General features: G+C 39.4%; 11 protein-coding genes and 2 long non-coding RNA genes across 28 annotated transcripts; 11 read left to right on the forward strand and 2 right to left on the reverse strand.

The window, feature by feature from the left end:
• The first annotated feature begins 636 nt into the window (after positions 1-636).
• LOC120471320 (uncharacterized) lies at positions 637-7,036 on the forward strand. Of its 2 annotated transcripts, XM_039661126.2 has the most exons (3): positions 637-992; positions 3,864-5,026; positions 6,751-7,036. In XM_039661126.2, the coding sequence occupies exons 1-2, from the start codon at positions 725-727 to the stop codon at positions 5,000-5,002; spliced, it is 1,407 nt and encodes a 468-aa protein (XP_039517060.2). In that variant the 5' UTR covers positions 637-724; the 3' UTR covers positions 5,003-5,026; positions 6,751-7,036. The 2 variants fall into 2 exon arrangements, with proteins under 2 accessions (XP_039517060.2, XP_088987763.1); XM_089131637.1 differs by having other exon boundaries at positions 3,864-7,036.
• Positions 7,037-7,176: 140 nt separating this feature from the next.
• LOC148981524 (uncharacterized) lies at positions 7,177-13,618 on the forward strand. Its single transcript, XM_089131639.1, has 2 exons — positions 7,177-7,925; positions 11,319-13,618. Exons 1-2 carry the CDS (start codon positions 7,658-7,660, stop codon positions 12,281-12,283), a joined length of 1,233 nt encoding a protein of 410 aa, XP_088987765.1. The 5' UTR covers positions 7,177-7,657; the 3' UTR covers positions 12,284-13,618.
• Positions 13,619-13,832: 214 nt separating this feature from the next.
• Positions 13,833-19,360, forward strand: LOC120471326 (uncharacterized). Its single transcript, XM_089131640.1, has 2 exons — positions 13,833-14,505; positions 15,055-19,360. Exons 1-2 carry the CDS (start codon positions 14,238-14,240, stop codon positions 15,933-15,935), a joined length of 1,149 nt encoding a protein of 382 aa, XP_088987766.1. The 5' UTR covers positions 13,833-14,237; the 3' UTR covers positions 15,936-19,360.
• Positions 19,361-19,733: 373 nt separating this feature from the next.
• LOC120471330 (ankyrin repeat domain-containing protein 34B) lies at positions 19,734-23,799 on the reverse strand. The gene is made up of 2 exons (XM_039661135.2): positions 23,575-23,799; positions 19,734-20,929 (listed from the first exon to the last, which is right to left on the reverse strand). Exon 2 carries the CDS (start codon positions 20,926-20,928, stop codon positions 19,867-19,869), a length of 1,062 nt encoding a protein of 353 aa, XP_039517069.2. The 5' UTR covers position 20,929; positions 23,575-23,799; the 3' UTR covers positions 19,734-19,866.
• Positions 23,800-25,214: 1,415 nt separating this feature from the next.
• LOC120471318 (inositol-3-phosphate synthase 1-A) lies at positions 25,215-35,900 on the forward strand. Its single transcript, XM_039661122.2, has 11 exons — positions 25,215-25,364; positions 25,497-25,617; positions 28,424-28,585; positions 29,715-29,844; positions 30,177-30,370; positions 30,573-30,722; positions 30,871-31,086; positions 32,514-32,678; positions 33,193-33,306; positions 33,535-33,752; positions 34,693-35,900. The coding sequence occupies exons 2-11, from the start codon at positions 25,510-25,512 to the stop codon at positions 34,886-34,888; spliced, it is 1,653 nt and encodes a 550-aa protein (XP_039517056.1). The 5' UTR covers positions 25,215-25,364; positions 25,497-25,509; the 3' UTR covers positions 34,889-35,900.
• A 1,263-nt stretch (positions 35,901-37,163) lies between these two features.
• Positions 37,164-42,078, forward strand: LOC120471324 (GTPase IMAP family member 1). 2 transcript variants are annotated; one of them, XM_039661129.2, is made up of 2 exons: positions 37,164-37,288; positions 40,531-42,078. In XM_039661129.2, exons 1-2 carry the CDS (start codon positions 37,276-37,278, stop codon positions 41,787-41,789), a joined length of 1,272 nt encoding a protein of 423 aa, XP_039517063.2. In that variant the 5' UTR covers positions 37,164-37,275; the 3' UTR covers positions 41,790-42,078. The 2 variants fall into 2 exon arrangements, with proteins under 2 accessions (XP_039517063.2, XP_088987764.1); XM_089131638.1 differs by lacking the exon at positions 37,164-37,288 and adding an exon at positions 38,042-38,140.
• A 1,359-nt stretch (positions 42,079-43,437) lies between these two features.
• ncstn (nicastrin) lies at positions 43,438-54,914 on the forward strand. 2 transcript variants are annotated; one of them, XM_089131642.1, is made up of 17 exons: positions 43,438-43,593; positions 44,426-44,527; positions 44,609-44,732; positions 44,913-45,031; positions 45,353-45,498; positions 45,999-46,149; positions 46,342-46,454; positions 47,545-47,697; positions 47,836-47,940; positions 48,049-48,126; positions 48,488-48,657; positions 48,992-49,094; positions 49,302-49,400; positions 50,786-50,900; positions 51,212-51,366; positions 53,516-53,722; positions 54,033-54,914. In XM_089131642.1, exons 1-17 carry the CDS (start codon positions 43,533-43,535, stop codon positions 54,153-54,155), a joined length of 2,124 nt encoding a protein of 707 aa, XP_088987768.1. In that variant the 5' UTR covers positions 43,438-43,532; the 3' UTR covers positions 54,156-54,914. The 2 variants fall into 2 exon arrangements, with proteins under 2 accessions (XP_088987768.1, XP_088987769.1); XM_089131643.1 differs by having other exon boundaries at positions 50,786-50,888.
• Positions 54,915-55,319: 405 nt separating this feature from the next.
• fcer1gl (Fc receptor, IgE, high affinity I, gamma polypeptide like) lies at positions 55,320-62,962 on the forward strand. The gene is made up of 6 exons (XM_039661148.2): positions 55,320-55,411; positions 55,504-55,621; positions 56,197-56,294; positions 57,277-57,303; positions 58,827-58,850; positions 62,669-62,962. The coding sequence occupies exons 2-6, from the start codon at positions 55,567-55,569 to the stop codon at positions 62,735-62,737; spliced, it is 273 nt and encodes a 90-aa protein (XP_039517082.2). The 5' UTR covers positions 55,320-55,411; positions 55,504-55,566; the 3' UTR covers positions 62,738-62,962.
• A 533-nt stretch (positions 62,963-63,495) lies between these two features.
• nectin4b (nectin cell adhesion molecule 4b) lies at positions 63,496-92,009 on the forward strand. The gene is made up of 11 exons (XM_089131644.1): positions 63,496-63,924; positions 70,367-70,555; positions 72,949-73,116; positions 73,909-74,187; positions 74,505-74,619; positions 77,044-77,207; positions 78,917-79,091; positions 79,165-79,240; positions 80,091-80,150; positions 87,974-88,141; positions 89,304-92,009. Exons 1-11 carry the CDS (start codon positions 63,873-63,875, stop codon positions 89,574-89,576), a joined length of 1,719 nt encoding a protein of 572 aa, XP_088987770.1. The 5' UTR covers positions 63,496-63,872; the 3' UTR covers positions 89,577-92,009.
• Positions 92,010-94,928: 2,919 nt separating this feature from the next.
• Positions 94,929-100,335, forward strand: cirbpa (cold inducible RNA binding protein a). Of its 9 annotated transcripts, none has more exons than XR_005620785.2 (7): positions 94,929-95,044; positions 95,633-95,738; positions 95,858-95,964; positions 96,772-96,925; positions 97,002-97,154; positions 99,215-99,270; positions 99,677-100,335. XR_005620785.2 is itself a non-coding variant. In XM_039661139.2 (7 exons), exons 2-7 carry the CDS (start codon positions 95,639-95,641, stop codon positions 99,688-99,690), a joined length of 579 nt encoding a protein of 192 aa, XP_039517073.1. In that variant the 5' UTR covers positions 94,929-95,044; positions 95,633-95,638; the 3' UTR covers positions 99,691-100,335. The 9 variants fall into 9 exon arrangements, 6 of the variants coding, with proteins under 6 accessions (XP_039517073.1, XP_039517075.1, XP_039517076.1 ...); XR_005620786.2 differs by having other exon boundaries at positions 96,772-96,916; XR_005620788.2 differs by having other exon boundaries at positions 96,772-96,880.
• Positions 100,336-102,299: 1,964 nt separating this feature from the next.
• Positions 102,300-103,589, forward strand: LOC148981525 (uncharacterized). The gene is made up of 3 exons (XR_016168609.1): positions 102,300-102,821; positions 102,996-103,061; positions 103,137-103,589. It is a non-coding gene; the product is annotated as an uncharacterized LOC148981525 (long non-coding RNA).
• A 1,949-nt stretch (positions 103,590-105,538) lies between these two features.
• On the reverse strand, positions 105,539-203,074 carry LOC120471337 (yjeF N-terminal domain-containing 3). Of its 4 annotated transcripts, none has more exons than XM_089131648.1 (6): positions 202,584-203,074; positions 194,151-194,259; positions 109,843-109,953; positions 107,216-107,329; positions 106,584-106,734; positions 105,539-106,029 (listed from the first exon to the last, which is right to left on the reverse strand). In XM_089131648.1, exons 1-6 carry the CDS (start codon positions 202,628-202,630, stop codon positions 105,833-105,835), a joined length of 729 nt encoding a protein of 242 aa, XP_088987774.1. In that variant the 5' UTR covers positions 202,631-203,074; the 3' UTR covers positions 105,539-105,832. The 4 variants fall into 4 exon arrangements, with proteins under 4 accessions (XP_088987774.1, XP_088987776.1, XP_088987777.1 ...); XM_089131650.1 differs by lacking the exon at positions 202,584-203,074 and adding an exon at positions 194,585-194,698; XM_089131651.1 differs by lacking the exon at positions 202,584-203,074 and adding an exon at positions 194,339-194,578.
• On the forward strand, positions 166,349-168,435 carry LOC120490627 (uncharacterized). Of its 2 annotated transcripts, XR_016168608.1 has the most exons (4): positions 166,349-166,418; positions 166,512-166,585; positions 166,665-166,733; positions 167,618-168,435. It is a non-coding gene; the product is annotated as an uncharacterized LOC120490627 (long non-coding RNA). The 2 variants fall into 2 exon arrangements; XR_016168607.1 differs by having other exon boundaries at positions 166,351-166,585.
• Positions 203,075-203,767: the final 693 nt, after the last annotated feature.

Consider the following 203,767-nt stretch of genomic DNA (forward strand, 5'->3'; position numbering starts at 1 on the left):
GACCACCGGACTTGAGATCCACGAACCAGACTCAAACATGCTACGTAACGCGAGTATGAACCTCATTGGTTTTCACAAGTCAAGTGAACATGCTTGAGCTTCCCTTTATCATATCTGATATGTTTGTATGTTGTTTATATGTGAATAAAAGGCTAAATTCTGTCTGAATGATATAAAGCAACCGAGCCTCTTGAGAAAATTTGGATTAAAACGTTCAATTAGTTTTATCTCTTGATTTTTTTAAAGCATTAAAGTTGTAGTTACATGGACTGTAAAGGGACTGACAGAAATCTCTCAGATTTCATTTAAAATATCGGTACTTTCCTTCCGGACCCCACGATGGTTTAGGCTACCCCTAAATACGCCCTAAACCTACCCGTCACTGGGGTTAAGACCAATCAGGGATGACTAATTGTGTATGAAGATGATCGAAAGTCTTACGGGTCTGGAACGACATTTGGGTGAGTAATTAATGACAGAATTTAAATTTTTGGGTGAACAAATCATTTAATGTTGAGACGCTCACATGTCAGTATATCCAATAACTAATGAATACATAATAAATCCAAGAATAAATCTTTAACTAGAAAATCTTTACGCAGATTTTTCGCAGAAATAAATCTCTATTTTGCATCCGCCGCTCGCGTGTCTTTTACTTTGGTGAGCGTTTCCTACCGGAAACACGTCACGCCCCGAATGAGCAGCAGGACCCCGAGAAGCAGCAATGGTGGATTGTGTTTTTCTCCATGGTAATGTAACTGCAGAGAGCTTTGATAGCGAGATGAGCTCCGCGGGGATGTTCCAGACGCAGATCTCCGCGATCATGAAGGCGGCCGCGGTGGAGATCAGTCAGTTGCTGGAGGAAGAGGCTGCAGCTCTTCATCAGGAGATCCGGAGGAGGAACCAGGAGATCCAGGGACTGAAGACTGAACTACTGAGAGTCACTGCAGAGAGATGCTCTGTCGGCGTACAGGTGGAGCTCATGGACACGAGTGAGTCTGAGCTGCTGACTTATATCAAAAAACATCATACTGTGTGTGTTCGTTCGTGTGTGTGTGTGTGTGTGTGTGTGAGAGAGAGAGAGAGAGAGAGAGAGAGAGTATGTGTTTGGTGGGGTCTATATATATATATATATATATATATAGTATCACATTTAAAAAAAACTGGTGATGTTTATTATTTATGAATTATATATTTATATTATTTATGTTTTTTCGTTATCCTGTTTAGGCCATTGCACACCAAGTCCGAAATTTGCATCCGAAATTTTCGCACGTTAAAAAAAGAAATCGACCTCACGTTATGTCAAACACGCTTTTTTTTTTTAATTGAAATAATTATACATTACAGTAAATAAAAAAATACAACAAATAATAATACAATAAAAAACAAACAAAGAAACCGGTATGAGATCATGAAGTAAATAACATAAAAGCTTCACATAAAGACCTCGTACGTTTTGCTTTACTATTTTTTAACCCAAGAAGTAACTCACAATAATTTTTCATTTCTATCTCAAATTAAAAAAAAATTTGGTTTCCCTTTAGCCCATTTTTGCTTGTGTATATGATATTTCCCCATAATCAAACAGAGGTTAACAACAAAGGCCACATTTGGAGATAAACTTTGTCTATTAAAATAAAAAAAAGACATCTTTTTCAGAAAAGAAAAATTTCATTCCTAACCATTTACAAAGAAAACATTCCATATCCACCCAAAACATTTTGCTATAAATGCAATTAAAAAATAAGTGGACAACATTTTCTTTCTCCATCCCACAGAAATCACTTAACATCTACATCAGTGCGAAACCTTAGAAAAAGAGTTTTTACTGGGTACACCAGATGAAGTATTTTAAAATGCACTTCTCTTACCTTATTTGTTATGCAATATTTTTTTGGCAGCAATCATGCATATTTCCAGTCAATGCAATCAACCTTAGAATACCAGTATGTTTTAGAAGATATCGGGCTGTATTCAGTTAGTAACTTCCTAATAAAGTAATTGTTCCATCTTCTTTCAGTAATAGTAACTCCATTAATTACAACATCAGGTCTGAGATTCAAAATCTCGTTATTCACATTTCCCTTAAACAGACACTTTAAACCAGATGGTAAAGCATCAAACACTATACAATATTCTTTTGGTATTATTGGAATATTGTATCTTTGAAGAAACTCTGCATAGGTATACAGGTGCCCATTTTCATTGAATAACTGTTTGACAAAAATGATGCCATTATCAACCCATTTTTGAAAAAAAAAAAAGTTTTATGCTTAAAGGTTATATACCTGTTATTCCAAATAATACATTTGTTTGGAGAAAAATTAAGTTTATAGATAAGCAGCCATGAGAGAAGCACCTGCCTGTGAAAATTACTTAATCTAACGGGAATCTTACTGATTTCGAAGTTGCATTTCAACAGAAAAGCAAGCCCACCCATCTTTTCAAAAATTAGATTAGGGATTAAATACCAAATTTTATTTTTATATTGAAAGTAATGCTTGATCCATCTATTTTTTAAAATTGAATTTGAGGTGCTGAAGTCAAGCACATTCAAACCTCCATCACCAAATGAATTAGTTAAAGTATCTTTTTTTAAGTAGTGGGATCTATTTCTCCAGATGAAATTGAAAAGATTTGTATGATGTTATTCGGGACTTCTAGTGAAATAGCAGGATAGAGTAGACGAGATAAACATTCAGTTTTTGATAAAAGAATTATATTATTTAATGACAAATCTCTCATTAACCATAAATTAAATCTATTTTTAACTGTTATGTCAAACACGCTTGCACACCGCCTCCGAAACTTTCGTGCGTCATAAAAAAATTCGGATCGGGTTCGATTTTTTTTTTTTTTTTGCGTTTTTCACATCCACGGCCAGCATTTTGAGAGGTTTTTTTGACAATTCATTGCTGACTGGAGCTCGTTCTGCACATCATTGCACATATGCGGAGTGCTTTCAGTTTCCGTTTTCAATTCGATCAAGTGTAAATGTTTTCTTCTCTCGATTGGATTGTGAAAGGAATAATCTCCCCTTTCAATCAGATTGAAATTTCGGATCGATTAAAATGTGTGATTGAGCAGCCAATTCGATAACTAATGTATTATTTGGGTACAATATAACAGCCTATCCTACTGCGCGCACGTGTGTGTGTGTGTCTCCATACCTTCGACATGCTGCCAGTCTCTGATCAGAATCGATTGGTTCACGGAAATTGGTGGTCTTGTTTCTTAAATGCGGATCCAGCATCAAACTTTTCCACTGACATTCTGAAGTCAATTTTTTAATCGCAACTCCTTGATAAGGAGGTGCTTCCTCTCGGCGCAATTTCACGATTGGATGGACGCAAACGCAATATTTTCTATTTCTCTTTTCAATAAGAGAGAGGGCAACAAAATCATCCTCACTGCTTGACGAATTCATTTTGTATTTAATTTGGTTTAATAAATACGCATCGGACTCGGTGTGCAAGGTTTCTGTGCGTAACGAATTTATAGGCTGACGAACACGGAAAAAACGCATACCAAAATTTCGTACGCAGTGTGCAACCACACTCGTTCCCCTGCTGCAGACTTCACATTCCCACGCCCCCCTCGCCACAACTTCCTTCTGATATATCCGTTCTCTGTTTGCGAACAATAAACTTCACTAGTTTTCAAAAAAATATTTCAGTTCTAATAATTATCAAACTATTTTTCCATCTAGTAAATTGGTTTATTAGCCTAATTATTGTAGCTGCTTAATGTATTAGCATGAAATTCAACTAAAACTGACATTCATACAGATTTTAGACTAGGAACAATTTGTTTGTAGAATTTGAATTAAAACGTCATATTGACACGTGACTTCTCGACAGGTGTAACCGCTCATTCGCGGGAAGCTCAGACTGATCATCGCAGCCAGGAAAAGGTCGTTGTGAAGAATCTCTCAGAGGAGAAACCTCACTTTACACATGCGGCGGATGTGAATGCACAACTTTTGAAACAAGAAGAGTCTGTACCGCCGCTGAAGGAACCGGAGGAAGAGGAGCTCAGCGGACTGGAGTTTGAGATGAAGATCGAACAGGTGGAAGAACTTGTGGATCAGACACTGGGTCAAGTTCAGGAAAAGCAGAAGTGTAAAGGACAAAACCACTGCCATGACGGAAACTCTCGTTTATGGTGTTCCGGGAAAGTGTTTGACCATCCGGAAAATCTTGTGGAGTCGGAACAACATTCCCAGAGTTTTACAGATCCATATGGGATGGAGGATCCCACGACCACGTCAACTCAGTCCGGTTTATTGGCTGTTCTGCAGAACGAGAGCTTTGGCGTTGCAGACATTGAGTATGACTTGAATCTTCAGGATTCCCATAGAAGCTCGCCCAGCACAAGCGAGTCTGAATCGACGCCGTTCAACACACTCCCATCCTCACATTCAAGCTCGTGTTTGCCCAAAACACTCCCAAGGAGTCTGAATGCCGGCAAGCACACAGAACCCAAACCCTTCCGATGTGACGAGTGCGGGAAAGGCTTCCCCCAGAGGGGGCGGCTCGTACAACACAAACTAGTGCACTCGAAAGAAAAACCCTTCAGGTGTGAGGAGTGCGGGATACGCTTCACACAGAAGAATCGGCTTTTAACACACAAAAAACAAGTGCACACAAACGAAAGACCCTTCAGATGTGACGAGTGCGGGAAAGGCTTCCCACAGAGGGCTCGGCTGTTGACACACAAAAAACGAGTGCACACAAACGAAAGACCCTTCCGATGCGAGGAGTGCGGGAAAGGGTTCGTACTCAGGGGGCGGCTGTTAACACACAAACTAGTGCACTCGAAAGAAAAACCCTTCAGATGTGAGGAGTGCGGGAGAAGCTTCACAGAAAGGAAGCGGCTGTTAACACACGGACTAGTGCACACGGGCGAGAAACCCTTCCGCTGTCAGGTGTGCGGCAATACCTTCTCCAGACAGGACAGCTGTCTCAGACACATGCGCTTGCACAGAAGACAGAGATGATGAATGGGGACACAACCACACAAAGTGAGATTTCTTAGAACTGTAACTTTGTTGATATTAGCTTCTGTTGCATAACGACGAGGCCGAGGGCCGTAAGAGAATGGTACCGAAACACGGTGCCAATAGGGAACAGGTTCCAACGTAAACGGTAGTAACCAGACCGAATAAGAATGGAAATTTCGGTGCCTGATTTCGGTGCCTGAGTCTCCCTTTTCCACCAAGGCAGAGCTGGTGCTGGTTCGGAGCCTAGTTTCAAATTGGTTCTTTGTTTTTCGACCACCAAAGCACCAGCTCCGAACCAGTAAAAGTGGTTCTTAAAGGAGAACTCTGGTGCAAAATGAACCTTTGGTCTAATATAGCATCGGTACCTAGTCAACCGTTCTCTGAGATTTGTTTTCATGATAATCGAATGTAAAGAGTTTTATCTCTAAAAACTGTACTGGGGGCATTTACTAAGTAAAAAGAAATCGCTAGCAAACAGTAGGCGCAAAGGAGCGCTTCCTGGATTTCAAAGTTTGGTTAAAATAGAGGTACTCTTTGGATGGGAAACTGAATATGACGAAAAAGCAAGAGGACTCCAAGGCACTCTCAAGTAGAAAAGTTAAAAAGCCTTTATTACTATGGCTTGGTCAAATCAACCATCTAAAAAACTCCAACGCGTTTCGGCTACATGCCTTCTTCTGGGAGTTAGAAATCGCTAGTTTATTCCACTAACAAGGCTCAAAATAGCCCCACAACAACGCAGTAACATTATGAGGGTCCCTGCATGCAAAACGAAGCATTGAGAACTGTGTAAGTGTACAGACCGATACTTTATAAAGACAGGTCACGTCGTGTATACAGACATCTTAGAAAATGGTCTGGATAAGTTGATCCCCGAACCGGTTACCGTGACCAACAAGACAAATAGAAACTTGTGACAGCCATTTTTTTAAACAGCAGCTAATCGTGCCAATAGCAGCTCGATTGTAATCTCCATTAACGCAAGTTTTGGCAGGCTGGATTCGCTGTGTGATTCGGAAAGCCATGAGCATAAATAGTAACGCAACAACCGCCATTGTTGATGGAAGGCTTGTTCGCAATGCATCGGAGCGGCGTGGAATGATCGGAGCGGCGGGAGTGTTTGGAGAGTTTACGACTCCTGCTTTTGAATCGAATCTTTTTCGAATGTTTTTTTCGAATCGCTCTCGTAGTTCGAGATACACAGTGCCGAACCATCTCGAACAAGCCTGGTGTGTTTGTATACAGTGACGTAAGATCTGGCTCTGTGATGGCTCTCTAGCCTGTGGAAAGGCAAACCGGTTCGTTAACAGCTCGTCAGTCGAACCAACTCCGAACCAGCACTAGCTCTGAACCAGCACCTGGTTCTTGTTGGTGGAAAAGGAGTATCTGTGTCATGAGGCGCACACACGCAAAGCCGTACGCGCACTATACGGTTTGGGAACGAAATTCCAAACGAAATACCAAACTCGCGCCAGGCTAAGTGCTGCATAACTAGTATGACCAGATAACTTGCATGACTGGTTCAAACAGACAAAACATGGCAACCAGTAGCCATGTCGATATTATGTAAATGTGAATTTTTAATATTTTTATTGATTTATTTATTATTACCATATGTTACTTGTATTGATATTGTTTAAAGATTTGAGTTAATATTGTGTCCAGTTTGGAAATAAAGGGGTATTATAAAGGGGTAAATAAAGGGGTATTATTTTTTGATAAAGTGTGTGCGGTTTCGTTTTCAGTACCATTTCAAGAGCTAAAAAGTACCGAGTAGGTACTGCTATCGGATAAAACCCAACCGATACCCAACCCTACTGATGAGCGTCACCTGCGCGACGCGTCGGTCTCATCTCTCAGGGAGGAGCAGAAGCATAAAAGGAGGAGTGACGACAGTGAAGGAAGAGAGAGGACAGGCCTGCATTTATGTTTCTGTTTCATCATGTGGGGTAGGCAGTTGTCCGTGAGGAGCTGCCATCTCCATCTTTTTTGTATTTGTTTATTTTATTATTAAAGTGTGTGTTAAACGTTCGCCAGTTCCCGCCTCCTCCTTCCCATTAAAACAAACTGTGTTACAGGCCTGTTTTACACATCTTACACATTTATTATGCAACATCTCTCTTACCATGAAAATACTACTTCATGATGAACAAGTTTGTAACAATCCCGATTCCCCAGGGTTATTATAGTTAACTAAACCATAAAACAACTTTTGTTCCTTGAAATGAAAGAAGCTTTAACTTAAATAAAATATTTTTTAATAAAAAAAGTATTTCGGCTAGTGAACAAACCCCGCTCGACAGTATCATGTCCAATAAATAATGAATAAATAAGAAATGTTTAAACTACGGTACAACAGTATTTCAAATTGTATTTAAATAAATGTTTAAATAAAATAAAACTTAATATGGAGAAAATCGTATACAGAAATGGCTTCATAGTCTTTTCTTTAGATTTTTAACTACATATTTTTTCCGCCTGTTTTGTTCAATAAAAGTATTAATGGGGTGAAAAGACTGTATGTGACTGTAGTATCTTCATTGCGCCTTTTCGCAGAAATAAATCTCTATTTTGCATCCGCCGCTCGCGTGTCTTTTACTTTGGTGAGCGTTTCCTACCGGAAACACGTCACGCCCCGAATGAGAAGCAGCAATGGTGGATTGTGTTTTTCTCCATGGTAATGTAACTGCAGAGAGCTTTGATAGCGAGATGAGCTCCGCGGGGATGTTCCAGACGCAGATCTCCGCGATCATGAAGGCGGCCGCGGTGGAGATCAGTCAGTTGCTGGAGGAAGAGGCTGCAGCTCTTCATCAGGAGATCCGGAGGAGGAACCAGGAGATCCAGGGACTGAAGACTGAACTACTGAGAGTCACTGCAGAGAGATGCTCTGTCGGCGTACAGGTGGAGCTCATGGACACGAGTGAGTCTGAGCTGCTGACTTATATCAAAAAACATCATACTGTGTGTGTGTGTGTGTGTGTGTGTGTGTGTGTGTGTGTTTGTGTGTGTGTGTGTGTGTGTGAGAGAGAGAGAGAGAGAGAGAGAGAAAAGCAAGCGTGTGTGTTAGAGAGGGGGGGGGGGTCTTTAAATATAATAAAAACAATTCAATGCTGATATATATATATATATATATATACACACACATCATATTTCTATAATATTAGTTTTTACATAAATATAAAATCACCATTATATCATATATGGTGAATAGAATCGCCACAACAGCAATCATCTTCAAATACAGTAGTCAACATTTGAAGTGGATCAAAAAGGTTTATGAAAATCGTCCGGGGTATTGTTCAAAATTCAAGTATAACTTTGATAAAAGGTTTTTATCCACTTCAAATGTTGACTACTGTATATTACCATATTTATGTTTATGGTGTTTATGGTTTACCATATATATATATATATATATATATATATATATATATATATATATAGTGACCTTTTTTGTTAAAAAAAACTAATATTATAGAAATATAATAATAATACAATTTAATGAAATGTTTTTAATATAGAAAATATATTTTAAATATAATGAAATATTATTAAAAAATAATTAGTATAACATTTGCAATATGAATATATTTTAAAATGATTAAAATTGAATTATTTTTTGAAAACTGGTAATATATTATTTATGCTAAAATATTTTTCAATAAAATATTGTTCTTAAAATGTTTAAAATTTTCTCTAATTATTTATTACACATTTTATACTTATGTATTGTTGGAGCTGCTGTTACTTTCACTGTTCGTATTATTGATCGTATTTTGACTTCAATTTAATAGTACAGTAAATATTTAGAGCTCCTCCAGCAAAGCTCAACCAGTCAAGAGCAGTGAGTGATTTTCGCTGTCTTTCATCGTTACATTAACATTGAAGAAAAAGACAGCAGCAGCGATATTAGGCTGCTGTCACTTTAAGAGCTTCACGTATCCAAGGAGAGCAAGTCGCCTACATCCGACTATGCCTTCCTCCTGTGAACCACCTTGAACTTAAACGGCTGTAAAGCTAAAAACCAACTGGTGATCCACATGTTGGAGCCAATAGAGGGGCGAATGATTCGAATAGACATTCCCATCCCAGGAGGAAATAATGGAGGGTGAGGACGGCCAAACGCTCTTTTCCAATGATGCTGTATCTGGTCTCACTGTTTAAGAGTACTTTCGACTCAGATTCAGCTCCTCCGACCTCCTGCGACAGGACTGCACCCCAGCCCCATATCTGACGCGTCTGTCTGCAACAGAAAATGGAGATCAAAGTTAGGAGAGCGTAAGAGCGGGCCGCCAGTGTGCCGGCCTTTACTTTGGTTATGGCTTGTTGGCACAGATCTGTCCTCTGGACCGGTTCTGGTGCTTCCTTATTTAGTGAGATCAGTCAGCGGGCTGGTGAGCCGAATAATTAGGAATAAATATCTACTATAATATCTACCAGCCCCAGTAACTGTCTCACCTCCTTTTTGGTCTTGGGACTTCAGCAATTTTATCAGTTATCATCTTATCAATTTGGGGACGCACCTGCCCATGTCCCAAGTGAAAGCCCATATACTGTGCTCCACACCTCGCCCAAATGCCCACTTTCGCTGTGAGTCCAGCTATCTGAGGACAGGGCGCTGATGTTCCAGATGCCAATCATGACTTTATATGATAATGTTGTCAAGGAAGGCAGTGGCATCCGATTTTTGTCCATGAGATGGTGAAAGGTGGCGGGAGCCCCAAACAACCTAACGGAAGAGTAATAAATTAGTGTAATCCGAATGGTGTTGTGAAGGCTATATTTCTTTGGGTAATGGCGATAAGGGGATCTGCCAGTACCCTTTTGTCAAATCCAGTGCCTAACCTAACTGATCAATCAGCTCATCAACTTGGGCCGCCCCTCCCATGGGCGGCAGTGGCTCAGTGGTTCATGTTGGTCGTCTATGAACCAAAAGGTTGGTGGTTCAATCCCCGGTTCCACCTGACCAAGTGTCGTGGTGTCCATGAGCAAGACACCTAAACCCAGCTGCTCCTGACGAGCTGGATGGCGTCTTGTATGGCTGACACCGCCGTCGGTGTGTGAATGAAATTTGACACCGCATTCCCCCTTCTATTGTACCAAAGCTATCGGGCTCGCCCAGTCGCTATGCGATTCTTATATTACTCTAAGCTCTAGCGTGGTCTTTATTTCGTCCTTTACCACTTTTTTCTTGTGTTCAGGTAAAGGATAGGGATGGCTGTGTGCCACTTTCCCCGGGCATTGTTTTGACATGGTGCTGTATGAGGTCTGTGTGACTGGGCAGGGGTAAAAACATCGGCAAAATCTGCTTGCAACTTTGCTAAATCAGAGATCTGCAGCGGCGAGAATTGATCTCCCCGGATCTCCCCAGAGTGGGTTTGACAGCTGCTGCTGGTCCGAGGTTTTCCTCTGTTGGAACGGCTGTTGTTAACTCAACCAATCTCACCTCATTCCAGTCTTTTAAAAGATTGAGATGATGCATTTGATATGAATCACCTGTCTGTTGGTCTTACCTCATGATCGAGATCCCCAACACAGAAGTTCCTTGCCTTAGGACTTAGATCTAGATGCTGTAGCGTTCCTTTGTTGTACAGCCGACTTTGTCTGTCTTGTGCTGTCCTGTCCTGAGAGTGTGGAGTTTTGCTCAGAGCTCCATGACATACTGAATTTCACTACGGCTGTTTGAAGGCCTCTCTTCCCAAGCCTCTTTAAAGCCAAGCCCACCAAGCCATCGGGTAGTGTAGGGCTGTTTTTAAGCATTGGCCGACTTGTGTTCTGAACCGTTGACTCTAGTCAGGTGTTGTTGTCCTAAAGGTCTGCTGCTGTCCCCCAGCTACACTGAGCGGAAGCGCTGACAATGCTATTCAGGGGAGCGACCGACCCGTTGATGGATGACTCGCTTTAGATCGTCATAGGCCAGGAGGTTCGCTACAGGTACCTGATGCTCTGCCTCCTGTGCCTCTCCGGACAGCAATGGGACCAGGCGTACCGGCCCTCCTTATCCCGCTCGTCTTCACACTCGTTCCCCTGCTGCAGGACTTCACATTCCCACGCCCCCCTCGCCACAACGTCCTTCTGATATATCCGTTCTGTTCTCTGTTTGCGAAAAATAAACATCACCAGTTTTTAAAAATATTTTGAGTTATAATGAAGCTATTTTTGCTCCAAGTAATATGTTTCATTAGCCTAATGATTGTTGCAGCTTGGTGTATTAATGGGAAATTAAACTAATACTTAAAACTAGACTTGGAACTGTTTGTTTTGTTTTAGAATTTGAATTATAACGTCTTATTGACACGTGACTTCTCGACAGGTGTAACCGCTCATTCGCGGGAAGCTCAGACTGATCATCGCAGCCAGGAAAAGGTCGTTGTGAAGAATCTCTCAGAGGAGAAACCTCACTTTACACATGCGGCGGATGTGAATGCACAACTTTTGAAACAAGAAGAGTCTGTACCGCCGCTGAAGGAACCGGAGGAAGAGGAGCTCAGCGGACTGGAGTTTGAGATGAAGATCGAACAGGTGGAAGAACTTGTGGATCAGACACTGGGTCAAGTTCAGGAAAAGCAGAAGTGTAAAGGACAAAACCACTGCCATGACGGAAACTCTCGTTTATGGTGTTCCGGGAAAGTGTTTGACCATCCGGAAAATCTTGTGGAGTCGGAACAACATTCCCAGAGTTTTACAGATCCATATGGGATGGAGGATCCGACGACCACGTCAACTCAGTCCGGTTTATTGGCTGTTCTGCAGAACGAGAGCTTTGGTTTTGTAGACATTGAGTATGACTTGAATCTTCAGGATTCCCACAGAAGCTCGCCCAGCACAAGCGAGTCTGAATCGACACCGTTCAACACACTCCCATCCTCACATTCAAGCTCGTGTTTGCCCAAAACGCTCCCACAGAGTCTGAATGCCGGCAAGCACACAGAACCCAAACCCTTCCGATGTGACGAGTGCGGGAAAGGCTTCCCACAGAGGGGGCGGCTCGTAAAACACAAACTAGTGCACTCGAAAGAAAAACCCTTCCGATGTGACGAGTGCGGGAAACACTTCCCACAGAGGACTCGGCTGTTAACACACAAACTAGTGCACTCGAAAGTAAAACCCTTCAGATGTGAGGAGTGCGGGAAAGGCTTCACACAGAAGAAGCGGCTGTTAACACACGGACTAGTGCACACGGGCGAGAAACCCTTCCGCTGTCAGGTGTGCGGTAAAACCTTCTCCAGACAGGACAGCTGTCTCAGACACGTGCGCTTGCACAGCAGACAGAGATGATGAATGGGGACACAACCACTCAAAGTGAGATTTCTTAGAACTGTAACTTTGTTGATATTAGCTTCTGTTGCATAACGTCATTAACGCCTTATGGCGATCAGGACGAGTGCTGTGAGAGAATGGTGCGAGGCCAGTGGCTTGATTGCTGATGAGTAGGGTTGGGTATCGAAACGCGGTGCCAATAGGGAACCGGTTCCAATGTAAACGGTAGTAACCAGACCGAATAAGAACAAAAGTCTTTGTGTCATGAGGCACACACACGCAAAGTTTCTCGCTCTCTCCTCTCCCTCTCTGCCATGTGCGCACTATACTCGGGAGATTTTAACTAATTCGGGAGATTTTAACTAATTCGTGAAATTTTAACTAATTCGGAGATTTTAACTAATTTGCGGGCGTCAGGGAGCCGTTATCAATATGGTCTCCCGGGACGTCTGCTGATAGCAAGGGGATTATTGAAAATGCCGAAGACAAAACGCTCCAAGGTTTGTCTGCATTTCACGTGTAAAATTACGCATCAGAACGTCCTCTAGGTGTGCCGATTGTCTGAAGCCCATATAGATTCACGCCAATCCATTGGGTGATGGCGCGGGCGCCGCCTTGACGCTCTACGTCGTCATATTATATTAGCATGCGCATCATCTGCTCCTCAGATTTCTCTGCCGAAAAAGGAAGCTTGTCGGCAGCGCGAGGAGTTTTGGCAGCGAACACAGCATCTCGTTCCCTATAGAGAACATGGGTTACACCAGTAACCAGAGACGTTCTCTTTCACAGGTTTACTCAAAGCTGTGTAGCTAAGTGGAAACGAAATACCAATCTCGCGCCAGGCTAAGTGCTGCATAACTAGTACGACCAGATAACTTGCATGACTGGTTCAAACAGACAAAACATGGCAACCAGTAGCCATGTCGTATTATATAAATGTGAATTTTCAATTTTTTTTATTGGTTTATTTATTATTACCATATGTTACTTGTATTTATATTGTTTAAAGATTTAAGTTAATATTGTGTCCAGTTTGGGCCTGTAAATAAAGGGGTATTATTTTTTGATAAAGTGTGTGCGGTTTCGTTTTCAGTACCATTTCAAGAGCTAAAAAGTACAGAGTAGGTACTGCTATCGGATAAAACCCAACCCTACTGATGAGCGACGCGACGGCCTCGTATCTCTCAGGGAGGAGCAGAAGCATAAAAGGAGGAGCGACGACAGTGAAGGAAGAGAGAGGACAGGCCTGCATTTCTGTTTCATCATGTGGGGTAGGCAGTTGTCTGTGAGGAGCTGCTATCTCCATCTTTTTTGTATTTGTTTATTTTATTATTAAAGTGTGTGTTAAACGTTCGCCGGTTCCCGCCTCCTCCTTCCTATTAAAACAAACTGTGTTACAGGCCTGTTTTACACATCTTACACATTTATTATGCAACGTTTCTCTCCTGCCATGAAAATACTATTTCATGATGAACAAGTTTGTAACAATCCCAATTCCCCAGGGTTATTATAGTTAACTAAACCATAAAACAACTTTTGTTACTTTAAATGAAAGAAGCTTTAATTTAAATTTTAAAAAAAATTAATAAAAAAAGGATTTTGGCTACCTCGCACGACAGTATCATGTCCAATAACTAATGAATAAATAAGAAATAAGAAATGTTTAAACTACAGTACAACAGTATGTCAAATTGTATTTAAATAAATGACGTTTCAATAAAATAAACTTAATATAGAGAAAATCATACAGAAATGGCTTCATGTAAGTCTTAGATTTTGAATTACATATTTTTTCCGCCTGTTTTCTTCAATAAAAGTATTAATGGGGTGAAAAGACTGTATGTGACTGTAGTATCTTCATTGCGCCTTTTCGCAGAAATAAATCTCTATTTTGCATCCGCCGCTCGCGTGTCTTTTACTTTGGTGAGCGTTTCCTACCGGAAACACGTCACGCCCCGAATGAGAAGCAGCAATGGTGGATTGTGTTTTTCTCCATGGTAATGTAACTGCAGAGAGCTTTGATAGCGAGATGAGCTCCGCGGGGATGTTCCAGACGCAGATCTCCGCGATCATGAAGGCGGCCGCGGTGGAGATCAGTCAGTTGCTGGAGGAAGAGGCTGCAGCTCTTCATCAGGAGATCCGGAGGAGGAACCAGGAGATCCAGGGACTGAAGACTGAACTACTGAGAGTCACTGCAGAGAGATGCTCTGTCGGCGTACAGGTGGAGCTCATGGACACGAGTGAGTCTGAGCTGCTGACTTATATCATATGAAAAACTATCATACTGGTTGTGTGTGAGTGAGTGAGAGGGAGAGAGAGAGAGAGAGAAAGAGGGAAGGGGGCTCTTTATATATAAATATAGCGTAATAAACAAATCTTCAAATACAGTAACGTTACTCAACATTTGAAGTGGATCAAAAAGGTTCATGAAAATCGTCCTATGACAAGAATGGGTGTTGTTCAAAATTCATGTATAACTTTGATGAAAGGTTTTTATCCACTTGAAATGTTGACTTCTGTATATTACCATATAATTATATTGACTTAAAATGAAATATAATGTAACGAATTATAATGAAATGGTAGTAAAAAAAATAGTATAACATTTGTAATATGAATATATTAAAAAAATATTAAAATTGAATTATTTTTTGAAAACTGGTAAGTTATTATGTTAAAATATTTTTCAATAAAATATTGTTCTAAAAATGTTTAAAATTTTCTCTAACTATTTGTTCAGTTGTAGAATTTGAATTATAACATCATATTGACACATGACTTCTCGACAGGTGTAACCGCTCATTCGCGGGAAGCTCAGACTGATCATCGCAGCCAGGAAAAGGTCGTTGTGAAGAATCTCTCAGAGGAGAAACCTCACTTTACACATGCGGCGGATGTGAATGGACAACTTTTGAAACAAGAAGAGTCTGTACCGCCGCTGAAGGAACCGGAGGAAGAGGAGCTCAGCGGACTGGAGTTTGAGATGAAGATCGAACAGGTGGAAGAACTTGTGGATCAGACACTGGGTCAAGTTCAGGAAAAGCAGAAGTGTAAAGGACAAAACCACTGCCATGACGGAAACTCTCGTTTATGGTGTTCCAGGAAAGTGTTTGACCATCCGGAAAATCTTGTGGAGTCGGAACAACATTCCCAGAGTTTTACAGATCCATATGGGATGGAGGATCCCACGACCACGTCAACTCAGTCCGGTTTATTGGCTGTTCTGCAGAACGAGAGCTTTGGCGTTGCAGACATTGAGTATGACTTGAATCTTCATGATTCCCACAGACACTCGCCCACAACGAGCTCTTCTGACTCGACGCCGTTCAACACACTCCCATCCTCACATTCAAGCTCGTGTTTGCCCAAAACACTCCCAAGGAGTCTGAATGCCGGCAAGCATATAGGACCCAAACCCTTCCGATGTGACGAGTGCGGGAAAGGCTTTACACAAAGGACTCGGCTGTTAACACACAGACTAGTTCACACAGGTGAGAAACCCTTCAGATGTGAGGAGTGCGGGAAAGGCTTCACACAGAGGACCCGTCTTTTAACACACAGACTAGTGCACACGGGCGAGAAACCCTTCAGATGTCATTTTTGCGGTAAGACTTTCTCCAGACAGGACAACTGTCTCAGACACGTGCGTTTGCACAGCGGACAGAGATGATGAACTTGGACACGATCGCACACTCACACAAGGTTTTACATATCGTGTCTCAAAGTGAGATTTCTTAGAATTGTAACTGTGTCGATATTATCTTTAGTTGCATTTCTGCATTAAGGCCTGTTACACACATCTTACACTGTTATTATGCAACTACTCCCTTGCCATGAAATACGTAATGTTTAATGATGATCAAGTTTGTAACAATACCCCGGGTTATTATACAGTAGTTAAACTTGACCATAAAACAACTTTCGGTACTCAGTCCCTCAGCAAAAATGAAATGATACTGAAACCACACCAGTAGGTGGCGGCAAAGTTTTAGTTTAACGAGTGAAGCCTTGTGTATACTCGACGCGTCCGCAAGAGCGAGAAGGGCGCGTGGAAAAAATGACATCATAGCTGTGGGCGGTCGTGCGCGTTGGGCGCGCAAAACCCCATATCGCCTGACGGTGTGCACGGCACTTTTTATAACATTGCGCATGCCGCTGCATCCGAAGAGAGGTGCGCGCAGTCGTGCGGACACGTCCAGTATACACAAGGCTTGAGTCACTGAATTATTCACTCATCCGATTCATTCAGGCACAAAGCAGAAGTGAGTCGACAAATCATTTCGTTCAAAAACGCAGACTCATTCGGTGACGAACTACTGTGCTGTTCTGAGACGTGCAATGGCTCTAAAGTTTAGAACTACTTTCATTGGAAAAATAGAGGACAAAAGATCATATTGACAATATTGTGTCTAAAATCTAACTCACTAAATAGCCTAATAACTTATCGTTTATTGAATTTTTGTTGGCCGATAAAATCATTATCGCATTTGCAAACGTGCTGATATACGGGAAAAAGGGACGGTGCAAAAAACGGGACTTTTTTGCACCATATCTTTTTGGAATTATTTTTTTATTAATTTTGATAGCATTTTTGCTCCAAGTTACATTATTTAATGGACCTCGGATAACATGAACTAACAATGAACACTTGTGTTTTTATTAACTAATGTGAACAAAGGTTTATAAATACTGTAACAGATGCATTGCTCATTGTTAATGTTAATTAAAGCATTAAGTAAACTTAACTAATGTGGCCTTATTGTAAAGTGTTACCAAATTAAAAAAAAAAAAATATATATATATATATATAATAAAAAACTTAAACAAGCAGAAAATATAAAAATACAAACTAAATCAAAATACGATAATCATAGTATAATAAAATTTGGAAACTTTCCCGGCTCAAGTTTTTTATTTTGTTAATATTAGTTCTGGTGAAAGCCAAAATATTACATTTCATGGCTGAGTAATCCACTGTTCTGTAGAGATATGGGATCCTCATTGCATGTCCAAATTGTTGAATATAAGCCATTTCAATGGTTGACCACTAAAAGAGTTGATTTGCATACAGCCATTACTCATTACATTTAAAAGGCAATGTCTAAAGAATAAAATCATGTTGAAACTAGAAATGTATTTTGTTTTGTCCTATAAAAACAATTGAATAGAACATTCCTGTCCAGTGCCAAAAATCCACTGAAATGGTCATGTTGTGGCACATTAGTTGTATTACTTGCTTTCAGAAGTTTGTACATAAAAATCTATATTTTAATTAGTCAGAGATATTTGTAAGAAGGGATATTATTGATTTTAACAGCTTCTGAAGCTAGCAATGTTTGAAACGAATGTCACCTTTTAGGAAAGGGTTTGCTTTCCCAACACATATTCCTGGTATTGGCATCAATAAACCATTGAAAATGGGTAAATTCAACAATTTGGACTTGAAGCTGAATTGAGATCGACATATCTGTGGGATTGAACCGTATTGGGCCTTAAACTTTAAGATACCAAAAGGGAAGTTTATTAAGAACCAGAATGTAAAAATCAAACTGAGATATCTTTAATACTTCTTGAGTTAAAGGCATGCAAACTTTGGAAAAAGAGCTTTTATGGCACTTGGACAGGAATTTTCAATGCAATTGTTTTTATAGGGGGAAACAATGCATTTCTAGTTTCAACATTATTTGTTCTTCTGATATTCCACTTAAAAAGAAAAAAAGCAACAGCTGTATGAAAAGTGACCCAAATCTGTTTTTTGACCTTGGAAATGGCCATGCACAATTGAACAATTTACTCTTGGAGCCACATTGAGATCCCCATATCTCTGAAACTGGACCATATCGGGCCTTAAAACTGAAGATGTCAAAAGAAAAGTTTGTTAGGAACCAGAATATAAAATGATATTAAGATATGTTTAAGACTTCTTGAGTTACAGGCATGCAAACTTTGGGGGGGAAGTCATGAAAAGTGCTTTTGCCCCATGTTTGAACTGTCACGGTTGGTATATAATGCAACAAAGATTACAAAAGTCAACAAATTTCACTAATAAATCTATCAATCTCTGTGTAAAACTAAATTAATGATGCTGTCATCTTTCTTAAGTAATTTTTAGCCCCCTGTAATTTGGCTCCGAACCTCAAAATTGTAATTAGTAAATATTCCTCCATGAGATTTAATATTTTGCTTTTCTACGCCCGTTCACGTTTGTCTTTTCCCAGAAAAGAAGTGATCAAAATCCGGGGACCCCTGGTTGAGTTAACCACTGCTAATGCAAAAATTATATTTTTTTAGGAAATATTTAATGTTTTAAATTTGTAATTAAAAATAATAATAATAATAATAAATTTTATTTGCAATGTACCTTTCTTATCCTCAAAGCGCTATAAAAAAAACAAGCGAAATATTACATAAAATATTGGACGCATGTGTGAAACAGGCCTGATGCGTAAAGCTGATGTTTGGATCTTTAATGTTTTATCATATTCACTTTAATCTGAATTTCACATTTGAAATTGTCGATCAAACACGTTGACGTAATCGTCAGGGATCTTGCTCTGTGTTTCCGGTCAGAGATTTGACCCTGGATTAACCCTCAGTAATCATGACTGTATATTTGTAAACCTTGGCTTATTTGTATATTTGTAAACCTTGGCTTATTTGTATATTTACATTTTGACATTTGTTGTAAGCATGTTTTAATAACTGATCATCCATCTGTGGAAATGTTGCCTCGTGAGTCTCTCGTTACACCAGTAACACACTTTAGTGGTGTCATTTTACAAAGTACATGAATATTTAAGTATTTTCTATTTAAATAAAACTAAGGTAAGTGCTGTTGAGATTATGATTATGAGGATTGAGCCTCGCTGCGTTGTGCAGTCGTGAAGCTCCAGGTTTTCTAAAGCTGTTGACCCAGGGTTCGGGATCCATTGAGCCACGCTGGTTGTTTGAATACATTTTCCTGCTCAAAGAATATGAACAATGTTTTAACATTTCTCTAATGTCAACCTGTAATGATGCACCTGTGCTGTTTATTTCTGCATCACATTCAGGGTTTTTCTTATTAAACCCTTTTTTTCAGATTGAACAATCTTATTAACAGCTTCATTTGTGTGTGTGTGTGTGTGTGAGTTTGAATAATATCTAAAATATTATTTTGACCTCAGATTATGACATGGTCATTTCAAAGGAAACTAAGTTACTGTTATATTTTAGATTGTGGGAGTTTAGTTGTTGATTTTGATTTATGTTTATTTATTTATTTATTAGTAATAGTTGTTGATGTTGTTGTTTTGTAAATAACCAACCAGCAAAAAGTCAGGTTATTGTAAGTATTTGTTTATCTATTTACCTTTATTAATGTATTTAGTGGTAAAAAAATTATAAAGAACAAATCAGCAATGAAGTGGCAATATTTATTTACATAGAAATTTCTATTTATTTACGACGAATCTATATATTTAATGGATTTTTTTTATAAAATCCAGCAAAAAGTTAGTTTATTTAATTATGTATTTGCATTTACTAATGTAAAAAGTCCGGTGATATTTTTCTGCTTGATTTATCTTCCTAATGTCCGAGTTTTATTACAGAAGGAGTTTTCACAGCGTCTCGTGGAGCTGGAGCGAGAGACGGCGTGCCGGAGCGAGAGAGTCCCGGAGCGGCTCGGAGCGATCGGGAAGAGGAGGCAGGAGCCCGCTCATCTGCTCCCTGGACCTCCTGTTCCCCGAGCGGAGCCCGTCCGGAGGAGCCAGAAACAGCGAGCCGGTTCTGTGTACGGACGGGAACCCGAACGGCGTCCGGTGGAGGTGTGTGTCCGAGCCGGAGAGCGTGAGTTTGAGTGACGGCGGCGGGAGGAGGTCCGGTAACGTGTTTCTGCGCTCCGATGGGTTCCTGAGCTTCACGTCTCTTTCCTCCACTGGGAAACCTCTGCGAAGTGAGTCTTTATCCTGGTCCTCCAGGCTCTTCTCGTAGGCGTCGCTGAGAGCCGCCAGGTTCTGGATGGCGAGCCACGGTTCGGACCGCAGCCGGCTTCTGCTCCGCGCCGGAGAACCGTCGGCTCGGAAACTAAAGACGTTTTCGCCGTCGGAGTTCGGAGAGTTGGTGTTGAGCTCGATGTCCGAGGGAGACATGCAGGAGACGGGCGAGGTGTCGGGCGACGGCGCGACGTTCAGATAGCGGCTAGCGTTAGCGCCGCAACTCAGATCCGTGGCTATGATGATGATCTCGCGTCCTCGCGATCTGCAGGCGTCCAGGAGCACCTTTAGCGTGTCCGGATCTTGCGCGTTAATGGCGTAGACGAGTGCCGACGCTCCGGAGTAATCCTCCATAGTGGCGTCGGCTCCGGCTACGATGAGAGCGGATGCTAGCTCGGCTCCGGCTCGCTCCATGCAGGCGTACATCAGCGCCGTGCGGCCTGTCTTGTCCTGGATGTTGGGGTCGGCCCGGTTATTCAGGAGGAACTGGATCAGCCTCAGCATGGGTTCTGACGGGTGTGCGCGGAGAGATCGGCAGGCGGCGAGTAGCGGCGTCTCTCCTCTCGCGTTCCTCTCGTTCACCTGAGCGCCTCCTTCCACCAGCACACGCACCAAACGCAGCTTCCCCAGCTGAGCCGCGGTGATGAGCGGACGCCCGTCCGTCAGGAGACACGCCGGCTCCGCCATCCTGCGGACACACACGCACACAGACACAAGTGTTCACTAAAAAAAGTAAACATTGCCAAGTCAAAACTGAGATAAAAAGTGATTCTCAGTTTTTGTTCAGAATTTTCACTGTCAGCTCGCTATTAAAGGACAACTCCGGCGCAAAATGAACCTTCCCAGATAGCAAACTGACATTGAATCAACGTGGAAATACGACATCGAAACAACGTTGATCTGACATTGTTTTGCTCATCGAATTAACGTTGAACCAACGTCAGACGCGTCATTCTTTCAAAACTAGCGGAAAATCAACTTGAAATCAACGCGTTGCTTCAACGTTATGAAAGCAAACCAATTTTCGATTTCATTTAGCTTTGAAGAATGCCGCGTCTGACGTTGGTTCAACGTTAATTCGATGAGCAAAATCAACGTTGTTTCAATGTCATGAGAGACGTCGTTTCCACGTTGATTCAATGTCAGTTCGCTATCTGGGTAGTCTAATTACACATTGTTACCTAGTCAACCGTTATCAGAGATTTGTTTTCATGATTGCCGAATGTAAATAGTTTTATCTCTAAAAACAGTTTAGCCTAGTACAATGCTAGTATATGGGGCATAGAGTAATGACAAATAAAAATCGCTTGTTATTACCACTAACAAGGCTCAAAATAGCCCCACAGTAACACGACAGCATAATAAGGGTCCCTACATTCAAACCGAAGCATTGAGAACTTTGTCAGTGTCCATAAAGTTTAATAAGCAGATATTTTATACACACAGTCAACTTCGCGAATTCAGGAAGAAGCCATCTTGGAAAAATAGTCTCTACCAGTCGATCTACGAACGCCGATCCAAGTGCGCTGGTGAGATGTGAATAAAGGCCAATTTATACTTCTGCGTAGGGTGCGCGCAGTAGGTACGGCGTAGCATACGCACAGACGCGTCCCATTGCGCGTACCCTTCGCCGTCGCCTGACGCGCACCTCCTCAAAAATGTAACTACACGTCGCGACGACGCGGACCGCAAGATCGGTGATTGGTCGGCTTGGTATCATCGCATTTCCTCCTACGCATTTCCGCAGTACCTTCTCATGCATTTCCACCACTGTCTATGATTTCCACACGTACCATATCCTCCGACGTCTTCTCTCATTTCTGCCTTTCAGTTTTAGTAATTTCACTAAAGTGAACTGTTTTTCCACCTCAATAAGCTCCAACTCCAACATGATCAGCTCTCTTTCAATCGCTATTGCTTGTAGTAACCTAGCCGCGAGGAATCTAAACACATTAAAACTCTCCGCCGCCAACTAGCGTTTCGGAGCAGTACTGCAGAGCAACCAAGACCTGAACGCAGAAGTATAAATGCTCATAACTGCGTCGCCTACGTGCGTAGCCAACGCCGCACATTACGGCGTACCCTCGACGCAGAAGTATAAATTGGCCTTAAGGTGATAATGTGAGCGCGAACAGTAGGCTACGTGTACATATTGAAGAGAAGAAAACGGTTTGTGTTTCTTCTGGAAACAACTGACCATATGAGATTCTGCACAGTTCAGCGCACTTGGATCGGCGCTCGTAGATCGACTGGTAGAGACTTTTTTTCAAAGATGGCTTCTTCCTGTATTCGCGAAGTTGACTGTGTGTATAAAATATCTTCTTTTTAAACTTTATGGACACTAACAACGTTCTCAATGCTTCGGTTTGAATGTAGGGACCTTTGTTATGCTGTCGTCTTGGTGTGGGGCTATTTTGAGCCTTGTTAGTGGTAATAACAAGCGATTTTTATTTGTCATTACTCTATGCCCCATATACTAGCATTATACTAGGCTAAACTGTTTTTAGAGATAAAACTATTTACATTCGGCAATCATGAAAACAAATCTCAGAAAACGGTTGACTAGATAGCAATGTGTAATTAGACCAAAGGTTCGGAGTTGTCCTTTAACAGCGTAGATTGTTTCAAAGCTGCTTTACAACGAAACAGAGATGGGTTTGGTTTTATAGCGGTTCTTGGATAATGTTATTTTCCAGCTAAAGATTGATTCTCTTCCGCTGAAATGATCAGTTATTAAGTTAGGGGCCGCTAACACGACACCATTCTCCCTAAACTGACTTTAAACTTTATTTCTCGTAAATCCTCTTTAATACGTCACTCATGAACCCCGTGTGATGATGATCTGTGAGGATGTCGAAGGTCAGCACAGTCAGATCCTCTTCATCTCGACAGGAGTCCTCTGTTCCCGGACTGAACTGAGCTTGAAAGCCCAAACTCTTTATACTTTATGATAATAATCTCACGATCCAAACGTCAATTCAATCGGACATTCAGAATATCCACGTGCGATAAATGCATCGGCAGCATTTATGACATACAATGATCAGTTTAGAGTCTGAATATAGTCAGGTCTGCACAAATCTGCTTTATATTATAATTTTCACAGCATCGAATTCAATGTTTATTAAATGTGCCAAATTTATTATAATGTCTATTATATGTAACGTCAGACTTACACTGTACATGAGAAGATAATTAAATAGTCGATCACAGTTGTTTGTGTGCCAGTTTATCATCGTCTTGATTTCATAAATCATGAATTGATTACAATGTAATTTATCATTTTTAAAGTAAGTTAGGTCTAATAACACGTGAAATAGTAAACGAATTTACCTGTGTTTTCAGTCTGAAACGAGCAGGAGCTTCTGAGATGAAGCGGGGAACAGTGTGTGTGTGAGTGTGTGAGTGAGTGAGAGAGAGAGATGTGTGTGTGTGTGCTTGCGCGAGCATGACTTGATGAACACACATCAAGCACATCTCCAGTCTTCAGTGGATAACTGCTGGCCCTCTAGCGGTGAAACAGCAGAACTGCAGGATGAGAGAGAGAGAGAGAGAGAGAGAGAGAGAGAGAGAGAGAGAGAGAGAGAGAGAGAGAGAGAGGAGACACGTTCAGATGGAGACTCTTGGGCTGAATGTGTTAAAGTAGCTTTACTATTAACTAGGGATGTAACTATTCACTCAACTCACGATGCGAAACGATTCACGATACTGATTTCACGATACGATTTTCTCGCGATTTTTCAAACAAATGAGATTTAAGACAAATTATAAATGAAAAATTGTGTCTTTTATTATTCCTCAGACAAAATTCAGCACAATTCTTTTTCATTTTGAAATATATTTGTCAAATAATAAAAGTATATTGAAAAAAAAAAAAATACGCTAACCCTAAACCTACCCATCTCCGCCCCTGATCCCTAACCCCACCCCTAATCTACCCATCTCCGCCCCTGATCCCTAACCCCACCCCTAATCTACCCATCTCCATTCCTTAGATCTGGATCCAACTCCGCCCCCTGGATCTCAGGTACTGCAATGAGGTGCTGGGTGCCATTCGCTCCTCATAGTGACCACACAATAGCGCCGCCTATTGATCAAAAGTGATATGCAATTTAATCATTTTACAAGAGAATGTATTTGTGATTTTTCAGCCATTTTGACTAAAATAATAATGTCTTTAAAAGCTCCGTGATGTGCTTCCATTAAACATCATGCTTTTTATGCTTGGCCCCGATTCAGCTGTACTTTCATTATTTCCCTCTAGTAATTAAATCTGTTTACGAGCTGTTTAATTCTTAAAATAATAAGCACTTATCGAACATTTTCTTCATTGTAAGGTTATAACTGTAAGTTTGCTTTACTATCTGTCACTATAGATAAAATAATCACATTTCAGTGTCATCAGAAACCCCAGCACTCTCCTGCATAGAGTTATTGTTATTCTGATTATACGAGCTAAAGCAGTTCAAGGGGAAGTTGAGGATGTTTATCTGCTCAACGCCATCAGTAGTTTTCCACTGCAGTTTCTAGAGCATTCTTACACATGATCGTCCTTCACCAACTTGGTACATTTCCACTGTCTCGCAAGTGCTTGTGAATTAGACTCTTGCTGAGTCACAACACTTTTTATCTGTTTCCAATTGGTTTGTACAGGTTTAACCCTTCACATGATCCTGTCTGATCACAGAATATCATTAAGTCAATGCATTCTGCTCTTTTGATGTAAAAATGCAGCTGAGAAATTATTATTTTCTCTCAATATTAATATTTATGCGTGTAGTTTATTTTATTTGTGCATATAAATTATCAATACAGCATTACATTCCGCATTACATGTGCATATTACAGTAAGCAGATTGTCCTTCTGCTTTTGTCTGACAGACTCCAGGATCATAAATCATCACATTTCGGTCCACGAGTGGAAGAATCGAGAAGGTGTCTGTAACTCCTCCTCCGCGCGGTGAATGAGACTGTGGCGCGCGACCAATAATAACCAAGTGCGACACACTTACACACTCATCAGGTGACGAACCTTCGCACATTCGACACACACCCTGAGCTTTAAAAGGACTTAAGTCTACGCTGAAACATACTTTTTTTATTCTGCTCTGGAAATTTTAAAGGTATGTCTAATGCTGAAATTATTCAATATATGGATATGCAATATGCTTTATTTGACTATTCTGTACATTTTTGTATTTGAATGAATAAAACTGAATGAATGATGTGTAAGAGATGTTCTGTTATTGTTGCAGGTTCATCATCATCATGCAAGTTCGTATCAACAGCGCTGATGTGAAATACACGGAGAAATACATCGAGTCTCGTTACTGTTATCACACTGCGTGTGTGTGTCGAGATGGAGACGCGCTCACTGTAAGTGCTTCAACATCTTTAATAAACTGATGGATTTATGTCTGGATTGTTGTGAGTGTTGAGTGATAAAATTGCATTGCATTTTGTTCCTTATTGGAGTCGCTGACATGCCACTATTTAAACATTTTTAAACACCCATCTCTCACAGGGAACAGCGTTCTCTTAAAGTTCTCTTAAAGGGGCAGCTCACTCAAAAACCTGTCATCATTCACTCGCCCTCAAGCTGGTCCAGACCTGCTGTACAACTGTATTTCTCTTCTGTTGAGCACAAAAGATATTTAGAAGAATGTGGGTAGCTAAACAATTGTTAGTCCCCATTCACTTTAGTATTTTTAGTGTTTACCAGCAAATGTTTAGTTCGTAAAAAGATGGAATGAACACGTTATAGCATGCACGATTTATTAAAACGAGTGAACAAATTATTATATTGTTCGTACGTTTTCGTAAAACAAGTGAACGAATTATTATATTGTGCGCACGATTTAGTAAAACAAGTGAAGGAATTATTATATTGTGCGCACAATTTAGTAAAACGAGTGAACGATTTATTATATTGTATGCATGATTTATTAAAACGAGTGAACAAATTATTATATTGTATGCACGATTTAGTAAAACAAGTGAAGGAATTATTATATTGTGCGCATGATTTAGTAAAACGAGTGAACGCACTATTATATTGTGCGCACGATTTAGTAAAACGAGTGAACGAATTATTATATTGTGCGCACGTTTTAGTAAAACGAGTGAACGAATTATTATATTGTGCGCACGATTTAGTAAAACGAGTGAACGAATTATTATATTGTTCGTACGTTTTCGTAAAACGAGTGAACGAATTATTATATTGTGTGCAAAATTTTGGAAAACCAGAGAACGAATTATTATATTGTTCGTACGTTTTCGTAAAACGAGTGAACGAATTATTATATTGTGCGCACGATTTAGTACAACAAATGAACAAATCATTATATTGTGTGCACAATTTAGTAAAACCAGTGAACGAAATTATTATATTGTGCGCACGATTTAGTAAAATTAGTGAACGAATTATTATATTGTTCGCACGTTTTCGTAAAATGAGTGAACAAATAATTATATTGTGTGCACGTTTTTGTAAAATGACTGAACGAATTATTATATTGTGCGCTCATTTTCGTAAAATCAGTCAACGAATAATATTGTGTGTAAAAATTAGTAAAACGAGTGAACGAATTATTATATTGTGCGCACGATTTAGTAAAACAAGTGAACGAATTATTATATTGTGTGCAAAATTTTGTAAAACCAGTGAACGAATTATTATATTGTTCGTACGTTTTCGTAAAACAAATGTGAACGAATTATTATATTGTGCGCACGATTTAGTAAAACAAGTGAACAAATTATTATATTGTGTGCACGATTTAGTAAAACCAGTGAACGAATTATTATATTGTTTGTACGTTTTCGTAAAACGAGTGAACGAATTATTATATTGTGCGCACGTTTTTGTAAAATCAGTGAACGAATTATTATATTGTGCGCTCATTTTCGTAAAATCAGTGAACAAATAATATTTTGTGTAAAATTTAGTAAAACCAGTGAACGAATTATTATATTGTGCGCACGATTTAGAAAAACGAGTGAATTAATGATTATATTGTGCGCACGTTTTTGTAAAATGAGTGAACGAATAATTATATTGTGTGTACAAATTCATGTACATTCCTGCACCTGTCATAGACATCCAAATGACGTCCAAAAAAATTACCCAGTTCAAAGGTCAAATGTTGAATGTCAATATGGTCATGGTCATGGTTGGACGTCCAAACAGTGGACCTACAGTGGTTTGGACGTCGAATAGATGTCCAGAATTGGTTACGGACCGACGGACCCGATATAGACATGATCTCCAATAACCACTTAAAGAAACCAGTAAGCTCAATGAAGACCAGTTCAGGTTCTCCACACTTCTAGAGGCCACAGAGGATCCGGCCTCGAACTAACTTCAGATTTACAAACACTAGATGGATGATCAGTTGATGTTGAGTCTACAAGTTTAACAAGAGTGCGATCATGATATTCTCTTTATGCAAATGAGACATTATCTGCTGTTCTATAGACGAGTCATAACACCCGAAGGACTCTTCTCGTCTGCTCTCTGTTACGGGTCACATGCCTCTAAACATAATAAACTCAGGCAATATCTTCTGAATCCAAGGCTGAGTTCTTGTCGGGACTTCGACACATGATTCACTGTCATAGTTTAACATAGTGTTAATTGTGCTATAAATCTGAAAAAGAATTACGGTGTTAGAACATATTGGTAACACTTTACAATGAGGTTCATTAGATAATATATTATCTTACATGAACTAGCAATACATTTGTTACTATATTAGTTAATCTTTGTTAATATTAGTTATTGAAAATACAGCTGTTTGTTGTTTATTAATTTTAGTTCACAGTGCATGTTAACAAATATACAACCTTTGTGATGTATTGGTAAATGTTGAATTAATATAGATTAATAAAGGCTGTAGTTAATGTTAACTAATGTAACTTTCACTCTACTAAAGCATGAAAATACTATAATATGTCTGCATATATTGAGGAAACATGCTGAGTTCACACACTCGCCTCCCTGAAAAACACTACGACCTGTGAGCGTCGAGTCCGTGGAGGCGGGGAAGCAACGATCTGGGATATTCAGATTTGGGCTGCAGTACCGATGTCCACCACTAGTGTCATTCTTACAGACTGCACCTTTAGCTGATGAATGGTATGTTTGTTATCTGTGACTGTAAATGTGTGTGTTGTTCAGGTGACGCCGTCCAGCACCGAGTTCACGTTCCGCACGGAGAGGACGGTTCCCCGGCTGGGAGTGATGCTGGTGGGCTGGGGTGGGAATAACGGGACCACGGTCACGGCCGCCGTCCTGGCCAACAGACTGGGCCTGACCTGGAGCACCAAGACCGGTGTGAAGGTACAGTTATATTCACATTCATTTCTATAGCGCTTTTCACAACACACATCATTTCAAAGCAGCTTTACATGAAAATGCACGAGTCCACATTATATTATACAGTGGTCTGGGTTATGCATTTCAGAAACGTACATATACAACATCACTGTTAGCGAAAAATGTGTTTATTTAAACAATGTAAGATGCAGACAAACTGAGTTTAATAAGCTGAGCCACTGTTTTGGGAGTTGAAAGATCCAGTAGCGACCCAATAGTGTCCTTAAATCTAAAATACCATGAATACATGTCAATAATATAGTGCTGGGCATCCAAAATAAAAGTTTGTGTTTACATAATATGTGTTTGTACTGTGTATAATTATGTTGTATATATAAATACACACACATGCATGTATTTATTTAAAAAAAAAAGTGTTTTTTATATATAAAATATTTATGTTCATACATAATATAAATTATATATAGACCATTTCACAAGATGTAAACAACACTGGTCCAGAAGCACTTCCTGTTTCAGTTTGTAAATGTTTTCTTTATTTCACATGTAAAGAAAACATCTTAAAGATGTTTGTTTAACTTTTTGATTCAGTTTTAAATGTTCTGTTGGTTGTATTTTATCCCAGCTTTTATGTAGTGTTAAAAAACTGAAACAGGAAGTGCTTCTGGACCAGTGTTGTTTACATCTTGTGAAATGGTCTATAAGTATATATACAATAAATACATGCAAATATTTCTTAGTTCTTATATATTTAAGAAAAAAATGTATTTATATATAATATAAATTATATAAAATATATATACATGCAAATATTTCTTAAATATATACATGCATGTGTGTGTGTATTTACATATATATACAAAATAATGATATACAGTACACACACATATTATGTAAACAAAAAACTTTTATTTTGGATGCGATTAATCGCGATTAATCAAAATGTTATATAATGCATGCAAATATTTTTGCACATAAAACAGCACAACAGAAATAACCCCAACCCGACAACATGGAGCGAACGCAATATTAGCGAACGCAAGTATTAGTGTGGAAGAGAGACGTGGGTAACAAGGTCCCATTAGTTGACGATAGTTTGTTGGAGTATTTAGTAATCTTGTCCGTCTTTCAGAAAGCGAATTACTACGGCTCCCTGCTGGAATCTTCCACGGTGTGTTTGGGATCGGGACCCGACGGAGAGGTCTACGTCCCCTTCCGAGATCTGCTGCCGATGGTGCATCCCAATGACATCGTGTTCGACGGTAAAGAACAAACATTCGATGAAGTTCGTTTCCTATTTTAATGATGTAAGCTCATAATTTAAAGCAAGTTCACTTGGGGCGCACACTTTTGCTAATTTAACGGCGGGACACATGGTCGGCGCATGATCTAAAAGTAATTAAAAAAAAAAAAAATTAATTACTAAAAAATAAAACAATACTGTGCTATTGACTATTGAACATAGACCAGCAGCTCATGGACACAGATTAAAAAATGAAAAGTGCGTCGGGCTGAAAATAGCAAAACACACTTGCGTCGCGCCTGTGTGTGTATGATCATCTCACACTCCTGTTGTTGCTCATCACTGATGCAGGCTGGGATATCTCGTCTCTGGATCTGGGCGGGGCCATGGAGCGCGCGCAGGTTCTGGATTGGAGCCTGCAGGAGAAGCTCCGCCCACTCATGAACCAGCTCAAGCCCAGACCCTCCATATACATCCCAGAATTCATAGCTGCGAACCAGGAGCACAGGGCGGACCACCTCATCAGAGGAACCAAAGCAGAACAGGTGCACTGCTCACTCGTCACTGGGACGGCGCTCATTACATATTCTGGTAACATATTATAATTAGGCTTCAGGTCAATATTTGATGTCTGAGAGGTTCGGGAATCCCTGCATTAATCGAGGGGGCTTATTATAACGTGTTATTAATATTTTTACTCTACATAAAACACACACGTTTTCTAATGTTGAAGATGTGTGTGTTCAGGTGGCTCAGATCCGCAGGGACATCTGTGACTTCCGGCAGAAGAGTGGCGTCGAGAAAGTCATCGTTCTCTGGACCGCAAACACGGAGAGATTCTGTGACGTCGTTCCTGGCGTCAACGACACCGCGGAGAATCTGCTGAACACCATCGAGGTGTGTGTGTGTGTGTGTGTGTTATCTCAGAATAAACCCCCTGATCCTGACCACCCCGTCGGGTTTATTCTGATGTACATTATCACGTACTGAACATAAAAACACAAGTATTACTGCGTCTGGATGCTTTTGTCGTGTGTCGTCACAGACCGGGGGGGAAGTGTCTCCCTCCACCATGTTTGCGGTGGCCAGTATTCTGGAAGGTTGTGCGTATATTAACGGCTCGCCGCAGAACACGTTCGTCCCCGGAGCCGTGGATCTGGCCGTGCAGAGAGGAGTCTTCATCAGCGGAGACGACTTCAAATCCGGCCAGACCAAACTCAAGTCGGTTCTGGTGGACTTCCTCGTCAGTGCTGGAATCAAGGTAAGACTCGTTCTAACCAACATTAACCGTGGTTGAATGACCAATTTGCGACAGTCCGGTTTCGGGAAACAGTCATGACTAGTTGATCTATAATCACAAACCAGCCAGGCAAAGAGTCAAAATCCATATGAAGGCAGTCCCAAAACAGGACTGGACCTCAGAAGTGCACTCTGACACTCAATGACAAACACTGAACCTGACAGGGTATAAATAGACAGATACAAACAATGTGAGTGGGAACATCTGTGTGCTACGATCAGTGATGAGTTCAGACAAAGGATTCTGGGAAATGCAGTTCATGATGTGGTGGCGGTATGGGGAAGAGACCTCTAGTGGACACCAACGGTACCCCAATCCTATAGTATCCAGCTGCAGACCCGCAGCACACCAGTTTCAGAACCCCAGCGCCAGAACCGGAAGTGAGGGGCGGAGTTAGATTCTAACCAACACCAGCGCCAGGAACGTAAGTGAGGGGCGGAGCTTAGATTTGAAACCTAATAACGCCACCTTGGAGGGTATTTTACACATGAAACAGCTTTTATTGAACAAGAACGGTCCTACTCTCTACGTATGTTATGATGCTATACATTACAGTACAATAAGCATTTTAAAACATTGATTTTGTGTAAAATAATTGTATACAGTTTCAGTTATTCGTTTCATTGTATTACGAGTTACTTCCTGATCATGATGGTGAAAAAATAATACTTGAAACTTATCGACATTTTAATGTATAACAGTTTAATAATTTTAGCTAATCAGTTTATACATACGTGTAGATTTAGGAAGATAAGACCTGTTTTTTGGTTTTTATGAAGGAGTTAACTTTGTATAATAAAGCTTTGAAAGATATAAAACAAGACAATCATTGGAGGTTTTCGAAATTATACACAATCTGATAACTCATTAGACCTCTGTGATATTTCTATTTATTTATTTATTTATTGTGTTTACAAAAATCTTAAATTGATTTGATATTGAAGATGTATTTAAGATGATTTTGATTGTTTAATTTAAAAAAAAAAAGCATGGGTATTTTTTTATAAAATATACTTTATTTCACAAGAACATGTGCAGCATGCATTTTTCGTGTAAAATAATGTCAAAATCTAAAAAAAAAAAAAAAAAGAGAGAGAAAATTCGGCATTATTTTGTTAAAAATCTATACAAAATGACCAATTCAACCCAAACTAGGCCTGTTTTAACACAACAATTTTTTTAAAATTTAACTTACAATGTATCAAATGAGGAACTCAAGGCCCGGTTTGTCCTTACATGCTTGCTAAAATAATTATAATGCAATAATAATAATTCCGCCCCTCCCTCACTTCCGGTTCTGAAACTGGTGGTGCTGCGGGTCTGCAGCTGGATATATCTCCCCCAATCAGACACTGTGACGCTAACACTATAAGTGTATATGTGTTCAGCCAACTTGTATAGTGAGTTATAATCACCTGGGGAACAACGACGGGCTGAACCTGTCGGCGCCGCAGCAGTTTCGCTCCAAGGAGATCTCCAAGAGCAACGTGGTGGACGACATCGTGCGGTCCAACCCCATCCTGTTCCGGCCCGGGGAGAAGCCCGACCACTGCGTGAGTGTGTGTGTGTGTGTGTGTGTGTGTGTGTGTGTGTGTGCTTACGTCTCATCTGAGTAAATATTCACTACTGCTCAAGAGTTTGGGGTCAGTAAGATTTTTTATTAACACTTTTATTCATCAAGGACGCATTAAATTGATCAAAAGTAATAATAATCATGTTTATTGAGCATCAGATCCTCATATTAGAGTGATTTGTGAAGGGTCATGTGACACTGAAGACTGGAGTAATGATGATAAATTCAGCTTTGATCACAGGAATAAATTACACTTTACTGTATATTCACATAGAGAACAGATGATTTACATTGGAATATTATTTCACATTTTGATGCAATAAACACAGCCTTGGTGAGCAGAAGAGACTCTTATGTTTGAACATTATGTTCATATTCACGTAGTTCATGTACTATATAATCTAGCATTTTGAAACTGGTATTCCGGTCTACAAGGAAAGATGCAATGCAAATATAATGTGCAAATAAAACAAATCTAATGTGTGTGTGAACAGGTGGTTATTAAATATGTACCCTATGTGGGCGACAGCAAGCGTGCGATGGATGAGTACACCTCCGAGATCATGATGGGAGGAACCAACACCATCGCCATGCACAACACCTGCGAGGTCAGAAACACGTCTAATAACGCAAATCAGCAAACATTACTGAGAACTCATGGCTGGTGATTATGAATGCATGCAACTCTGAATCAACATGCACATTAATGAGCTCATCGTTTCTTGTTTAATTCATACTTTTTTCCGCTAATTGTGATTTTGTATATGTGCATTTCTGAAATGCATTGAAAGTGCTGTTCTAATAAATATGGATTGCTGTTACCGTGGCGATTATAGGACTCTCTGCTGGCCAGTCCTATTATCCTGGATCTGGTGATCCTGACGGAGCTGTGCCAGAGGATCACGTTCTGCACTCGAGAGGATCCGGAGTTCCAGAGTTTCCACAGCGTCCTGTCGCTGCTCAGCTTCCTGTGTAAAGCCCCGCTCGTGCCACAGGGGGCGCCGGTAGTCAACGCCTTCTTCCGTCAGCGCGCGTGCATCGAGAACGTCATGAGGTGAGGCCTTTAACCTTCTGGAACACGTCAAAATGACCCGAAAACCTACAATTATACTTTTATTATTATTATACAATTATATACAATATATAAGTTGTTTTTTGGGGGTTTTTTTGGCCAGAAAGTTTTTTTTTTAATTCTTTAATGAAATAAAAAAATATTTAAAAAAAATATATATATATATATATACACTGTAAAAAATATTTTCAAGATTTGTTATCACAACATATTTTCTTTTGTCAAATCAACTTTATAATAATTTATTTAGTTGAGATAACTTATTTTTTTGAGTTTCTGATGGTTAAATTAATTTACTTCATTTATTAACTCACTTTTTCTAGTTCAATCAACTTAAAATTTTAAGGCAACCAGGTTACTTACTTTTTTAAGTTAAACCAACAATTTTTTTACAGTGTAGTAATCACAACATATTTTCTTTTGTCAAATCAACTTTATAATAATCTATTTAGTTGAGATAACTTATTATTTTGAGTTTCTGATGGTTAAATTAATCTCCTTCATTGTATTAACTCACTTTTTCCAGTTCAATGAACTTAAAATTTTAAGGCAACCAGGTTACTTACTTTTTTAAGTTAAACCATCAATATTTTTTTACAGTGTATTAAAAATATATATTTTATAAAAAAGATATATATTTTAAAAATATATATTTTATAAAAAATATATATTTTATAATATATATATATATATATATATATATACAGTATATATTATATATATTTTTTTATTATTAAAAAAAAATATTTAAAAAATCCCTCTGATGAACACTCTAATTTTTTTTAATAGTTGAGGGTCAAAATGACCCGAGTGAAGGATGAGTGTGAAATCATTTGCATGTATTGAGTGTGTGTGTGTGTGTGTGTGTGTGTGTGTGTGTGTGTGTGTGTGTGTGTGTGTGTGTGTGTGTGTGTGTGTGCAGGGCTTGCCTCGGCCTCCCGCCTCAGAACCACATGCAGCTGGAGCACAAGATGGAGAAGAGCTTCAGGCGTTCTCTTGAACACCCCGTCCAGCGACCCGTCCTCGTCAACGGCAAGATCGACCACAGCAGCGCGTACCAGTCCGCCAAATACATCGAGACCAAACGCCACGAGAAGATGCAGCACTCCGTCTCGTAGAAACACACACCAGACGCTAGCGTTCACCACTCCTTTAACTTGTGCATTACAGTCCTTTACGAATGCGCATCCCTAACTGATTTATGGATATGCATTTGACTATGAAAATATGAATGGCTTCTGTTTGTTTCGTGAGATCTGTACTTCTGAATCCATGCTTTCTCACCCGTGGAGTGTTTTCCAGCTTTTGTACATTAATGCACTGAGGAAAAACCACTAGTTTCTGTTGCTTAAACTAAATGAAGACAAAACATCATTCCTGAACGTGAATCGAAGTAGAAAATGATGATGAAAGTCATTCGCTTTTATACTAATATAAAAATATAGCACAAAACTAGGAGTGATATTATTCTAATGAATAAAATCACTGACTAAAAATTATTTTCCCAAAAAAGTTATTTATGTAATCAAATGGATTTATGTAAAAAAAAAAGTGCTTTAAAGAAAAATAGTTATTCATTTATTAAATAGATTAAAATAAATGCAATTACACACATTTTATTAAATAAATTTAAAAATTAACCGTATATTAGGCTACTGTCTAAAAATAGAAATAAGTTTAGATTCATAATAGTTTTTCAGAAATCGGGTGTTTGTAAAAGATGCCTTTTAAATTGTAGAACGGTGACCGATTGGCTACTAATATTCCGATTTGATAGATTTAACAACTATTTTTGTTTAACGGTGACTATTTTATGTCTTCGTCTTACTAACATTTAGATATTTAAACGAATAAAGCGGTAAAAACAAAAATACCAAGCTATGTTTGTGTAAAACACTAGTGTAAGCGATGAGACCTAAATTCTTCTTGGTCCATAAATGACTAAATCAAAAGACATGTTCTCATCGCTTGTATTGTGCCATTCTGTGTGAAAGTGTTTTCACCCTCTTGTTCTGCTGTATACGTGAAATTAGTCTGTTTTCAGACATGAAAAAAAAAATAGTTTTGCAAAATGTTCTATTGCATACTGTGTAACACTGTAAACAATAAACACTGGTGTATAGAATCGAATGCGCACGTGGTACGATATGTAAATATTCGTCATAGGCTAATAACCTGTGACGTCATTTCATTTCTGTAACAGTGTGGCCCTCTAGTGGATGCGGACGGGGAAAAAAAACAGGTGATTAAAGAAACAAACCCTGATTGGGATATATTGCATGAAACACGTTTAACATACACAAAAACATTTTTTCCACTTCATACAGTCAATACCTAAACATCCTTTTGTGAACAACTGAGATCTAATGCGTCATGCGTGAAACATGCAAGTTCAAGCTCAGTTCAAGAAACACGCCACACACACCGAACCAGAAAACATCCAACGAGGGGCTGCTTCCCCCTAATATAGTCCCAAGTCAATATCTGCCTAGGAAATCGCTGAGTGTTAATCTGCGTCGCTATTTGTACTCGTTGTGAATACGCAGGCCACAAGAAGTAATTACGTGGGTTTGTTTATTTTTTTTAACCACTTTTACTCAGGACATGCTAGCTGGCAACAAGGGAATCCATTCATTGTGCTAAGCTAAGCTAGCGCCGACCCTGTCAAACTAAAACAATGCATGCACTGAGACAAAAATGAATTTGCACACATATCTAAATGTAGGAAAGAATGTGAATAAGCCATATTTCAAAAAACGGTGGAGTTTTCCTTTAAGTGTTTGGAACGATATAGAGCGCTTATTGTTTTTTTTTTATTTTATTTTTTATATTTGACAGTGAACTAAATCCCGATTGCAGTAAATAGCCTAATTGGAATAAATTATTGATATTACCCAAGTAACAAAAATATATTTTGCTATTAAAGTTAGGCCTATTTCTGAACGTTTAAAACATCCAGTAAACGTTGAAGAAACATTCCACTGTCTCATTCTTAAAACATTATGACTTTTGAAGGTTCTCTCGATGTTTATTTTGAATGTTCTCAAACTTTCAAAAACCAGAAGTCACATTTGAAAAATGTTAGACGAACATCCAATTAAAATATTTCAGGAATAAAGTAGCCTATGTAAATAACGTTTTTGTGCTAATATTTTGAGAACGTTATTAAAGACCAGATAACATATAATGGATGTTCTATGCAGTTAGCCTATTGACTGGTTTTGTAGTTCTGCACTTTGCACAGGTCCTGGATCTATATGGTCTGTGTTGTGTCCTCTGCGATGGGAAGCTCATATCGAGGAGAATTAGGCTGTAGCTGACTTTTCACGTTACTATAAACATGTGTTAACTTATTTGTGCAGTTACAAGGTTTAGTTCACGAGTTATTAATCCGGGAAGTTTGAATCTGTGAATCTATTGAATTGCACTTCAGGTCAGTTCCGCTTCTGTAAGTCCTGCCCATCAATAACCAGTCCAACAACGCAAGGACAGTCAACCAGAAAACATGTCCAACGAAGGTAATAATTCATTTCATTTATTTATTTATATAGCACATTTAATGCAACAGCTGTTCGCTCAGTGCTTCAGTGGAGCCCGAATGGTCGTGGTGGTGGAAAAAAATTAGGAAGGGAGAATAAAAAATAAAAAAAAACCCGCAAAACCTGTTGTGAGCTCGGACACACACTTCCTGTGTAATGCCCGCTGGCAGTGCTTCAGATCCGCACGATAATGAAGCGTTTCAGTGTTTGAACTTGGACTCAAATATAAAGAAAGGCGATCGGCTCTCTGCAGAATAACCTGCCATTCACAGTTCCCTTAGCACAGTCTAGTTGCTTATGATAAAAATTATATTCATGATGTTGTACCGTACCGGCAAAAGTGCGTATTCGCGCTGGTCTCGCTCGCGATTGTTCATCAGATCAATCCACTGGTCTCTGTGATAACCAACACAGAGATTCCAGCAGCTGCAGCTTGTTTAAGGTCGGGTGAAAAGCAGCAAAAATGTAGGAACGAAGGCTATAAACCCTATAAACTTTATTACTTTCACTTTTGCCACATTGACGCAAGACCCTTGACGCATCATAAATGTGTCGTATTTTTGATAATCCACGCAGATTTTAGTTGACGATTCTGTTTAAAGTTATTAATAACACAAATTGAAGATATGAAAAAGAGCAGGATGCAGTGGCGGAGCCAGAGGGGGGTCCGGGGTGGCACTGCACCCTGACATGCGATTGGCCACCCCGGGTGCCACCCCAAAATTGTATTGGCAGTTGCTGATTTAAAAAAAAAAAACGTTCGTCAGCACGGCACGCGCGCATTTTTCAAACAGACGAGCAGCAGAGGACGAGAGATGGTTGCAAGTCAGGGTACGTCTTTATCTTCACAGAAGAAACATCATATTTGAAGTACATTTTAGCATCAGGGTTGTTTACTCCGAATACATTAATATACGCATACAGTAGGCTACCATGCCGTGTAGTTACTGTTTTTTGATCATCATTCTGGGTGCGTTTCCCGAAAGCATCGTTGGCCAAATATGGTCGCAAGTCGGTCGTTAACGGCATAGTTCAATGACAATGATATTTTTGTTAGCAAACTAAAAGTGTTGGTAGAATTTGTATAATTGTTCTTTTTACCTGGGTGCAAAAAGGCAGCTGGAAAATGAATTAAACGTGTAGTGCTAGAATACTTTCTAAGCCATTACATTGAGTATTATAAATTCAGACGTTTGTGATAAAAAGAAAAAATAAGATTAACTTATCTTTTAAAATCGGACACGGAGCAGTTTTTTATATAAAAAAAATAAAACAAGATTATCTTTTAAAATCGTCCATTTTTCCTGTGCGTGAGACTGGAAAACCCGTAGTGGATGGAGGCGGAGTGATAACAGAACGCTTAGAGTGCAGAGAGGAACGGGCTTTGGCTCCAGTCCTGGCTTTGCGAGGAGCTCAACATCTGTCTCGTATGCACGTTCGCTCTAGATTAGAGGATATTTTAACTAATTTGCGGTAAAACTAGTCGATCACGAGTTGCTCAACGGGTGGAACTATAGATAAACTAATCTTTTCAGGTATTTTAGTGACCGGCTTGACACTTTAGCATGAGAAATCGGGGGTGTAGCGTGAGAATGGTCTCACACTCAATGCGTGAGAGTTGGCAGCCCTGCACACACTGCCCTAGAAAGGCAAAGCGCAGTAACTAAAATTACATGATATTTGGTCAAAAATGAGTTAAGACTTGTAATGGGCTGTATGACATGTCTGTCTTGTGAAAAAATATCTGGGTTAAATTATGTCCTGTTTCGGAGATGCATTACCACATAATCTACCCATAACATGTTTGACTGGCTGGTAGGCTATAAAAAACTTTAAAGGCATTTTTCTCCGTTTCTTCATCAGAACCGCAGAATTGTGTTGTTTTAATTGATGGGCACTAAAATTGTTTAAATTTTCAAGTAGATGTCTGCTTGATGACTGCTGTATCTAATTAAAAAAATGTTTGTAAATGTCTTTTTTTTTTTTGTAAATAAACATAGCAGTTCAAAACAGACACATGCTACTGTATCTTATCTCCTTGGTGCTTCAGCTTTGTTTTCTACTAATATTTTGGATGATCAACATTTATTACAAACAGAGTGACCCAATTACTTCCACTGTGTGTGTGTGTGTGTGTGTGTACCCCCAAAAATACCCCATGTATAAAACTCTAGTTCCGCCACTGGCAGGATGTGCTTTATATAGAAAATAAATATTAAAAGCGCGAAAAGTCGCGAAAGAGAACGGAATACTGACGGGACGCTGCGCGCGCGCTCCGAGCGGTTGCGCACCTAAACGGCCAAATAAATACAGAAATATATCAAAATGCCAAGTCGAGAATTCACGTAAACACAGTGGATATAATGTGTTCTCTCTCACTCACTCAGGTATAGGATTAGGTAGAAGATTAATGTGTGTGTGTCTGTCTGTCAGTGTTGAGTGTAACTAATTAAGTGACTGTAATTTAATTAGCCTAATATTAGTTAATTAGCCTGTAATTTAATTAGAATACTTTTCCCTTGAAAATGTAAAGTAAGGGATTACTCTTAATTTATCTGTAATTTAATTAGTTGTAATTGAGGTAAATACTGTGTATAGATCAATCCGATCTCACAGCGATTCATATTCATTTTATGAGGCGTCTAAATCGTACGACCGCACTCGTACAAATTCGTATGAATTATTGTAAAATATGTATGAAAAAAGTGTGAAATGTCATGAGATCAGACATAAAACAATAGTGGGTTTATCATCAAAATGTATTGTCTGATGCTAAAAAGTGTGTTTTTATATTGTAACCTTCTCCACCGTGGTCAGTTTAAGGATAATTCATGCAATTTTATAGTATTTATTTGAAAGAATTAAAACAGATTCATGTCTATTCTTGTATTATTCAGCTGGTTGAGACTGATATGGGATTTTGAAAGTAATTAGTAATTAAAAGTAATTAAATACTTTTTAGAGAGAGTAAAAAGTACAATAATCTAATTACACTGTTGAAGAGGTAATTAGTAACTAGTAATTAATGACTTTTTTAGAGTAACTCACCCAACACTGCTGTCTGTCTGTGTATGTGTGTGATGGGTAGGTTTAGGGTTTGTGTGTGTGTGTGTGTGTGTGTGAGAGAGAGATATACGTTTAGTTATAGGGTTAGTGTGTGTGTGTGTAAGACACACATAATAATCACAGTAAATAAGGATTTCTCTGTTTCTCATGCGCAGACGGTGTTCCTGATGTCCAGCTGAGGAAAAGATCCAACTGTGACTCGAATGAGAGAAAACACCTAAACGAGAAAGCGGCTGAAGCGGAGTGTGAAGCCCGTCCGGCGCGGAGCGAACTGCGTCTGGTTCTGCTGGGAGAAACTGGTTCAGGGAAAAGCGCGACGGGAAACTCGATCCTGGGAGGCGAGCGCTTTGATGACGGAGTGAGCATGAGCTCGGTTACAGAAGAGTGCAAGAGAGAGAGAGCGACGGTGGAGGAGCGAGAGCTGGTTCTCGTCGACACGCCGGATTTCTCCGACACGGATCAAACGCTTCGGGAACTGGAGCGCGGCCTGGCTTTGTGTTCTCCGGGTCCGCACGCGGTTCTGCTGGTGCTGCCGATCGGCCGGTTCACAGAGGAGCACCAGCGATCCCTAGACATGATCCTGGAGATGTTTCATGAGGACATCACTCATCACACCATCCTCATCTTCTCTCACGCCGATAAACTCAGAGGAGAACCCATTGAAAAGTTTATTTCGAGACAAAATCAGAAAGTTCAGGAGCTCGTGGAGAGATTCGGGAGGCGTTTCGTGGCCTTCGACAACACAAACCCGACCAACCGGGAACAGGTGAGTCGACTCCTGCAGAGCATTAATGAGATACTCGCTCTTAACGACAACCGTCACTTCACCAATCCCATCTCAGAGGATCTCAAGACATTATTAGAAGAGAGAAGACAAGCGGATCTGGCGGAAAGAAAGCGGAGAATCATAAACGACGTCAGAAAACTGGCGAATGTTCGCAGGGCTGCGTTCAGCGCGTCCGTGAGGGAAGAGAGGCGGGATTCGGAGAGAGCGAGGGCGCGCATACGACGCGGGATTGATCAGATAGAGGAGGAGATCCTGAGAGAAGAGGAGCGACCGATCCCGGCCAGACTGAAGCGCCTCAGGGCGTCTCTGAAGAGAGAGAAGGAGAGACTGGGAAGACTGGAGGAACGAGAGAAGGAGAGAACTGAGAGACAGGAGAGAGAAAAGAAAGATCTGCAAATCTGGACGGAAGAGGAAGAGCAGCGGAGACTGAGTGAAGAAGGGCAGAGCCGGGAACGTCCTGAAGATGACATGAAGAAGATGCTTAGGATTCTGTGTGTGTGTTTACTGGGCTTCGTGGTTGTGGTTGGATTACTCTATTTTATTGATTATTGTCTTCAACAGCGAACACCAGAAGAGAAGATTAGGCCTACGAACTCTTGGCGTGAGAATGTAATGAACTTATTCTAAGTGGAGAAACATCCGAAGCAGACCAGGAGAAGTTGAGGCATCTTCCACGCAGAAGTTCTTTATTGCGTCGCTATTCATCTCAAAAATCGTCTGACTAAAATACAGAATACTATTACATTAGGCTATTATTATTATGATTATATTATTATTATTACATGATTAACTAAATATATTTTTCCAAGTACATTTCTGAAATGCACTTTCTGTAAAGCTGCTTTGAAACAATAGGCTATATGTATTGTGAAAAGCGCTATAGCCTATAATAAATCTATCAATCAATCAATCTATCTATCTATCCATCTATCAATCTGTCTATCTATCTATCTATCTATCTATCTATCTATCTATCAATCTATCTATCTATCTATCTATCTATCTATCAATCTATCTATCAATCTATCTATCTATCTATCAATCTATCTATCTATCAATCTATCTATCTATCTATCAATCTATCTATCTATCTATCTATCTATCAATCTATCTATCTATCTATCTTATGTCTGACTGACTGGAAATCTTTTTTTCTTTTTTTAGTTATTGCTTGTGTTATTGCAAAAATAAAATTAGAACTTAATAAAATATTCTTTGACTTTATAAAAATGATAAAAAAACATTTTTATTTGTGTGCAGAGGGTTACAATAGCTGTAGATTTCCACATTTTCCAGAATCATATGAGAGACAAGAAATATATAGCCTATATATATATATATATATATTAGTATGCTTTCAAACGATTTTATGCGATCAAATGATTTTTTGGTTAAGTAAATACTAGTGAAAAAACCCAATGTAATTTACTTGAAAAAGTTAGTTCAGACAAGAATTTAAAAAACTACGTAAATTCCATATCAGTACTTATTTCAAGTGAGTATAAATGAAAGTGTAATATCAAGTCAATAAAATTAAGTAAAAATTACTCAACTTTTCAGATACTGGGGTTCCCATCATGCACTGGACCTTGAATAATTAATGAGGTTCATTTTTCACTGGTTTCCAGCTGTATTTACACTGTTTTATCATTGATTTTTGTTTTCAGGATTAGTAAATTGCCATTCTGTGAATTTTTTGCTTAAAACGACACATTCAAACACAAAAACGATCCATCAAATGTTACCACCATTGTGTATTGTCTACCAAGTATTGAGGTGTTTGCATTCACATAAGGCTTAAAGTCTGACATGATGTATAGGCTATATAAATTACTTAGATGATCTAAGTAAAGAACACACTATAAATGACTAATAAAATTCAAGATAATTGTTTTAGTGAAGTGTAATTCAAAGGCAAAGGAAATCGGTATTAATCAACCTTTTACAAGCCGAGTTACAATTACTTATTTTTTGTAAAGTTTACTTAATTCCACATTCCAACCAAGTAGATTTAACTTAAAGATTTCTAATTAAAGCTACTGATAAATATGTTTAGGTTTTTACTTGGCAAATCTTTGTAAATTTACTAGCATTTTCTGAGTGAGATCGTTTAGCAAGGTTTTTTCAAGTAAATCCTACTCCAAATTTTTTACAGCACAATATGTTCAATGTCATCAGAACACACAGAATAAGAAGAAAAAGAGACAACAAAGTTCTCGCGCTCTTATATGCTGTAGTGACGCACTTCCGCCAGCGGGTGTCGCTGTGGATCCGCGTCATCACTGAGTCACACGCGCCGAACGAGCGAGGCGGAACCGGAAGAAAACAAGCGCTGGTCCAGTTTCACACTCGAGTCTGTAAACGAGGAAGATGGAAGATTTAATATCAATAAACTGCGTTAAACTTCTGATTACCGCTTTGTTTTACACGTGTGAGTATAAAAACGAGTGTTTAATGTTTGAGTGTGTGTTTGTGCGGTCACGAGATGATGGTTATTGTTCACTCGTTCAGGCCTGAAATCAAAATAAATCCCTTTATAAATGTAGCTATGTGTTATTAATATATTCACATTTATTTTACATCATAATAACAGCGAGAGGATGTTAATCTACCGCAGAATTAGCGACTGAACGAGTGTAATCGCTTACACAACACTAACAAAGAAGTTCCACAAGTATTACCATGGTCAATTAGCCTGGATCTAATACATGTACATGCTAACATGCTAACAACATTACAACTTTATATTCTCTAAAGTATCATGAGGATACCGGAATACATGCTCGTGTTCATCCAGGATCCGTGGAAATATGAAAGTACATTGATGATATTATAAGTTAATCACTGATCAAGATTTGACCTCATAAAATGATCATCATTTCATAACCTGTTTATTATCGTGTGTGTGTGTGTGTGTGTTTGGAAATACTGGGGTGTGTTTTCTTCTCATATCGATCTAAGCCAGTGATAAACAGTCATTTTAAATTTAATTATTGTCATGAATTGTTCTGTATGTTTCAGGAGCTCGTGAATGCTGGATTTCAGTTCCTAAAATATAAATGTTGCTAAAATACAAACGATTATATGATTATATTATATATCAGTGATTGTTGATCAGGATGATCTGAATATCTATAGATGATCCACTGGGAGCAGTGTGTGTAGCGCACATTAGTGTATGAGTAGCAGTGTTTGTGTGTGTGTTGTGTCATGTGTGTCTCCTGATTGTCGTGTGTGTGTGTGTGTGTGTGTGTGTGTTGTAGGTGTGATCTGCAGTTCAGTGGAAAAGAAGATCTATGTTGAACTCAACGACACGGTTCCGTGTGTGCGACTCCTGAACGCCACACATCAGATCGGCTGCCAGTGTGAGTGACACACCAACACACACTCACTCACACACACTCACTCACTCACACACACACTCACTGTAATGTCGTCTCTCTCAGCGTCGATGTCAGGAGACACAGGAGTTCTGCATGTTCTGGAGAGCGAAGAAGATCTGGACTGGATCCTCAACACTGGACCTCATCCTCCTTACATGATCGTCATGGAGACGGCCTTCTTCAACAGGTGTGTGTGTGTGTGTGTGTGTGTGATGGGGAGGGTTAGTGTAAGGGGAAAGAATATAAAAACCATTATGTCTCTGAAGAGTCCCTAAAAACATAGTGTGTGTGTAATCTCGTGTGTGTGTGTGTGTGTGTGTGTGTGTAATCTCGTGTGTGTGTGTGATCTTGTGTGTTTGTCCTGCAGGTCGGTCATGTTGAGAATGAAAAACTCGTCCAGAGTGTCTGGAGTCGCTGTGATCGTCTCCAAAACAGGCCTTGCTGAGAACTTCTCCCCTCACACACACTGCCCTAACCAGAACACAGGTGTGTGTGTGTGTGTGTGTGTGTGTGTGTGTGTGTGTGTGTGTGTGTGTGTGAGAGAGAGTATCCGTATCTGCGTGTGAGTGTAAGTGTGTGTTTGTATTAGTGTGTGTGTGTTATTGACATTACAAGACGGAAGGGAAATGTTGCATGTAAAAGTCATGTGACGTCAGATTAAAGTAAACATGCATTTAATTACTTGATTATTACATCAGTGTTTATTCTAAACTTGTGTGATGATGTGGAGACAGAAGCGGGAGAAATGGTGACCAGCTCCTAAAATACGTGAATCTCCTGTGTGTGTGTGTGTGTGTGTGTGCTCAGGTGTGTATTCTGCAGATTACGGGCCTGAACTCGCCAACTGTAACGGGACTGTCTGGAATCCTCTCGGGAACGGACTCTCCTATGAAGACTTCTCTTTCCCTGTGTTCGCTCTGAAAGATGAGAATCAGACTCAGGTCATCCGGAAGGTGTGTGTGTGTGTGTGTGTGTGTGATGTTTGATCATGTAAAGCTCCAGTTCTCCTCTATATCAGAGTCAGTGTTCCTGAACTCCTGAAACGCCTCCATTGTATCTCGAGTTTCTCCCGGAACAAACACGTCTCAATATTCCTCATTATAATAATTAATGCGCATAATAAAGGGGCGGGGCCTGGTTGAGTTAGTTAGTAGTGTGTTAAACTGGCGGTTATGGAAAGGGGCGGGGCATTTCCCAAACACACTCGAAGCGCTCGACCAATCACAACACACCGCTCCTGCCGACCAATCAGAGCGCAGTGTGCTTTCAGGAGGAGGGGCTTCATAGAGACAGGAAGTGAACAGAGCGTTACTGACAGACTGGGAAGAGAGGAGCCGCAACAATGGAGAATATGAGGAGAATAATCAACATTCAAGCAGGAAAACATGAAAACAAGAGCAGAATATGCTTCTTTAACATGTGTGTGTGTGTGTGTGTGTGTGTGTGTGTGTAGTGTTACGAGGATCATAACCTGCGTGTGAACGGGAGCGCTCCTCAGTATCCGCTGTGTGCGATGCAGCTGTTCTCACACATGCACGCCGTGACCGACACCGTGACGTGCATGAGGCGCACGGACCTGCAGACCCGCTTCAGCATCAATCCAGGTACACACACACACACACACACACACACACACACACACACACACACTCACACACACACTCACACACACACACACACTGCCTTTCAATTAAGATTGTTTGTGTGGCTCCGCTGGCAGATATTAGTCCTTGTTTGAAACACAAGCGTGCTGTTGTTGAGTCCGCTGTGATTATGGTCTGTCTGCCTCCTGTCAGAGGTTCTGTGTGACCCCTTGAGTGATTTCAACGTGTGGTGGTCGACTCGACCCCTGAACAACAGCGCCAAGGGTCACAAGGCCGACGAGAGCATCGTCATCGCAGCCACACGGGTGAGGAACACACACACACACACACACACACACACACTGACGCATCATCATCAGCAGAATCTGGGCATCAGGACACTTGTGGCCATTTTCCATAATTTGGTGTTTCCGTCAGGAGACGACAGTCATCGACGCAGCGAGGTCAACTCAAGAACAGGCACACGTTTCGCTCACACGACCTTTATCAATGCCATAACCTCCATTTATGAAGTCACATGATCAACCAAGCCAAGACTAATGGTGCGTTCTATTATTCATCCGTCTCGGAGATCCGAATCGGACGACAGACGTTGCCTAGCAACACGCCCCCTTTCCTCGGATTTCTCCTCTCGGACGTCGGACAACCGTGAGGACACCGAGAGAGAATTCCGTTTCGGAATTCAAGATGGCTGCGCCCTGTGACTTGTAAGAATGAATTGTTTTCATTGTTTTTGAACCGCTTTGGTATTTTAAATGACGGTTATAATCACTCGTATTACTGCGTCCCCTGTAGGCATGGGAATCGGTTGTTGTGAGTGCAATTACTGACGTTGCTAGCGTTGCTAACAGAAGATTAACATGAAAAACATTAATAAAGTGAACATTTTCAAGTTCAAATGGCTGCGTTTTAATAAGGTGTAGTCATAATATTTTTTCGTTTTAATGTAAGTGCCTGGTACTCGGCCAGCGCTACCATTATAACAGCTTTCCGGGTGGCGTCCATTTTTTTTCTCCGACTCGGACGCGTTAAACAAATAGAACGCTTGAAGTGTGGACGTGACGTCAAATCCGAGGTCCGAGTCGGTTCGTTGGCTATAATAGAACGCACCATAATACATGATCCAAACACGGTCTTGCCTTGGTTGATCATGTGATCTATGCAATCATGTGACTTCATAATGTGAGCGAAACGTTTGCCTGTTCTTGAGTTGACGACTCTCGTCTACTGGAGTGAGTGTGTGTGAGTGAGTGTGAGTGAGTGTGTGTGAGTGAGTGTGAGTGTGTGTGTGAGTGTGTGTGTGTGTGTGTGTGTGTGTGTGTGAGTGTGTTGGTCTGCACGGCTCGTTTGGACTGTTTTAAAGGCTGAAGTGTAAATGAAGGTTGTGTGTGTCAGCTCGACGGCAGGTCGTTCTTCTGGGAGGAGGCTCCAGCGGCCGAAGGAACCGTGTCTGGGATCGTCACCCTATTGGCTGCCGCTCATGCGCTTCAGCCTGTCACTCAAACGGCTCCGCCCCCTCGCAATATATTCTTCACCTTCTTCCAAGGGGTCAGTGTTTCGCCATGCTCTTCACTCAGTATTAGATCGGCCTGACGGAAGTGAGAGCGGTTTTATTCATAATTAATTCATACAAGTGTGTGTACGAACCCCCCTCTCTCTCTCTCTCTCTCTCTCTCTCTCTCTCAGGAAGCCTTCGACTACATCGGCAGCTCGAGGATGGTGTACGACATGCAGAGGGGGGAGTTCGTGATCGACTTCGACAACGTTCACTCCATGCTGGAGATCGGGCAGGTACACACACACACACACACACACACACACACCTGGATGTTCATGCATGTAATGAATGTTGTGTGTATGTCGAGTTTAAACACACACACCGTTCTTGTTTGTTTACAGGTTGGTCTGCGCCGTGGGCGGGAACTTTGGATGCACTCTGACCCCGTATCATTAAGAAACAGCAGTGTGAAGGACGAGGTGAGTGTCTCTCTCTCTCTCTCTCTCTCTCTCTCTCTCTCTATTATTTAAAATCTATAATGAGAATTTGTCAATGATCAAATAAAGTTGTTGTGAAAGTTCCCAAAGCATTTCCAGTCACACATGTACACACACACACACACACATACATAAAATAACAAGTCTCTCTCTCTCTCTCTCTCTATTGAAATACATACATATATAGATATATATATATTTTTTTCCTTTCTTTCTCTTTTTATTTTTATCTTGTATTTTTTGAGTTGAAAGGTTTTCTTTTAAAGAAGAATTGAGTATTTTAAGTCTTTCATGTAAAATAAAATGTAATTTAAAAGTCAAAAAAAGTCTCTCTCTCTCTCAGGTGTCAGAGATGATGAAGAGCATGCAGTCTATCGCCACTGATCTGGGCCTCTCATTGGTCGAGCCTCCTGTCACTCAGCCGCTCCCGCCCTCATCCCTGCAGCGCTTCCTGCGAGTCCGGCCAATCCCAGGCCTCGTTCTGGCGGATCATCAGTCCTCGTTCGTCAACAGGTCTCTGTTCTTTAACGACTGATCGTCACTAATTTCACTAATCACTCATTTCGATTCCCATTAGGTAATAACCCTTAGATATCGTCACACTCAGTGTTATTGCGGAGTGTGTGTGTGTGTGTGAGGAACTCTGACACACACAGCGTTAGAACACAACAGCCGCCCAACTCATACACACTTCATCATACACACTCTTATTAAACAACAACACATAAAACATCAGCAATCGCAACACACACACACACACACCTGAACACAGATGCGGCCGACGTGAACAGGGTTTCAGGATTTACAGCTGATGATTGGTTGACCTGCTGTTTGTCACCTGACGCAGATACTACGAGAGTGTGTATGACGACGCAGAGAACCTGAACATCTCGTACCCGCCCAACCTGAGTCCAGACGAGCAGCTGGTGTTCCAGACGGAGGAAGCCAAGGTGAGCGAGTGTGTGTGTGTGTGAAAGAGAGAGAGTGAGAGAGAGTGTGGTGAGCCTGAGTGCAGACGAGCAGCTATTAATAGCAATTAGCAAATATAATAGCAAAAGAAATGTTATTTTCTAACCTGTAAGAGCAAAGGCTCGTTCTCCTCTGTGTTAATGAGTGTGTCGGAGTGTGTGTTCACTGCATGTGTGTTTCCCTGACAGTCTCTGGCTGAAGTCGCCACTCTCGTCGCTCGCTCGCTGTACAAGCAGGCGGGAGGAAACGAGACAAACCTGAACAACATCACCGCTGACCCCAAGATCGTGAGTCACGTGACCTCACACACACACACAATAAATATCGATTTCTCTACTAATCGATTCTCATTTTTACGAACCGATATCGATTCTTAAATCTCAAGGATCGATTAGTCATCCTGTTTCATTTGAATGAATGGGACATTGTATCGCGGCTGCGCGCATCCAAAAAAATCACAATAATCTTTGTCCTTTGTTACTATTGATATGAAACAAAGTCTCAAATTTCAAATTACGTCCATTTTCTTTAGAAATTCAAAACCATAAATAGTGTTTTGTCGCTGTGGCGTGAGATTGCTCTGGAGAAGCAGCAGCGCTGATCTCTCTTCCGGCTTAATAATACCAGTCACAGCGCCAAATAAACATGAATGAGCATGTGAAAGTGTGTTAAAGATAGAGTACAACTTATCCAAATCCAGATCATGTCACATTGATTCGCTCAATCAGCGTTTCAACCGTGGAAAGACGTCAGTTAAACAGCTTGAAATCAATGTATCGTCATATTTACCTTAGAAAACCCACATAAACTCGTTAGTCAGCTAGAAAAAATAACTCTAGAGAGGAGCATTTTGCTAAATATATACACCATATTACATATGCATTATAATCTTAATGTTCTTTAATATTTAATGCAAATTTGAATAAATCTGGAAAGTTTTTTATGACAGCCATCATTTAAATGTTTATATTTCATATAATCTTCTTATTATAAAAATAAATAAAAGTGTAATTTAAGTGTTTTTGTACCTACAAAACAGTTCATTATTACCTTCATATTAGGCTAATGAAGTCTATAGGCTACAACTAGACTCCCATAGTTTACAGTATTAGTTCAGAGATTTGATTCCCTTGAGAAAAATGGCCATTTATTGGAACTGATATCCAAAATAATCAATATTGAATCGAATCAGAATCGAATCGAATTGCAAGCTTGTGAATCGAAATCGAATCAAATTGTAAAATTTGTCTCAATACCCAGCCCTAATACACTCACTAACTCACTCACACACACATACATACACATTCTCTCACTCAATCTCTCTCTCTCACACACACACTCTCTCTCTCTCACATGATCACATGTGACTCGCCCTGTTCAGCTCTAGTGTTCAAGTGTTCTCAAGTATGATCATGATTGTGTCACTGAGAATGTTGTCGAGGCATTATTGCATAAATAAATGAACACAAGAACAATAAATATAGAATATAACATTAACAAAAGTCAATAGCATTAAAATATGCCAAGTAATTAATCAAACGTGTACATCCGAGTTTCTCACAGTTGGGTTAGTCTTTGAAACTCTAAGTTTATGTTTAAAGCAAGAGCTGATATGTGAGTGAAGCGGACTGCGGTGTTGGCGACGCTGATGTGATGTGGGTCTCTCTCTCAGGTCGCTCAGCTGCTGTACGGGTTTTTAATCCAGAAGAACAACAGCTGGTTTCGGGCGCTGCTTCCTCCAGAGGTCACGAAGAAAGGAGCCAACAGCATCTTAAGTGTGTGTCCTGGTGTATACTCTTTCTCACACACACACACACGAGTCCTCAGTCGTGTGTCAGAGCAGCGTTCAGTGAGAGTGGATTATTAAGATGTTTATTTGCTGATTATTACATTACTGGCTTAATTTTTCAATTGCTAGATTAACTACATCACAACTTATATATACACACACATGTCCCCAAATGTGTGTTTTATGGGGACGGATCAATACAGTACACAGAACATGAGCGAGCGTGCCGGAGTGACGTGTGTGTGTTGCAGCGGTTCTGCTGTCGATGTTCAGCTGGTGTGTATCTGACCACTCCTCTGTTGTGTCCAGGCTCCGGTCCTCCTCAGTTCTACATCGGTGTGGGTCCGCGCAACACCGGCCCCGTGCACAGCGTGACCCGCTTCGTCCAGTACATCATGGCCAACCTGACCGGCAGCGTCACCAACCTCACCGAGAGCCAGTGCCTGAACCCAGAGAGCAAGGACGTAAGCAGCGGCGCTCACCCTGCCGGATGATGTTCAATAATGCTAAAAACTAAAATATGTTTGATTACGGTCATCTGAATGATATAATTGTTCAATTCTATATAATGTTAAAAACTTAAAAATGGTCTATTGTCATCTAAATATTTATTTAATTATGTTCAGTTATGTTAAAAACTTCAAAATGTTCCATTATTGACATCTGAATAACTATATAATTGGTCAATCATATATATATATATATATATATAGTGTTAAAAACTTGTTCAATTATTGTCATCTAAATAATTATATAATTGTTAAATCATATATAGAGAGAGAGAGTTAAAAACTTACAAATGTTCTATTATTGTCATTTAAATAATTATAATTATGTTCCTTTATTTATTTATTTATTTATTTATATATATATATATATATATATATATATACATATATATATAGTGTTAAAAACTTGTTCAATTATTATCATCTAAATAATTATTTAATTGTCCAATCATGTATGTGTGTGTATATATACAGTATATATATAGTGTTAAAAACTTGTTCAATTATTGTCATCTAAATAATTATATAATTGTTCAATCATATATATATAGAGAGAGTTAAAAACTTACAAATGTTCAATTATTGTCATTTAAATAATTATAATTATGTTCCTTTATTTATATATATATACTGTATATATATATATAGTGTTAAAAACTTGTTCAATTATTATCATCTAAATAATTATATAATTTTTCAATTATATATATATATATATATATAATATATAGTGTTAAAAATTATAATTATGTTCCATTATATATAATGTTAAAAACTTGTTCAATTATTGTCATCTAAATAATTATATAATTGTTCAATCATATATAGAGAGAGTTAAAAACTTACAAATGTTCAATTATTGTCATTTAAATAATTATAATTATGTTCCTTTATTTATATATATATATATATATATATATATATACTGTATATATATATATATAGTGTTAAAAACTTGTTCAATTATTATCATCTAAATAATTATATAATTTTTCAATTATATATATATAATATATAGTGTTAAAAATTATAATTATGTTCCATTATATATAATGTTAAAAACTTGTTCAATTATTGTCATCTAAATAATTATATAATTGTTCAATCATATATAGAGAGAGTTAAAAACTTACAAATGTTCAATTATTGTCATTTAAATAATTATAATTATGTTCCATTATTTATATATATATATATATATATAGTGTTAAAAACTTGTTCAGTTATTATCATCTAAATAATTATATAATTTTTCAATCATATATATATATAGTGTTAAAAATTATAATTATGTTCCATTATATATAATGTTAAAAACTTGAAAATGTTCAATTATTCATTATTAACATATGAATAATTATATAATTGTTCAATCATATATATATATATATATATATATAGTGTTAAAAACTTGTTCAATTATTATCATCTAAATAATTATATAATTGTTCATCATATATATATATATATATATATATATATAGTGTTCAAAACTTACAAATGTTCAATTATTGTCATCTAAATAATTATAATTATGTTCCATTATATATAATGTTAAAAACTTGAAAATGTTCAATTATTCATTATTAACATTTGAATAATTATATAATCGTTCAATCATATATATATATAGTGTTAAAAACTTGTTCAATTATTGTCATCTAAATAATTATAATTATGTTCCATTATATATAATGCTAAAAACTTGAAAATGTTCAATTATTTTGATCTTAATTATAATTGTTCAATTATATAGTGTTAAAAACTTACAAATGTTTAATTATTGTCATCTAAATAAATATTTATATAATTGTGTTCAACTATATGTAAAAAAACTTGAAAATGTTCCATTATTAACATCTGATTAGTTATATATTTGTTTAATCATATATTATATATAGTGTTAAAAACTTGTTAAATAAGTGTCGTCTAAATAATTATATAATTGTTCAATCATATAAGTAGTGTTTAAAACCTACAAATGTTCAATTATTGTCATCTAAATATTTATATAATTTATGTACCATAATGTTTAATTTTCTGAAAACTTGTCGTCTATGTTCCCAGAATGCCCAGCGCTCATGTTCCCCGTTTGTGTTCTCAGTTTTCCTCGTATTTCTGGGTGTCGGGGCCGTTGGTGAACGGCAGCGGAGAGCCGTTCTGCGTGAATGCGTCGGTGCGTCTGGCTAAAGCCGTGTCTCCGGCCTTCGACCTCATGGAGTACGGCTCCCGGGATTACTCCACATGGACCGAGTCTCGCTGGAAGAGCATCCGAGCGCGAGTCTTCCTCGTGGCCAGCCGAGAACTCGAGGTAATCCTCGTCGGTCACTGGCTACGAGTAAATGCATGTTCACATTTAATGACTAAACTAAAATTACCATCACACACACACCTCCTCACTTTATTTCTCTCAACAAGAGAGCTGTCAATCAATAAAGTAAAAAATAACTAGCGTTGAAAACGTAAGATATTTTGTTGTAAATTGAAAAACTGTTACTTGGTTCTTAAAAGTTACTTTACTAGTTATTTGTAATGAGTTACACAGAAGACTGAATTTATCAAATCTATAATCTAGATTTATGATTTGCTTTGATTTCATTTTCTGTGTGTGTTTCTGGCAGATGTTAACACTAGGAGTGGGCGTGGCTGTGCTGCTGCTCTCTCTATTGGTGACATACTTCATCAGCTCGAAGGCGGAGCTTCTGTTCAGCTCCGCCCGTGAAACGCCCACAACCACCTACTGAACAGAGTATCATACATTCGAAGGCGGGGCTTCTTTTTAGCCCCACCCATGAAACACCCACAACCACCTAGTGAACAGAATATCATCGACTTGAAGGCGGAGCTTCTCTTTAGCCCTGCCCATTAAACGCCCACAACCACCTATTGAACAGAATATCATCCACTCGAAGGCGGGCTTCTGTTCAGCTCCGCCCATAACACGCCCACAACCACCTCCTGTTTCCTTTAGCACAGAAACACACTTCAGTTCAAGAGTAATTTATTTTTAGCCTGACAGGGTTGTGCCGCACTGGTTTTAACTGGGCTGAACTGGTCTGCTCTCCTGGAAAGTTGTTCATATTGTTTTGCTTTTTTTTATTCCTGATGATTTTTTCTGATTATGACATGGACGGGCACAAAAAGCTGATTTTAAAGTTGAGAATAGTGTGTGTGTGTGTGTGTTGACATGAATGCAGTGCGTTTGTGCAATAGCTTACGGAGTTAAGTTCAAACTTAATTTTGATGTGAATCTTTTTGTTTGGGAATGTAAAGCCGTCCGCCCGCGCAGGACTTGACGACTGTAATTAATCCCCAAACACAGACTGTCCAGTGAACCGCTCGTGATGTTTCCACTGAGCTTCAGAAAACCAAATTAACACTGACACGCAGCGTTTGTTTGTTGACTTTAATTGAATGAAAGCTGATTGATTAATGATGTCATTATTTTTCTCTAAGAAACTGATGCCTTGAGAACCTGAATAAACATGACTTTCTTTTCCACAGTTTCGTCTGGCTTTGATTTTGAATAAAACATTAATCATAGAAACAAACCTCACATCACAGACAGCATATATGGCACATTATCAGTCAATGCTCGAGAGGGATTATAAGGAATCGAAAGATTTGCTTTGCGACGGAAGTTCAAGTGAATCAATGAAAATTAACTTTATTTATACTATGTGTGAATTGGTGGGAGTTGAGACACATTTTTCACTATTACTTTTATTTTTCTGTCTCCACTGTCAGATATTTGTTCTTGTTTACCTTTAGTCATTTTGCTTGTTCTTAATGTATTTGAAATGTTTGGATGTTTATGCCGTAACACGAGACAGAAACACTGACGAGGACGAGTTGGAGAGAAATATATGATATATTAAACATGATTCCGGCAGAAAGAGCTGTTTTCCAGTCTCTCTTGTCTGAGAAACAGGAAGAGTCGAGCTCGGGTCTTTATGCATGAGCGGAAAAAGAAGAGAGAAAAGGATGCAGTTGTGAAATTGTGTGTGTAAGAGTGTATTTTGAGTGTCTCTGAACGGACAGTTTGTTTCTGCCCACAGTTTCCTGTTAAATGACTCTTGTTCTCTGCCACAGTCCCTCTTCCTCTTCACTCTTCTCTTCTGTTCTGTTCGGCTCGTCTCTCGGAGGAAGAAGAAGATGATTCGGCCGCTGGACTTGTGTCTGATTCTCCTGCTCAGCGCTGGACGAGTCGGTAAGATCATCGGGACCGAGAACACGGCACTCTCCTCTGGACAAAACTAAATATTGTTTTATATCTTTTTGTTCCCCAAATACTGAATTATGTTGCAATAACCTGCATTTAATGAAAAAAAAAATTAGGTTTATTTTTATATGACTTGATTTGCGTAATTTGACTGAATTAATTTACAACTGGATTCCCTTTATCGGGTAAAAATATACGTCGCTTTAAAGTCGCGTCTTCATCTATACAGCGATTTAACAATAGAGTTTCACAACAGCTTTAACAGGAGATTACAGTCACAGATCTACAATAAAGTTATTGTCCAGATAAAGTTAGTTTTGATTGATTCACTTCCGTTGTAAAGTTATTAAAACGGCCGCTTTAAACTTCTAAATATATTATAATAGCTACAATTTTGCTTTAAACATCAATAATTGTTTAAAATATATTGGTTTAAAGTTGTAAACATTTAAAGTTGCTACAAATAATATGCTTTAAACATTTAACATTAATCATTTATAATGTGTGTGTTTGTTTATATGTTTATGTGATTATTAATTATTTCCTGTGTTTGTGTGTAAAAGCCGCCCAATCGGGAAATGGAGGAGACGTGTGTTATATTCTGGACGGGATTCTGATCGTTTACGGCGTCGTTTTGACAGTGCTTTACTGCAGATTAAAGGTGAAACACACACACCACATTCATGTTTTACACCCATCTTAGATTAAATTACATTTATGGAGACAGTGTTATACTTACACACACTGAGAAATATGATGTTCTTCCCTTTTACTGTCGGTTCTTCCTTAAAATAAACAATAAAAAAAACATTTCTGTCTCGTTTTTCAGCACAAATATCGAAATATTCTTAAATCAAGAGACATTTACTGGAGAAGATATTGAGTCTTGTTTACTGAAAAATGTGTACAAATAAAGTGAGTTTGTGTTTAAAAACGAACAAATATCTGCCAATGGAGTCAGAAAATAATATTGTTTTCACTTTCAATGAAGTTTATTTTCATGACTCCATGGCAGATATTTGTTCTTTTTATAAACACGAACTCACTGTATTTCAACACATTTTCTTTTGTTTGTTTTGGCAGTGTAGTAATATTACTCTAACTAGGCTACAGTTTTTGTATCTGTACTAAAATAATTATTTAGGCTATTTATTCATTATTAACTAATACATTAATTAAATGTACAGAAATGAAAACAAAACTGAACATTAGAACACTAGGCTAATTGTTCAATATTTAGCATGAAAGCTAAACATAATCTGCAAACCCGATTCGCTCATGCCTATATTAATCATAAATGTGCCGCTATAGTTTATGCTCAAAAACCATACACAAACCATATATTAGCCTATGTAAAATGTATGTTTTTAATGAGCATCTATCCGTAAAATCCTCATAAAAATACAATAGCAGCTTTTAGACGGTCTGACACGCCGATATTCAAACAAACTTCCCCACAAACTATTCATATTTAAGTTAGTGCATGTGAGAACCGTCTGAATCAACATCTCGTTGGTCTGCTCATTTCTTTTACTTTTTTACTCTAGTTAGAATCTCATCTTTAGTGAATATCTGAATGTGAGTTTGATGTGGAACTGACGTTTGAGGAACATGATGATGATGTTGATTGTTGTCGTTCACAGATGAATTCGTCTCACAGTTTCTCTGAGGTGAGTGTGTGTGTGTGTGTGTGTGTGGTCGCTCTCTTTCTGCTGAATCTACACACAACTCTGTTCTTCCTCTTACAACACACACACACACACACACACACACACACACACACACACACACACACACACACACACACACTTTTGTCACGATCGCAAGGACACTGAGGTCACTTTTCTCAACTCTTCACGCGGTTCATTTCACATTAACTTCACAAAACAAACACCATATCACTGATACAACACCAGCTACAAACACACAACAGCAGTATTAGACGACCCTTTCTTCTGTCCGGTCTCTTTTTTGTGGTTTTTGTCATGATTAATTTTATCTGTGAAACCCAAACCTGTTCATATACGCGAACACTCGGTCGGCCAGATGACAGTAGCTACGGAAGCCCATTTCAGACACATTCAGGAAAACATGCTTTTGTAAATCATAATTACTGTATGACATAAAAAGTCAATATATTCATATTTATGAAATGAAAAGCCAAAAAGATGACATTAAGAAGTGAGTCATTCATGGAAAGATTTCACCTTTTTAGCTCATTTCGACTCATAATCTCGTAATGACATAAAAAGTCAACACTTTGACATACATCATCATATTAATGAGATGGAAACTCAAAATTATGAATAAAAGTTTAAATTATGACAAAAGTCAATTATTACATCAATAGTTTAGATTATGACATAAAAAGTCAACATTCTGATTTAAAAAGTTGAAATTACGACTCGTAAACTCATGACTCATGATCATTTCATATTTTTAATTCATGACTTTTATCTCATGACAATTTTTTTTTTTTTTACAAAAGTCAGAATTTACGACATTCAATAAGATGAGATGTTAAAATGATCACATAAAAAAAATGAAAATGACTGAATTTTGAAAGCCAAAATTTAATTTTTTTTTAACTAATTTTGCCTGTTTAATCTCATAATTATGAAAAAATGGTAAAAATTCAAATCGGACATGTCAGAATTACGATTTAATGTAAATTTTGACTTGTCGTAATTAAATTTTTGACATTTGATGTCATAATTGGGTTTGCGGCACCAACCGGGATTACGGTGGTGCGTCAGATGCGTTACGCAACAGCCGAAAGTGTCGTATCGACGCAGTGTCTCGTTCCCTCGAAAGGGAGCCATGATGTCATCGTCCAGCTCAGTTCAGCTCATATAATGATGTCAATGCAGGCAGATCAATAAAATTGTTGAATATTAAGTTTCTCCAATTGTGAGTTGTTTATTTCTCATAATTGTGAGAATTTTTTATTTACAATTGTGAGGGTTTTTTATAATTGTGAGATTTTTGTCTCATAATTGTGAGTTTTTGTGTCATGAAAGCATGATGTGTCTGTGATGGGGTGTTAATGGCCTTCCGTATGTAAGCGCAGAATCTCTCTTTCATATTCATCCTCTCATCTTCTGAGAAAAGCAAAGAGGAACAGAAAGAGGGTAACGCCACAGCTTTGAGCAAGACTGTTCTCACAATCTCACTGTCCTTTTGTGCTTTTCAGAAACAAGATGGAGACATTTATCAGGTACAGTGATGACTGTCAGAGAGTCTGATGAGTGAATGACTGTGGTCTGATTATGATATTGATCGTTAGAGAGTCTGAAGAGTGAATGACTGTGGTCTGAGTATGATATATGACCGTCAGCGAGTCTGAGTGAATGACTGTGGTCTGATTATGATATATGACCGTCAGAGAGTCTGATGAGTGAATGAATGTGGTCAGATTATGATATATGACCGTCAGCGAGTCTGAGTGAATGACTGTGGTCTGATTATGATATTGATCATTAGAGAGTCTGATGAGTGAATGACTGTGGTCTGATTATGATTTATGACCGTCAGAGAGTCTGAGTGAATGACTGTGGTCTGATTATGATTTATGACCGTTAGAGACTCTGATGACGAGTGAATGACTGTGGTCTGATTATGATATTGATCGTTAGAGAGTCTGATGAGTGAATGAATGTGGTCAGATTATGATATATGACCGTCAGCGAGTCTGAGTGAATGACTGTGGTCTGATTATGATATTGATCATTAGAGAGTCTGATGAGTGAATGACTGTGGTCTGATTATGATATATGACCGTCAGCGAGTCTGATAAGTGAATGACTGTGGTCTGATTATGATATATGACCGTCAGCGAGTCTGAGTGAATGACTGTGGTCTGATTATGATATATGACCATCAGCGAGTCTGATGAGTTAATGACTGTGGTCTGATTATGATTTATGACCGTCAGAGAGTCTGAGTGAATGACTGTGGTCTGATTATGATATTGATCGTTAGAGAGTCTGATGAGTGAATGACTGGTCTGATTATGATTTATGACCGTCAGCGAGTCTGATGAGTGAATGACTGTGGTCTGATTATGATATATGACCGTCAGAGAGTCTGATGAGTGAATGACTGTGGTCTGATTATGATTTATGACCATCAGCGAGTCTGATGACGAGTGAATGACTGTGGTCTGATTATGATTTATGACCGTCGGAGAGTCTGAGTGAATGACTGGTCTGATTATGATTTATGACCGTTAGAGACTCTGATGACGAGTGAATGACTGTGGTCTGATTATGATATTGATCGTTAGAGAGTCTGATGAGTGAATGACTGGTCTGATTATGATTTATGACCGTCAGCGAGTCTGATGAGTGAATGACTGTGGTCTGATTATGATATATGACCGTCAGAGAGTCTGATGAGTGAATGACTGTGGTCTGATTATGATTTATGACCATCAGCGAGTCTGATGACGAGTGAATGACTGTGGTCTGATTATGATATATGACCGTCAGCGAGTCTGATGAGTGAATGACTGTGGTCTGATTATGATATATGACCGTCAGAGAGTCTGATGAGTGAATGACTGTGGTCTGATTATGATTTATGACCGTCAGCGAGTCTGATGAGTGAATGACTGTGGTCTGATTATGATTTATGACTGTCAGAGAGTCTGATGAGTGAATGACTGTGGTCTGATTATGATATATGACCGTCAGAGAGTCTGATGAGTGAATGACTGTGGTCTGATTATGATTTATGACTGTCAGCGAGTCTGATGAGTGAAAGACTGTGGTCTGATTATGATATATGACCGTTAGAGACTCTGATGAGTGAATGACTGAGGCCTGATTATGATATATGACCGTCAGAGAGTCTGATGAGTGAATGACTGTGGTCTGATTATGATATATGACCGATAGAGAGTCTGATGAGTGAATGACTGTGGTCTGATTATGATATATGACCGATAGAGAGTCTGATGAGTGAATGACTGTGGTCTGATTATGATATATGACCGTCAGAGATTCTGATGAGTGAATGACTGTGGTCTGATTATGATATATGACCGTTAGAGACTCTGATGATTTAATGACTGTGGTCTGATTATGATTTATGACCGTCAGAGAGTCTGAGTGAATGACTGTGGTCTGATTATGATATATGACCGTTAGAGACTCTGATGATTTAATGACTGTGGTCTGATTATGATTTATGACCGTCAGAGAGTCTGATGAGTGAATGACTGTGGTCTGATTATGATTTATGACCGTCAGAGAGTCTGATGAGTGAATGACTGTGGTCTGATTATGATATATGACCGTCAGAGAGTCTGATGAGTGAATGACTGTGGTCTGATTATGATATATGACCGTCAGCGAGTCTGATGAGTGAATGACTGTGGTCTGATTATGATATATGACCGTCAGAGAGTCTGATGAGTGAATGTTTGTGGTCTGATTATGATATATGACCATCAGAGAGTCTGATGAGTGAATGACTGTGGTCTGATTATGATATATGACCGTCAGAGATTCTGATGAGTGAATGACTGTGGTCTGATTATGATATATGACCGTTAGAGACTCTGATGATTTAATGACTGTGGTCTGATTATGATTTATGACCGTCAGAGAGTCTGAGTGAATGACTGTGGTCTGATTATGATATATGACCGTTAGAGACTCTGATAATTTAATGACTGTGGTCTGATTATGATATATGACCGTCAGAGAGTCTGATGATTTAATGACTGTGGTCTGATTATGATTTATGACCGTCAGAGATTCTGATGAGTGAATGACTGTGGTCTGATTATGATATATGACCGTTAGAGACTCTGATGATTTAATGACTGTGGTCTGATTATGATTTATGACCGTCAGAGGGTCTGATGAGTGAATGACTGTGGTCTGATTATGATTTATGACCGTCAGAGATTCTGATGAGTGAATGACTGTGGTCTGATTATGATATATGACCGTTAGAGACTCTGATGATTTAATGACTGTGGTCTGATTATGATATATGACCGTCAGAGAGTCTGATGAGTGAATGACTGTGGTCTGATTATGATTTATGACCGTCAGAGATTCTGATGAGTGAATGGCTGTGGTCTGATTATGATTTATGATCGTCAGCGAGTCTGATGATTGAATGACTGTGGTCTGATTATGATATATGACCGTCAGCAAGTCTGATGAGTGAATGGCTGTGGTCTGATTATGATTTATGACCGTCAGAGAGTCTGATGAGTGAATGGCTGTGGTCTGATTATGATTTATGACCATCAGAGAGTCTGATGAGTGAATGACTGTGGTCTGATTATGATATATGACCGTCAGCGAGTCTGATGAGTGAATGACTGTGGTCTGATTATGATATATGACCGTCAGAGAGTCTGATGAGTGAATGACTGTGGTCTGATTATGATATATGACCGTCAGCGAGTCTGATGAGTGAATGACTGTGGTCTGATTATGATATATGACCGTCAGAGAGTCTGATGAGTGAATGACTGTGGTCTGATTATGATATATGACCGTCAGAGAGTCTGATGAGTGAATGACTGTGGTCTGATTATGATATATGACCGTCAGCGAGTCTGATGAGTGAATGACTGTGGTCTGATTATGATATATGACCGTCAGCGAGTCTGATGAGTGAATGACTGTGGTCTGATTATGATATATGACCGTCAGAGAGTCTGATGAGTGAATGACTGTGGTCTGATTATGATATATGACCGTCAGCGAGTCTGATGAGTGAATGACTGTGGTCTGATTATGATATATGACCGTCAGCAAGTCTGATGAGTGAATGGCTGTGGTCTGATTATGATTTATGACCATCAGAGAGTCTGATGAGTGAATGACTGTGGTCTGATTATGATATATGACCGTCAGCGAGTCTGATGAGTGAATGACTGTGGTCTGATTATGATATATGACCGTCAGAGAGTCTGATGAGTGAATGACTGTGGTCTGATTATGATTTATGACCATCAGAGAGTCTGATGAGTGAATGACTGTGGTCTGATCAGTGTGTGTTGTTCCTCAGGATTTGGGCCGTCATGATCTGGACACCTACGACACTCTTCATGGAATGAAGAAGAAGCCTCTGCCATGAGAACATCTGCATGCTTTCTACATAATTGAGCTTTGTTAATATCCAGTTCTTCTCTGTTGTCATTATTTGATGTTGTTAATTTGTACAATGTGTGTGTAAGGCACTTAATGCCAATTAACATAGTAAAGTTATATTTAATATTTTTTTTATGTCCAATCATTTTTTGTTAATGTATGAGTAAAAATATTCTTGTTTCTAATTTAAATAAAATACTTTCGTATCCTTCCTGTTTGTTAATGCTTGATCTTTTCTCATTTCTATTTTAAATATACAGCTGACCAGCAGGTGTCGCAATAAAACAGTTGGGAAATGTTTATTGGGAAATAAACTAAATTATTAACTCGCTCCAGGTCAAAGCTAACAAATATTTAAATCAGCTTTGATACACCACGTGACCAATCAAATTAGAAGAACACAAACAACTCCTGCATAAATATACATTTGTGTAAGTTAAATGTATTTAGATGTTAATGATCAAATAAATAAATAAATACATTACAAATTACTTGCACAATAATAATAACAATGCTATTGAATATTTTACTATAAAGTAAAAAAAAAAATGTATATCTCTCTAGTCTAGATTGGGTTTAAATAATTTGCCTGATTGTGGGTGTTCATAAAATGTCAAGAATTTTCTCCTGAACTGGTTTGTCCTGTTCATTTCTACTTTACAAAACAACAAAACCAAACAAAAGCCACGAATTCCTCAAACTTCACTTCCGCTCGAACAGATTCAGAGAGAACAGTTTTCTGCCATTCGCTTCAAATCCCCAACAGAGAGTTTGGATTTCAAGAGGAAAAACATAACTTTATAGTTTAGTGCACAATCCAAAGGTCAGTACGAGCGAGAGGGGGTGTGCGCGCACGTGCGCGTTCCCGGCGGTGGGTGGAGCCCGCGTGAACACGCAGGTGTGTGGGAACGCTCACCTGAACACACTTCAAACAGAGTTTAATCATGAGTTTATCAGCCTCTGGATCTTCCTGTAGAAACTCGGCTTGCATTTTCTTTTTATTCCTTTAAATGCTTAAAAATGGCGGACCATGAGAACACCGTTCAACACGGATGAACGGAAAAGCGCGCGAGAACATGAGGAGGAATAACAGAAATACACTGACAGAATAAAGCAGAAACATGATGACGAATCTCCTCATCTTCATCGGTGCGATGCTCTTCACCTTGATGGGTAAGACAAACACTCACGAACTTCGGAAGACTCGAGTGTGTGTGTGTGTGTGTGTGTGTTTGTGTGTGTGTGTTTCGGTTAAATATTTGTCAATTGCGGTAACACTACTTTGTTAACATTAGTACATTAATACGTTTTTGTTAATTAATATTAATGTATTCCCGAAATTAAAAGTCGTATCTGTTAACCTTAGTTAAAGCATTGATTGACATGACCGTTGTGTTTTTATTAACGGTTATAAAGTTTTATGAATACTGCAACCAACCAACTAAAACCAGTCACACACATATAGTTGTGTTTGAGTGGCTGTTTTTCAGAGTCCATAAGTTGTGTGTGTGTGTGTGTGTGTGTGTGTGTGTGTATGGTTGATTCAATTGGTACAGTGACATTCTTCAATCATCAACCAGCCTCAAAAACCATTACTCACTGATTTATGACTGTCGTGGAGGAAATATGTGCAGAAATGTGTGTGTGTGTGTGTGTGTGTGAGAGAGAGAGAGAGAGAGAGAGAGAGTCTGAGTGAGATAGCGTGTGTGAGAGAGAGAGAGTGTGAATGAGATTGTGTGTGTGTGTGTGAGAGAGAGAGAGAGAGAGTGTGAGAGAGAGTGTGAGTGTGAGAGAGAGAGATGGGTAGGTTTCAGGGTCAGGTGTGTGTGCGTGCGTGTGTGTGTGTGTGTGTGTGTGTGTGTGTGTGTGTGTGTGTGTGTGTGTGTGTGTGTGTGAAGGTAAAGGTATGTATTGTTATTTTAAACGTGTGGCGTGTCAGTGTGTTTGTGTTCAGTGAGTGTGTGTGTGATGAAGACAAACAATAACCGGAACTGCAACATGACATTCTCTCTCTATCTCTCTCTCTCTCTCTCTCTCTCTCTCTAGCTCTCTCTCTCTCTCTCTCTCTCTCTCTCTCTCTCTAGCTCTCTCTCTCTCTCTCTCTCTCTCTCTCTCTCTCTCTCTCTCTCTCTCTCTCTCAATTCAATTCAATTCAATTCATATTGCCAAAGCGTCAAAACAACATAGAAAATGATTTGGAACATTTAGTACACAAAATATTAAAACTGATATCATAAAACAATAATAAAAAAATGAACAGATTAATAAATAAAATAAAATGGATTTAGAAATCATCTATATATATATATATATATACATAAAAAAGAAAAAATATTGAACATTATATACATGTGTGTAGGTCTTAGGCTGTGAGTGAGTCTCTCTCTCTCTCTCTCTCTCGCTGTCTCACTTTCTCCTGCTTTCCGTCTCATTCTCTCGCTTTGAAATGTAAGTGTGTGCTGGATTTGCTTCAAGATGATTTGACGTTAAACATGAAGTGGAGATCCATCAACACACTCGTCCAGTCGAGCTGCAGTGTGTAGAGTGATGGACACGGCTCAGACGGAGCGTAAGGTCTCGAGTGCGTCTCAATCTCTGCTCAGTTTTCTCCGGCGCTCCTCTTTCATTATTTACCGCAGGACCACTAGCGGCTCTTCCAGTGTTTTGATTCCCTTCATGAGACTTCACACACACATCTGATCATAAACATCAACACGATCCGCTAAACCTGTCACACTCCATCTCAAGAGTTTACACTCTTTATCCAGTCAAGTCTGTTATTATAACTCTATTATAACTCTATTATAACTCTAGTATAACTCTAGTATAACTCTATTATAACTCTACAAACGCCCTCCTTCAGCTCCAGTCCTTCTGTGTCAGTCTGAGCCGCTCTTATCAGGCAAACGGGAGAATAACTTTGATATCGTCACTAATATTTCAATTGATTATCCATCATCATTTTATAGAAACATCATGAATATTAAATATGATCATCAGGCTTTTGAGGAAGTCAATCATCTTTGTGTTGCATTGCGTTATACATGTTAAAACTACAGAGATTTGATCACAAAACTAAGCCTTTAAATATCATATTATTGGCAGATAATTTGCATACACACACATATAGATATATATGCATTTATGTAAGTGTATGCATTATAATGTTATAAAGATCTCATTGATTTATATTACTAACTCGCATAAAAATATTAATATCTGCCAATAATATTTCTTAGTAAGATGATATTTAAATGCTTAGTTTTATGATCTATAGACTCAAACTGAGCAAAATGTTAAAGCGTTTTATGTAAATATCTGCAAGCATCCTAATCTCATTTAAATATCAACATCAGTCTCTAATAATAAAATCTGTTTGTCCTCCATATTCTCACTACATCAGAACTTTATACGCCTGATCAATCAAATATGATATTATGAAACGTTAAATGCATGCGAATTCCCACCATAACACTGATAAACATGTCGTCAGAAACCGGCCGTATGGGACGTGCTTTATGGTTTGATGGAGCGTTGATGGTTTGGGCTGATTTCTGACCATCATTGTTGGGTGTGGGAACGTCCTTGTGTTTCTGTGGCGTGTGTGTGTGTGTGTGTGTGTGTGTGTGTCGGGCCGAGAGCGGTGGATCATGATAGTGCGGTTTATTATTAACTCTCACACACACTGACCTCGACTCCACACTGACCCCAGACAGAGACGTTCACAGATCTCACACCGACTCTTTGTTTCTCAGTGTGTGTGTGTGTGTGTGTGTGTGTGTGTGTGTGTTCTCAGATCTCACTCCGACTCTGTATTTCTCAGTGTGTGTGTGTGTGTGTGTGTGTTCTCAGATCTCACACCGACTCTGTATTTCTCAGTGTGTGTGTGTGTGTGTGTGTGTGTGTGTGTTCACAGATCTCACTCCGACTCTGTATTTCTCAGTGTGTGTGTGTGTGTGTGTGTGTGTTCACAGATCTCACTCCGACTCTGTATTTCTCAGTGTGTGTGTGTGTGTGTGTGTGTGTGTGTGTTCTCAGATCTCACTCCGACTCTGTATTTCTCAGTGTGTGTGTGTGTGTGTGTGTGTTCTCAGATCTCACACCGACTCTGTATTTCTCAGTGTGTGTGTGTGTGTGTGTGTGTGTGTGTGTGTTCTCAGATCTCACACCGACTCTGTATTTCTCAGTGTGTGTGTGTGTGTGTGTGTGTGTGTGTGTGTGTGTTCTCAGATCTCACACCGACTCTTTATTTCTCAGTGTGTGTGTGTGTGTTTACAGATCTCACTCCGACTCTGTATTCCTCAGTGTGTGTGTGTGTGTGTGTGTGTGTGTTCACAGATCTCACTCCGACTCTGTATTTCTCAGTGTGTGTGTGTGTGTGTGTGTGTGTTCACAGATCTCACACCGACTCTTTATTTCTCAGTGTGTGTGTGTGTTCACAGATCTCACTCTGACTCTGTATTTCTCAGTGTGTGTGTGTGTGTGTGTGTGTGTGTGTGTGTGTGTGTTCACAGATCTCACTCTGACTCTGTATTTCTCAGTGTGTGTGTGTGTGTGTGTGTGTGTGTGTGTGTTCACAGATCTCACTCCGACTCTGTATTTCTCAGTGTGTGTGTGTGTGTGTGTGTGTGTGTGTTCACAGATCTCACACCGACTCTTTATTTCTCAGTGTGTGTGTGTGTGTGTGTGTGTGTTCACAGATCTCACTCCGACTCTGTATTTCTCAGTGTGTGTGTGTGTGTGTGTGTTCACAGATCTCACTCTGACTCTTTATTCCTCAGTGTGTGTGTGTGTGTGTGTGTGTGTGTGTTCACAGATCTCACTCCGACTCTGTATTTCTCAGTGTGTGTGTGTGTGTGTGTGTGTGTGTGTGTGTGTGTGTTCACAGATCTCACACCGACTCTTTATTTCTCAGTGTGTGTGTGTGTGTGTGTGTGTTCACAGATCTCACTCTGACTCTGTATTTCTCAGTGTGTGTGTGTGTGTGTGTGTGTGTGTGTGTGTGTGTTCACAGATCTCACTCCGACTCTGTATTTCTCAGTGTGTGTGTGTGTGTGTGTGTGTGTGTTCACAGATCTCACACCGACTCTTTATTTCTCAGTGTGTGTGTGTGTGTGTGTGTGTTCACAGATCTCACACCGACTCTTTATTTCTCAGTGTGTGTGTGTGTGTGTGTGTGTTCACAGATCTCACTCTGACTCTTTATTTCTCAGTGTGTGTGTGTGTGTGTGTGTGTGTGTGTGTGTTCACAGATCTCACACCGACTCTTTATTCCTCAGTGTGTGTGTGTGTGTGTGTGTGTTCACAGATCTCACTCTGACTCTTTATTCCTCAGTGTGTGTGTGTGTGTGTGTGTGTTCACAGATCTCACTCTGACTCTTTATTTCTCAGTGTGTGTGTGTGTGTGTGTGTGTTCACAGATCTCACTCTGACTCTTTATTCCTCAGTGTGTGTGTGTGTGTGTGTGTGTGTGTTCACAGATCTCACTCTGACTCTGTATTTCTCAGTGTGTGTGTGTGTGTGTGTGTGTGTGTGTGTTCACAGATCTCACTCTGACTCTGTATTTCTCAGTGTGTGTGTGTGTGTGTGTGTGTGTGTGTGTTCACAGATCTCACTCCGACTCTGTATTTCTCAGTGTGTGTGTGTGTGTGTGTGTGTGTGTTCACAGATCTCACTCCGACTCTGTATTTCTCAGTGTGTGTGTGTGTGTGTGTGTGTGTGTTCACAGATCTCACTCCGACTCTGTATTTCTCAGTGTGTGTGTGTGTGTGTGTGTGTGTTCACAGATCTCACTCCGACTCTGTATTTCTCAGTGTGTGTGTGTGTGTGTGTGTGTGTGTTCACAGATCTCACTCTGACTCTTTATTCCTCAGTGTGTGTGTGTGTGTGTGTGTGTTCACAGATCTCACTCTGACTCTTTATTCCTCAGTGTGTGTGTGTGTGTGTGTGTTCACAGATCTCACTCTGACTCTGTATTTCTCAGTGTGTGTGTGTGTGTGTGTGTGTGTGTGTTCACAGATCTCACTCCGACTCTGTATTTCTCAGTGTGTGTGTGTGTGTGTGTGTGTGTGTGTGTGTGTTCACAGATCTCACACCGACTCTTTATTTCTCAGTGTGTGTGTGTGTGTTCACAGATCTCACTCCGACTCTGTATTTCTCAGTGTGTGTGTGTGTGTGTGTTCACAGATCTCACTCTGACTCTGTATTTCTCAGTGTGTGTGTGTGTGTGTGTGTGTGTGTTCACAGATCTCACACCGACTCTGTATTTCTCAGTATGTGTGTGTGTGTGTGTGTGTGTGTGTTCACAGATCTCACTCCGACTCTGTATTTCTCAGTGTGTGTGTGTGTGTGTGTGTGTGTGTGTTCTCAGATCTCACTCCGACTCTGTATTTCTCAGTGTGTGTGTGTGTGTGTGTGTGTGTGTGTTCACAGATCTCACACCGACTCTGTATTTCTCAGTATGTGTGTGTGTGTGTGTGTGTGTGTTCACAGATCTCACTCTGACTCTGTATTTCTCAGTGTGTGTGTGTGTGTGTGTGTGTGTGTGTTCACAGATCTCACACCGACTCTGTATTTCTCAGTGTGTGTGTGTGTGTGTGTTCACAGATCTCACTCTGACTCTGTATTTCTCAGTGTGTGTGTGTGTGTGTGTGTGTGTGTGTGTGTGTGTTCACAGATCTCACACCGACTCTGTATTTCTCAGTATGTGTGTGTGTGTGTGTGTGTGTGTGTGTTCACAGATCTCACTCCGACTCTGTATTTCTCAGTGTGTGTGTGTGTGTGTGTGTGTGTTCTCAGATCTCACTCCGACTCTGTATTTCTCAGTGTGTGTGTGTGTGTGTGTGTGTGTGTGTGTGTTCACAGATCTCACTCTGACTCTGTATTTCTCAGTGTGTGTGTGTGTGTGTGTGTGTGTGTGTGTGTGTTCACAGATCTCACACCGACTCTGTATTTCTCAGTATGTGTGTGTGTGTGTGTGTGTTCACAGATCTCACTCCGACTCTGTATTTCTCAGTGTGTGTGTGTGTGTGTGTGTGTTCACAGATCTCACTCCGACTCTGTATTTCTCAGTGTGTGTGTGTGTGTGTGTGTGTTCTCAGATCTCACTCTGACTCTTTATTCCTCAGTGTGTGTGTGTGTGTGTGTGTGTGTGTGTGTGTGTTCTCAGATCTCACACCGACTCTTTATTTCTCAGTGTGTGTGTGTGTGTGTGTGTGTGTTCTCAGATCTCACACCGACTCTGTATTTCTCAGTATGTGTGTGTGTGTGTGTGTGTGTTCTCAGATCTCACTCCGACTCTGTATTTCTCAGTGTGTGTGTGTGTGTGTGTGTGTTCACAGATCTCACTCCGACTCTGTATTTCTCAGTGTGTGTGTGTGTGTGTGTGTGTTCTCAGATCTCACTCTGACTCTTTATTCCTCAGTGTGTGTGTGTGTGTGTGTGTGTGTGTGTGTGTGTGTGTGTGTTCTCAGATCTCACACCGACTCTTTATTTCTCAGTGTGTGTGTGTGTGTGTGTGTGTGTTCTCAGATCTCACTCTGACTCTTTATTTCTCAGTGTGTGTGTGTGTGTGTGTGTGTGTTCTCAGATCTCACTCTGACTCTTTATTTCTCAGTGTGTGTTGACGGTGAGTTCCTCGATCCGCCGGCGTCCCTACGCTCGTTCTCCGACACACAGACTCGGCTTCCCTGTCGGTTCGCGGTGGATGGAGACGAGAAGGTGGTGCAGGTGACCTGGTCCAGACAGAAACCAGGAGGAGAACGAGAACAGATCATCACAGGACACTTCACTGACGGACCCAAAGGTAAACAGTCGAGTCAATCCCATAAAACACTCAAATACACCATAAATCCAAACACCCAGATAATCTACAGAGAGTGAGAGTGTGTGTGTGAGAGAGTGTGATGGTGTGTGTGAGAGTGTGTTTTTAGTTTTTAGAAGAAAATTGCTTCACCGTCACCAGAAGTACAGCAGATCAATAATATAGTTGAATATTAAACGTCCTCAACTAAGCAAGCCGAAAGCCAGGGCAACTTCACTGCGTTCTCTCAGTCGAGTGTGTGTGTTCTGGTGATCCGTCATTAAATCTCCTCCCATTCAAAGAATCTAAACACACACAAGGCTGGTTTGCCCCGCAGCCGTTCTGCGGTCAGCGGCCGATGGAAACACTCGTGTGTGTGTGTGTGTGTGTGTGTGTGTGTGACGCGTGTCTGTCACCTAGAACGTTTGTCATGACGGGTATTTTCAATGGTGTATTGTGTACCAACTCGCTAACTCGCATCTGCCGTGTGTGTGTGTGTGTGTGTGTGGACTGCTTTAAACAATAGCTCACACTATTCTGCATCACTGACTCGCCCTCATGTCATCTCGGACTCGTTCTTTGGAGACTCGAAGCTGCTCGTTTAGTGAACGATCACAGACTGCAGTCGGTGTCACTAATGAACTCTATTCCGGGTCATGTGATCTTCTGTGTGAAGAGCAGACCCACATTAACATCATATTCGAGAGAAGCAGGTGCTGTTTTAGTGTTTTCTCTGGTGTTCTTCGGTCATTTCTGACCAAAAATTTTTCTGTTTTGAATTTTTAAAAATCACAGTTTCATCAGAATGTTACGAAACTTGGTGACTTTTATGGCATTGGGTATGTGAACACACAAAAAAATGAGGTCATGATTCGAGCAGGCTGAATGGTCGTAAAAAAAATAGTCACACTTGTGGTCTTCGGTCAAAAATGACGACCCATAGGAAATGAATGGGAAATTGACAAAAACACAAAAACTTTGAGAATTTTTGTGTGTAAAATCTACAAATCGGCCACGATGCAGAAAAAAGTGCTCAGCATTGAAGGGGTGACACTCTAAAACATCAAGAGTGCAAAACAGACATGCACACACACACACACACACTTTTATACACAAAAACACCAATGAATTGTGATTAAAGAAATCTGTTTTGAATATTTAAAAATCACAGCTTCTTCAGAAAATTACGAAACTTGGTGACTTTAATGGCATTGGGTATGTGAACACACAAAAAAATTGAGGTCATGATTTGAGCAATTTAAATAGTCGTAAAAAAATGAGTCACACTTTTGCTCTTCTGTCAAAAATGACGACCCATAGGAAATGAATGAGAAATTGACAAAAAAAAAATTCTCTGAATTTTTGTTTGTACAATCTACAAATCGGCCACAATTCTAAAAAAAAAAAGTACACCGCAGGAAAGGGGTGACACTCTACAACATCTAGAGTGCAAAACACACACCCAGCACCAACACACACACACACACACACACACAAATACACTTTTATACACATACACACCAATACATTTTGATTACAAAAAGTATGTTTTGAATTTTTAAAAATCACAGCTTCATCAGAATGTTACGAAACTTGGTGACCTTTATGGCATTATGCATGTGAACACACAAAATAATTGAGGTCATGATCTGAGCATGCTAAGTGGTCTTAAAAAATAGTCACACTTGTGGTCTTTGGTCAAAAATGACCCCCATAGGAAATGAATGGGAAATTGTAAAAAAAAAAAAAGTGAATTTTTGTTTTTTGTCAATTTTTTTAATAAGAAATAGTTTTTGAGATTGTTTCAACTATATATTCAAATCCACCACCAACAACAAAATAATGTGTTCATAGTGGTTACACCATGATTCTACGCTTTTTCTCTATACTGGAACCAGATGGTGCTAATTTTCTTCAAAATTTTTTTTTTTCTGAAGGCCTAGACTCTATATTAAACTAAAATACTGCATTCATATTTTTTTGAAAAAAATAATATATACTGTATATAGAAAAAAATAAAAATAAAATATAAATATTGCATAAATATTAATAAATTCAATTAAATTGTCTCAAAATACTAAATTAAAAAGAATAAATATTATAGAACAAAAATAAATTGCATTGGTTTTACTGGGATGGAGAAAGTTTCATTTTTAGGTGTCCGGTCACTTTTGACCGGGAAAATAACAAGTGTGACTCCGAAACGAAGAGCACCAGAGGGTTAAATAATGAACCTTATTGTAAAGGGTTACTGTATTTTTTAACTTGTATGCATGTGAACCTGTTGAGACTCCAAAACTGAATATTGATCTTTAAGGGCAGAGTATAGTGATCGTTTTATTCTGTATTTAACTGAATTGAACATGGTCTTGAAATGCTGCTCTTGTGTCTCCCAGCGTCTCCTGATTTCCTGAAGCGCGTCCGGTTCGAGAGCTCTGACCCGACGCTCGACTCGACGCTGCTGATCCTGAACACGAAGAAGGCGGATCAGGCCACGTACACCTGCCACATCTCCACCTTTCCCTCGGGAAACTTCGAGACGCACGTCAGCCTGACCGTCTGGAGTAAGAGCCCCTCCTAACCGTAACCGTAACCGTAACTCTTCTGTTGACGAGAGGAACGGTCCGTTAATCGGATGATCTGCTGTGCAACACAAAACCAACATCTCCTGAACTAACCAGTTTAAAAATAGCCTTAGTTCAGGCTGTAAAAACGTGTTTTACGAATCAATCTCCAGCTCAAACACTGTCGTGTGAATGTTCAGTACAGCGGTGTCGAGTGAGTTAATCACTAATGATCTTTACAACGGAAGTGAATCAATCAAAACTAACTTTATCTGGACAGTAACTTTATTCCAGATCTGCTGTAAACACTCTCTGTGACTGTAATCTCCTGTTATCACTGTATGAAACTCTTCATTAGATGAAGGAGATCTGATCAACATGCGTTAATGCCACATTTTTCTATATGTCATAATCAGTCTTTAACAAACAAGTGTTCATGACTTCAATGAGCTCATTGTTTCTTTAATTATAACATCGTTTTAACATTAACTGTGATTTTGAATATGTGCATAACTCAGTTTTTTATTTCAGTATTCTTTGATGAATCGAAAGTTCAAAAGATCAGCAATCTTCTAAAATAAGAAGCTTTTGTGACATTAAAGTTTTTTGGGGGAAATAAACAATAGTTTTATTAATCAAGGATGAATTACATTTATCCAAAGCTACAGTGAAGACATTTATAGATTGTAATAAATGAACGTTCGATTCATCAAAGAATCATAAAACAAACAGTGATGATGATGCATGTTTTTGAGCATGGATCTTCATCTTCATCTTCATCTCGTCCTCCAGTTCTGCCCATCTCGTCTCTGGATCCGGTGATCCTGCAGGAGGGACAGTCGTTTCGTTCGGCCGCCTCGTGTCGTTCGGTCGCTCACCCGCCGCCGCTGCTGTCCTGGGACACGGATGTTTCCGGGCGGGTGCAGAACCGGAGCGGGGAGGACGGGGTCGTGACCTCGCAGTTTTCCCTGCATCCGCTGCGCAGCATGAACGGCCAGAGGCTCGACTGTCTGGTGTGGCACCCGGCGCTCGACGGCCCGCGCAGACTCAGCAACACACTCGTCGTGCACTGTAAGTGTGTGTGTGTGTGTGTGTGTGTGATAGACTGGGATTAGATTTCTGAAGGGTCATGTGACTCTGAAGACTGGAGTAATGATGATAAATTCAGCTTTGATCACAGGAATAAATTACACTTTACTGGATATTCACATAGAAAACAGATGATTTACATTATAATAATATTTCACATTTTTTACTGTATTTTTGATCATATAAACGCAGCTTTGGTGACTAGAAGAGACTTTCAGAAACATTGAATCTTAATCTTTCCAAACTGTTGAGCGGCAGTGTAAAAGTAAATGTTCTGTGTGTGTGTGTGTGTGTGTCAGTTCCTCCAGACGCAGAGATCGTTGGTTCTGGCCTGTGGAGGCGGGGTCAGGTGGGGTCAGAGCTCAGGTGTGTGGTGAAGGGGAACCCGCGGCCGCAGAACATCAGCTGGAGCAGGTGAGCGCGTCACACAGCCTCATGCTAACTTGACAACTTTATTATTTATTAACTTGAGTATTTAGTGTTTATTTCTTTCTAATTTACTATTGTTAGTATTAGTATTGTCACCGTACCACAGGTGGGACACTTGCCATTATATTTTTAAAACAATAATATCTTAGAAAAGACCTTAAGTAATATTGACAAACTATTTATCATTTGAAAGCTTACAATCTCTAGTTTCCATATTCGGTGACTGATTTTCAAAATAATTTACTCAGGAGCCGTAATTTATCAATTTGCAACAAGAATATTTTCATACTCATAAAGCGTGTTCAGACCTTTATTTTGAAATAGCAATGAACATGAAAAATCATGAAAAAAGTTAGAAACCTCAGTTTGATTTCATGCCAAGAGTTCAAAAGATAGCATCCATTCAATTATTTTAGAAAAAAAGGTCTGAAAATGTTTTAAATATTACGAAAAGAAAATAGATTCACCATTTGTGTTATGGCAATAAGCTATAACGCGCATGCGTGTGCTTTGAGTTTGTATGTGATTCCTAGAGGTTGAATTCATATCAAAATATGCCAAACTACCCATACTACTTCTGAATAGGATTTCTACTTCATAAATTGTGTGAAATTTGTGAAAATAACGGTTCAGATCACTCAAAACACATATGGAAATGGAGGCGCCCTTATATGGGCAGTAATGGAGTCTGGTTGTGCCCTAGTGGAAGCGTTCGGTACTGCGCCCAAACTAAATCTCACTGAAAGCTCATTTTTTGAGATATCAACCTAAAATTTGAAACACAACTTGTTCAGATTTTTGGCTTTGATCTTTCTGCCGTTTTAGAGTAGACCAGTTTTTGAAAATATACATTTTATATAAAATATGAATAATAAATTTTTTTACATTGTACATTTCTATAAACTCAGACTTCTATAACTTTTTTTCTGTTTCACTTTCCTAATTCGAGAAAAATCTGCCAAATGTCTTCTTTAAAACGAGACCAATCTTAAGTCTATATTCCAAAGCATTCTTGAATTACAACCATTTAACTTTGAAATGAGCATTTCCATGTCTATTCAAAAAGGGGGGGTGACAGTTAAAGGGTTAAGTATTTTTTCAATTTTAGGTTTAGTAATATTTTTAGTATTTTGTAGAAGTGTGTGTGTGCAGTGTATCGGCCACAGAAGTGTGTGATCGGTGTGTGTGTGTGTGCAGAATCAGGACGAGGCATCAAACACTGTTAATTGCAGTTGATGCGCTGCGTCTTTAATCCTGTGTTTCTGTGCCGGTTAAAACAATCATTACAGGACAGGAGGGTTATTTAGGGCTCAGCGTGCGTCTCGATACACACACACACACACACCCCACCCTCGTTCAGCATCTCTCTCTCTCTCTCTCTCTCTCTCTCGGGTGGAAACGCGACACTGAAAGAAAAGAAAAGACTTTTCTTTTATCCTGAAAGGTTGATGTGAATATGCAGTTCACAGCCCTTTGTGATTGTGTGTTAAAGAGAAAGAAAGCAAGAGAATATATTGAGAAACACAATGAGAGTGTGTGTGTGTGTGTGTGTGTGTGAGGGGGTTATAATAATAACCAGTCCTGAAGTTACAGGCCGACACACACACACACACACAGCAGAAGCTCGTCCTCCGATCGGCTGTGTGTCACTTCCAGGCCTGAGTAATGTATAATTAAAGAAATACACTAAAATAAGCACGATGTGTTTGCAGTTTGTCAGGGTGTTTTCACTCAGGTACTGTTAGAGAGTGAACTGGCGACAGACTGTGGGAGTCACATGATACTCGCATGATAATTACAGCGAGGGTCCGAAACACGAGATCTTTTTAATGTGGTGTTTGGCGTGGTTACAGCCGCCGGATCGCCAGTGTGTGTGTGTGTGTGTGTGTGTGTGAGAGAGGGTAGCATGTACAGAGTGAACAACAGCGGTCCTAGTACTGAGCCTTGTGGTACGCCATACTGAACTTGTGTGTGTGTGTGTCGTAATCTTGTCTGAGGATATTTAAAGACATTGACAGCAGATTCAACACAGATACTGACGGAGGAAGTGAAAATCAGCTCTCACACACACATTTAGAACGAGGCGTATTAATCCGGAAAATACAATTATTCACAAAAATATGAAGCTGTTTTCAACATGAATAATAATCATAAATGTTTCTTGATCTGAGTGATTTCTGAAGGGTCATGTGACACTGAAGACTGGAGTAACGATGCTGAAAACACACAGGAATAAATTACACTTTATTATATATTCACATAGAGAACAGATGATTGATTGATCATTTGATGATTTACATTGTTGGATTCAGTAAAAAGTGTATTATGTGTTTGTACTTGTTTTGTATTGCTTTAAAACACGATACAGATGATGAACTGACACTGGCTGTGTGTGTGTGTGTGTTTCAGGCAGGACGGGCGTCTGCCGGAGAGTGTGTCGGTTCAGGGAGAGAGGCTGGTGTTCGCTCGGCCGCTGAACGTGTCGGATGAGGGTCTGTACGTGTGCCACACTGGGAACATCATGGGAACCACCAAAGCCCAGTTTAAACTGGAGATCGGACGCGAGATCGAGCGTAGGTGTACGCCTAATAAACACTCATACAGAACTAATGACTCGCACTTCATCATCATCATCATCATCATCACTGACTGACCAACCGCATGGGTTTCCCTGAACGAGCACACACACACACACACACTCGCTCCGGTCCAGCCCAGCTCAGAAACAATGAAGGTTATATATGAAGAGTTCAGATACAAAAGCCTCTAAATGCCATTTGAAATTTTCTTCTTTAATGATGATTTTTATCAAACTTGTATATTTAAGTTCAGTGATTTCACTTAAATGGCAATGATAATTACCTATTAATTGTTATTTAAGTGAAATTCCTAAACTTAAATATACAAGTTTGATAAAAATCATCATTCAAGAAGAAAATTTCAAATGGCATTTAGATGCTTTTGCATCTGAACTCTTCATATACATATCTATACATGGACATTACAAATAATAACTAAAACGTCACAATTATGATACACACATATCCACATATTTATATACAAAATGACCGTCTCAATAATCACAATAATGCAATGTAATAATCCTTATTATCATAAACATTCAAAAATGTCCCAGTATTTATAATAATCACATAATACATAAAATATCTTAATATCCTCAGTACTTTTGCTGCTTCTCTAGTAAATGAGGAGACCGAAACCCGCAGGAGGAACATGAGTTTATGCCGTGTATTTTCAGCTTCTGGTGAAGTGTGTATAAATAGATGGACCAACATTAGCAGAAAATGTGTTTAAAATAACAAGAAGGATGTTTGATTCTGGAAACATTTCTGTTTTTAATGTTGTGGCCCGTCTGGGTTTTTCTTTGTTATTCCGACACAACCCGAGCGTCTTTGACTTCCTCATAATGATGTTCTCCAGTGTAAATCTAGATCTTAATCATAGACAACAGTGACTCAGAAACAACTGAAACTCCGCCTTCGTGTAACACACACACACACACACACACAGAGAAAGAGAGAGCGTCCACTGCGCTCTCCACAGGACAACTCTCACGATTCTGCTGCCCCCGTGTGGTGGAAAATACATTAAAGAATTAAATGAAATTATATTAAATAATAAAATAATGAAATAAAATTATCATTTAAATTAAGATTTAAAAAATTAAAATGTATTCTTTATTAAAATTTAAATTAAGTAAATTAAGACACTACAAAAGAATAGGGTAAATATTTTAACTAATTGATATCACTAGCTTATTTACAGTACATTAAGACAATTGTTTTGTATTACAGGTTTTCTGACAAAAAAAAATGCAATTAAAGCATGGTCTAATTAAATGCACTCATTTCCATACAGAAATCTGAATATTGGATAGTTAGACTCAAAAAGTCGTGTTTTTTTCCTTTGGAAATGGATTTTGGAAATAAGTCAGAAAATATTGTCAACAAACCAAATAAATACATTTCCGCCATGTTTTCAGGAATAAAATGTTGTAGAAATCATAAGAGTGATATATGAACACACATCGATCGAATATAGAATAAATCGTTTTTTTTTCTTCCGTTAGTCTGAAAGAAGACAAGTTATGGAAGCAAATCCAAAATCTGCATGAAAACACACTGAGTTTCTCCCGGGAACGAACACTTCTGTATACGTCCGTTGGGTGCGATTCGCAACCTCACCACTAGATGCTGCTGAAACGTACACACTGCACCTTTAAGTGACCTCGACCGCTGTTGTTGTTGTTGTTTATTCTCAGGGCGTGCGGGTGAGTGGTCAGACCTGATGAAGAGCCCATCGGAGTCGCTCCTCATCATCATGGGCGCGTCAGTCGTCGGGGCGCTAGTCCTCCTCGTCGTCATCACCATCGTCTTCGTCAACTGTCACCTCCGACGCAAGAACAAGAAGCTGAAGCGGGCGCTCAGCGCGAGAACGTGAGTCTGCGACCTTTGACCCTGTGTTTCTCTGAAGATGAGGATGAAGATGATGAAGGTGTTTGTGTCTCAGGGTGGAGATGATCAGTCTGTCGAGGCAGGTGTCGATGAGGAGACTCGACTCCATCACCTCTGACCCCAGGACTGCGGTACTCCTCGCTCACACACACACACACAGCAGTTATTTGCTATTTAGGTTTCATTTATTTTAAGATCAGTTTTTGTTTTTATTTATTCAATATTTCAGCTATTATAATAAAACACAAATGTTCAGATTTTATATTTGTGCGTCACTGACTCCTGAAATTCACCACAGACTCTATTATATACAGCATAAGAACGTGGGGGGGGGGGGGGTTGCATTGTGACATTATTTACTTATTACTGTAATGCAAATACAACTTTACTTTAGTCCTTTATATAAAATATGCATTATAAAAGTATTTTTATATGTTAATTATGCACCTTATATACATTATAATACCAAGCTATTCATTCTTACGCCTTTAGAAAGTATAATGCAGTAAAACACACAACAAACAACTAAGAAATCTGCAAATATTATATATAAATATACATCTTACAATGATTTATGAAAAGATCAAATGCATTATAACATCATGATGAATACCTTTATAGCACATTAAACAAAGAGTTTACGTACCAAAATGTTAGTGTAAAGTATTAGTTAACATTTATTTTCTGTTTCTATTTTCATGAGAGTCTATCACGATCTAGAAATCACGATTTCACAGCGTGTTTTTGGTTTTAAGGAGGAAATACTCAGCAATGCTGTCCACTTATCAACTTACACACAGTGTGTGTGTGTGTTAAAGCGTATTAAACACACCACATACACACATAAACAACATTAAACGCTGGATACACACCACAGGGGCACTTTAATATTGTTAGTTTATAATATAATCTTGAATGGTTTAATGCTCAGACTGGATGTTTTTAATGCGTTTGAAAGTAAAGTGAGTTCCTCTGGTTTAGGCTGAAGAGAATTCACTGATAATGAACAGAGGGATGAAGAGCAGCGCTTTATCAGTGTCGGTGAGTTCAGTTCTTACACTCACTCTTACACTCACTCACTCACTGACTCACTCACTCACTGACTCACTCACTCACTCACTCACTGACTCACACACTCACTCACTGACTCACTCACTCACTGACTCACTCACTGACTCACTCACTCACTGACTCACTCACTGACTCACTCACTCACTCACTCACTGACTCACTCACTCACTCAGTCACTGACTCACTCACTCACTGACTCACTCACTCACTCACTGACTCACTCACTCACTCACTCACTGACTCACTCACTCACTGACTCACTCACTGACTCACTCACTGACTCACTCACTGACTCACTCACTCACTGACTCACTCACTGACTCACTCACTGACTCACTCACTCACTGACTCACTCACTCACTCACTCACTCACTCACTCACTGACTCACTCACTGACTCACTCACTGACTCACTCACTCACTGACTCACTCACTGACTCACTCACTGACTCACTCACTCACTCACTCGCTCACTCACTCACTCACTCACTCACTCACTCACTCGCTAGCTCACTCACACACACACTCACTGACTCACTCACTCACTCGCTCACTCACTCACTGACTCACTCACTCGCACACTCACACTCGCTCACTCACACACTCACTCACTCACACACTCACTCACACACTCACTCGCTCACTCACTCGCACACTCACACACACACTCACTCACAGACTCACTCACTGACTCACTCACTCGCTCACACACTCACTCACTCACTCACTCACTCACTGACTCACTCACTCACTCACTCACTCACTGACTCACTCACTCACTCACTCACTCACTCACTGACTCACTCACTCACTGACTCACTCACTCACTGACTCACTCAAATTCAAATTCAAATGAGCTGTATTGGCATGACTGTAAAATAGCACAATATTGCCAAAGCAATAGTAATATATAAACATATATGTAGATAAATAAAAGTGAAAAAAAAAAAAAAAATACAACAACAATAAAAAAAAAAACATTTCCATGTTATGCATAAATATACCACAATAGATTAAAAAAAAAAAAAGATATATACAATAAGTACAGAGAGCAGTTTAATGGAAAAGAGGGTTCATCCCTTCTCCCTCATATGATGGCAGGAGGACACGTACTGCGCTGCCAGGTGAACACACTCTTCTTTTTCTCCCAAAATATAAGACAGTTTGTTTATGGGGCTCACTTGTTGGAACTGAGGTACAATCTGTGCTATTTGTGTGAAATAAGCGTCTCTGATGTTTTTATACTTGCTGCACTCGGTGAGGAAGTGCAGCTCGTCCTCTACGGCCCCATCAGGGCAGTGCGGACACACTCGGAGCTCTCTCTCTCTCCAGCTCTGCTTATGTCGGCCCGTCTCCACACACAGACTGTGGTCACTAATGCGATACTTAGTTAGGAGCTTTCTCTGACCATAGTTACCGATATCAGTCAGGTATGGAGCCAATTTATAATCTGACTTTATTTTGTTGAAATATTTTAGTTTATTTAGTTGTGTGACCTTTATCTGCCAATCGTGTATGTATTCTTCTTTGGTTATTTTCCCTATTTCTTTTACTTTTGAGTGTCTGAATTGAATTGATGAGTTGAGTTGGTGTTTTTCCACTAAATGTATCATGGGGTCGCCCTCAGTGAGTCCTGCCCTGTATCTGAGAGCGCAGTGATGGTAACTCTCTGTCTGCGCGTCTGAGAGATGGAACCAGAACTTTACGGCTCTCTTCTGGATCTCCGATAGGAGAGGGAATCTGCCCAGTTCTGCCCGGCACCCCAGACTGGGAGCGTTTCTGTGAGTTCCCAGGATGTTTTTGCAGAACTCGAGGTGGAAAATTTCAGCCGGGGTTTTGTCCCAGGTTTCGTAATTTAGTTTAAATTTGGGCCCCCAGATTTCACAGCCATAAAGAAGGATGGGTTTGATGATGCTGTCGAAGATTTTCAGCCACAGTTTGATGGGTGGGTTATATTTGAACAGGGGTTTTCTTATACTGTAATAAGCCCTACGTGCTTTATCAGTCAGATCTTTTATTGCAGTGTCAAATTTTCCAGAAGCTGAGATTGTCAGACCCAAATAATTATAACAGGTGACATGATTAAGAATTGTTCCCCCAAGTGTAAATTTGTATTTTTTGTCCGTAAGGCGAGGTTTTTTCTGGAAGATCATGATTTTGGACTTGTCCATGTTGATGGGTAAGGCCCAGTCGCTGCTGTACTGGTCCAGAAGCGAGAGGCTTTGGTGCAGACCCTCTTCATGAGGAGACAGCAGCAGGAGATCATCAGCGTAAAGGAGGCTTTTGATTTCTCTGCCCTCGAGGGTCATACCAGGACAAGAGGACTTCTCCAGAGCTGATGCCAGTTCATTAATATAGATATTAAAGAGAGTCGGGCTGAGGCTGCAGCCTTGACGGACTCCTTTAGTTTGACTGAAATAATCAGTACGTTTGTCGTTAATTTTTACCCCGCATTTGTTCCCGTTGTATATATCCTTTATGATGTCATATGTCCTTCCTCCTATTCCACTTTGGATTAGCTTTAGGAAAAGTCCATTATGCCATACCGAATCAAAGGCTTTTTTAAAATCAATGAAGCAGCCGAATATTTTCCCTTGTTTTGTTTGTTGGACGTGTTTTTGTACGAGTGTGTGGAGTGTGTAAATGTGATTTGATGTTCTCTGTTTAGGCATAAATCCAATTTGACAGCTGTTTAGGGTCTTGTGTTCTTGGAGGAACTGGACGAGCCTGTCGTTAATGATGGAGCAGAAGAGTTTGCCCAGGTTGCTGCTCACTGTGATGCCCCTGTAATTATTTGGGTCGTACTTCTCACCCTGTTTAAAGATTGGTGTAATCAAATTTGCTTTCCATATCTCAGGAAAGTGTCCTGCCTTTAATAAAAGATTGAATAATTTGAGAATTGCATCTGTCAATTTGGGGCTACTGTGTTTCAGCATCTCATTTGATATTAAATCCAAGCCGCAGGATTTTTTTATTTTTTAGGGATTTCATCTTGTCTGTCAGTTCGTTCAGTAATATGGGCTGGTCTAACGAGGTTAGCTGGTCTTTTACAGTGTGTTCCAGGTTATAGAGTTGGGAGGTCAGGTGTTTTTGGGTGAGGGTTGGCTCGTTTTGGGAATAGAGTTTTCCGAAATGTTCGGTCCAGATATTTGGGTCATAGATGGGAATGTGTTTAGGTTCTTTTGGTTTATCTAATTTATTCCATAATTCCCAAAAAGAGTTCTGATCTACTGCCTCCTCGATCTTATTAAGCTTTGCTTTCATGTGATCCGCTTTTTTCTGTATTAGCATCGACTTGTATGTTTTGAGGGTTTGCTGATATTTGTCTCGAGTTTGTTGGTTTGCAGGGTCTCTGTGTTTTATATTTGATAATGCTCTTAATTCTTTTCTTAATTTTTCGCATTCTTTATCGAACCAACCATCTTTAGCAATTTCTTTCTTACATCGATATTTTTTTCTTTTTCTCAGGGCTTTTCTGGCTACAGTAGAAAATATATCATTTAATTGATGGGTTGCCAAATTGATAGTTTTTTTGTCTCCGCTAAATGAAGTAGATAGAAATGAGTCTATCATGTTGTGGACCCGAGTGCTGTGGAGCTGGGCTTCATACTGGGCCGGACTGTCTTTACCCCATATAAATGTGGAGGGGAGGGGGTGCAGTTTAGCCTTCGGGTCTGAAGGCCAGAGACTCACAGATCTGTTCAGACTGAGGACTGTGTGACTGTGGTCTGATAATGGTAGCTGTGGCATTACTGTGAAATAGTTGAGTTTACTGTGGTCTACATCAGTGATGGCGTAATCTACTGCGCTGCTGCCGAGAGATGAGCAGTAGGTGAACCGACCCAGAGAGTCTCCCTTGGTTCTGCCGTTAACTATATACAGGCCCAGACTCTTGCAGAGCTGGAGGACTTGTTTTCCGTGCCTGTTTATCGTGTTGTCATAATTCTGACGGGCCTTCGTGAAGTGTTTCCGCTGATATATATGTGAATTGTTAATGTATTTGTCTCCATCTGAGGTAATGTAATCCGCTTCCTTCCCCGTTCTAGCGTTCAGATCCCCCATTAACAGAACCGATCCTAGAGATTGAAAGTAAACGATCTCTGACTGAAGGGTTGGGAAGATGTCTTCATTATAATAAGGAGACTCGTATGGGGGGATGTATGTGGCACACAGGTACATGTCCTCATCTAAACACAGAAGCTCTTTCTGAAGTTTTAACCAAATATGCGTTTTCCCTTTTTTGACAGGCTGAATATAATGCCACAAATGATCTTTAAACCAAACTATGATTCCTCCTGAATCTCTTCCGTTTTTAATGTTAGGCTGTTTGATTGAAGGGATTCGTAGCTCTCTGTAGTTTGGAGGAGTACAGATTTTGGAGTCTAAACGACACCATGTCTCAAGTAAAATAATTATATCTGAACTATATACAATATTAACAAAATCAGGGTTAGTAGTTTTCTCCCCAAAAGCAGAAGAGAACATCCCCTGAATGTTATAGCATGTTATTTTAAACGATGACATTGACATTTAACAATGGATTTACCAGAAAAATGTATGAAATTCATGACCCAATAATGTTTTAAAATATAGAGTTATAAGTTAGAAAGGTAATATAGAGGGTATATAAAAATTATGGTGAGTCGATCAATTTTACACATTGAATTAAAAAAAAAGAAAAAAAGAAAAGAAAAGTGATTAAGAAATAATGGTCATTCTTGACAGACACACTATAAGTATTTAAGCTAACATATTGTCACAAATAATCTCCAGCATGTGTTTGATCTGGATCAGGTCAGTGTCAGCTCTACCTGTTCCTGCCACTACAGCGGCGTAGCTGTCCATCGGTCGGACTCTCTCACGCTCAGGGGGTGTTCTCTGAGGCCGTTTCAGGGCTGACTCCTTGATGGTTTTAGCGAACAGTCTCATGCCCTCGCGATGGATGTGGAGACGGTCATATAGATGCTCGTGGGTGATGCGCTGATGGTTGGCTATGTGAGCGTTCGGCATTGAAGCACAGATGTTGGCTATCTCCGCGTTGATTGTGTTGATGATCCTTTGAGGGACGTCTCTGCGGGGCAGAAGGGTTGAGATGATGAGCTTGGCTCCGGGGTAGATCCTGCTGGCTGTTTTCACCACGTTGGACAGGGCTTTAGTGACGTCCACCCTCGCACTGAGGTCGTTCGTTCCGGTGTGGAGGATGATGTGTGACGGTGCACCCAGCACTCCCTCTCGCAGCAGTCTCAGAGCAGAGTGTGAGGTGGGACACCAGAACTTCTTCACCGATCTGCCAGGGAACAGACGTCTGTGGTCAAGATGGTGGCCGTTGGAGTCACAGAGGATGACGATGTTGTCTTTACTCGCCCGATCTCTGCCGCTGCTCGTGGAGGGTGTAGTTGGTGGACGGTATGGTGGGATGCTGCTGCTGACTTTCCTCTGAGGGGCTTGATGAGATCGTGGGGTTGCAGGAGTGGAGGAGCTCTGTGATGGTGTCCTGACACACTGCTGATGTGTAGCTGTGGTTGGGATGCGTTCAGGAGTAAAGGAGCTGTTTGTTGTGTTGGCTGACACTGCTGATGTTGGGATGTGTTCTGGAGTGGGGGCACTGTGTGTTTGAGTGCTGACACACTGCTGATGTTGTTCTGTGTGCAGCTGGTTTCTGGTTTCTTCCAGCAGTCTCTCCAGTGTGTGTCCGTGTTGCTCTCTTCTATCCAGCTCTTCTCTCACCCTCCTCAGCTCCTGTCGCAGCTCCTGGTTGGCCTCCTCCAGATGTTTAACGGCCGAGGAGAGATGTTGTAGTTGTTGATGGCTGGTCATATTCAGGAGCTGGTGGATGTTGTTGGTAGTTTCCTCTTTAAACAAGTAGTAGTCCTGCTCCAGCTCTGCGATGTTGTCTCTCAAGGCCTTTATCTTGGGAGATGCAGGAGTGCTGATGTGTCTGTCTGTCAGAGGAGATCTTGAGCCTGGGTCAGTGTTTGAGTCCGTTGTGTTGCAGAGTCCCTTCTCTGTGTTTATCTTCACTTCAGGATCTTTCTTAATCTTCTGAACCTCCACTTTAAAGTTTCTGAAGTTCCTCTGGAATTCATTGAGGGTGGTTTCTGGTCCCTGGACCATGACGGTTCCGTTATGATAGAGGTTCACGATCAGCTTTGTGTCGTTGTCTCCTTCCAGAGTGAGCTGTCTGCCTTTGCTGATGCCTCCTTTCCTTCTGCATGTCATGGCAGAGCTGAGGATGGTGTGCCAGGCTGATGGCTGTTCAGTGAAGAACAGCAGGTTACACCGGACTCTGTTGTCTTCTGGTCCACTGTAGTCAGACAGCAGTAACTCTGGGTTCTCTCTCAGGATCGTCTCTTTCATCTTTTTCTTATCTTTAGTAGATTTAACTTCTGCTGGGTATATTATCTCCAGCTCCTCTTCATTTTTGAAAAATGCCTCTGCTTTAGCTAGGCCCATGTTGTTCTCAACTGAAATAACTGCCACGGAATGTTAGCTTGGCTAGCAGTTAGCTTGATATGTTGAGTTTCTATGCAGATTTTAGGTGATGACAAAAAAAATTAAATCTTTTTCAGAGGTCTTACCTTCAAAATCTTCTGCCTCTTTTGTTTCCAATCATTTAACTACAGGTTGAGTCATAAAAAAACTTACATTTTCTGGCAAAAATGTTGTTGATGTCAGGAGCTCATATTTTTGCTGCCAACTGTCACCGGAACATCTCTCTCTGTCACTCACTCACTCACTCACTCACTGACTCACTCACTCGCTCACACACTCACTCACTCACTCACTCACTCACTCGCTAGCTCACTCACACACACACTCACTCACTCGCTCACTCGCTCACTCACACACTCACTCACTCACTCACTCACTCACTCACTGACTCACTCACTCGCTCACACACTCACTCACTCACTCGCTAGCTCACTCACACACTCACTCACTCACTCGCTCACTCACTCACTGACTCACTCGCTCACTCGCTCACTCACACACTCACTCACTCACTCACTCACTCACACACACACTCACTGACTCACTCACTCACTCGCTCACTCACTCACTGACTCACTCGCTCACTCGCTCACTCACACACTCACTCACTCACTCACTCACTCACTCACACACTCACTCACTGACTCACTCGCTCACTCACTCACTGACTCACTCGCTCACTCACTCACTCACTCACTCCCTTACTCACTCACTGACTCACTCACTCACTCGCTCACTCACTCACTGACTCACTCGCTCACTCGCTCACTCACACACTCACTCACTCACTCACTCACTCACTCACTCACTCACACACTCACTCACTGACTCACTCGCTCACTCACTCACTGACTCACACACTCACTCACTCACTCACTCGCTCACTCACTCACTGACTCACTCGCTCACTCGCTCACTCACACACTCACTCACTCACTCACTCACTCACACACTCACTCACTGACTCACTCGCTCACTCACACACTCACTCACTCACTCACTCACTCACTCACACACTCACTCACTGACTCACTCGCTGACTCACTCACACACTCACTCACTGACTCACTCGCTCACTCACTCACTGACTCACTCGCTCACTCGCTCACTCACTCGCTCACTCACTCGCTCACTCACTCACACACTCACACACACACTCACTCACACACTCACTCACTGACTCACTCACTCGCTCACACACTCACTCACTCACTCACTCACTCGCTCGCTCACACACTCACTCACTCACTCTCTCACACACTCACTCACTCACACACACTGACTCAGACTCTCTCTCTCTAGAATCACTCCATTCTGAGTGACGCCCGAGGTCGACTCGCAGACGGAGAGTTCGACAGCCTTGGTCGCCCCGCGATTTACCCGCCGCACCGGCAGAGGCGGAGAGAGGCGGAGGAGGACGAGCGAAGGCGGAGAGTCGAGTCTTACGTCAAGGCCAGCAATCTGTCTCTGGTGAGTGAGTGAGTGAGTGAGTGAGTGAGTGAGTGAGTCAGTGAGCGAGTGTGTGAGTGAGTCAGTGAGTGAGTGTGTGAGTGAGTGAGTGAGTGAGTGAGTGAGTGTGTGAGTGAGCGAGTGAGTCAGTGAGTGAGTGTGTGAGTGAGTGAGTGAGTGAGTGAGTGTGTGAGTGAGCGAGTGAGCGAGTGAGTCAGTGAGTGAGTGAGTGAGTGAGTGAGTCAGTGAGTGAGTGAGTGAGTGAGTGAGTGAGTGAGTCAGTGAGCGAGTGTGTGAGTGAGCGAGTGAGTGAGTGAGTGAGTGAGTCAGTGAGTGAGTGAGTGAGTGAGTGAGTCAGTGAGTGAGTGAGTGAGTGAGTGAGTGAGTGAGTGAGTCAGTGAGTGAGTGAGTGAGTGAGTGAGTCAGTGAGTGAGTGAGTGAGTGAGTGAGTCAGTGAGTCAGTGAGTGAGTGAGTGAGTGAGTGAGTCAGTGAGTGAGTGAGTGAGTGAGTGAGTGAGTGAGTCAGTGAGCGAGTGTGTGAGTGAGCGAGTGAGTGAGTGAGTGAGTCAGTGAGCGAGTGTGTGAGTGAGCGAGTGAGTGAGTGAGCTAGTGTGGGAGTGTGCGAGTGAGTGAGCGAGTGAGTGAGTGAGTGTGCGAGTGAGTGAGCGTGTGAGTGAGTGAGTGAGTGTGTGAGTGAGTGAGTGTGTGAGTGAGCGAGTGAGTGTGTGAGTGAGCGAGTGAGTGAGTGAGTCAGTGAGCGAGTGAGTGAGCGAGTGAGTGAGTGAGTGAGTCAGTGAGTGTGTGTGTGAGTGAGCTAGCGAGTGAGTGTGTGAGCGAGTGAGCGAGCGAGTGAGTGAGTGAGTGAGCTAGTGTGGGAGTGTGCGAGTGAGTGAGCGAGTGAGTGAGTGAGTGTGCGAGTGAGTGAGCGTGTGAGTGAGTGTGTGAGTGAGTGAGTGTGTGAGTGAGCGAGTGAGTGTGTGAGTGAGCGAGTGAGTGAGTGAGTCAGTGAGCGAGTGAGTGAGCGAGTGAGTGAGTGAGTGAGTGAGTCAGTGAGTGTGTGTGTGAGTGAGCTAGCGAGTGAGTGTGTGAGCGAGTGAGCGAGCGAGTGAGTGAGTGAGTGAGTGAGCTGTTAACACGTATCTGTCAGATGATTGACAGCTCGTCACCTCTGCTCCGCCCTCAGGATTCAGGACTCCACCGGGATCAGAGTTCTCCTCCTCGCTCCGTCAGCTCCGGCCCGACGGCGGAGGCGTTTGGAGACGCGTGGAGGCGCGGATCTCGCAGGGAGATTCACCGAGAGAAAGACCTGAGAGAGAGAATCCCTGAGGGAGAGGAGGGAGACTCGCAGGAGTTATCCGAGGCGCTCTCCAACTACTTCCAGTGCAGCAACAGCGGCCTGACGCCCAAGCAGAACCCCAACGCCATCATCATACACACACGCAGATCGGTCCTCTGATGGGGGACTCCACACACACACACACACGCAGATCGGTCCTCTGATAGGGGAACCAAACACACACACACACACACACACGCAGATCGGTCCTCTGATAGGGGAACCAAACACACACACACACACACACGCAGATCGGTCCTCTGATAGGGGAACCAAACACACACACACACACACACGCAGATCGGTCCTCTGATAGGGGACTCCACACACACACACACACACACACGCAGATCGGTCCTCTGATAGGGGAACCAAACACACACACACACACACGCAGATCGGTCCTCTGATAGGGGACTCCACACACACACACACACACACACGCAGATCGGTCCTCTGATAGGGGACTCCACACACACACACACGCAGACAGATCATCTGATGGGGGACTCCACTCACACACACACACACATACACACACGCAGATCGGTCCTCTGATAGGGGAACCAAACACACACACACACGCAGAACCATCGTCGAGACGGTCGCAAACCGAAACATTCATAATCCATAAAGTCTTGCATATGATCACCGGGGATAAATAGTTTACACAAACGAGTCTGTTCCTCCTCAGTGTTTCTGTCTCGTTTTCCAGCATAAACTTCTTAAAATCCTAAATCAAGAGACATTTACTGGAGAACAAGAACAACTGGAGATATCAAGGCTGCAAAATGTATGAGAATGAAGTGAGTTTGTGTTTGAAATGAGAACAAATATCTGCCAGTGGAGAGAAATCATCTTCATTCAAAGGGAAAACGGATATTTGTTCTAGTTTTAAGCACAAAATAAACACTTTTTTAAGATTATTATTAATTTTTCACCAGCATGAAAGCTCATAATGGCTTTTTTTTGTTGGAGAAATTGAGAGATTTAGATTTAAAGTTTTTGTTTTACACTATATAGTCTCGTATTTCTTCTTCACGATATTGCATGTTCACTCAAAAAAATAATATGTTGGCTTTAATTAATTTTTATTTGTCAACAGGTTCCACAACTGGATTACGTTAAACAAACATAATTTGTTCATGTAACTTCAACATAATGGAATTAAGTCATTTTAAATTACATAATTTAAGTAGTCTCAACGTGAATTTTTAAAGGCTTCCTGACATGATTCAAAGGCATTTTATTATATTCATTCATCTATTAATATTTCATTTGATTCAGTGACATTTAATAAAATTGATAGACTTTAGCTAGCTATTTGTTAGCATTAACACATATTAACATATTAGCATGAATGCTAAGATTTACACGCTCCTTCATCCAAAGCAATAGAAAATAATGAAATCAGTCGACAGCCAAACAAAATGCTCCACTCTTCTCCACAAAAACTCACTGTAATTTAAATGGTTTAATAATTCCAATGTAATTTAACATTAAACACTATTACACACTATCAAGTCTTCCCCTTTTCTAAATTTCTCAAAAAACACAACATAAAATAACCCTTAATTTTAACATTTATTCTCTCTTAATTCAACCGTATGCAAAGCATGCTGGGAACTAAAAGCACTTCCCAGTTTCAGTTAATGCAACACAAATCAATCATGTAATCCAACACAAACGGATTAAGTAAATTTAAGTTGTTCGTAGATTTAAGCAGATTGAACACAATAAAATTAAGTTCGGGCAAAATGCCACCATACACTGAAAAAAATAATATGCTTTATCTAATCAATAAAATTGTGGCAACATATTACAAGCAATATTATTAATTAAATTATACAAATTAGAATTAATTAGAATGTTAATTTAATTAACTATCACTCAATTCTAATTTGTTCAATTTAATATATAATATTGCTTGTAATCTGTTGCCACAATTTTATTGATTAGATAAAGCATATTCATTTTTACAGTGTACTGCCACCCTCTGGATGTACACATGTTTTTACTTAACATAAATGTTTGTGTTTAGACAACACATTAGGATTTTATACTGTTAAGTTGAGACACAATTACATAGACCTTAATTGAAAAAAACATTTTGCATACATTCAATAATGGGTCAACTGGTCACTAATAAAACTTTCTAAAGTTTTTGATTGAACACTAAAAATGCTTGGTTAGTTCACATTAAAACTAGTTTTATACCAGTTTTTGGTAACGCTTCACAGTGAGTCTCCATCAGTCAACACTGGATAATGCAGAGCAACACATTCGTTACAGTATTTATTCATCTTTAACATTAAAATAAATATATTGTTACACTGAAATAAATAGTTGCAGAAACATTTTTTCTACTAAATAGCAGAAAGAAACCGACAACAATTAGGAAGTTAGTGGACAACTCTGGACTTTAATGTGTAATCGATGTGATTTTTATTGTTGTTCGTGTTCAGACTGAGAAAGTTGAACATCTGTTTATGAAGTTTATACATTTTGTACATTATTTCTGATGAGTCGCTCAAATAAAGCTATGTGAAGGCCTTTAGTGTGTGTGTGTGTGTGTGTGTGTGTGTGGGGAGTCTGGGGTAGGGAATGAGACAGTAACACTGAGGTGTGTGTGTGTGAGAGAGAGAGAGAGAGAGAGAGAGTGAGCAAGACAGCAACACTGATGTGTTTGAGTGTGTGTGAGTAACACTGGTGTGTGTGTGAGAAAGAGAGAGTGTGTGACAGAATCACACAATTCTGATGTTTCCTTGACTTTATAGGCTAAGTGTTTATTCCAACAAAGAAAGATTTTAGTCTGTACACACACACACACACACACAGTAACACACTAATATTCAGCAAATAACTAATATTTATAATGTGGGACAGAAATAGCTGGCAGTGAATTCCTAATTATTATCTTGTAATGAACATTTCATAGGTCATGATATTCTGTTGTGTGTGCGAGTGTTTCAGCGCAGAATATCAATATTAATAGGCTATGTCGTTTTTTAATTATATAAACTATAAAGTCAATACTGAAAAAGTAATGAAACATGGCTACCAAAAATGTAACAAGTTAAAATGTATAATGTGCATAAGCCGTGTTCATTATTATAGCTCATAATATTAGCTGCACAATGAGAATGTTTTCGATTTAATGAAGTGTTCAACATTTAAGTTGCAGTAATGTGTGAAATCATAAACTCAAATCCTAATGCTGTAAACTAGTTGAGCATGGGCAGAGCCGGTGTAACTGGTAACTAATTACGTTATAAAAACATGTTTTGCGAACGTTCAAACATGTTAAAAACGTGTTTTCTTGGTTGTGTGTGACGTTCCATGTCATTCTTCAAACATTATGGGAATATTACTTTTGAATGTTCTCTATTCTGTAACGAACGATGAAAAAAGAACATGTTTCAGGGGAAAACGCTCCACGAACGATAACGTTTTGTAAACATTTTAAAAGACCAAATAACGAACATTCACTGCAAGAACGTTGAGAATCTTGCCACACCGTTCTTAACGTTCAGAGTTATCGGGTCTTAGAAAAACAACATCGTTGAATGTTTTTTTTTTTTCCTGAAACGTTTTATTTGGAAGTTTGTCTACAACACGGTTCTTCTTAATTTAGTGGTCAAAATCATGTCTGATATCTCCCCATATTGATATCGTCTTGACAAGTTTAATCCATAGACAGTAAAAGAGGGTTTAATCCTTTAATAATATAATGAGAGAAGCCGCGGACAAAACCACTTCCGGCTTGCGCGCCAGCGACCGTAAACACTGGAAGAAACGCGCAGCAGAAGGGAAGCTTCGGTAATCATAATCATGACATAAAAAAGGTCGAAATCATGACATAAAAAGTTATAATTATGATTTAGAAATTTGAAATTATGAATTACAGTAATAATGGTGACAAACATATTGTCATAATTATGGCTTAATTCATAAAAAGTATTTTCATCTCATAATGAAGATGATTCTACGTACATTATTAAGGACCAAATGTTTTTTAGATGTGAACAAAAAAATCATTCCAGATCAAATATTCAAACCAGATAAATCAAATGTTTAACTGTTCAAGAGGAGACATGAACAGGTGGGTTAGCTTGTGTGTGTGTGTGTGTGAGAGAGAGAGAGAGAGAGAGAGAGAGAGAGAGAGAGAGATAGAGAGAGAGAGAGAGAGAGAGAGAGAGAGAGAGAGAGAGAGAGAGAATGTGTGTCTGTGTGTTAGAGAGAGAGAGTGTGTGTAAGTGTGTGTGTATGAGTGTGTGTGTGTTGGGCCTGTATGAGGTGTTTCTCACACTTCAGCATTTGCATGCCATATATGTATAATTAACGCTGCAGTGATTAACTCTCTCTCTCTCACACACACACACACACACACACTCTCTCTCTGAGATCATGCTGGGAAACTCTTCGTCTTTATGAATGAAGGAAAGGATCGTTCTCACATGTAAAACAGCAGCTCATGTTTGCAGACAGTAATCCACACACACACACACACACACACACACACATTCATCATGTCTCAGTAACCAAAGGCCTCAGTATTCTCCTGTTATCTCTGTAAAAGCGGCTGTGAAACACTGTATATTAATAAATGTGACTTGACTTATTACTGCACAGAGACAGGGGCTATGCTCGTATTATTACAAATAGTTTATTTATTTATTTGTAAAAGTATATTTCAGCAACACATGTTGACCGTCTGTGGATAGCGGGGCATGTTGTCACTATTACAAACAGTGAAACAAAATGCAACAACAAAAATGTAATAAACTATTTATTCCTGTAATTTCAGCATCATGACCCCTCACAAATCACTCTAATATGAGGATCTAATTATCAAATAACATTTATGATTATCATCAGTGTTGAAAACTGTTGTGATACATAATACAAAAGTTTTTAAAAAGATTAAGTTAATTAATACATTTATTCAGCAAGACTGCATTAAAGTGACAACAGAGATATCTCTAATGCTTTAAAAAATAAATGCTGTTCCTTTCAACTTTTTTGTGTTTACAAAATCAGATGGCAGGGAAATCTTTATTTTTTTTTTAAGTTTAATAAATACTTTAAAATAACAAACAGGCATTAACATGATTTCATAGTTAAACACATGAACAATAAGACCGATCAGCATATCAACCTAATAACGTTTTTTAAAAAAATAAATAAAAAAAACACACAAAAAGCAAATTATAACATAACATTTGTATTACATTAAATTATTTTAGTACATTTATGGTTAATCCATATATATTGCCAGTCATTTAAAGAGTTTTAAGACAATTACTTCTACTTTTTAATCGGTTTAAGGATTAAAATAATTTGTTTTTAACAACCTCAAAACACGGAGAAACTTGAACGTGTAAGTTACGTTTGTGTAATGTTCGTTTAAACTTTCGGTTCATTCGGTTCATACCGGTTTGTACGCAAATGAGCTGTGTTTAGGCTCCGCCCCCGAGCTCAGGCTTATATAAGAGGCGCGCGGCTCGTTCCTGCGTCTCTGGAGTTCTGAAGGCGATAGAGACGCACACACGCCATTTCATCCGCCCGCTACTACTGCGACATCACAGGTACCTCACTTTAATCTACACTCTTTTACTTTATTCGGTGTGTTCTTCACAGGATTTAAATACACCTTATTTAACGGTTGAATTGACAAAGATTTGTGCGTGTTTGGCCTTCTCGACTCGCGCGCTGCTTAAAATGGCGGCGCGTGATGGAGATCTTCATCATCCTCATCTGAGATCAGCCGTTTTTATCAACTTGTAATATCTTAATCGATAGTTTTACCATCAAGGATCGAGTATTTTATGAAGTATAATGCGCATTTGGGGGTTTAGTCTGCGCTTGTTCTATTTTATTCGAGCATTCGTGTTTGTATGGAATCCATTGTTTGACCTAGTTTGATGAAGCAGCGTGCTCGCGCTGACCCATATCTACTGTTTTATTAAATGAAATGCACGATGAATATTGAAAAAACAGATTGATTATCTATTTTAAATGGGTAATACGTGCTTCCCGCCATTTTATTTATTCATTATTTCTTTTTTTATCGCCAGTCTACTATGAGTCATACATATGCCGATTTATTTTGGTACTTTATATGAGGACGTCCAAACTGTATTTTATTTTTTTGTGCAATATTTGTGTGTTTTTAGCTCAGAATGTCTGACGAAGGAAAGCTGTTTATCGGCGGGTTGAGTTTCGACACAACCGAACAGTCGCTAGAAGACGCCTTCTCCAAATATGGCGTCATCACCAACGGTAAGACCCGCCCCCTCGCCAATCTCAGCGCCTCTCTGCGCCCGCGCTGTTTTTGATTGGCTCGTATGCTTTCTGTGATTTACATAAAAGGCTCATTATTATTACATTTGCCTCTTCAGTTCATGTGGCCCGAAACAGGGAAACCAACAAATCCCGAGGATTCGGCTTTGTGACTTTTGAGAATCCAGATGATGCGAAGGATGCGCTGGAAGGAATGAATGGAAAGGTTAGTCACTGAAACTCTTCTAGGTTTGACATTAACTGGAGGTCAACAGTTGATTCAAAGTAAAAAGTATACGTTTCTCATTAGATTGTATCAATTGGAAAAACTCAATTTTTGTCTATAGGGAAATGATCCATAGGTTTTGAGGTTATTAATCAAAGGCTTCAATTTTATTTGTGTGAAAATTCAACTTATTTTTAAAATCATCTTTAACAGTTGATGTAATGAGAAATCTGCTCATTCTGTGCAGTAAAATTAACTGATTAATTTTAGAAATTATGGAAATTGATTAATTTTAGGAATTATGGTAAGATGGTGAATCCACTTTTCTGTTTATCTAAATATTTCTGTACTTTTATTTTTTGGTCTTTGGACGCAATGATTAAACACTTTTTGATGTGAAATCACAACATTTAGACTATTTAACAAACAATAATTTAAAAAAGTGTGTCTACAATAATGAAACTTTTTTTTTTTTCGATAGACAGTGTCAGTTCAAAATGTTTGATTAAACTTTTTATTTTTATACATTAGACCGTAACAAAACACAATAAAATATTTATCAGACCGCAAACAATTAATAAAATTATGCTGTTAGACTGCAATTAAAATGCACAATCAAACTTGAGTACCCATAATGCAGTGTAGAATTTCCTTATTTCAACTTTAAAAAAAAATCATGGAAGTCATGGTGAAACTACATTACCCATGATGCTGTGCAGAAACACCAGAGTTGAGATGATGGGTGAAATGCCTTCTCCACTGTTTCCGAGTATTTGTGTGCTAACGCCCTCTCTGTGTCCTGAGCAGTCGGTGGATGGGCGTACGATCCGCGTGGACGAGGCCGGGAAGGGCGGCGGTGGAGGAGGTGGCCGGTCCGGTGGAGGATCCTACAGAGGAGGAGGAGGGGGAAGAGGAGGTGGGGGTTTCTTCAGGGGAGGCCGAGGAAGAGGAGGTTCGAGAGGTGCTGATCTCTCACAGTGTACGAGTGCTGTGGCATGTTCTCAAAGCTGCGTGTGTTAATGTCTTGCTCTCTGAAGGCGGAGGTGGATACGGTGGAGACCGCGGTTACGGCAGCAGCGACCGTAGTTACGGCGGAGACCGAAGCTACAGCGGCGGCTACAAGAGTGGAGGAGGAGGAGGATACTCCTCTGGGGGCGGTGGTGGAGGAGGCTACAACAGGGACAGGTGAGGTGTGTGTTTCACCATTACTCTCCTGCTGATCTCACTCATGATGATGCTGAACACTTATGCCCTCTTTTTGACAGATTGCAACAATGGAGTTTTGGTGTTAGACCATTTTTAGATTGTAGACTGCCACAATTAAACGTTTTTTGACCTTCAACGGCTTTTGACGTCAGACCGCCATAATTCAATTGGTTTGACGTCAGACTGCCGTAATTCAACGGTTTTGATTTTAGACCGCCACAATTAAACTTTTTTGATGTCAGACCGCCACAATTTTAGCATTTATGACGTCAGACTGCCACAAAGGTTTTTTGATGTTAGACCGCCACAATTCAACAGTTGACAGACTTCCACAATTACTTGTTTTGTGACGTTCAATGCCACAATTCAACTGCTTTTGACGTCAGACCGACATAATTCAACGGATTTGACAGATCGCCACAAACGTTTTTTTGACGTCAGACCGCCACAATTAAACGGATTTGACAGACCGCCACAAACGTTTTTTGACGTCAGACCGCCACAATTAAACGGATTTGACAGACCGCCACAAACGTTTTTTGACGTCAGACCGCCACAATTAAACTGATTTGACGGACCGCCACAAACGTTTTTTGACGTTAGACCGCCACAATTAAACGGATTTGACAGACCGCCACAAACGTTTTTTGACGTCAGACCGCCACAATTAAACGGATTTGACAGACCGCCACAAACGTTTTTTGACGTCAGACCGCCACAATTAAACGGATTTGACAGACCGCCACAAACGTTTTTTGACGTCAGACCGCCACAATTAAACAGTTTTTTTACGTCAGACCGCCACAATTCAACAGTTTTTGACGTCAGACCGCCACAATTAAACGGATTTGACAGATCGCCACAAACGTTTTTTGACGTCAGACCGCCACAATTAAACGGATTTGACAGACCGCCACAAACGTTTTTTGACGTCAGACCGCCACAATTAAACTGATTTGACAGACCGCCACAAACGTTTTTTGACGTCAGACCGCCACAATTAAACTGATTTGACAGACCGCCACAAACGTTTTTTGACGTCAGACCGCCACAATTAAACGGATTTGACAGACCGCCACAAACGTTTTTTGACGTCAGACCGCCACAATTAAACAGTTTTTTTACGTCAGACCGCCACAATTCAACAGTTTTTGATGTTAGACGCCACAATTTAGTGTTCTCAACGTTAGACTGCAGCAATTAAGCTGTTTTGACGTTAGACCGCCACAATTAAACTTTTTTTTTTACATCATACTGCCACAATTAAAAATAAAAATTTTACGTCGGATTGCCACAGTTCAACAGATTTGACGTTAGACCGCCACAAACATTTTTTGACGTTAGACCGCCACGATTAAACTGTCTTGACGTTCGACTGCCACAATTAAACTTTTTTGTTTTTTTGATGCGTGACCACCACAATTTAGCATTTATGACGTCAGACCGCCACGATTCAACAGTTTTTGATGTTAGATGCCACAATTTAGCGTTCTCAACGTTAGACTGCAGCAATTAAGCTGTTTTGACGTTAGACCGCCACAATTAAACTTTTTTTTTTTTTTACATCTTACTGCCACAATTAAAAAAAAATTTTACGTCGGATTGCCACAGTTCAACGGATTTGACGTCAGACCGCCACGATTAAACGGTTTTGACGTTCGACTGCCACAATTAAACTTTTTTGTTTTTTTTTGACGCGTGACCGCCACAATTTAGCATTTATGACGTCAGACTGCCACGATTCAACAGTTTTTGATGTTAGATGCCACAATTTAGCGTTTTCGACGTTAGACTGCAGCAATTAAGTGGTTTTAATGTCAGACCGCAACAATTAAACGTTTTTGACGTCAGACTGCTGCAATTCAACGGTTTTTGATTTTCGACGTCACAATTAAGTTGTTTTGATGTCAGACCACCACAATTCCATAAGTTAGGGCTGCAAGAGTTTATGCTTTGTCAGCAGTTGGACTGATTATTATTATTATTCGATTTGACGTGAACCCAGTGTTTTGCGATTCTGACGCGTGTGTGTCTCTGTGTGCAGGAGTTCCAGTTACGGCGATCGAGGCGGCTCTTACAGAGATAGCTATGATAGCTATGGTACGTATTAGCTTCTTCGCCTCTACCATCCCCACATGAGCATGTCGCCGCAGACTGGCAAAACAGGCTTTTCTTGAGTTTCCTCAACGGGGCGGATAGTCAAGACTTTTTTACCACGTTACCCTTTTTTTTTTTTTTCTCTTTCTTTTTTTACATGGGTTTATAAAACACAAATGCTTTAATTCTCAATTTGGATCTCGAGCTTCATGACTTCAAGTACTCAAAAAGAACCCAAAAAGAACGATCCGATCATCTCCATTGGAGGAACGGTCGCGCTGTCATTCTCCAGGCCGCTCGAAACGACCCTGTTTTCCTGTCTTTGCTCTGGTTGGTTAGCTAGAGGGATTTTGTGTCTTAAACCTGTTGAGATTCTTCAGTGTCTTGATGTGTGATACTTCCTCCTCAGCTGTACACGAGTAAAACCCAAGACCCGACACGACACTGGCCGAGCGTTTCTAAAGACTCATGGATCTATTCTTGGATTTGTTTTGTAGCTGTTCTCCCTGTTTCTGTTCTGTTGTACTTTAAGAAAAGGCCGTTTCTGTTCATCAAGCCGTGAACGAATGCATGTTCACATTTCACGAAGAGCGCCGACTGGTTCCTCCACATTTAAACGTTATATTTGACCAATGTCCTTCACGGGGAGTCGAGTGTGTTTGCTCAACGAAGCCTCTGTTTAGTCCAATCCTGTTCCAGTAGATCTAGTCTCTCGTTAAGAGAACGGCTCATTTTGTTACTTTGATAAGCCAGGCATTGATTTGTCCAGTTTCCATAAAGTGATTCCTTTCCGCCTGGTGGCCGTCGCTGCTGTTCTCGAGTCAGTCTCTGCTCGACGCCTGCATTTTAATCATGGACTCTTGACTAATATATATATCGAATATTTACTTGAAAAGAGAACCAGAAATTGTTAACAGTACACTCCAGAACTGGGAAGAAAAACTTGTGCTCTTTTGTTTTTTCTTTGTATCAGAATTTGACTCACTATTTTGTTTTTATTCCTTTTTTTTTTTGTTGCTCTTCAATTGTGGCTTCATGGAGCCTATTAAACGAAACGATTTGTTCAAACGCTCTGAATTCTGTTGTTGCCTTTCAAACACTCCAGTCCAGCTGGACGAACACGAGGATCATAATCATACACTGACTTCCGTTCATGCAATAATATTAAATGCAACTGCACATGTAGTTCACATTAAATTAGTGAATTTAATGTTTTGGCGCACATGCCCATTTTACTGTATATTTATCGTGTTTTAAATTGGTAAATGTAGCCAATTAATTTTTTTGCTTAATGCATGTGCGCTAAATAGAGTAATAATTTAAACTTGGCTACTATTAGTGTATACCATTTTTGTCATTTATTCGATCTTAAATTGCAGTTCGACATTTTAAATTAGCTTTTTTTTCTAATTACTTTCATGCATTAAAATATTAGTAACTGGTTTAAATGCAGATTATTGATGGATACTTTTATATCTAGCTAGCTCAGCAAAAATGAAGAGTGTTAAATGTTCTAGCTTTTTAAAATAGAAAATTTGGCACTAAATTTAATTTGTGTTCTGCATTAAATTTAAAGTGGAGCTGAGTTCTAATTACTTTCAGTCGTGCATTTAAAATCTGCATTAAATGTAGCTTATTTAAATAAATTAAAGTGAGTGAGCGAGCTAAAAATATTCAGAGGAATGACGAGTCATTCTGAAATTGTTGCTTTTTAAAATGATTGAATTTAATAGTTTGGTGCACATGCCCATTTGCTGTATTTGTCGTGCTTTAAATTAGTAAATGTAGCCAATTAATTTTTTTGCTTAAAGAATATGTGTGCTAAATAGACTAATTTAAAATTGAATACTTGGCTACTATTAGTGTTAAATAACATTTTTGTCATGCATTCGATTTTTAAATCGCAATTGGATTATTTTTAAAATTAGCATTTTTTTTCTAATTACTTTCATGCATTAAAATATTAGTAACTGGTTTAAATGCAGATAATTGAAATCATTTTATATCTAGCTAGCTCAGCAAAAATAAAGTGTTAAGTGTTCTAGCTTTTTAAAATAGAAAATTTGGCACTAAATTTAATTTGTGTTCCGCATTAAATTTAAAGTGGAGCTGAGTTCTAATTACTTTCAGTCGTGCATTTAAAATCTGCATTAAATGTAGCTTATTTTAATAAATTAAAGTGAGTGAGCTAGATATATTCAGAGTAACGACAAGTCATTCTGAAATTGTAGCTTTTTAAAATGATTGAATTTAATAATTCGGCGCACATGCCCATTTGCTGTATTTGTCGTGCTTTAAATTAGTAAATGTAGCCCTTATTTTGCTTAAACAATGTGTGCTGAATGGAGTAATAATTATTAAATTGTGGCTTTTTAAAATTCAATTCTTGGCTAAATATAAAATACTATTGTCATGCATTCGATTTTAAATTGCAGTTGAGTTTATATTTTACTGAATTTAATAATTTAGCACATGTTTGTTATAATTACTGTCATGCATTAAAATATTAGTAACTGATTTAAATGCAGAGAATTAATTATTTTATATTTACCAAAAGAATAAGAGTAATAAGTGTGGCTTTTCAAATTTGAAAATTTAGCACTAACATTAATTTATTAACGTTCTGCGTTAAATTTGAAGTGGAGCTGAATTCTATTTACTATATCAGTCGTGCATTCAAAATCTGCAGTAAATGAATTAAAAATATTCTTTTCTAAAATAATATTCAGAGTAATTCTGAAATTGTAGCTTTTTAAAATGATGGAATATAATAGTTTAGTGCAAGTGCTCGTCCAGATTATATCTGTTAGTCATGCATTAAAAATATGTAAATGAAGAGTTCAGATGCAAAAGCCTCTAAATGCCATTTGAAATTTTCTTCTAGAATGATCATTTTTATCAAGCTTGTATATTTAAGTTCAGTAATTTCACTTAAATAACAATTAACAGGTAATCCTCATTGCCATTTAAGTGAAATCACTAAACTTAAATATACAAGTTTGATAAAAATGATCATTTTAGAAGAAAATGTCAAATGGCACTCAGAGGTTTTCGCATCTGAACTCTTCATATGTTTCCTATTTGAATGCAAATCATTTTTGTAATTGAATATAATTTGGCACTTATGTTCATTACTGAATGTAGAAACTCATGAACACACCAGTTACATTCAGTGGAACGATTAGATGTCCTTTTCTTTATGCAATCAGAGTTAATTAACGAACAGGATCATCAGAAGTGTGGAGAACTGAGCTGGAGATATCATGTGCTTCCTGATGATGAGCTACAGCGAGAACGTCACACCGGCTGCACATTAACAACACACATGTAAACGTCACACCATCTGCTCATGCTAGTTTAGCGTAGCGCTCCGCTACAGTGGGTGATGACGGTCGGCCCTCACGATGCCTGTCTTCTCCAGGTGAACTCTGATATGACCTGAGTTTAGTGTGTTTCCCCAATCCAAGCGTTCTGCTCCTGTAAAGACTCGAACCCGGATCCCGCCCGACGCGAGTCCGGAACGCTGCTCTGCTAGTCACTCAGTAGTGTGTGAGGTAACCTTCCTTTGCTCTCCGCTTGAGTGTGTGTGTGTGTGTGTGTTCTCTGAGCGTCATGTGCATGTAGAGCTGGACCCCTGATCTCACACACAGCTCATATGTGTACATTAGCACTGTGTTTGCTGCGAGACTCGAGCTCGTTCTTCATGTTCTTCCTCTGCTTTTATTCAGGATAGTCTCTGCTGGAGTCTGAGTTGGGCGACGCCGGCGACCCCTGACCCGAGAGCAGCGCCTGAGGTCGGCATCACATCATCAACATCTCATCATGTGGAGCTAACGGTACAATCTGATCTGTGCTTCTTCTGGTTTCAGGTGATGAAGATGAAGATCTGAGGAAGAGTAAATGTGCACTTCTGTGGGGCTTACACACTCGTTTATTGCCCGTACACACATTAAGGCCCTAAAGATGAGCAGACAATCTTGACGTCGTGCCGTTAAATGATGCGTACAGTGCAAACAATTCAGATCTTCTTCAGGATTCTTGACTTTAAATCAGTTTATTTAAAATGTCTTCTCTTATAGAATTGAACAAGAACAAATAGGTCGGAAAATTTCCCTTTAAATTAAGAAGATTTATCTGAGCCCATTGTTTGATCTTGTTTTAATCATAAACTTGCTTCATTTTGATACGTTTAGCAGAAAACAAGACTTTTACTGGAGATACAGAATATTTAGAAACTGAAGACATTTGAAGAGTTCAGAGCAAAAGCCTCTAAGTGCCATTTGAAATTTTCTTCTAGAATGGTCATTTTTATCAAGCTTGTTTATTTAAGTTCATTGTGAAAATTAATGAACTTAAATATACAAGTTTGATAAAAATGATCATTCTAGAAGAAAATTTCAAATGGCACTTAGAGGCTTTTGCATCTGAACTCTTCATTTGCACTTGAAAACATACAGGAATATTGTGAAAAAATAATATTTGTCTGCCGTGCGATCAGAAGATAGAGTAGAAGTTATTCCCATATTCTATTGCGATTCAAGCCTCTGCTTTGTAGAGGGAATGAACAAATCTATTGGGAGTTTCTCAGACAGAAGATATTGGCATAAATGTGTTCCCTTCAATTTATTCCCTACACTTTCTTTACGTTAAAAAAAACTTTAGCTGATAATTTACTCGCCCCCGTGTCATCCAAGATCCACGTCTTTCTTTCTTCAGTCGAAAAGAAATGAAGGTTTTTGATGAAAACATATAATGGAGACAGTTTCAGTACAAACTTGTTCAAAGGGCTTTAAACGACACCAGACGATGAATAAGGGTCTTATCAAGCGAAACGGTCGCTCGTTTAATAAATAAATAACTAATTTTAAGTTTTATAAACTCAAATGTTATAAAACTTAAACTTTGCTCTGTTGTATGATATGCGTTCGTGACTCTCCGTTTCGAACTCGTTTATCAAAATGAACGGTAACACTTTATATTAACTGCACGCTATTAAACATTAGTTAAGCATGAGTAAACAGTTAAAAAATCATTTATAAAACATTAATAAATATAATATGCAGTTTATAAATATAGCTATACATGCTTTTTTCTTGATTTATAAGCAGATCTATAATGCGTTTAATGATTGTATTTTCATACTTTGTTAATGATCAATTAATAATTTCTAAATGAAGTATAACATTATTTGCAAACCAGTTGTTTAAGAGTTGTCAGACATTCATAAGACCACTTAGAAAGTGTAAGTAAATGTAGTAAATACAGGTAGTTATAAAGCATTTATTAGTGGTCAGTTAACTATTTTTGTGAGCTAATCTAAAGTGAGGACTATTCATGCTTTGTAAAGCATTTATAAAGGTGATTTAAAGACTCGTCAATCTTCTAAACAGTAAAATGTAACAAACACAACGCAGTGATACAGAACATAGAAATATTTAACAGCCTTTAAAAATGCTTTACAAAGCATGAATAGTCCTCACTTTAGATTAGGTCACAAAATAGTGAACTGACCACTACTAAATGCTTTATAACTACCCAAATTAATCCTTAATTACAGCATTAATACATGTCAATAAAGCATTTATTAACACATTAAGTTACCATCACTATATGTCTGAATAATAAGCTGTATGAATGTACATTTAAATAGTTTATTAATCATTTACTTACTCGCTCTAAGTAATCGTATGAACCACGGACAACTCTTAAATAACTGGTTTATAAAAAATGCAATTCTTCATTTAGAAATGATAAATTGATCATTAATAAAGGATGAAAATACAATTATTAAATAAATTATAGATATGCTTTTAAATCAAGAAGAAAGCATTTATAGATGTATTTAAGAACTGCTTATTAATGTCTATTAATGCTTTATGAATGATGAATTAATGGTTTACTCATGCTTAACTAATGATTATTAGCGTGTAGTTATTATAAAGTGTTACCAAATGGACAAATCTTTTCCCGAGTCAACTCATTCATTTTGTTCGTTGAATGAACCAAATGACACGATAAAAGATCCATCCATTTTGATGAAAGAGTTCGAACGGGAGAGTCACGAACGCGCATCACAGAACAGAGCAAAGTTTAAGTTTTATAATATTTGAGTTTATAAAACTTAAACTTTGTTATTTATTTATTAAATGAGCGATCGTTTCGCTTGATAAGACCCTTATTCATCGTCTGGAGTCGTTTAAAGCCCTTTGAACAGTTTGCACTGAAAGTGTCTACTTATATGGAGAAAATCCTGGAATGTTTTCATCAAAAACCTTAATTTCTTTTCGACTGAAGAAAGAAAGACGTGGACATCTTGGATGACACGGGGGCGAGTAAATTATCAGCAAAAGTGTTTATAAAAGTGACCTACTCCTTTAAGAGAGTAAATGTTTAATGTCAGAAATGTGGGCGGTTTGAGATGGTCATGATAGTTTGGATACAGAAGCGTTTTATTTATTTTAAATGTAACACTGGAAGAACATGGAGCGAACATTTATACTTTAATAAAGTGGAAGAGTCACATGACTGTGTTTGTGTCGCTCGTCCCACACACACACACACGTGCTCACAGCTCCACCACCGGGTCGGTGCCCGTGAAGCAGGGCAGGTTCAGCTCGTACTTCCTCTGGATGTCGTACGGCAGGAAGCGTCCCGCCAGGAAGTGAGATCCGGGGAAACTGCGAGCGCATCGCTTGGGGATCATCAGGGAAACCAGGAGCGCAGGACTGATGCCATCAGGAGGAGCATCATCCGCATCCCAGCCTACACACACACACACACACACACACGTGTTCATAGAGGGAATGAGAACTCTACGGTACTGGACTCATTTTAAAGAACCATTCATGCCAAAAAAAGGTCTTATACCAGGAGAAATGTTCTTAACATTTTTTCTATTTTCTTTTTTTTAATAATTTTCTAGTGCATAAAAATAAAATGCATGATGGGAACCCCTCAAAGGTTCTAGACGTAACATTGTAATAAAATGTCAACTTATTTTATCAGCAGAAATTTAATGCATAAAAACACTTAATACATGATGGGAACCTCTTAAGTGCTATACATGAATTGCTCTGCTGATAAAGTATGTTAACGAGTTGTTTAATTCGCAAATTTGTATTAAAAATAAACCTAAATGTATTTATTTGACCAGGAAGGTCCGTTGAGAGAGTCCTAAACCCCTAAAATGTTACATCTCCTGCCGATAAAGTATGTTTACAAGCCGTTTCTTTCAGAAAATTGCATGATAATTAAAATGCATGATGGCCCCGTAAGGGGTTCTCCATCTGCTCATGCGCGGTCCGTAAGCTCGGCACCTGACGGGATGTCCAGGCTGGCGATCGGGACACGGAGTCCTCGTAGAGTCTGCAGAACGGCGGTCACGGGCTCGCCCAGCGACGCCAGGTCCGTTTCGGGACCCAGAACCGCGTCCACCACCAGATTATACGCCTCGTTCAGGAGCTGCTGCTTCACCAACACAACCAGAACACATCATCACTGAGAGACCCTATCACTTATGAGGTAACAGACTTCACACTAGTTTACTGACTTCAAGCTTTTATGACCAGAAAGAAACAAAACTTGAGTTCCACTGTTAACAGGCACTAATTAAGATGAATAAATGCTGTAGAACTAACAAGAACAAAGACTGAGCAAAACATGTCTTAACCTTTGTTAACGTTTAAAAACATCACTGCACTTTGGTCGGTTACCAGCCGCTAGTAAATGTGCTCTAGAAATAAACAGAACTTGAACATCTCATAAAAATACAATTGTTCATTGTGCATGTTCACTAATGCAGTAAGTAATTAATGCAACTATGTTGCATTCTGGGAAGGCAAACTTAACGCTACAACAAACTACTTTTCTTCAGATATCATTAGGAGGGGTCGGCCTGGAGCCCTTTTATTTGACCCTGTTTGCAGTGGTTTAGTGTGGTCTATCTGACCTCGTTGGGCAGGTAGGAGAGGAAGGGCAGGTCCATCCGCTCACACTGCACCGTCAGGTCCTGATGGAGGCGGTCCGAGGAGCGTTTGGGACAGAACACAGTGGGAATGTAATCCTGTCACACACACACAGATCCGTCACTCAGGGCTCCTCTTTAAAGGGATACTCCACCGGGTTTTCATATTAAACTATGTTATTCCCTTAATTAAGACGAGCTGATGCATACCTCTCTCGTCTCGTGCGTGCACTCTATCGCTCTGTATTGCCGCAAAACTATGTTAGCACTTAGCTTAGCCCAGTGCATTAAATATGGGCCCAAAAGAGAAGCGACAAAACACTTCCTCGTTTTCCCTATTTAAACACAGTTACTCGATTAGTGTAACTCGACCTAGGCTGGTGACACAAAAATAAAACGTTGTGTTTTTCTAAGCGTTTAAAAGTGATGACTATATTGTATGGCGGAATACCATAAAAAGTGCTTTAGAGCACATCAAATTGGCGCAATAATACCTTCACTCGTGAAAAGTCCTCTTACCGGCTCCCGCTTTGTCGCATGTCACGTTGGCTGCATTCATAGACATACACTAGACTTCACCTGGGGGTTCTAAGCATGCGTCAAAACCGCCGCCATCTTGGAACAGGGGTCTTGTCATAGGAAGTAGCTAGGTAACGCTGCTATCTCTGCCTTTACTTCGAATTCATAGATACAGTCGGTTGGTCTGGGAACGCCCCCGGGAACGCCCCGTCACGTGGTGTGAATTTAGCCCGTGGGGGAAAACATTGCCTTGGCGCTCATTGAAATACATGGGACAATCATGCCGAAGAGTTGCGGTGTCGTTTTCTGTACCACCAATAAACAAACAAATTATAAATTGAAGTTCTACAGCCTTTCTTACATACATACAGAACCGGATAGGAGGACAAAACGGCAAAATTAATCATATCTTATTAGATTACTGTGTGAGTAGAGATCCCTGTGTGATATAGTAGTAGATGTTTAACTCGTATTAGGCAGTGGGCCAGATTTGTCTGACGTTACATCCCTTAAGGGATGTCTCAGTCACATTAGCGTTATCAGCTGAAGGTTATCAGACTGCAGTCTGTGAGAATTCAGATAACTGTCAGCAAAGTCCCTCTGCAACTTCGTAGCTACTACAACTGATCACCGTTTTACAAAAGGATTAATAGTTTTGAGTGAAGCAGACGTACAATTGGTAAGTGACATGGTTTTATGGACTTATAGTAACTTATACGCAAGTTGATTGAGTTATAGGCTTGTGTTGCCGGTAGCTTCCGCGATGTCTTACCTGGAGATTCAACCAGATAAAATAGTCTGGAAACGACACCTCCGGCCATTTGGTTGGGTCATTGGCCCAGTTTTTAATTAAATAAGGGCAATCATAACCTATTACAGGTAATTTTGCAATGTACCGTTGCCGGTCGGCAGGCATAAATGACTCGCAATATGACATTTTTGTCATTCAAATACATAGGATGGTCGCGCTGCTTTCCCCCACGCCGACCACGCCCCCCAACTATGACGCGTTGCCGACTGTATGTATTGATGGTGGCGGACTTTTGTGCATCGTATGATGTTCACTGATGAAATCTGAACTAGGAAGAATGTAAAAAAAAAAAAAAAAAATTCTTTCTGGAATCAATGATAAATACATGTCTGACTGTTGGAACAAACCAAAAAAACAAGAAAAATCGCATTCATGATGATTTATGGTGATTTTATTTCCGTTAGACCTGTGTCTACTACATTGACGCTGATGCATTAAAGTGGAGGGGCTCCCCTGTTTCAAGATGGCGGCTCTTGACGCATTCGTTCCAATGAACTGCCGTATCCAAGGTGAGGTCCAAGGTATTATTGCGCCAAGTTGAAGCGCTCTAAAGCACTTTTTATGGTATTCCGCCATACAATATAGTCATCAATTTTAAACGCTTAGAAAAACACAACGTTTTATTTTTGTGTCACCAGCCTAGGTCGAGTTACACTAATCGAGTAACTGTGTTTAAATTGGGAAAACGAGTAAGTGTTTTGTCGCTTCTCTTTTGGGCCCATATTTAATGCACTGGGCTAAGCTAAGTGCTAACATAGTTTTGCGGCAATACAGAGCGATAGAGTGCACGCACGAGACGAGAGAGGTATGCATCAGCTCGTCTTAATTAAGGGAATAACATAGTTTAATATGAAAACCCGGTGGAGTATCCCTTTAATTCTTTCACCACCCAATTTTCTGGGGGGCCATGAAAGTTTTGTGAAAATGATCAAGAGCTTGGTTTGACTCTCTGAAATGTAAATCCTGGAAAACCCTTGAAATATTGAATGAAAAAGGTACCTGAAAAGTGCTTCAATTATTGAAAGACAAGATATGTGAAATTAGAGTTTCATTTTAACAATAAAACAATCTTTTCACACAAAATTAAAGCTAAGCCCGTCTCATATAGATATAGAGGCATGGCTATGAGTGATTATGGTCAATAAATATCCAAGTATATGATACATCTTTCTTCAGCTCAATCATATATTCATGGGGAGGAAAATCAGTTTCAAACAACAGTGAGGGATCTGACTTCCTCATGGAGCGTCACATGATGACTGAAGTGTGTGTTTTCACTCACAAAGACATGGAGATGTCGAGCACACGCGAGTCCCACACAGCCGTTCTGGTCCGGTCCACAGATCACTAGAACCGTGGCCTGGCGTTTCTCCAGAGACGAGAGCGGGAAGACCTGAGAGAGATCACCGCAACACTGATCAACAACTGATAATTACTAACGAACATCGAATCAAACATAACTCATAATTTTGACGTAAAATTGAAAGTTTTTTTTTTTTGTTAGACCGCCACAATTAAACTTTTTTTTTTTCTACGTTAGACTGCAACAATTAACCCATTCAGACCCTGTGTCCATTACAGTGGACATCACATTTCAAGCCCCTTTTTTAACTTCTGGAGCATTTCACCTAGTTTAAAGCCTGCAGTCCATGAGATTGGACGTTTTTCATCCAACCAAATGCCAGTAAAGCTCTGCATGTAGTAATTAGATATATAAAAAACTCTACATTGAAGAGAAGTATGGCAGCACTCCACTCCAAACACAGAACCAAGCAACATTTTCTCAATCTGAATATCTCTCTCTCAATATCAATCTCAATATCTCAGCTCTGGAAGGGTCTAGAGCCTCCATTTTTGCACTCAGGTCAAAGTCTCACAGCCCTCTATCATAATCCAGAGTTTTGAGAAGATCGGATAAATTTAATTTTTCGCCCGAAAATGAAAAAAAACGAAAGGGGTAACACTGTCGTTTTTTTTTTCGGGTCGAAATTTTGAATTTTGATATCTCAGCTCTGGAAGGGTCTAGAGCCTCCATTTTTGCTCTCAGGTCAAAGTCTCACAGCCCTCTATCATAATCCAGAGTTTTGAGAAGATTGGAGAAACGTAATTTTTCGCCCGAAAATGAAAAAAAACGAAAGGGGTAACACTGTCGTTTTTTTTTCGGGTCGAAATTTTGAATTTTGATATCTCAGCTCTGGAAGGGTCTAGAGCCTCCATTTTTGCACTCAGGTCAAAGTCTCACAGCCCTCTATCATAATCCAGAGTTTCGAGAAGATTGGAGAAACTTAATTTTTCGCCCAAAAACGGAAAAAGACAAAAGGGGTAACACTGTCGTTTTTTTTTTCGGGTCAAAATTTTGAACTTTGATATCTCAGCTCTGGAAGGGTCTAGAGCCTCCATTTTTGCACTCAGGTCAAAGTCTCACAGCCCTCTATCATAATCCAGAGTTTTGAGAAGATCGGAGAAACTTAATTTTTCGCCCGAAAATGAAAAAAAAAACGAAAGGGGTAACACTGTCGTTTTTTTTTCGGGTCGAAATTTTGAATTGTGATATCTCAGCTCTGGAAGGGTCTAGAACCTCCATTTTTGCTCTCAGGTCAAAGTCTCACAGCCCTCTATCATAATCCAGAGTTTTGAGAAGATTGGGGAAACTTAATTTTTCGCCCAAAAACGGAAAAAAATGAAAGGGGTAACACTGTCGTTTTTTTTTCGGGTCGAAATTTTGAATTTTGATATCTCAGCTCTGGAAGGGTCTAGAGCCTCCATTTTTGCACTCAGGTCAAAGTCTCACAGCCCTCTATCATAATCCAGAGTTTTGAGAAGATTGGAGAAACTTAATTTTTCACCCAAAAACGGAAAAAAACGAAAGGGGTAACACTGTCGTTTTTTTTTTCGGGTCGAAATTTTGAATTGTGATATCTCAGCTCTGGAAGGGTCTAGAGCCTCCATTTTTGCTCTCAGGTCAAAGTCTCACAGCCCTCTATCATAATCCAGAGTTTTGAGAAGATCGGAGAAACTTAATTTTTCGCCCGAAAATGAAAAAAAACGAAAGGGGTAACACTGTCGTTTTTTTTTTCGGGTCGAAATTTTGAATTGTGATATCTCAGCTCTGGAAGGGTCTAGAGCCTCCATTTTTGCTCTCAGGTCAAAGTCTCACAGCCCTCTATCATAATCCAGAGTTTTGAGAAGATTGGGGAAACTTAATTTTTCACCCAAAAACGGAAAAAAACGAAAGGGGTAACACTGTCGTTTTTTTTTCGGGTCGAAATTTTGAACTTTGATATCTCAGCTCTGGAAGGGTCTAGAGCCTCCATTTTTGCACTCAGGTCAAAGTCTCACAGCCCTCTATCATAATCCAGAGTTTTGAGAAGATTGGAGAAACGTAATTTTTCGCCCGAAAATGAAAAAAAACGAAAGGGGTAACACTGTCGTTTTTTTTTCGGGTCGAAATTTTGAATTTTGATATCTCAGCTCTGGAAGGGTCTAGAGCCTCCATTTTTGCACTCAGGTCAAAGTCTCACAGCCCTCTATCATAATCCAGAGTTTTGAGAAGATTGGAGAAACGTAATTTTTCGCCCGAAAATGAAAAAAAACGAAAGGGGTAACACTGTCGTTTTTTTTTCGGGTCGAAATTTTGAACTTTGATATCTCAGCTCTGGAAGGGTCTAGAGCCTCCATTTTTGCACTCAGGTCAAAGTCTCACAGCCCTCTATCATAATCCAGAGTTTTGAGAAGATTGGAGAAACGTAATTTTTCGCCCGAAAATGAAAAAAAACGAAAGGGGTAACACTGTCGTTTTTTTTTCGGGTCGAAATTTTGAATTTTGATATCTCAGCTCTGGAAGGGTCTAGAGCCTCCATTTTTGCACTCAGGTCAAAGTCTCACGGCCCTCTATCATAATCCAGAGTTTCGAGAAGATTGGAGAAACTTAATTTTTCGCCCAAAAACGGAAAAAGACGAAAGGGGTAACACTGTCGTTTTTTTTTTCCGGTCAAAATTTTGAACTTTGATATCTCAGCTCTGGAAGGGTCTAGAGCCACCATTTTTGCACTCAGGTCAAAGTCTCACAGCCCTCTATCATAATCCAGAGTTTTGAGAAGATTGGAGAAACTTAATTTTTCGCCAAAAAACGGAAAAAGACGAAAGGGGTAACACTGTCGTTTTTTTTTCGGGTCAAAATTTTGAACTTTGATATCTCAGCTCTGGAAGGGTCTAGAGCCTCCATTTTTGCACTCAGGTCAAAGTCTCACAGCCCTCTATCATAATCCAGAGTTTCGAGAAGATTGGAGAAACTTAATTTTTCGCCCAAAAACGGAAAAAGACGAAAGGGGTAACACTGTCGTTTTTTTTTTCCGGTCAAAATTTTGAACTTTGATATCTCAGCTCTGGAAGGGTCTAGAGCCACCATTTTTGCACTCAGGTCAAAGTCTCACAGCCCTCTATCATAATCCAGAGTTTTGATAAGATTGGAGAAACTTAATTTTTCGCCCAAAAACGGAAAAAGACGAAAGGGGTAACACTGTCGTTTTTTTTTCCGGTCAAAATTTTGAACTTTGATATCTCAGCTCTGGAAGGGTCTAGAGCCACCATTTTTGCACTCAGGTCAAAGTCTCACAGCCCTCTATCATAATCCAGAGTTTCGAGAAGATTGGAGAAACTTAATTTTTTTGCCCAAAAACGGAAAAAGACGAAAGGGGTAACACTGTCGTTTTTTTTTCGGGTCAAAATTTTGAACTTTGATATCTCAGCTCTGGAAGGGTCTAGAGCCTCCATTTTTGCACTCAGGTCAAAGTCTCATGGCCCTCTATCATAATCCAGAGTTTCGAGAAGATTGGAGAAACTTAATTTTTCGCCCAAAAACGGAAAAAGACGAAAGGGGTAACACTGTCGTTTTTTTTTTCCGGTCAAAATTTTGAACTTTGATATCTCAGCTCTGGAAGGGTCTAGAGCCTCCATTTTTGCACTCAGGTCAAAGTCTCACAGCCCTCTATCATAATCCAGAGTTTCGAGAAGATTGGAGAAACCTAATTTTTCGCCCAAAAACGGAAAAAAACGAAAGGGCTAACACTGTCGTTTTTTTTTCGGGTCAAAATTTTGAATTGTGATATCTCAGCTCTGGAAGGGTCTAGAACCTCCATTTTTGCTCTCAGGTCAAAGTCTCACAGCCCTCTATCATAATCCAGAGTTTTGAGAAGATTGGGGAAACTTAATTTTTCGCCCAAAAACGGAAAAAAATGAAAGGGGTAACACTGTCGTTTTTTTTTTCGGGTCGAAATTTTGAACTTTGATATCTCAGCTCTGGAAGGGTCTAGAGCCTCCATTTTTGCACTCAGGTCAAAGTCTCACAGCCCTCTATCATAATCCAGAGTTTTGAGAAGATTGGAGAAACGTAATTTTTCGCCCGAAAATGAAAAAAAACGAAAGGGGTAACACTGTCGTTTTTTTTTCGGGTCGAAATTTTGAATTTTGATATCTCAGCTCTGGAAGGGTCTAGAGCCTCCATTTTTGCACTCAGGTCAAAGTCTCACAGCCCTCTATCATAATCCAGAGTTTTGAGAAGATTGGAGAAACGTAATTTTTCGCCCGAAAATGAAAAAAAACGAAAGGGGTAACACTGTCGTTTTTTTTTCGGGTCGAAATTTTGAACTTTGATATCTCAGCTCTGGAAGGGTCTAGAGCCTCCATTTTTGCACTCAGGTCAAAGTCTCACAGCCCTCTATCATAATCCAGAGTTTTGAGAAGATTGGAGAAACGTAATTTTTCGCCCGAAAATGAAAAAAAACGAAAGGGGTAACACTGTCGTTTTTTTTTTTCGGGTCGAAATTTTGAATTTTGATATCTCAGCTCTGGAAGGGTCTAGAGCCTCCATTTTTGCACTCAGGTCAAAGTCTCACAGCCCTCTATCATAATCCAGAGTTTCGAGAAGATTGGAGAAACTTAATTTTTCGCCCAAAAACGGAAAAAAATGAAAGGGGTAACACTGTCGTTTTTTTTTCGGGTCGAAATTTTGAACTTTGATATCTCAGCTCTGGAAGGGTCTAGAGCCTCCATTTTTGCACTCAGGTCAAAGTCTCACAGCCCTCTATCATAATCCAGAGTTTCGAGAAGATTGGAGAAACTTAATTTTTCGCCCAAAAACGGAAAAAGACGAAAGGGGTAACACTGTCGTTTTTTTTTTCCGGTCAAAATTTTGAACTTTGATATCTCAGCTCTGGAAGGGTCTAGAGCCACCATTTTTGCACTCAGGTCAAAGTCTCACAGCCCTCTATCATAATCCAGAGTTTTGAGAAGATTGGAGAAACTTAATTTTTCGCCCAAAAACGGAAAAAGACGAAAGGGGTAACACTGTCGTTTTTTTTTCGGGTCAAAATTTTGAACTTTGATATCTCAGCTCTGGAAGGGTCTAGAGCCTCCATTTTTGCACTCAGGTCAAAGTCTCACAGCCCTCTATCATAATCCAGAGTTTCGAGAAGATTGGAGAAACTTAATTTTTTTGCCCAAAAACGGAAAAAGACGAAAGGGGTAACACTGTCGTTTTTTTTTCGGGTCAAAATTTTGAACTTTGATATCTCAGCTCTGGAAGGGTCTAGAGCCTCCATTTTTGCACTCAGGTCAAAGTCTCATGGCCCTCTATCATAATCCAGAGTTTCGAGAAGATTGGAGAAACTTAATTTTTCGCCCAAAAACGGAAAAAGACGAAAGGGGTAACACTGTCGTTTTTTTTTTCCGGTCAAAATTTTGAACTTTGATATCTCAGCTCTGGAAGGGTCTAGAGCCTCCATTTTTGCACTCAGGTCAAAGTCTCACAGCCCTCTATCATAATCCAGAGTTTTGAGAAGATCGGAGAAACTTAATTTTTCGCCCGAAAATGAAAAAAAACGAAAGGGGTAACACTGTCGTTTTTTTTTCGGGTCGAAATTTTGAACTTTGATATCTCAGCTCTGGAAGGGTCTAGAGCCTCCATTTTTGCACTCAGGTCAAAGTCTCAAAGCCCTCTATCATAATCCAGAGTTTCGAGAAGATTGGAGAAACCTAATTTTTCGCCCAAAAACGGAAAAAAACGAAAGGGGTAACACTGTCGTTTTTTTTTCGGGTCAAAATTTTGAATTTTGATATCTCAGCTCTGGAAGGGTCTAGAGCCTCCATTTTTGCACTCAGGTCAAAGTCTCGTGGCCCTCTATCATAATCCAGAGTTTCGAGAAGATTGGAGAAACTTAATTTTTCGCCCAAAAACGGAAAAAAACGAAAGGGGTAACACTGTCGTTTTTTTTTCGGGTCAAAATTTTGAATTTTGATATCTCAGCTCTGGAAGGGTCTAGAGCCTCCATTTTTGCACTCAGGTCAAAGTCTCACAGCCCTTTATCATAATCCAGAGTTTTGAGAAGATTGGAGAAACTTAATTTTTCGCCCAAAAACGGAAAAAGACGAAAGGGGTAACACTGTCGTTTTTTTTTCGGGTCAAAATTTTGAACTTTGATATCTCAGCTCTGGAAGGGTCTAGAGCCTCCATTTTTGCACTCAGGTCAAAGTCTCACAGCCCTCTATCATAATCCAGAGTTTCGAGAAGATTGGAGAAACTTAATTTTTTTGCCCAAAAACGGAAAAAGACGAAAGGGGTAACACTGTCGTTTTTTTTTCGGGTCAAAATTTTGAACTTTGATATCTCAGCTCTGGAAGGGTCTAGAGCCTCCATTTTTGCACTCAGGTCAAAGTCTCATGGCCCTCTATCATAATCCAGAGTTTCGAGAAGATTGGAGAAACTTAATTTTTCGCCCAAAAACGGAAAAAAACGAAAGGGGTAACACTGTCGTTTTTTTTTCGGGTCAAAATTTTGAATTTTGATATCTCAGCTCTGGAAGGGTCTAGAGCCTCCATTTTTGCACTCAGGTCAAAGTCTCACAGCCCTCTATCATAATCCAGAGTTTCGAGAAGATTGGAGAAACCTAATTTTTCGCCCAAAAACGGAAAAAAACGAAAGGGCTAACACTGTCGTTTTTTTTTCGGGTCAAAATTTTGAATTTTGATATCTCAGCTCTGGAAGGGTCTAGAGCCTCCATTTTTGCACTCAGGTCAAAGTCTCGTGGCCCTCTATCATAATCCAGAGTTTCGAGAAGATTGGAGAAACTTAATTTTTCGCCCAAAAACGGAAAAAAACGAAAGGGGTAACACTGTCGTTTTTTTTTCGGGTCGAAATTTTGAACTTTGATATCTCAGCTCTGGAAGGGTCTAGAGCCTCCATTTTTGCACTCAGGTCAAAGTCTCACAGCCCTCTATCATAATCCAGAGTTTTGAGAAGATCGGAGACACTTAATTTTTCGCCCGAAAATGAAAAAAAACGAAAGGGGTAACACTGTCATTTTTTTTTCGGGTCGAAATTTTGAACTTTGATATCTCAGCTCTGGAAGGGTCTAGAGCCTCCATTTTTGCACTCAGGTCAAAGTCTCACAGCCCTCTATCATAATCCAGAGTTTTGAGAAGATTGGAGAAACGTAATTTTTCGCCCGAAAATGAAAAAAAACGAAAGGGGTAACACTGTCGTTTTTTTTTTTCGGGTCGAAATTTTGAATTTTGATATCTCAGCTCTGGAAGGGTCTAGAGCCTCCATTTTTGCACTCAGGTCAAAGTCTCACAGCCCTCTATCATAATCCAGAGTTTCGAGAAGATTGGAGAAACTTAATTTTTCGCCCAAAAACGGAAAAAAATGAAAGGGGTAACACTGTCGTTTTTTTTTCGGGTCGAAATTTTGAACTTTGATATCTCAGCTCTGGAAGGGTCTAGAGCCTCCATTTTTGCACTCAGGTCAAAGTCTCACAGCCCTCTATCATAATCCAGAGTTTCGAGAAGATTGGAGAAACTTAATTTTTCGCCCAAAAACGGAAAAAGACGAAAGGGGTAACACTGTCGTTTTTTTTTTCCGGTCAAAATTTTGAACTTTGATATCTCAGCTCTGGAAGGGTCTAGAGCCACCATTTTTGCACTCAGGTCAAAGTCTCACAGCCCTCTATCATAATCCAGAGTTTTGAGAAGATTGGAGAAACTTAATTTTTCGCCCAAAAACGGAAAAAGACGAAAGGGGTAACACTGTCGTTTTTTTTTCGGGTCGAAATTTTGAACTTTGATATCTCAGCTCTGGAAGGGTCTAGAGCCTCCATTTTTGCACTCAGGTCAAAGTCTCACAGCCCTCTATCATAATCCAGAGTTTTGAGAAGATCGGAGAAACTTAATTTTTCGCCCGAAAATGAAAAAAAACGAAAGGGGTAACACTGTCGTTTTTTTTTTCGGGTCGAAATTTTGAATTTTGATATCTCAGCTCTGGAAGGGTCTAGAGCCTCCATTTTTGCTCTCAGGTCAAAGTCTCACAGCCCTCTATCATAATCCAGAGTTTTGAGAAGATTGGGGAAACTTAATTTTTCGCCCAAAAACGGAAAAAAACGAAAGGGGTAACACTGTCGTTTTTTTTTCGGGTCGAAATTTTGAACTTTGATATCTCAGCTCTGGAAGGGTCTAGAGCCTCCATTTTTGCACTCAGGTCAAAGTCTCACAGCCCTCTATCATAATCCAGAGTTTTGAGAAGATTGGAGAAACGTAATTTTTCGCCCGAAAATGAAAAAAAACGAAAGGGGTAACACTGTCGTTTTTTTTTCGGGTCGAAATTTTGAATTTTGATATCTCAGCTCTGGAAGGGTCTAGAGCCTCCATTTTTGCACTCAGGTCAAAGTCTCACAGCCCTCTATCATAATCCAGAGTTTTGAGAAGATTGGAGAAACGTAATTTTTCGCCCGAAAATGAAAAAAAACGAAAGGGGTAACACTGTCGTTTTTTTTTCGGGTCGAAATTTTGAACTTTGATATCTCAGCTCTGGAAGGGTCTAGAGCCTCAATTTTTGCACTCAGGTCAAAGTCTCACAGCCCTCTATCATAATCCAGAGTTTTGAGAAGATTGGAGAAACGTAATTTTTCGCCCGAAAATGAAAAAAAACGAAAGGGGTAACACTGTCGTTTTTTTTTTTCGGGTCGAAATTTTGAATTTTGATATCTCAGCTCTGGAAGGGTCTAGAGCCTCCATTTTTGCACTCAGGTCAAAGTCTCACAGCCCTCTATCATAATCCAGAGTTTCGAGAAGATTGGAGAAACTTAATTTTTCGCCCAAAAACGGAAAAAAATGAAAGGGGTAACACTGTCGTTTTTTTTTCGGGTCGAAATTTTGAACTTTGATATCTCAGCTCTGGAAGGGTCTAGAGCCTCCATTTTTGCACTCAGGTCAAAGTCTCACAGCCCTCTATCATAATCCAGAGTTTCGAGAAGATTGGAGAAACTTAATTTTTCGCCCAAAAACGGAAAAAGACGAAAGGGGTAACACTGTCGTTTTTTTTTTCCGGTCAAAATTTTGAACTTTGATATCTCAGCTCTGGAAGGGTCTAGAGCCACCATTTTTGCACTCAGGTCAAAGTCTCACAGCCCTCTATCATAATCCAGAGTTTTGAGAAGATTGGAGAAACTTAATTTTTCGCCCAAAAACGGAAAAAGACGAAAGGGGTAACACTGTCGTTTTTTTTTCGGGTCAAAATTTTGAACTTTGATATCTCAGCTCTGGAAGGGTCTAGAGCCTCCATTTTTGCACTCAGGTCAAAGTCTCACAGCCCTCTATCATAATCCAGAGTTTCGAGAAGATTGGAGAAACTTAATTTTTTTGCCCAAAAACGGAAAAAGACGAAAGGGGTAACACTGTCGTTTTTTTTTCGGGTCAAAATTTTGAACTTTGATATCTCAGCTCTGGAAGGGTCTAGAGCCTCATTTTTTGCACGCAGGTCAAAGTCTCATGGCCCTCTATCATAATCCAGAGTTTCGAGAAGATTGGAGAAACTTAATTTTTCGCCCAAAAACGGAAAAAGACGAAAGGGGTAACACTGTCGTTTTTTTTTTCCGGTCAAAATTTTGAACTTTGATATCTCAGCTCTGGAAGGGTCTAGAGCCTCCATTTTTGCACTCAGGTCAAAGTCTCACAGCCCTCTATCATAATCCAGAGTTTTGAGAAGATCGGAGAAACTTAATTTTTCGCCCGAAAATGAAAAAAAACGAAAGGGGTAACATTGTCGTTTTTTTTTCGGGTCGAAATTTTGAACTTTGATATCTCAGCTCTGGAAGGGTCTAGAGCCTCCATTTTTGCACTCAGGTCAAAGTCTCAAAGCCCTCTATCATAATCCAGAGTTTCGAGAAGATTGGAGAAACCTAATTTTTCGCCCAAAAACGGAAAAAAACGAAAGGGGTAACACTGTCGTTTTTTTTTCGGGTCAAAATTTTGAATTTTGATATCTCAGCTCTGGAAGGGTCTAGAGCCTCCATTTTTGCACTCAGGTCAAAGTCTCACAGCCCTCTATCATAATCCAGAGTTTTGAGAAGATCGGAGAAACTTAATTTTTCGCCCGAAAATGAAAAAAAACGAAAGGGGTAACACTGTCGTTTTTTTTTCGGGTCGAAATTTTGAATTGTGATATCTCAGCTCTGGAAGGGTCTAGAACCTCCATTTTTGCTCTCAGGTCAAAGTCTCACAGCCCTCTATCATAATCCAGAGTTTTGAGAAGATTGGGGAAACTTAATTTTTCGCCCAAAAACGGAAAAAGACGAAAGGGGTAACACTGTCGTTTTTTTTTTCCGGTCAAAATTTTGAACTTTGATATCTCAGCTCTGGAAGGGTCTAGAGCCTCCATTTTTGCACTCAGGTCAAAGTCTCACAGCCCTCTATCATAATCCAGAGTTTTGAGAAGATCGGAGAAACTTAATTTTTCGCCCGAAAATGAAAAAAAACGAAAGGGGTAACACTGTCGTTTTTTTTTCGGGTCGAAATTTTGAACTTTGATATCTCAGCTCTGGAAGGGTCTAGAGCCTCCATTTTTGCACTCAGGTCAAAGTCTCAAAGCCCTCTATCATAATCCAGAGTTTCGAGAAGATTGGAGAAACCTAATTTTTCGCCCAAAAACGGAAAAAAACGAAAGGGGTAACACTGTCGTTTTTTTTTCGGGTCAAAATTTTGAATTTTGATATCTCAGCTCTGGAAGGGTCTAGAGCCTCCATTTTTGCACTCAGGTCAAAGTCTCGTGGCCCTCTATCATAATCCAGAGTTTCGAGAAGATTGGAGAAACTTAATTTTTCGCCCAAAAACGGAAAAAAACGAAAGGGGTAACACTGTCGTTTTTTTTTCGGGTCAAAATTTTGAATTTTGATATCTCAGCTCTGGAAGGGTCTAGAGCCTCCATTTTTGCACTCAGGTCAAAGTCTCACAGCCCTCTATCATAATCCAGAGTTTTGAGAAGATTGGAGAAACTTAATTTTTCGCCCGAAAATGAAAAAAAAACGAAAGGGGTAACACTGTCGTTTTTTTTTCGGGTCGAAATTTTGAATTTTGATATCTCAGCTCTGGAAGGGTCTAGAGCCTCCATTTTTGCACTCAGGTCAAAGTCTCGTGGCCCTTTATCATAATTCAGAGTTTTGAGAAGATCGGAGAAACTTAATTTTTCGCCCGAAAATGAAAAAAAAACGAAAGGGGTAACACTGTCGTTTTTTTTTCGGGTCGAAATTTTGAACTTTGATATCTCAGCTCTGGAAGGGTCTGGAGCCTCCATTTTTGCACTCCGGTCAAAGTCTCACAGCCCTCTATCATAATCCAGAGTTTTGAGAAGATTGGAGAAACTTAATTTTTCGCCCGAAAATGAAAAAAAACGAAAGGGGTAACACTGTCGTTTTTTTTTCGGGTCGAAATTTTGAACTTTGATATCTCAGCTCTGGAAGGGTCTAGAGCCTCCATTTTTGCACTCAGGTCAAAGTCTCACAGCCCTCTATCATAATCCAGAGTTTCGAGAAGATTGGAGAAACTTAATTTTTCGCCCGAAAATGAAAAAAAACGAAAGGGGTAACACTGTGGTTTTTTTTTCGGGTCAAAATTTTGAACTTTGATATCTCAGCTCTGGAAGGGTCTAGAGCCTCCATTTTTGCACTCAGGTCAAAGTCTCGCGGCCCTCTATCATAATCCAGAGTTTCGAGAAGATTGGAGAAACTTAATTTTTCGCAAAAAAACGGAAAAAAACGAAAGGGGTAACACTGTCGTTTTTTTTTCGGGTCAAAATTTTGAATTTTGATATCTCAGCTCTGGAAGGGTCTAGAGCCTCCATTTTTGCACTCAGGTCAAAGTCTCACAGCCCTCTATCATAATCCAGAGTTTTGAGAAGATTGGAGAAACTTAATTTTTCGCCCGAAAATGAAAAAAAACGAAAGGGGTAACACTGTCGTTTTTTTTTTCGGGTCGAAATTTTGAATTTTGATATCTCAGCTCTGGAAGGGTTTAGAGCCTCCATTTTTGCACTCAGGTCAAAGTCTCACAGCCCTCTATCATAATCCAGAGTTTCGAGAAGATTGGAGAAACTTAATTTTTCGCCCAAAAACGGAAAAAAACGAAAGGGGTAACACTGTCGTTTTTTTTTCGGGTCAAAATTTAGAATTTTGATATCTCAGCTCTGGAAGGGTCTAGAGCCTCCATTTTTGCACTCAGGTCAAAGTCTCGCGGCCCTCTATCATAATCCAGAGTTTCGAGAAGATTGGAGAAACTTAATTTTTCGCCCAAAAACGGAAAAAAACGAAAGGGGTAACACTGTCGTTTTTTTTTGGGTCGAAATTTTGAATTTTGATATCTCAGCTCTGGAAGGGTCTAGAGCCTCCATTTTTGCACTCAGGTCAAAGTCTCACAGCCCTCTATCATAATCCAGAGTTTTGAGAAGATCGGAGAAACTTAATTTTTCGCCCGAAAATGAAAAAAAACGAAAGGGGTAACACTGTCGTTTTTTTTTCGGGTCGAAATTTTGAACTTTGATATCTCAGCTCTGGAAGGGTCTAGAGCCTCCATTTTTGCACTCAGGTCAAAGTCTCACAGCCCTCTATCATAATCCAGAGTTTTGAGAAGATTGGAGAAACTTAATTTTTCGCCCAAAAACGGAAAAAAACGAAAGGGGTAACACTGTCGTTTTTTTTTTCGGGTCGAAATTTTGAACTTTGATATCTCAGCTCTGGAAGGGTCTAGAGCCTCCATTTTTGCTCTCAGGTCAAAGTCTCACAGCCCTCTACCATAATCCAGAGTTTTGAGAAGATTGGAGAAACTTAATTTTTCGCCCAAAAACGGAAAAAAAACGAAAGGGGTAACACTGTCGTTTTTTTTCGGGTCGAAATTTTGAACTTTGATATCTCAGCTCTGGAAGGGTCTAGAGCCTCCATTTTTGCACTCCGGTCAAAGTCTCACAGCCCTCTATCATAATCCAGAGTTTTGAGAAGATTGGACAAATTTAATTTTTCGCCCAAAAACGGAAAAAAACGAAAGGGGTAACACTGTCGTTTTTTTTTCGGGTCAAAATCTAGAATTTTGATATCTCAGCTCTGGAAGGGTCTAGAGCCTCCATTTTTGCACTCAGGTCAAAGTCTCACAGCCCTCTATCATAATCCAGAGTTTTGAGAAGATTGGAGAAACTTAATTTTTCGCCCAAAAACGGAAAAACACGAAAGGGGTAACACTGTCGTTTTTTTTTCGGGTCGAAATTTTGAACTTTGATATCTCAGCTCTGGAAGGGTCTGGAGCCTCCATTTTTGCACTCCGGTCAAAGTCTCACAGCCCTCTATCATAATCCAGAGTTTTGAGAAGATTGGAGAAACTTAATTTTTCGCCCAAAAACGGAAAAAAACGAAAGGGGTAACACTGTCGTTTTTTTTTCGGGTCGAAATTTTGAACTTTGATATCTCAGCTCTGGAAGGGTCTAGAGCATCCATTTTTGCACTCAGGTCAAAGTTTCACAGCCCTCTATCATAATCCAGAGTTTTGAGAAGATTGGAGAAACTAAATTTTTCGCCCGAAAATGAAAAAAAACGAAAGGGGTAACACTGTCGTTTTTTTTTCGGGTCGAAATTTTGAACTTTGATATCTCAGCTCTGGAAGGGTCTAGAGCCTCCATTTTTGCACTCAGGTCAAAGTCTCGCGGCCCTCTATCATAATCCAGAGTTTCGAGAAGATTGGAGAAACTTAATTTTTCGCCCAAAAACGGAAAAAAACGAAAGGGGTAACACTGTCGTTTTTTTTTCGGGTCAAAATTTTGAATTTTGATATCTCAGCTCTGGAAGGGTCTAGAGCCTCCATTTTTGCACTCAGGTCAAAGTCTCACAGCCCTCTATCATAATCCAGAGTTTTGAGAAGATTGGAGAAACTTAATTTTTCGCCCGAAAATGAAAAAAAACGAAAGGGGTAACACTGTCGTTTTTTTTTTCGGGTCGAAATTTTGAATTTTGATATCTCAGCTCTGGAAGGGTTTAGAGCCTCCATTTTTGCACTCAGGTCAAAGTCTCACAGCCCTCTATCATAATCCAGAGTTTCGAGAAGATTGGAGTAACTTAATTTTTCGCCCAAAAACGGAAAAAAACGAAAGGGGTAACACTGTCGTTTTTTTTTCGGGTCAAAATTTAGAATTTTGATATCTCAGCTCTGGAAGGGTCTAGAGCCTCCATTTTTGCACTCAGGTCAAAGTCTCGCGGCCCTCTATCATAATCCAGAGTTTCGAGAAGATTGGAGAAACTTAATTTTTCGCCCAAAAACGGAAAAAAACGAAAGGGGTAACACTGTCGTTTTTTTTTTGGGTCGAAATTTTGAATTTTGATATCTCAGCTCTGGAAGGGTCTAGAGCCTCCATTTTTGCACTCAGGTCAAAGTCTCACGGCCCTCTATCATAATCCAGAGTTTTGAGAAGATCGGAGAAACTTAATTTTTCGCCCGAAAATGAAAAAAAACGAAAGGGGTAACACTGTCGTTTTTTTTTCGGGTCGAAATTTTGAACTTTGATATCTCAGCTCTGGAAGGGTCTAGAGCCTCCATTTTTGCACTCAGGTCAAAGTCTCACAGCCCTCTATCATAATCCAGAGTTTTGAGAAGATTGGAGAAACTTAATTTTTCGCCCAAAAACGGAAAAAAACGAAAGGGGTAACACTGTCGTTTTTTTTTTCGGGTCGAAATTTTGAACTTTGATATCTCAGCTCTGGAAGGGTCTAGAGCCTCCATTTTTGCTCTCAGGTCAAAGTCTCACAGCCCTCTATCATAATCCAGAGTTTTGAGAAGATTGGAGAAACTTAATTTTTCGCCCAAAAACGGAAAAAAACGAAAGGGGTAACACTGTCGTTTTTTTTCGGGTCGAAATTTTGAACTTTGATATCTCAGCTCTGGAAGGGTCTAGAGCCTCCATTTTTGCACTCCGGTCAAAGTCTCACAGCCCTCTATCATAATCCAGAGTTTTGAGAAGATTGGAGAAACTTAATTTTTCGCCCAAAAACGGAAAAACACGAAAGGGGTAACACTGTCGTTTTTTTTTCGGGTCGAAATTTTGAACTTTGATATCTCAGCTCTGGAAGGGTCTGGAGCCTCCATTTTTGCACTCCGGTCAAAGTCTCACAGCCCTCTATCATAATCCAGAGTTTTGAGAAGATTGGAGAAACTTAATTTTTCGCCCAAAAACGGAAAAAAACGAAAGGGGTAACACTGTCGGTTTTTTTTCGGGTCGAAATTTTGAACTTTGATATCTCAGCTCTGGAAGGGTCTAGAGCCTCCATTTTTGCACTCAGGTCAAAGTTTCACAGCCCTCTATCATAATCCAGAGTTTTGAGAAGATTGGAGAAACTAAATTTTTCGCCCGAAAATGAAAAAAAACGAAAGGGGTAACACTGTCGTTTTTTTTTCGGGTCGAAATTTTGAATTTTGATATCTCAGCTCTGGAAGGGTCTAGAGCCTCCATTTTTGCACTCAGGTGAAAGTCTCACAGCCCTCTATCATAATCCAGAGTTTTGAGAAGATTGGAGAAACTTAATTTTTCGCCCGAAAATGAAAAAAAACGAAAGGGGTAACACTGTCGTTTTTTTTCGGGTCGAAATTTTGAATTTTGATATCTCAGCTCTGGAAGGGTCTAGAGCCTCCATTTTTGCACTCAGGTCAAAGTCTCACAGCCCTCTATCATAATCCAGAGTTTCGAGAAGATTGGAGAAACTTAATTTTTCGCCCAAAAACGGAAAAAGACGAAAGGGGTAACACTGTCGTTTTTTTTCGGGTCAAAATTTTGAACTTTGATATCTCAGCTCTGGAAGGGTCTAGAGCCTCCATTTTTGCACTCAGGTCAAAGTCTCACAGCCCTCTATCATAATCCAGAGTTTCGAGAAGATTGGAGAAACTTAATTTTTCGCCCAAAAACGGAAAAAAACGAAAGGGGTAACACTGTCGTTTTTTTTTCGGGTCGAAATTTTGAACTTTGATATCTCAGCTCTGGAAGGGTCTAGAGCCTCCATTTTTGCACTCAGGTCAAAGTTTCACAGCCCTCTATCATAATCCAGAGTTTTGAGAAGATTGGAGAAACTAAATTTTTCGCCCGAAAATGAAAAAAAACGAAAGGGGTAACACTGTCGTTTTTTTTTCGGGTCGAAATTTTGAATTTTGATATCTCAGCTCTGGAAGGGTCTAGAGCCTCCATTTTTGCACTCAGGTGAAAGTCTCACAGCCCTCTATCATAATCCAGAGTTTTGAGAAGATTGGAGAAACTTAATTTTTCGCCCGAAAATGAAAAAAAACGAAAGGGGTAACACTGTCGTTTTTTTTCGGGTCGAAATTTTGAATTTTGATATCTCAGCTCTGGAAGGGTCTAGAGCCTCCATTTTTGCACTCAGGTCAAAGTCTCACAGCCCTCTATCATAATCCAGAGTTTCGAGAAGATTGGAGAAACTTAATTTTTCGCCCAAAAACGGAAAAAGACGAAAGGGGTAGTAACACTGTCGTTTTTTTTCGGGTCAAAATTTTGAACTTTGATATCTCAGCTCTGGAAGGGTCTAGAGCCTCCATTTTTGCACTCAGGTCAAAGTCTCACAGCCCTCTATCATAATCCAGAGTTTCGAGAAGATTGGAGAAACTTAATTTTTCGCCCAAAAACGGAAAAAAACGAAAGGGGTAACACTGTGGTTTTTTTTTCGGGTCAAAATTTTGAACTTTGATATCTCAGCTCTGGAAGGGTCTAGAGCCTCCATTTTTGCACTTAGGTCAAAGTTTCGCGGCCCTCTATCATAATCCAGAGTTTCGAGAAGATTGGAGAAACTTAATTTTTCGCCCAAAAACGGAAAAAAACGAAAGGGGTAACACTGTCGTTTTTTTTTCGGGTCAAAATTTTGAATTTTGATATCTCAGCTCTGGAAGGGTCTAGAGCCTCCATTTTTGCACTCAGGTCAAAGTCTCACAGCCCTCTATCATAATCCAGAGTTTTGAGAAGATTGGAGAAACTTAATTTTTCGCCCGAAAATGAAAAAAAACGAAAGGGGTAACACTGTCGTTTTTTTTTTCGGGTCGAAATTTTGAATTTTGATATCTCAGCTCTGGAAGGGTTTAGAGCCTCCATTTTTGCACTCAGGTCAAAGTCTCACAGCCCTCTATCATAATCCAGAGTTTTGAGAAGATTGGACAAACTTAATTTTTCGCCCAAAAACGGAAAAAAACGAAAGGGGTAACACTGTCGTTTTTTTTTCGGGTCAAAATTTAGAATTTTGATATCTCAGCTCTGGAAGGGTCTAGAGCCTCCATTTTTGCACTCAGGTCAAAGTCTCACAGCCCTCTATCATAATCCAGAGTTTTGAGAAGATTGGAGAAACTTAATTTTTCGCCCAAAAACGGAAAAACACGAAAGGGGTAACACTGTCGTTTTTTTTTCGGGTCGAAATTTTGAACTTTGATATCTCAGCTCTGGAAGGGTCTAGAGCCTCCATTTTTGCACTCCGGTCAAAGTTTCACAGCCCTCTATCATAATCCAGAGTTTTGAGAAGATTGGACAAATTTAATTTTTCGCCCAAAAACGGAAAAAAACGAAAGGGGTAACACTGTCGTTTTTTTTTTCGGGTCAAAATTTAGAATTTTGATATCTCAGCTCTGGAAGGGTCTAGAGCCTCCATTTTTGCACTCAGGTCAAAGTTTCACAGCCCTCTATCATAATCCAGAGTTTTGAGAAGATTGGACAAATTTAATTTTTCGCCCAAAAACGGAAAAAAACGAAAGGGGTAACACTGTCGTTTTTTTTTCGGGTCAAAATTTAGAATTTTGATATCTCAGCTCTGGAAGGGTCTAGAGCCTCCATTTTTGCACTCAGGTCAAAGTCTCACAGCCCTCTATCATAATCCAGAGTTTTGAGAAGATTGGAGAAACTTAATTTTTCGCCCAAAAACGGAAAAACACGAAAGGGGTAACACTGTCGTTTTTTTTTCGGGTCGAAATTTTGAACTTTGATATCTCAGCTCTGGAAGGGTCTGGAGCCTCCATTTTTGCACTCCGGTCAAAGTCTCACAGCCCTCTATCATAATCCAGAGTTTTGAGAAGATCGGAGAAACTTAATTTTTCGCCCGAAAATGAAAAAAAACGAAAGGGGTAACACTGTCGTTTTTTTTTCGGGTCGAAATTTTGAATTGTGATATCTCAGCTCTGGAAGGGTCTAGAGCCTCCATTTTTGCACTCAGGTCAAAGTCTCACAGCCCTCTATCATAATCCAGAGTTTTGAGAAGATTGGGGAAACTTAATTTTTCGCCCAAAAACGGAAAAAAACGAAAGGGGTAACACTGTCGTTTTTTTTTCGGGTCGAAATTTTGAATTTTGATATCTCAGCTCTGGAAGGGTCTAGAGCCTCCATTTTTGCACTCAGGTCAAAGTCTCACAGCCCTCTATCATAATCCAGAGTTTTGAGAAGATCGGAGAAACTTAATTTTTCGCCCGAAAATGAAAAAAAACGAAAGGGGTAACACTGTCGTTTTTTTTTTCGGGTCGAAATTTTGAATTTTGATATCTCAGCTCTGGAAGGGTCTAGAGCCTCCATTTTTGCTCTCAGGTCAAAGTCTCACAGCCCTCTATCATAATCCAGAGTTTTGAGAAGATTGGAGAAACGTAATTTTTCGCCCGAAAATGAAAAAAAACGAAAGGGGTAACACTGTCGTTTTTTTTTCGGGTCGAAATTTTGAATTTTGATATCTCAGCTCTGGAAGGGTCTAGAGCCTCCATTTTTGCACTCAGGTCAAAGTCTCACAGCCCTCTATCATAATCCAGAGTTTTGAGAAGATTGGAGAAACGTAATTTTTCGCCCGAAAATGAAAAAAAACGAAAGGGGTAACACTGTCGTTTTTTTTTCGGGTCGAAATTTTGAATTTTGATATCTCAGCTCTGGAAGGGTCTAGAGCCTCCATTTTTGCACTCAGGTCAAAGTCTCACAGCCCTCTATCATAATCCAGAGTTTCGAGAAGATTGGAGAAACTTAATTTTTCGCCCAAAAACGTAAAAAGACAAAAGGGGTAACACTGTCGTTTTTTTTTTCGGGTCAAAATTTTGAACTTTGATATCTCAGCTCTGGAAGGGTCTAGAGCCTCCATTTTTGCACTCAGGTCAAAGTCTCACAGCCCTCTATCATAATCCAGAGTTTTGAGAAGATCGGAGAAACTTAATTTTTCGCCCGAAAATGAAAAAAAACGAAAGGGGTAACACTGTCGTTTTTTTTTCGGGTCGAAATTTTGAATTGTGATATCTCAGCTCTGGAAGGGTCTAGAACCTCCATTTTTGCTCTCAGGTCAAAGTCTCACAGCCCTCTATCATAATCCAGAGTTTTGAGAAGATTGGGGAAACTTAATTTTTCGCCCAAAAACGGAAAAAAATGAAAGGGGTAACACTGTCGTTTTTTTTTCGGGTCGAAATTTTGAACTTTGATATCTCAGCTCTGGAAGGGTCTAGAGCCTCCATTTTTGCACTCAGGTCAAAGTCTCACAGCCCTCTATCATAATCCAGAGTTTTGAGAAGATTGGAGAAACTTAATTTTTCACCCAAAAACGGAAAAAAACGAAAGGGGTAACACTGTCGTTTTTTTTTTCGGGTCGAAATTTTGAATTGTGATATCTCAGCTCTGGAAGGGTCTAGAGCCTCCATTTTTGCTCTCAGGTCAAAGTCTCACAGCCCTCTATCATAATCCAGAGTTTTGAGAAGATCGGAGAAACTTAATTTTTCGCCCGAAAATGAAAAAAAACGAAAGGGGTAACACTGTCGTTTTTTTTTTCGGGTCGAAATTTTGAATTGTGATATCTCAGCTCTGGAAGGGTCTAGAGCCTCCATTTTTGCTCTCAGGTCAAAGTCTCACAGCCCTCTATCATAATCCAGAGTTTTGAGAAGATTGGGGAAACTTAATTTTTCACCCAAAAACGGAAAAAAACGAAAGGGGTAACACTGTCGTTTTTTTTCGGGTCGAAATTTTGAACTTTGATATCTCAGCTCTGGAAGGGTCTAGAGCCTCCATTTTTGCACTCCGGTCAAAGTCTCACAGCCCTCTATCATAATCCAGAGTTTTGAGAAGATTGGAGAAACTTAATTTTTCGCCCAAAAACGGAAAAACACGAAAGGGGTAACACTGTCGTTTTTTTTTCGGGTCGAAATTTTGAACTTTGATATCTCAGCTCTGGAAGGGTCTGAAGCCTCCATTTTTGCACTCCGGTCAAAGTCTCACAGCCCTCTATCATAATCCAGAGTTTTGAGAAGATTGGAGAAACTTAATTTTTCGCCCAAAAACGGAAAAAAACGAAAGGGGTAACACTGTCGTTTTTTTTTCGGGTCGAAATTTTGAACTTTGATATCTCAGCTCTGGAAGGGTCTAGAGCCTCCATTTTTGCACTCAGGTCAAAGTTTCACAGCCCTCTATCATAATCCAGAGTTTTGAGAAGATTGGAGAAACTAAATTTTTCGCCCGAAAATGAAAAAAAACGAAAGGGGTAACACTGTCGTTTTTTTTTTCGGGTCGAAATTTTGAATTTTGATATCTCAGCTCTGGAAGGGTCTAGAGCCTCCATTTTTGCACTCAGGTGAAAGTCTCACAGCCCTCTATCATAATCCAGAGTTTTGAGAAGATTGGAGAAACTTAATTTTTCGCCCGAAAATGAAAAAAAAACGAAAGGGGTAACACTGTCGTTTTTTTTTCGGGTCGAAATTTTGAATTTTGATATCTCAGCTCTGGAAGGGTCTAGAGCCTCCATTTTTGCACTCAGGTCAAAGTCTCACAGCCCTCTATCATAATCCAGAGTTTCGAGACGATTGGAGAAACTTAATTTTTCGCCCAAAAACGGAAAAAAACGAAAGGGGTAAGTAACACTGTGGTTTTTTTTTCGGGTTAAAATTTTGAACTTTGATATCTCAGCTCTGGAAGGGTCTAGAGCCTCCATTTTTGCACTTAGGTCAAAGTTTCGCGGCCCTCTATCATAATCCAGAGTTTCGAGAAGATTGGAGAAACTTAATTTTTCGCCCAAAAACGGAAAAAAACGAAAGGGGTAACACTGTCGTTTTTTTTTCGGGTCAAAATTTTGAATTTTGATATCTCAGCTCTGGAAGGGTCTAGAGCCTCCATTTTTGCACTTAGGTCAAAGTTTCGCGGCCCTCTATCATAATCCAGAGTTTCGAGAAGATTGGAGAAACTTAATTTTTCGCCCAAAAACGGAAAAAAACGAAAGGGGTAACACTGTCGTTTTTTTTTCGGGTCAAAATTTTGAATTTTGATATCTCAGCTCTGGAAGGGTCTAGAGCCTCCATTTTTGCACTCAGGTCAAAGTCTCACAGCCCTCTATCATAATCCAGAGTTTTGAGAAGATTGGAGAAACTTAATTTTTCGCCCGAAAATGAAAAAAAACGAAAGGGGTAACACTGTCGTTTTTTTTTCGGGTCAAAATTTAGAATTTTGATATCTCAGCTCTGGAAGGGTCTAGAGCCTCCATTTTTGCACTCAGGTCAAAGTCTCACAGCCCTCTATCATAATCCAGAGTTTTGAGAAGATTGGAGAAACTTAATTTTTCGCCCAAAAACGGAAAAACACGAAAGGGGTAACACTGTCTTTTTTTTTTCGGGTCGAAATTTTGAACTTTGATATCTCAGCTCTGGAAGGGTCTGGAGCCTCCATTTTTGCACTCCGGTCAAAGTCTCACAGCCCTCTATCATAATCCAGAGTTTTGAGAAGATTGGAGAAACTTAATTTTTCGCCCAAAAACGGAAAAAGACGAAAGGGGTAACACTGTCGTTTTTTTTCGGGTCAAAATTTTGAATTTTGATATCTCAGCTCTGGAAGGGTCTAGAGCCTCCATTTTAGCACTCAGGTCAAAGTCTTACAGCCCTCTATCATAATCCAGAGTTTTGAGAAGATTGGAGAAACGTAATTTTTCGCCCGAAAATGAAAAAAAACGAAAGGGGTAACACTGTCGTTTTTTTTTTCGGGTCGAAATTTTGAATTTTGATATCTCAGCTCTGGAAGGGTTTAGAGCCTCCATTTTTGCACTCAGGTCAAAGTCTCACAGCCCTCTATCATAATCCAGAGTTTCGAGAAGATTGGACAAACTTAATTTTTCGCCCAAAAACGGAAAAAAACGAAAGGGGTAACACTGTCGTTTTTTTTTCGGGTCAAAATTTAGAATTTTGATATCTCAGCTCTGGAAGGGTCTAGAGCCTCCATTTTTGCACTCAGGTCAAAGTCTCGCGGCCCTCTATCATAATCCAGAGTTTCGAGAAGATTGGAGAAACTTAATTTTTCGCCCAAAAACGGAAAAAAACGAAAGGGGTAACACTGTCGTTTTTTTTTCGGGTCGAAATTTTGAATTTTGATATCTCAGCTCTGGAAGGGTCTAGAGCCTCCATTTTTGCACTCAGGTCAAAGTCTCACAGCCCTCTATCATAATCCAGAGTTTTGAGAAGATCGGAGAAACTTAATTTTTCGCCCGAAAATGAAAAAAAACGAAAGGGGTAACACTGTCGTTTTTTTTTCGGGTCGAAATTTTGAACTTTGATATCTCAGCTCTGGAAGGGTCTAGAGCCTCCATTTTTGCACTCAGGTCAAAGTCTCACAGCCCTCTATCATAATCCAGAGTTTTGAGAAGAATGGAGAAACTTAATTTTTCGCCCAAAAACGGAAAAAAACGAAAGGGGTAACACTGTCGTTTTTTTTTCGGGTCGAAATTTTGAACTTTGATATCTCAGCTCTGGAAGGGTCTAGAGCCTCCATTTTTGCACTCAGGTCAAAGTCTCACAGCCCTCTATCATAATCCAGAGTTTTGAGAAGATCGGAGAAACTTAATTTTTCGCCCGAAAATGAAAAAAAACGAAAGGGGTAACACTGTCGTTTTTTTTTCGGGTCGAAATTTTGAATTTTGATATCTCAGCTCTGGAAGGGTCTAGAGCCTCCATTTTTGCTCTCAGGTCAAAGTCTCACAGCCCTCTATCATAATCCAGAGTTTTGAGAAGATTGGGGAAACTTAATTTTTCGCCCAAAAACGGAAAAAAACGAAAGGGGTAACACTGTCGTTTTTTTTTCGGGTCGAAATTTTGAACTTTGATATCTCAGCTCTGGAAGGGTCTAGAGCCTCCATTTTTGCACTCAGGTCAAAGTCTCACAGCCCTCTATCATAATCCAGAGTTTTGAGAAGATTGGAGAAACGTAATTTTTCGCCCGAAAATGAAAAAAAACGAAAGGGGTAACACTGTCGTTTTTTTTTCGGGTCGAAATTTTGAATTTTGATATCTCAGCTCTGGAAGGGTCTAGAGCCTCCATTTTTGCACTCAGGTCAAAGTCTCACAGCCCTCTATCATAATCCAGAGTTTCGAGAAGATTGGAGAAACTTTATTTTTCGCCCGAAAATGAAAAAAAACGAAAGGGGTAACACTGTCGTTTTTTTTTCGGGTCGAAATTTTGAACTTTGATATCTCAGCTCTGGAAGGGTCTAGAGCCTCCATTTTTGCACTCAGGTCAAAGTCTCACAGCCCTCTATCATAATCCAGAGTTTTGAGAAGATTGGAGAAACGTAATTTTTCGCCCGAAAATGAAAAAAAACGAAAGGGGTTACACTGTCGTTTTTTTTTCGGGTCGAAATTTTGAATTTTGATATCTCAGCTCTGGAAGGGTCTAGAGCCTCCATTTTTGCACTCAGGTCAAAGTCTCACGGCCCTCTATCATAATCCAGAGTTTCGAGAAGATTGGAGAAACTTAATTTTTCGCCCAAAAACGGAAAAAGACGAAAGGGGTAACACTGTCGTTTTTTTTTTGGGTCGAAATTTTGAATTTTGATATCTCAGCTCTGGAAGGGTCTAGAGCCTCCATTTTTGCACTCAGGTCAAAGTCTCACAGCCCTCTATCATAATCCAGAGTTTTGAGAAGATCGGAGAAACTTAATTTTTCGCCCGAAAATGAAAAAAAACGAAAGGGGTAACACTGTCGTTTTTTTTTCGGGTCGAAATTTTGAACTTTGATATCTCAGCTCTGGAAGGGTCTAGAGCCTCCATTTTTGCACTCAGGTCAAAGTCTCACAGCCCTCTATCATAATCCAGAGTTTTGAGAAGATTGGAGAAACTTAATTTTTCGCCCAAAAACGGAAAAAAAACGAAAGGGGTAACACTGTCGTTTTTTTTCGGGTCGAAATTTTGAACTTTGATATCTCAGCTCTGGAAGGGTCTAGAGCCTCCATTTTTGCACTCCGGTCAAAGTCTCACAGCCCTCTATCATAATCCAGAGTTTTGAGAAGATTGGAGAAACTTAATTTTTCGCCCAAAAACGGAAAAACACGAAAGGGGTAACACTGTCGTTTTTTTTTCGGGTCGAAATTTTGAACTTTGATATCTCAGCTCTGGAAGGGTCTGGAGCCTCCATTTTTGCACTCCGGTCAAAGTCTCACAGCCCTCTATCATAATCCAGAGTTTTGAGAAGATTGGAGAAACTTAATTTTTCGCCCAAAAACGGAAAAAAACGAAAGGGGTAACACTGTCGTTTTTTTTTCGGGTCGAAATTTTGAACTTTGATATCTCAGCTCTGGAAGGGTCTAGAGCCTCCATTTTTGCACTCAGGTCAAAGTTTCACAGCCCTCTATCATAATCCAGAGTTTTGAGAAGATTGGAGAAACTAAATTTTTCGCCCGAAAATGAAAAAAAACGAAAGGGGTAACACTGTCGTTTTTTTTTCGGGTCGAAATTTTGAATTTTGATATCTCAGCTCTGGAAGGGTCTAGAGCCTCCATTTTTGCACTCAGGTGAAAGTCTCACAGCCCTCTATCATAATCCAGAGTTTTGAGAAGATTGGAGAAACTTAATTTTTCGCCCGAAAATGAAAAAAAAACGAAAGGGGTAACACTGTCGTTTTTTTTTCGGGTCGAAATTTTGAATTTTGATATCTCAGCTCTGGAAGGGTCTAGAGCCTCCATTTTTGCACTCAGGTCAAAGTCTCACAGCCCTCTATCATAATCCAGAGTTTCGAGACGATTGGAGAAACTTAATTTTTCGCCCAAAAACGGAAAAAAACGAAAGGGGTAAGTAACACTGTGGGTTTTTTTTCGGGTCAAAATTTTGAACTTTGATATCTCAGCTCTGGAAGGGTCTAGAGCCTCCATTTTTGCACTTAGGTCAAAGTTTCGCGGCCCTCTATCATAATCCAGAGTTTCGAGAAGATTGGAGAAACTTAATTTTTCGCCCAAAAACGGAAAAAAACGAAAGGGGTAACACTGTCGTTTTTTTTTCGGGTCAAAATTTTGAATTTTGATATCTCAGCTCTGGAAGGGTCTAGAGCCTCCATTTTTGCACTTAGGTCAAAGTTTCGCGGCCCTCTATCATAATCCAGAGTTTCGAGAAGATTGGAGAAACTTAATTTTTCGCCCAAAAACGGAAAAAAACGAAAGGGGTAACACTGTCGTTTTTTTTTCGGGTCAAAATTTTGAATTTTGATATCTCAGCTCTGGAAGGGTCTAGAGCCTCCATTTTTGCACTCAGGTCAAAGTCTCACAGCCCTCTATCATAATCCAGAGTTTTGAGAAGATTGGAGAAACTTAATTTTTCGCCCGAAAATGAAAAAAAACGAAAGGGGTAACACTGTCGTTTTTTTTTCGGGTCAAAATTTAGAATTTTGATATCTCAGCTCTGGAAGGGTCTAGAGCCTCCATTTTTGCACTCAGGTCAAAGTCTCACAGCCCTCTATCATAATCCAGAGTTTTGAGAAGATTGGAGAAACTTAATTTTTCGCCCAAAAACGGAAAAAGACGAAAGGGGTAACACTGTCGTTTTTTTTCGGGTCAAAATTTTGAATTTTGATATCTCAGCTCTGGAAGGGTCTAGAGCCTCCATTTTTGCACTCAGGTCAAAGTCTTACAGCCCTCTATCATAATCCAGAGTTTTGAGAAGATTGGAGAAACGTAATTTTTCGCCCGAAAATGAAAAAAAACGAAAGGGGTAACACTGTCGTTTTTTTTTTCGGGTCGAAATTTTGAATTTTGATATCTCAGCTCTGGAAGGGTTTAGAGCCTCCATTTTTGCACTCAGGTCAAAGTCTCACAGCCCTCTATCATAATCCAGAGTTTCGAGAAGATTGGACAAACTTAATTTTTCGCCCAAAAACGGAAAAAAACGAAAGGGGTAACACTGTCGTTTTTTTTTCGGGTCAAAATTTAGAATTTTGATATCTCAGCTCTGGAAGGGTCTAGAGCCTCCATTTTTGCACTCAGGTCAAAGTCTCGCGGCCCTCTATCATAATCCAGAGTTTCGAGAAGATTGGAGAAACTTAATTTTTCGCCCAAAAACGGGAAAAAACGAAAGGGGTAACACTGTCGTTTTTTTTTCGGGTCGAAATTTTGAATTTTGATATCTCAGCTCTGGAAGGGTCTAGAGCCTCCATTTTTGCACTCAGGTCAAAGTCTCACAGCCCTCTATCATAATCCAGAGTTTTGAGAAGATCGGAGAAACTTAATTTTTCGCCCGAAAATGAAAAAAAACGAAAGGGGTAACACTGTCGTTTTTTTTTCGGGTCGAAATTTTGAACTTTGATATCTCAGCTCTGGAAGGGTCTAGAGCCTCCATTTTTGCACTCAGGTCAAAGTCTCACAGCCCTCTATCATAATCCAGAGTTTTGAGAAGAATGGAGAAACTTAATTTTTCGCCCAAAAACGGAAAAAAACGAAAGGGGTAACACTGTCGTTTTTTTTTCGGGTCGAAATTTTGAACTTTGATATCTCAGCTCTGGAAGGGTCTAGAGCCTCCATTTTTGCACTCAGGTCAAAGTCTCACAGCCCTCTATCATAATCCAGAGTTTTGAGAAGATCGGAGAAACTTAATTTTTCGCCCGAAAATGAAAAAAAACGAAAGGGGTAACACTGTCGTTTTTTTTTTCGGGTCGAAATTTTGAATTTTGATATCTCAGCTCTGGAAGGGTCTAGAGCCTCCATTTTTGCTCTCAGGTCAAAGTCTCACAGCCCTCTATCATAATCCAGAGTTTTGAGAAGATTGGGGAAACTTAATTTTTCGCCCAAAAACGGAAAAAAACGAAAGGGGTAACACTGTCGTTTTTTTTTCGGGTCGAAATTTTGAACTTTGATATCTCAGCTCTGGAAGGGTCTAGAGCCTCCATTTTTGCACTCAGGTCAAAGTCTCACAGCCCTCTATCATAATCCAGAGTTTTGAGAAGATTGGAGAAACGTAATTTTTCGCCCGAAAATGAAAAAAAACGAAAGGGGTAACACTGTCGTTTTTTTTTCGGGTCGAAATTTTGAATTTTGATATCTCAGCTCTGGAAGGGTCTAGAGCCTCCATTTTTGCACTCAGGTCAAAGTCTCACAGCCCTCTATCATAATCCAGAGTTTCGAGAAGATTGGAGAAACTTTATTTTTCGCCCGAAAATGAAAAAAAACGAAAGGGGTAACACTGTCGTTTTTTTTTCGGGTCGAAATTTTGAACTTTGATATCTCAGCTCTGGAAGGGTCTAGAGCCTCCATTTTTGCACTCAGGTCAAAGTCTCACAGCCCTCTATCATAATCCAGAGTTTTGAGAAGATTGGAGAAACGTAATTTTTCGCCCGAAAATGAAAAAAAACGAAAGGGGTTACACTGTCGTTTTTTTTTCGGGTCGAAATTTTGAATTTTGATATCTCAGCTCTGGAAGGGTCTAGAGCCTCCATTTTTGCACTCAGGTCAAAGTCTCACGGCCCTCTATCATAATCCAGAGTTTCGAGAAGATTGGAGAAACTTAATTTTTCGCCCAAAAACGGAAAAAGACGAAAGGGGTAACACTGTCGTTTTTTTTTCGGGTCAAAATTTTGAACTTTGATATCTCAGCTCTGGAAGGGTCTAGAGCCACCATTTTTGCACTCAGGTCAAAGTCTCACAGCCCTCTATCATAATCCAGAGTTTTGAGAAGATTGGAGAAACTTAATTTTTCGCCCAAAAACGGAAAAAGACGAAAGGGGTAACACTGTCGTTTTTTTTCGGGTCAAAATTTTGAACTTTGATATCTCAGCTCTGGAAGGGTCTAGAGCCTCCATTTTTGCACTCAGGTCAAAGTCTCACAGCCCTCTATCATAATCCAGAGTTTCGAGAAGATTGGAGAAACTTAATTTTTTGCCCAAAAACGGAAAAAGACGAAAGGGGTAACACTGTCGTTTTTTTTTTCCGGTCAAAATTTTGAACTTTGATATCTCAGCTCTGGAAGGGTCTAGAGCCACCATTTTTGCACTCAGGTCAAAGTCTCACAGCCCTCTATCATAATCCAGAGTTTTGAGAAGATTGGAGAAACTTAATTTTTCGCCCAAAAACGGAAAAAGACGAAAGGGGTAACACTGTCGTTTTTTTTTCGGGTCAAAATTTTGAACTTTGATATCTCAGCTCTGGAAGGGTCTAGAGCCTCCATTTTTGCACTCAAGTCAAAGTCTCACAGCCCTCTATCATAATCCAGAGTTTCGAGAAGATTGGAGAAACTTAATTTTTTTGCCCAAAAACGGAAAAAGACGAAAGGGGTAACACTGTCGTTTTTTTTTCGGGTCAAAATTTTGAACTTTGATATCTCAGCTCTGGAAGGGTCTAGAGCCTCCATTTTTGCACTCAGGTCAAAGTCTCATGGCCCTCTATCATAATCCAGAGTTTCGAGAAGATTGGAGAAACTTAATTTTTCGCCCAAAAACGGAAAAAGACGAAAGGGGTAACACTGTCGTTTTTTTTTTCCGGTCAAAATTTTGAACTTTGATATCTCAGCTCTGGAAGGGTCTAGAGCCTCCATTTTTGCACTCAGGTCAAAGTCTCACAGCCCTCTATCATAATCCAGAGTTTTGAGAAGATTGGAGAAACTTAATTTTTCGCCCGAAAATGAAAAAAAAACGAAAGGGGTAACACTGTCGTTTTTTTTTCGGGTCGAAATTTTGAATTTTGATATCTCAGCTCTGGAAGGGTCTAGAGCCTCCATTTTTGCACTCAGGTCAAAGTCTCGTGGCCCTCTATCATAATTCAGAGTTTTGAGAAGATCAGAGAAACTTAATTTTTCGCCCGAAAATGAAAAAAAAACGAAAGGGGTAACACTGTCGTTTTTTTTTTCGGGTCGAAATTTTGAACTTTGATATCTCAGCTCTGGAAGGGTCTGGAGCCTCCATTTTTGCACTCCGGTCAAAGTCTCACAGCCCTCTATCATAATCCAGAGTTTTGAGAAGATTGGAGAAACGTAATTTTTCGCCCGAAAATGAAAAAAAACGAAAGGGGTAACACTGTCGTTTTTTTTTCGGGTCGAAATTTTGAACTTTGATATCTCAGCTCTGGAAGGGTCTAGAGCCTCCATTTTTGCACTCAGGTCAAAGTCTCACAGCCCTCTATCATAATCCAGAGTTTCGAGAAGATTGGAGAAACTTAATTTTTCGCCCAAAAACGGAAAAAGACGAAAGGGGTAACACTGTCGTTTTTTTCGGGTCAAAATTTTGAACTTTGATATCTCAGCTCTGGAAGGGTCTAGAGCCTCCATTTTTGCACTCAGGTCAAAGTCTCACAGCCCTCTATCATAATCCAGAGTTTCGAGAAGATTGGAGAAACTTAATTTTTCGCCCGAAAATGAAAAAAAACGAAAGGGGTAACACTGTGGTTTTTTTTTCGGGTCAAAATTTTGAACTTTGATATCTCAGCTCTGGAAGGGTCTAGAGCCTCCATTTTTGCACTCAGGTCAAAGTCTCACAGCCCTCTATCATAATCCAGAGTTTCGAGAAGATTGGAGAAACTTAATTTTTTGCCCAAAAACGGAAAAAGACGAAAGGGGTAACACTGTCGTTTTTTTTTTTCCGGTCAAAATTTTGAACTTTGATATCTCAGCTCTGGAAGGGTCTAGAGCCACCATTTTTGCACTCAGGTCAAAGTCTCACAGCCCTCTATCATAATCCAGAGTTTTGAGAAGATTGGAGAAACTTAATTTTTCGCCCAAAAACGGAAAAAGACGAAAGGGGTAACACTGTCGTTTTTTTTTCGGGTCAAAATTTTGAACTTTGATATCTCAGCTCTGGAAGGGTCTAGAGCCTCCATTTTTGCACTCAGGTCAAAGTCTCACAGCCCTCTATCATAATCCAGAGTTTCGAGAAGATTGGAGAAACTTAATTTTTTTGCCCAAAAACGGAAAAAGACGAAAGGGGTAACACTGTCGTTTTTTTTTCGGGTCAAAATTTTGAACTTTGATATCTCAGCTCTGGAAGGGTCTAGAGCCTCCATTTTTGCACTCAGGTCAAAGTCTCATGGCCCTCTATCATAATCCAGAGTTTCGAGAAGATTGGAGAAACTTAATTTTTCGCCCAAAAACGGAAAAAGACGAAAGGGGTAACACTGTCGTTTTTTTTTTCCGGTCAAAATTTTGAACTTTGATATCTCAGCTCTGGAAGGGTCTAGAGCCTCCATTTTTGCACTCAGGTCAAAGTCTCACAGCCCTCTATCATAATCCAGAGTTTCGAGAAGATTGGAGAAACCTAATTTTTCGCCCAAAAACGGAAAAAAACGAAAGGGGTAACACTGTCGTTTTTTTTTCGGGTCAAAATTTTGAATTTTGATATCTCAGCTCTGGAAGGGTCTAGAGCCTCCATTTTTGCACTCAGGTCAAAGTCTCGTGGCCCTCTATCATAATCCAGAGTTTCGAGAAGATTGGAGAAACTTAATTTTTCGCCCAAAAACGGAAAAAAACGAAAGGGGTAACACTGTCGTTTTTTTTTCGGGTCAAAATTTTGAATTTTGATATCTCAGCTCTGGAAGGGTCTAGAGCCTCCATTTTTGCACTCAGGTCAAAGTCTCACAGCCCTCTATCATAATCCAGAGTTTTGAGAAGATTGGAGAAACTTAATTTTTCGCCCGAAAATGAAAAAAAAACGAAAGGGGTAACACTGTCGTTTTTTTTTTCGGGTCGAAATTTTGAATTTTGATATCTCAGCTCTGGAAGGGTCTAGAGCCTCCATTTTTGCACTCAGGTCAAAGTCTCGTGGCCCTCTATCATAATTCAGAGTTTTGAGAAGATTGGAGAAACTTAATTTTTCGCCCGAAAATGAAAAAAAAACGAAAGGGGTAACACTGTCGTTTTTTTTTTCGGGTCGAAATTTTGAATTTTGATATCTCAGCTCTGGAAGGGTCTAGAGCCTCCATTTTTGCACTCAGGTCAAAGTCTCACAGCCCTCTATCATAATCCAGAGTTTCGAGAAGATTGGAGAAACTTAATTTTTCGCCCAAAAACGGAAAAAAACGAAAGGGTTAACACTGTCGTTTTTTTTTCGGGTCAAAATTTTGAATTTTGATATCTCAGCTCTGGAAGGGTCTAGAGCCTCCATTTTTGCACTTAGGTCAAAGTTTCGCGGCCCTCTATCATAATCCAGAGTTTCGAGAAGATTGGAGAAACTTAATTTTTCGCCCAAAAACGGAAAAAAACGAAAGGGGTAACACTGTCGTTTTTTTTTCGGGTCAAAATTTTGAATTTTGATATCTCAGCTCTGGACGGGTCTAGAGCCTCCATTTTTGCACTCAGGTCAAAGTCTCACAGCCCTCTATCATAATCCAGAGTTTTGAGAAGATTGGAGAAACTTAATTTTTCGCCCGAAAATGAAAAAAAACGAAAGGGGTAACACTGTCGTTTTTTTTTTCGGGTCGAAATTTTTAATTTTGATATCTCAGCTCTGGAAGGGTTTAGAGCCTCCATTTTTGCACTCAGGTCAAAGTCTCACAGCCCTCTATCATAATCCAGAGTTTTGAGAAGATTGGAGAAACGTAATTTTTCGCCCGAAAATGAAAAAAAACGAAAGGGGTAACACTGTCGTTTTTTTTTCGGGTCGAAATTTTGAATTTTGATATCTCAGCTCTGGAAGGGTCTAGAGCCTCCATTTTTGCACTCAGGTCAAAGTCTCACAGCCCTCTATCATAATCCAGAGTTTCGAGAAGATTGGAGAAACTTTATTTTTCGCCCGAAAATGAAAAAAAACGAAAGGGGTAACACTGTCGTTTTTTTTTCGGGTCGAAATTTTGAACTTTGATATCTCAGCTCTGGAAGGGTCTAGAGCCTCCATTTTTGCACTCAGGTCAAAGTCTCACAGCCCTCTATCATAATCCAGAGTTTTGAGAAGATTGGAGAAACGTAATTTTTCGCCCGAAAATGAAAAAAAACGAAAGGGGTTACACTGTCGTTTTTTTTTCGGGTCGAAATTTTGAATTTTGATATCTCAGCTCTGGAAGGGTCTAGAGCCTCCATTTTTGCACTCAGGTCAAAGTCTCACGGCCCTCTATCATAATCCAGAGTTTCGAGAAGATTGGAGAAACTTAATTTTTCGCCCAAAAACGGAAAAAGACGAAAGGGGTAACACTGTCGTTTTTTTTTCGGGTCAAAATTTTGAACTTTGATATCTCAGCTCTGGAAGGGTCTAGAGCCACCATTTTTGCACTCAGGTCAAAGTCTCACAGCCCTCTATCATAATCCAGAGTTTTGAGAAGATTGGAGAAACTTAATTTTTCGCCCAAAAACGGAAAAAGACGAAAGGGGTAACACTGTCGTTTTTTTTCGGGTCAAAATTTTGAACTTTGATATCTCAGCTCTGGAAGGGTCTAGAGCCTCCATTTTTGCACTCAGGTCAAAGTCTCACAGCCCTCTATCATAATCCAGAGTTTCGAGAAGATTGGAGAAACTTAATTTTTTGCCCAAAAACGGAAAAAGACGAAAGGGGTAACACTGTCGTTTTTTTTTTCCGGTCAAAATTTTGAACTTTGATATCTCAGCTCTGGAAGGGTCTAGAGCCACCATTTTTGCACTCAGGTCAAAGTCTCACAGCCCTCTATCATAATCCAGAGTTTTGAGAAGATTGGAGAAACTTAATTTTTCGCCCAAAAACGGAAAAAGACGAAAGGGGTAACACTGTCGTTTTTTTTTCGGGTCAAAATTTTGAACTTTGATATCTCAGCTCTGGAAGGGTCTAGAGCCTCCATTTTTGCACTCAAGTCAAAGTCTCACAGCCCTCTATCATAATCCAGAGTTTCGAGAAGATTGGAGAAACTTAATTTTTTTGCCCAAAAACGGAAAAAGACGAAAGGGGTAACACTGTCGTTTTTTTTTCGGGTCAAAATTTTGAACTTTGATATCTCAGCTCTGGAAGGGTCTAGAGCCTCCATTTTTGCACTCAGGTCAAAGTCTCATGGCCCTCTATCATAATCCAGAGTTTCGAGAAGATTGGAGAAACTTAATTTTTCGCCCAAAAACGGAAAAAGACGAAAGGGGTAACACTGTCGTTTTTTTTTTCCGGTCAAAATTTTGAACTTTGATATCTCAGCTCTGGAAGGGTCTAGAGCCTCCATTTTTGCACTCAGGTCAAAGTCTCACAGCCCTCTATCATAATCCAGAGTTTTGAGAAGATTGGAGAAACTTAATTTTTCGCCCGAAAATGAAAAAAAAACGAAAGGGGTAACACTGTCGTTTTTTTTTTCGGGTCGAAATTTTGAACTTTGATATCTCAGCTCTGGAAGGGTCTGGAGCCTCCATTTTTGCACTCCGGTCAAAGTCTCACAGCCCTCTATCATAATCCAGAGTTTTGAGAAGATTGGAGAAACGTAATTTTTCGCCCGAAAATGAAAAAAAACGAAAGGGGTAACACTGTCGTTTTTTTTTCGGGTCGAAATTTTGAACTTTGATATCTCAGCTCTGGAAGGGTCTAGAGCCTCCATTTTTGCACTCAGGTCAAAGTCTCACAGCCCTCTATCATAATCCAGAGTTTCGAGAAGATTGGAGAAACTTAATTTTTCGCCCAAAAACGGAAAAAGACGAAAGGGGTAACACTGTCGTTTTTTTCGGGTCAAAATTTTGAACTTTGATATCTCAGCTCTGGAAGGGTCTAGAGCCTCCATTTTTGCACTCAGGTCAAAGTCTCACAGCCCTCTATCATAATCCAGAGTTTCGAGAAGATTGGAGAAACTTAATTTTTCGCCCGAAAATGAAAAAAAACGAAAGGGGTAACACTGTGGTTTTTTTTTCGGGTCAAAATTTTGAACTTTGATATCTCAGCTCTGGAAGGGTCTAGAGCCTCCATTTTTGCACTCAGGTCAAAGTCTCACAGCCCTCTATCATAATCCAGAGTTTCGAGAAGATTGGAGAAACTTAATTTTTTGCCCAAAAACGGAAAAAGACGAAAGGGGTAACACTGTCGTTTTTTTTTTCCGGTCAAAATTTTGAACTTTGATATCTCAGCTCTGGAAGGGTCTAGAGCCACCATTTTTGCACTCAGGTCAAAGTCTCACAGCCCTCTATCATAATCCAGAGTTTTGAGAAGATTGGAGAAACTTAATTTTTCGCCCAAAAACGGAAAAAGACGAAAGGGGTAACACTGTCGTTTTTTTTTCGGGTCAAAATTTTGAACTTTGATATCTCAGCTCTGGAAGGGTCTAGAGCCTCCATTTTTGCACTCAGGTCAAAGTCTCACAGCCCTCTATCATAATCCAGAGTTTCGAGAAGATTGGAGAAACTTAATTTTTTTGCCCAAAAACGGAAAAAGACGAAAGGGGTAACACTGTCGTTTTTTTTTCGGGTCAAAATTTTGAACTTTGATATCTCAGCTCTGGAAGGGTCTAGAGCCTCCATTTTTGCACTCAGGTCAAAGTCTCATGGCCCTCTATCATAATCCAGAGTTTCGAGAAGATTGGAGAAACTTAATTTTTCGCCCAAAAACGGAAAAAGACGAAAGGGGTAACACTGTCGTTTTTTTTTTCCGGTCAAAATTTTGAACTTTGATATCTCAGCTCTGGAAGGGTCTAGAGCCTCCATTTTTGCACTCAGGTCAAAGTCTCACAGCCCTCTATCATAATCCAGAGTTTCGAGAAGATTGGAGAAACCTAATTTTTCGCCCAAAAACGGAAAAAAACGAAAGGGGTAACACTGTCGTTTTTTTTTCGGGTCAAAATTTTGAATTTTGATATCTCAGCTCTGGAAGGGTCTAGAGCCTCCATTTTTGCACTCAGGTCAAAGTCTCGTGGCCCTCTATCATAATCCAGAGTTTCGAGAAGATTGGAGAAACTTAATTTTTCGCCCAAAAACGGAAAAAAACGAAAGGGGTAACACTGTCGTTTTTTTTTCGGGTCAAAATTTTGAATTTTGATATCTCAGCTCTGGAAGGGTCTAGAGCCTCCATTTTTGCACTCAGGTCAAAGTCTCACAGCCCTCTATCATAATCCAGAGTTTTGAGAAGATTGGAGAAACTTAATTTTTCGCCCGAAAATGAAAAAAAAAACGAAAGGGGTAACACTGTCGTTTTTTTTTTCGGGTCGAAATTTTGAATTTTGATATCTCAGCTCTGGAAGGGTCTAGAGCCTCCATTTTTGCACTCAGGTCAAAGTCTCACAGCCCTCTATCATAATCCAGAGTTTTGAGAAGATTGGAGAAACTTAATTTTTCGCCCGAAAATGAAAAAAAAACGAAAGGGGTAACACTGTCGTTTTTTTTTTCGGGTCGAAATTTTGAATTTTGATATCTCAGCTCTGGAAGGGTCTAGAGCCTCCATTTTTGCACTCAGGTCAAAGTCTCACAGCCCTCTATCATAATCCAGAGTTTCGAGAAGATTGGAGAAACTTAATTTTTCGCCCAAAAACGGAAAAAAACGAAAGGGTTAACACTGTCGTTTTTTTTTCGGGTCAAAATTTTGAATTTTGATATCTCAGCTCTGGAAGGGTCTAGAGCCTCCATTTTTGCACTTAGGTCAAAGTTTCGCGGCCCTCTATCATAATCCAGAGTTTCGAGAAGATTGGAGAAACTTAATTTTTCGCCCAAAAACGGAAAAAAACGAAAGGGGTAACACTGTCGTTTTTTTTTCGGGTCAAAATTTTGAATTTTGATATCTCAGCTCTGGAAGGGTCTAGAGCCTCCATTTTTGCACTCAGGTCAAAGTCTCACAGCCCTCTATCATAATCCAGAGTTTTGAGAAGATTGGAGAAACTTAATTTTTCGCCCGAAAATGAAAAAAAACGAAAGGGGTAACACTGTCGTTTTTTTTTTCGGGTCGAAATTTTTAATTTTGATATCTCAGCTCTGGAAGGGTTTAGAGCCTCCATTTTTGCACTCAGGTCAAAGTCTCACAGCCCTCTATCATAATCCAGAGTTTCGAGAAGATTGGACAAACTTAATTTTTCGCCCAAAAACGGAAAAAAACGAAAGGGGTAACACTGTCGTTTTTTTTTCGGGTCAAAATTTAGAATTTTGATATCTCAGCTCTGGAAGGGTCTAGAGCCTCCATTTTTGCACTCAGGTCAAAGTCTCGCGGCCCTCTATCATAATCCAGAGTTTCGAGAAGATTGGAGAAACTTAATTTTTCGCCCAAAAACGGAAAAAAACGAAAGGGGTAACACTGTCGTTTTTTTTTCGGGTCAAAATTTTGAATTTTGATATCTCAGCTCTGGAAGGGTCTAGAGCCTCCATTTTTGCACTCAGGTCAAAGTCTCACAGCCCTCTATCATAATCCAGAGTTTTGAGAAGATTGGAGAAACTTAATTTTTCGCCCGAAAATGAAAAAAAAACGAAAGGGGTAACACTGTCGTTTTTTTTTTCGGGTCGAAATTTTGAATTTTGATATCTCAGCTCTGGAAGGGTTTAGAGCCTCCATTTTTGCACTCAGGTCAAAGTCTCACAGCCCTCTATCATAATCCAGAGTTTTGAGAAGATTGGAGAAACTTAATTTTTCGCCCAAAAACGGGAAAAAACAAAAGGGGTAACACTGTCGTTTTTTTTTCGGGTCAAAATTTTGAACTTTGATATCTCAGCTCTGGAAGGGTCTAGAGCCTCCATTTTTGCACTCAGGTCAAAGTCTCACAGCCCTCTATCATAATCCAGAGTTTCGAGAAGATTGGAGAAACTTAATTTTTCGCCCAAAAACGGAAAAAAACGAAAGGGGTAACACTGTCGTTTTTTTTTCGGGTCAAAATTTTGAATTTTGATATCTCAGCTCTGGAAGGGTCTAGAGCCTCCATTTTTGCACTCAGGTCAAAGTCTCACAGCCCTCTATCATAATCCAGAGTTTTGAGAAGATTGGAGAAACTTAATTTTTCGCCCGAAAATGAAAAAAAACGAAAGGGGTAACACTGTCGTTTTTTTTTTCGGGTCGAAATTTTTAATTTTGATATCTCAGCTCTGGAAGGGTTTAGAGCCTCCATTTTTGCACTCAGGTCAAAGTCTCACAGCCCTCTATCATAATCCAGAGTTTCGAGAAGATTGGACAAACTTAATTTTTCGCCCAAAAACGGAAAAAAACGAAAGGGGTAACACTGTCGTTTTTTTTTCGGGTCAAAATTTAGAATTTTGATATCTAAGCTCTGGAAGGGTCTAGAGCCTCCATTTTTGCACTCAGGTCAAAGTCTCGCGGCCCTCTATCATAATCCAGAGTTTCGAGAAGATTGGAGAAACTTAATTTTTCGCCCAAAAACGGAAAAAAACGAAAGGGGTAACACTGTCGTTTTTTTTTCGGGTCAAAATTTTGAATTTTGATATCTCAGCTCTGGAAGGGTCTAGAGCCTCCATTTTTGCACTCAGGTCAAAGTCTCACAGCCCTCTATCATAATCCAGAGTTTTGAGAAGATTGGAGAAACTTAATTTTTCGCCCGAAAATGAAAAAAAAACGAAAGGGGTAACACTGTCGTTTTTTTTTTCGGGTCGAAATTTTGAATTTTGATATCTCAGCTCTGGAAGGGTTTAGAGCCTCCATTTTTGCACTCAGGTCAAAGTCTCACAGCCCTCTATCATAATCCAGAGTTTTGAGAAGATTGGAGAAACTTAATTTTTCGCCCAAAAACGGGAAAAAACAAAAGGGGTAACACTGTCGTTTTTTTTTCGGGTCAAAATTTTGAACTTTGATATCTCAGCTCTGGAAGGGTCTAGAGCCTCCATTTTTGCACTCAGGTCAAAGTCTCACAGCCCTCTATCATAATCCAGAGTTTCGAGAAGATTGGAGAAACTTAATTTTTCGCCCAAAAACGGAAAAAAACGAAAGGGGTAACACTGTCGTTTTTTTTTCGGGTCGAAATTTTGAATTTTGATATCTCAGCTCTGGAAGGGTCTAGAGCCTCCATTTTTGCACTCAGGTCAAAGTCTCACAGCCCTCTATCATAATCCAGAGTTTTGAGAAGATCGGAGAAACTTAATTTTTCGCCCGAAAATGAAAAAAAACGAAAGGGGTAACACTGTCGTTTTTTTTTCGGGTCGAAATTTTGAACTTTGATATCTCAGCTCTGGAAGGGTCTAGAGCCTCCATTTTTGCACTCAGGTCAAAGTCTCACAGCCCTCTATCATAATCCAGAGTTTTGAGAAGATTGGAGAAACTTAATTTTTCGCCCAAAAACGGAAAAAAACGAAAGGGGTAACACTGTCGTTTTTTTTCGGGTCGAAATTTTGAACTTTGATATCTCAGCTCTGGAAGGGTCTAGAGCCTCCATTTTTGCACTCCGGTCAAAGTCTCACAGCCCTCTATCATAATCCAGAGTTTTGAGAAGATTGGAGAAACTTAATTTTTCGCCCAAAAACGGAAAAACACGAAAGGGGTAACACTGTCGTTTTTTTTTCGGGTCGAAATTTTGAACTTTGATATCTCAGCTCTGGAAGGGTCTGGAGCCTCCATTTTTGCACTCCGGTCAAAGTCTCACAGCCCTCTATCATAATCCAGAGTTTTGAGAAGATTGGAGAAACTTAATTTTTCGCCCAAAAACGGAAAAAAACGAAAGGGGTAACACTGTCGTTTTTTTTTCGGGTCGAAATTTTGAACTTTGATATCTCAGCTCTGGAAGGGTCTAGAGCCTCCATTTTTGCACTCAGGTCAAAGTTTCACAGCCCTCTATCATAATCCAGAGTTTTGAGAAGATTGGAGAAACTAAATTTTTCGCCCGAAAATGAAAAAAAACGAAAGGGGTAACACTGTCGTTTTTTTTTCGGGTCGAAATTTTGAATTTTGATATCTCAGCTCTGGAAGGGTCTAGAGCCTCCATTTTTGCACTCAGGTGAAAGTCTCACAGCCCTCTATCATAATCCAGAGTTTTGAGAAGATTGGAGAAACTTAATTTTTCGCCCGAAAATGGAAAAAAAACGAAAGGGGTAACACTGTCGTTTTTTTTTCGGGTCGAAATTTTGAATTTTGATATCTCAGCTCTGGAAGGGTCTAGAGCCTCCATTTTTGCACTCAGGTCAAAGTCTCACAGCCCTCTATCATAATCCAGAGTTTCGAGAAGATTGGAGAAACTTAATTTTTCGCCCAAAAACGGAAAAAAACGAAAGGGGTAACACTGTGGTTTTTTTTTCGGGTCAAAATTTTGAACTTTGATATCTCAGCTCTGGAAGGGTCTAGAGCCTCCATTTTTGCACTTAGGTCAAAGTTTCGCGGCCCTCTATCATAATCCAGAGTTTCGAGAAGATTGGAGAAACTTAATTTTTCGCCCAAAAACGGAAAAAAACGAAAGGGGTAACACTGTCGTTTTTTTTTCGGGTCAAAATTTTGAATTTTGATATCTCAGCTCTGGAAGGGTCTAGAGCCTCCATTTTTGCACTTAGGTCAAAGTTTCGCGGCCCTCTATCATAATCCAGAGTTTCGAGAAGATTGGAGAAACTTAATTTTTCGCCCAAAAACGGAAAAAAACGAAAGGGGTAACACTGTCGTTTTTTTTTCGGGTCAAAATTTTGAATTTTGATATCTCAGCTCTGGAAGGGTCTAGAGCCTCCATTTTTGCACTCAGGTCAAAGTCTCACAGCCCTCTATCATAATCCAGAGTTTTGAGAAGATTGGAGAAACTTAATTTTTCGCCCGAAAATGAAAAAAAACGAAAGGGGTAACACTGTCGTTTTTTTTTTCGGGTCGAAATTTTGAATTTTGATATCTCAGCTCTGGAAGGGTTTAGAGCCTCCATTTTTGCACTCAGGTCAAAGTCTCACAGCCCTCTATCATAATCCAGAGTTTCGAGAAGATTGGAGAAACTTAATTTTTCGCCCAAAAACGGAAAAAAACGAAAGGGGTATCACTGTGGTTTTTTTTTCGGGTCAAAATTTTGAACTTTGATATCTCAGCTCTGGAAGGGTCTAGAGCCTCCATTTTTGCACTTAGGTCAAAGTTTCGCGGCCCTCTATCATAATCCAGAGTTTCGAGAAGATTGGAGAAACTTAATTTTTCGCCCAAAAACGGAAAAAAACGAAAGGGGTAACACTGTCGTTTTTTTTTCGGGTCAAAATTTTGAATTTTGATATCTCAGCTCTGGAAGGGTCTAGAGCCTCCATTTTTGCACTTAGGTCAAAGTTTCGCGGCCCTCTATCATAATCCAGAGTTTCGAGAAGATTGGAGAAACTTAATTTTTCGCCCAAAAACGGAAAAAAACGAAAGGGGTAACACTGTCGTTTTTTTTTCGGGTCAAAATTTTGAATTTTGATATCTCAGCTCTGGAAGGGTCTAGAGCCTCCATTTTTGCACTCAGGTCAAAGTCTTACAGCCCTCTATCATAATCCAGAGTTTTGAGAAGATTGGAGAAACGTAATTTTTCGCCCGAAAATGAAAAAAAACGAAAGGGGTAACACTGTCGTTTTTTTTTTCGGGTCGAAATTTTGAATTTTGATATCTCAGCTCTGGAAGGGTTTAGAGCCTCCATTTTTGCACTCAGGTCAAAGTCTCACAGCCCTCTATCATAATCCAGAGTTTCGAGAAGATTGGACAAACTTAATTTTTCGCCCAAAAACGGAAAAAAACGAAAGGGGTAACACTGTCGTTTTTTTTTCGGGTCAAAATTTAGAATTTTGATATCTCAGCTCTGGAAGGGTCTAGAGCCTCCATTTTTGCACTCAGGTCAAAGTCTCGCGGCCCTCTATCATAATCCAGAGTTTCGAGAAGATTGGAGAAACTTAATTTTTCGCCCAAAAACGGAAAAAAACGAAAGGGGTAACACTGTCGTTTTTTTTTCGGGTCGAAATTTTGAATTTTGATATCTCAGCTCTGGAAGGGTCTAGAGCCTCCATTTTTGCACTCAGGTCAAAGTCTCACAGCCCTCTATCATAATCCAGAGTTTTGAGAAGATCGGAGAAACTTAATTTTTCGCCCGAAAATGAAAAAAAACGAAAGGGGTAACACTGTCGTTTTTTTTTCGGGTCGAAATTTTGAACTTTGATATCTCAGCTCTGGAAGGGTCTAGAGCCTCCATTTTTGCACTCAGGTCAAAGTCTCACAGCCCTCTATCATAATCCAGAGTTTTGAGAAGATTGGAGAAACTTAATTTTTCGCCCAAAAACGGAAAAAAACGAAAGGGGTAACACTGTCGTTTTTTTTTCGGGTCGAAATTTTGAACTTTGATATCTCAGCTCTGGAAGGGTCTAGAGCCTCCATTTTTGCACTCAGGTCAAAGTCTCACAGCCCTCTATCATAATCCAGAGTTTTGAGAAGATCGGAGAAACTTAATTTTTCGCCCGAAAATGAAAAAAAACGAAAGGGGTAACACTGTCGTTTTTTTTTTCGGGTCGAAATTTTGAATTTTGATATCTCAGCTCTGGAAGGGTCTAGAGCCTCCATTTTTGCTCTCAGGTCAAAGTCTCACAGCCCTCTATCATAATCCAGAGTTTTGAGAAGATTGGGGAAACTTAATTTTTCGCCCAAAAACGGAAAAAAACGAAAGGGGTAACACTGTCGTTTTTTTTTCGGGTCGAAATTTTGAACTTTGATATCTCAGCTCTGGAAGGGTCTAGAGCCTCCATTTTTGCACTCAGGTCAAAGTCTCACAGCCCTCTATCATAATCCAGAGTTTTGAGAAGATTGGAGAAACGTAATTTTTCGCCCGAAAATGAAAAAAAACGAAAGGGGTAACACTGTCGTTTTTTTTTCGGGTCGAAATTTTGAATTTTGATATCTCAGCTCTGGAAGGGTCTAGAGCCTCCATTTTTGCACTCAGGTCAAAGTCTCACAGCCCTCTATCATAATCCAGAGTTTCGAGAAGATTGGAGAAACTTTATTTTTCGCCCGAAAATGAAAAAAAACGAAAGGGGTAACACTGTCGTTTTTTTTTCGGGTCGAAATTTTGAACTTTGATATCTCAGCTCTGGAAGGGTCTAGAGCCTCCATTTTTGCACTCAGGTCAAAGTCTCACAGCCCTCTATCATAATCCAGAGTTTTGAGAAGATTGGAGAAACGTAATTTTTCGCCCGAAAATGAAAAAAAACGAAAGGGGTTACACTGTCGTTTTTTTTTCGGGTCGAAATTTTGAATTTTGATATCTCAGCTCTGGAAGGGTCTAGAGCCTCCATTTTTGCACTCAGGTCAAAGTCTCACGGCCCTCTATCATAATCCAGAGTTTCGAGAAGATTGGAGAAACTTAATTTTTCGCCCAAAAACGGAAAAAGACGAAAGGGGTAACACTGTCGTTTTTTTTTCGGGTCAAAATTTTGAACTTTGATATCTCAGCTCTGGAAGGGTCTAGAGCCACCATTTTTGCACTCAGGTCAAAGTCTCACAGCCCTCTATCATAATCCAGAGTTTCGAGAAGATTGGAGAAACTTAATTTTTTTGCCCAAAAACGGAAAAAGACGAAAGGGGTAACACTGTCGTTTTTTTTTCGGGTCAAAATTTTGAACTTTGATATCTCAGCTCTGGAAGGGTCTAGAGCCTCCATTTTTGCACTCAGGTCAAAGTCTCATGGCCCTCTATCATAATCAAGAGTTTCGAGAAGATTGGAGAAACTTAATTTTTCGCCCAAAAACGGAAAAAGACGAAAGGGGTAACACTGTCGTTTTTTTTTTCCGGTCAAAATTTTGAACTTTGATATCTCAGCTCTGGAAGGGTCTAGAGCCTCCATTTTTGCACTCAGGTCAAAGTCTCACAGCCCTCTATCATAATCCAGAGTTTCGAGAAGATTGGAGAAACCTAATTTTTCGCCCAAAAACGGAAAAAAACGAAAGGGGTAACACTGTCGTTTTTTTTTCGGGTCAAAATTTTGAATTTTGATATCTCAGCTCTGGAAGGGTCTAGAGCCTCCATTTTTGCACTCAGGTCAAAGTCTCGTGGCCCTCTATCATAATCCAGAGTTTCGAGAAGATTGGAGAAACTTAATTTTTCGCCCAAAAACGGAAAAAAACGAAAGGGGTAACACTGTCGTTTTTTTTTCGGGTCAAAATTTTGAATTTTGATATCTCAGCTCTGGAAGGGTCTAGAGCCTCCATTTTTGCACTCAGGTCAAAGTCTCACAGCCCTCTATCATAATCCAGAGTTTTGAGAAGATTGGAGAAACTTAATTTTTCGCCCGAAAATGAAAAAAAAACGAAAGGGGTAACACTGTCGTTTTTTTTTCGGGTCGAAATTTTGAATTTTGATATCTCAGCTCTGGAAGGGTCTAGAGCCTCCATTTTTGCACTCAGGTCAAAGTCTCGTGGCCCTCTATCATAATTCAGAGTTTTGAGAAGATCGGAGAAACTTAATTTTTCGCCCGAAAATGAAAAAAAAACGAAAGGGGTAACACTGTCGTTTTTTTTTTCGGGTCGAAATTTTGAACTTTGATATCTCAGCTCTGGAAGGGTCTGGAGCCTCCATTTTTGCACTCCGGTCAAAGTCTCACAGCCCTCTATCATAATCCAGAGTTTTGAGAAGATTGGAGAAACGTAATTTTTCGCCCGAAAATGAAAAAAAACGAAAGGGGTAACACTGTCGTTTTTTTTTCGGGTCGAAATTTTGAACTTTGATATCTCAGCTCTGGAAGGGTCTAGAGCCTCCATTTTTGCACTCAGGTCAAAGTCTCACAGCCCTCTATCATAATCCAGAGTTTCGAGAAGATTGGAGAAACTTAATTTTTCGCCCAAAAACGGAAAAAGACGAAAGGGGTAACACTGTCGTTTTTTTCGGGTCAAAATTTTGAACTTTGATATCTCAGCTCTGGAAGGGTCTAGAGCCTCCATTTTTGCACTCAGGTCAAAGTCTCACAGCCCTCTATCATAATCCAGAGTTTCGAGAAGATTGGAGAAACTTAATTTTTCGCCCGAAAATGAAAAAAAACGAAAGGGGTAACACTGTGGTTTTTTTTTCGGGTCAAAATTTTGAACTTTGATATCTCAGCTCTGGAAGGGTCTAGAGCCTCCATTTTTGCACTCAGGTCAAAGTCTCACAGCCCTCTATCATAATCCAGAGTTTCGAGAAGATTGGAGAAACTTAATTTTTTGCCCAAAAACGGAAAAAGACGAAAGGGGTAACACTGTCGTTTTTTTTTTTCCGGTCAAAATTTTGAACTTTGATATCTCAGCTCTGGAAGGGTCTAGAGCCACCATTTTTGCACTCAGGTCAAAGTCTCACAGCCCTCTATCATAATCCAGAGTTTTGAGAAGATTGGAGAAACTTAATTTTTCGCCCAAAAACGGAAAAAGACGAAAGGGGTAACACTGTCGTTTTTTTTTCGGGTCAAAATTTTGAACTTTGATATCTCAGCTCTGGAAGGGTCTAGAGCCTCCATTTTTGCACTCAGGTCAAAGTCTCACAGCCCTCTATCATAATCCAGAGTTTCGAGAAGATTGGAGAAACTTAATTTTTCGCCCAAAAACGGAAAAAAACGAAAGGGGTAACACTGTCGTTTTTTTTCGGGTCAAAATTTTGAATTTTGATATCTCAGCTCTGGAAGGGTCTAGAGCCTCCATTTTTGCACTCAGGTCAAAGTCTCACAGCCCTCTATCATAATCCAGAGTTTTGAGAAGATTGGAGAAACTTAATTTTTCGCCCAAAAACGGAAAAAAACGAAAGGGGTAACACTGTCGTTTTTTTTTTTCGGGTCGAAATTTTGAACTTTGATATCTCAGCTCTGGAAGGGTCTAGAGCCTCCATTTTTGCTCTCAGGTCAAAGTCTCACAGCCCTCTATCATAATCCAGAGTTTTGAGAAGATTGGAGAAACTTAATTTTTCGCCCAAAAACGGAAAAAAACGAAAGGGGTAACACTGTCGTTTTTTTTCGGGTCGAAATTTTGAACTTTGATATCTCAGCTCTGGAAGGGTCTAGAGCCTCCATTTTTGCACTCCGGTCAAAGTCTCACAGCCCTCTATCATAATCCAGAGTTTTGAGAAGATTGGAGAAACTTAATTTTTCGCCCAAAAACGGAAAAAAACGAAAGGGGTAACACTGTCGTTTTTTTTTCGGGTCGAAATTTTGAACTTTGATATCTCAGCTCTGGAAGGGTCTAGAGCCTCCATTTTTGCACTCAGGTGAAAGTCTCACAGCCCTCTATCATAATCCAGAGTTTTGAGAAGATTGGAGAAACTTAATTTTTCGCCCGAAAATGAAAAAAAACGAAAGGGGTAACACTGTCGTTTTTTTTTCGGGTCGAAATTTTGAATTTTGATATCTCAGCTCTGGAAGGGTCTAGAGCCTCCATTTTTGCACTCAGGTGAAAGTCTCACAGCCCTCTATCATAATCCAGAGTTTTGAGAAGATTGGAGAAACTTAATTTTTCGCCCGAAAATGAAAAAAAACGAAAGGGGTAACACTGTCGTTTTTTTTTCGGGTCGAAATTTTGAATTTTGATATCTCAGCTCTGGAAGGGTCTAGAGCCTCCATTTTTGCACTCAGGTCAAAGTCTCACAGCCCTCTATCATAATCCAGAGTTTCGAGAAGATTGGAGAAACTTAATTTTTCGCCCAAAAACGGAAAAAGACGAAAGGGGTAACACTGTCGTTTTTTTTCGGGTCAAAATTTTGAACTTTGATATCTCAGCTCTGGAAGGGTCTAGAGCCTCCATTTTTGCACTCAGGTCAAAGTCTCACAGCCCTCTATCATAATCCAGAGTTTCGAGAAGATTGGAGAAACTTAATTTTTCGCCCAAAAACGGAAAAAAACGAAAGGGGTAACACTGTGGTTTTTTTTTCGGGTCAAAATTTTGAACTTTGATATCTCAGCTCTGGAAGGGTCTAGAGCCTCCATTTTTGCACTTAGGTCAAAGTTTCGCGGCCCTCTATCATAATCCAGAGTTTCGAGAAGATTGGAGAAACTTTATTTTTCGCCCAAAAACGGAAAAAAACGAAAGGGGTAACACTGTCGTTTTTTTTTCGGGTCAAAATTTTGAATTTTGATATCTCAGCTCTGGAAGGGTCTAGAGCCTCCATTTTTGCACTTAGGTCAAAGTTTCGCGGCCCTCTATCATAATCCAGAGTTTCGAGAAGATTGGAGAAACTTAATTTTTCGCCCAAAAACGGAAAAAAACGAAAGGGGTAACACTGTCGTTTTTTTTTCGGGTCAAAATTTTGAATTTTGATATCTCAGCTCTGGAAGGGTCTAGAGCCTCCATTTTTGCACTCAGGTCAAAGTCTCACAGCCCTCTATCATAATCCAGAGTTTTGAGAAGATTGGAGAAACTTAATTTTTCGCCCGAAAATGAAAAAAAACGAAAGGGGTAACACTGTCGTTTTTTTTTCGGGTCGAAATTTTTAATTTTGATATCTCAGCTCTGGAAGGGTTTAGAGCCTCCATTTTTGCACTCAGGTCAAAGTCTCACAGCCCTCTATCATAATCCAGAGTTTCGAGAAGATTGGACAAACTTAATTTTTCGCCCAAAAACGGAAAAAAACGAAAGGGGTAACACTGTCGTTTTTTTTTCGGGTCAAAATTTAGAATTTTGATATCTCAGCTCTGGAAGGGTCTAGAGCCTCCATTTTTGCACTCAGGTCAAAGTCTCGCGGCCCTCTATCATAATCCAGAGTTTCGAGAAGATTGGAGAAACTTAATTTTTCGCCCAAAAACGGGAAAAAACAAAAGGGGTAACACTGTCGTTTTTTTTTCGGGTCAAAATTTTGAACTTTGATATCTCAGCTCTGGAAGGGTCTAGAGCCTCCATTTTTGCACTCAGGTCAAAGTCTCACAGCCCTCTATCATAATCCAGAGTTTCGAGAAGATTGGAGAAACTTAATTTTTCGCCCAAAAACGGAAAAAAACGAAAGGGGTAACACTGTCGTTTTTTTTTCGGGTCGAAATTTTGAATTTTGATATCTCAGCTCTGGAAGGGTCTAGAGCCTCCATTTTTGCTCTCAGGTCAAAGTCTCACAGCCCTCTATCATAATCCAGAGTTTTGAGAAGATCGGAGAAACTTAATTTTTCGCCCGAAAATGAAAAAAAACGAAAGGGGTAACACTGTCGTTTTTTTTTCGGGTCGAAATTTTGAATTGTGATATCTCAGCTCTGGAAGGGTCTAGAGCCTCCATTTTTGCACTCAGGTCAAAGTCTCACAGCCCTCTATCATAATCCAGAGTTTTGAGAAGATTGGGGAAACTTAATTTTTCGCCCAAAAACGGAAAAAAATGAAAGGGGTAACACTGTCGTTTTTTTTTTGGGTCGAAATTTTGAATTTTGATATCTCAGCTCTGGAAGGGTCTAGAGCCTCCATTTTTGCACTCAGGTCAAAGTCTAACAGCCCTCTATCATAATCCAGAGTTTTGAGAAGATCGGAGAAACTTAATTTTTCGCCCAAAAACGGAAAAAAACGAAAGGGGTAACACTGTCGTTTTTTTTTCGGGTCAAAATTTAGAACTTTGATATCTCAGCTCTGGAAGGGTCTAGAGCCTCCATTTTTGCACTCAGGTCAAAGTCTCGCGGCCCTCTATCATAATCCAGAGTTTCGAGAAGATTGGAGAAACTTAATTTTTCGCCCAAAAACGGAAAAAAACGAAAGGGGTAACACTGTCGTTTTTTTTTCGGGTCAAAATTTTGAATTTTGATATCTCAGCTCTGGAAGGGTCTAGAGCCTCCATTTTTGCACTCAGGTCAAAGTCTCACAGCCCTCTATCATAATCCAGAGTTTTGAGAAGATTGGAGAAACTTAATTTTTCGCCCGAAAATGAAAAAAAAACGAAAGGGGTAACACTGTCGTTTTTTTTTTCGGGTCGAAATTTTGAATTTTGATATCTCAGCTCTGGAAGGGTTTAGAGCCTCCATTTTTGCACTCAGGTCAAAGTCTCACAGCCCTCTATCATAATCCAGAGTTTTGAGAAGATTGGAGAAACTTAATTTTTCGCCCAAAAACGGGAAAAAACAAAAGGGGTAAACTGTCGGGTTTTTTTCGGGTCAAAATTTTGAACTTTGATATCTCAGCTCTGGAAGGGTCTAGAGCCTCCATTTTTGCACTCAGGTCAAAGTCTCACAGCCCTCTATCATAATCCAGAGTTTTGAGAAGATTGGGGAAACTTAATTTTTCGCCCAAAAACGGAAAAAAACGAAAGGGGTAACACTGTCGTTTTTTTTTCGGGTCGAAATTTTGAATTTTGATATCTCAGCTCTGGAAGGGTCTAGAGCCTCCATTTTTGCACTCAGGTCAAAGTCTCACAGCCCTCTATCATAATCCAGAGTTTTGAGAAGATCGGAGAAACTTATTTTTTCGCCCGAAAATGAAAAAAAACGAAAGGGGTAACACTGTCGTTTTTTTTTCGGGTCGAAATTTTGAACTTTGATATCTCAGCTCTGGAAGGGTCTAGAGCCTCCATTTTTGCACTCAGGTCAAAGTCTCACAGCCCTCTATCATAATCCAGAGTTTTGAGAAGATTGGAGAAACTTAATTTTTCGCCCAAAAACGGAAAAAAACGAAAGGGGTAACACTGTCGTTTTTTTTTCGGGTCGAAATTTTGAACTTTGATATCTCAGCTCTGGAAGGGTCTAGAGCCTCCATTTTTGCACTCAGGTCAAAGTCTCACAGCCCTCTATCATAATCCAGAGTTTTGAGAAGATCGGAGAAACTTAATTTTTCGCCCGAAAATGAAAAAAAACGAAAGGGGTAACACTGTCGTTTTTTTTTCGGGTCGAAATTTTGAATTTTGATATCTCAGCTCTGGAAGGGTCTAGAGCCTCCATTTTTGCTCTCAGGTCAAAGTCTCACAGCCCTCTATCATAATCCAGAGTTTTGAGAAGATTGGGGAAACTTAATTTTTCGCCCAAAAACGGAAAAAAACGAAAGGGGTAACACTGTCGTTTTTTTTTCGGGTCGAAATTTTGAATTTTGATATCTCAGCTCTGGAAGGGTCTAGAGCCTCCATTTTTGCACTCAGGTCAAAGTCTCACAGCCCTCTATCATAATCCAGAGTTTCGAGAAGATTGGAGAAACTTAATTTTTCGCCCAAAAACGGAAAAAGACGAAAGGGGTAACACTGTCGTTTTTTTTTTCGGGTCAAAATTTTGAACTTTGATATCTCAGCTCTGGATGGGTCTAGAGCCTCCATTTTTGCACTCAGGTCAAAGTCTCACAGCCCTCTATCATCATCCAGAGTTTTGAGAAGATTGGAGAAACTTAATTTTTCGCCCAAAAACGGAAAAAGACGAAAGGGGTAACACTGTCGGTTTTTTTCGGGTCGAAATTTTGAACTTTGATATCTCAGCTCTGGAAGGGTCTAGAGCCTCCATTTTTGCACTCAGGTCAAAGTCTCACAGCCCTCTATCATAATCCAGAGTTTCGAGAAGATTGGAGAAACTTAATTTTTCGCCCAAAAACGGAAAAAGACGAAAGGGGTAACACTGTCGTTTTTTTTTTCGGGTCAAAATTTTGAACTTTGATATCTCAGCTCTGGAAGGGTCTAGAGCCTCCATTTTTGCACTCAGGTCAAAGTCTCGTGGCCCTCTATCATAATTCAGAGTTTTGAGAAGATCGGAGAAACTTAATTTTTCGCCCGAAAATGAAAAAAAACGAAAGGGGTAACACTGTCGTTTTCTTTTCGGGTCGAAATTTTGAACTGTGATGTCTCAGCTCTGGAAGGGTCTAGAGCCTCCATTTTTGCACTCAGGTCAAAGTCTCACAGCCCTCTATCATAATCCAGAGTTTTGAGAAGATTGGAGAAACTTAATTTTTCGCCCAAAAATGAAAAAAAAACGAAAGGGGTAACACTGTCGTTTTTTTTTTCGGGTCGAAATTTTGAATTTTGATATCTCAGCTCTGGAAGGGTTTAGAGCCTAAATTTTTGCACTCAGGTCAAAGTCTCACAGCCCTCTATCATAATCCAGAGTTTCGAGAAGATTGGAGAAACTTAATTTTTTGCCCAAAAACGGAAAAAAACAAAAGGGGTAACACTGTCGTTTTTTTTTCGGGTCAAAATTTTGAACTTTGATATCTCAGCTCTGGAAGGGTCTAGAGCCTCCATTTTTGCACTCAGGTCAAAGTCTCACAGCCCTCTATCATAATCCAGAGTTTCGAGAAGATTGGAGAAACTTAATTTTTCGCCCAAAAACGGAAAAAAACGAAAGGGGTAACACTGTCGTTTTTTTTTCATGTCGAAATTTTGAATTTTGATATCTCAGCTCTGTAAGGGTCTAGAGCCTCCATTTTTGCACTCAGGTCAAAGTCTCACAGCCCTCTATCATAATCCAGAGTTTTGAGAAGATCGGAGAAACTTAATTTTTCGCCCGAAAATGAAAAAAAACGAAAGGGGTAACACTGTCGTTTTTTTTTCGGGTCGAAATTTTGAATTGTGATATCTCAGCTCTGGAAGGGTCTAGAGCCTCCATTTTTGCTCTCAGGTCAAAGTCTCACAGCCCTCTATCATAATCCAGAGTTTTGAGAAGATTGGGGAAACTTAATTTTTCGCCCAAAAACGGAAAAAAATGAAAGGGGTAACACTGTCGTTTTTTTTTCGGGTCGAAATTTTGAACTTTGATATCTCAGCTCTGGAAGGGTCTAGAGCCTCCATTTTTGCACTCAGGTCAAAGTCTCACAGCCCTCTATCATAATCCAGAGTTTTGAGAAGATTGGAGAAACTTAATTTTTCGCCCAAAAACGGAAAAAAACGAAAGGGGTAACACTGTCGTTTTTTTTTTCGGGTCGAAATTTTGAATTTTGATATCTCAGCTCTGGAAGGGTCTAGAGCCTCCATTTTTGCACTCAGGTCAAAGTCTCGTGGCCCTCTATCATAATTCAGAGTTTTGAGAAGATCGGAGAAACTTAATTTTTCGCCCGAAAATGAAAAAAAAACGAAAGGGGTAACACTGTCGTTTTTTTTTCGGGTCGAAATTTTGAATTGTGATATCTCAGCTCTGGAAGGGTCTAGAGCCTCCATTTTTGCACTCAGGTCAAAGTCTCACAGCCCTCTATCATAATCCAGAGTTTTGAGAAGATTGGAGAAACTTAATTTTTCGCCCAAAAACGGAAAAAGACGAAAGGGGTAACACTGTCGTTTTTTTTCGGGTCAAAATTTTGAACTTTGATATCTCAGCTCTGGAAGGGTCTAGAGCCTCCATTTTTGCACTCAGGTCAAAGTCTCACAGCCCTCTATCATAATCCAGAGTTTCGAGAAGATTGGAGAAACTTAATTTTTCGCCCAAAAACGGAAAAAGACGAAAGGGGTAACACTGTCGTTTTTTTTTCGGGTCAAAATTTTGAACTTTGATATCTCAGCTCTGGAAGGGTTTAGAGCCTCCATTTTTGCACTCAGGTCAAAGTCTCACAGCCCTCTATCATAATCCAGAGTTTCGAGAAGATTGGAGAAACTTAATTTTTTGCCCAAAAACGGAAAAAAACAAAAGGGGTAACACTGTCGTTTTTTTTTCGGGTCAAAATTTTGAACTTTGATATCTCAGCTCTGGAAGGGTCTAGAGCCTCCATTTTTGCACTCAGGTCAAAGTCTCACAGCCCTCTATCATAATCCAGAGTTTCGAGAAGATCGGAGAAACTTTATTTTTCGCCCAAAAACGGAAAAAAACGAAAGGGGTAACACTGTCGTTTTTTTTTCGGGTCAAAAATTTGAACTTTGATATCTCAGCTCTGGAAGGGTCTAGAGCCTCCATTTTTGCACTCAGGTCAAAGTCTCACAGCCCTCTATCATAATCCAGAGTTTTGAGAAGATTGGAGAAACTTAATTTTTCGCCCAAAAACGGAAAAAGACGAAAGGGGTAACACTGTCGTTTTTTTTTCGGGTCGAAATTTTGAATTTTGATATCTCAGCTCTGGAAGGGTCTAGAGCCTCCATTTTTGCACTCAGGTCAAAGTCTCACAGCCCTCTATCATAATCCAGAGTTTTGAGAAGATTGGAGAAACTTAATTTTTCGCCCAAAACGGAAAAAAACGAAAGGGGTAACACTGTCGGTTTTTTTTCGGGTCGAAATTTTGAATTTTGATATCTCAGCTCTGGAAGGGTCTAGAGCCTCCATTTTTGCACTCAGGTCAAAGTCTCACAGCCCTCTATCATAATCCAGAGTTTCGAGAAGATTGGAGAAACTTAATTTTTCGCCCAAAAACGGAAAAAAACAAAAGGGGTAACACTGTCGTTTTTTTTTCGGGTCAAAATTTTTAATTTTGATATCTCAGCTCTGGAAGGGTCTAGAGCCTCCATTTTTGCACTCAGGTCAAAGTCTCGCAGCCCTCTATCATAATCCAGAGTTTCGAGAAGATTGGAGAAACTTAATTTTTCGCCCAAAAACGGAAAAAAACGAAAGGGGTAAGTAACACTGTCGTTTTTTTTCGGGTCAAAATTTTGAATTTTGATATCTCAGCTCTGGAAGGGTCTAGAGCCTCCATTTTTGCACTTAGGTCAAAGTCTCACAGCCCTCTATCATAATCCAGAGTTTTGAGAAGATTGGAGAAACTTAATTTTTCGCCCGAAAATGAAAAAAAAACGAAAGGGGTAACACTGTCGTTTTTTTTTTCGGGTCGAAATTTTGAATTTTGATATCTCAGCTCTGGAAGGCTCTAGAGCCTCCATTTTTGCACTCAGGTCAAAGTCTCGTGGCCCTCTATCATAATTCAGAGTTTTGAGAAGATCGGAGAAACTTAATTTTTCGCCCGAAAATGAAAAAAAACGAAAGGGGTAACACTGTCGTTTTTTTTTCGGGTCGAAATTTTGAATTTTGATATCTCAGCTCTGGAAGGGTTTAGAGCCTCCATTTTTGCACTCAGGTCAAAGTCTCACAGCCCTCTATCATAATCCAGAGTTTCGAGAAGATTGGAGAAACTTAATTTTTTGCCCAAAAACGGAAAAAAACAAAAGGGGTAACACTGTCGTTTTTTTTTTCGGGTCAAAATTTTGAACTTTGATATCTCAGCTCTGGAAGGGTCTAGAGCCTCCATTTTTGCACTCAGGTCAAAGTCTCACAGCCCTCTATCATAATCCAGAGTTTTGAGAAGATTGGAGAAACTTAATTTTTCGCCCAAAAACGGAAAAAAACGAAAGGGGTAACACTGTCGTTTTTTTTCGGGTCGAAATTTTGAATTTTGATATCTCAGCTCTGGAAGGGTCTAGAGCCTCCATTTTTGCACTCAGGTCAAAGTCTCACAGCCCTCTATCATAATCCAGAGTTTTGAGAAGATCGGAGAAACTTAATTTTTCGCCCGAAAATGAAAAAAAACGAAAGGGGTAACACTGTCGTTTTTTTTTCGGGTCGAAATTTTGAATTGTGATATCTCAGCTCTGGAAGGGTCCAGAGCCTCCATTTTTGCTCTCAGGTCAAAGTCTCACAGCCCTCTATCATAATCCAGAGTTTTGAGAAGATTGGGGAAACTTAATTTTTCGCCCAAAAACGGAAAAAAATGAAAGGGGTAACACTGTCATTTTTTTTTCGGGTCGAAATTTTGAACTTTGATATCTCAGCTCTGGAAGGGTCTAGAGCCTCCATTTTTGCACTCAGGTCAAAGTCTCACAGCCCTCTATCATAATCCAGAGTTTTGAGAAGATTGGAGAAACTTAATTTTTCGCCCAAAAACGGAAAAAAAACGAAAGGGGTAACACTGTCGTTTTTTTTTCGGGTCGAAATTTTGAATTTTGATATCTCAGCTCTGGAAGGGTCTAGAGCCTCCATTTTTGCACTCAGGTCAAAGTCTCACAGCCCTCTATCATAATCCAGAGTTTTGAGAAGATCGGAGAAACTTAATTTTTCGCCCGAAAATGAAAAAAAACGAAAGGGGTAACACTGTCGTTTTTTTTTTCGGGTCGAAATTTTGAATTTTGATATCTCAGCTCTGGAAGGGTCTAGAGCCTCCATTTTTGCTCTCAGGTCAAAGTCTCACAGCCCTCTATCATAATCCAGAGTTTTGAGAAGATTGGGGAAACTTAATTTTTCGCCCAAAAACGGAAAAAAATGAAAGGGGTAACACTGTCATTTTTTTTTCGGGTCGAAATTTTGAACTTTGATATCTCAGCTCTGGAAGGGTCTAGAGCCTCCATTTTTGCACTCAGGTCAAAGTCTCACAGCCCTCTATCATAATCCAGAGTTTTGAGAAGATTGGAGAAACTTAATTTTTCGCCCAAAAACGGAAAAAAAACGAAAGGGGTAACACTGTTGTTTTTTTTTCGGGTCGAAATTTTGAATTTTGATATCTCAGCTCTGGAAGGGTCTAGAGCCTCCATTTTTGCACTCAGGTCAAAGTCTCACAGCCCTCTATCATAATCCAGAGTTTCGAGAAGATTGGAGAAACTTAATTTTTCGCCCAAAAACGGAAAAAAACGAAAGGGGTAACACTGTCGTTTTTTTTTCGGGTCAAAATTTTGAATTTTGATATCTCAGCTCTGGAAGGGTCTAGAGCCTCCATTTTTGCACTCAGGTCAAAGTCTCACAGCCCTCTATCATAATCCAGAGTTTTGAGAAGATTGGAGAAACTTAATTTTTCGCCCGAAAATGAAAAAAAAACGAAAGGGGTAACACTGTCGTTTTTTTTTTCGGGTCGAAATTTTGAATTTTGATATCTCAGCTCTGGAAGGGTTTAGAGCCTCCATTTTTGCACTCAGGTCAAAGTCTCACAGCCCTCTATCATAATCCAGAGTTTTGAGAAGATTGGAGAAACTTAATTTTTCGCCCAAAAACGGGAAAAAACAAAAGGGGTAACACTGTCGTTTTTTTTTCGGGTCAAAATTTTGAACTTTGATATCTCAGCTCTGGAAGGGTCTAGAGCCTCCATTTTTGCACTCAGGTCAAAGTCTCACAGCCCTCTATCATAATCCAGAGTTTCGAGAAGATTGGAGAAACTTAATTTTTCGCCCAAAAACGGAAAAAAACGAAAGGGGTAACACTGTCGTTTTTTTTTCGGGTCGAAATTTTGAATTTTGATATCTCAGCTCTGGAAGGGTCTAGAGCCTCCATTTTTGCACTCAGGTCAAAGTCTCACAGCCCTCTATCATAATCCAGAGTTTTGAGAAGATCGGAGAAACTTAATTTTTCGCCCGAAAATGAAAAAAAACGAAAGGGGTAACACTGTCGTTTTTTTTTCGGGTCGAAATTTTGAATTGTGATATCTCAGCTCTGGAAGGGTCTAGAGCCTCCATTTTTGCACTCAGGTCAAAGTCTCACAGCCCTCTATCATAATCCAGAGTTTTGAGAAGATTGGGGAAACTTAATTTTTCGCCCAAAAACGGAAAAAAATGAAAGGGGTAACACTGTCGTTTTTTTTTCGGGTCGAAATTTTGAATTTTGATATCTCAGCTCTGGAAGGGTCTAGAGCCTCCATTTTTGCACTCAGGTCAAAGTCTAACAGCCCTCTATCATAATCCAGAGTTTTGAGAAGATCGGAGAAACTTAATTTTTCGCCCGAAAATGAAAAAAAACGAAAGGGGTAACACTGTCGTTTTTTTTTCGGGTCGAAATTTTTAACTTTGATATCTCAGCTCTGGAAGGGTCTAGAGCCTCCATTTTTGCACTCAGGTCAAAGTCTCAAAGCCCTCTATCATAATCCAGAGTTTTGAGAAGATTGGAGAAACTTAATTTTTCGCCCAAAAACGGAAAAAAACGAAAGGGGTAACACTGTCGTTTTTTTTTCGGGTCGAAATTTTGAATTTTGATATCTCAGCTCTGGAAGGGTCTAGAGCCTCCATTTTTGCACTCAGGTCAAAGTCTCACAGCCCTCTATCATAATCCAGAGTTTTGAGAAGATCGGAGAAACTTAATTTTTCGCCCAAAAACGGAAAAAAACGAAAGGGGTAACACTGTCGTTTTTTTTTCGGGTCGAAATTTTGAATTTTGATATCTCAGCTCTGGAAGGGTCTAGAGCCTCCATTTTTGCACTCAGGTCAAAGTCTCACAGCCCTCTATCATAATCCAGAGTTTTGAGAAGATCGGAGAAACTTAATTTTTCGCCCGAAAACGGAAAAAAACGAAAGGGGTAACACTGTCGTTTTTTTTTTCGGGTCGAAATTTTGAACTTTGATATCTCAGCTCTGGAAGGGTCTAGAGCTATCGAATTAATTTTGAGCCAATAAAAATGAACGTAACTTTTCAAGAAACGAATGAAAATATAATTTGAAACTGAATAAAATATCTTTGAAACTGAAAAAGAATGAACCGCAAGCAATTTTTTTGACTTTGTTTTTAACACACTACATGTTTTGCTAACTATTCCTCATATTTCGTTTACTGATCTACACTTACAAATGCGCTTCCAGAGTTTTCATTTACGTTTCTGAAGTTTTCGTTTACACTCCCTGAGTTTGCGTTCGCTGTTCTGACACAAATCTCTCGTGGGGGCGGGGCTAGTAGCAGTGTATTCTCATTGGCTACTGAACTTTTGATTGACAGCTTCTTGACCTGGAAGTGAAGACGTCAGTGAGTGTTGTGTTTACACGTTTGGATGTGAGCGTCTGTAAGCGCAGCTTTCTATTTCATTTAGGTGATATTAAGTTTATTTCTATATTTATTTACTGCTACACTATATTGTTGATATGATTTCTTATAGAAGGAGTAGTACAGAGAAATGATATAATTTGTCATCGTCGATATCAGAATACTGGATAGCATAGGCTACTCGTGGTAAGTCTGATTGTTTTTATTTTTTTTATTAATTAATACTAAACTAATACTAATTATAATACAGTTCTTGCTTTTTCAGGTGGAGAGGCATATTAGAGTTCAGTGAGAGCCCATAACATTATACAGCAGTGTTGTCTTGATTTAATTGGTAAGTTGTTAGCCCAATCATTACATGTCTTGTTTATCTAACGTTACATACGGTTACAGTCTTCGATTAGATCATATTTGCTTCAATTAGATCATATTTCCCCTCTGCCACCCCAAACAACATTGTGCTAGAGTACTGTACAGTATCTGTACTGTAGCCTACAGTACAAAATGTACTGTATCAGACAATGACCAATGCCTTTGGACCAGAGTGCTGTCAATCACTGCCCGATTCAACTTTGGCAATGTAAAGCCAATTGCTGATTAATTTGTGATGCAGAGTTTTTAAAAGAAGAGAGAGAGTACTTGACCATTTTCCACGTCTCCATTCATAATATGTAAACACTCATTTGTTTTGAAGTATAACCCTGGGCGCAATATTTATTCTGCAAAAGGCAACAAAATGCTTTTTCTGTATCCATATTTGAGTAATAATTATGTTAAAAAAAAACAACATTTTGGAGAAAAATGTTGAATTTTTAATAGTCTTTAATAATTTATATATATATTATATATATATAAATATATATATATATATATATATATATATATATATATATATATATATATATATATATATCCAAATTCAAAACCTAATACATGCAAGTAATTATGACTGAAAAAATCCAGCAACTGGGAGTAGACGCTACACAGCCATGGATAAATGTTTATTGGGCTATAGAGCCATCTACTGGTTACACAATAGTATTACAGATGATAAATGGTGTGTGAGTCAGGTAAACATTTAGTACTGTAAAATCCCTTAAAACATTTATATAATTTGTTTGAAATAATTATTTTAAGTCTGCAAATGGTTACTGCATGTGGGAGTTCAAAGCAGTTTGTATTGTTAGATTATAATATATTTCCTTTCTCATTTTCCAGGGATTTGAGCAACTTTTCCACAAACAAAATTCTGATGCTGACACAGAAGATGGAGTGATAATACCAGAGATCAGCTGTCTCCACCAGACAATAATGTTACTTTGTTCAGACATATCACCTTTGAATGACTGGGATCCTTATCTTCAGACACCTGTTGTATTTTATTTTAATATGATAAAATAGCAAATATTTTAATTTCTTTGGAGCTCTAGATTAAAACAATCACAGTACACAAGAGGTTGCAGTTTATTCTTATTAGTCTCTGCTGATCATGGATTAGCATATCAACAGCATATGAATGGAATAGTTCATCCAAAAATAAAATTCTCACTTATTTTACTCACCCTCATGCTGTCCCAGATGCATTTTACTTTCTTTCTACAGATAAATACGAATTAAGATTTTAAGGAAAGTAATCCATCTCTGCAAGTCCTAAAGATGCTTTAAAAACCACACACAGTGACCGTGATGTCCATGTGACCTCAGTGGATGAATCAATACCTTCTGAAGTGAAACAATAGGATAAGAAAATACTAATAATGTAAACTGTTTTAACTATTAAAAGTAACTTCCGACCAACTGCCATACATTGGTACAATCCACTTGTGTTATGTGGATTCACAGAGATGTATTATTTCATTAAAAATCTTTGTGATTATACATTTTATTATCTATATTATGAGAATACTGTGCATTACATGTATAGTATGCAGTTAATGTTTTGTGGATTCTGGTCTTTCCTGTCATAACTGCATCCAAGACTTTCACTTTGATACTTGTGTATATGCTGTAGTGACAATAAAGAATGAATACATTTATTTAAATTTTTTATTTAAATTCATTTAACTGATTTTATAAGTCATAATTGAACCTGTTGATGATTGTTCAAATATATTTACCATTTTAAATGTGAGAAAATAATATTAACAAAATGAAATAAATAAAATGATCAGCATGATTAAAAAAATACCAACAAAAATATTCTTTGTGTGAAATATGTAATGAAATGCCCTTTGAGGTCTGTATCATCTGACAGCAACCCACGATTGTAATTTTCATATAGTTTAAATTCCTCTTATTTAAGTGATCATACATGATCATTTGATGGTGTAAATGCATATGGTAACAATGAGAAATTTGATGGCCATGGTTGCCAACCTTGATTACCTGGTTGAAGTGAAACTTTCTTGACTGCTGAATATATCACACACGTATACTAGTAGGCTATTCTCTTTATATTGTAATAGCACAACCTGCCTAACATGCAAACGAATCATCAAGAATAAACAAATATTCTCCTAAAACATTGGACAAAATATTTTAAGTAGTCATATACAGTGGGCCTACTTTGATGTACAATTACAGCTGAATAGACTGATCTCTTGTGAACCTAAAAGCTTCTGTTGACAAAGTAATCGCAGCAGAAGGTAAATACAGATAAAATTAAAAAACAAACGTAACTTAATATCACTAAAATGAAATAGAAAGCTGCGCTTACAGACGCTCACATCCACACGTGTAAACACAACTCTGACGTCTTCACTTCCACGTCAAGAAGCTGTCAATCAAAAGCTCAGTAGCCAATGAGAATACACTGCTACTAGCCCCGCCCCCACGAGAGATTTGTGTCAGAACAGCGAACGCAAACTCAGGGAGTGTAAACGAAAACTTCAGAAACGTAAATGAAAACTCTGGAAGCGCATTTGTAAGTGTAGATCAGTAAACGAAATATGAGGAATAGTTAGTAAAACATGTAGTGTGTTAAAAACAAAGTCAAAAAAATTGCTTGCGGTTCATTCTTTTTCAGTTTCAAAGATATTTTATTCAGTTTCAAATTATATTTTCATTCGTTTCTTGAAAAGTTACGTTCATTTTTATTGGCTCAATATTAATTCCATATAGAGCCTCCATTTTTGCACTCAGGTCAAAGTCTCACAGCCCTCTATCATAATCCAGAGTTTTGAGAAGATTGGGGAAACTTAATTTTTCGCCCAAAAACGGAAAAAAACGAAAGGGGTAACACTGTCGTTTTTTTTTCGGGTCGAAATTTTGAACTTTGATATCTCAGCTCTGGAAGGGTCTAGAGCCTCCATTTTTGCACTCAGGTCAAAGTCTCACAGCCCTCTATCATAATCCAGAGTTTTGAGAAGATCGGAGAAACTTAATTTTTCGCCCGAAAATGAAAAAAACGAAAGGGGTAACACTGTCGTTTTTTTTTTCGGGTCGAAATTTTGAATTTTGATATCTCAGCTCTGGAAGGGTCTAGAGCCTCCATTTTTGCTCTCAGGTCAAAGTCTCACAGCCCTCTATCATAATCCAGAGTTTTGAGAAGATTGGGGAAACTTAATTTTTCGCCCAAAAACGGAAAAAAACGAAAGGGGTAACACTGTCGTTTTTTTTTCGGGTCGAAATTTTGAACTTTGATATCTCAGCTCTGGAAGGGTCTAGAGCCTCCATTTTTGCACTCAGGTCAAAGTCTCACAGCCCTCTATCATAATCCAGAGTTTTGAGAAGATTGGAGAAACGTAATTTTTCGCCCGAAAATGAAAAAAAACGAAAGGGGTAACACTGTCGTTTTTTTTTCGGGTCGAAATTTTGAATTTTGATATCTCAGCTCTGGAAGGGTCTAGAGCCTCCATTTTTGCACTCAGGTCAAAGTCTCACAGCCCTCTATCATAATCCAGAGTTTTGAGAAGATCGGAGAAACTTAATTTTTCGCCCGAAAATGAAAAAAACGAAAGGGGTAACACTGTCGTTTTTTTTTTCGGGTCGAAATTTTGAATTTTGATATCTCAGCTCTGGAAGGGTCTAGAGCCTCCATTTTTGCACTCAGGTCAAAGTCTCACAGCCCTCTATCATAATCCAGAGTTTTGAGAAGATTGGAGAAACTTAATTTTTCGCCCAAAAACGGAAAAAGACGAAAGGGGTAACACTGTCGTTTTTTTTCGGGTCAAAATTTTGAACTTTGATATCTCAGCTCTGGAAGGGTCTAGAGCCTCCATTTTTGCACTCAGGTCAAAGTCTCACAGCCCTCTATCATAATCCAGAGTTTCGAGAAGATTGGAGAAACTTAATTTTTCGCCCAAAAACGGAAAAAAACGAAAGGGGTAACACTGTCGTTTTTTTTTTCGGGTCAAAATTTTGAATTTTGATATCTCAGCTCTGGAAGGGTCTAGAGCCTCCATTTTTGCACTCAGGTCAAAGTCTCACAGCCCTCTATCATAATCCAGAGTTTTGAGAAGATTGGAGAAACTTAATTTTTCGCCCGAAAATGAAAAAAAACGAAAGGGGTAACACTGTCGTTTTTTTTTTTCGGGTCGAAATTTTGAATTTTGATATCTCAGCTCTGGAAGGGTTTAGAGCCTCCATTTTTGCACTCAGGTCAAAGTCTCACAGCCCTCTATCATAATCCAGAGTTTTGAGAAGATTGGAGAAACTTAATTTTTCGCCCAAAAACGGGAAAAAACAAAAGGGGTAAACTGTCGGGTTTTTTTCGGGTCAAAATTTTGAACTTTGATATCTCAGCTCTGGAAGGGTCTAGAGCCTCCATTTTTGCACTCAGGTCAAAGTCTCACAGCCCTCTATCATAATCCAGAGTTTCGAGAAGATTGGAGAAACTTAATTTTTCGCCCAAAAACGGAAAAAAACGAAAGGGGTAACACTGTCGTTTTTTTTTCGGGTCGAAATTTTGAATTTTGATATCTCAGCTCTGGAAGGGTCTAGAGCCTCCATTTTTGCACTCAGGTCAAAGTCTCACAGCCCTCTATCATAATCCAGAGTTTTGAGAAGATCGGAGAAACTTAATTTTTCGCCCGAAAATGAAAAAAAACGAAAGGGGTAACACTGTCGTTTTTTTTTTCGGGTCGAAATTTTGAATTGTGATATCTCAGCTCTGGAAGGGTCTAGAGCCTCCATTTTTGCACTCAGGTCAAAGTCTCACAGCCCTCTATCATAATCCAGAGTTTTGAGAAGATTGGGGAAACTTAATTTTTCGCCCAAAAACGGAAAAAAACGAAAGGGGTAACACTGTCGTTTTTTTTTCGGGTCGAAATTTTGAATTTTGATATCTCAGCTCTGGAAGGGTCTAGAGCCTCCATTTTTGCACTCAGGTCAAAGTCTCACAGCCCTCTATCATAATCCAGAGTTTTGAGAAGATCGGAGAAACTTATTTTTTCGCCCGAAAATGAAAAAAAACGAAAGGGGTAACACTGTCGTTTTTTTTTCGGGTCGAAATTTTGAACTTTGATATCTCAGCTCTGGAAGGGTCTAGAGCCTCCATTTTTGCACTCAGGTCAAAGTCTCACAGCCCTCTATCATAATCCAGAGTTTTGAGAAGATTGGAGAAACTTAATTTTTCGCCCAAAAACGGAAAAAAACGAAAGGGGTAACACTGTCGTTTTTTTTTCGGGTCGAAATTTTGAACTTTGATATCTCAGCTCTGGAAGGGTCTAGAGCCTCCATTTTTGCACTCAGGTCAAAGTCTCACAGCCCTCTATCATAATCCAGAGTTTTGAGAAGATCGGAGAAACTTAATTTTTCGCCCGAAAATGAAAAAAAACGAAAGGGGTAACACTGTCGTTTTTTTTTCGGGTCGAAATTTTGAATTTTGATATCTCAGCTCTGGAAGGGTCTAGAGCCTCCATTTTTGCTCTCAGGTCAAAGTCTCACAGCCCTCTATCATAATCCAGAGTTTTGAGAAGATTGGGGAAACTTAATTTTTCGCCCAAAAACGGAAAAAAACGAAAGGGGTAACACTGTCGTTTTTTTTTCGGGTCGAAATTTTGAATTTTGATATCTCAGCTCTGGAAGGGTCTAGAGCCTCCATTTTTGCACTCAGGTCAAAGTCTCACAGCCCTCTATCATAATCCAGAGTTTCGAGAAGATTGGAGAAACTTAATTTTTCGCCCAAAAACGGAAAAAGACGAAAGGGGTAACACTGTCGTTTTTTTTTTCGGGTCAAAATTTTGAACTTTGATATCTCAGCTCTGGAAGGGTCTAGAGCCTCCATTTTTGCACTCAGGTCAAAGTCTCACAGCCCTCTATCATCATCCAGAGTTTTGAGAAGATTGGAGAAACTTAATTTTTCGCCCAAAAACGGAAAAAGACGAAAGGGGTAACACTGTCGTTTTTTTTCGGGTCAAAATTTTGAACTTTGATATCTCAGCTCTGGAAGGGTCTAGAGCCTCCATTTTTGCACTCAGGTCAAAGTCTCACAGCCCTCTATCATAATCCAGAGTTTCGAGAAGATTGGAGAAACTTAATTTTTCGCCCAAAAACGGAAAAAGACGAAAGGGGTAACACTGTCGTTTTTTTTTTCGGGTCAAAATTTTGAACTTTGATATCTCAGCTCTGGAAGGGTCTAGAGCCTCCATTTTTGCACTCAGGTCAAAGTCTCGTGGCCCTCTATCATAATTCAGAGTTTTGAGAAGATCGGAGAAACTTAATTTTTCGCCCGAAAATGAAAAAAAACGAAAGGGGTAACACTGTCGTTTTCTTTTCGGGTCGAAATTTTGAACTGTGATGTCTCAGCTCTGGAAGGGTCTAGAGCCTCCATTTTTGCACTCAGGTCAAAGTCTCACAGCCCTCTATCATAATCCAGAGTTTTGAGAAGATTGGAGAAACTTAATTTTTCGCCCGAAAATGAAAAAAAAACGAAAGGGGTAACACTGTCGTTTTTTTTTTCGGGTCGAAATTTTGAATTTTGATATCTCAGCTCTGGAAGGGTTTAGAGCCTAAATTTTTGCACTCAGGTCAAAGTCTCACAGCCCTCTATCATAATCCAGAGTTTCGAGAAGATTGGAGAAACTTAATTTTTTGCCCAAAAACGGAAAAAAACAAAAGGGGTAACACTGTCGTTTTTTTTTTTCGGGTCGAAATTTTGAATTTTGATATCTCAGCTCTGGAAGGGTTTAGAGCCTCCATTTTTGCACTCAGGTCAAAGTCTCACAGCCCTCTATCATAATCCAGAGTTTTGAGAAGATTGGAGAAACTTAATTTTTCGCCCAAAAACGGGAAAAAACAAAAGGGGTAAACTGTCGGGTTTTTTTCGGGTCAAAATTTTGAACTTTGATATCTCAGCTCTGGAAGGGTCTAGAGCCTCCATTTTTGCACTCAGGTCAAAGTCTCACAGCCCTCTATCATAATCCAGAGTTTCGAGAAGATTGGAGAAACTTAATTTTTCGCCCAAAAACGGAAAAAAACGAAAGGGGTAACACTGTCGTTTTTTTTTCGGGTCGAAATTTTGAATTTTGATATCTCAGCTCTGGAAGGGTCTAGAGCCTCCATTTTTGCACTCAGGTCAAAGTCTCACAGCCCTCTATCATAATCCAGAGTTTTGAGAAGATCGGAGAAACTTAATTTTTCGCCCGAAAATGAAAAAAAACGAAAGGGGTAACACTGTCGTTTTTTTTTTCGGGTCGAAATTTTGAATTGTGATATCTCAGCTCTGGAAGGGTCTAGAGCCTCCATTTTTGCACTCAGGTCAAAGTCTCACAGCCCTCTATCATAATCCAGAGTTTTGAGAAGATTGGGGAAACTTAATTTTTCGCCCAAAAACGGAAAAAAACGAAAGGGGTAACACTGTCGTTTTTTTTTCGGGTCGAAATTTTGAATTTTGATATCTCAGCTCTGGAAGGGTCTAGAGCCTCCATTTTTGCACTCAGGTCAAAGTCTCACAGCCCTCTATCATAATCCAGAGTTTTGAGAAGATCGGAGAAACTTATTTTTTCGCCCGAAAATGAAAAAAAACGAAAGGGGTAACACTGTCGTTTTTTTTTCGGGTCGAAATTTTGAACTTTGATATCTCAGCTCTGGAAGGGTCTAGAGCCTCCATTTTTGCACTCAGGTCAAAGTCTCACAGCCCTCTATCATAATCCAGAGTTTTGAGAAGATTGGAGAAACTTAATTTTTCGCCCAAAAACGGAAAAAAACGAAAGGGGTAACACTGTCGTTTTTTTTTCGGGTCGAAATTTTGAACTTTGATATCTCAGCTCTGGAAGGGTCTAGAGCCTCCATTTTTGCACTCAGGTCAAAGTCTCACAGCCCTCTATCATAATCCAGAGTTTTGAGAAGATCGGAGAAACTTAATTTTTCGCCCGAAAATGAAAAAAAACGAAAGGGGTAACACTGTCGTTTTTTTTTCGGGTCGAAATTTTGAATTTTGATATCTCAGCTCTGGAAGGGTCTAGAGCCTCCATTTTTGCTCTCAGGTCAAAGTCTCACAGCCCTCTATCATAATCCAGAGTTTTGAGAAGATTGGGGAAACTTAATTTTTCGCCCAAAAACGGAAAAAAACGAAAGGGGTAACACTGTCGTTTTTTTTTCGGGTCGAAATTTTGAATTTTGATATCTCAGCTCTGGAAGGGTCTAGAGCCTCCATTTTTGCACTCAGGTCAAAGTCTCACAGCCCTCTATCATAATCCAGAGTTTCGAGAAGATTGGAGAAACTTAATTTTTCGCCCAAAAACGGAAAAAGACGAAAGGGGTAACACTGTCGTTTTTTTTTTCGGGTCAAAATTTTGAACTTTGATATCTCAGCTCTGGAAGGGTCTAGAGCCTCCATTTTTGCACTCAGGTCAAAGTCTCACAGCCCTCTATCATCATCCAGAGTTTTGAGAAGATTGGAGAAACTTAATTTTTCGCCCAAAAACGGAAAAAGACGAAAGGGGTAACACTGTCGTTTTTTTTCGGGTCAAAATTTTGAACTTTGATATCTCAGCTCTGGAAGGGTCTAGAGCCTCCATTTTTGCACTCAGGTCAAAGTCTCACAGCCCTCTATCATAATCCAGAGTTTCGAGAAGATTGGAGAAACTTAATTTTTCGCCCAAAAACGGAAAAAGACGAAAGGGGTAACACTGTCGTTTTTTTTTTCGGGTCAAAATTTTGAACTTTGATATCTCAGCTCTGGAAGGGTCTAGAGCCTCCATTTTTGCACTCAGGTCAAAGTCTCGTGGCCCTCTATCATAATTCAGAGTTTTGAGAAGATCGGAGAAACTTAATTTTTCGCCCGAAAATGAAAAAAAACGAAAGGGGTAACACTGTCGTTTTCTTTTCGGGTCGAAATTTTGAACTGTGATGTCTCAGCTCTGGAAGGGTCTAGAGCCTCCATTTTTGCACTCAGGTCAAAGTCTCACAGCCCTCTATCATAATCCAGAGTTTTGAGAAGATTGGAGAAACTTAATTTTTCGCCCGAAAATGAAAAAAAAACGAAAGGGGTAACACTGTCGTTTTTTTTTTCGGGTCGAAATTTTGAATTTTGATATCTCAGCTCTGGAAGGGTTTAGAGCCTAAATTTTTGCACTCAGGTCAAAGTCTCACAGCCCTCTATCATAATCCAGAGTTTCGAGAAGATTGGAGAAACTTAATTTTTTGCCCAAAAACGGAAAAAAACAAAAGGGGTAACACTGTCGTTTTTTTTTCGGGTCAAAATTTTGAACTTTGATATCTCAGCTCTGGAAGGGTCTAGAGCCTCCATTTTTGCACTCAGGTCAAAGTCTCACAGCCCTCTATCATAATCCAGAGTTTCGAGAAGATTGGAGAAACTTAATTTTTCGCCCAAAAACGGAAAAAAACGAAAGGGGTAACACTGTCGTTTTTTTTTCGGGTCGAAATTTTGAATTTTGATATCTCAGCTCTGGAAGGGTCTAGAGCCTCCATTTTTGCACTCAGGTCAAAGTCTCACAGCCCTCTATCATAATCCAGAGTTTTGAGAAGATCGGAGAAACTTAATTTTTCGCCCGAAAATGAAAAAAAACGAAAGGGGTAACACTGTCGTTTTTTTTTTCGGGTCGAAATTTTGAATTGTGATATCTCAGCTCTGGAAGGGTCTAGAGCCTCCATTTTTGCACTCAGGTCAAAGTCTCACAGCCCTCTATCATAATCCAGAGTTTTGAGAAGATTGGGGAAACTTAATTTTTCGCCCAAAAACGGAAAAAAACGAAAGGGGTAACACTGTCGTTTTTTTTTCGGGTCGAAATTTTGAATTTTGATATCTCAGCTCTGGAAGGGTCTAGAGCCTCCATTTTTGCACTCAGGTCAAAGTCTCACAGCCCTCTATCATAATCCAGAGTTTTGAGAAGATCGGAGAAACTTATTTTTTCGCCCGAAAATGAAAAAAAACGAAAGGGGTAACACTGTCGTTTTTTTTTCGGGTCGAAATTTTGAACTTTGATATCTCAGCTCTGGAAGGGTCTAGAGCCTCCATTTTTGCACTCAGGTCAAAGTCTCACAGCCCTCTATCATAATCCAGAGTTTTGAGAAGATTGGAGAAACTTAATTTTTCGCCCAAAAACGGAAAAAAACGAAAGGGGTAACACTGTCGTTTTTTTTTCGGGTCGAAATTTTGAACTTTGATATCTCAGCTCTGGAAGGGTCTAGAGCCTCCATTTTTGCACTCAGGTCAAAGTCTCACAGCCCTCTATCATAATCCAGAGTTTTGAGAAGATCGGAGAAACTTAATTTTTCGCCCGAAAATGAAAAAAAACGAAAGGGGTAACACTGTCGTTTTTTTTTCGGGTCGAAATTTTGAATTTTGATATCTCAGCTCTGGAAGGGTCTAGAGCCTCCATTTTTGCTCTCAGGTCAAAGTCTCACAGCCCTCTATCATAATCCAGAGTTTTGAGAAGATTGGGGAAACTTAATTTTTCGCCCAAAAACGGAAAAAAACGAAAGGGGTAACACTGTCGTTTTTTTTTCGGGTCGAAATTTTGAATTTTGATATCTCAGCTCTGGAAGGGTCTAGAGCCTCCATTTTTGCACTCAGGTCAAAGTCTCACAGCCCTCTATCATAATCCAGAGTTTCGAGAAGATTGGAGAAACTTAATTTTTCGCCCAAAAACGGAAAAAGACGAAAGGGGTAACACTGTCGTTTTTTTTTTCGGGTCAAAATTTTGAACTTTGATATCTCAGCTCTGGAAGGGTCTAGAGCCTCCATTTTTGCACTCAGGTCAAAGTCTCACAGCCCTCTATCATCATCCAGAGTTTTGAGAAGATTGGAGAAACTTAATTTTTCGCCCAAAAACGGAAAAAGACGAAAGGGGTAACACTGTCGTTTTTTTTCGGGTCAAAATTTTGAACTTTGATATCTCAGCTCTGGAAGGGTCTAGAGCCTCCATTTTTGCACTCAGGTCAAAGTCTCACAGCCCTCTATCATAATCCAGAGTTTCGAGAAGATTGGAGAAACTTAATTTTTCGCCCAAAAACGGAAAAAGACGAAAGGGGTAACACTGTCGTTTTTTTTTTCGGGTCAAAATTTTGAACTTTGATATCTCAGCTCTGGAAGGGTCTAGAGCCTCCATTTTTGCACTCAGGTCAAAGTCTCGTGGCCCTCTATCATAATTCAGAGTTTTGAGAAGATCGGAGAAACTTAATTTTTCGCCCGAAAATGAAAAAAAACGAAAGGGGTAACACTGTCGTTTTCTTTTCGGGTCGAAATTTTGAACTGTGATGTCTCAGCTCTGGAAGGGTCTAGAGCCTCCATTTTTGCACTCAGGTCAAAGTCTCACAGCCCTCTATCATAATCCAGAGTTTTGAGAAGATTGGAGAAACTTAATTTTTCGCCCGAAAATGAAAAAAAAACGAAAGGGGTAACACTGTCGTTTTTTTTTTCGGGTCGAAATTTTGAATTTTGATATCTCAGCTCTGGAAGGGTTTAGAGCCTAAATTTTTGCACTCAGGTCAAAGTCTCACAGCCCTCTATCATAATCCAGAGTTTCGAGAAGATTGGAGAAACTTAATTTTTTGCCCAAAAACGGAAAAAAACAAAAGGGGTAACACTGTCGTTTTTTTTTTTCGGGTCGAAATTTTGAATTTTGATATCTCAGCTCTGGAAGGGTTTAGAGCCTCCATTTTTGCACTCAGGTCAAAGTCTCACAGCCCTCTATCATAATCCAGAGTTTTGAGAAGATTGGAGAAACTTAATTTTTCGCCCAAAAACGGGAAAAAACAAAAGGGGTAAACTGTCGGGTTTTTTTCGGGTCAAAATTTTGAACTTTGATATCTCAGCTCTGGAAGGGTCTAGAGCCTCCATTTTTGCACTCAGGTCAAAGTCTCACAGCCCTCTATCATAATCCAGAGTTTCGAGAAGATTGGAGAAACTTAATTTTTCGCCCAAAAACGGAAAAAAACGAAAGGGGTAACACTGTCGTTTTTTTTTCGGGTCGAAATTTTGAATTTTGATATCTCAGCTCTGGAAGGGTCTAGAGCCTCCATTTTTGCACTCAGGTCAAAGTCTCACAGCCCTCTATCATAATCCAGAGTTTTGAGAAGATCGGAGAAACTTAATTTTTCGCCCGAAAATGAAAAAAAACGAAAGGGGTAACACTGTCGTTTTTTTTTTCGGGTCGAAATTTTGAATTGTGATATCTCAGCTCTGGAAGGGTCTAGAGCCTCCATTTTTGCACTCAGGTCAAAGTCTCACAGCCCTCTATCATAATCCAGAGTTTTGAGAAGATTGGGGAAACTTAATTTTTCGCCCAAAAACGGAAAAAAACGAAAGGGGTAACACTGTCGTTTTTTTTTCGGGTCGAAATTTTGAATTTTGATATCTCAGCTCTGGAAGGGTCTAGAGCCTCCATTTTTGCACTCAGGTCAAAGTCTCACAGCCCTCTATCATAATCCAGAGTTTTGAGAAGATCGGAGAAACTTATTTTTTCGCCCGAAAATGAAAAAAAACGAAAGGGGTAACACTGTCGTTTTTTTTTCGGGTCGAAATTTTGAACTTTGATATCTCAGCTCTGGAAGGGTCTAGAGCCTCCATTTTTGCACTCAGGTCAAAGTCTCACAGCCCTCTATCATAATCCAGAGTTTTGAGAAGATTGGAGAAACTTAATTTTTCGCCCAAAAACGGAAAAAAACGAAAGGGGTAACACTGTCGTTTTTTTTTCGGGTCGAAATTTTGAACTTTGATATCTCAGCTCTGGAAGGGTCTAGAGCCTCCATTTTTGCACTCAGGTCAAAGTCTCACAGCCCTCTATCATAATCCAGAGTTTTGAGAAGATCGGAGAAACTTAATTTTTCGCCCGAAAATGAAAAAAAACGAAAGGGGTAACACTGTCGTTTTTTTTTCGGGTCGAAATTTTGAATTTTGATATCTCAGCTCTGGAAGGGTCTAGAGCCTCCATTTTTGCTCTCAGGTCAAAGTCTCACAGCCCTCTATCATAATCCAGAGTTTTGAGAAGATTGGGGAAACTTAATTTTTCGCCCAAAAACGGAAAAAAACGAAAGGGGTAACACTGTCGTTTTTTTTTCGGGTCGAAATTTTGAATTTTGATATCTCAGCTCTGGAAGGGTCTAGAGCCTCCATTTTTGCACTCAGGTCAAAGTCTCACAGCCCTCTATCATAATCCAGAGTTTCGAGAAGATTGGAGAAACTTAATTTTTCGCCCAAAAACGGAAAAAGACGAAAGGGGTAACACTGTCGTTTTTTTTTTCGGGTCAAAATTTTGAACTTTGATATCTCAGCTCTGGAAGGGTCTAGAGCCTCCATTTTTGCACTCAGGTCAAAGTCTCACAGCCCTCTATCATCATCCAGAGTTTTGAGAAGATTGGAGAAACTTAATTTTTCGCCCAAAAACGGAAAAAGACGAAAGGGGTAACACTGTCGTTTTTTTTCGGGTCAAAATTTTGAACTTTGATATCTCAGCTCTGGAAGGGTCTAGAGCCTCCATTTTTGCACTCAGGTCAAAGTCTCACAGCCCTCTATCATAATCCAGAGTTTCGAGAAGATTGGAGAAACTTAATTTTTCGCCCAAAAACGGAAAAAGACGAAAGGGGTAACACTGTCGTTTTTTTTTTCGGGTCAAAATTTTGAACTTTGATATCTCAGCTCTGGAAGGGTCTAGAGCCTCCATTTTTGCACTCAGGTCAAAGTCTCGTGGCCCTCTATCATAATTCAGAGTTTTGAGAAGATCGGAGAAACTTAATTTTTCGCCCGAAAATGAAAAAAAACGAAAGGGGTAACACTGTCGTTTTCTTTTCGGGTCGAAATTTTGAACTGTGATGTCTCAGCTCTGGAAGGGTCTAGAGCCTCCATTTTTGCACTCAGGTCAAAGTCTCACAGCCCTCTATCATAATCCAGAGTTTTGAGAAGATTGGAGAAACTTAATTTTTCGCCCGAAAATGAAAAAAAAACGAAAGGGGTAACACTGTCGTTTTTTTTTTCGGGTCGAAATTTTGAATTTTGATATCTCAGCTCTGGAAGGGTTTAGAGCCTAAATTTTTGCACTCAGGTCAAAGTCTCACAGCCCTCTATCATAATCCAGAGTTTCGAGAAGATTGGAGAAACTTAATTTTTTGCCCAAAAACGGAAAAAAACAAAAGGGGTAACACTGTCGTTTTTTTTTCGGGTCAAAATTTTGAACTTTGATATCTCAGCTCTGGAAGGGTCTAGAGCCTCCATTTTTGCACTCAGGTCAAAGTCTCACAGCCCTCTATCATAATCCAGAGTTTCGAGAAGATTGGAGAAACTTAATTTTTCGCCCAAAAACGGAAAAAAACGAAAGGGGTAACACTGTCGTTTTTTTTTCATGTCGAAATTTTGAATTTTGATATCTCAGCTCTGTAAGGGTCTAGAGCCTCCATTTTTGCACTCAGGTCAAAGTCTCACAGCCCTCTATCATAATCCAGAGTTTTGAGAAGATCGGAGAAACTTAATTTTTCGCCCGAAAATGAAAAAAAACGAAAGGGGTAACACTGTCGTTTTTTTTTCGGGTCGAAATTTTGAATTGTGATATCTCAGCTCTGGAAGGGTCTAGAGCCTCCATTTTTGCACTCAGGTCAAAGTCTCACAGCCCTCTATCATAATCCAGAGTTTTGAGAAGATTGGGGAAACTTAATTTTTCGCCCAAAAACGGAAAAAAATGAAAGGGGTAACACTGTCGTTTTTTTTTCGGGTCGAAATTTTGAACTTTGATATCTCAGCTCTGGAAGGGTCTAGAGCCTCCATTTTTGCACTCAGGTCAAAGTCTCACAGCCCTCTATCATAATCCAGAGTTTTGAGAAGATTGGAGAAACTTAATTTTTCGCCCAAAAACGGAAAAAAACGAAAGGGGTAACACTGTCGTTTTTTTTTCGGGTCGAAATTTTGAATTTTGATATCTCAGCTCTGGAAGGGTCTAGAGCCTCCATTTTTGCACTCAGGTCAAAGTCTCGTGGCCCTCTATCATAATTCAGAGTTTTGAGAAGATCGGAGAAACTTAATTTTTCGCCCGAAAATGAAAAAAAAACGAAAGGGGTAACACTGTCGTTTTTTTTTCGGGTCGAAATTTTGAATTGTGATATCTCAGCTCTGGAAGGGTCTAGAGCCTCCATTTTTGCACTCAGGTCAAAGTCTCACAGCCCTCTATCATAATCCAGAGTTTTGAGAAGATTGGAGAAACTTAATTTTTCGCCCAAAAACGGAAAAAGACGAAAGGGGTAACACTGTCGTTTTTTTTCGGGTCAAAATTTTGAACTTTGATATCTCAGCTCTGGAAGGGTCTAGAGCCTCCATTTTTGCACTCAGGTCAAAGTCTCACAGCCCTCTATCATAATCCAGAGTTTCGAGAAGATTGGAGAAACTTAATTTTTCGCCCAAAAACGGAAAAAGACGAAAGGGGTAACACTGTCGTTTTTTTTTCGGGTCAAAATTTTGAACTTTGATATCTCAGCTCTGGAAGGGTTTAGAGCCTCCATTTTTGCACTCAGGTCAAAGTCTCACAGCCCTCTATCATAATCCAGAGTTTCGAGAAGATTGGAGAAACTTAATTTTTTGCCCAAAAACGGAAAAAAACAAAAGGGGTAACACTGTCGTTTTTTTTTCGGGTCAAAATTTTGAACTTTGATATCTCAGCTCTGGAAGGGTCTAGAGCCTCCATTTTTGCACTCAGGTCAAAGTCTCACAGCCCTCTATCATAATCCAGAGTTTCGAGAAGATCGGAGAAACTTTATTTTTCGCCCAAAAACGGAAAAAAACGAAAGGGGTAACACTGTCGTTTTTTTTTCGGGTCAAAAATTTGAACTTTGATATCTCAGCTCTGGAAGGGTCTAGAGCCTCCATTTTTGCACTCAGGTCAAAGTCTCACAGCCCTCTATCATAATCCAGAGTTTTGAGAAGATTGGAGAAACTTAATTTTTCGCCCAAAAACGGAAAAAGACGAAAGGGGTAACACTGTCGTTTTTTTTTCGGGTCGAAATTTTGAATTTTGATATCTCAGCTCTGGAAGGGTCTAGAGCCTCCATTTTTGCACTCAGGTCAAAGTCTCACAGCCCTCTATCATAATCCAGAGTTTTGAGAAGATTGGAGAAACTTAATTTTTCGCCCAAAACGGAAAAAAACGAAAGGGGTAACACTGTCGGTTTTTTTTCGGGTCGAAATTTTGAATTTTGATATCTCAGCTCTGGAAGGGTCTAGAGCCTCCATTTTTGCACTCAGGTCAAAGTCTCACAGCCCTCTATCATAATCCAGAGTTTCGAGAAGATTGGAGAAACTTAATTTTTCGCCCAAAAACGGAAAAAAACAAAAGGGGTAACACTGTCGTTTTTTTTTCGGGTCAAAATTTTGAATTTTGATATCTCAGCTCTGGAAGGGTCTAGAGCCTCCATTTTTGCACTCAGGTCAAAGTCTCGCAGCCCTCTATCATAATCCAGAGTTTCGAGAAGATTGGAGAAACTTAATTTTTCGCCCAAAAACGGAAAAAAACGAAAGGGGTAAGTAACACTGTCGTTTTTTTTCGGGTCAAAATTTTGAATTTTGATATCTCAGCTCTGGAAGGGTCTAGAGCCTCCATTTTTGCACTTAGGTCAAAGTCTCACAGCCCTCTATCATAATCCAGAGTTTTGAGAAGATTGGAGAAACTTAATTTTTCGCCCGAAAATGAAAAAAAAACGAAAGGGGTAACACTGTCGTTTTTTTTTTCGGGTCGAAATTTTGAATTTTGATATCTCAGCTCTGGAAGGCTCTAGAGCCTCCATTTTTGCACTCAGGTCAAAGTCTCGTGGCCCTCTATCATAATTCAGAGTTTTGAGAAGATCGGAGAAACTTAATTTTTCGCCCGAAAATGAAAAAAAACGAAAGGGGTAACACTGTCGTTTTTTTTTCGGGTCGAAATTTTGAATTTTGATATCTCAGCTCTGGAAGGGTTTAGAGCCTCCATTTTTGCACTCAGGTCAAAGTCTCACAGCCCTCTATCATAATCCAGAGTTTCGAGAAGATTGGAGAAACTTAATTTTTTGCCCAAAAACGGAAAAAAACAAAAGGGGTAACACTGTCGTTTTTTTTTCGGGTCAAAATTTTGAACTTTGATATCTCAGCTCTGGAAGGGTCTAGAGCCTCCATTTTTGCACTCAGGTCAAAGTCTCACAGCCCTCTATCATAATCCAGAGTTTTGAGAAGATTGGAGAAACTTAATTTTTCGCCCAAAAACGGAAAAAAACGAAAGGGGTAACACTGTCGTTTTTTTTCGGGTCGAAATTTTGAATTTTGATATCTCAGCTCTGGAAGGGTCTAGAGCCTCCATTTTTGCACTCAGGTCAAAGTCTCACAGCCCTCTATCATAATCCAGAGTTTTGAGAAGATCGGAGAAACTTAATTTTTCGCCCGAAAATGAAAAAAAACGAAAGGGGTAACACTGTCGTTTTTTTTTCGGGTCGAAATTTTGAATTTTGATATCTCAGCTCTGGAAGGGTCTAGAGCCTCCATTTTTGCTCTCAGGTCAAAGTCTCACAGCCCTCTATCATAATCCAGAGTTTTGAGAAGATTGGGGAAACTTAATTTTTCGCCCAAAAACGGAAAAAAACGAAAGGGGTAACACTGTCGTTTTTTTTTCGGGTCGAAATTTTGAATTTTGATATCTCAGCTCTGGAAGGGTCTAGAGCCTCCATTTTTGCACTCAGGTCAAAGTCTCACAGCCCTCTATCATAATCCAGAGTTTCGAGAAGATTGGAGAAACTTAATTTTTCGCCCAAAAACGGAAAAAGACGAAAGGGGTAACACTGTCGTTTTTTTTTTCGGGTCAAAATTTTGAACTTTGATATCTCAGCTCTGGAAGGGTCTAGAGCCTCCATTTTTGCACTCAGGTCAAAGTCTCACAGCCCTCTATCATCATCCAGAGTTTTGAGAAGATTGGAGAAACTTAATTTTTCGCCCAAAAACGGAAAAAGACGAAAGGGGTAACACTGTCGTTTTTTTTCGGGTCAAAATTTTGAACTTTGATATCTCAGCTCTGGAAGGGTCTAGAGCCTCCATTTTTGCACTCAGGTCAAAGTCTCACAGCCCTCTATCATAATCCAGAGTTTCGAGAAGATTGGAGAAACTTAATTTTTCGCCCAAAAACGGAAAAAGACGAAAGGGGTAACACTGTCGTTTTTTTTTTCGGGTCAAAATTTTGAACTTTGATATCTCAGCTCTGGAAGGGTCTAGAGCCTCCATTTTTGCACTCAGGTCAAAGTCTCGTGGCCCTCTATCATAATTCAGAGTTTTGAGAAGATCGGAGAAACTTAATTTTTCGCCCGAAAATGAAAAAAAACGAAAGGGGTAACACTGTCGTTTTCTTTTCGGGTCGAAATTTTGAACTGTGATGTCTCAGCTCTGGAAGGGTCTAGAGCCTCCATTTTTGCACTCAGGTCAAAGTCTCACAGCCCTCTATCATAATCCAGAGTTTTGAGAAGATTGGAGAAACTTAATTTTTCGCCCGAAAATGAAAAAAAAACGAAAGGGGTAACACTGTCGTTTTTTTTTTCGGGTCGAAATTTTGAATTTTGATATCTCAGCTCTGGAAGGGTTTAGAGCCTAAATTTTTGCACTCAGGTCAAAGTCTCACAGCCCTCTATCATAATCCAGAGTTTCGAGAAGATTGGAGAAACTTAATTTTTTGCCCAAAAACGGAAAAAAACAAAAGGGGTAACACTGTCGTTTTTTTTTCGGGTCAAAATTTTGAACTTTGATATCTCAGCTCTGGAAGGGTCTAGAGCCTCCATTTTTGCACTCAGGTCAAAGTCTCACAGCCCTCTATCATAATCCAGAGTTTCGAGAAGATTGGAGAAACTTAATTTTTCGCCCAAAAACGGAAAAAAACGAAAGGGGTAACACTGTCGTTTTTTTTTCATGTCGAAATTTTGAATTTTGATATCTCAGCTCTGTAAGGGTCTAGAGCCTCCATTTTTGCACTCAGGTCAAAGTCTCACAGCCCTCTATCATAATCCAGAGTTTTGAGAAGATCGGAGAAACTTAATTTTTCGCCCGAAAATGAAAAAAAACGAAAGGGGTAACACTGTCGTTTTTTTTTCGGGTCGAAATTTTGAATTGTGATATCTCAGCTCTGGAAGGGTCTAGAGCCTCCATTTTTGCTCTCAGGTCAAAGTCTCACAGCCCTCTATCATAATCCAGAGTTTTGAGAAGATTGGGGAAACTTAATTTTTCGCCCAAAAACGGAAAAAAATGAAAGGGGTAACACTGTCGTTTTTTTTTCGGGTCGAAATTTTGAACTTTGATATCTCAGCTCTGGAAGGGTCTAGAGCCTCCATTTTTGCACTCAGGTCAAAGTCTCACAGCCCTCTATCATAATCCAGAGTTTTGAGAAGATTGGAGAAACTTAATTTTTCGCCCAAAAACGGAAAAAAACGAAAGGGGTAACACTGTCGTTTTTTTTTCGGGTCGAAATTTTGAATTTTGATATCTCAGCTCTGGAAGGGTCTAGAGCCTCCATTTTTGCACTCAGGTCAAAGTCTCGTGGCCCTCTATCATAATTCAGAGTTTTGAGAAGATCGGAGAAACTTAATTTTTCGCCCGAAAATGAAAAAAAAACGAAAGGGGTAACACTGTCGTTTTTTTTTCGGGTCGAAATTTTGAATTGTGATATCTCAGCTCTGGAAGGGTCTAGAGCCTCCATTTTTGCACTCAGGTCAAAGTCTCACAGCCCTCTATCATAATCCAGAGTTTTGAGAAGATTGGAGAAACTTAATTTTTCGCCCAAAAACGGAAAAAGACGAAAGGGGTAACACTGTCGTTTTTTTTCGGGTCAAAATTTTGAACTTTGATATCTCAGCTCTGGAAGGGTCTAGAGCCTCCATTTTTGCACTCAGGTCAAAGTCTCACAGCCCTCTATCATAATCCAGAGTTTCGAGAAGATTGGAGAAACTTAATTTTTCGCCCAAAAACGGAAAAAGACGAAAGGGGTAACACTGTCGTTTTTTTTTCGGGTCAAAATTTTGAACTTTGATATCTCAGCTCTGGAAGGGTTTAGAGCCTCCATTTTTGCACTCAGGTCAAAGTCTCACAGCCCTCTATCATAATCCAGAGTTTCGAGAAGATTGGAGAAACTTAATTTTTTGCCCAAAAACGGAAAAAAACAAAAGGGGTAACACTGTCGTTTTTTTTTTCGGGTCAAAATTTTGAACTTTGATATCTCAGCTCTGGAAGGGTCTAGAGCCTCCATTTTTGCACTCAGGTCAAAGTCTCACAGCCCTCTATCATAATCCAGAGTTTCGAGAAGATCGGAGAAACTTTATTTTTCGCCCAAAAACGGAAAAAAACGAAAGGGGTAACACTGTCGTTTTTTTTTCGGGTCAAAAATTTGAACTTTGATATCTCAGCTCTGGAAGGGTCTAGAGCCTCCATTTTTGCACTCAGGTCAAAGTCTCACAGCCCTCTATCATAATCCAGAGTTTTGAGAAGATTGGAGAAACTTAATTTTTCGCCCAAAAACGGAAAAAGACGAAAGGGGTAACACTGTCGTTTTTTTTTCGGGTCGAAATTTTGAATTTTGATATCTCAGCTCTGGAAGGGTCTAGAGCCTCCATTTTTGCACTCAGGTCAAAGTCTCACAGCCCTCTATCATAATCCAGAGTTTTGAGAAGATTGGAGAAACTTAATTTTTCGCCCAAAACGGAAAAAAACGAAAGGGGTAACACTGTCGGTTTTTTTTCGGGTCGAAATTTTGAATTTTGATATCTCAGCTCTGGAAGGGTCTAGAGCCTCCATTTTTGCACTCAGGTCAAAGTCTCACAGCCCTCTATCATAATCCAGAGTTTCGAGAAGATTGGAGAAACTTAATTTTTCGCCCAAAAACGGAAAAAAACAAAAGGGGTAACACTGTCGTTTTTTTTTCGGGTCAAAATTTTGAATTTTGATATCTCAGCTCTGGAAGGGTCTAGAGCCTCCATTTTTGCACTCAGGTCAAAGTCTCGCAGCCCTCTATCATAATCCAGAGTTTCGAGAAGATTGGAGAAACTTAATTTTTCGCCCAAAAACGGAAAAAAACGAAAGGGGTAAGTAACACTGTCGTTTTTTTTCGGGTCAAAATTTTGAATTTTGATATCTCAGCTCTGGAAGGGTCTAGAGCCTCCATTTTTGCACTTAGGTCAAAGTCTCACAGCCCTCTATCATAATCCAGAGTTTTGAGAAGATTGGAGAAACTTAATTTTTCGCCCGAAAATGAAAAAAAAACGAAAGGGGTAACACTGTCGTTTTTTTTTTCGGGTCGAAATTTTGAATTTTGATATCTCAGCTCTGGAAGGCTCTAGAGCCTCCATTTTTGCACTCAGGTCAAAGTCTCGTGGCCCTCTATCATAATTCAGAGTTTTGAGAAGATCGGAGAAACTTAATTTTTCGCCCGAAAATGAAAAAAAACGAAAGGGGTAACACTGTCGTTTTTTTTTCGGGTCGAAATTTTGAATTTTGATATCTCAGCTCTGGAAGGGTTTAGAGCCTCCATTTTTGCACTCAGGTCAAAGTCTCACAGCCCTCTATCATAATCCAGAGTTTCGAGAAGATTGGAGAAACTTAATTTTTTGCCCAAAAACGGAAAAAAACAAAAGGGGTAACACTGTCGTTTTTTTTTCGGGTCAAAATTTTGAACTTTGATATCTCAGCTCTGGAAGGGTCTAGAGCCTCCATTTTTGCACTCAGGTCAAAGTCTCACAGCCCTCTATCATAATCCAGAGTTTTGAGAAGATTGGAGAAACTTAATTTTTCGCCCAAAAACGGAAAAAAACGAAAGGGGTAACACTGTCGTTTTTTTTCGGGTCGAAATTTTGAATTTTGATATCTCAGCTCTGGAAGGGTCTAGAGCCTCCATTTTTGCACTCAGGTCAAAGTCTCACAGCCCTCTATCATAATCCAGAGTTTTGAGAAGATCGGAGAAACTTAATTTTTCGCCCGAAAATGAAAAAAAACGAAAGGGGTAACACTGTCGTTTTTTTTTCGGGTCGAAATTTTGAATTGTGATATCTCAGCTCTGGAAGGGTCCAGAGCCTCCATTTTTGCTCTCAGGTCAAAGTCTCACAGCCCTCTATCATAATCCAGAGTTTTGAGAAGATTGGGGAAACTTAATTTTTCGCCCAAAAACGGAAAAAAATGAAAGGGGTAACACTGTCATTTTTTTTTCGGGTCGAAATTTTGAACTTTGATATCTCAGCTCTGGAAGGGTCTAGAGCCTCCATTTTTGCACTCAGGTCAAAGTCTCACAGCCCTCTATCATAATCCAGAGTTTTGAGAAGATTGGAGAAACTTAATTTTTCGCCCAAAAACGGAAAAAAAACGAAAGGGGTAACACTGTCGTTTTTTTTTCGGGTCGAAATTTTGAATTTTGATATCTCAGCTCTGGAAGGGTCTAGAGCCTCCATTTTTGCACTCAGGTCAAAGTCTCACAGCCCTCTATCATAATCCAGAGTTTTGAGAAGATCGGAGAAACTTAATTTTTCGCCCGAAAATGAAAAAAAACGAAAGGGGTAACACTGTCGTTTTTTTTTTCGGGTCGAAATTTTGAATTTTGATATCTCAGCTCTGGAAGGGTCTAGAGCCTCCATTTTTGCTCTCAGGTCAAAGTCTCACAGCCCTCTATCATAATCCAGAGTTTTGAGAAGATTGGGGAAACTTAATTTTTCGCCCAAAAACGGAAAAAAATGAAAGGGGTAACACTGTCATTTTTTTTTCGGGTCGAAATTTTGAACTTTGATATCTCAGCTCTGGAAGGGTCTAGAGCCTCCATTTTTGCACTCAGGTCAAAGTCTCACAGCCCTCTATCATAATCCAGAGTTTTGAGAAGATTGGAGAAACTTAATTTTTCGCCCAAAAACGGAAAAAAAACGAAAGGGGTAACACTGTTGTTTTTTTTTCGGGTCGAAATTTTGAATTTTGATATCTCAGCTCTGGAAGGGTCTAGAGCCTCCATTTTTGCACTCAGGTCAAAGTCTCACAGCCCTCTATCATAATCCAGAGTTTTGAGAAGATCGGAGAAACTTAATTTTTCGCCCGAAAATGAAAAAAAACGAAAGGGGTAACACTGCCGTTTTTTTTTTCGGGTCGAAATTTTGAATTTTGATATCTCAGCTCTGGAAGGGTCTAGAGCCTCCATTTTTGCTCTCAGGTCAAAGTCTCACAGCCCTCTATCATAATCCAGAGTTTTGAGAAGATTGGGGAAACTTAATTTTTCGCCCAAAAACGGAAAAAAACGAAAGGGGTAACACTGTCGTTTTTTTTTTCGGGTCGAAATTTTGAACTTTGATATCTCAGCTCTGGAAGGGTCTAGAGCCTCCATTTTTGCACTCAGGTCAAAGTCTCACAGCCCTCTATCATAATCCAGAGTTTTGAGAAGATTGGAGAAACTTAATTTTTCGCCCGAAAATGAAAAAAAAACGAAAGGGGTACCACTGTCGTTTTTTTTGGGTCGAAATTTTGAATTTTGATATCTTAGCTCTGGAAGGGTCTAGAGCCTCCATTTTTGCACTCAGGTCAAAGTCTCACAGCCCTCTATCATAATCCAGAGTTTTGAGAAGATTGGAGAAACTTAATTTTTCGCCCAAAAACGGAAAAAAACGAAAGGGGTAACACTGTCGTTTTTTTTTCAGGTCGAAATTTTGAACTTTGATATCTCAGCTCTGGAAGGGTCTAGAGCCTCCATTTTTGCACTCAGGTCAAAGTCTCACAGCCCTCTATCATAATCCAGAGTTTTGATAAGATTGGAGAAACTTAATTTTTCGCCCGAAAATGAAAAAAAACGAAAGGGGTAACACTGTCGTTTTTTTTTTCGGGTCGAAATTTTGAATTTTGATATCTCAGCTCTGGAAGGGTCTAGAGCCTCCATTTTTGCACTCAGGTCAAAGTCTCACAGCCCTCTATCATAATCCAGAGTTTTGAGAAGATTGGAGAAACTTAATTTTTCGCCCAAAAACGAAAAAAAACGAAAGGGGTAACACTGTCGTTTTTTTTTTCGGGTCTAAATTTTGAATTTCGATATCTCAGCTCTGTAAGGGTCTAGAGCCTCCATTTTTGCACTCAGGTCAAAGTCTCGTGGCCCTCTATCATAATCCAGAGTTTTGAGAAGATTAGAGAAACTTAATTTTTCGCCCGAAAACGAAAAAAACGAAAGGGGTAACACTGTCATTTTTTTTTTCGGGTCGAAATTTTAATTTTGATATCTCAGCTCTGGAAGGGTCTAGAGCCTCCATTTTTGCACTCAGGTCAAAGTCTCGTGGGCCTCTATCAGAATCCAGAGTTTTGAGAAGATTGAGGAAACTTAATTTTTCGCCCGAAAATGAAAAAAACGAAAGGGGTAACACTGTCGTTTTTTTTAGGGTCGAAATTTTGAATTTTGATATCTCAGCTCTGGAAGGGTCTAGAGCCTCCATTTTTGCACTCAGGTGAAAGTCTCGTGGCCCTCTATCAGAATCCAGAGTTTTGAGAAGATTGGAGAAACTTAATTTTTCGCCCGAAAACGAAAAAAACGAAAGGGGTAACACTGTCGTTTTTTTTTAGGGTCGAAATTTTGAATTTTGATATCTCAGCTCTGGAAGGGTCTAGAGCCTCCATTTTTGCACTCAGGTGAAAGTCTCATGGCCCTCTATCAGAATCCAGAGTTTTTAGAAGATTGGAGAAACTTAATTTTTCACCCGAAAACGAAAAAAAACGAAAGGGGTAACACTGTCGGTTTTTTTTCGGGTCGAAATTTTGAATTTCGATATCTCAGCTCTGGAAGGGTCTAGAGCCTCAATTTTTGCACTCAGGTCAAAGTCTCGTGGCCCTCTATCAGAATCCAAAGTTTTGAGAAGATTGGAGAAACTTAATTTTTCGCCCGAAAATGAAAAAAAACGAAAGGGGTAGTAACACTGTCGTTTTTTTTTCGGGTCGAAATTTTGAATTTCAATATCTCAGCTCTGAAAGGGTCTAGATCCTCCATTTTTGCACTCAGGTCAAAATCTCACGGCCCTCTATCATAATCCAGAGTTTCAAGAAGATCAGAGAAACTAAAAATTTTGACCCAAAAAAAACCCCCCACTGTCGTTTTTTTTTTTCGGTGCGAAAATTTAAGTTTCTCCAATCTTCTCAAAACTCTGGATTCTGATAGAGGGTCATGAGACTTAGACCTGAGTGCAAAAATGGAGGCTCTAGACCCTTCCAGAGCTGAGATATTGAAATCCCACGTAGCATTTATACCATTATAAAAATAGTGGGTTTGTGGGATCTCAATATTTCAGCTCTGGAAGGGTCTAGAGCCTCCATTTTTGCACTCAGGTCTGAGTCTTATGGCCCTCTTTCAGAATACAGAGTTTCAAGAAATCAGAGAAACTCAAAACCTCTAGACCCTCCCAGAGCTGAGATATGGACATCCCACATAGTGTTTATGCCATTATAAAAATAGTGGGTTTGTGGACGGTTGAATTATGGGATGGCGCTTGGTGCTCCGGATTCAGGGGCCCCAGCTGAGTACATTAAAATTATTTTTATCATGAAAGAAACTTTAACTAAAATGCCAAAAAAATACACTACCCAAATCTCCATTCAATAGATTGCAGGCGGAATTGTGTCCAATTGCAGCTTATGGCATGAAGGCCACGGTTAGAACTTTTCAAAAATAGTGGGTTATTGGACAAATAGTGGGTTCGTGGGACGGGGGCGTGTCCGGGGACTTGTCCGATGCACACAGGAAATGACTGCATGAATGCATTGATTGATTCTTAGGTTTGTTTTGTTATGAATAAACAAATGTGCAATACATAAAGAAAAAACCTTACGATTAAAGTTGTAATGTTATAATCTTCAAGTTTTTGTTCTAAAAAAAGAAAGATGCACACAGAAAATGACTCTAAAATGACCAGATTCATTGATTCGAAGATATTTAGTTTGTTACAAACAATGTGCAATCTGTAAAACAAAAACCTCAAAATTATAGTTGAAATGGTATACTGCTGGAATTTTTTTGACCTTGAGAAAAAGTTTAAAGTATAGACCAACAAATTTTATATTTATTAATTTATTTCATATTGGTACATTTTTGGAAAGTACACCTGTTTTGACCTGATGTAAATTGGAATGGACAAAAAATAAAAATCACAATGAAAGCAATTATATATATATATACAAATTTCATTTGTTTTCATTTATAGAAGCCTCATGAGCTGGGAAAATGTACTTTTTGTATTTTTCAGAAACTTGAAACATAATTCAGGTCTGAGGGGGTTAAAAAACTGCCACAATTAAAGTTTTTTTTGATGTTAGACTGCAACAATTAAACTTTTTTTTTACATTAGATTACAACAATTAAACGTTTTTGACGTTAGACTGCCACAATTAAACTTTTTTTTAAGTTAGACAGCAACAATTAAACGTTTTTTTGTTAGACTGCAACAATTAAACTTTTTTTAAGTTAGACAGCAACAATTAAACTTTTTTTACGTTAGACAGCAACAATTAAAGGTTTTTTTGTTAGACTGCAACAATTAAACTTTTTTTACGTTAGCAACAATTAAACATTTTTTTGATGTTAGACTGCAACAATTAAACTTATTTTTACGTTAGACTACAACAGTTTAACTTTTTTTATGTTAGACAGCAACAATTTAAAGTTTTTGACGTTAGACAGCAAAAATTAAGTTTTTTGAAGTAAGACTGCAACAATTAAAGGTTTTTTTGACATAAGACTGCAACAATTAAACATTTTTGTACGTTAGACTGCAACAATTAAAAGTGTTTTTGACGTTAGACAGCAACAATTAAAAGTTTTTTTGACGTTAGACAGCAACAATTAAGCCAATGTGTTAATAAACAACATAAATTGCTAGTAAGTTTCACAAATAATTTCTGAGTTAAAAATTTTTCTACAATGACAAAAAGTTGGTGTAGAATTTACTCACTCAAATTGTCACAAATAATCACAAAGAATTGGCAAGTAATGCGTGTGAAATTTTGAAGCAGAAACACTGAAATAATATTTTCTTGTTCAATAAAAACGTGAGTTTAAGATTAAAACAAGAACAAATATCTTCCAATGGAGTCTAAAAAATAATCTTGTTTTCACTTTGAATTAAGTTTATTTTTCTGACTCAATTGGCAGATATTTTATCTTGTTTTAAAAGCAAACTCACTTCATTTTGACTATTCTATTTATGAAAACAAGACGTAATATCTTTAGTCATTTTGCTTCTCCTGTAAATGTCTCTTAATTTAACAATGTTTATATACTTATACTTGAAAAAATATCATTAATATTTTAGCAGTGAGCAACAGGAAAGCACTGTTTTCAGATAGTATTTGAACAACTCCTAAAGACTTGTTCCTGCTGACCTTTGCGATTGCGTTTGCACACGCATGTCCCAGAATCTCCGTCAGCTGTTGCCGTCCGAAACCATAATCCCTTAGCAACTCCGTCTCCATGGAAACTGCCTCCGCTTTACTGCAAACATGATAAATTAACAACTTGGGATGAACTCTAGAAATATACTAGTTTTAAACATGACTAATGACAGTTAAACCTGCAAGAAATGGAAATGGATGTATGAGTAAAGAGCACTGAATGTGGCTGGTGCTGATCGTCGTCATTGGGATGTTTTTGCTCCAGGACTCCTGTGGGAAGATGATCCGCTGCCCTTCCGTGATCAGGATCGATAGGGAAACCCTGAGGCGTTCAGCTCCTCAGTTCCTGAACTCATGCAGGGAAACGACCCGACACCAGATCCTTCCACACAGGAGCCCGAACGTCAGATCAAATCATCATTCACCTCGGCATCTGGAGACTCAGCCAAAGCTGGAACGCTTCCCTCGTCTTTTTGCAGCGCTGAACATTTGTGCCATGAAATAATCACACTGAAACACTGAAACTCTGAAACTGCTGAAACTCTGAAACCACTATAACACTGAAACACTGAAACTGCTGAAACTGCTGAAACCACTAAACCACTGAAACACTGAAACACTGAAACCACTAAAACACTGAAACTGTCACGATTCCTGTCTTGTGTTTTCCTTGTCTTGTGTGGACTTTAGTTATTTTCTGTTTCTGTGCCATGTTTTGTAGTCATTTGTAGTCTTTATTTTTTTAATAAGTTTCCCCAGGTGTTTCTGATTTACCACGCCCCCTTGTTCCCTCGTTTAGCTTGTTTGTCTGTGTATTTTAACCCCTGTGTTCAGTTGTTGGGTGTCGGCCGATGTTTCACTGTAGTGTTGTTTTGAGTTCTTGTCTCTGAGTTGTGTTCTGAGTTCCTGTTTTGAAGTTTCTTTGTCTTCCGTGGATTTCCCTTTTTGTTTGTTTATTATTATTATTAAAACTGTTTTCTGCATTTGGATTCCTCCTTGCCTCCTCATCGTTACAGAAACTCTGAAACTGCTGAAACTCTGAAACCACTAAAACACTGAAACCACTGAAACACTGAAACACTGAAACTCTGAAACTGCTGAAACTCTGAAACCACTGAAACACTGCAGCACTGAAACACTGAAACACTGAAACTCTGAAACTGCTGAAACTCTGAAACAACTAAACCACTGAAACACTGAAACACTGAAACCACTAAAACTCTGAAACTGCTGAAACTCTGAAACCACTGAAACACTGGAAACACTGAAACTCTGAAACACTGAAACTGCTGAAACACTGAAACACTGAAACCACTGAAACACTGAAACCACTGAAACCACTAAACCACTGAAACACTGAAACACTGAAACCACTAAAACACTGAAACACTGAAACACTGAAACCACTGAAACACTGAAACCACTGAAACACTGAAACACTGAAACACTGAAACCACTGAAACACTGAAACCACTGAAACACTGAAACCACTGAAACACTGAAACACTGAAACACTGAAACACTGAAACCACTAAACCACTGAAACACTGAAACACTGAAACCACTGAAACACTGAAACCACTGAAACACTGAAACACTGAAACACTGAAACCACTGAAACACTGAAACCACTGAAACACTGAAACACTGAAACCACTGAAACACTGAAACACTGAAACACTGAAACCACTAAACCACTGAAACACTGAAACCACTGAAACACTGAAACCACTAAAACACTGAAACACTGAAACCACTAAACCACTGAAACCACTAAACCACTGAAACACTGAAACCACTAAAACACTGAAACCACTGAAACCACTAAAACACTGAAACACTGCAGCACTGAAACCACTAAACCACTGAAACACTGAAACCACTAAACCACTGAAACACTGAAACCACTGAAACCACTGAAACCACTGAAACACTGAAACCACTAAAACACTGAAACCACTAAACCACTGAAACACTGAAACACTGAAACCACTAAACCACAGAAACACTGAAACCACTAAACCACTGAAACACTGAAACCACTAAAACACTGAAACACTGAAACACTGAAACCACTAAAACACTGAAACCACTAAAACACTGAAACACTGAAACACTGAAACACTGAAACACTGAAACCACTAAACCACTGAAACACTGAAACCACTAAACCACTGAAACACTGAAACACTGAAACACTGAAACCACTGAAACACTGAAACACTGAAACACTGAAACCACTAAACCACTGAAACACTGAAACCACTGAAACACTGAAACCACTAAAACACTGAAACACTGAAACACTGAAACCACTAAACCACTGAAACCACTAAACCACTGAAACACTGAAACCACTAAAACACTGAAACCACTGAAACCACTAAAACACTGAAACACTGCAGCACTGAAACCACTAAACCACTGAAACACTGAAACCACTAAACCACTGAAACACTGAAACCACTGAAACCACTGAAACCACTGAAACACTGAAACCACTAAAACACTGAAACCACTAAACCACTGAAACACTGAAACACTGAAACACTGAAACACTGAAACCACTAAACCACAGAAACACTGAAACCACCAAACCACTGAAACACTGAAACCACTAAAACACTGAAACCACTAAAACACTGAAACACTGCAGCACTGAAACCACTAAACCACTGAAACACTGAAACACTGAAACCACTAAAACACTGAAACACTGAAACCACTGAAACCACTGAAACCACTGAAACACTGAAACCACTAAAACACTGAAACCACTAAACCACTGAAACACTGAAACACTGAAACACTGAAACCACTAAACCACAGAAACACTGAAACCACTAAACCACTGAAACACTGAAACCACTAAAACACTGAAACACTGAAACACTGAAACCACTAAAACACTGAAACCACTAAAACACTGAAACACTGAAACACTGAAACACTGAAACCACTAAACCACTGAAACACTGAAACCACTAAACCACTGAAACACTGAAACACTGAAACCACTAAACCACTGAAATCACTAAACCACTGAAACCACTAAAACACTGAAACACTGAAACCACTAAACCACTGAAACACTGAAACCACTAAAACACTGAAACACTGAAACACTGAAACACTGAAACCACTAAAACACTGAAACCACTAAAACACTGAAACACTGAAACACTGAAACACTGAAACCACTAAACCACTGAAACACTGAAACCACTAAACCACTGAAACACTGAAACACTGAAACACTGAAACACTGAAACCACTAAAACACTGAAACCACTAAACCACTGAAACACTGAAACACTGAAACCACTAAACCACTGAAACACTGAAACCACTAAAACACTGAAACACTGAAACACTGAAACACTGAAACCACTAAACCACTGAAACACTGAAACACTGAAACCACTAAACCACTGAAACACTGAAACACTGAAACCACTAAAACACTGAAACACTGAAACCACTAAACCACTGAAACACTGAAACCACTAAACCACTGAAACACTGAAACCACTAAACCACTGAAACACTGAAACCACTAAACCACTGAAACCACTAAACCACTGAAACACTGAAACACTGAAACACTGAAACCACTAAACCACTGAAACACTGAAACACTGAAACACTGAAACCACTAAACCACTGAAACACTGAAACACTGAAACACTGAAACCACTAAACCACTGAAACACTGAAACACTGAAACCACTAAACCACTGAAACACTGAAACCACTAAACCACTGAAACACTGAAACACTGAAACCACTAAACCACTGAAACACTGAAACCACTAAAACACTGAAACACTGAAACCACTGAAACACTGAAACAGTGAAACCACTAAACCACTGAAACACTGAAACACTGAAACACTGAAACCACTAAACCACTGAAACACTGAAACACTGAAACCACTAAAACACTGAAACACTGAAACCACTAAACCACTGAAACACTGAAACCACTAAACCACTGAAACACTGAAACCACTAAAACACTGAAACACTGAAACACTGAAACCACTAAAACACTGAAACACTGAAACACTGAAACCACTAAACCATTGAAACACTGAAACACTGAAACACTGAAACCACTAAACCACTGAAACACTGAAACCACTAAACCACTGAAACACTGAAACACTGAAACCACTAAAACACTGAAACACTGAAACCACTAAACCACTGAAACACTGAAACCACTAAACCACTGAAACCACTAAATCACTGAAACACTGAAACACTGAAACACTTAAACACTGAAACACTGAAACACTGAAACACTGAAACACTGAAACACTGAAACCACTAAACCACTGAAACACTGAAACACTGAAACACTGAAACCACTAAACCACTGAAACACTGAAACACTGAAACCACTAAACCACTGAAACACTGAAACCACTAAAACACTGAAACACTGAAACCACTGAAACACTGAAACACTGAAACCACTAAACCACTGAAACACTGAAACACTGAAACACTGAAACCACTAAACCACTGAAACACTGAAACACTGAAACCACTAAAACACTGAAACACTGAAACCACTAAACCACTGAAACACTGAAACCACTAAACCACTGAAACACTGAAACCACTAAAACACTGAAACACTGAAACACTGAAACCACTAAAACACTGAAACACTGAAACACTGAAACCACTAAACCATTGAAACACTGAAACACTGAAACACTGAAACCACTAAACCACTGAAACACTGAAACACTGAAACACTGAAACCACTAAACCACTGAAACACTGAAACACTGAAACCACTAAAACACTGAAACACTGAAACCACTAAACCACTGAAACACTGAAACCACTAAACCACTGAAACCACTAAACCACTGAAACACTGAAACACTGAAACCACTAAACCACTGAAACACTGAAACACTGAAACACTGAAACCACTAAACCACTGAAACACTGAAACACTGAAACACTGAAACCACTAAACCACTGAAACACTGAAACACTGAAACCACTAAACCACTGAAACACTGAAACACTGAAACCACTAAAACACTGAAACATTGAAACCACTAAAACACTGAAACACTGAAACCACTAAACCACTGAAACACTGAAACCACTAAAACACTGAAACACTGAAACACTGAAACCACTAAACCACTGAAACACTGAAACACTGAAACACTGAAACACTGAAACACTGAAACACTGAAACCACTAAACCACTGAAACCACTGAAACACTGAAACACTGAAACCACTAAACCACTGAAACACTGAAACCACTAAAACACTGAAACACTGAAACCACTAAAATACTGAAACACTGAAACCACTAAAACACTGAAACACTGAAACCACTAAACCACAGAAACACTGAAACCACTAAAACACTGAAACACTGAAACACTGAAACCACTAAAATACTGAAACACTGAAACCACTAAAACACTGAAACCACTAAAACACTGAAACACTGAAACCACTAAAACACTGAAACACTGAAACCACTAAACCACTGAAACACTGAAACCACTAAAACACTGAAACACTGAAACACTGAAACCACTAAACCACTGAAACACTGAAACACTGAAACACTGAAACACTGAAACACTGAAACACTGAAACCACTGAAACACTGAAACCACTAAACCACTGAAACCACTGAAACACTGAAACACTGAAACCACTAAACCACTGAAACACTGAAACACTGAAACCACTGAAACACTGAAACATTGAAACACTGAAACACTGAAACACTGAAACCACTAAACCACTGAAACACTGAAACACTGAAACACTGAAACACTGAAACACTGAAACCACTAAAATACTGAAACACTGAAACCACTAAAATACTGAAACACTGAAACCACTAAAACACTGAAACACTGAAACACTGAAACACTGAAACCACTAAACCACTGAAACACTGAAACACTGAAACCACTAAAACACTGAAACACTGAAACCACTAAACCACTGAAACACTGAAACCACTAAACCACTGAAACACTGAAACCACTAAAACACTGAAACACTGAAACCACTAAAACACTGAAACACTGAAACACTGAAACCACTAAACCATTGAAACACTGAAACACTGAAACACTGAAACCACTAAACCACTGAAACACTGAAACACTGAAACCACTAAACCACTGAAACACTGAAACACTGAAACCACTAAAACACTGAAACACTGAAACCACTAAACCACTGAAACACTGAAACCACTAAACCACTGAAACCACTAAACCACTGAAACACTGAAACACTGAAACACTGAAACCACTAAACCACTGAAACACTGAAACACTGAAACACTGAAACCACTAAACCACTGAAACACTGAAACACTGAAACACTGAAACCACTAAACCACTGAAACACTGAAACACTGAAACACTGAAACACTGAAACCACTAAACCACTGAAACACTGAAACACTGAAACACTGAAACCACTGAAACACTGAAACCACTAAACCACTGAAACCACTGAAACACTGAAACACTGAAACCACTAAACCACTGAAACACTGAAACACTGAAACCACTGAAACACTGAAACATTGAAACACTGAAACACTGAAACACTGAAACCACTAAACCACTGAAACACTGAAACCACTAAACCACTGAAACCACTGAAACACTGAAACACTGAAACCACTAAAATACTGAAACACTGAAACCACTAAAACACTGAAACACTGAAACACTGAAACACTGAAACCACTAAACCACAGAAACACTGAAACCACTAAAACACTGAAACACTGAAACACTGAAACACTGAAACCACTGAAACACTGAAACACTGAAACCACTAAACCACAGAAACACTGAAACCACTAAAACACTGAAACACTGAAACACTGAAACACTGAAACCACTGAAACACTGAAACACTGAAACACTGAAACCACTAAAATACTGAAACACTGAAACCACTAAAATACTGAAACCACTAAAACACTGAAACACTGAAACACTGAAACCACTAAACCACTGAAACACTGAAACCACTAAAACACTGAAACACTGAAACCACTGAAACACTGAAACACTGAAACCACTGAAACACTGAAACCACTAAACCACTGAAACACTGAAACCACTAAAACACTGAAACACTGAATTTTTTGCATAATAAACAGAGCTGCGAGATCAGAGTTTTCCTGCTATCCACCAGGAGTTCGTCTGCACTCTTCCTGTAATGATGTGTGTTTCTCAGTGTGTGTGTGTGTGTCTGTGTGTGTGTGTGTGAACGAGTGTTCAGATCTCATCATAACATCCCAGTGAAGAGAGAGAGAGTCGGGAAAGTTCATTCAGTCTCAAACGTCTTCGGTTCCTCGGAAAACATCTTTCATGAGTTTCTGGAAAACTGGAACTCTTAAACGCAAGACAAGCTGCTTTAATCAGCTGTTGAACACACGCAGGAATGTGTGTGTGTGTGTGTGTGTGTGTGTTAAACCCTCGCAGGACTGTGTGTGTGTGTGTGTGTGTGTGTGTGTTTTCTATGTATGTGCGTACTGAGATTATGATACTAGACAATATTATAGTTATTATAGTTTGAGTCAAAACAGCAGAAGAGAGATGAACAGAGATGATGTTCCTCCTCAGTGTTTCTGTCTCGTTTTCCAGCACACACACATCTAAACATTCATAAATCAAGAGACATTTACTGGAGAAGAAGCACAATGACTGAAGATATTAAGTAAAACATGTATTAAAATGAAGTGAGTTTGTGCTTAACACAACACCAAACATCTGCCAGAGATGTCAGAGAAATAATCATGTTTTCTCTTTGAATTAAGGTCATTTCTCTGACTCCATTGGCAGATGTGTGTTCTTGTGAGCAGGTTTATTATAATTAACTAAAACTAAAACAATAAAAAACATTTTTGTTACTTGAAATAAAATTAACGATAACTGATATTAAATAAAATTGAGACAATTTAAGCTTATTTTAATGCAGCAAGTTACCAAGACAAGATTTTTTAACTTGATGTACTAAAATTGAAAAACTAAAACTGAAATAAAAAAATACAATAACAATATCTATTTAGACATATTTATACACACACACACGAAATCACAAAAACTTCTTAAATCACATTTGAATATATAAAACTAAAATATATTAAAAATATATAGAAAAAATAGTAATAAAAAATAAAATAGTATCTCAATGATAATAAAATAGCAGTTTTTAAAGATAAACTCGCTTCAATTTAATACATTTTGACTGAATATCATCTTCAGTTATTGTTCTTCTCCAGTAAATGTCTCTTGATTTAAGAATGTTTAGATATTTGTGCTGGAAAACGAGGCAAAAACACTGAGGAAGAACATCAGTGCACAGGTGTGTGTGTGTGTGTGTGTGTGTGTTTTACCTGAGATATCTGATCGCTTCCACACACTCCTGATTGCTGCTGCTCATCTTTACTGAAATGAAAGACTTCTTCTCGACTCACTTTCGGCTCGTGATGCAGAAGATGAGGCTCGTAATGAGAGTCGGCCACGCGAGAGCCAATCAGAGAGCAGCACGAGCAGTAGAAACCATCTGATTGGCTAATGGGATTCTTCACGCTGACCTGAGAGACTCGCACATCTTCATCACATACTGAAGACTCGCTCAGTGTTTACATTATAATATCCGTGTGAATGCTGTTGATACTGATGAAGCTTCATGCAAACCAGGGGCATTTACAAGAATTATTATTAAAAATAAAACGAGGAATAGTTCCTCATCCCGTGGAAATGCAAATCCGGAACAATGCTGTTGTTGTGAAGCGGGGTGTATGTTACTTAGCGTGTTTGTCTGGTTTTCCTGCATAAACAAATGTCTGAATGTGATTCAAAACATCAAAGAGTCGTTTACAGTAATCTCTGAACATGAACATAATTATCGTGAACTTGAATTCACACATCCACTAATATAAAACACACTGAAACATGAAGAAAAGCGAAAGTAAATCCTGATGAAGTGTGTGTGACTAAACTGTTCAGAATCGACTCGAGTTAACACTCACGTGACACGCGTAGATCACGTGATTTGAGTCCATCAGTTCTGTTGAACTGATTGAAGGCTTTAATGTTCTTACATACTCATCAGAGTTAAGTGATTATTTCATATTCAGAGGAGACAGTGCAGACAAATCCAGTGTGACAGTGAGTCTGAGTTTCTCCTAATCATGCGCGGGAAGATCTTTCGTTTCCACGGTGATTCAGAACACTTTTCAATAACATTTATTAAGTACATTAGTTAACATTAACTATGTCACCCTGTAGTCAATAATTTTATCACGTAAAACCAATCTTTGATAAGCAAAATTACATTTATTATTATTTTTTTTTGTCATATAAAGAAAGCTTGACTATAACACCCTCGCTTCATTTAGTATGTAAGGTATTATGAATATGCAAATGCGCCCCGCCTCCACTCACTCACTCACTCAGAGATCCACTGGGTGGCGATCACACGTTGATCTGATTGGTTAAATAGGTCGTTTGTGACGTCAAAAACACCATCGATTTCGTGTTTTTGAGAATGTCTTTGGTTCACTGCAGTTTTAAG

This window comes from Pimephales promelas, chromosome 5 (genome assembly GCF_988280905.1).
Source record: "Pimephales promelas chromosome 5, fPimPro1.hap1.1, whole genome shotgun sequence".
Classification (NCBI taxonomy): domain Eukaryota; kingdom Metazoa; phylum Chordata; class Actinopteri; order Cypriniformes; family Leuciscidae; genus Pimephales; species Pimephales promelas.

Excerpts from the sequence above, each read along its gene's own strand:
- cirbpa (XM_039661139.2), top strand. The coding sequence starts at position 95,639 with ATGTCTGACGAAGGAAAGCTGTTTATCGGCGGGTTGAGTTTCGACACA. Across the intron at positions 95,965-96,771 it reads TGGAAGGAATGAATGGAAAG|TCGGTGGATGGGCGTACGAT; the intron begins GTTAGTCACTGA and ends TGTCCTGAGCAG. Across the intron at positions 96,926-97,001 it reads AGGAAGAGGAGGTTCGAGAG|GCGGAGGTGGATACGGTGGA; the intron begins GTGCTGATCTCT and ends TGCTCTCTGAAG.
- LOC148981524 (XM_089131639.1), top strand. The coding sequence starts at position 7,658 with ATGGTGGATTGTGTTTTTCTCCATGGTAATGTAACTGCAGAGAGCTTT. Across the intron at positions 7,926-11,318 it reads GGTGGAGCTCATGGACACGA|GTGTAACCGCTCATTCGCGG; the intron begins GTGAGTCTGAGC and ends ACTTCTCGACAG.
- LOC120471326 (XM_089131640.1), top strand. The coding sequence starts at position 14,238 with ATGGTGGATTGTGTTTTTCTCCATGGTAATGTAACTGCAGAGAGCTTT. Across the intron at positions 14,506-15,054 it reads GGTGGAGCTCATGGACACGA|GTGTAACCGCTCATTCGCGG; the intron begins GTGAGTCTGAGC and ends ACTTCTCGACAG.
- LOC120471320 (XM_089131637.1), top strand. The coding sequence starts at position 725 with ATGGTGGATTGTGTTTTTCTCCATGGTAATGTAACTGCAGAGAGCTTT. Across the intron at positions 993-3,863 it reads GGTGGAGCTCATGGACACGA|GTGTAACCGCTCATTCGCGG; the intron begins GTGAGTCTGAGC and ends ACTTCTCGACAG.
- LOC120471330 (XM_039661135.2), bottom strand. The coding sequence starts at position 20,928 with ATGGCGGAGCCGGCGTGTCTCCTGACGGACGGGCGTCCGCTCATCACC.
- nectin4b (XM_089131644.1), top strand. The coding sequence starts at position 63,873 with ATGATGACGAATCTCCTCATCTTCATCGGTGCGATGCTCTTCACCTTG. Across the intron at positions 70,556-72,948 it reads CTTCACTGACGGACCCAAAG|CGTCTCCTGATTTCCTGAAG; the intron begins GTAAACAGTCGA and ends TGTGTCTCCCAG. Across the intron at positions 74,188-74,504 it reads CAACACACTCGTCGTGCACT|TTCCTCCAGACGCAGAGATC; the intron begins GTAAGTGTGTGT and ends TGTGTGTGTCAG.
- ncstn (XM_089131642.1), top strand. The coding sequence starts at position 43,533 with ATGGAAGATTTAATATCAATAAACTGCGTTAAACTTCTGATTACCGCT. Across the intron at positions 48,127-48,487 it reads ACAGCAGTGTGAAGGACGAG|GTGTCAGAGATGATGAAGAG; the intron begins GTGAGTGTCTCT and ends TCTCTCTCTCAG. Across the intron at positions 51,367-53,515 it reads TGAACCCAGAGAGCAAGGAC|TTTTCCTCGTATTTCTGGGT; the intron begins GTAAGCAGCGGC and ends TTGTGTTCTCAG.
- LOC120471337 (XM_089131648.1), bottom strand. The coding sequence starts at position 202,630 with ATGAGCAGCAGCAATCAGGAGTGTGTGGAAGCGATCAGATATCTCAG. Across the intron at positions 106,735-107,215 it reads TCTCCTACCTGCCCAACGAG|CAGCAGCTCCTGAACGAGGC; the intron begins GTCAGATAGACC and ends GTGTTGGTGAAG. Across the intron at positions 106,030-106,583 it reads CAGCCTGGACATCCCGTCAG|GCTGGGATGCGGATGATGCT; the intron begins GTGCCGAGCTTA and ends GTGTGTGTGTAG.
- LOC120471318 (XM_039661122.2), top strand. The coding sequence starts at position 25,510 with ATGCAAGTTCGTATCAACAGCGCTGATGTGAAATACACGGAGAAATAC. Across the intron at positions 28,586-29,714 it reads GCACCAAGACCGGTGTGAAG|AAAGCGAATTACTACGGCTC; the intron begins GTACAGTTATAT and ends TCCGTCTTTCAG. Across the intron at positions 30,371-30,572 it reads GAGGAACCAAAGCAGAACAG|GTGGCTCAGATCCGCAGGGA; the intron begins GTGCACTGCTCA and ends GTGTGTGTTCAG.
- fcer1gl (XM_039661148.2), top strand. The coding sequence starts at position 55,567 with ATGATTCGGCCGCTGGACTTGTGTCTGATTCTCCTGCTCAGCGCTGGA. Across the intron at positions 57,304-58,826 it reads CGTCTCACAGTTTCTCTGAG|AAACAAGATGGAGACATTTA; the intron begins GTGAGTGTGTGT and ends TGTGCTTTTCAG. Across the intron at positions 58,851-62,668 it reads AAGATGGAGACATTTATCAG|GATTTGGGCCGTCATGATCT; the intron begins GTACAGTGATGA and ends GTTGTTCCTCAG.